Source organism: Monodelphis domestica, chromosome 3 (assembly GCF_027887165.1).
Source record: "Monodelphis domestica isolate mMonDom1 chromosome 3, mMonDom1.pri, whole genome shotgun sequence".
Classification (NCBI taxonomy): domain Eukaryota; kingdom Metazoa; phylum Chordata; class Mammalia; order Didelphimorphia; family Didelphidae; genus Monodelphis; species Monodelphis domestica.
Window position 1 is genome coordinate 221,811,641 of NC_077229.1, and position 235,506 is coordinate 222,047,146.

The 235,506-nt window shown below is 38.4% G+C and overlaps 3 protein-coding genes across 8 annotated transcripts; 2 read left to right on the forward strand and 1 right to left on the reverse strand.

Annotated features, from left to right (window-relative positions):
- The first annotated feature begins 1,820 nt into the window (after positions 1 to 1,820).
- MRS2 (magnesium transporter MRS2) lies at positions 1,821 to 44,838 on the forward strand. 3 transcript variants are annotated; one of them, XR_464980.2, is made up of 11 exons: positions 1,821 to 2,165; positions 3,847 to 3,920; positions 6,615 to 6,651; positions 8,681 to 8,793; positions 13,729 to 13,902; positions 14,667 to 14,797; positions 19,374 to 19,490; positions 32,186 to 32,338; positions 32,591 to 32,708; positions 33,096 to 33,211; positions 41,489 to 41,602. XR_464980.2 is itself a non-coding variant. In XM_001375583.4 (11 exons), exons 1-11 carry the CDS (start codon positions 1,943 to 1,945, stop codon positions 44,625 to 44,627), a joined length of 1,365 nt encoding a protein of 454 aa, XP_001375620.2. In that variant the 5' UTR covers positions 1,821 to 1,942; the 3' UTR covers positions 44,628 to 44,838. The 3 variants fall into 3 exon arrangements, 2 of the variants coding, with proteins under 2 accessions (XP_001375620.2, XP_007487939.1); XM_001375583.4 differs by lacking the exon at positions 33,096 to 33,211 and adding an exon at positions 44,517 to 44,838; XM_007487877.2 differs by lacking the exons at positions 19,374 to 19,490; positions 33,096 to 33,211 and adding an exon at positions 44,517 to 44,838.
- A 65,658-nt stretch (positions 44,839 to 110,496) lies between these two features.
- GPLD1 (glycosylphosphatidylinositol specific phospholipase D1) lies at positions 110,497 to 181,649 on the reverse strand. 4 transcript variants are annotated; one of them, XM_056823511.1, is made up of 28 exons: positions 181,221 to 181,649; positions 178,062 to 178,315; positions 177,709 to 177,756; positions 172,814 to 172,896; positions 167,899 to 167,954; positions 165,659 to 165,737; positions 164,619 to 164,716; positions 163,864 to 163,974; positions 159,701 to 159,749; positions 158,427 to 158,481; positions 157,183 to 157,290; positions 156,299 to 156,326; positions 156,055 to 156,194; positions 151,760 to 151,825; positions 149,887 to 150,007; positions 146,097 to 146,236; positions 136,425 to 136,611; positions 127,948 to 128,058; positions 126,856 to 126,930; positions 126,020 to 126,176; positions 125,319 to 125,460; positions 124,404 to 124,509; positions 124,227 to 124,320; positions 121,333 to 121,509; positions 119,980 to 120,140; positions 119,290 to 119,316; positions 119,118 to 119,168; positions 110,497 to 112,530 (listed from the first exon to the last, which is right to left on the reverse strand). In XM_056823511.1, the coding sequence occupies exons 2-28, from the start codon at positions 178,064 to 178,066 to the stop codon at positions 112,444 to 112,446; spliced, it is 2,562 nt and encodes an 853-aa protein (XP_056679489.1). In that variant the 5' UTR covers positions 178,067 to 178,315; positions 181,221 to 181,649; the 3' UTR covers positions 110,497 to 112,443. The 4 variants fall into 4 exon arrangements, with proteins under 4 accessions (XP_056679489.1, XP_056679490.1, XP_016287235.1 ...); XM_056823512.1 differs by lacking the exon at positions 178,062 to 178,315 and having other exon boundaries at positions 181,221 to 181,611; XM_016431749.2 differs by lacking the exon at positions 181,221 to 181,649 and having other exon boundaries at positions 178,062 to 178,908.
- Positions 181,650 to 187,233: 5,584 nt separating this feature from the next.
- Positions 187,234 to 234,789, forward strand: ALDH5A1 (aldehyde dehydrogenase 5 family member A1). The gene is made up of 10 exons (XM_056823513.1): positions 187,234 to 188,948; positions 202,307 to 202,390; positions 204,682 to 204,852; positions 207,837 to 207,953; positions 212,934 to 213,077; positions 213,925 to 214,068; positions 217,003 to 217,161; positions 225,289 to 225,458; positions 227,753 to 227,811; positions 229,937 to 234,789. Exons 1-10 carry the CDS (start codon positions 188,577 to 188,579, stop codon positions 230,140 to 230,142), a joined length of 1,626 nt encoding a protein of 541 aa, XP_056679491.1. The 5' UTR covers positions 187,234 to 188,576; the 3' UTR covers positions 230,143 to 234,789.
- Positions 234,790 to 235,506: the final 717 nt, after the last annotated feature.

The window sequence follows — 235,506 nt, forward strand, 5'->3', positions numbered from 1 at the left end:
GAAACAAGGCCCACCAAAGAAAAGATTCAAGGATCAGCTAAAGTCCAACTTGAAGTGGGCTGGCATTACACCAAAGCAACTAGAACTTGCTGCCTCTGACAGAAGCAGCTGGTGAACCCACATTAACTATGCCGCCACCACCTTTGAAGATGAGTGACGTGGACGTCTTACCGCTGCACGTGAACGCCGACACCAGGCCACAACCGCACCTCCCATAACAACTGGCATCCCATGCCCCATGTGCCACAAACTGTGCACCTCAGTCTTTGGACTCCAAAGCCACATGAGGGTACACTGTAGATGAAACTGCACAAAGACAATAGTCATTCTCAGTCACTGAGAGACTACCACTAACTCAACCCCACCCTTTGATTGAATTAAGAACAAATCTTGGTACTTATCTGTCAATAAACTACTTAAGATAGTTAGAGACTGAACTTTGAGGGGGAGGGAGATCATCAGAGGCCTCATGGCTCCTTGGCATTCAGAAGACCCATCTCTTGCCCAGAGTGAGATCTTATCAGTCCTCCAATGAGACGGGCTTGGAAAAGAGAAGGCACTCAGAGTACATCTTTCAGGTCCCTAGAGAAAATAAGAGTGTTGTTTTTTTTTTTTATTGGGAGCTGACTGTGAAAAGGTGTGTGTAGGCATGGCTGGGCAGAGATTTAGTAAGGATTGGCAAGTCACCTGTGTGGAAGTGACTTGCCCAGGATCAGTTATATGTTTATATATTTGCATATATAAACATATAACTGATATATATACAATTATATGAGGAGGAAATTCTCTGTTTCTTTGTTGACAAAAGTACTATGGCTATGGAACATTCAATGGCACTTTTTTCCCTGAACTTTTCCCCCTCTTTTAATATTGGAAAATATAGGTGATACACAGATTGGCAAAGGGTACCAGAAAAAAAGGACACGCTTTTGCTCTGATGGAGCTATGGAGTGGTCCAGTATTCTGGAAAGCAATTTGGAAGTATGCCTCCAAAATTACAGAACTATATATATATATCCTTTGACCCAGCAAAACCACTACTAGACCTGTATCCCAAGAGATCAAATAAGAGGAAAAGGATCCAGACATAGAAAAATATTTCTAGTAGATTACTGTGTCAGAGTTAAAAACTGGAAACAAAGGGAGTGTTCACCTACTGGGGAATGGCTAAACAAATCATGGTATGAATATATGAAATATTACCTTAATTTGGATATTATTGTGCAGTAAGAATTAACTGCCCAGCTTCAGAGTAAACTGGAAAGACCTATATGACCTTATTCAAAGTGAAGTGAGCATATTCTGTCATCTTTCCCTGTTTTCTAGATGTGGGATGAAACCTCGGTTGTATTGATTTGTTAACCATTTTTTTAAAAAAAGAACTACAATAAATTTCTTTAATTCTTTCCCCCTCTATTTTTTTTTGTCTGCAAATTAAGCCAAGTTCGTTGCGATTCCTTTAATTAAAAAAAAAAAAAAGATGAATTAAAATACTCAAAGCACTCAAGTACAAAATATAATTCATGCATTCCTTTGGTTTCCCTCGAATTAACCCCAAGAGGTGGAGTATCATTATTCTCACTTTATCGCACTGGACAACATCCCAGAGTAGCTAAGAACAAACTGCCAATCAAATCCACCCAGAGCAGGAGTGACACAAATGCTTGCGGAAAGTCTAGTTTAATCCCCAAACCTGAAATCCTTCATCTCTTGTTCTTTTCTCTTTACCAATAAAACCCAGACAAATAGAATCCGCTTCTGATTGGCTAGAATGAGAAGAAGGCGGGCACCAAGAAGCGCCTATGCTTTGGGCGCGCTAGCCAAAGGTGCTATTGCGCATGCCTATGCGACAGGCCGCTCCAGGGGTTTTGATGGCCAGTCCTCCACAGGGTAAAAGCTGGGATCGAACTTTCGGCAGCGGTGGCCTCCGCTCTCCAGCACTATGGAATGTTTTCAGGTCCTAACCCGCCTCCTACCCCGGGCTGTGGGGCGATCTCAGCGAGCCCTGCGCAGGCTGGCATTGGCTCGGCCCCCTGGGCTTCTCCCCACCGCCTCCTGCTTCGGCCTCTGGGCTGGAGGGCCGCTTCCGGGACACTGCCGAACCGGACTGCCCAGAATTACTCGGTTCCTGCAGACTTGTGAGCCCCAGCATCCCAGCGTATCAGGTATACGGCTCCTTGGCCCCTTCCCCTTTTCCAACCTTGTCGGCAGGCCTAACCTTTGGAGTGGTCCTAGAGGGAAAAAGCGCGTGTGCCCGATTTGACCCTTTCGGAGACCCGTCACTTGGAGCCCCCAGAATCCTCGTGGGTAACCTTGCACTGTATCGCTTTTGATTGTCGTCCAACTTTTTGCAATTATCCTTTCTACCCAGTATTAAATTGTGAACTCCTTATAAACAGAACAGACTTATTTAAAGCCCATTTCTTCTATACTTGCCTCCAAAACACTTAACTTTGCTTTGCATTAAGTCACCCTGACGCATGCACCCACTCCTTTCCCCATTCTCACCCATCTCCTGGTTGCCAGGCTGGCGGTCTCCTTAATTGCTCCTATGGGGAGGAGCGGCATAAGAGTGTGACTCCCCTAATTGTTGTTTAGTAGTCGTGAGGCATTAAGAATCATGGAATGTTAGAATTTTCCGAAAAGGCAGTATTAAAAAGATTCTACATGAGCAAAACTGACATCAGCTTTGAATACCGGTAGTGACCTCTAGTCTAAACTCCCACATCTTACAGAGTAATAACTCAGCTTAGTAAGGTGCCTGGCATGAAGTAAGCCCTTAATAAGTGTTTATTGACTTGAAGATAATTGAGAGGTGAGGTGACTCCTTCAAGTAACCTCAGTGCTCCTGGGGAAAAGAGATGAAACTAGTACCTCAAGGATTGAGTGTCTGCATTTAGTCTCTCCCTTTTCCAATCCACTCTTTTTTTTTTAACCCTTACCCTCTGCCTTACTAACAATTCTAAGACAGAAGAGGGTCAAAGGTTGGGCATTTGGAGTTGTAACTTGCTATGGGGTACATAGTTAGGAAGTGTCTTGGGTTAGATTTGAAGCCTGGCCTTTCCAACTCCAAGACTGGCACTCTTATCCACCTAGTTACCAGCTATGTAGCTGCCCCCAAATCCATTCTTCTTATCCCTGCCTAATTGATATTCCTCAAGTTCAATTCAGATCTGACCTTGTCACTTCTCTACTTTATAAAGAGTCAATGGCTGCCCTTTTGCTGTCATAGTCCTTTTGTAAAATCTATGCTCCTTAAGGCCAGGGATTTTGTGTTTGTATCTCTAGGATGGAGCACAGTGCTTCTCCCTTAGTACTTCCTAAATACTTATGGATTCATTGGGGGAAAAAAAGAAGCAGGGAAATTTGGAAAAGATGGATCAACATCATTTACATGAACATGATTATGGTTATTACATAATAAAAGAGATTGTGAAAAAATTCTTCTGAGTTTCAGAGCCCTTCAGAAGAAAACACATTTTAAAAATCGTACACATTGCTTGCTAACTTTACCTGTTGTAATAACTATTTGTTCAATGAATTGAGTTGCCATAATAATTAGAAAAACAAACATAGATCATTAAAATCCATAGGTTATTCCCACATTTCCTTTAGTTACTGATTGTAAGATTTTCTTCCCAACCTGTCAGAACTAGATAGAAAAATTGTCTAATAGAATAACTTCTTTTAGCAATTAGTGAAATGGTCTAAATGTAGAACAGAAAAAGGAAAAGATTAAAGACTCAATAATCTACTTTCCACATATTTTGGCTCTGAAATAATTTTAATGTTGTATGTGACTAGAATAATATTGCTTATACGATGACATTTTCTGTTTTTCTTTAGGTGAAGTTCTTCGTCTCAGTACTTCTGATGCTTCTCAAGCCACCTTAGCCAGTGTAGCACCAATATTTACTGTGGTGAGTATTGTACTATTTACTCCAATTTTACTGTGGTAACATTTATTTTTAAAAATAATTCAACTATATTGAACTTTAACAGGATTCAGTTGTGTCCTTTAAGTGTTTTCTTTAACAAGTTGTCTCATGTCTCATGATTAATTTCTTTTTTTCTTTCTATTTTTAGACTCATTTTTCTGTTTTCAATCCAATTTTGTGGAGTATAAAATGAAAGATTTGCATTTTGTCTTTAATATTTTGCTTAATCATATTTAAAAGGCCTCAGTGACCAACTAAACTAACTGATTCTGCAGAACTGATGAAATTTTTTACACAGTAACATTACTGTAATTACACATTAACACTGATAAACTAGAACAAAATCTACCAGATTAAAATTCTGAAATTTCTGTATTAACACTGCAATATCCTAGGAAATCCTTTTTTTTTTTAAATTTAAAAAATGGAAAAATAACCTTTATTGAGAATACAAAACAATACATGAATTTATGGGATTTACTATTGACTTTACCTAAAAACTTTCACGACAAAAGCTATAACTCTACTAAAGCTTTCCAAGTACAAGTTCTAACAGGAAATAGCAGGAAATCCATTTCTGAAGGACTGGTAGTCCCACTTGGCCTCACTTGGAATTTTAAACTCTGCCCATAGGACATCATCAACCAGTCAAAAAGCATGAACTAAAAATCTATTGTGTGCCAGCTACTGAACTAAGTATTGATATACAGAGACAAAAATGGAGGTCTATGCCCTCAGTGAGCATATAAGTTGAGAAAAGGGGAATAATATTTGTATATAAAATATAAGTAAGCACATAGGAATAGAAGAGGCAAATAGCACCTGAACAGATCATAAAACATTTCACATAGAATATCACACTTGATCTGACACATGTGGGATACTAGGAGTTTTAAGAATCCATAGTGAAGGAGGCAGCTAGGTGGCTCAGTGGATTGAGACCCATGCCTATAGACAGGGGAGGTACAGGGTCAAATCTGGCCTCAGACACTTCCTACTTGTGTCATCCTGGGCAATTCTCTTAACTCTAATACAATAACTATGTATTGGAACCAATACCCATTATTGATTCTAAGATGAAAGGTAAGAGTTGCTTTAAAAAAGAATAATTAATGATAAAGAGAAAGGGTCCTCCAGAAATAAGGAAGACCAATACAAAAACATAGAGGTGATGGTAGTATGTGAAAAATAGCAGGGACCATTTGGTTGAACTAGTCTGGTCTGAACTAGCCTGAAGAGAAGTTACATATAATGTGGCTAGGAAAATAGACTGGAGCTAGACTGTAAAAGGCCTTATATTCCAAACAGAGAAGTTAATGTTTGATCCTAGAGAAAATAAGGAGACACTGGAAGCTATTAAGGAGGAAAGTGATATGATCATAACCTGTGCTTTGGAAATATGATTTTGGTAATTTTGAGAGGCTAGATTAAAGAGGGAAGAGACTTAAACCAAGAAGTCCCATTAAGGTTCTATTGGAAAATTTCACTTAAGAGATCATAGAGGACTGGAATGGGATACTGGCCATGACAATAGAGAGAAAGGGATGGATCTGAAAGATTTGTGGAACAGATAAGACGCGGCAAATGATTGGGGATGTAGGTTAATAAAGAGTGAGGAATCAAGGATGTGTAAGGTTATAAATTCAGATAACTGGAATGATGATGACACTCTGAACAGAAATAGGAAAGTTCAGAGGTGAGAGAGGTTTCTGGGGGGAAGATTATAAATTCCATTTCACATATGTTCAGTATTAATGCTTACCAGACACATACTTTGAAATATCTAAAATATAGTTGATCATATTAGGACTGGAACTTAAGAGGGAAGCTAGAGCTGTTTATATAAATTTTGGAAGTGATGTTCATAGAGTAGTTAATTGAACCTATGGATGTTGATAGTCACCAAGATGAGGGGAAAGGGGGAATACCCACAATTAAGAGAATGGGGTGTAGATAATGACCTTGTATAGGAAAATTGGGAAGGAGCAGTCAAATAAGATTAACAAGAAAACCATGTGTTACAAAGACTTGAGTGAAGAGAGTAGCCAGAAAAATGTGGTGAGCAGGATTACATGGTAGTAAGGTCAGGAAAAATGAAGTTTGGGAAAAAACTTGGATTTGGTGATGAAAAGACCTGTCTATTTTTTGTAAAGACTTTAAGGAAGAGACTGTCATTTTTCATTTTTGTATCTTTTGCATATAGTTCAATACTTTTCCTTTTAATGGATGTTTAGCAAATATTTGGTTAATTGAATTATATGTTATGCTACAGGCTGAATTTCTACCTTTGTCACATATAAACTCTGTGACCCTGAGGAAGTCATTTAAGTTTCTCAATGTTCTAGATAACCTTAAGCCTATAATTTTCAGGGAAAGTATCAATCTGCAGTAGTAGATTTTTTCTTTTTTTTTTTAAACACTTTCCTTCTGTCTTAGAATGGATACTAAGTACCCATCCTTAGAAGAATGGTTAGGGATAGGCAATTGGAATTGCTCAGGATCACACTTCTAGGAAGCATCTGAAGCCATATTTGAACCCAGGATTTCCTAACTCCAGGCCTGGCTTTCTAACCACTGCTCCTGCTATTTATTTTTGTTTGAAATGCTTTCAGGAAATATTTCAATGAGATATATTATGCTTTCTCAAAGTAACACATTTTTATTATCTCTTTTTAGATAAAATATGACAAAGAAGGAAATGTTTCTTCTTTTGGTAAGTATCATTTGTTTTCTCCCCCTCCACTGAGTAAGTCAAATCAGAGGTAAATTAAGCCACTGTGGTGTTTCATGTTTTTTTCTCTGAGTTTGAGAGCGCTGAATTTTAAATAAGACCTGGGTTTGAATCCTAACTCTTTTACTTATTACCTTGGCAAAATCAGTCTCTGTGACAACTCAGTTTTCTTATATGTAAAGTAATAGGCTTGAACTGAGACTTTTTCCCATTTTGACTTCTCTTTTTTTTTTCTCCTGTAGAAAGCAGGAATCACCAAGTAGTAGAGAGAGAACACATATATATTTTTGATTCTGTAGAGTTTGACAAGTAGCTGTGGGAATTGTCTCATAGATTTACTGTGACCTAAATTCCATCTTAGGGCCCGAACACTAGAAATTATCTTCAAATCCCAGCTCATTCTCCTCCCATCCCCATTAAGTCTACTGGTATCCTTCTCCAAAATCTTACAGTCATGAACATATCAGCATAATCCCTGCCCCTATTTCTAGGTAAATGCTTGCTTCTTGGGGACTTGGCTCATCCTTAAGTTCACATGTGTGTCTTGCTCCCCTTCATTTCTCCACAGGGGCCATCTTTTCTCTCTTCTCTATATCTCAATCATTTCTCAAGATAACTACCCATCCATTCTTAGAAGGTAGGCAAATTTCCAACCAAGCAGTGGCCAGGGAGAAAGAGAAGAGTTTCTTTTAAGCAATCAGATGCCTCATTGTGCCTGCATTCTTGTTTGATCTTCAGACTTTGTACCTTGAGAACTGAGGTTTTTTTCAGGCTACCATAATAGAGATGGTTGTTAAGGTCTCTTTATGATCCCCTTGCACAAAGGGTAGCACTGTCATTTTTTCAGTGATGAGGCTTGATACTTGGTGACTGTATCTTTTTTTGCAATCACAGGTTATGGTAAATCATTGCTTGAAATAAAATATTTTTAAATATTTTCTTAAAAACATTGCACTAATATTAATAGAATATATTTCTGGGACTTAACCTAGTGTCCACGTTCATGAATTCCTTGTTTTTCATCTGTGAAAATCTAGCAGATCTTAATTTGCCTTTTCTAATTCTTGTACTACTTTAAGAAGCAAGTAAAATTTAAATAATCTGCTGGGATATTTGAAGTATTAAAGATTATAGATAAGGACTGGAGCCAGGGGAATGCTAAGATGAGGAAATTCCTTCTACAAGTTAACATATTCTTTGTTATTTGTCTCCTAGAACAGAGATGTCAAGCACATGTCCCTCAGTGCTCCTCTGACTACAACCAAACCAAATTAAAATGTAATTAGAAAACATGTAACAAAATAAAAAATATAATAGAGAATAAATGATGTTGACACTAAGTCTGTGTGAGATATTCAAGGATCCTTATGTTGTGGCCTTCATTTCTATTTGAGTTTGATACTTCTATCCTAGAACACTGAGAAGTTAAGTGACTTGCTTGGGGTCCCACAGCCAATATTATGTAAAAGTAGGACTTGAACCCAAGTCTTTCAGCCTTTGAGGCCAGATCTCTCTACCCACGATGCCCCACTGTCTCTTATTGAAGATTAGATTACAGTTATGGTCATTGATACAGTGTGATAGCTGATAGGTAATAAAGTTATGTTATTTAACTACAAGGCATTTTCTGCCTTGCATACACATCTAGTGTTTGTCATTGTTTAAGATTCTCAATGTTTTCTAGTGGAATACAATTGTGGCTGTTAGTGTAAATTATTTTAGATTAACAGTACAATATGGTGACTGAATTGTAGAGAGCATCACTGAGGAAGTAGACATAAGCTTGAAGCTTTTAACCATTCATAAAGAAGGAAAATACTTTTTTTGTGGGAAACTTTTTTCCTAGATACTTTAGGATGCCAAAAGAATCACTTTAGCTTTTATTTTCTTTAATCAAATAACATTTTTAAAAACATCAAAAGAGTATCTTTGAAATATCTTGTGACATGAAATTTAAGGTGTATCAGATTTAATTTCTTAATTTTTTTTATCTAAACTGTTTGGTTTTTAGAAAGAAAGAAAATAGAATTATACCAGGAATTAGGTCTTCAAGCCCGAGATTTACGATTTCAGCATTTAATGAGTATCACAACCAGGAACAATAGGATTATCATGAGAATGGAGGTAAAAAATTTTATGATTTAATTCATATTCATCTTTTTTAGTATTTATTGATGGTGATTACATTTAATTGTATTGTTATGACTATGTTGTAGTAGTCTCTCGGTAACTGAGGATGACAGTTGTCTTTGTGCGCTTTCATTGGGGTTAGGATAGATGAGTGTGCCCAAAGTAGATTTGTAGTAAAAAGTAAATTTGTTATAAAAATACTATTTGAAATTCTTATCCCTGCTCTAAGAGTCCTCATAGATAGTCACACAAAAATAACAAAAGAGTTACCTTATTTACCTGTTAGCTTTAGAAAGAGGTACACATTGAATGTGCCTTCTTCTACCCTAAATCTGTAACAAATTAATAATTCTTCCCAGCTTATCTTAAAAGAAAGTTGTAATATAACTCTTTCTTTTTATACACAGCTTTTACTCATGCATATAAAACCTCTACTGTCATACTACAAAGGCATAAGACAGACCCTAAAATTTCCTTTCTCCATTGAAAAGCTTTGAGTTGGGGCCAGTGATGATCTATATCTACTATCTAAGGTCATGAATAGTGAAGCCCAGAGCAGCTCATCCTCAACAGTTGGTGGTCAGGCTGTGAATTTGTCAGGCTTGGTAACTCCAAAGTTTATTTACATCTTAGAGGGATTGTGATTGGTGGAGGAAGTACCTACCTAGCTGAAATGACAGGTCCTTGAACTATTAAAGAAAAAAGAAAAAAACTTCAATCTATACTCTCTGCATAGAAAACAAAACTAGTCTGGACCCCAAAGGAATGAGTTATCCTAGATGGCCAAGTTTCCCAGATAAGTGAGGATTACATTAACCTTTGAAATAGTAGAACTTTTATTTTTTTCTTCTCAAAAGAAAGTAAGAAATATAGTCTATAATACTAAATATAGTTATCCTTTTTTGATGGCTCAGCATCATTATTCTGAACCTGTTTGGGCTGTGTTGAAATAGATGATGTGAGACTTAGGGCTGATGGCTTAGGTCCATAGTAGGTAGCCTTGGAACTTTATTGGGAAAATATCTTATTAACTAATATTTTAGCTGTTTGCCTTACAAATATGATATAAAATATGTATAGCTGCCAGGCTTCCTGGGCTATATAACCTTAGCAAATTTTTCTTAAATGAGAATTTGAAATGTTTTCTAAACCTTTTTCAGAATATAATTTTCATAGTTGTAAAGGCTTCTTTTTGTCTTGTCAGCACCATTCAGAATATCATCACTTCTAATTATGTATTAGTGAAGTAAAGGATCACAGCTTTGTCCTTTTTACTTTTCCCCAATCTTTTAGTCTATTTGCGTTAAGCTTTTTTCCCCCCAAGCATTGGGGGAAGGGAAGAAAGATATCCCTATTTCAAGAATTTGTGCTGTGATGTTTTGAGGGTGATTTATCCAATGCTTCAAAAGCTTCATCCTTGATAATGATGACACATATAGATATAGCATCAGCTTTTGTGGAATGTTTATTTTATTTGTACCCCTCTTTGACCCCTCAAAAGAAACTTTTGATTTTAAAACTCAGTTTTAGGGCTAAAGCTTAAACTGTATCTCCCTGAGGCCACAAATGGAGTCCTTTCTTCATTTCTCTAGATCTTTTATCCTTGATAGGAATTGGCAGAGTAGAGACCTGCTCCCTCTTTGTTTATTCATGAACAGCCACTCTTAGATAATGAGATCAGCTGGCTCTAGCCTGGGAAACACCTTTCCAAGTTCGGAAAAGTACTTGTACTCTGTGCTGCCATTCTGGATTGCCACATGTTGCTCTTGGCTCTAAAAGACCCACCTCTTGTTCTGATTGAGGTCTGAGTTGTCCAATCAGAGAGACTCAGGAAAGGGACTTCACTGAGGGCCTGCAGGCTGCTTCACTGAGCAAGTGGCTAGAAGGCTAGCCAGCCAAGCTGCTCAGGCAACTTCTTCCTTCCCTCCCCCAATTTTTTTTTTTTTGCTATTGAAGAGAATAAGAATCCCTGACCCCCTGATTCTTTTTAAATGAGACCCCAGTTATCACAATCAATCAGTATGTAGCCAAAAGAAGTGAATAATTTGGGACAATGATTGATTAGTGATTAACAGATATAGTAAGATTAATTGAAATCCAGTAATTATTTTATGAGGAAAAATTTAGAACCACGCAATAAATTTAGGCACTTCTTTTTACTGTAACTCTCCTTAAGTTAGCATTGCATTAGGGTATGACACATCAAGTAAGTGGAAATTTATCATCCACATATAAGGCATGTCTAGATGATAAGTGGAGGGAGCCCCGTGCTGACCCCTTGACCAAGGGACATTGCTGGCATATCAACTTGAAGGCCATATCAGCCAAGACTCAATAAGAAACTGAGACACCTCTTCAAGAAGACAGCACCCAATTATTGCTAGAAAATATATCTCCCAACTATTGTTTCTTATTATATCCCCAGCCCATTGAAGCTTAGGACTGTTGGGATGGGATCTTGAATGGTATAATATTAGAGCATAAAAAGGGTGAAAACTCATTCAGGTGTCTTGGGTATGAGGAAACCTAATGATCCAGCTTTACTGAGAGGTTATCAGCCTCAACAAACCTGTTATTGGCTTGGAGCTTTGCCTCTTTGTTTTCTTTCAGATTGGTTGAAATTATTCGCCACACTTATTTAATAAATAATTATAAAATTAAGATACAATATCTAGAGAATTTTAATCATTTCAGCTTTCCCTAAATTCTCTTTCAAGTTCAACTTTGTAACATTTGCAGAAATTGAAAGTTCTTTTTCATAAAATATTCTTGATAATAATTTATTTTTGAAATGGGGAAGATTGTCAAGAAAGTTACTGAAAATATTCCTAGACACTAACTGGAATTTCTTTTTTTTTTATCTGTCTTTTTAAAAATTTTTTTTTTAATATATTTTATTTGATCATTTCCAAGTATTATTCGTTAAAGACATAGATCATTTTCTTTTCCTCCCCCCCACCCCCCATAGCCGACGCGTAAGTCCACTGGGCATTAGATGTTTTCTTGATTTGAACCCATTGCTTTGTTGATAGTATTTGCATTAGAGTGTTCATTTAGAGTCTATCCTCTGTCATGTCCCCTCAACCTCTGTATTCAGGCAGTTGCTTTTTCTCGGTGTTTCCACTCCCATAGTTTATCCTTTGCTTATGAATGGTGTTTTTTTCTCCTGGATCCCTGCAAGTTGTTCAGGGACATTACACCGCCACTAATGGAGAAGTCCATTACGTTCGATTATACCACAGTGTATTAGTCTCTGTGTACAATGTTCTCCTGGTTCTGCTCCTCTCGCTCTGCATCACTTCCTGGAGGTTGTTCCAGTCTCCATGGAACTCCTCCACTTTATTATTCCTTTTAGCACAATAGTATTCCATCACCAACATATACCACAATTTGCTCAGCCACTCCCCAATTGATGGGCATCCCCTCATTTTGACACTAACTGGAATTTCTTAAGGTAGACTTTACTATCTGGAAAATCAGTTATTTGCCAATGTAACCTTGGGCAAGTCATTTAACCTTTTTTTGAGATTTAGTTTCCTTATCTGTAAAAAGAAGTTAATCAAAATCAGGTACTCAGTGAATATTATTTGTCTACTATGTGCCAAATACTGTAGTAGCCACTGGAAATGTAATAATCCCTGCCCTCAGGAAGTTTATATTTTATCAGGGAAAACTACATGTACATATAGAAATGAATGCAAAATAAGGAAATTTTTTGATACTGTCATATATACAAAAGTTGGAAAGATTGATTAGATCCAAGTTGTAAAAGATATAACTATATTATTAAAATATATTAACCTGGAGGTAAACAGGAAGCCATTGGAGTTTATTATTATTATTATTATTATTAAGTAAGAGAAACCATTAGACTTTTATAAAAATAATTTTTTTAACCCTTACCTTCCAACTTAGAATCAATAACTGTGTATTGGCTCCAAGGCAAAAGAGCTAAAAGGGCTAGGCAATGGGGATTAAGTGACTTGCCTAGGGTTACACAGCTAGGAGGTCTCTGAATCCCTATTTGAACCCAGGACTTCCCATCTCTGTCTAGACCTGACTCTCTATCCACTGAGCCAGCTAGTGCCCAAAATTTTATTTTTTCGCCTGGGCAATATGATGGCCTAGTAAGAACAGTGAACTTGGAATCAGGAGCCTTAGGTTCTAGTTTGAGCTTTGCCACATAATGGTTCTTTATTGTCCTTTATTCATTTATCTCAAAGAGAGGAAGCCCCACGCATTGGCCCACCTGCATCTAGATTGCACTTTGTTTAGCATTTCTTTTTGTATTATTGCATTGCAATTCATTTTGATAATGCCATTAGTCATTGGCAAAATCACCTGAGAACAAGGGCCCAGGTCCTTTGGAATTTTTGGAAATTACAAGCTTGCTGAATCTGTTTCTTTGTTCAGTGGTTTGAGTTTTGTTTTAATTTACTGTTTGACCATAGCTATTTGTGAAAAACTAAAACCTTTCTGTAAGGCTTCCTTTTTAGCCGATATAGGGCTAATTATCTGTAAATTCACTAAAATGAAAGTTTTTTAGAATTTAAATAAAACGGTCTAGTAAAGCCAGGAAACATTTTAAGAGAAAATAGGGTTGAACCCCTATTGTAAATCCTTCATTTCTGCCCTGCTTGGGATTGTCCTGAAAGCCTTGAATAAAGCTATCAGTTATGAAACTAATCCAGGTCCCAGATTTAAGAATGAGAGACAGACACAAGAACTTAATCTCAATTTCAGAAATATTTGAATTATTATTTACTCTTGTCAACTAAAAAGTTTAAAAGATTTAGTGATCATACTGTATGAACTATTCACCGCGGTATTTCATTTATGCTGAATTCAAATTTGTTACTGTTAAGAGGGAAACCATGCTCTATGTCCTCTGCTTTCCTTTAACTTAATAGTTTGTATATTGTTTTACAGTATTTGAAAGCTGTGATCACTCCAGAGTATCTTCTGATATTAGACTATCGTAATTTAAATTGGGAACAGTGGCTATTTCGGGAACTCCCTTTACAGCTGGCTAAAGAGGGCCAACTTGTCACGTACTCTTTGCCCTTTGAGTTTAGAGCCATAGAAGCACTTCTGCAGTATTGGGTGAGCCTGCTTTTCATTTGCATTATTATTTTGGCTTGAAAATACTATTGGATAGAAAGATGTTAGTGTCAGTTATGCCCTATGTTTAGAAAAACAAGTGTCTTAGTGTCTTTCTGAATAGGAAGTGAGTGTTTAAGGTAATGTGAGAGTCAACTGAAATACCCCTGTTCTGTGGTAGTTTGACTTTTTCAAGACCAACCTTTTAGGACTTGGATAGGAAAGTTATCAACCTTTCCCTGTTTTCATAGCTGACTCAAATTAGAAATTTTTGTGAAAATCGGTTATTTTACTACCATAACATGATTGGAACAGATACTTCAGAATAGTTTTTGCTACCAACATGAAGTTCTTTGGGAAGAGGATACTAATTTTTGATGGAAATAATATCTCATCATCCAGCTAGTCCTATACTCGGGTCATGTGATGAACTGACTCCTAATTATTTTAACTAATGGCTGCCCCTTCTTTTTGTTAAACGGGTATCTATAGGAATAGCATTTTGTCTGGAATGTTAGTAACCTCTCAGCTAAACCTGGGCCAGGCAGAACTCTGAAGAATAAGCATTTCAGTCTGGGTGATCTTGGTTTAGAATGGCTTCAGGTAGTTTGCCAGTCCAGAAAGTATTCTGGTCATTTACCATTCATGAAGTATTATGAACATTTCTGGATATTGTAGTTTTTGGTAGTTTATAAAGAGCATTTGCTGACCCAGAATATTCTAAAAGAATTATTTTAATTCTTATGAAAGGTCATGTTGTTATCTAGATGAACACCCTTCAAGGGAAACTTAGCATTTTGCAGCCTCTCATCTTTGAGAACCTGGAAGCTTTAGTGGATCCCAAACATTCATCCGTGGACAGAAGCAAACTGCACATCTTACTACAAAATGGAAAAAGGTAACTATTTGACCTCAAGGTGAAAGGACTCAGATTCTATAAACTATTCTATAATTTATATATTTTATATATATATATATATATATATTTTTTTAAACATATCCTCCATGTATTTTTATTCATTGTCAGGAAACAGAGGGGGTGATTTTGATTTATATATATATTTTTTTTATAAACCCTTACCTTCCGTCTTGGAGTCAATACTGTGTATTGGCTCCAAGGCAGAAGAGTGGTAAGGGCTAGGCAATGGGGGTCAAGTGACTTGCCCTGGGTCACACAGCTAGGAAGTGGCTGAGGCCAGATTTGAACCTAGGACCTCCCGTCTCTAGGGCTGACTCTTAATCCACTGAGCTACCCAGCTGCCCCCTATTTATATATTTATATATATATATATATATATATATATATATAGTTTATATATTCTATAAACTATTCAATAATAGTTTATTTTTTAGTCCTTACCTTCCATCTTAGAATAAATACTGTGTTTTGATGCTAAGGCAGAAGAATGGTAATGGCTTGGCAATGGGGATTAAATGATTTGCCCATGGTCACACAACCCGGAAGTGTCAGGGGCCAAATCTGAACCCAGGACATCTTTTGTTTATAGGCCTGGCTCTCAATCCTCTGAACTTTCTTCAATAAATAGTCTTAGGTTTTCTTATCATAATTCCAGAATGAAAGTTAAGTATAATTATTGAAAGATTTGTTGAAAATACTTTATTATTTTGCTTTAATGAGTTCATGATCTCTTATATGCATATGTACTCCCTCCATTTGTGTGATCTAAAACTCCTCTAAGCTTTCTTCATATGTGTGATTCTCATATAGTTATATGAATCCTCCAGATGAATATAACACTTATGCCTAGAGATCTTCTGGTTCTCTTACCATTTTGTGGGTCCTGGCACAGCACCAAAATTGTCCACTTGTTATTCCTTAGGCTTGCTCCATCTCCAGACTCATTGTCTTTCTTGTCATGCATGCTTTTCCTATTGTCCCTTATACCTTGTGTGTACGTCACTGTTGGCAATATGTTATAACTCAGTTTTTCTTGAAATAGTGACTTTCTACATAATATCCCAGAAAGAATATCATTGTTAAAATATTGTAGCTTTTGTAGAAACAAGCAAGGAGCCTTTCTATCAGTAGGCAGGTAGATAGAGTGAGCATGTTTTAACATTTTCTGTGTGCCAGGCACTGGGATGATAATTGATATAGTCCCTACCCTCAAGGTGCTCACATTCTAATAAGGAAATACTACACATAATGGGGACAGGGTTGTCAGAAGGGAAAAGTATGTTAGAGATCTTTATCCTGGCAAGTTAAGGCTAAATCTTCCCCATCAGAGCTCTGGGTGCTTCCAGGAATAGCAGCCCAGGGTCTTAGGAGGAGGAAGTGGGAAAAATGAAAATTATGCTGTTTAACTTCATATGGGCATTACATTATTTCACTTTCTGACTATTAATAATAATAGTGGGATTTGGTAGGGGAATGAACAAGAAGGAAACATAAAAATCCAGGTTTATTGTTTGGAAAAGGGAAGAAGGAAAAGGGGTTAGGAGAATTGTTACAATTAATTTTAAACTCTAATTTCTATAAATCTATCTTAACCTATCTTATCTAAGCTAAAACAATAAGTTTCCCCAATAACCAAATCTCACAAGTGGAGTCCAGTCAAATGGACCAGGATCTTCACATGAAAGCTGTCCAAAACAGATCCAGTGGAGAGGTGGATCCTCAGTCTTCTTTACAAGCTGCCAACAGCCAGTTCAAAAGATTCATCTCCTCAGCTGGTAACACCAAAAAGCCAGAAACCTATTTTCAAACCTCCAACTCCAGGTCCATCAGGAGAGGTACCAAGACTGTTAGGACCTTAGAATCTTTGCCCAGATCCTGACCTTTAGGCTCCCATGTGACTCTCAGTCACATGCTCCTGTCAATCACTAATGTTTGCATTACATAGTCTTTTGCAAAGCATCCTCTCCCTTTTATACTATATAAATTAAAATAGGGCATCCTCTACCACTTCCAGTGTATATCCTGCATAGAATTTTTAAAAATTGGTTTTTAATATTTAATATGAAAAAAATAAAATTTTAATATAGGTTTTATGTTTCATGAGTTGCTTAAAAGGAACTGGTAGATGGAAGTGAACTAAAATTGAAGCTTTCTAATGACCACATATAGTAAACTGATTATACGCATGGTCATAAACTTTACATTAAAACAAACATTTTCAAGAGTTCCTTTTGAAACCTTTCTAACATAATGGCTTCTTATAGAATCTTAGAATTCACAAGAGACTTATTTTGTTTAAGCTCAGTCTGAGCAAGAATTTTCTTTATGACATTCCAAGTAGTTCTCTATCCTACCTTTACAGACCTCTAGTGAGATGGAATTGACTACCTTCAAAAGTAGGCCAGTTTGATAGTTAACATTTTAGAAGTTTAAATCTTCCTTTTTGAAACTCTTTACTCATTGCTGTTAGTTTTGCGCTCTGGGGCCAAGCAGAACAAGAGGAAATCCTTCAGATGTTAGAAGACAACTATGTTGTTTCTATAATAATTAAAATGGGTTTGACAAATATGAGAATTTAAAAAATTTGTTGTGGTCAACATTTATAAAAATTAACTCTTAAGTCATGAGGCCTTTAGTAGCTTTATTACAGCAAGATAGAGATAGTAAAGGGGGAAATGTAGGGAGGAGGTAAAAAATATTGCCTATTTAAAAACCCTAAGTCTGGATCCGAGTGCCTCTAGACCGAAGAGAATGTCCCACCGAGAACAGGAGAAGAGCCAAAGAGCCAGTGTCTCCTCAACCTAAGTGATTCACCAAAGCTGAACTCCTTGAGCCACCAAAGCCGAATCCAATTAAATTTGATTTAAAAAAAAAAAAAGACAGAATTAAATGCCTAATCAAACCAAGCTGCCAAAAGAAAGACCTGAGCCACAAAAAGACCTCCAAGGTCTTAAGGCTCTCGCTTATATGCAGTTTTCTACACCCATCACTTCTCCACCTCACATCTCAGGAATCAAAGTTTCTTAATTTGCCTGGCATAGTACCTGTGGGTCCATCTCCCATTCTCTGAGGGTATGAACTTTTATCAAAAGGATCCTCAGAGTTCCTGACTAAGTAAAAAGGGTGGAGCACTCCAAGTACTTGATTGATTAAGTTAAGATAAAAAAAAATCCCTTTCACATTTCCTTTGAGTTTTCTCTTTTGTGCTAAATATCTCCAAAAATCTCCAATTTCAACTAGTGCTTATATTCTCCAGCTAGTTTCTAAAATGTGATGCAGGTGACCCTGGGCAAGTCACTTAACCCCCATTGCCTAACACTTACCACTCTTCTGCCTTGGAGCCAACACACAGCATTGACTCCCAGAAGGAAGGTAAGGGTTTAAAAATAATAATAATAATAAAGTAAAATGTGACCCAGAACTAAATTCAGTTCTCTGTATGTATTCTGCCTAGTGCATAGCACACTGATTCCCTTTACTTCTGAAATTTGAATCTCACTAATACAGCCTATAATGATATTTACTTTTTTTAGGCTGCATTATGTTTTTTTTTGATTCTACTAAATAAAGCTTTCAGTTTTTTACGGTCTTTTTTCACATAAACTATTGTCTAAACAATCATCTTACATCTTTTACTTTTTTTTTAACCTTTACCTTCCATCTTGGAGTCAATACTGTGTATTGGCTCCATGGCAGAAGAGTGGTAAGGGCTAGGCAATGGGGGTCAAGTGACTTGCCCAGGGTCACACAGCTGGGAAGTGTCTGAGGCCAGATTTGAACCCAGGACCTCCCATCTCTAGGCCTGACTCTCAATCCACTGTGCCACCCAGCTGCCCTCCATCTTTTACTTTTGAAATAGATTTCTCTAACCTCTATGTAATTCTTTATATGATGATTTATAAATTTTCTCTGAATAGATTCAGCCCATTGTTTCTGGACCTAACATGTTGGCTACATATTTCCCTCAGCTACATGGCTTCTGCAAATCTGCTAATCATACATATCATCTCGGCTACCTTCTGAATAATAATTAAAAATGCCAAATGGGATAAAGCTAAAGACAGAGCTTTGTACCACTCTGTTAAAAGATCTCCCTCCAAGCTGACATTTATGTGGTGTCATCAACATGTCCCTTGTGATACAGAAAGATATTAAGAGAGACAACCAGGAGGAAATATTTGTCAACTGAAAGAGTAACTGCTTCTCTGATTGCTTTCCTCTATTTCTTTCCCTTCCATCATTACTCAGTTTCTAGTCCACTAATACACGGCCAAAACATCAGAGACACCTGACCTCTCATTATTTGTGCCTACATTGTTATTTAGATACTTAGTGTTTGCATTTCATTCTCCAGTTCTAGAATTGTTCATAAAAAATTGTTCATAGAACATCTGATAGGATGAAATCACAAATAAATAGAGATAATGGGAAATTTGAAAAAGTTTTTTAAACAGGAATATATAATATTGAAAGATTATGCAAGATAAAATGTATTGTCCCATAATGAAATTCCATTAAATGAATATGTACCTAATGATTTTTCATACCCCTTCAGCCTATCAGAATTAGAAACGGATATTAAAGTTTTCAAAGAGTCAATTTTGGAAATACTAGATGAAGAAGAATTGATGGAAGAACTCTGTCTAACCAAATGGAGCGATCCTGAAGTCTTGTAAGTCTACTACAACCCAGACCCATTTTCTTATGGCATGTACCCTAGGATCCATATTTTGCCTTCTTATTTCAAATGTTATTTAATATTTATTATTTCAGATTTCAGATTTCTTTAGTATTTCAAATGTTAATTTTTTTCAATACAAAGAGAACTACTAATGTATTGGTTTTTTATTGTCAAGTAAATTATATTCAGGTAAACATTTAATTTTCTATGTATGATGTTATAGGCACTAAGAATACAAAGATAAAGAGTTAAATATTCTCTGCTTGCAAGAAGCTTACATTCAAATAAAATACAGAAATAATTATATAAATATATAGAGAAGAAATACATAGTAATTAAATGTAAGATTATTTCATGGGGAAGGAACTAGCGGTTAGGGAGATTGTTCTTAGAAAAAGAAAATGATAGTGCTTGAGTTGTGTCTTAAAGGGAGAGAGGTAGAGAAATATGGGGATAGGGAGAATCCCAGAGTCAGACAATTGTGTATCATATATGAGGAATGTAGTAAAAGCTAGTTTACCAGGATTGTGGGGTAAGGAGTAATGAACAGTATGATTGGAAAGGTGGGTTAGGGAAAAGTTGTGAAGAATTTTGAAAGTCAAACAGAAGACTATATTTTATCCTAGAGACGATAGAGAGTCACTGAGTTTATTGAATAAGGGTATGATCATATCTGTTTTTAAGAAAAATCATTTTGGTAACTGAAAGATGGGTTATATTGGGAAGATATTTGAGGTAGAGAAATCAGTTAGGAAGCCATTTCCAGGCATTTTTAAAGGTTCTAGGGACACAAAGAGGGGAAAAAATATAGTCCTTTTCCTCTCAGTATTTATCTTTTAAGGGACATATAGGGTTGCCAAAGAACTTGAATTCAAGTCCTACCTATGAAATATAATTACTCTGTGACCCAGGGCAAGTCACTTAACCTTTCAGTTCTGCAAATAATTGTTTAGGACTAAATTGCAGAGAGCAGCTAGATGACAGTGGATTGGAAGCCAGGCCTGGAGACAGTAGGACCTGGGTTCAAATGTAGCCTCAGACACTTCCTTACCTATGGGATCTTGGTAATGTCACTTAATCCCAGTTGCCTAGTCCTTATCATTCCTTTACCTTCGAACCAATACATAATATTTATTTCAACACAGAAAGTTAGGGCTTTAAAGAGGGGGGGAAAAAAGACTAGATTACAAAAAAGATACCCATTTTCCTTGGTAGAAACCCTTCATAAAGGCTGAAGAAATCACATCAGCTAAAGAAAAAATGGTAGTTTCTGATAGGTGTCTTAAGATATATAAAGACATAGAAGCTTCATAGTGTAAAAATTAAATTCATCTTAATAATAAAAATGTTATATTTTAGGAGATTTATTAATGATCATTAGAAATCAAGTAATAAAGAAGATACAAAATAAAGACCACATGCCCATGACTGTTTGACCCACTTAAAATCCCTGCACTTAGCTTATCACCTCCGCTATGCTGGCTGCAAACCCAAGAAAGAGGCCCAAGAGGACCACCCATTCTCTAATATCCTTTTGTCCACAGGAAGTATGTAATGACAGGAAGTCAGTGGGCTCCTAAGAAATATAGTTCTTTTTTTAGGGTAACAGATTTTCAATTATACATTCCCCCTGAGATCCAGGGAAGACTTGTCTCTCCAATGGATCTTGTAAACATAACCAATTTTTAAATTACAATAATTTGAGGATAAGAGGAAAGGAGAAAAAAAAACAATGATTGCTAGGCACAGTGACAAAAAGCCAGTTAGGGGGCAGTCCCCTTCGGCTAAGAGTATACATACAAAAACAAATGCATTCAACCCCACACACTTAAAATCACCACATCCCAAAGTTCACTCTGGATCTTCTGGTTCAGTATGTGGTCTGTGGAGGCATCGTCAGAGTGCCTTCTCCAAACAGTTCACTTTCTGGATTCAGAGAGGTAGCCTGTTTCTTAAATTAAAATTACTCTCAAAAAGAATTTAAACTTTGCGTTTTAGAATAATAATACCTTCTCCCTTAAAGAGGGTGTTGAGAAACACAGGAATCACTTAGGGATGCATAGCTGAGTTATGAGTTATATGAATCAATTGGCAAGAGAAATCAAAAACATCAAAAAAATTCCAAATAAAAGAGAAAATAATTTGGGGATGAAATATAGACTATCAGAGTCTTATGTGAAAAAATTCTAAGGAAAAGAAAAATAAACTTATAACAGGTCCTTGAATCAGGGCCCAATTAAAGTAATTTCTATCCCACAAGACTGTAGGACAAAATGCAGTAATATTTCACCTAAACCATTTGCTGCCAAGACTACAGGAAGTTACCATACTATAAGAGAGAAAAGGGACTAGATTATAGGATCAGATGGGATCCAGGATGGAGCCAGAATAATCGATGTCGTGTATTTTATACAGAGAGTGTGGTACAAGGAAGACCTGCATTTAACACATGTTAAACAGTCACAGCCTCAAGTCTCATACATGATTAAGTCCTTCTGCTCTTTGCACAGAATGTCATCAATCCACATAAGATTGGTTTTTATCTCTTTGACCTTATGCTTTATTGGCCCTATGGAGTTTAGCTTTTTACTTCTTTGGCACTGTGCAATGACTCTTTTTGTATTCCCTTCTCCTGGAATCAGACAAAATTATTAAACAAAGTCCCATAATTTTTTTAAACACTCAATGGCATCATTTTTATAGTCTAAAGCTTTTTGGGTATTCAGGAATATTAGAACAAATGTATTTTAAACTCGTATTACTGCAAAATCAAAAAAGATAAGGAAAGTCTAATACTGGTGACGTACTTAGACTACAAAAAAAAGAAAAAACTGAAATATTATACATGCAAGCAAAAACAATGATAAAAGTTAAAAATCAGAAATATATAGCTTACAATCATTGACACACTATGTCAGCTAAAGAAGGGTAGAATACAAAGGTTTCTCACTCAAAAAATGAGATCCATGTCCTCCTTCAAACCTGGCAATGATCCACTGTGAGTGCAAGCAAATGATTTTCACAAAGTAACAGTTTTTTATAAAGAACAGTAATACAGCAAGTAATGCACATTCAAAAAGTATCAATATCCCCAAAGTTATAATAGCCCATTTAATGACAATAGCAAACAAACCCACTATCATATTTTACATGAATCTGCTGTGTGACATTTAAAGCTAATGGATACTTGTCGCAATTTTTTCAGGTGTAGCAATGTTTCAACCTTGGCTGAGATATTTATTTAAAAACTATTACTGCCATCATTACAAAAATGCGGCAGAGGAATCCAGAAAAAAAACCCAAGCTCTTTAATGTTTATGTTGGGTCTAAAAATGTCACCAAGAATCTAAATCATTCTGGTGGAAGATTAGCTGAAGAGTTACAATTGAAAGATGCTTCCTCTTAAGAGTACCATGCCCTGGGATCAACTTCCCAGCTCCTTTGGTATGAGACTGTTATTTCACATTTTTACAAATGCGGGAGGTGGTGATTATAATTGTACTTCACTTCAGCTACTCAAATGGACCCTTTACCTCTTGTTACAAATAACTCAGAGGTAGGCAAAATGATCAGAGTTGTTGAAAAAAAATTTTTTTAATCCCATCTAAAGACCCCTTAAAATCAATTTGAGATATTTAGCTCATTAAATTTACCAAAGGTTAAGCAAGTTGACGGAGTCCATCCATCATCTATGTGAAACTTTACAAAGCCAAAATGGAAGAAAAAGCTATTTTTATATGGGCTTATTCAATAATATTTGTTCAGTATAGTTATTGGGGAAAGGTAACAAAATATATCAGTAGTTAAAACACAGTAGATTAAACTGATTCAGTGTAACAGAATGTTATTTAATACATTAATATATGAACTTAAAACAACAAAATTAAATCTTAAAGCAGATAATCAGCAAAATGCAATAAAATACAGAGACATTCATAAAACAATGTAGTCTAAAAAGGCTTAAAATTTTCACCTCCAGGTTCTTTAAAGTTCGTTTCTTTATCCATCCACATTCCTTTTGTCAGATTTTTTTTTGGCTCTCTCCTAGTGTGGGAGAATTCCTCACTGAACATAGTGAGGAGGATTCTCCAATTGGATGAATCTTAGAGACTGGGCAGGTCCAAATGGCAAAGGGTTGTAGGGAGATGAGTTTTCTCCCCTGAATCTTAGACACGATAAGTGAAAGGATTAGTAAACTCATGAAAAAACATCCTAAAGCTGGAAGCTGTTTGAAATATGTGAATTTATTACGGTTTGACTTGAATATTGGTGGTCCCAGGGATTTAATTTCTAAATTCCACAACAAATTATTTCAAGTAAATTGAATTATGATAGTTTATTTTTACAATAGAGGAAAGATATTAAGGAAGAGAGAAAAGGGGGTGGGGGGGGGGCGGGGAGAAAGCTCCAGCTTCCTCTGTCCCAGGTAGAAATTCTAAGGCAACAGTCAGGGGAAAGGAGCCTCAAGATGAAGGGCCTTTCTTAGAGTTTCACATCTCCAGAAAGGGCAAGGAACTAAGTCAGCCTTTACACTCACCCACGGTGACTGTCTAAAAGGAAAGCAGCCTGAGTTGAGGTCTCCTGCACAAGCTCCTCCAGGGGTCCAGTTCCACAGCTACGTGTCTTCACTATAAGTCTGAGTGACTGTCTTCCAGTCTCTCCAAGTGACTGATGATCTTCACTCCAAGCCCGAGTGACTGATGATCCAGTCCAACTCTGAGTGACTGATTGAATGATCCTTGTGTGTCTCTCTTTCCACTATTTAAAGACCTTTTTCTCTTGTGTCACCTCCCCTAAATTTTACGTCTACTAATCACAGCCAATGCTCCTCTCCAGGACTGCCCACTCTTTCACAGGTGGGTCATAGACCTCCCACTCACTGTATGAAATGTGTGTTTATACGTTTTGTGGTTAGTTCTCACCTTTTTGTATTTAGTTCATACCTTTTTGTGGTTAAAATGGGTAGATCTACTTTAAATACTGGGTTTACACTTTGAGGATTAAAATCTAAAAATAGACAAGGGATTACAATTTAATCTTCGCAATAAGGAAGAGCTAAGTACCTTTATTGTTACAATCAGGGGAGAGCCAAATCCAACTTTCACAAATAGGTAATGCATTGCTCTTACATAGAATGAATTATGCTTGTAATTTACTTCCTGTTTGGAAGGGTAACTTCCTTCTTCCCTTCCCCCTAAGATAAAATGCTAGTTTCCCCAGCCACTTGGAGAGGGAGTTAGGAGGCTAATAGTTGCCTAAGGAAAATACACCCAGTTTTTACCAGCCAGTTTTTGATTCTGAAGACATAGCTGCAGCTACCAGCAGGCCAACAGGACTGGGACTGGGACTGGGACTGGGGGTTGAACTGGAGCCAGAGATCAGGAGAAGATTTTAGGAGTAGGAGCAGGCTGTATCAGCAACAGCAATGCCAGAGGCAGCATCAAGGAACTAAGGAACATGGGCTCAAGCAGATGGACAAGAAAAGTGACTTATCTTTTCTTTAGCCAAGAGTCCCCTGGCTAAAAATAGCCTTGCCAGTAGGGAGGGAAACCAGGTAAAAAGTAAGGAAAGAAAAAGGCAGCAGCTCCAAAGAGAGTTTGGAGTTTGTGAGGGTGGGTGGGTGGGTAAAAAGCCTTGGCAGGAGAAATGTGCCTTAAAAAAATTTATCTAGGCTATCTTAAAAAAATTAGAGAAGATCTTGTCCAACTAGTGCAGGAGTCCCCAAATTATGGCCCATGGGCTACATGCAGCCCCCTAAGGCCATGTATCTAGTCCCCACTGCACTTCCAGAAAGGGCACCTCTTGCATTGGTGATCAGTGAGAGGAATACTCTATGTGATGGCGCCGCAAAGCACAGCATCACTCACGTACAGTACTACTTCTGGTGACATGATCCTTTGCGTGGTGCCTTAGAATGAGGAGCCGCGCAAAAGAATATGTAGCTGCATGTTGGAAAACATCAGCATGGTGATCGGCGATCTGGGGGAGGGGATTCCACACTGTGTTTACTGCTGCCTGTTTAGGATTAGGTTTTTATAGTCTGACCCTTCAAAGCTCTGAGTATAAAATGGAGATTTGAACCCTAGACTCCAATCCCCAGAAGTCCTTGATATTTCCCAGAATTCCCTATAATTTCACCTGAGTCTTATAATAATTAAAATAGTGGAAGACCATAAACTGTGGCAGATAAAAGAGTGGTTGGCTTAAATTGTGACCACAGAAAATATGGTTTCAAGACAGTGTCTTGTTTTAAATCAAATATAAGGTGGTCGCCAGGGAAAAATTCCCAAATATTAAATATACCCAAGTAAGCTGGGTTTTATAGAGATTTTAATTAATACAAATGAGGAATTAATGAAAGGGAGAGAGAGAAAAAAAGGAAATAATGAGAAAAGGGCTAGACCAGCCTAGGCCGGCATGAGCCAGCCTAGGCTGAAAACCCTAAGAGAGAGAACAGTCAGTCTTTTATCAATTCACCACAAGATTTGTCCAAGCAAGATTCTAGTGTTCAGAGAGACACCAGTTCAGCTTCAGCTAGCTCAAGCAAGTTCAGCCATCAAGCCCTTCAAGGCAGCTTTGGCCAGCTGCCTCCTCCAATTCAGTTTTTCCCAGCTAAATCTCCAGAGACCTCTTTTTGACCTCCTTTTAAAGGGAATTTTCTCCTATGTCACCTCCCCTAAGTTCTCACATCTACCAATCACAATAGACGTTTTCCAAAGGACTGACCATTCTTAATTCACACCTGAGTAGACTAAACTTTTGATTAAGTTCACACCTGAGTAGACTAAAATCTCTGAGTAAGCTCTCACCTCTTTGCCCCTTGTAAGTTTACAAGTTGCCTGACCTTTATAGGTACTTAGCACCCTTTTGTATTATATCTAAAAATAAGCCCAGCTTAAGAGCTTTTGCCTTACTATAAATATGGGTTAAGTATTTTTCATTGTTCAGCAAGGAGTTTACAACTTTATCTTCCCCTAAGGCATGGGTGAAGTAGAGTTCCCACATTCCTGATTAAGTACCTTCATTGTTTAAATGGGGAATGGTCTTAACCAAGTGTTCTGAAGTAGGGTCTGAGAATTTTTAAGATTCACAGTCTCCACCTGGGCAAGATCACAATTTAATATTTAACTGGCAGTAGAGCCTACCTCTCCCTCTTCTCCTTCCTGCTTTTGCAATGTGTAGTAAGTAAGCTTTGAATGAGCTAGTCAGCCCTGGGCACGTGGTTTTCTTATTTTGTATTTTCTTTATTCCTTGATTTCTAATAATCTTTAATACTCCTCTTAAAATATAATACTTCTATTACTAGAGCTAATTTAATTTTTATATGAGGGAGAGTGAACTGTCCTCCTGTGTAAAACATTTCGGGACCCCTGGACTAGTTGTTGCCAAAAATGTAAAAATTAAATTTATCTTAATAAAAATGTTATATTTTAGGAAATTTATTAATGATCATTAGAAATCAAGGAATAAAGAAGATATGAAATAAAGACCACGTGCCCATGGCTGATTAGGCCATTCAAAATCCCCGCACTTAGCTTATCACCACCACCATGCTAACTGCAAGCCCAAGAAAGAAGCCTAAAAGGACCGCCCTCTCGCTAATATCCTCTTTCTACAGGAAGTATGTAAGGACAAGAAGTCAGTGAGCAGTCAAAATAAAACCTAAATTTCGTACCTTGGGGAGACACCACTGAACTTTGTCCTTGGAGACCTTGTGGCCTCTCTTATGTATCTCTAAGAGGAGATGTTTGCTACCCACTTGGTATACTTCATCATTTGGTGAGGCCAAGAGCAAATCATCCAAATACTAAATTCAATGGCTGTATTTAAATTTTATGGCATCTGTATCAGCAATTAAGAATTGTGTAAACAAAGTAGGGTTTGCCATGGACCTTTGGGACAGATGAGCCCAGGTCTACTGGAGCCCTTCTGGTGAAAGCAAAGATGTGCCTGGAGTTCTCATGTATGGGTATAGAGAAGACAGCTGAGCACAAGTCTACTACTGTAAAGTTTGTAGCTGTGCTAGAAATAGAAGAAATAACAGTCGGAAACTACACGATATCTCTTTATAATGTGATTGTTCACAGCTCTCAAATCCTGGATAAAGCGATAGAGATGCTTGCCATTGGTCCCCAGTTTTGGCTTTGTAACAGCCAGCATGGCTGTATTATATTCATATTTACAGGGAATTATGATGCCTTGGTGAATCAGGGAATTTATTACAGGTGTAATGACATCAATTGCCTCCTTCAAAAGAGGATACTGAGGAATGGAAGGAGGTGGGCTATATTTTGTTTGAATTTGGACAGGGACAGCCAATGTAAGTAGGCCAACATCAGAAAATGTTGTGAACCAGAGACTCGGGTATATCAGTTGGGATATCAAAAATAGGACACCTGCTTTTCATGAGCATCTGAAAGAAGTACAGGGAGTAAAGTTAAGGATTCCTCAGGTGGTTCCAGTGCCATAAAGCCATCTGGAGAGCAAATTATTGATGCCCTAAGCTTGCATATATAAGATGTCTCCCCAGAAAATTTATGGGGGAGCCAGGCATTAACAGAAAAGAGTGTTGCACACTAAGGGGTTCTATAGACACAATTCAAGGGGGATGTATGGAAAACTTTAGGGGTGTCCCTGATACCCACCATGATACCCACATTAACTGAGCCAATGGAACTGCAATTCTAATCAGGGGTATTCTTCAATACAGACCGGGAAGCTGCAGTGTCCAAAAGACAATTGTAATAGGTGTTACCAACCTTTAATGTTAATAGGGCTCATTAGTATTGGGGGGGCGGGGTGAATAGGGAAAACAGGCAGTAAGACGTTTGGGTCTGGAAAATCAAAATTTGTATCCTCTGATTCCTATACCCCAATGCCCTCCCCCCCTCCCCCCCATACACCTTCATAATCTTTGAGTAGTTCCTTGTGCTGAGAGTCAGTAGCACCCGAGGTGGTTCAGGGACAAGCTCCATTCAAAATATACTGCTGTGGGGTCATTTGTTATGAGTTGTGTGGTGCCTGATTTATGTCCCTAGAGTTATTATTATCAGTCCTATAATTATGATTCCTGAAATCACCATTATAATTTTCATTCCTGTAATTGTTCCTATAAGAATTTCTCCGGTTGGTGTAGTTTATCATTGCCCAGGAAAAATCCCTACAGTTCATCATTATGTGGGGCTTCTTATCACAGAAGTGACAGGTATGGGACTGATAGATTCTTGGAGAGGGGCTAGCACCATTGGTTGAACATTAGCCCTTTGTCTTGTTTATCAAACTTATCCTCCAAAGATTTGATTTTTCCCCCAAGGTTTCTATGATATTATTAGCCTTTTCCTATTTTTCTTTTTGGCCTTTAAAGACATAAGCATCAGTGTTCCTCAACTCTTCAAGGTCCATCTTAGGCCACTGTGGGCAATTCATATTAAAATAATCTTGGACCACCCCGCAATTCTTGTTGACAATGTCTCTTTATTTGCTTAATATCTTTGCCTTTTAAAATATCAAGGTCTAGATATTGACCCCCCAAGCTCAATGAGCTTATTGAGGGTGTCTCATCATCTGATTATCTAAGGCTTTCAAATTTTGACCTTGCTTCCGTATCCTCGGAGCATTCTCACATAGCTGTTATAATGGCCTTCCTTTAATGATGTAATTGCAAAAAGTCCTCAGTACTGTTATAATCCCATGCAGGATCCTGACCTGGCCAGTGTGCTGCACCATGCCCCCAGACCTTGTTAACATGAGAGATGATTTTAATTTTCTCATTCCATTAGAACGGCATTGAGCAAATTCTCAACATCCTTATAGGATGGGTCATATTGATAAAAAAAAATATCAGCCATTTTCTTGGTTACCATGAGAAGTTCGCATTCAAAACGAGGTATATTATACTAGTTTTCTAATTTCTTGAGGAGTGAAAAGTATATGGTGTCTTAGGGTTACCACATCCCCATTGTGTCCTATTTTGGGCACTTCTCTTATGGAGAAAAGGCCTTAATAGTAGTCATCCAATGGCTGTGATTCCTTATATATTGACTGAGGAAATGCTGAGGCAACATGGGTAGGAGCAGGTATGGTAGAAAAATTAGATTTCTTAGGGGTGGGAGAAAGGGCAGGAGAGGATGAGGGATTAGAAGAAGGATCAGGGGAGATAAGATCAACCAGGAGTTGCAGAGCATGAGATGTTTCAGAGTATGAGATAGGAGGGTCTGCACCTGATGTTTACAAGATGGTGTCTCATCTCCATTTGGGGAGAAATGGGATCGTCCATGGAGACAGCTTGGTGGCTCAGTGGATTGAGAGTTAGGCCTAGAGACAGGAGGTCCTAGGTTCAACTCTGGACTCAGACGTTTCCCAGTTGTGTGACCCTGGACAAGTCACTTAACTCCCACTGCCTATCCCTTACCACTCTTCTGCCTTGAGGCCAGTACACAGTATTAAGACAGAAGATAAGGGTTTAAAAAAAAATAAGATCGTCCTCTATTTGTGGTTCAGCATTTTGGATGAAATCAGTAGTTTTCATTAGATCATGTAAGTGTTTGAAATTTTTTGATTGAATTTTTCTGTTGCCCTGCATTTTTGTTTTAATTCTCGTATAGTAGCATTTTTTGTCTTAAGATTGAAGATCAGAAAAGTAAAATTTCCTAGGAGTTCAAAGTGACAGAGGGAATTTGGAATTTTACATGCCTCTAATTGGGTAAAAAGCAGAAGACTTTCATGCATGGTAGCATTTATGCTGCTTAGCATTTTGGTCAAAACAGGAAAAAATAATGTATATTTTTTTATTGATTTACTTTTAATTATTATTATAAGGGATGGGGGTAGACGGTGAGGGTATTTAGCTTATTTTTTATGATTTTATTGGATTTTTATTTGAAAAAAAGGAAAAAAGTTTAAATTATTTATTGCTGCCCTCTAGCAGCGGCAACAACCACTATAGCTAAGAGGAAAGGGAAAAAAAATAAAATGGAAAAAAGGAAGAAGAGGAAAAAAGTAGGGAAAAAATCAGTGATAAATATTGACCTCTGGTGGCCAAGAGGCAGCACTACATCTGGGAGGGTTTAGGGTGTGGTTAAGGTTGAGTTTCAGGGTAAGGGGTTGGTTAGGGACTGCCAGAAACTAAAATGGAGAATATGACTACAAAACCAGGTAGAGACTGAGACAGAAGTAAGGCAGATTTGGTAAAGCAAGGACGGATGGGAGTTAAACTGGGTTGGTTAAAAGAGGGCCAGGACCCTCACAGCCAAGGCAGAGATCCTAGTGGATTCTAGGAGGCAATCAGCTGTCCAGCAAGGAAAGGGATTTCCCTTCCACACTAGCTGGAGAAAGGGAAGCTTATACTCACCTGTTGTAATAGGAGCAAGCTGGCAAAGGGGGCAGAAAGCTCAGGGGTGTGGCAGCTTCAGGAGCAGCCATGCCAGGCATGACTTGGCTTCAACAGTTGCAGGATGCAGTAGCAGCACTGGAGTGGGCCCAGGGTGCCGCAGCTGAGGTAGCAGTTCGAGGCAGTGGGGGAGTAGTCCTGCCACTTAGCCAGGGTTTGGCCAAGCTGCGGGCAGGAATGGCTGATCAGCTGCTCTCCAGGCAGAAGGTGGGGAGCAGCTTCTCCACCAAATCTCCAAATTAAGGTGGCTGGGTCATTAAGGGAGAGACCAACAGACCAGGGTGGAAATACTCAGCTGTTGGAGGCTTGGAAGGCAGAAGGAGAACTAGAGGAATGAGCCGCAGCTGGGTGTCTGGAGCCAGGGTTTGAAAACTCCTAACAGAAAAGCAGTTTTTGGTTGCAAACCAGTGGCAGTTTTAAACCGTGGGGTTTAGGCAAGCTGATGCTTTAATGCATGGTTGCTAACAGCTGTAGCCAGAGCAGAAACTGCCGCCTTTAAAAAAAAAATGCTCTGAGTTCTAAAGTCCCTTTGTAGAGTCACCAAAAATGTAAAGATTAAATTGAATATTCAATACTCCAAGTACTATTTTAATATTATTTATTAAAACCCACTTAGAACGGAGAAATGTTTTAAAAAACAGAAATTAAAAGAAACAGAGAAAGGCAAAAAACTGCTCCCTCCTTCACACTGGTACAAGCCCAAGAGACCATGTGGGCGGAAACAGAAACTCAAAACTCAATCCACGTATGGAGTCACATAAACAAGAAAAGGGGATTGTGGGAAATGTAGTCTCTAGGGTTCAAGATTATATAGTTATATAAGTATATACAATATACTTATTTTATCTAATACATGGCTATTCCAGATAAAAGTTATAAATGGGACTTTCCTAGTATAATGCTAATTAGTAACAGTGAGAAATACTGAGAAATACTCCTTGCTGTTTAGTACATCTGCTTCTTTCAAAGTCAAGTTATACGTATGTACATATGTGTGTATCTGCACATAGGATTTGATTCTCTCATTTTCCTATCTGGATAGGAAGAGGTGCATATAAAATCAGAGAACCAACTGATATACCCAAAAGATCAATGATTTTATTAATATAGCATGCTAACTGTTCTTAGAAAACTGTCACAGAAAAAGAAAAAAACCTTGCCTCTCTTTAGAAGTTGACCAAAGGTGCTATCACTATTAAATTTAATACCAAGTGAGTCTTATGCTAATGTGGTATATATGCATATATAAAAGTGATACATCTCATTATTTCTAGTTAAATAACTTTTTTGTTTGCAGTGAGAAGAGCAGTACAGGAATTGACCATGCAGAAGAGATGGAACTTCTTTTAGAGAACTATTATAGATTAGCTGATGATCTTTCCAATAAAGCTCGGGAGCTTAGAGTATTGATTGATGACTCAGAGAGTGTTATTTTCATCAATCTAGACAGGTAAGATCACCTTATCTAAAAGTATCAAAAACTATTTATTGAAAAGCTCCTTTTTCTCTGATCAAATCAATGTTTTAGAACATAGATATCATAATTGTATCATCATTATTAGGCAGTACATGAAAGTGCACCCTCTTTGATAGTAGTGTGGCTTTTGATGCATAGCTGTTTCTATGTAGAATATTTGATTTTCATGTAAAGTGTATCTGGCAGATAAGTTCTTCTGATCTGAATAGGTGTTCTCCACCCTAGCCATCGTAATGTGATGATGAGGTTGAACCTACAATTGACCATGGGAACCTTCTCTCTTTCACTTTTTGGACTTATGGGAGTTGCCTTTGGAATGAACTTAGAATCCTCCCTTGAAGAGGTGAGTGCTTATTATTTTGAAAAACACTAGGTTCCTTTTGAAGTGAGTGTTGACTTGTAGGTCAGCTTTGTTATTTCATATTTCTATGTATGTAGTTACTTATTAGGTCCAGTGTTCTAATCTGTCAATACCTTTTTGAATCTTGAATATGTCAGAGAGTATATTAGCTATACGTCAATTTTCTGTCATCCAGAAATCTGATAAGCATGTCATCTTTGTCTTTTTTTGTTAATGATAAAAACAGTAAATAGCATAGTACTATACAGAGATCCCAAACACACACACAGACTTCTAAAATTTCACCACAGGATCTATTCAAACTACAATAGCACCATAAATTTTCTAAATTAGTATATTTGGATTTTTTCATTCATGGCAATATAACAGAACCCTTAGGGAACACCAGAAGCTTAAGTATATGGAGGGATCTTACTTGGAAGCGGGAAGCAACTTCTGCTTGACTCCAGGAGGAAGAAGGAGCAATGGGTTACGGTTTCAAAAAGGTAAATTTACCCTTAACATAAAGTACTTTGTAACCGTGAGGGAGGGCTATGCTCAAGGGCTCCTTTAAGAAGTAATGAGAATCCTTTTCTATGAAGATTCCCAAGAAAAGACTGTATAGTCACTTGTCAGGTTGTAGTAAAAGGAATTCTTTTTCAGGTGTGCCTCACTCTATCTTTCTGAGCTCTTATATAGCTACTTCCCATAGTATTCACATAGGACATAACTTCAGATGTAAGAAGGAAATGAATCTTAACTAGTTCCTTGAATAAAGATGATGTTTCCAAAAGATATTTTTCACATAGAGTTGAGGTTCACATAAAATTATAAAGAAATGTATAAGTTGTTTATCCAAAATCCAAACAATTAAAAAAACTTTTAAAATTATGAGCATTTATGTTTCTATTTTATCACATTAATGATTAAAATTACTTTGAGACAGTATATTAAATTGTAATTATTTTTATATATAATTAGTAAGAGAGAGAGAGAGGGAGAGAGACCTATGTTGCCCTAACTGAAAAAACTAATCCATTCTTCCTTGGATCCAATACCCAGCTGAGGTTCAGGTAGAAAAGAGAGCTCCAGCTCCACCCAAGGTTCAGAAAGAGTTCCTCATTCAAGAGAACATGATACTGCCTGGCCTCCACTCATTATAAGGCCAATAATGTCAAGATTTCAGGTGCCTATGTGGCCCATTAATCACATGACTTGCTGGCCGGCATCCTGACTTACTATGTGTGGGTAAGGGATTTAGATTTTTATATTAAATTCATACAGTCATAATGATGATCCCAGAGAAATGGAAAATTTGCAAGTGCTGGGGGACTTCCAAGTAAACATGGCAGCAGTCTAGACACAAGACTCTTCCTCTCCTCAGAACCCACCGATATAGACTACCTCAAAAGACCAAAAATACCAAAACGAAGGGACTGTACAGTAGGACGTAGCATTGAAGGTACATGGTATTTAGGCATTTCCACACTATAAGGGGGTGAAAAAGCTATCAAAACACGACCTGATCTACCCTCTCCCACCCCACCTACAGAGCCAGAGTCAGAGCCAGTTTGCTCCAGAATCAGCGAGTGAGTAAGGGGCACCTCTAGGACCTTGGGAGCTAAGACCACCAAAGACCTACCCTTGAGAGCAGCTACACCTGAAACCCCAGCAGGCTGAAGAATGCAGGCAATGGGCTCTCTTGGGAAGATAACACAGAGAAGGGCAGCAAACAGCAGAAGCTGCAGAGATTCGAGAGCTTGCCTCAGGCAAAATCCTTGCTCTTTAACTCCATACACAAAGAGCCTGCCCATCTCACTCAGATTTTTGACTAAAAAGTGAAGGAAAAACCTCCACAGTGATGGCAAAGTATTCCCAGGAGCTACAACCTCCGTCCACCAAAAAAAATCAGAAGAGGCGCTTGACCCTGGAAAATTTTTACAGAGGAAATACTCAGACTACAGAAGAAATTCAAATAAACCCAAAGCCTTCCCCCCAAAAATGGAAATTGTCCACAAGCTCTTGAAGAATTTAAATTGGAACTTATCAAAGAGGGAAGCCTTCTGGCAAGAAAAGTTGGAAAAAGTTCAAAGAGAAAATAACAGTTTAAAGGACAAGAACTCCCTATTGGAGAAATGGCTAGAAGCCACAAAAAGCAAGATAGACCAAACTGAAAAGGAAAACCAGTCTTTAAAGACCAGAATTAGGCAACTGGAAGACAACGATCTTGCAAAACAGCAAGAATTAATAAAGCAAAGTGATAAGACTGGAAAAATAGAAGAAAACAAAATATCTCACTGAGAAAATGACAGATCAGGAAAACAGAGCAAGGAGAGACAATGTGAGAATCATTGGTCTACCTGAAAAGCCGGAAATAAAAAGAAATCTTGACATCATCCTATAAGAGATCATCCTATAAGAGATCATCCAAGAAAACTGCCCTGATGTTCTTGAACAAGGGGGTAAAATAGACTTTGAAAGAGTTCATAGAAACACCCTCTACACTAAATCCTCAAAAGACAACTCCCAGGAATGTAATTGCCAAATGCCAGAGCTTTCAAGCTAAGGAGAAAATTCTACAAGAAGCCAAAATGAGAGAATTCAGATACCAAGGAGCACCAATCAGAATCACACAAGACCTTGGCAGCTTCCACACTAAAGGACTGCAAGGCCTAGAACATGAAATTCAGAAAGACAAGAGAATTGGGTCTTCAACCAATGATCACCTGTCCATCAAAACTGACTATATACATCCAGTGGAAAGTATGGGCATTTGACAAAATATATTTCCAAGTATTTGTAAAGAAAAGACCAGAACTAAGTAGAAAGTTTGACATCCAAACACAAAGATCAAGAGAAATCTCAAGAGATAAATAAGAGAGGGAAAAGGGGGAAAAATGTTTTTTTATTCAAACTCTCTTCTTCAAGGACTACAATTTGATCATATTACATATATTAATATATGGGGAAAATGTTATTTGTAACTCAAAAATTATAATCACTATTAGTGATTAGAAGAATCATTCACTGGAAGAGATTGGGGCATTAAGGGCTATAAGATGATATACAAAAAAAGAAAAAGGGAGGGGGGAAATGAAGATGGCTCCAAGAGATACATGAAGAAATAAAATAAATAGGATAATCTTTATCACACCGAGATACACATGGGAAGGGGAGGGGAAGAATACTCTTATAAGAATGAGAGGGATAGAGTTCTAATAGGTAATACTTAAACTTTACTCTCAGTGAAATCAGTTCTGAGAGGGAAGAGCATCTAGATCCATTGGGGTCTTGAATTCTATCCTACCCTACAGGGAAAGTGAGAAGGGAAAACAGAGGGGATGGAATACAAAAAGGGAGGGAAAGAGAGGGGCGGAGAGAACTTAACAGACCCTAAAAAAAAACTAGAAAGGAACAAAAAGGAAGGGGCCAGAAAAGGAAGCATATTAAGGGATGGGGATTAGGGGGATGGATTAAAAGTAAACCACTGGATTAAAAGGATATAGCAAAAGAAGAAAGGATAGAACTAGGAGAGGATATCAAAATTCTGGGGAATACACAAGTGATAATCATAACTTTGAACGTAAATGGTATGAACTCACCCATAAAACAAAAACAAATAACAGAGTGGATTAGAATCCAAAATTCTACCATATGTTGTCTACAAGAAACATACCTGAGGTGCACAGACACTCACAAACTTAGAATTAAAGGTTGGAGCAAAACCTATTAGGCTTCAACTGATAGAAAGAAGGCAGGAGTTTCAATCATGATATCTGACAAAGCCAAAGTAAAAAATAGATCTGATTAAAAGGGATAGGTAAGGTAAATGCATCCTGATAAAAGGGAGTATAGACAATGATGAAATATATGTAATCAACATGTATGCACCAAATGGTATAGTATCCAAATTTCTAAAGGAGAAACTTGTGGAATTGAAGGAGGAAAGAGATAGTAAAACTGTACTAGTGGGAGACCTGAACCTACCACTATCAAATTTAGATAAATCAAATAAAAAAATAAATATAAAAGAGGTAAAAGATGTGAAAAAAATCTTAGAAAAATTAGAGTTAATAGATAAATGGAGAGAAATAAATAGGGACAAAAAGGAATACACCTTTTCAGCAGCACATGGTACATTCACAAAGATTGAATGTGTACTAGGACATAAAAACATGGCAAACAACTGCAGAAAAGTAGAAATAATAAATGCAACCTTTTCAGATCATAAGGCAATAAAAATAATGATCAGTAAGGGTACATGGAGAGCCAAAAAAAATTAATTGGAAGTTAAATAATATGATTCTCCAAAATCGGTTAGAGAATAAATCATAGAAACAATAATTTCACTGAAGAAAGTAACAATGATGAGACATCCTTTCAAAATCTATGGGATGCAGCCAAAGCAGTACTTGGGAAAATTTATGTCCTTGAATTATTATATTAACAAATTAGAGAGGGCAGAGGTCAATGAATTGGACATGTAAATAAAAAAATTGAAAGTGAACAAATTAAAAATCTCCAGAAGAAAACTAAATTAGAGATCCTAAAAATAAAGGAAGAAATTAATAAAATTGAAAGTGAAAAAACTATTGAACTAATAAATAAGACTAGATGCTGTTATTTTGAAAAAACAAACAAAATAGACAAAGTTCTGGTCAATCTAATAAAAAATGGAAAGAAGAAAACCAAATTAACAGTATCATAGATGAAAAGGGAGACCTCACCTCCAGTGAAGAGGAAATTAAGGCAATCATTAAAAACAATATTGCCCAATTATATGGCAATAAATATATCAATCTAGGTGATATGGATGAATATTTACAAAAATATAAATTGCCTAGATTAACAGAAGAAGAAAGAGAATTCTTAAATAATCCCATATCAGAAAAAGAAATTGAACAAGACATCCAAGAACTCCCTAAGAAAAAATCCCTAGGGCCTGATGGATTCACAAGTTATTTCTATCAAACATTCAAAGAACAACTAATCCTAATACTATCCAAACTATTTGACATAATAAGCAAAGAGGGAGTTCTACCAAATTCCTTTTACGACACAAATATGGTACTGATTCCAAAGCCAGGCAGGTCAAAAACGGAGAAAGAATACTACAGACCAATCTCCTTAATTAACATAGATGCAAAAATCTTAAATAGAATACTAGCAAAAAGACTCCAGCAAGTCATCAGGAGGGTTATTCACTATGATCAGGTGGGATTTATACCAGGAATGCAAGGATGGTTCAATATCAGGAAAACCATCCGCATAATTGACCATATCAACAAGCAAGGCAACAAAAATCACAATTATCTCAATAAACACAGAAAAAACTTGACAAAATACAACACTCTCATTCCTATTGAAAACACCAGAAAGTATAAGAATAGAAGGGTCTTTCCTAAAAATAATAAAAAGTATTTGTTTAAAACCATCAGCCAACATCATCTACAATGGGGACAAATTAGATGCATACCCATTAAGATCAGGGGTGAAACAAGGATGTCCATTATGACATCTGTTATTTAACATTTTACTAGAAACACTAGCAGTAGCAATTAGAGAAGAGAAAGAAATTGAAGGTATTAAAATTGGCAATGAAGAGACCAAGGTATCACTCTTTCCGATGATATGATGGTCTACTTAAAGAATCCTAGAAAATCAACTAAAAAGCTAATGGAAATAATCAACAACTTTAGCAAAGTAGCAGGATACGAAATAAACCCACATAAGTCATCAGTATTTCTATGTATCTCCAACACATCTCAGCAGCAAGAATTAGAAAGAGAAATTGCATTTAAAATCACCCTAGACAAAAATACTTAGGAATCTATCTGCCAAGGCAAACACAGGAATTATATGAACACAACTACAAAACACTTTACATACAATTAAAACTAGATTTAAACAATTGGAAAAACATTAACTGCTCCCATGGGTAGTACGAGCTAACATAATGAAAATGAAAGTCCTACCCAAATGTATTTGATTATTTAGTGCCATACTCATCAAACTCCCAAAAAAACTTTTTTTCATTGAATTAGAAAAAACCATTACAAGGTTCATTTGGAAGAACAAAAGATCAAGAATATCCAGGGAAATCATGAAAAAAAGTGGGGAAGAAAGGTGACCTTGCAGTCAAAGATCTCAAACTATACTATAAAGCAGTGGTCATCAAAACCATATGGTACTGGCTAAGAGACAGAAAGGAGGATCAGTGGAATAGATTTGGGGTAAGTGACTTCAGCAAGACAGTCTATGACAAGCCCAAAGATCCCTGCTTTGGGGAGGGAAATCCACTATTTGATAAAAACTGCATGTAAAATTGGAAGACAGCATGGGAGAGATTAGGTTTAGATCAACATCTCACACCAAACACCAAGGTAAACTCAGAACGGGTGAAAGTCTTGAACATAAAGAAGGAAACTATAAGTAGATTATGTGAACACAGAATAGTATACATGTCAGACCTTTGGGAAAGGAAAAATTTTTTAAACCAATCAAGACTTAGAAAAAGTCACAAAATGTAAAATAAATAATTTTGATTAGATCAAATTAAAGTTTTTGTACAAACAAAACTGATGTAACAAATTAGAAGGGAAGTAAATTGGGAAACAATCTTCATAAGAAAAACCTGAAAAAGGTCTAAATTCTCAAATTTACAAAGAGCTAAATCAATTGTACAAAAAATCAAGCAATTCTCCAATTGATAATTGGGCAAGGGACATGAATAGGCAATTTTCAGTCAAAGAAATCAAAACTATTAATAAGCACATGAAAAAGTGTTCTAAATCTCTTATAATCAGAGAGATGCAAATCAAAATAACTGAGGTATCACCTCACACCTAGCAGATTGGCTAACATGACAACAACAGAAAGTAATGAATGTCGGAGGGGATGTGGCAAAGTTGGGACATTAATTCATTGCTGGTGGAGTTGTGAATTGATCCAACCATTCTGGAGGGCAATTAAGAACTGTGCCCAAAGGGCACTAAAAGACTGTCTGCCCTTTGATCCAGCCATAGCACTGCTGGGTTTGTACTCCAAAGATATAATAAGGAAAAATACATGTACAAGAATATTCATAGCTATGCTCTTTGTGGTGGCAAAAAATTGGAAAATGAGGGGATGCCCTTCAATTGAGGGATGGCTAAACAAATTGTGGTATATCTTGGTGATGGAATACTATTGTGCTCAAAGGCATAATAATGTGGAGGAATTCTATGGGAACTGGAACAACCTCCAGGAAGTCATGCAGAACGAAAGGAGCAGAACCAGGAGAACATTGTACACAGAGACTGATGCACTGTGGTACCATCAAATGTAGTGGACTTCTCCACTGGTGACAATGCAGTAATCCTGAACAACCTGGAGGGATCTATGAAAAAGAACACTATCCACGTTTAGAGGAAAAACTGCGGGAGTAGAAACACAGAAGAAAAACAGCTGCTTGATTGCATGGGTCGAGGGGGATATTATTGGGGATATAGACACTAAATGAAAATCCTAGTGCAAACATCAACAGCATCAAACATCAGAAATAGGTTCTGATCAAGGACATATGTAAAATCCAGTGGAATTGCGAGTCGACAAAGGGAAGAGTGGGGGGAGGAGAGGGAGGATTAGAGTGTATTTTTGTAATCAAGGAATAGTGTTTTAAATTGACCAAATAAAATTTAAAAAAAAATTGCAACTGCTTCCTGACTCTTCAAGGAAATTACTTTCATTCTTTTAGAATTCAATGTAAAACTGATATCTAGGTGTGGCATTCAGAATGGCTTTCTTATTCATAGATCCATGGTTTTGAGTTTTTTGAAGTACATGCATACTTTTCCAGGTCTCACTATTTCCTTTGCATTGGTGTGATACTTTGGTGGTACTTTAACATTCAGTAGTTTTAATACTCTAGCCACTGGTGTGTCTGTGGAATCCTTTGTTCACATAATAACAGCAGCTTTTTGTAAACTGTAGATATAAGCCTTAGAAGAATAAGGAGACATGGTCAGGCATCAGGAAAGAAGGAACACACTGCCACTAAGGAAACTGGCATGTCAAGTATCTATTCTTTAGCCAATTATTTTTTTCTCTTTTCCTCAGTGGTGTCATTTCATGCAATGTTTGCAATATAGACTCTGCCTTACTTTATACCTTTCTGACCTCCTAAATTCATTAATATTCACAGAATTTTATAGCCTCAAGGATTATAAACTATGTTATATATTTGTGGTAATGTCCAATTAACCAAAATAGTCATTTAACCAGAATACATTCCTCACCTATGCTGGGTAGACATTTATCTGTAAATGTTTTGTTCTATTTTCATATTATAATATAATGTCCTATTGAGCTCTCATAAAAAACAGTGAACATAAAAGAGTTTGTTCCTGTATTACTCATTTTACTAGAGATTCCCAGACCTAACCAGGAAATAGATTTAAGCTAATCATTAAAAACATCATCTTAACACTCATAGCTGTCTCTCAGGGTTGTTAGGTAGTTAATTGAAAAGTATGCATGAAGAGAGGCCAAATACGTAGCTTTCTGTCATTTATTCTTTCTAAAAGATTCTATATCGGGTGGCAGATTAAACTCTGAAGGACTTCTTTTTCCTTCTAGCTCAAAAATTTTGCACATTTTTTGATCCTGGTATCATCAAGGGAGTTTTATTTGTCCTGTGCCATCATATACCGAAGCCAGGAAGATCTGCTACATTTTAGACTTTGGGGGACAGTACATCTGTACTTCCATGTTTTCTATAAGTTAATGTATTTATTCTGTTTTAGGACCATAGAGTTTTTTGGCTGATTACAGGAATCATGTTTATGGGAAGTGGCCTTATCTGGAGACGTCTGCTTTCATTCCTTGGTCGACAGCTAGAAGCTCCTCTACCTCCAGTGGTATGTTATAATTGAAAAGCGTGTGCTGTAACTTTCTCTGTGAAATTCTTGTTAGGTAGATTAGAGAGGTAAATTATAAAGTGTTGGAGTTTGGAGGACCTGTGTTTGAATCCCACTTAGATATTTATTAGTTATGTTGACCCTCAGCAATTCATTAAACACCCCTCAGCCTCAGTTTCTCCATTTGTATATTGGAGTATCTGTAGCACATATCTCACAAAGTTGTTGTGAGGATTAAATGAGATAAGGTGCATAAAACCCTGCAGAGCTTAAAACACTATATAAAGTTTTATCATTATTAGATCCTAAGGAATCTTAGCACCCAGTACAGTTTCTTTCTTATAGGTAGGTATTTAGTAAGAGCAGCATGCAAAGGAAAGGATGGAATGTTGAAGAAGACTTGATTGATGGGCAAAGACCATTAGAAGCAGAGGAGCATGGGAGAAGAACAGTGACCTGGGAGGGATCCCAGGGAAAGAAGGGGCTTCTAAGACCAGATCTCTAGGTGAGAGGAGGTTTCTTGCCTTGCTGGAGATAGTTCACAAGCCAGACAAGAGATAGCCAAGAGATTCAGCCTTGGGACTTCTCAAGAAGAGTTTTACAGTTGCCTGACATCTCTAGCAACATCTGAAGAGAGACTCAGGTCCTCTCTGACCTGTGGGGCCTCAGATTCAGTGACCTTTGAGCCATCCCCCCACCTTTAGCACCCACCTTACTCTTGATATCTTAGTTTAGCTTATGAGATAACTGGGAAGGTTAGGAGAATCTCTGGTTTGCCACAGAGCATCCAGAAAGCAGGACCTTGAAGAGTTTAGATATAGGGACACCTCTTAACCTCAAACTGCACCCCCCCACACACTTTCAGATACCATGAGTTTATTAAAGATATATTAAACCGCAGTCAAATTGGAAGAAGCAGATTTTGTACAAAGATCATTGAGGAAGCTAATTCCCTGGGGCTGCTGATCAGCCATCACACAGTGCTGGTCAGATCCCCCGCTATGTCAGTGGACAGTGGGGAGGCTTGTATTTCTAAAGAACTTGTGCTTATCAATTGCGGGGTAATCTCCCCATCACTCACTAGGGGAGACCTTCCCTTAACTTACCTACACCGGCCCATCACTTGGGATCACCATTTCCCTGAGATTCCTTGCTTATCACAGCCCAGGTAAAGAGAGTGAGAGAGTATAACAGGAGTCATTCTACATTGATTCCTAACTTTCCTCACTCATCTGTCTATCAGTGACAGCTCCCTCAAGATCAATTATTACCATTCAGCAAATAAGTTTTACTCTAGTTACTGAATTTCAATTGAGTTGATTTACATTATTTGCCAGTCTTTTTTTCCTTTCTCTACAATGCTAAATTTGGATACACTGTCTTCTCTGCAAGATCATGGAAGACTTTGTATTAATTATCTCAAGGAGTTTTATGACCTGTATGTTATAAAATTAGATTCTTTAGATACTCTTGGCAGTGGATTGTTGCATTCTGGAAGTATTTTCTTTTGCCAATATAATGATGTAATTTGACAAGTATAAAAGTATCCATTTTAATAGCATAGAATTTTTTTTTAAACTCCTTACCTTCTTTCTGTTTTAGAATCAATAATGAGGATCAGTTTCAAGAAAAGAGCAGTAATCACTAGGCAATTAAGGTTATGTGCCTCACTCAGCATCACACAGCTGGGAAGTGTGTGAGGCCAGACTTGAACCCAGGACCCCCCATCTCCTGGCCCTGCTGTCTGAGTCACTTAGTTGCCCCTAGCATAGAATATTTAAGCTTTGCTTATCAGTAAATATAGTAAAAGTAATGCAGAATCATGAAAATCACACATTTTTAAAATAACTTATGAATTATGATGTGGAATGGGTAAAAAAAAAATTATTTCCTGATTCAGTGGAAATAGTTTGAAAGTGTATAATCTATCATGGATCCTGTGTTTTGTTTTACAATATTTGAATCTGGCAATAAAAAGTGTTATTTAAAACTTTTGTTTTAATCAGAAATAAAATCCATCAAGTGCATTTTATAGAGGGTGCAATTTATGAGGAAATAAACTTAGGAAATTATAAAGAAATACAACTATGTGATCAGTGGACATCTACTAAACTATTGCAGAATACTACATTTTGTCAAATGAAAGCAACTGATGCATGGCTTTGTCATAAGCAAAATATAGATGCAGAAAGAAAAGTTACTGGGGACAGCTGGGTGGCTCAGTGGATTGAGAACCAGGCCTAAAGACAGGAGGTCCTAGGTTCAAATCTGACCTCAGACACTTCCTATCTGTGTGACTCTGGGCCAGTCACTTAACCCCCCATTGCCTAGCTCTTACCACTCTTCTGCCTTGGAACCAATATACAGTATTGATTCTAAGATGGATGGTAAGGGTTTTAAGAAAGAGAGAGAGGGAGAAAGATAGATAGATAGATGGATGGATGGATGGATGGATGGATGGATGGATAGATAGATAGATAGATAGATAGATAGATAGATAGATAGATAGATAGATAGATAGATTTCTGTTATAAAAATATATAAAATGTATCCATTTTTCTTAATACTATGCCAACAGTGTGGCTAAGGAAATTGATTTATCTGTGGTATTTTTATGTGGTTATACCATTTACTATAGTTAATATTGTCTCCTTTCCCTTTTAAAGTAAAATGGGGGGGGGGCAGCTGGGTCGCTCAGTAGATTGAGAGCCAGGTCTAGAAATGGGAAGTCCTAGGTTCAAATCTGGCCTCAGACACTTCCCAGCTGTGTGACCCTGGGCAAGTCACTTAACCCCCATTGCCTAGCCTTTACCATTCTTCTGCCTTGGAATCAATACACAGCATTTATTCCAAGGTGGAAGGTAAGGGTTTTAAAAAATAAAATAAAGTAAAATCCGTTTCTTCCTTTGTTTAGATGCCCTCTTTACCTAAAAAGCCTCTCCAAGCAAGTGGAAGAGCAGAGATGAAAAACAGTCTCAGACCAGATGGCCTCGGATCAAGCAAAAGTATCCTAGCAAACCGATAGGAGCAGTGAGCAATGACTGATCTTTTATTTTTGGTGGTTGACAAAAGAAGCTTTCTGAAACTTCCATTTATTTGCTTCTAATAAAACTGAAGACTGGAAAAAAGTACTTACAGTTAAAATATAACCACTAAAAGTCAGTATGCTGTGGCAGCCTTAAGACTGGGATTTTTGTTCATAAAGTCAGAATTCACAGTGATGGAACAAAGTGAAATAATCTTCCTTGTCTTCTTGCTTTAAGGGGCCAAAATCTCATTTTAACTACATGTTCAAAGAGCTGCTGCCGGTGAAGGGCTTTTCATTGATATGTGGAATGTAGGGGGATTATGTGGGGGTGTAAAGCGCAAGAAGGGATGAATTTGGCACATAAACAGACTGTTTATGAATTATATTTAGCTTACATATAGTACATGCTAATGCATTCACATGCCAAGATAGTATGATTCCACACTTGCATATTAGCATATGCCTAATGTGATGAAATTGAATGATAGTGATTATTATTATATTCAGGACATCAGAGTTGAAGCTTTTTTTGGTAGTTACAACAACATCCTAGCTCACAAAAGATGTGAGTCTAGACTCTTAAGATTAGAGTAATAGAAGAATTTTGAATATATACCAAGTAAGACCAGAACTTTAAGTTTCAAAGATTTTAAGACATTTCATACTCCATTTGTGTGATTATTCTTGGAATATTTAAGTTCACACATGTTATTAACAAAGTAAAAATCTTGTTCAACCAGAATAAGCATTCTGTTTAACTCAGTTAACAACAACAACAAAAAAAACACCTTTTAGTTTTAGCCTTTTATGAGAATTTTTGTAAAATGTAGTGTTCTGCTTCTCTACCTTAATATAGAACAGATAAAGCAGAATTTAGAATTGATTTTGTACATACTTATATATGTACATGTTGTCTCCTCAAAACAACATAAGCTCACTGAAAGTAGAAATTATCTTCCCTTTTGCATTTGTGTCCCCAGGCCTAACAGTACTCAATATAGGCTGACTCAAAAGTCTTAATGCAATTGTAAGCCTTAGAGTAGTTGTAAGCCTTAATAGCTACTAAGGCTTACAACTTCACAGACTTTTGGAACATCCTGTAAATGCTTGTTAATTGGTAGTTTTGAAAAAAAATCATCGTTGCTATATAGTATTTTATCAGATAGAGGTAATTGAGTGGAGATGGGGATGTGTGCTGAATCTATGACATTTAAGTACATACTCTGTATGTACAGCGCACTGTGCTAGGCTAAGCACTAGAGATACACAGATGAAAAATGATAGTCCTAGCCCTCAAGGAGCAGTCTAAAAATATGTTTTTTTAACTAATTTGATCATGTGATTTGCCTCTTAATCCTAGGGAGCGAAAAGGGGAGAGAGTTGGCCTTTCTTATTGGCTAAAGATTCCTAGTATTTAGGTTTCAGCTAGTCAAATTTTTCTTCCCAGTATAGAGGTGTCAAACTTAAGACAAAACTTGTGAGTATACCAAATGCAATTGGGAAATGTTTGCTATAATAAATTTAGAAAAACATTTTAGTGAAGATAATGCTAATTTATGGCTCTCTGTCCAGCCCAGGGATCCATTTCTATTTGAGTATGACAGCACTTTAGAGAACTCATAAAACTTGTATGTAACTATGATATAGTGCTTATGTGGCCTCTGGAAGTCAAGCCAGTGAGGGCAGTAGTGGAAAGCACCTTATGAGTTGGTGAACTTATGGCATGCATGCCAGAGGGGACACTCAGAGTCTTCTCTATGGGCACACTGTTGCCCCAGGACAGAGTTCCTTACTAGAAAGCCAAAGGGACACAGGACTAGGCTGCTCCCTTCCCCCTCTCCATGCAATTTGGGCACTCGGTCTCTAAAAGGTTTGCCATCGCTGGTGTAGTTGATCCTGATCTTGCTCTCACTGGCTCACTGTGACCATAGTCAAGTCATGTGACCTCTCGGAGCTTTAATTGCCTCAGATGAAAAATAGGGATGATAACAACTGCCCTTCCTCCCTCAAACAGGGCAATTTTGAAAACAAATGTCTGGTACAAATATGAGGTGATATGATCATGAAGATGTAGTGCATGGTACCCTAAAAGTGCTGAGTGATAATAGTATTTAACTACTCAGCTAACCAGTATCATCCCCATTTTACTTACTTGCTATCAGCCAACATTTTTAATGTTTCCTACCATCTACATGATATACAGTCCTGAATCATTAATGGAAGTGTGGGTTTCAAAATGAATATTCAATAACATATATACATATATATAGTTTTATTAATAATAACTAAAGTATAAGAACTACCTGAACCCAATTCAGTCACAAGAAAAATAGAAGGAAGAGGGAGGAGTTACAACCAACTTATAACCAATCACGCAAATGGGAGGACGCAGGAAAAGGGGAAAATATTCTAGGTGATACATAAAGGAATTTTGGGTAATGTTGTTTTTAGGGGTTCAAGAATTTCCAGCTATACAGAAGGGAACCCCTTTAATAGTGTATTAGTGGGGGAATCAAGAAGGAATCAATGTGTTGCCAGATACTTGGGAAAGAGGAAATAGAAGGTAGCACCACTTCTTCCTCCCCTTCCCCAGGCAGAGCTCTTTGACTATGGAGTCAGGTCTAACTAGATCCAAAGGGTAAGTGAAAATCCTCTTCAGTCTCTTCCTTCTTAGTTGATGTAATGCCCCCTTCTAACACATTGAAGATGATTAAGTCTTCAATAGAACCAAAAATATATTTATTGGGTAATAGGGTTGAAGTATAATGAGGTATAATAATGGCTATTTCCCTTCTACAGATGGTTTTAGAGGTTTGAATCAGGAGTCCTGTCAGAAATCCCAGACTGTTTAATGTCTTGGTGAGCTCAAGATGTTGGTATTTTCTTATCTCAAAGATATGATTGATATAAATCTTCTTTCAAGATAGACTTTTTCTTTCCCCTAAGGAAAAAGTCTCAATCCTAATTATATCACCAATGAATGGATTGAATCTTCTGTTTCTCAGCAAAAGATTAATGGGTACAGGTTATCTTCTCAGTAGGGGTTTTGTTCCTTCTCTCCTCAAGCCAAGCAGAGAAGAAAAACCCAGCAGTTCTCAACTGCTCTTGTTTTACTTAGCTAGAATGTTCCATCCCATCTCCCAATGGCAGCAGGATTCCATCTCACCTTTTTCTGAAACAGCTTCTCAAATCCAATCTTTTCCATTCATTTTTGACATTTTCCTCTTTTACAATAGTAATAGAAGTCCTTTGCATTTTTAAAAGAAATTTAAGAGATTATAATTCTTATGTATGAGGAAACTATGGCCCACAGAAATGAAAATTATTTACCCAGGGTCACATCACTTCAGAGGCACAACTAGAATCAAGGCCTGTTAGCTCCAGAGCCAATATACTTTCCATAGTACCATGTGATCTCTTAAATGTTTTTCTGCACAAAATTTAAATGGGAGATCCTTATCATCCAAGATTTTTCTCTGTGTTTAATATGGGATCTGACCTGTAATCTTGTGGTTTAGGGAACTCATTAAGAAAACTCCCTCTATCAATGTAGCTTATACCAAGGAAGATATGTAATATAGGATAATGACATGCTGAGTAAGCTGAAGTCACAGTGTTATGATTTAAACCTGTCTTTGAGATTAGCACACAAGAAAGATGCCACAAACAGTACCTAAAAATCCAGAGCAGTTTTCAAAATACAGCTTGTGTCATAAAAAAGAACATGAAGCTGGATATAATTTTTTTTAAACCCTTACCTTCTGTCTTAGAATCAATACTGTGTATTGGTTCCAAGGCAGGGTTTAAGTTTAAGTTTAAGTGACTTGCCCAGGGTCACACATCTAAGTGTCTGAGGCCAGATTTGAATGTAGGACTACCTGTCTCTCAATCCACTGAGCCACACAATTTCCTGCAACGCTGAATATTATTGAGAGACCCTGATTGCTGGTGGTTACTAGGTCATCTGGGAGCAGATTGAGCTCTCTTTTTTCTAGAAAATTTTACTAGATTGGAAGAAAAGTATCCTTTGAGAAGCCAAAATAAGTAGATTTCATAGAAAACAGTGAGTCTTTGAATTAATGTTTTTTAAATATGCTATTTTTAAATATACATATTTTTAAATATGCTAGCAGGAGGAAGTAGTCTATGGGGCATTCTAGTGAACCATTGATAGGATAAAATGGATTTTCTTAGGTGATTTGCATGCATACTGAAGCTCTCTCAGAGGGGTGAGGAGCTTTAAGGTAGGAAGATAGAGACAGGATAGAAGTTTTAGATACCACGAGGGGGATGACGGAGTCAAATTAGAGATATGAGGTGGCCAGAATGAGTCTTTATTAATTTTCCATGAGCCACAGCTAAGCTCTGATCAAAGGACCCTTCCGAAGGCTTTTATCAGTCCAGAGATCCACATTTAATACCACACAGGTCAGAGAGATGAAAGAGAAAGATTAAAGATGGAGCTTGGCCAGAGGCCAAGGTCCTGCAAGGACTGCCATCAGCTAGCCTGAAAGAGAAAGAGAGAGAGAGAGGCGGAGCTTGCTGGGCTACTTATACCCTTTGATACACAGTACATAGGGATGATCCTCATTGGTTAATGACAAAGCATAGGTGTGGTTTCTCTTAACCAGGGGAGAACAAAGAAACTTATTTTCCCACCTAACCTGGGGGAAGCTGGGGTCAAGGGTCAGAGGCCTTCCCAGCCATGAGCAATACTGAGCATGCTCAAGACTGAGCATGCTCTCTTTTAAGGCAATCTGCACATACCAACTGTTCCCCTTGCCCATAGCTAGGGGTGGACTGCTACACATACTTTGCATTTGACCTTGAAACAATGGAGCTTTCTTGATGAGAGGATAGCTATACTGATTAGGACTACCTATACCTATAGGACTACTATACTCTTAGAGCATTTGAGAACAGTTTGGGGGTTTATTTGAACATGGTCAGTGGTTTGATTCCACAGGACACTTTCCACTGGCATATCTCAAAGCATTTTGTAGATTTTTTTTTCCTGTCCATCTGGACTTGGGATTTCCCTGGAGTATGGCACTCTCTTGATAAAGAAACTTTACTACCTCAGATCTAGAACTGCTCTGCAACTTGGTCTTAGAGAGTGGCCTGGATCTCTGAAAGGGGTGATCTGCCCAAGGTCACACAGCAGTGTTGGAAGTATTTTAGTAAGTAAGTTAATGATATATTCTATCTTCTTTATGGTTCGGTTCTTGTTGCTGTTAAATTAGTTGACTACCAGCTGCAGTTGAGGTAACAGATTTGGCCTAATGAAAATGACTGACAGTAACACTTTGTGGAGACTGAAGTAAAAACAAAACCTCTATTTAATAAAATTTAAAAGGTTTAAGGATAGATGAAAAGGTTGAGGATGGAATGCCTAACTAAGGGGGGGTCTACCTTATCCCACTCACAAACTAGGACCTCTCTTGAGGTTTCTTCTGCCTGGGGTCCAGGCCTGCTCTGAACTCCTAAAATCTATCAACTATAATCCAAAAGCTATACTAAATAAATCTAGGGTAATTTGTATATAACCTTATATAAGTGTTAAAGTAATTGTCTCCCAGTAATTTCAGCTCACTCCTCCAACTGTTACTTCTACTGGGCCCAGTAGACTTTGGACCTAATCTACCCAGGCCTGCCCACTCTGCAGACAGACAGACACACACGCGCACACACGCACACACACACACACACACACACACACACACACACAAAACAGCTGTTTACTTTCTTCCTTTCTATTAGTCTTCTTCACCTACTGTTCCTGACTCTCCAATTCTTCCTTTCTCCATACTGCCACTCAGGTGTCCAGGTTTCCCAGAGAGTCAAGTTTTTTGCTTTCTCCAAACTAGATACACAGCCAGGAGTGAATGTCAGTTGGAAAACCTACAGACTTCTTCCCTAGGAAGATTCCCTGCGGACTTCAATATTCTCTGCCAGGGATCTTTCTCTAAGATTCCAAGCTGGGCTTAAGGCAATGTGATCTGGCAGCCTCTTTACTCTGTCCAAAACTTAATAAATCCAAATCTTATTTAATCCTAATAACTTCCCCCATGAGATCCTTTGGAAAGAGAGATTCTTTCCCAATAGATCTTAATAAACCATGCAATTCTTAACTTATTCCCAAACTATTATTCTATTCCCCAAACACAGTCCTTAACTTAACCTTATCCTAATCTATCACTATGCTAAACCTATTGTCAGCTAAACTATACTAAAGATAGAGAATTTCAAGAATCAGAAAAAGAAATCAAGGAAAATACTTGCACACTTGCAAGTTCCAACATTACAATTACAGAAATTCAAAATACAGACATTTGCAATATGACAGTAACACAACAACAAACTGTAGCCTATGCTGTTACAGAAAACAAAAGCTTATCTAATGGAAAACCTATGTAAACAGATTCAAACTGCACCTTACAAATACTATGGGGAGGAAAATTCAAACCAAACTTTTAACTATGCTAATACACTATGGTAATACAGGAACATGAGAACTATCCACAGGTAAAACTCAAAATTAACTTACAATGTTAAAAAAAACTAAAATTGTAAGAAACCTATTATATACAAATATACATATATATACAAATCTACATACTATTTGCATGTTGTTGAAATAAGTAGATTACTTGACCTGGATTGATGGTATTTTGATCAAGTGCTCTACTCTCTCTGTATCAGGCTGAAGGCCTGGTCTGATAGGCCTCAGACCTGATTGACTGATGCACTGCAATCTGACTGCTGTATTTTATTTTTTTAAAAAAAGATTTATTTGAATTCTTCACCATAGGGAAAAGAATGAGGGCCAAAGGAGTTTTCCCTTAACACTATTTCTCTAGTTCTCCTTCCTCCAATCTAAGAGATTCTCATGGATCTTTTCTTGTCTTGCTGCTGCTTACTTCTACTCTGACTGACTTTGAACCCCATAACCCCCATCTGGCTTCCTGACTATTACCCCACCCCCCCAAATATTGTTGGTAGACAAGTTATAGTTCAGGTTGGTTTGATAGGGTGAAGGTGAATTGCAAAGTCACCCTAAAGGGTCCAGCCAAAATGGCTACATCTTCACTTGCTGACAGACAGGTATCTTGGCTCAGGTTGGCTTTTTCTCAATAAATATGATGTCAAGTAGGCAACTGGAATACAGGAACAAGGTCAGTGGGAACAGATGAAATCCAGGTGGATAAAACCTCTATATTGGAGATCAGATAGTTGATAGGAGAAATCTCAGGTTCACAGCCAATGGCTTCCAACAGAAAGTCCGTTATTTCCCTGGCAGGAAGTGTTCTCTCCCAGCTCACCAAGAGACAGTAACACTCCCCATTGCACTCTGTTCGTCTCTTTATATATGTTCCTGACTATCTTTAGAACCTTTTCTTTTTGTTATCCACTCATGAGCAAACCTTGGTTTGCAAAGCCAAGCATCTGTCTTCTGTATCTTCTCTTATCTGTCTTTTCCCTCTTAAATTATGTACATATTATTTCCTTCACAGATATGAACAGATTCCTTCACAATCACCTATTAGACTATAAAATCCCCCATGAAGTCAGTATGGAAAACCTTGAAGGTTTCCTTTGATGAAAATATAAATTCTCCTTTGATGTTATGTCATAGAAACCTATGAAATCTTCCCTTGAGATAAGATCTACCCTATAATATAACCTTTATATCTATTGCAATGCTTTATAATTTGATTAACCCCTATTTAGTTATTTACCATGAATTTTAATTACTGAGTTACATAGGTTTGCAAATTATATTATAAATATGTTCCATGTTATTAATCATTTTAAACTAGAAAATTTCTCCTGAATATTTACCAAATTCTTCTTTATACAGACCTCTGTTACCCAAGTCCATCTGTCATTGGCATGCAAAGCAATACCTTCAGTCTTCTATCTTCTTGTACACACCTTGTACACACACACCTGTATTGCTGTCAGTGTTCAATGTTGATTGTAGCTATGTGATGTTATTGTATTGTGTAAATCAGTGCAATGTTCTTACAATAGTGTCCATGGCCATTCTGTTGTCCTCTTTCCATTGTCCTTGGGCTGTCCTTGCTGCTGTCATTATGTAGTTGTCACCTTGATCTCTATCTCCTCATTCTTGATTTACCTCTTCACCTGAAGCCAATTCCACTGATGACACTTCTTCTCTAGCTGCCTTCTTGATATGAGAATAGTGAATCCAAGATGTTTTGCCCTCTACTCTTATAGCTGTTGGTGTTGTCGTTAACATGTGAAATGGGCCTTCCCAAGCTGGTTGTGTAGCATTTGTTCTGCTAAAGTTCTTAATGTATACCGAATCTCCTGGTTATATGTTGTGTAGTGTGAAGTCTAACGGTCCTATTTGGGGGCTAGTGCCTCCAGTTCTTGTAGTTCTTTGACCCTGTTTTGCAGTTCCCTCTCATACTCAGCAATTTGAATATCTCCTCCCAGCATAGATGTAAAAACTGGTGTGAATGTTTTTTGACTACATAGGAGAATGTCCATATAGAATCTCATAAGTTGAAATGTTTAAGTCCCCTCTAGGCTTTGTTCTCAGAATAGAGCAAGTGGTAGTACAGTAAGGCCATTTGAGAGGAGTTTCTGAACACAGTTTTCCTATCATGGACTTTGTTTCCTTGTTCATTCTCTCAACCTGAACTGTGCTTTTGAGTATGGTAATGAAATAAATAAGTTTCACCGTTGCTAGATGTAATTAGGTTAGGTTTTGGACCAGTGCTGAACCCAATAGTAGTTGACCACAAGCTGTAGGCTCAAATGTTAGGCCACATCAGCAATCTGACAGGTTAAAACATTCTGACTGCTTTCTCAGTGTTATAAACAGTAACTTTATTTCTCAAACACAGGATGGGCTAGTGGACCAGGGTGAAGGCGCCCCTAGATTTAATAATATTTTTCTCCACCCAATCAGTCTGACCTGCAAAGGTCTCTTTGGTCCCCAAAAGAGTTGGGGCAACACTTACTACTCTACCTCACTATCTAAAGAAAATCTAGCTACCTAAATCCTGACGAGGTGGCCCACTAATTAGAAACAGCATACAGTTTTTCAGGTAAAGATGAGTAGAGGCCAGAGGCCCTAGCCAAGGTGGTCAGGCTCATCTTTAGAATAGAGTTGCTGGGTCCTCAATGCTCACACACACACACAGAAATTGTCAGAATGGAAAATGATGTCACAGCTCCCAGGAACCCAGAAGTTTCTTGCTCACAGGAACCTCTAAGATTTTATCAGCAAACTCCAGCTACCTCCTTCAGCCAGACACAAAATGGCCACCAGAAGTAGTCCTCTGCTCTCCTCCATGTCCCCTAATCAGTATAATCGGTCTCCATGTGTCACCTTTTAAGCAGACCTCCCATTTCAAAATGGGGTCTTAGAGTTCTGTGTATGTGCCAGTCTCTGCAAAGTCACACACAGACCCTTGCAAATCTCCCATCTGTCTCTTTCTATTCTTCAGTAAGAAACATGGAATTTAGGTGTTAGTCCCAGATTTTCATAAATTTGTTTTAAAACTAAGTCCATAAAGTATGTCCCTCTGTCAGAATCCAACCTCCCTGGTATACCAAACCTAGGTATGATCTCTTTTAACAAAACCTTTGCTACAAAGCTAGCTATGTTTTTGCTTGATGGAACAACTTCAGACCATTGTATTAGCTGGTCTACAGTTACCAAACAGTATTTGTAATTCCCTGCCTTGGGTATGTTTATATAATCTATATGCAGGTGTTCAAAGGGTGTGAATAGTAGAGGACATCCCCCCCAAATTTTTGTGTTTAAATACATGTTGGTTGTACTGCTACAAAACTGAACAAGATGAACAAACTTTTGTAGCAATGCTGGTAATCTCAGGTGCAATCCACATTCTCTTCACTGTATCTATTATAGCTTTGGTCCCAGAGTGACCTTTTGCATGTATGGCTTGGTAGATATGAGTGTAAAATGATCTAGGGAGAATAGATTTTCCCATTGAGGCTATCCAGATACCATTGTGTTGTTGAGCTTTGAAATTTTGCTTCCACTTTTGTACCTTTCTCTGTGTAGGCTTTTTCTAGCTCTGTTTCAATAATTATAGAGAGATTTAATATGCTTTCAGGACCTCATTCTTCAGCAAATTAAGCTGTGGCATCAACTCTATGATTTCCTCGGACAACAAAATCATCATTGTGCATATTGTGGGCCTTGAAGTGGACTGTTGCCAGGTATTTAGGAAGTTGTAGAATTTGCAACAATCCATGGATGATTTCTGCATTAGCAATTGTCCTACCTGAAGATATTAAGAAACCATGCTGAATCCATAAAAAACCAACTGCATGGCATATGCCAAATGCATTATTGTGGCAGCTTAATATTTTGTAATTTCACAAGCTCTTTTTCATGCCAGAAGTATTGTTGCTTGGGCAATCAAGTTCTTTGGCAGTCTCAAACTCAGTCACTACTGCTACACAATTGTATCTTGTGCCTTCCCTCATATAAGATGAGTCATCAGTAAATAGAATTGGGTCAGGGTTTTCTAGGATTGTATCAGAAAGTTGTTCCCATGGTCTTTCTGCTAACTTTACTGCTATCCCATAGTCATGTAAAGGTTCCCCTTGTGTAGGTAAACCAGGCAACAAAGTTGCTGGTTTCAGGTGTAATTTTGTGGAACTCCCCTTAGATGGAGAAATGAGGGTTGAAGGGCAGTGAGGAAAAGGTTGATGAAATTGTTTCCCTCACTACCTCCTCCCTGAGTCCCCGAATTACTTGAGGGAGACACAATGGAGATTTCCCCTCGATGAAGAATTGCCCCTTGATTGCCATGCCGGGCCTCAAAGGCAGTGGGAAAGTCTTCTCTGCAGGAAAAGGTATGTGGGGCCCCATTCCAACTATGAGCTACTTTGGGGCACTCACATGCCCCTTACCCCCCTTGTGTCTTATTGAAACTGGCAGCAAAATGAAGTCTGCCAATGAACTTATTCCCTTGATGCAAATAAACAAGTTTGAAGTTGCTATCTGACTGCTTATTTTGATTTAATTGTGATTGGGGTAAAGGAAGATTGGGTAGAGGTTAGGAGATTGTAGGTTACCCTAATTTCTGAATCCCTTTTCAAAGGTCCATCCTCTGAATGGGTGGAATTTGCCATGTCTCAAAGTCCTCCTTCCCTTCCCAAATCTACCCTAAAACTATTTTTCCAAATAATCTAATTAGTGAAGTAAAAGGTGTTTCTTGTAGGCAGGGAAGAGGTAGAAAGGGGGAGAAAGCACTGCTTACTGAATTGAGTCCAGTATCTCAATAGTTCATGGAATGAAAGTCTTCAGAGAAATTAGGTTTGTTCACAGGAACCAGTGATGTAAGGATTTATGTCAGTGACGGAAAACTCCAAAGGTGTCTTGAAATCCCCATAATATACTTCCTCTACTAAGAATTCTAAGTAAGTAAAAATTCTAAGTAAAAATACTAAGGTTTTTGTGTCCTAAGAGATTTCTTGCACTCATTTCCAGCTTTTAATGTTAGTAATGCTTTGTCCTGGCTTCATAAGGCATGATCTTTATTCCCAGCAGCCACCACTGACGAATACTTGGGCCTTACTCCTTGACTTATCATTTTTCTCATTGTCTCCAGATCAGGGATCTCAGTTTTCAGTTGGCAATAATCACAGCATTGGGGCTTATAGCTGTTATTGTTATTCCCCCCCCCCCCCCATATTTGTTTCTATTTCCCTTGCATTGGCTAGAGTTGTTATCAAATGGTTTTCTCCCATTTCTTTAATCATACTGTGCTTTCTGTGGACAAAATCTCACTATATGCCCAAGCCTGTGGTATAGGAAGCACCCTTTGGGATTTGCCTGTCTGCTCTGTTATACTTAAGGTCTAGGCTGTCTAAAATGTCCTAACCATGGCTAGGTTTTTTACTTCCTCTATTTCTTTTTGTCTTATGGTTTCATTGACATCCTTAAGTTTCTGCTTTAATTCTTTAATCTGGTCTTCCTTTTCCCTTTGTTGCTCTCTATTGGTGTCATGCAAATAGGATGCAGATTCCCTTAATTCTTCCAGTGTCATTGATTCATATCTAGGGCAAAATTGTCTAAAGAATTATCTGAGTGGGGTAGTGCCACCTTTCAGAAATCGTCTCTTAACATGCTGTAGATAGGACTATGCTTGGGGAATCCCAAGATTGTTTCCCCAGCCTCTACTAGGCAGTACAGATATATTGAAGGGTGCTCATTTGTTTCCTGGTGAATTCTTTCAAATTTGTACCAGGAATTTGGTTTGGGGCAAAAGGATCTTATTGCCTCCAGCAAATCCTCCCTAGCTTTTCTCAGATAGGATAAATTGAGGGGATTAGAAAGTTCAATGTCCAAGTGAATTTCTGGCCAGTCAGTAAGTTTGGGGCCCTGCCTGGTCTTATTAATAAATTGGGCATGTTCTCCGGGTGTAAATAGCTCTGCTAAAAGGATCTCTATATCTGAAAATTTTGACTCATAGAGCCTAAATGCCCATTTCAGCTCTTTTCAAGCACTTGTAAGGTACAAGGAAGAATTTTGTCATTTGATGCCTCAATCCTTCCAGGTCTGCTACAGTAAAGGGCTTCTGGATCTTTAGATGGACTACCCCAGAATCGGGATTGAGCTTTTGCATAGTCTTGAAGAGGTCAAATGTTTTGTGCCCTTTCTACAGCCCCTGTGGTTGTATCTTCTGTATTAGTTCCCTTGTCTGCAGTTATTTTGTCTGTGCAAGCCCCAATAGTTATTGTTTGTGTATTGTCTTTGTCATTTTCATTGTTTTTGTCAATTTGGTAATCAGACCCTGGTATAGTTTTCTCAGCTTGTCAATTTGTTTAATGGCCATCACTAATCTAGGGTCATCATTGTTATTTTGCTTGCCCCTGATTAGAAATAATTAAACATCTGACATAAGAATATAGCTGTGCGATATATAGCAGGGAAGAATGACCATAGACTCCCAGCTTCCTGTTTGATCCAATCCCAGAGCTGCACAAATTAAATCATTGGCCAGAGGTATTCAGTAAAAACGTTCCATAAGGTGTCAGATAGCCAAAGGAACAATTGTGCCACCATTAGGAGAGATGCAAATGCCACTATGACTTTTTGGTAAATGTTGTCTTCTCCCAAAACCCACAAAAACCTTGAAAGGAAAAAAAAAACTGCTATAGTCTACTTTAATTCTGGCCCTTTAAGAAACCCCACACCACTGGAGTGAGCAGGTGGCTAACAGGCTATGGCTTCTGTTGGTCAAAGATGGCTACCCCCCAGTTAGCCCTAACTGACACAGCCTGTAGGTCCTGTTTGCCTTGCTGGCTTCATCAACTGGAAAAAAGAAGGGAGGCTTCCTTCTTTTTATAATGAAGAGGGTTGGTTCACTTGTCTCCCTGGTTAGGATGTAATACCAGTGGAAAGGTTGAGAGGACCAAGTAATCAGGGAAATAGGGGTTTAGGTAAACCCTGTTGATGGAGGGAAGATGACAGGATCTCTCCCTAGGGTGAACTGGAGCAGGGGTTGGAGATAACCTCCAGAGAAAAAAGAAAGATGACTTTCTCTCCTTTCTCAAGGAATATCTAACAGACTGTATCCCTTGAGTTCCTATGAGACCAAAAGCTGAGGGGAAGAGATGTCAGTTCCCCTGTCAGCAACTTCTAAGGAAAGGTGTCTAATCTACCTTCCTCAATGAAGAATGTGTGACAGAACTAGTCTGATCTTGCCACAGAAAGGGACTGGACTCAAGCTTTGAGCCCTGTCCCCAGTTACCCAACACCCTTCTTGTTGTAGAGATAGGTCAAACCCAAATCTAACTTATAACTAAGGATTTATTGAAGGGATGGGGTAAAATAAGGTTGAAGGAAAATGGGAGGAGGATGCCCTGCAAAGTTAAATCCACAGCAGCTGTATCAAGAGGCTGGTGCCCGAGTCCCCAGATGCCTTAGTCCCTTACCCAAATGACTGCTCTCGTTTTGATCTCTAAGCTTGTATATCCTAAAAACAAAATCATAAATCAGTTCAGGGAAGGCAAGGCAAGACCAAGAAGAATCAGGAGGACTGGGTTCTGAGTTTTTGAGAGTCTAAGCCAGTACTTCCTCTGGGTCTGTGAATCTTGGAAGCAGGTGGAGGAAACAGTAGAATGGATTTCTTTGGAATATACAGCTTCAAGAATTAAAGGCAGGAACTTTGGGTCTTCTCTCATGGTTTTAGGGGTCCCTTCAGCAACTCAGAACTGAACCGATCAGTTTTCAGTCCAGAAACTAAAGACCCAAGGCTCTTCAGAATGCCTCCCCCAGCTAGCTGGTTCTCTTCCATAATCCCTTGCTTTCCAAACTGTCACTCCAGCTCCTGTCCATCAAACGTAGGATTCCAAAGCCTTCCATGCCAATCCCAACACATATACATTTTTGCAAGGTTTTTTCAGTCTTGCATAGAGATTTTAGCCCTACAAGGAAATGAAACATGTCCTTGTCAGGTTAAAAAACTCTATAGACTTAGGAAGCATACATATTTATACAATATATACATATATATATATTGCACTTATACAGTCTTCAGATACTTGTTTATTTACATGAGGTCCATGTCTAGAAATCAGTTTTTATGTTGTGCAATGTCTTAATATGTCCTGTTGCATGCACATAGTCTTTTTGTTGCAAAATGTACTTTGTCTAAATAGTTGACTGTAGGTTCTCTTCTTTCTTGAAGTTATGTAGTGTTGTTTGCATTTTTATAGTGAGGTTAATTTGTGGTTTTTGTGTTTACATTTTACTAGTCTTACGTATACGATTTCCCTTTTTATTTTTCCTTGGACTATCCTTTTTTACAAGTTTTAAAGTTTTAATGGTCCATTTTTTGTTGTAAGTTAGTTCATTTCTTCTTTACTTCTATCCTTTGTTCTTTTTCTTCATCTGTGGTAGTCGGATTTTTGTCTGTCATATACATGTTGACTGATGGGATCTTTCCTCTTGCACTGAAACTTAATATGAGTGTGATATGATATTTATTGGTTTTAGTTATTGGAATTTTCAGCAATCTCTTGTGTTTTCTTCATTAATTCTCTGGGTTTTGATTTGATTCTAAGTTTTGAGTACTTTGTGAGTGTTCTGATTGTTCTGTGTCTATGTTTGGGTTTTGCAGTTTTATATGGGAACAGTGGAACCATGAATCTTTGTTTGCAACTTTTACAGCCAATGGAGAAACTAAAAGAACTTCATCTGGACCCAACCATTTTTCATATGTTACTGATTTTCTGTTGAAGTTCTTTATATATACTATGTTTTCCCTTGTCTGAATATAAAGATTGAGGGATCCAAAACCTGGGAATGATCTCTTTTAAAAGGATTTTTATCATAAAAGCTGCAGTGTTCTTCTTAGCTGGAAAAACTAATGGCCATCTTGTCAAACAATCTATTATGACAAGACCATACTTAAACCCTTTGTCATTTGCATGCATATGTAATCTAATCAAGTTGTAAACTCTCAAAAGAAGTATACTAAACTCTTAGTTCTGAACACTACTTGGTTGAACTGTAAACAGATCTTGCATTTCTGACAAACTCTAATAACTTAAGAGGAAATTCCAGGAGCTGTCCAAAATCGTTTTACAGAATCGATGATTTGCTTGTGTGCCATAATGCTTTTATTCATGATTAGTATTGCACAAATGGTAATACAAGGCTTTTGGTAAGATGGGACTACTACTCTCAGAGAACCATATTGCCCTTTAGTTGTTTTGCTCCAAGTTTTTCTTTACAGTCCTGAATTTCCCTTTTGTTATAGACTTGTTTTAAATGGTCCTCCTCAACTAGGGAGAAATTCAGAATATGGATTGGACCAAACCAAGCCCCATATTTTGCTGTTATGTCTGCCCTATGGTTTCCTAAGGAGATGTGATCTTTCCCCATCGAGTGACTCTTGAATGCGTAATTGCAACTTCTCTGGGTAATTGCATAGCTTCCAAAAGCTGTAAGATGGTATTTCCATAAGCAATCTCTTTCCCTGCTGATGTTAAAAATCCTCTGTTTCCAAATCTGTCCTGTAGCATGTAAAATATTGAATGCATATTTTGAATTGGTATAAACAATGATTCTTTTGTCTTTACCTATCTATAGAGATTTTGTCAGGGTGAACAACTCTGCTCCGTATGCACTGATGTTTTCTGGCAAGGATGCATACCACAGTGTGTCATTTTGTGCTACTACTGCTACTCCTGTGAACCTTTCTCCATTATGGACATAAGAAGACTGGTCAGTATAGAGTTCTAGATCTTCTTCAGGCAATGGGTTATCTTTTAAATCTTCTCTTATCTTTTGTACTAGGTCTAATGTATCTTGGCAGTTTTGCATGGGTTCTCCTAACACTGATAGGTCTGGGAGTAAAGTAGCTGGGTTAGGAATTTGGCAACACTTTAAGGTGATGTTCTCATTGCTCAGTAATACAATTTCATGTTGAGATAGCCTTTGTGAAGTGAAGGCTTGCAGATTTTTGTTTTTTAACATAGTTTCTATTTGATGTGGTAAATATACAGTCAATTTGCATCCCAGAACCAGTTCAGATGACTTCTTGATCATGAGAGCTATGGCTGCTATTGCACAGAAACAATGACTCATTCTTTGGACAACTACATCTAATACTATAATAAGGCATAGGTCTATATTTATCTCCTAGGGTTTGCATTAACACTCCAGATGCTTCTCCTTTGTCTTCATGGACAAAGAGATGGAATTCTTTTGAATAGTCTGGAATTCCTAGGGTTGGGTTAGATATTATAGTAGCTTTTAGTTTTTCTATGGCATGTCTGTTCCTTAGTGAGTTTCAGAGGTTCTGAGACTGTCTTCTTGGTTAAGTCTGTGAAACATTTGGCTTTAAGACTATATCCTGGAATCCATTGTCTGCAAAACCCTATCACTCCTAAGATAGCACAAAGCTATTTTTTGTTGAAGGCATGTACAGCTTTTGTATGTTTGCTACTCTTTTCTTGGAAATTTTTCTGGTACTTGCTTCTAAGATAAAACCAAGATATTCCACTTTTGGCATTACCCATTGAAGTTTTGCTTTTGACACTTTGTGCTCTCTTTTGTGTAGATCTAGCAAAAGAGTTTTCCTGTCCCATTGATACATTTTTGCATTTGTTGAAGCCAAAATTATGTCATCAACATAATTTAACAGCTCCCTCTCAATGAATTTTATTGTTTCAAGGTCCCTTTCCAAAATTTGTCAAAACAGAGAGTCAAAATTGTAGAACCCTTGCGAGGTCTTTTCCAGATGAGTGTGGAATTTTCCCAGGTAAAAGCAAAGATATTTTGGGAAGATTTATCCAGGGAGATTGTAAAGTATGTACTGCACAAGTCTGTGATGGTAAAGAATTTTGCATTGCTTGGAATTTCAGAGATTATAGCAGCTGGACTTGGGATGACGGTGTGACATTTCTTTACAAAATTATTTATTGCTCTTAAATCCTGAACGAATCTCCATTGCACCCTCCCTTGAGAGTCTGGCTTTTATTTCTTTATGGGCATGATTGAGGTATTATTATATGGTGACATTGCTGGAACCAAAATTTTCTGTGCTAGGAGGCTATTGATTATTGTAGTTATGCCAGCAGTGGCTTCTTTGCTCAACCTGTATTGTGGGATTTGTGGTGGAATTCCTTCTTTGATCTCTATCTTTACTGGGACTGCTGTTTTTAAAAGCCCTACATCATTAGAATGTTTAGCCCAAATTCCCTCTGGAATATCTTTAGGTATTTCAAAGATAGTTCCTTCACTTAGCTGTTTTTCATCATCTTCCAGTTGTCCTAGGAATAACAATGGATGATATTTTAAGAATTGTTTGGGAAGATATAGGAAGTTTTGTCCACTTCGATAAATTGAATCTTTGCATAGGAAATCCCTACCTAGCAAGTTAGAAGGACATTCAGTAATCAAGAGAAAAGTGTGATCGATGGTAAGAGGACCAAGTTTTACCATCTTTGATTTTAATTTTGGAAACCTTTGAGTTTCTACTGTGGCACATTTGACTTGGACAGACCCCACAATGGAACTGTTCTCTGGTGATGTTTTGAGAACTGATCTTGTGTCACCTGTATCAGTCAAAGCTCTGTATATCTCATTTCCTACTGTGATCATTACTTGTGGTTCCCCATTTTCTGTATCTTGATTGACTTGAACCATAGGTGCTTTTAACTCAATTTTTTCTATGTCCCATTCTTGGGGGGACACATTGACTTGTGTTTGTTCTACCTCTGGACTATCAGGTTTCAATGTATTTTGAGTTTGCAATGGATTCGTTCCTCCGTTTGTGCTGGTTGGTATTTCTATGCTGCTATTATGACTGTTCCCTTCATTGAGTTGCAAAATGTTGTTTAATTCAGATTTCTGCGTATATGTATTGTTAGTTATTATGTTAAGATCTTGTATGGGATTTTTTTGTGACCATGGTAAGGGTAAAGATTCTTCTGCTTCTCTGAACATGCTTTGCAAAGGCTGTACAAAGTTAGATCCAGGGAAAGCTTGCATTTGAGAAATGCATACATCTGTGGTGGGAATGCATGATTGATTTAAGCTTCCCTTCCCTTTAGATGCTTCTGTTATAGATGATGTAGTTTGCAGATTACATAGAGTCAGAGATTGTGAAGGTAGCATTTTGTTCTGGTTCGAATGTATAGGCAACAAAGTTTTGGTATTGCTTGACTTTGTGTCTATTTCCCCTGTTTGTTCTTTGTTTCCCTTCTTTGCTTTCTCGTTTGTACATGATTTTGGACTAATTCCTCAGTTTGATTGACAGTCAAGCAAGTGGTATTACTTTCAGTTGGAGACTTCCCTGAAAGATCACAAGCTTGGAGTTGTGGCATTGTTTAAATAGAATTTTTCTCTGGAGATGGCTTGGGATAAAACTCTTTGACTTCTGGATTGAGGTTTGATTGTATTGATATGTCAAAGGTATTGCCTTCCCCTTTAATATTCTCATTTACCACTTTTCCAGGAGGTATGCTTGTTTCTCTGCTTAACTATATATGCCTTTCCTTTCCAATGGTCACTTTTAAAGACTGATTTTCAGTTTTTTTCCTGTCAGTTGCTGTTTGTATGAGAAACTGCTCAGAACACTCATTTAAGTTTGTTTCTTGAACTAATGTATTCTGTTTTGCTGTCATTTGTTGTGTATTTTCTCTTGTTATGTCATAATCTTTTGTATGTGGAACCTTGTTGTTGTGTGCTGAAGATTTTAAGTTTGGATTTGTTGTTTCTGGTACTCTATATTTTGCAATTTCCCTATCATCATTAATCAAAACTGTTGCTATATTTGTTGTTAAATCTGTTGTAAGAACATTTTTGTATTTTTCTTCTGTTTTTGAATCTTTAGCTTCTATCCCACATGTTCTATCTTTGATTTCTATTACATCCCTTAACATCTATTGTTCTTCCTCTATTTGCTCTTCAGTTTTTGTTTGTACTTTACCATTCCCATAGTCTTTTTCTAAGCCCCAAATTTTTATATGTTATCTCCATGTTTAGACTCAACCTTCACCCCTTAAATTTTGTTTTGTGTTCTAAGGCTGGATCCTGGCTTCATAATTCTGTGTCATGTCCTGCAACCATGCTCGAATAACGGGCTTTGTTCCCTGGGCTATAGCTTCGTGCATGCTCTTTAGATCTGGACTTTGTCTATATATTTTACAATTGTGATCACAGCATCTGCTTGACTTATTTGAATTGCTAATGTTTCTTGTGTTATAGTTATTATAGTTCCTGTTTCTGTTGTGTTTTTGTTCAAGTTTAATTGCGCTTTCTAGTGGCAAAATCTGACAATATGTCCGAATTTTACACATAAGAAACATATTTTGTTAGTGTTATTGTAGTATGAGTTTCTTGGTTGCCTAGGCTGTTGATTTTGGTATCAGTTCTAAAGGCTTGGAGAGTAGCTAATGATTTCACTTTCTTTATTTCCCTATTCTTCATGTTTACCTTTGCATCTTTTCATTAATGCTTCAAATCTTTGATGATCTGCTCTTTTTCTTTTAGAGTCTGTTTGGAGTCAATAATTTCTTGGGATCCTTTGTGAACATAAGATGTAGTTTTGCAAAGGTCCTCAATGTTGAGGTTTTCCCAACCTGAACAATGTAATTTGAAATATGCCCTGATAGGTAGGGAACTGCCTTTAATGAATTGCCTCCTGATGTGCTGGAGGTTATTTTCTGATCAGTCCTGAAATCCCAGTAAAGTTTCCCTAGCTTCTAGTAAGAGATCTAGAAATGTTGAAGGATGCTCTGTTGTTTCTTGTGTTGTGTTTTCAATTTTCCCCCATGAGTCAGGCTGCTTGGCGAAGATTTTCATACTCTCCACCAAGTCCTCTCTAGCCCTTCTTAAATAAACTAAGTTTGAATGGTTGGAAAGTTCTAGGTCCTCAAAATGCTCTGGCCATGAGATTAAACTTGGATTATTCCTAGTCTCTTGAATAAATTTTACTTTTTCTCCGAAAGAAGAATTTTAGTGTCCAAGAATGTTGGATCAAAATATCTGATCATGCATTTGAATTCTTCTATGAGCTGGAAAGGGCTCAGGAAAAAAGCAGGTCTCTGATTTTTCAGGTTTTTTAGACCTGAGACAGAGAAAGGTTTATGGGTCTTTACATGGATGATGCCCGAATCTGGCTGTATCGTGGCATGATTGTGAATGGGTAGGATAAGTACTGGATTCTCTCCCTCCTCTTTGACTATTTGCACTTCTGCTTTTATGTCTTCTACAGTTTGTTTTGCCAAGTCTAGTGTTTGTTCCCCTTTGTTGTTTTTCATTATCTCTATTTCTTTTTCTAATTGGGTTATCTTTTCTTTTAGTATCAGGATCTGTATCTCATTATCTTCCTTTTGCCAAGCATTTTCTTAATTAGATTCTTTAGACAGCAATAGAACCGTAGGAAGAATAATATGACTGCAAAGATTGTAGGCAAGAATGCAAAGAGTTGTTCCAGTTGTATTTTTAACCACTGGTATGTGTTAAGAATGGCTATGATTCCTAAGATGTATTATGGAATCATTTCCACCCATATGCCATATAGCATTGACCAGAATTTGTATAGCAAGAAGATGCTGCTGCATATTGCAAATAGCATAGTTATTATAGACTTTTCCATTGTTTCATCTCTCTCTCTAATTTTGTAGTAGCTGTGTTGCTGCCCTTTTAAAATTTTCTTCTCTGAGATGTTTGAACCTCTTAGACTACTGTAGTGAGTGGAAAAACAAAATGGCTACCTCCTGGTTCTCCTCTGAGAAAAGTTTTGTTGTTAAATAAATTCCTATGATCCTGTAGCAGGTTTTACCCATAAACTGGCTCAACCTACTGTAATTTTGGGGAGACTCTCCTTAGTTGGAGAAATAAGGGTTGAAGGCAGTGAAGATAGGGTTGATGAAATGGCTTCCCTCATTACCCCCTCCCAGGGTCCCCAAATTACTTGAGGGAGACAAAATGGAGATCTCCCCTGGGTAAAGGATTGCCCCCTTGTTAGCCGTGCCAAGCTTCAAAAGCGGCGGGGAAGTCTTCTCCACGGGAAAAGGTATGTAAGACCCCAATCTGACTATGAGCTACTCTGGGGCTCTCACAATCCTCCCCCTTCCTGTCTTATTGAAACTGGCAGCAAGATGATGTCTGCCAATGAACTTATTCCCGTGATGCAAATAAATAAGTTTGAAGTCGCTATCTGACTGCTTATTTTGATTTAATTGTGATTGAGGTAAAGGAAGAAGTGGGTAGAGGTTAGGGGGTTGTAGGTCACCCTAATTTCTGAATACCTTTTTAAAAGGTCCATCCTCTGAGTGGGCAGAATTTGCCACATCTCAAAGCCCACCTTCCCTTCCCAAATCTACCCTAAAACAATTTTTCTAAATAATCTAATTACTGAAGTAAAAGGTGTTTCTTGTGTAAAAATAAAAATGGCGAGTTAAAAAAATGAAATATTTATTGAAATATAGTCTGCTGCTCTCTTTTGGGAAATGCTTCTGGACCCCTCTGACAGCACAAACCCTAAATATTCTACACAAGGAAGACACCATTGAAGTTATTTTTTGATATTTTGTGTCCTCTCTTGTAGAGCTCACACAGAAGATATTACTATCACGTGGGCACACTTTTGCAGGTGGTGATGCTAAAAGTAAATCACAAAGTGAATAAGTTTACTGTCCTTAAACTGAATATTTTTCAAATCTTTGTTTAAGATTTGAGAAAATATTGAAGGACTTTCACAGAATCCCCATGGCAAACGGGACCACATATATTGATTTTCCTGCCACGTGAATGCAACTATTTTTTGTGAGTCTTCGTGTATAGATTTTGAGAAAAAAGCAGAACATCAATCAACCACAATAAATTGCATGACTTGGGATAGATAAAATTATGGTAGCAGGACTTGGTACAACTGAGTAAGGTTTTACTATATGATCATTAACAGCTCTTAAATCTTGAAAAAATCTATAGACTATTCATCCTTAAGCATCTAGCTTGATTTTTTAACTGGTAAAATTGGGGTGTTATATTCAGAGATTCATGGTATTATCATGCCTTGCTGAAATAATGAATTTATTATCACTATAATCCCATCAGTGGCCTCTTTGCTAAGTGGGTATTGTGGAATGCATGGTGGTGGACCTCCTTTAGTCAGCATTTTAACAGGTGTTGCTGATTTTAATAAACTTATATCTGTAGAATCTATAGCCCTTTAGTCTTTTGGAATATCATCTGGTATCTGATAGATATTCCCTTCCCCCTCTGATTCTACTGTATCTAGGAATAATACAGGGAAAAGGTTTAGTGATTCTTCTGGGAGTTTTAAAGAAATATCTCTGGTTGGTGTACATACTACCTTGGCTCTCAATTTACAAAGAAGATCCCTACCCACTAGATTCATTGGGAAATTTGGCATTAAAAGAAGTGTTCTCCACTTAGAGGTCTAAGTGAAACCATTCTTGCTTCTAGCTTTTTGACTTTTTGAGGTCTTCCTGTCACACCCACAACTTCTATTGAATCCACTGCTTTGCACTACTTAGGGGATTTCTGCAACACAGATTTGGTAGCACCTGTGTCTTAGAGAAGATCATAAACTTGTGTTCCTATTTTTAGGGTTACATGGGGTTCTGTGCTATTTTCTGGAGAATGGACAGATATCACAGGAACTCACACACTAGGATAAGGAAAACTCAACACTTGTTCCTGTTCCTCATTCTCTAATTCTTCATTGATTTCTCCTGTATTAATTTCACATGTTTTTAAAACCTCTTTTGTCATTTTTCATTAATTCTTACTCCATTGCCTGTACTTCCTAGTCCATTTTCTCCATATACTATATTTTTAACTGCACAGGCCTCGGTGCACCTTCATAATGAAGTTGTACCTTTTTGCATATCAAGGTTTGGGGGATAATCACCAGCTACTTGGGAATATTTTGGACGAGCACCTGCTTTAATATATTGCATAGTATTCTGGTCTGCAGCTTGTTGTGAATTATGGTAGCATCCAGTATCCAAAGAATATGGGTAGTTTGGTCTCCCATATTGGAATGCATTATTAAATCCATTATTAAACCCATAATTTCTATATTCATTTTGCCTGAATCCTTTAAAGCATTAAATCTATTATCTCCGTTTCACCTGAAGCTTTGTCCAAAGAATTGTCCCCTAAATCTGCACTGTCTCATGAGATGACCAGGTGTGTCACAAAGAAAACATATTGGGGTTTGTATTGTCTGGGATTGTAATTATTTCTGGGTTCTATAAGTTCTTAGTGCAGCTACTGTTTTTTCCTGCACTTCACTAGATTTCAGTTTTTGTTTAAGATCTCTAATTTCTTTGGTTAAGTTATCAATTATATCATTTTTCTCTTCTGATTGCCTATCTTTCTTGTCTTGGAAAACATAGTTAGCAATTCTCCAAATTTCATCAAGACCCATGTCAAACGAATTTGGACTGTTACTCCGAAAATAATTTCTGACCACAGGGCATGCATTTTTTACAACCTGCCTGGGAATGTAATTTATGTTTTCATCTATTAAAGTATCCAACCCAATCCATTTTTCTGCACAGTCAATAATCCTATCAAGGAAAGTGGAGGGAGTCTCTTGCACTTCTTTCTTTAGGCACTCAAATTTAGACCAGGTTCCTGGGAGTCTGGAATTTTGCCTCATAGTTTCAATTATTGCCCCCCTGGCTGTAGTTAAGTCTCTGTACCCTGCAAAAGAGTTAACTTCCCAATCAGGATCCTGAGTTAGCCAGTTGGAAATTCTGGGGTTATTATTAGTGTCCTGTAGAATTTGCTGTTTCTCCCTTTTTGTTAATAATTCATCCATAAGGATGTCAAAATCCAAATAAGAAGTATTGTAAAGCTTAACTAAACTCTTGAATTCCTTTACAACTTCCATTGGTTTGTCTTTATATTTTGGAATATTTTTCTTAAAACTGTCTATATCAGATTGTGTAAACTTATTGTGACAGATGAGATTCACTATGCCATGCTCAGGGGACACTAGGTACTTCCCTTAGAGTGAACATATGAACTGATTTGCTTTCTAATGCTTCATTTTCCATTTTTAATTTATTTGGATTATCTGACTTAGTTGCATCCTATAATTTAGTCGCTTCATGTTCTTTAGTTTCTGCCATTGTTTTTTTAACCTTGAGTAATTCTTCATATTGAGTTTTCATTCTATCTAGTTCAGTCTCTAGATAGTTCACTTTTAACATTAGACCACTCTTTGCAGTAGCTTGCTTGAAGCTTGCTTTTAAATGTTTAAAAACAATTGCTAAAGATTTGCTCATCATGTAAAAGCATATGATAAACAGTAGTAGCACAGGAACATAAGAGATTAGTGGTAGGAGTGTCAATGAGAGTAATGGCATTAGAAAGTCATAGGCATGCACATTTTGTATATATTCTGGTACAATAGTGAAAATGAGAGAAGAAATTTATAATAGAGAAAATTCCATGGTGATTTTATGTAGCTAATTCACCAGGTTTTCTGAGACTACAGATTCTTTGAGTCAAATTGACTGGAAATGGGTTTTGTAGGTAACTAGAGTTCAGCTCACAGTGAAACTGTCAGGTCCAGCTGTTTCCACAGACCCCCTGCTGAGATAATGGTTCCAACTGCCTAAGTTGACAGTTAGACCCTTAAAATCAAACAGATTCTTTGTCCTATTTAGCTCCCAAAACTAAAAATAAAAATGACAAGTTATAGAAATAAAATATTTATTGAAATATATAAGGATAATAAAGGGTTTCTCTTTCTAAGGAATTTTACTCTCCAGAGCGAGTAATTGACACATAAAAACGGTTATAACTGTCAACAATTGAAATGAGTACGCTCTCTCAGCTCTGCTTCAAACTCTAATTCTTTTTCAAGCCAGCACTCTAATTTTTATCTTTAAACTAATAAAACAATACTTATTTTCTTATATTATCCTAACAGTAGGCATGGGGAGAGATAGAAAGAGGGAGAGAGCACTGCTCACCAAATTGAGTCCAGTATCTCAATAATTCATGGAATGAAAGTCTTCAGAGAAGTTAGGTTTGTTCACAGGAACCAGTGATGTTAGGATTTATGCCAGTGATGGAAAACTCCAAAGGTGTCTTGAAATGCCCCAGAGAAACAGCTCCTGCTTTCACTCATTTCTGTGTCTCAGCATTCAAGACCCTCTCCTCCAGAGAATTTGTCAGAAGCCTTTGTCCAGTTTCCAACTGTCATTCCTGCCTCATGCTCCTGTAGAGCCCTCAAAATTCCATTACCCCAAAGGTTCTTTTTTCCTACTCCCCATCATTACACAAGCTATTACATCTTTTGAGTGTTATGTTATCGTTCCCCAATAATGTTATTCCATACTTTGTTAACCATTGGACAGAAAAGGTTTGAGTTCTGTGTCTTAACATGTGGGCTTCCACTTCATGTGGACACATCACTGTCAAAGGACATCCTAACACAAGGTCTGCAGCTTTAGTAACTAGCAATGCTGTGACTGCAACACTCTGGAAGCAAAAAGGTGCACCAGCTGCGATGGGATCTAGCTGGGCTGAGTAATAGGCTATAGGTCTTTGTAATGGTCCCAAACTTTGTGTGAGCACACCATAAGCTACACCACTTTGCTCGTGTATGGGGAGAATAAAAGGCTTTTTGTAATCAGGATTTCCTACTACAGAGCAAAAGGCTTCCTTTAACTTTGTAATTGCCTGCAGATGCTCAGATTTTAACATTAATGGCTAATTCTCACTATCCCTTGTTAGTTGTGTCAGTGGATTTGTAATCTCTCCATGCATGGGAATACACTGCCTACCCAATATTGGTCTAAGCTGTTTCTTGGTCTTTGGAGCACTAAGTATGTCTGCTATTCTTTTCTGTGAAATGTATCTGGATTTTTCTGATAACACAAATCCAAGGTACTCCACTGTGGGTAGACACCATTGCACTTTAGACTTTGATATTTTGTGTCTTCTCTCATACAACTCAGTCAAAAGATGTTTGCTGTCTCTCTGACATGCCTTGGCTGTTGGTGAAGCCAAAAGCAAGTCATCTACAAAATGGATCAGTCCACTGTCTTTAAAATGGATATTTGCAAGCTCTTGTATTAGTATTTGTGAGAAAATTGTCGGGATTTCTGCATAATCTCGTAGCAAATACCAGGAATATTGTGTATGTTTCCTTGTGAATTCAATAATCTTTTGTGAGTTTCTATGAATTGGAATTAAAAAGAAAGCAGAGCACAAATCTACTATGGTAGAATATATTGCTTGATTGGGAATTACTAAGATTATTGTTGCAGGACTTGAGACAACAGGGTACCTTTTAAAACATGGTTGTTGACTGTTCTAAGAACTTAGACAAAGCGATACACAACTATACCATTAGCATCCATTGGGCTTCTTGACTGGTAATATTGGGGTATTGTCATCAGATGTACAGGGCACTATTATTTTTTGTTTTATTAAGGATTCCGTTATTAGTGTTATTCCCTCTTTTCCCTATTTATGGGACAAATCTAGGTGGACCTTCCATAGTAACAATCTTAACAGGGACAGCTGATTTTAACAATCCCACATCTGTGGAACTGTTAGCCCATAAACCTTCAGGGATATCTTCTGGAATCTCATGCATACATGCATGCACACATACATGCACCCGCATGCATAAATATGCATGCATACATACATACACACATACATACATACATGCAATAGTAGTAGTAGTAGTAGTCTCTCAGTAACCGAGAATGACGATTGTCTTTGTGCGTTTTCATCTGTGGTGTACCCTCATATGGCTTTGAAGTCCAAAGACTGAGAGGTGCAAAGTTTGTGGCACATGGGGCATGGGATGCCAGTTGTTACGGGAGGTGTGGTTGCAGCCTGAGGTCGGCGTTCACACGCAGCAGCAAGACGTTGACGTCATTCGTCTTCAAAGGTGGTGGTGGCATGACTGATGTATGCCAGCTGCTTCTGACAGAGGCAGCAAGTTCTAGTTGCTTTGGTGTAATGCCAGCCCACTTCAAGTTGGACTTTAGCTGATCTTTGCATCTTCTCTTTGGTCGATCTAGCTTCCTGAGTCCAGATGACAGTTCACCATAGAATACCTGTCTTGGTATTCGCTGTGGGTCCATGCGGATGACGTGTCCAGACCATCGTAGCTGGATTTTGAGGACTATGGCTTCAATACTGGTGGAGTTGGCTCTGTCGAGGACTTCCTGGTTGGTAATTCAGTCCTGCCATCGGATCCTCATGATTGATCGAAGAGAACGTTGGTGGAATTGCTCCAACTGTTTCATGTGCTTCCGGTACAGTGTCCATGTCTCACAACCGTACAGGAGCGAGCTGAGGACCACTGCGTTATATACTTTCAGCTTTGTCGCAGGGTTTACACCACTGTGTTGGAGGACTTTGGAGTGCAGCCCCCCTAGTGCCTGGCTGACCTTTTGGATCTTAGCATTGATCTCGTGGTCTAGGGACCTGTCGTTGGCGATGGTGCTACCCAGGTACTTGAAAGTGCTGATGTTGGAAAGCTGTGTGCCGTTGATTGTAATGCACGGCTGGTTCGTTGGCCTCCCTGGTGCGGGTTGGAACAGCACCTCTGTTTTGCTGAGGCTGATAGTCAGGCCAACCAGTTTTGTTGTGGTAGAGAACCTGTCTACAATGGTTTGAAGATGATTTTCTTGGTGGGCCATGAGAGCACAGTCATCTGCGAAGAGAGCTTTCAAGATGAGTCTCTCTGTTGTCTTTGTTTTTGCAGTCAGGCAGCGAAGGTCGAATAGTGAGCCATCCAGATGGTATTTGATATAAACGCTCAGGTTTAGATCCATCACAGCATGTCATATTACTTGGGTGAAGAATAGGTTGAATAGTACCGGAGCAAGGACACAGCCTTGTTTCACGCCATTGGAGATGTTGAAGCGTTCGGAAGTCTCTCCACCAGATAGGACTTCCCCTGTCATGTCGACATGAAAGAGCTGGATCAGTTTGACAAATTTTGCTGGGCAACCGAGCTTGCTAAGGATCACCCACAATGTGTCCCTGTTTACTATGTTGAATGCCTTAGTTAGGTCTATGAAAACAATGTAGAGACTCGGGTTCTGCTCAAGGCATTTTTCCTGCATTTGCCTCACCATGAAGACCATGTCGATGGTGCTACGATCTGGTCGGAAACCACATTGTGATTCAGGCAGGTTCTGCTCTGAAACAGATGATAGGAGTCAGTTGCGTATAACATGGGTGAGGATCTTCCCAGCAGTGGAGAGTAGTGAGATGCCTCTGTAGTTGGCACAGGCTGCTCGTGCGCCTTTGTTCTTGTATAGGGCTATGATGGAGGCATCTCTGAGTTCTGAGGGCATATCTTCCTCTTCCCTTATGCTGGTCAGCACTATGTGGAATGCCTGAAGTGCCTTTCCCTTTAGGGCCTTGTACACCTCGGTTGGAATCCCGTCTTTACCGGGTGCCTTGCCTGTACTCATTTGGTTTAATGGCTTTTTGGACTTCTTCTGTTGGAGGAGTAATGTCAAGTTGTTCAATGGTGCTGTTTTGGGGGATCTGGTCAAGGGGACTTTGGTCACCTGAAGAAGGTAGGTTGAGAAGCTGACTGAAGTGTTCTTTCCACCTGTTGTTGATGCCTTTTTTATCTTTTATGAGAGTGTCACCGTCAAGGGATAGCAAGGGGGTGGTGGCGGGTTTTAATGGCCCATAGACAGTCTTGAGGGAACTGAAAAATTGTTTGTAGTTTTTCGTATCAGCAAAGCGCTGGATTTCTTCTGCCTTTTTTTCCCACCATCGGTCTTGCATCTTCCTGATCTCACACTGCTCCGTAGCTTGGAGAGACTTGAATCTGTTCTTTTTAGGAGCAGAGTTTGGGTTATTTTGCCATTCCATAAAGGCTTTGTTCTTTTTGTTCAACAGGTCTTCAATAGCAGTGTTGTTCTCATCGAACCAGTCCTGGTGGTTGCGTTGCTTGGGGCCTAGGACTGTTTTTGATGTTTCTGTCACCGCATCTCTGAACTGGTTACATTTTTCGGTTGGGCTTCCAGTGAGTGGTCCCTTGACAGACAGCTTGTCATCCAGGCAGGACTGGAATGTTTGCAGATAAAATGGATCTCTGAGACAACTCACGTTGTAAAATGCACGGACTGTCTGGGTGCATTTTGGATGACGCGTTTTGGAGGTGCAATACGCATTTGAAGAGTCACTCTAACCAATTGGTGGTTTGTCCAACATTCAGCTCCTCTAATGGCTCTGGTGATCTGTACGTCCTGGATGTCTCGCTGGCGTACAATGATGTAGTCAATGAGATGCCACTGTTTTGATCGTGGGTGCATCCACGTTGTTTTATATTTGTTCGCCATTCTGAACACAGTGTTCGTGATGGTGAGTTCGAACTCTGAGCATTTGCTGAGTAGCAGTAGGCCGTTGTTGTTCATTTTGCCCATGCCATGTTTGCCGAGCACTCCTTCCTATCTTTCATGGTCCTGGCCAACGCGGGCGTTGAAGTTTCCCAATAGTATCAGCTTGTCATTTGTGGTCACTGAGTGCAGGACGGCACTCAGGTCAGAGTAGAACTGCTCGATGGTCTCCTCTGTGCTGGTCAGTGAAGGGGCACATGCGCTGATGATTGTGGCATACCGGTCTTTGCTGAGAGGCAAACGGATCTTCATGAGCCTCTCGCTGATGCCCACAGGCAAGTCTGGCAGCTGCTTAAGCAAACTGGTCTTGATGGCCAGGCCAACACCATGGATTCTGTCTTCATTTGAGGCTCTACCTTTCCAGAAGAAGGTGTATCCAGTGGTGGGTTCGCTGAGTGATCCCTCTTCTGGTAAGCGTGTTTCGCTTAGTGCTGTGATGTCGATGTTATATTGTACCAGTTCTTTACCGATTAGAACTGTTCTCTCAGGTCTTGGGGTATTCTCTCTATCAAGTAATGTCCTGATGTTCCATGCTCCTAGTAGGAGTTTCTTTGTATTTTGTTTTCTTTGATTTTGACCACTTAAAGGGATGACCCGCCAGCCGTGGTGTGCTGACCAGGTGTTTGTAGGGCAGGCAATGTTTGGGACACCTTTTCTAGTCCCCTCCCCAAATTGGGGTGAGCAGTACTGTCCTAGAGAGGGCTGCTCAGTCACCCAGGATGCTGCTAAATGTCTCTGCTGCCCGGGTACAGGGCCGAGCGACCACTGGTTCATGGGCCGCCTACGTGCAGGATTGTGACTACAACTGCCAGTGGTCACCTCCACCTGTTGCGTCGCCACTCCCCCATTGCCGCAGGTCTTGAAGAGGGTGGACGGGGTTAGGATAGATGAGTGTGCACAAAGATACTTGTGCGTGAAAGGGATTTAAGTGGAGAAGCCGATGCACAGAGACAGTCCCACTCTCTCGGTGTTGGAAGCCTGGGTCCAGTGGCACGAAAAATCGTTACACCTGGAGACTTCCTCAGCTGCACTGGATGGCCGTGTTGTCTTTTGTGCTCCAACACGCCCTAAGCACGTGCTTTGCTGCGTCATCATCTCAGCTGTTGAACCATCTTATTGGTTTCTTCCGTCTGTTTGGCCGAAGCAGTCTTCACATGCTGGGTGAGCAAAGCCTTAGTTCACCAGGGGTGAACCCGATGGCTACTCTCACACGGTTTGGCCGGCCTGTCGAAGCCGTTGCTCGGGGTATGGCCGCTGCCTCATGCTAGCAGCTATTAGGAGCCACAAGTGAGAGCTGGATGTCAGGTGAGGGTCTGAGGCTGGAGAGCTGCCCTAGGACAAGCCCTCCATACCAGAGATACTACACCTCTCTGAGCACCCCATACACCCCACATACATACATACATACATACATACATACATACATACATACATACATACATACATATATATATATGGTCCCCTTTGAAAAAAAGTAAGTTTTAACTTGTAGAGATGTTTAGTTGTTAACTCAATTGTCTCTGGGTCAGGCTGTTAGACCAGATGGGAAGGCCTCAGACCTGACTTTGAGATAAATGCAATCTGACTAGTTTTTCTCTTATAACAAAAATGTTTATTTAAAAAGATTGAAACAGGGAAAGGAAGGAAGACCGGGGAAATTTCCCCAACTCTAATTTCTAGTTCTCCTTCCTCCAAGCTAAGAGACTCACATGAGCTTGTCTTCTGGTCTTAAAGCTAATTAGTACCCTGACCTCTCTATCTTTTACCCCAAAGATTGTCCTATGTAAAAATGGATCTTCTCCTTGTTATAATAAAAGGTTTAGTTCACTGAATATAATGGTGTGTCACTAAACTATTGAGAGGGTTACAGGAGCAGGGACAGGTGTGAAGGAAGGACCCCAGACTAGTAAAAGTGATAAAAACTGTCTTCCCTTTCCCTTTGATAACAGGCTGTCAGTTATCACTCAGTTCCCCCTTGAGGAACTGGCTGAGGGGATTTGATATATCTCTCCCCCGTCAGTCCCACTTGTGGATGGTTTCAATGCTTCCCACAAAATGGATTCTGAAATAGGCCTTAGTCAGTGGCCCTACCACAGAGGAAATGGTTCTCAGGTGCTCTTTGTGAGACCTGTCCCTAGTTTCTTGAAATAACCCTTTCTAATATTATTGAGAGACCTATACAAAATTCTGACTGCTGTAGATGGTTTATTATTAGGGTTCAGGTAAACTGGATGAGGGGAGAGGGAATAGTATAATAGAGGGTATATTTATGATTAAGAATCAGAGAGGGAGAATGGAGTCCTCTCCTCCTCAAGGCAAGGCAAAGGAGGGGGGTATCTGTTGTTAAGGTTGACCAGGAAGGAGAAGGAGGGTGAGTCTGTTTGTTTGCCCCTTCATCCTTCTCTAATTATGGCCCCTTACCTGCCTGCTGAGTTAATCCCCTCTATCACTTTTTTGCTGTTCAGCAAGCTGTTCTTCTTAGGGGGAGAGAGGTCCCTTCACTTCCCCTTCAGTTTAAGGTGCCCCTTACTCAGTCTTCAGCCAGTTATAAAAGATCACAGATTTATTCTATTGTGATAATAAAACAGGATTGAGTGGGGAAAGGTTGATAAGTTGAGGCAAAAGGGAAGAGGACGGAGTGCCTAACTGTTTAAACTCTTCCCCCTGCCTAAGTCGTGGGGAATGTGGGCTCAATGGCCCTAAGTCCCAGAAGGGGTTCAAAGTCTTGAAACCTGGCTTCAGCCCTGCCCAGCAGGAGCTTAAAGTCAGGTGGGAAGACTGTGGAGATTCTTCTTATGGACTTTTCTTCTTTCTGTCTTTATCCACTTGTGGAGGTTTTGAGAGGATGGAAATCAGGAAAAGGTTTTTCTTGGAATCAGCCCAACCAAGACTAGACTTCACCTCAGCTGTCTCAGAGCCTAAGGGGGGGGGGGGGAGAGAGAGGAGAGAGAGAGAGAGAGAAGAGAGAGAGAGAGAGAGAGAGAGAGAGAGAGAGAGAGAGAGAGAGAGAGGAGGAGAGAGAGAGAGAGAGAGAGAGAGAGAGAAAGACAGAGACAGAGAGAGAGACAGAGACAGAGAGACAGAGACAGAGAGAGAGACAGAGAGAGAGAGAGAGAGAGAGAGAGAGAGAGAGAGAGAGAGAGAGAGAGAGAGAGAGAGAGAGAGAGACTCAACTGCCTTGCTCTCTGGATTCCTTTTTTCCTTAGGATTCCAGATCTCTCCAGCCCATTCCCCCACTGCTGCTGGAACCTTTGCTCTTTTCATTTCCACACAGTCTCTGGAATCTCTTGTAAGTCTCTCCTCTTCCACAATAGGTAGCCCTGCTAAGATCTACATGGTCCATGATCTGATGGGCCTGTAATAATGCCCAACATACCTCTCTGTCTCTTCCTAGCTAAAACACTTTCTATTAACTTATTTAATTTAATTATTAGTTTGGCAGGGAGGTGTTTTATTTATAGGGAAAATGGATTGGATATATAAACAGGAGATATTGAAAGTTTTATAGCAGGGAATGGAGGAGTTAAAGGGAGAGAGGGAATATGGCTGCCAGTGAGGTAAAAGAAGAGAGATGCCCCCTGCTGAGAGGCTATTTTTGAAAAATGGGGTTCCTGAGAAATGGGCCACTTATGATAGCCTGAGGGGACATCTTCTCTATAAATTGATGTTGCAGATGCCCCAGAGTAAGGAAGCATGGACCTTCCTGAGGGACAAGCCTCCCCCCAGACGAAGGTCGCCCAGTAGGGGTCCAGCTCCCTCTATGTCCCCTGAAATGATAGTCCTCATATCTGACTGAGATATTCAAATAAAGATAAATTTTAATAACAAGTTTGGATTGGGGAGGTATCAGGGAAGAGGAAAGAGAGATTCCCTAGATGAGATTTGAGTCTCTCTCAGCTTTTGAGCTGAGGCTAGGCCTCACAGGCTGGCGGAGGGTTTCTCTTATTTCTGTTTATGATGATCTGTGCTAGTTTTCTTAAGTTTAATCTTAGCAGTAGACAGCAAGAGGAAGAAAGTTCTGGCCTTCAGAGCTGGTTGGGCCCTGTCTCTTCTGGCTGAGGCCCCTAAAGACCAGCCAAACTGCTTCCCTTAAGTCATTTTGTCTGATGAGCACAATCACAGGGATCCAGATAGAGCACAGTTGATAAATTCAGGAATAGAGCACTTCTATCCAGAGATAGGGAGAGAGGCTCCTCCCTGTTCCAGAGCCAGGAAGAGACTGAGTCACAAGACCCACTGCCACTCCCAGTTGCCCCTTCTCCCACCAACTGTCAATCTTGTCAATATCTTCTCTCTAACACTCCAACTGCTGTTTGTTCCAACTCAGTGGCAGAAAGTCCAGAATTTGCTTTAGTTTTCCTTTCTACAGAGGCAGGTAGGGACAAGAGAGCCATGCCCTCCTTTGAGAGTCCAACAGCCTTATCCCTTCCCCCTTAGGAGTCTGAGATGTCTTTCATCAGGTTGAGGGAAGTGGTAGATTTATGTTGGAGGCAGGTCAGCTATCAGCTTGACAGAAGAAGCAGGATCTTCTGAGGTGGCTTCGGTATATCCTTAGCCCCCCAAAACTGGTCCTGACAGCTTCAGCTCCCAGGTCAGAAGACCCATAGGTTCCTCTGTAATGGAGGAATTAGTTGGTGGTAAAAGGAATAGAGGAGGAATGGATATCTGAAAGCAGAATCCAGGAGAGGCAGCTGATGTTTAAAGTTGGCCCAGAGAGAGAAGAGGGGAGGTTGAGTAGTTTCCCCCTTCAGCCTTCCCTCCTCAGCTATGGCTACTCTCACAAACTGGCTTTTGACTTCCTCCAATACTAGTGTCTAAAACTTCTTCAGGGAGATTCTTCCTATCAAGCTGGCCCACTCACACTTGAGTCACTTTGGGTAAAAGATAACAACTTTATTATAAACTAAGTCAGTTGGGGATAACATTAAGAAATGGCTGGCAGGAAAAGGTTTTGAAGAAAGCAGAGGAGGTGTCCCTACTCTAGCTACCCTTTTTCCCTCACTCCTCAAGTTGGGGAACCCAGGCCTTGGCAGCCTTGGGTCCCCTGAGAGAGTTAGGCTTGGCTTGCCTTGGTCTTGGCCCAACTGGCACAGTTCAGACCTAGGGCACTAGGAGCTGTGAGGTGAGTTTGACAGAGACTAAATGTCTTCTTCAGCTATCACTTCAGTTGGGAATTGGTGGGGGAGGAGACAGGGGGATATCCAGTCACCAGGAGAGGAAAAAGGTGACTATCTCCTCAGGAGAAAGTCTTGGCCAGACCTCCCTCCTAGGCTTCTCAAGATTGAGAGAGCTAATTGAATCTCGGTAAAAATCTTGCTTCTCAAGATTCTAGACCTCCTGGCGCCCCTCCCCCATGGAGGAGAAAAGATTCAGCAGTCCTTCAGCCTGCCACTCTTCCTTGAGTGCAAAACCTCTGTCATACCTCAGAATCCCCTCTGAACCGTTTTTTCTCCCAGAAGTCTTTGCACCTCAACTGCCACTCAACTTCTTTCAGTCCTCATCTCAGAATTCCAAATCTCCCTGCCCCTCCCCATCCTTACAAATTCCACTTTTTGTCTTGGAATTGACTATGTATTCTAAAATCTAATTCTAGCTATTTATTGTTCCCAAAAATAAAAAGTCTATCTTTCTAACCCATTTCTACTCTAAGTTACCTAACATTAATTCTAAGAAGAGTTTATGGAAAATGGTTTGGGTAGGAAAATTGTATTGGCGTACATGGCATTGCAAAATTTGAGAAACAGGGTTGGACAATATTGTCTGGTAATAATATTTGTATAAATCAACTTATGTGTAAACTATAACAATTTCCTATTTCTAGATTGTCTGAACAATGTTAACTTTTGCAAAACTTAATATAATTCTATCTTATTGCCCTAATATTATCTAATACAATTTTTGGTACCTTATGTAATGGATGGGGAAATGTAGCCACCCACTACATTTACTTTGAAGCTAAAGAGAGAGATGGAATGCAGCAAGAAATTGGAGAGGGGGGATGGATTGTTCCTCCCCTCTCTTTCCTTAGTAAAACCAGCACTAGTTATCTTCAGAATTACAGAATGTATCCCTTCAGAGACTGGGTTGAATATAAAGTCAAGAACTGAAAGTGATTCTTCTTCCTTGAGGAGAAAGTATAGCTCTCCTCCCCCAAGCTTCAAGGTTTCTCCCCCTGGATATTATGAGGCAGGCACTTGATCTAAGGAATAACTATTTATTCTAAAGGGACACACACAAGATAGGGTAAATGGGATTGTTGAGTAAGGAAATGGGAAGTGGGAAGTAGGAGATCCCTAAGGGCTAACAACTGACCCCCTCCCCAAATCCTGAAGGGTCAGGCTACTTGGCCTGACCCTCCTAGGTCAGTTGTGAGAGCTGTCCTGACTTCTACCCTGACTAGTGTAAAGTTTAAGGACAACTTTAGGAGATGGAGAGGAAAGTCTTTGGAGGGATGGCTTTATAATAGAAGTCTTATCTCATCAGCTGGATCTAAGAGGTTTGAGTTCACAGAGAGATGGTCAATGTTCAGAAGGTCCTCTGCCTCAGAGATTTCTCTTAGATCAACCACCCTTGAGGAGTTCCCAAAGAGAAGTGAAGTAACTGCTTTGAATCTTCTCAGCTCTTCTGCTCTTTCCCAGAATTCTGTCTTCCTTTTCTCCTCCCCCGCTTGGGTTGCTTTTCTTGCATGCAGAATCTGCTTTTCCTCTCTTGCACTTATTCTATTCTCCCTACTCTGTTCCTAATTCTGTCTAGCTATGAGTTTAGCTTCCCTGAGCCCTCAACTAATTTGGCCCTACTCTTGCCTTAACTTATGTATTCTATCTTATGTGTAGTCTATGATGCCTTATCTCTTACTCTATTACTATTATTAAGTTATAGTACATGCTATTACTTTGTACAACATTGACATATATTTATACATATATACATGAGTTCTGACTTTGGTATCAGCTGGGCAGAAAAATCTTTAGACCTTTCTATCCATCTGAGACCTTGAAGGAACTTTATATTTACATAGTTATAATTTTTGCATTCTGCTAGATTATGGACACCCACTTACTTTACATCAGGTCCCTATAGATCAGTCTGTGTATGATATAAGGGCAGGGTGAGAATGGAGTCTTCCCTCCCTGCTGGGTCAAGATCAGAGTGAGGTAAAGATGGAGTTGAGTCAGGTAGAGAGGTGGCGGGGGGCGGGGGGGGGGTGGATTGTCTTCCTTCTCAGCTCTCCCTGGCTAACCCCACTATGACTGCCTTTAAGATCCTTAACTTCTGATCCCTCAGAGACTTGGCTGATTTCACTTGATACAGACAACTTCTTCCTCTCTGGAGAGAGGAATGTAACTTCCCTTCCCCCCAACTCCAAGTCTTTTATTCCTAAATATTATGGAGTCAGTCTTTTGCTCTTATGAAAACAGTTTATTTCTAAGGGAACAACAATAAAGGATAGGGCAGATGAATTCAGGAATGAGGCAATAGGAAAGAGGTAGTAAGGAGTCCCTAAAATAGCTGAACCCCTTCTCCCAAAATTTGACAGATCAGGCTTTGCTGGCTACTATCTCAAGTTCAAGACTTTAGGAGATTTTAGAGGAATCTTCTAATATTGAATGGTTTTTTGTAAAGTCTTCTTCACTTGACTGTCTTTTTGGGGTACTGGGTCAGGAGTCACAGGAAGATGGTACAGGGTAAGAGATCTTCTCGGATCAACCTTCTTGATGGGCTTCCCAAAGAGAAGGTTCTCTCCAACTGTCCAGATTAGCTTACTTCCTCTCCTTCCTTCAAAATTCTCTCTCCTTCCTGCCCTTCTCCTGTTCTAGCAGAATCCTCCAGCCTTCCTAGTCTGCTTCTCTCTTCAAATCTTACAAATTTTCTCTTACATATGTTGTGTTTATGTCTTGGTATGTAGTGATGCATGCACATACTTACCAAAGGTTGTTGGAGTCCTTTTTGTCATCATGTTGCCTGATGGAGTCAGCTTCGTTCTTGAAGTTATGTGGGCATGGCATGCATGTCCCCAAGTTTGGTATTTATTTTGTTAACGGTGCAAACATCTTACATGACTTCATCCATTTGCAGTTTTCTTCCTTCTTGATTATGCATAAAGTTTTAGTTGTCCATATGCAACTATGCAGTTCTTTAAGTGTTTAGGTCCTTTTCCTCTTCCTTTTGTGCTCTTCTTGATGATTTTTTCATCTGTGGTGGTCGAAAACTTGACTATTATCTAATTTTGCCTGAAGGACTCTTTCCTCTTCTTGTTCCTCTCCAGCGCTAGAACATTGTGTGTGTGTGTGCGCGTGTGTGTGTGTAGATGTGTGCACTATTATTCTTGTATAGATTATTCTTTGTTGCAGACTTGTGTTTGTGAATGTGTAGCAGTTATTTTAGTCCTCCTCAACTTCTGATTGATTATTAGCATTTCCTTGATCTTCTATTAGGTTCTGGGTTCTGGTCTACTTCTGAGTTTGTGTTTTGTTTGTTGTTCATGGCTTTTTGTGATTTTATGTTGAAAACATGAAACCAGGGATCTTTTCCTAAGATTTTTATAGCTATAGAGGTTACTGCTATTGTTTCCTAAGGGCCCATTCCATTTTGCATCTGTTATGAATTTTCTATTGAAGTTTTTAATATACACCAAGTCTCTGGGCATGATGTCATGTAGGTAATAATCTAGTGGAACCCACTGTTGGATCAAGCCTAACTCATGTAATTCTTGTCATCTGTTTTGTAGGGTCTGTAGGTATGTATGTTGTTGACATTCCCCACTCAACATAGACATGTATGCAGGCTTGCATGTTCTTCTTTGCCAAAGAGACTGACCATAGAGCATTTCATAGGGAGAGATGTGTAAGTCTCCCCGTGATTTCATCCTTAAGTGAAGTGGTAGAACTTGTGTTCATTTGAGGTTTGTTTGTGCACAGAGTTTTCCCACTGGGGTTTTCACTTCCCGATTTAATCTTTCCACTTGGCCAGCAATTCTTGGGTGGTAAACATTATGGAAATTCCCTTCTATCCCTAAATTTTTATATACTTCTTGCAATACTCGTGAGGTAAAATGAGTCCCTTGTTCTGAGTCAGTTTTATCTGGTATATGAAATCTAGGAATGATTTCTTTAATAATTTCTATTCATTTCCCCCATATAAAGTCTTTTGTTTTAATGAAGCTGAGTCCTGTCTTCATGCTGTGTACCTCTGTCCCTTAGCTACAACGTCTGAATAGCAAGGTTATTCCCCTTTTTGGATTGCAGGTTGCATCATTTTCAAATCTGGTGTTTCTGATTCTCTCATTCTGCAATGGTCACAACATCTCTTTTTTCATAGTTCTTGTAATAACCTCTGCTTTGTGTGTTTGTCTGATATTTCATATTTCTGTTGTGTCCCTGTTCATATCTTTGTTTCAGGGAACAATTCTTTACAATGTTCCTGATCTTGTTGCATAAGAAACATTTTCTAGTGTCTCTCTGATCCCTTTGTTGAGATTGGTAATTTGGTCTAGTGTATGTCCTGATGGTATTTAAATTCTTTACTTCTTCAATTTCTTTTTTATGTCTTTGATTTCTTGCAGTTTCTGCTTCAATTCATCCTTCTCCCTCTCCTGTTCTTTTTTATTTTCATAGAGATATGTATCAGTGTCTCTCAATTCAGAAGTTGTTGTGGAATCAAACTTTGGGAAAAAATTTCTGAAGTGATTGCACCCTTTCAAGAACTGCCTACAGACATGGGCAACAGACTCTTGTGAATCTTGGCTAATCCCCAGGATGGACTCAATATTTTCTGTTAATCTATCAATAAAATTTCCTGGATGTTCATTCTGATTCTGAATCATCCTATCAAATTTACTCCACATGTTGGGTATATCACAAAACAACTTTATGGCTCATAGGAGGTTTTCCCTGCATCTTTTCAAGTAAAAGAAATTAGCCAGTCTTGCAAAATCAAAGTCTTCCCTTTCATGTGCCCTAGACCAGTCCGTCAAACTATCATCTTGTCTGTTCTTGTCAACAAACTGCCTCTGTTCAAGAGGACTAAATGTCTCCCCCATAATTAAGTCCACATCTTCAAGGTTCATAAACCTTAAATGCTCTCTTCAGTTCTTTTACACATTTGTGTGGTTCAGAGGCATATTTTGGAAATCTCTTCTTCAGAGATTCCAGGTCTTGCTTGGTAAATGATTTATGAACCTTTGTGTGTAAAACTCCAGACCCATCAGTTAGCCTTGCTGTATCACGAAGAGACATAATTTTTGTGAGCCCCCGTGACTTCTGATGTTATGTTGTTATCTTGCTTGCTAACTTCTTTAGAATTGACAGATACAGTGTCTTCAACTGTTGAACCCTTAGCCTTATCTGTATCATTGCCTAGTTTGTCTATGCTATTAATTTCTTCCTTTTCTGTGTTTTCAGTCCCCATCTCACTATCTTTATCAGTATTCTTACTGGCTAGGTATTCATTACAGATCTTCTTAATTAAGTCTTCAAGTTTGTTGTCAAGGATTAAGATCTGAGCTTGTTTTTTGAGTAAGATCATTCTTAATACGGTTTTCACATAGGTCAGAGTTTGAATTGTAGCCATTAGAATAACACAAACCTGGGGTTACTGCTTGCCACATCACAGAATTGGTAAAAGGAATCATCATTACAAAAGAGGTAGTATTTGAAATTAATTCAATTGTGTCCATCACTACTGATTTCACTGTTATAAATTAAGCAGTAGGTCCAGTATATGCCAAGTGTCATGATGATAGAAGACCAAATTACCAATTGCCACATATTGTCTCTCTTTTCAATTTGTCTTTACACTTCAACCCTCAAATATGGCTACCCTTTTTCAGGAGTTCCAACTGTCAACCTCCTTTCAGTTGGCCAAGATGGATTCTGTCTTTAAAATTGGGGTGCCAAAACTGTACTAGCGGGGAATCAGGAACCAACGTTTGACAGGTAATTGAGAGAGGGGGAACAAATAAAGAGGCATACCAATTCTCCCTCCCCCCAAGGCAGAGCTGTCTGGAAAATGGAGTCAGATCTAACCAGAACTGAAGGGTAAGAGAAACTTCCCTTCAATCTCTTTCTTCTTTAGTTGATGGTATCTATGATCCCTTTTTAGTACAATGAAGATGTCTGAGTTCTCAGTAAGTTGAATATAGCTATTTATTAGATAAGGGGTTAGGTGTAATAAATTAGGAAAGAACAGGAAGTCCCTGACCTATCTTCCTCCTATAGATTTCTTCAGGGGTTCAAGGCTCAAGTCTGGGAACTAAGTCCCAGACAATCTTAATATCTTTGTAGGTTCAAGATGATAATATTTCTTGGCACAGAGATATAACTTTGATGAAGTCTTCTGAAGGATAGGCTATGCCTTCCCCAAAAGGAAACAAGTCTATCCAATCTGTAATACAGATGAATATTCTGGATCTTTTTTCTGCTGAACATGGATTTGAAGCTAAGTAGCTCAGTGACGATTTTGTTCCTTCCCTCTTCAATTCAAAAAGAGAAAAGCCAGCAATCTCTAACTGTTGCACTCCTTTCTCAGCTGGATGTTCCATTCCCATTCCCTGTTGGCAACCAGAGTTCTATCTCATTTTTTTCATGAGATAACCTTACAAATTCAATCCTTGCATTTACTTAAGCATTTCTTTCTTTCACAAAAGACTGTGGTATTCTTCCTGGCAGGGAAGACTTCAGGCCATCTTATCAGTCTATCTATGATGACCAAACAGTACTTGTAACCCCTATCACTTGGCATGTTAATGTAATCTGTCTGCAGATGTGCAAATGGTGTAAAAGCTAATGGCCAACCCCCAAGAGCTTTGCTTCTAAAGTTCCCTTGACTGAATTTTTTGCAGAAATTACATGACTGACACACTCTGATTGCAAATGTAGATATCCCAGGAGCTGTCTAAAATCTTCTCACCTTGTCTAACAAGGCAAGAGTGCCAAAATGCCCTTTGTAATGTATTGCATTACATAGGTGGTAATATAATGTTCTGGGCAAGATGGGTTTTCCAGCTTCTGAGAGCCATATCCCTTTTATGAGTTTGGCCCTGAGTTGATCTTTCCATGACTGATTTTCCCTCAGATACTCAGTCAGAGTTAAGAAGTAGATATTACATTGCTTGTTAATCCTGGTGCTTCTTTGGCTAAGAATGTGTGAAGACAAGAAGTAGGATTTGTAAAAATGACAAAGTGGTAGCTGCAGTGATTTTTATGGACCCATCTGTGCAGCTGTTCTCAGGGCACGCTTTGAGAATGGACCAAGACACCCAGGGATCAATTAAGGCTTTACATTTTGTTCCCCCACCTTGATCCACACATAAGGCTCTTGATTATCTTTGCTTTGAATGACCATGCCATTCAGTGCCTTGGTGTTTTCTAAGCTTTGATCTTTTCCGCCCCCATTGATTTACTGCTTTGGACCCTTGTCTTCAGTTAGTAAACATGTTTCCATTTGCAGTAGATGTTGGTTTTCTATTCTGTTTTGTGTGTTTGCCATGACCTTATTTCCTTCTTTTTGTAACTGCATATTTTCAAAGAGTGATGCTGTATCAGGTGATGTGATTGTATTTGTATAATGTATTTTATTTAGGTTTGTATCCATCATTGAACTATCTGTGAGCAGTGTATCATTCCTTTCTCTTTAGTAGCTTTCTAATGCTGAGTGCGATAGAGCTGCATTTTGTTCTAATCTGAATCCAGTGTTAAAGACTTGTTTACAAGGAAAAACTGTTTGATCTTGATTTCCATTCCCTTCAGACATGTCCCCAAAGTTTAAAGAAAGTACTGGTTCATGGTTAGGCATGCAACTATGGTGTAATTTGTGATTGTGCCTCTCATGTCCCAGTTCTCTTTTCTCCTGTTTCATTTTGTTGGTTCTTGGGATCTTTCTTGTCTGACTCTATGTTGCTAGTTAGGGATTGTATGTTAGCAATTGGAAATGTTACTGTTTGTATACCCTGATGATGCTGTAGGGTGGAAGCTTTTGGCTTCAGGATTTATGAATGATTTCTGTTCCCTGTCATTTGTTTTTCCTTCTGATGGACTCCAGAATGTGGGATATGCATTCCTGGATGCTGGATGTTTCTTGTAGCACACTGAATCCTATTTGTGTTTTCTCTTGCTCTCTGTATGTTTCCTGCCTTTGGGGATTTTCAGAACACTTAAATGGTTTTGTTTCCCTTGCAAACTTGTTATTTAGTTTTTGAATTGAGGAGTTATGTGGATATTTCATGTTATTTGTTACACTCCATATCTGCATCTAAAAAAGTTTTTTAAGTATCTCTTGACATGATCCTTGTCCATATCATTGCTTTCTTGTAGCCCATTATTTGTTTTATATCCCAAACATTTTGTTTTTAATTTCTATGATATCGTTCTCTATCTTCTTTTTCTTTTTCCCATTGCTCTAAGCTTTTTCCTTTATGTTCTATATTCTCATAATCTACTTCCTCCTCTATGAATTCTGCCAATAGGTTTTGTGTACTAGTATATTTCTTGCACCCCATTCCAGTTTTCAATGTAGGCAATGCTCCTATTCAATGTAGGTAATCCTAAAGATAAAGCATTATCCTTATTCTCATTTGCTACCACTGAGGAATATTTTGGTCTTGTTCCCTGGCTAATTATTCTCTGCGTAGTCTCCAAATTTGGTGTTTCTGTTCTTAGTTGACAATGATCACAACATTGTGTTTTGTAGCTGTTGGTATTGTTTCCCCTATAAGTATTTCTATTGTCCTTGTATTGATTAGTTGTTATTATAGACTGGTCTTCCATTACCCTAGTCATATTGTGCTTTCTGTGGGCAGAATCTGACTGTGCCCTAGCCTGTTGCAAAAGAAGCAATGTTTGGGAATTGCCTGCCTATTATGTTGTATTTGAGGTCTAGGCTGTTTGAAGGTTCTCACTGTAGCTAGGTTTTTTACTTCTATTTCTTTTTGCCTTATTGTTTCATTTGCATCTTTTAGTTTTTGTTTCAATTCCTTAATTTGATCATCTTTTTCCCTCTGTTGTTCCCTGTTAGTATCATGCAAGTAATCTACTGACTCCTGCAACTCTTCCAGAGACATAGTGTCATATCTAGGGCAGAATTGTTTGAAAAAGTTTTTGATTGTGGTGGTGCAACCCTTTAGGAAATGTCTCCTAACGTGCCATAATATATGATCACTGTGCTTGGGGAACCCTAGGATGATTTCACCAGCTTTAAGGAGGTGGTTGAGAGAGATTGAAGGATGTTCGCCCATTTCTTGGTGGATCCTTTCAAATTTGCTGCAGGAATTGGGCCGTGGACAGAAGGATCTTATTGCTTCTAGGAGGTCTTCCTAGCTTTTTTAAATAAGAAAGACTCTGGGGGTTAGAAAATTCAATGTCCACATGAAATTCTGGCCAGCTTGTAAGTTTAGGGTCCTCCCTAGTCTTCCTAACAAATTGGGCTTGTTCTACAGAACTAAATAGCTCCCCTAGAAGAATTTCCATATCTGAAAAACTGGGCTCATAAAGCCTAGTTGCCTGTTTTAGCTCCTTCAAACATTTTGGCAAAAATTTCAGCATTCATTGCCTCGGGCTTTTCAGGTCGGCAGCTGTAAAAGGCTTGTGGATTTTTAAGTGAACCACCCCTGAATCTGGGTTGAGCTTCAGGAAATCCTGGAGAGGTAGGATGTTTTGTACCCCTTCAACACACCCCCAGTGTTTGTAGTCTCTGTGTTTGTTCCCTTGTCTGAGTTACTTTGTCAGTGCAGACCCCAATGGTTATTGTTGTTTCAATGCCCTTGTCTTTATCACAGTCATTGTTAGCACCCTTGTCTTTGTTTGTATCATTGCCAATTCCCATCTTTCAAATTTTGTCACTAGCCCCTGATATAGTCATAGTATTCATTTGGTTAAGAACCATCACTACTTTGGGATCATTGATGTTATTTTGTTTGCCCATAATTAGCTTTATTCCCTTCCTTAGATTAGTAAAGGTCTGTCATACTAACATAGTTGTTCCATATATGGCAGGGAAGAGTGGTCATACACTTTTGACTTCATTATTTATCCAGTCCCATAACTGAGTTATTTGGAGAACTGGCCAGATGTAGTCAGATATAACATTATAAAATATATCATATAGCCACCAGAACAACTGGGCCATCATGATGAGATACACACAGGCTAGTATGACCTTTTGATACATGTTTGTTTGTTCTCAACCCTGTTTCTTTGTCCTCAACCCCAGAAACTTCTTCACAGGAAAAAAGTTGCTTTTAAGTCTGACCCTTAAAGAAACTCTATCCCTCTGGAGTGAGCAGGAATGGCTGTCAGATTTTGTCTTCTGTTCCAAGATGGCTACCCTTCCCCCTAACTGCCACTAACTGAAAAGGTTCTGACCTTGGCTCCCTAACCCTTAAAAGAAGGAAGGGAGACCTTTCATTCTTTTTGAATGGAGAGGGGGTTAAATGGTTTGTCTCACTAGAAAGATATGAACTCCAGTGAAAAGTTGAGGGGAAATGAGGTAAGAGGAATGTGAATGCTGAGGCATAAGCTGAAAAGTGAAGGGAATGATGGGCAAGATCTCTCCCTTCCTAGGGTTAGCTGACACCAGAGCTTTGAGACAACCTTAGAAAGAGCGAAAGAAACTTTCTATCTCTTTTCACAAAGGATATTTTCACAAGTTATACCCTTTGAGACCTAATGAGAGCACCACTGCTGGGAAAGATGTTATATCCCAGTTAGCTGTTTCAGAGCAAAGGGTTTGTAGTCAAGTTCTCTTCTATGGGGGGTGATGGCAAACGTGGTCTAGTTTGCCACAGATGGGATACTCTTTGGATTCCATCCCTTATCATCCAACCCCTTTCTGTTAATGAAGATGGGCCAAATCCAGATCTGACTTAACTAAGATTTGTTTGGAAAAAGGGAAAGAAAGGTATTGATGGGAAAGGGGAATAAGATGTCCTGACAAGCTAAACCCCCCCAACAGCCAGATCTAGAGGTTTGAGTCCGAGTCCCAAAGGACTCTGCCTCCTTCCAGCTGTCAGTCTTCTTTATTTCTAAGCTAATATCTCTTATCTCTCTCAGTCCAAATCAAATTCAAAGAAGGTAAAAGGGAGACCCAGAAAGGAGTAGGTAGGCTGGTTCTGATGAGAGAGTCCAAACTAAACTCCTTCTGAGTCAAGGGTTCTTATAGGCAGATGGAGGAAAAGTAGTAGAAAATTCCTTGATGGAAACAGGTTTACAGATAGGCAGGAAAATATGGCTCTTCTCCCTCTCCTGGCTTCAGATCACCCTCCGCCACCAAAGAAAACTCTCTCTTTCCCTTCCAGAGCTGGAAGTCCTGGGACTGGCCAGAATTCTTCCTATATCACAATTCTCTACCCACAATCCTTTGCTCTCTCTCATTTGCCACCAAAGCTGTTTGTCCATCAAACATGCAGGATCCTATCCAGGTCCCCTTGCCATTCTTACACCCCCAAGGTGATCTTTCCATGACTGAATTCCCTTTCATTGTAGGCTTGTGTTATATCTTGCTCTTCAACTAGAGAGAAGTTCAGGTCATGTATGGGACCAGACTTAGCCATGTATTTGGCTATGATGTCAACTCTATTGTTTCCTTGGGATATTTTGTCTTTCCCATATGTGTGACCCTGGCAGTGGATCACTGCTACTTCTTTGGACTGCTGGACTGCTTCTAGAAACTCTAATATTAAATGTCCATATGAAATTTGCTTCCCAAATGATGTTATGAATCCTCTGTGTTTCCATATCTCACTGGTAGTATGCATAATCATGAATGCATGCCAGGAATCAGTGAACACTTTTATTCTCTTGTCTTTGACAATCAAGAGTGCTATTGTGAGAGCATTCAACTCTGCCCCCTGTGCACTAACATGGCTGGGCAGAGATGCATGCCATAATGTGCCTGATTGTTTAACCACAGATGCCCCACAAATGAAGAACCATCTAGAGGTGAAAACCTCTAGATTGAGACTTAATAATGGCGTATCTTTCAAGTCTTCCCTTGTTTTGTGCACTAGATCTATGGTTTCTAGGCAATCATGTAGTGGTTCTCCTGACAAAGGTAAGTCTGAGATTAAGGTCGTTGGATTTAGGGGTGAACAATGTTTTAAGACAAGATTTTCATTGCTCAGTAATATCTCATGCTGGAACAATCTAGAGGTTATCTTTTTCAGTATACTTTCTACTTGGTGAGCTGAATACACATTTAGCTTGCTTCCCAACACTAAATCACTTGATTTTTTTCATGATAAGAGCTATAGTGGCTATTGCCCTGAGACAATGAACCATACCCTGGGCTACTGGATAGAGCTGGGAGTTATAGTAAGCTATTTGTCTAAATTGTTGTCCTAGAGACTGGACCAAAACTCCTGAAGCTATTCCCTTTGCTTCATGGACAAACAGATGGAACTCTACTATAGTATGGGATTCCAAGTGCTGGAGCTTTTAATATAGCTTGTTTTAACTGAGACAGAGCATTCAGATATTCTTTATTGAGTTTCAAGCATTCTGTGACCTCATTCCTGGTCAAGTCTGTTAAGCATTTTAAAATATGACTAAAATCCAGGTACCTATTGTCTATGAAATCCTGCAACCCCGAGGAATGCCCTTAGCTGTTTCTTTATCTTTGGCACACTCGATTTTTTAATGTCAGCTATCCTTTTCCTTCAAATTTTCCTTGTGCCATTCTCTAGAAAGAATCCAAAATATTCCACTTTAGGCATGATGTACTGCAGCTTGCTCTTTGACACCTTATGCCCTCTTTTGTATAATTCTAGTAATAGAGCTTTCAAATCCTGTTTTAGCATTAGGGGAATGTAACCACACAATAAGGATATATCATCCACGTAATGGATCACTTTGCTATGTTTAAATTTGATGGATTCCAATTCTCTTTTTAAAAATTGGCAGAATATTGATGCACTCTCAGAGAAACCATGGGGTAATCACCCCCAACTTAGCTGGGGGACCCCCTTATGTAAAACCAAAGATCTTTTGACTCTTTATGCAGGGGGACAATAAAATAGGCATTTGTCAAGTCGATAACAGAGTACCATCTAGCTGAGCTTGGTTTCTCTGATATACTTGAGCTTGGAGATGGAGTCACCATGTGTAATGGAGGGATTTGGAGAAGGGATAGTGATGATGGGGAGAAAAAGGGAATGGAGTTGAGAGAGTGAAGAGATCTTTCTTTTCCCTCCCTTCTGGGAGGAAATAAGCCTGTCTCCTTGAAAGGGGCAGTATGTCTCCCCAGAGACCCCAGAGTTTTCTGGGAGATGGAGGACAAGAGATTAGAGAGGGAGTGCCTCAGTGAGATGACAAGATGTCCCCCTCAGAGGAGCCCAGGGCTTCTGAGGTCCAATCTATCCTTGAGAGGCAAAATGAATTCTTATGCCTCTGCTTCCCCCAAGGACACTAACTGTCAGTCCCTTTCAGAATCTTAGGACTATTCAACTGCCAAGGAAAGATGTCAGTTCCTTGGTTCAGGCAATCTTGAATCCCTTAGATCTAGAAGACAACCTCCTTTTGGGGAGAGGTATGACCCTCCCCAAATCTTCAATCCCCTTCACTATGTTGTTTAGAGACTGGCCCAGACCTAAATCTTAAATATCAGGTGATTTATTGGGGTTCGAGCAGGGAAGGGGTGGCAAAGATATCAGGTAGGAAAGTGGGTAAACAGGGAAGCCCTATAAATTGTCCCCATTGTTCAGGGTTTTAATCTACTTACCCAAGAAACAGTAGTAGATAATGCTTTAGTGATTGCTTGGGGAAATTAAGTTGACTTTCCCTGATTGCTCACATTGAATGGTTGCTTACATAAAATGTCTTGACCAATCAGGTTGTCCGGGCAGCCTGGTATTAGTAGGAATGTATGGTCAAGTGTCAAAGGTCCCAGTTTAACTGTTTTTGGTTTTAGTTTACATACTCTTTGAACTTCCCTGATAGCTCCCACTAACTGAACAGACCCTTTGATGACACTGTTCTCAGGAGATGATCTGAGAACAGAAAGGGTATGTAATGGAGGAAAGGTTTAGGGGTGGTAAAGGGAACAGGATCTAGGAGAGGACAGCTGATGTTTAGGGTTGGCTCAGAGAGATGAAAGAGGGTTTGAAGATTTTCCCCCTTCTGCCTTCACTCCTTAGCTATGGCTGCTCTCCCAGATTTATTCTTGTCCCTCTTGTCCCCCCCTCCCCACACACACACACACAACTCTAGACCAAAGGGTTTCTTCTTAGGAAGATGTCTTTCCCCTTGATCTGTTTACTCACACTTGATTCACAGCTTGAGGAAAATATAACTACTTTAATGTAAATTAACTCAGTGTAATACAAAGGAATAACTGGCAGGGAAAAGAATGAGAGAGGAAAGTGGGGAAAAGGGGGTCCCTGTCTCTATCTAAAACCCTTTTCCCTCCCTCCTCAAATTTGGGGGGAACTCATGCTTTGGCAGCCTATGCTCCCTGAGAGATAGTCAGGTTGGCTGACCCTGGATTTGACCCCTTGGCCATAGTTCAGAGAACCCAGGGCAACAGGAGCTGAGGTAAAGTCTGACAGAGTTTCAAAATGCCTTTTCTTAGGTTTCTCTTCAGTGAGTCTGTTTGATTGGGAAATGTTGGGGGGGAAGGATTTCCAGTCACAAGCAGGAAAAAGTGGGTAACCCTCAGGAGAAAGTCTTATTCACCCCTCCCTCTTTGGCTTCTCCAGACTGAGAGACCAACTGCCCTTCAGAAGGGAACTTCCTGCTTCCTCAAGATTCCATCCTCCTGGGGCCCTTCCCCCATGCAGGTGATCAAATCCACACACTCTTCAGCCTGGCACTTTTTGTCTATTGCCAGCCTCTGTCAGAAATGCTCCATTTACACTTCCCAGCTGTGTGACCCTAGGCAAGTCACTTGACCCCCATTGCCTAGCCCTTACCACTCTTCTACCTTGGAGCCAATACACAGTATTGACTCCAAGACAGAAGGTAAGGGTTTAAAAAACAAATACTCCATTTCCTATTGTTTGTGCGGTGCCACCCTGGCCCACGCCAGTTATTTACTTTCTATGTCTATTCTAATCTATCTATGTTACTTATTATTCCCATCTAACTTCCCCCCTCCCAAAATAATAAATCTTATACTAATCTGTCTATTTGCTAATCTAAAATCCCATCTTATGCTAAGACTGAGTTATGGGAAGAGGGTAGGATTACATGCCAACAAAGTTTTTACAATATAACAATTTCTTAATACAAAGGTCATTCCTATTGCAATCAATATAAAATTTAACTCTCAAGTAAAATTGAACTATCCTATGCCTTATGTAATGCTAATTCCAATGTAACAATTAGATATATGTATGTATATTAACTTGTATCTAATGAATTCTGATTTATTCTGTTCCTTGTTACCTCTCTAGTTACAACATTCCCTTTTCCACCCTAAACTACTCTGTCCCTGTCTGTTAATGGTTAGTATGTTAACTCTTTCCTTCATCTATATTAGTGGATTAGCTCATTAATATTCTACCTATGGATATGTCTGTGGGAGTGTTCTACACTTAGAGTGTAGTGAAACCATTCTTGCTTCTAGCTTTTTGAGGTCTTCCTGTCACGCCCACAACTTCTATTGAACCCACTGTTTTGCACTCCTTGAGGGATTTCTGCAACACAGATTTGGCAGCACCTGTGTCTAAGAAACAATCATATACTTGTGTTCCTCTTTTTAGGGTTACATGGGGGTTCTGTGCTATTTTCCGGAGAATGGACAGGTATCACAGGAGCTAACACACTAGGATCAGGAAAACTCAACACTTGTTCCTGTTCCTCATTCTCTAATTCTTCATTGGTTCCTCCTGCACTAATTTCACATATTTTTTAAATCTCTTTGTTATTTTTATTAGTTTTTATTCCATTGTCCATACTTCCTAGTCCATTTTCTCCATATACTATATTTTTAACTGCACAGGCCTTGGCACACCTTCATAATGAAGTTGCACCTTTTTGCATATCAAATTTTTGGGGATTCCCACCAGCTACTTGGGAATATTTTGGATGAGTACATGCTTTGATATATTCTTGAATGGTATTTGGGTTTGCGGCTTGTTGGGAATTATGGTAGCATCCAGTATCAAAAAGAATATGGATAGTTTGGTCTGACATACTGGAATACAATATAAAATCCATTATTAAACCCATAATTTCTATATCCATTTTGCCTGAATCCATTAAAGCGATTAAGTCTATTGCCTTGGTTTCCCCTGAAGCTTTGTCCAAAGAATTATCCCCTAAATGGGCACTGTCTAATGAGATGACCAGGTCTGTTACAAAGAAAACATCTTGGGGTTTGTCTATATTGTCTGGGATTGTAATTATTTCTGGGTTATCTATAAGTTCTAAATGTAGCTACTATTTTTTTCCTGCAATTCATTGGATTTCAGTTTTTGTTTAAGCTCTCTAATTTCTTTGGTTAAGTTATCAATTATATCATTTTTCTCTTCTAATTACCTATCTTTCTCATCTTGGAAAACATAGTTTGCAATTCTCCTAATTTCATCAAGACCCATGTCAAACGAATTTGGACAGCTACTCCAAAAATAATTTCAGACCACAGGACGGGCATTTTTCACAAACTGCCTGGGAATATGATTTACATTTTCATCTGTTAAAGTATCCAACCCAATCCATTTTTCTGCATAGTCAATAATCCTATCGAAGAAAGTGGAGGGAGTCTCTCCTACTTCCTGCTTTAGGCACTCAAATTTAGACCAGGTTCCTGGGAGTCTGGAATTTTGCCTCATAGTTTCAATTATTGCCTCCCTGGCTGTAGTTAAGTCTCTGTACCCTGCAAAAGAGTTATATTCCCAATCAGTATCTCAAGTTGGCCAATCAGCAATTAGGGGGTTATTATTAGTTTCCTGTATAATTTGCTGTTTCTCCCTTTTTGTTAATAATTCATCCATAAGGATGTCAAAGTCCAAATAAGTAGGATTGTAAAGCTTAATTAAACACTTGAACTGCTTTACAACACCCATGGGTTCTTCATATGATGGAGTATTTTTCTTAAAACTATCTATGTCAACCTGTGTAAACTTTTTGTGGCACATGAGATTCACTATATCACGCTCTTGGTACACTATGGGTACCTCACTTAGAGGAAACATATGAGCTAGTTTGCTTTCTAATGCTTCAGTTTCCATTTAGTTGATTTATCTAATTTAGTTACGTCATGTTCTTTAGTTTTTGCCATTGTCCCTTTATCCTTGAGTAATTCTTCATATTGAGGTTTCATTCTATCTAGTTTAGACTTTAGATCACTTTTAACATTAGATCACTCTTTGCAGTAGCTTGCTTGATGCTTGCTTTTAAATGTTTAAACACAACTGCCAAAGATTTGATCATTATGTAAAAGCACATGATAAACAACAGTAGCACAGGAACATAAGAGATTAGTTGTAGGAGCATCAATGAAAGTACTGGCATTAGAAAGTCACAGGCAATTACATTTTGTATAAATTCTGGTACAATGGTGAAAATGAGAGAAGCCATATCTAACAGAGAAAACCCTATGGTGATTTTATGTAGCTAATTTACCAGGTTTTCTGACTGTACAGATTCTTTGTATCAAGTTGACTGTAGTCAACTAGAGTTCAGCTCACTTACTACAACTCACCTCTAGATGCTTCCACAGACCCCCTGCTGAGACAACAGCTCCAACTGCCTAAGTTGACAGTTAGACCCTTAAAATCAGACAGTTAGATTCTTTGTTTTATTTAGCTCGCCAAACTGTAAAAATAAAGAAAATAATAATAATGGCAAACTACACAAAATAGATAGAAAAACAGTTCCAGTATAGGTTCAAAACTGTTTAACTCGCCAATCAGATTCAGAATGTTCGGACACTTTTGATAGAGGTAATCAAAAGTATCCTCAATGATGAAGTGTGAAGCTCAAATGTGAACTCGCTTCAGGGAGAGGCGCAAGGACACTAAAGAGACTTATTATAAACATAAAATGTTTATTGAAATATATAAGGATAAATAAAGGATTTCTAATTCTAAGGGATTCTCAGTCCACCCAAATAAATTCCCAGGTTCTGCAAGGAACTGCTTCTTCTGTGTTTCACAGGCTACACTAATCCTCCCTGATCTGATTAACCCAAATTTATTCTATCTAAATAAAACTACCACTAATATCCTTATAAATCTTAACTTCGCCTTCAAATTATGAAATAGCAAAGTCTAGCTGTTTGAGTCTCAACAAAATTCAGTGAGGACTCTTGAGTCTTAACAAACTCAAAGAGTCCAAACCAAAAACCAGGTTTTTCTTTGGTCTTCTCAGAGTTAAACAATCTATAAAAACCACAATAGATAGTCAATAGTGTTTCCCAAGTTGGGAAAGGAAAACACTGAGCTCCTTCAAATCTTTCCCTCAGACAGAGAAAGAGGCAAAGATGTTACCTCCTTAAGTCCTGAGAGAGAGTCCCTGAGAGTGTGTCTCTGCCAACTGCCAGAGACCAACTCCCAACTGGCAGAGAAAGTAATTGACATAGAAAAATGGTTATAACTGTCACATCTGAAATTAACATGGTCTCTCAGCTCTGCTTCAAACTCTAGTTCTTTTTCTCAAGCCAGCCACTTTACTTCTTATCCCTAAACTAATAAAACAATACTTACTTCCTAATATCATCCTTACCAGATGTCTGTGGTCTCTCTACATTTGCATATGTTACATGTTATTTATTTACATATATATACATCCTCTGGTACTAGAGAGCTACTTACAGAGACACAATTTATGGACTGTCCTTATTGTCAGTGTGAAATTTGTTCATGTTCTAGATATGTCATAGTAGATGCATACTTACTCCTCTTCAGGAAATCCTCTTCTCATGTTGCCTGAAGATCTATACTAAATTCTTCCTGTTTAGATCCCAGTGTTCATGTGGATCCAATTTTTCACATATACTTTGTCGTACTGGCCTAATGTTATGTAATGAGAAATCTAGTGGGACCCTTTGCACTAGTAGTCCTAGTCTTCTCAGTTTTTCCAGCCCATCCTGTATCTGTGTCAGATAGGTGTGTAACTGGCATTCCCCTCTCAGCATGGAAAGATAAGATGGTTTAGCAGTCCTTCCTATCCATACTGGCTGTTCATACAATGTCTCATATGGGGAAATATGTAAGTCTCCTCTGGGTTTCGTCCTCAGATAGAACAGCGCAAGTGGAAGAACCTCCATCCATTTAAGATGAGTTTGGGCACAGAGTTTAGCTATTGTGGTTTTTAACTCCTTATTCATTCTTTCCACCTGTCCTGAACTTTCTGGTCTATATGCATTATGGAAATTACCCTTTATTCCCAGAGATTTATACACTTGTTGTAAAATGCTAGATGTAAAGTGACTTCCCCTGTCTGAGTCTATGGCGTCTGGAATACCGTATCTAGGAACTATTTCTTTAAGCAATGTTTTCACTATCATGCTAGTGTTGTTTATCTTTGTTGGATATGCTTCTGTCCATTGAGTGAGTCTGTTCACTATGACTAAAACATAATTATATTCTTGATCCCCAGGCATGTTAATAAAATCAATCTGCAGACACTGAAAAGGCGTATAAGCTAGGGGTTGCCCTCCCAATGCCTTGCATTTGAAATGGCCTTGATTAAACTTTTCTACAGATGTCACATGTCTGACACACTCTTATAGCAGTTGTTGATATCCCTGAAGCTTCCCAAAACAGGCAGACCTCATCCAGCATGGATTGCACTCTAAAATGACCTCTGGAGTGTATCACATTGCATAGATGTTGGTACGGTCTTTTGGGCAAGATGGACTTTCCTCCTTGTTAACCAGATTCCTTTGACTAATCTGGCTCCTAGATGTTCTTGCCATGACTGAATCTCCTCTTGTCAGTATGCTTGTTTGAGATCGTGCTTATCTACCAGAGAGAAATTCAGAACACGGATAGGACCAAATCTGGCTGCGAATCTTGCTGTTATATCTGCCCTGTGATTTCCTAGGGATACCTCGTCCTTGCCAGAGGAGTGAGCTTTGCAATGGATCACTGCCACTTCCTTTGGCAAGTTCACTGCTTCTAAGAGTTGGTTTATGAGGTTCTCATATGCTATCCTTTTTCCAGATATTGTGACAAATCCCCAATTCTTCCAAGTTTGTCCTGTGGCAAATAAAATTCCAAAGGCATGAGCTGAATCCCTATATATATTCACCCTTTGCCTTTGGATTGCACCAATGTTTCTATGAGGGCTCTGAGCTCAGCTCCTTGAACACTGACATGACTTAGTAACAATGCATGCCAGAGGGTCCCATTCCCCCATCACAACTGCAGTCCCTGTGATTCTTTTGCCTTTGAAAACATATGAAGAACCATCCAAATATATCTGATGGTCTGGATCATTGAGTGGCGTGTCCTTCAGATCTTCTCTGGTTCTATGTACTGTTTCTACAGTCTGGGTACAATCATGTATGGACTTTTCTCCCAATGGTAGGTAGGGGATTAAGGTGGCTGAATTCGGTGGTGCACATCTATGTAAAAATAGATTGTCATTTGCCAGCAAAATGATTTCATTCTGAGATTGCCTTGCAGATGTAAATGCATGCCTAATCTGTGATTTTAGCAATTTTTCTAGCTGGTGTGAAGAGTAAACATGGAGCTTGCATCCCAGCACTAATTCATTAGCTTTTTTTAGCCATGAGGGCAGCATCAGCAATGCTGCACAGACAATGCACCAAACTTTTTGCCACCGGGTCCAAAATTGCACTGTAATATGCAGTAGGTCTTAAAGTCAATCCTAAATATTGGGCAAGTACTCCAGAAGCTATACCCTTAGCCTCATGGACATATAGATGAAAATCTTTGTTATAATTTGGAATGCCAAGGGCTAGAGCTGTTAGGATAGCTTGTTTTAAAGTGGACAGAGCATATAGATGTTCTTTTGTGAGCTTCAATGGCTCCTCAACCTCATCTTTTGTCAGATCCATGAGACACTTGGAAATATGTGAATGACGTGAGAACCCAGTAGTACCCAGGAATGTCCCAAGTTGTCTTTTTGTACATGGAATACCTAGTGTCTGTATATCTGCTATTCTCTTACTGAATATTTTCCTGGTATCCTTTTCCAGGATAAAACCTAGGTACTCAACTTTGGGGAGAACCCATTGCAACTTTGTTTTTGAGGAGATGCCAGAAGCAGATCATCCACATAATGCACTAGCTTGCTATGTTTGAATTTTATATTTCCTGGGTCTCTTTTAAGCAGCTGGCAGAAAATCAATGCACTCTCACAACAGCCCTGCACTAAATGAGTCCAGCAGAGCATATTTTTCCTCCATGAGAATGCAAATATATTTTGGCTCTCGAGATGGAGAGTAATTGTAAAATATGCATTGCTTAAGTCAATTATGGTATACCATAATGAGTTGCTAGGAATCTCAAAAATAATGTCATTGGGAGATGGTATGATAGTATGGGTTTTCTTGATTATATTATTGATTGCTCTGAGAGCCTGCACAAATCACCAATTTACCATACCATCAGAATTTGGCTTGCTCTTTTTAATAGCTAGTATTGGGCTATTATATTCTGACACTGTGTGTTTCAATATGCCCTGCTCCGGCAAGCTGTTCATAAAGAGATGTAATAGCCTGCTGCTGATCAGTGGTCTCATCAAACTGTCCCAAAAATAATAGAGGATATTGTTTCAGGGATTGTTTTGGTAAATGGAGGTATATGTTCCCTGATTGTTCACATTGTAAAGTTGCCCCAATTTTACAAAGAAAAATATGTCCCAAAAGGTTGTCTGGACACACTGGTATTAGAAGGAATGTATGGTCAATGAACAGTGGACCTAACGTTACCATCTTAGATTTCAATTGCGGGACTCGTCCTATCTGTCCCGTAGCACCTGCCACTGAAACCATACCCTCTTATCATGGTATCCCCTGGGAATGAGTTTAATATGGATCTGGCTGCCCCTGTATCAATGAGAATCTTGTAATTTTGGTCTCCCACTTTGATCCATACCTATAGTTCCTGTATCTCTGCCTCATATTGTAAACTAGCTATTGTGTTTTTTTGCATACACAGGTTTCCCATTATCCTCTTTACTTTCTTGTCTCAGGGTTTGTAATGCACTTGTATAACTAGTAGATGTTTCAGGTTTTGTAGATGTTATAGTGCAATCTACCATCCCCATTTCAGTTATTCCACCCCCCTTCGATACACTTATTAACTAGCTCTTATATCACTTAAGACCACTGCTGTCTGTGAGCTAATAACTTGCTCAGAGGAAAGGTTTGTATTTGTGTTAATTTCAGTTTGAGAACTGCTTGGGTGATGTTTCACTATCAGAGACTTTTCTGTTCCCACTCCCTTAAATTGTTTTGCAGTCTCTGGTTCAGGGAATAGGAAATCATTGGAAGTTTGGTATTGATCTGTACTAAACCCATCCCCAGAAGTAGTGTCTTTGAATGTTATAAGATTTTGTGGGTAAAAGTCTTTGGCTTTTGGATTTAAATTAGTTCTCCCCTCATTTTCCTTTCTTTCTCCTCTTAGATGTATAAATGTATCAGCTTCAAAATCTCTTGCAACAATGTCTCATTTGGCTATCTTGTCAGAATGGTCTGGATATTTAATTTGCTGCTTGAAAGATTTGCTAGCCCTGTTTGATTTTCCACTGTCTAGATCCATTCCACAAGCTAAAAAATTTTCCAAAAAGGACTTACCCTGCTCCTTGCTTTTTTCCATGCAGTTTTGTGTGCCCATGTATTATGAACCATAAATGTCATATTGCATGTCTGCTATTATCTGTACAATTTAATTTTCCACCACAATTCTAGACTTTCATTTTGTGCTTAAGTTGCTTCCCTTGGCATCTTGCCCAACTACCACCACTAAAATTTTAAAGTTTTCATTTTCCTTTCTACCATCTCCCTTTTACCCTTTTATGCTTATGCCTTCATGTTTCCTCCCTGGGGTGCCTCCCCATTGGTCTCTTTTTTACTAGATAATGCTAGAGCCTGGCATCATGAGGTATAATGATTATTCCTCGCTACAGCTTCTGAATAACAGGGTTTTGCTCCAGAAGCTATTGCTGCTTCCATGGATTTTAGGTCTGGGGTCTACTGTTCTCTAAGTCTGCAGTGAGAACAACACTGCTTGCTATTAGAGTCCTGTCTCCCATGGTTTTTGTTATTATATATTTTTCCCTGATGATATGCATTTTGATCTTTCCCATCTCTCTTATTTTGGCCCTGTTCATAGTGATGTTTCATCAGGCAATTTCTTACTATGTGTCCTTGACGAGAACACAAAAAGCAAGTCCTGGTAACTCTTTGCACCCTCTGTTGACTTTGGGATGTCTCTATACTGTGTGATTTGTCTGTTAAATGTCTTAATTGTAGCCAGGTTTTTAACCTCCTCTAATTCTTTCTGCCTTAATATTTCAGAGGTCTCTTGGAGCTTTTTCTTTAGATCGTCCTTTTCTTTTTCTTGATCTACCTCATTATCGTGAAGATAGGTGGCAGTGTCTCTAAGTTCATTAAGTGAGATGGTGTCAAACTTAAGGCAATAGTTCCTGAAGAAATCCCTCAAGTGCTTATCACTGCCCTTGAGAAATTGTCTCCTCATGTGTGCCTCCAATTCTTTTGAATCAGGGTTAAAGCCTAATAGTCCCTCAGTTTTTTCAATAAGGCGATGAGTAAATGTGCTTGGGTGTTCATTTTTTTTCTTGGGATAATCTGTCAAATTTTCCCCATGCATTGGGTCTTTCTGACAATTGCTTCATTCCCTGCAATAGATCCTCACGGCATTTTCTTAGATAAGCCATTGATCTTGAATTAGAAAAATCCAGATCCTCAAAAACTTCTGGCCAGCTCGTGATTGAAGAATCTTTTCTAGTTTGCTCAATAAAATTTTTATGCTCCTGGGGTGTAAAAAGTTCAGATAAAAGAATTTCTATATCCTCAAAATCTGGTTCATAGAAGCAAAATGCTCTCTTTAGTTTATACCTTTAGAGATGAGACTCTAATAAAAATTTAGGCTTTCATTTACGTAAAGACTCTAAGTCATGGGTGGTGAATGACTTATGAACCTTTAAATGCCAGAGTTATCAGTGACCTTAGCTATATCACACAAAGGCATAATCTTTTAAGCCTTTGATGCATTTGCAAGATTGTTAGCAAATGCATTAATTGGTGCCTTTATGTTATTGGCAAGGTCATTTCCCCCTATTGCACCTAATGGTGTCCCAGTATTAGTATTAGTAACTACATCATCCTTATTGATCTGTCCTGTCATGTCCCTAGTCTCCTTGTCAGTTCCCTTCCCCATGCCTTGTTTTCTCTGCATGTAATTGTGGCATATCTCAGTTATAATAGGGATCTGACCAAACAGTGTCTCTAATCTATTATCAATGACTAGAGCATGTACAGTTTTCTTTTGGAAAATCAGGTTGGCACCAGGTTTGATATTCTTTAAGATGTTAGTCACTACCAAAAACACAACATAGACTTGGTGTATGATTTGCCAGAGGTAATTCACATCTAGATAATTCATTGGCAACTGTGTCCATCCCATAGTCATATTGGTTAATGTCCCCAAAACATTGTCTATCTTCCCTGCCACCGTATTATAAATGATACAGTAGCCCCAGTAAATGGCAGTTATTCGTAGCACAGAAGTCCAAAGTATTAGTTGTAACATGTTTCCCACGAGATCTTTTCTAGGCTCTAACTGCCAGGAGTTAACAGAAAATGGTTGTTGTCCCCACAAGCTTTGCTTCTAGCTAGATAGGATCCAAGATGGCTAGATCCTATCACTGACAGCCCTAGTACAGTTTCCCTTTTACAATTGACTCTCTCCCTCAGTTTTGTAACTGACCAGAGTGGCAGTTGGTAACTGACTTGTTCTTCCCCCCAGAAGGAATCAAGATGTTTTTGATCCTGTGTGGAAACTGCTAGGCAGAGTCAGTGACAAAGGCTGCTAGCCTCAGGAGTTGTAATTGACAACTTCACAGCTGACAGTTATGACAGTTGGTGACAGTTAGTTATGAAAGGTTGTTTGTTTGTTTTTTTAATAAATGGGGTTCTTTTAAATCTGGGGTGCCAACTGTATTTTAAAAAAGATAAAAGAGGGAAGTTTATACCCCAAGGGAACCTTGGGTTTTTGGTATGGAGAGGGGGAAAGAGAGGAGAACCCCCTTCTCAAAATGGGGTTCAGGGGAGACAGCAGATGTAATGGGTTGGCTCAGAGAGAGGAGAGGGAGTTTGAAGATTTTCCCCCTTCTGCCTTCCTTCCTTAGCTAAAGCTGCTCTCCCCAATTCACTCTTGTCTCTCTTGTTCCCCTTCCACTACTCGAGGCCAAAAGGTCTCCCCTTGATCCGTTCACTCACACTCAGCTTGGGGAACAGAGACCTTTTAATGTTAACTCAATCAGGTAATACAGAAGGAATAATGGGCAGGGAAGAATGGGAAAAGGAAAGTGGGGAGAAGGGGTCACTGTCTCTATCTAAACCATTTCCTCTACATCCTCAAGTTTGTGGGGAACTCACTCAGGCCTTGGCAGCCTGAGCCCCCTGAGAGAAGTCAGGTTGGCTCACCCCTGAGCAACAGGAGTTGAGGTAAAGTTTGCTCAGGTTTCTCTTCAGAAGTCCCTTCAATTGGGAAGTATTGGGGGGAAATATTTCCAGTCACCAGTAGGAAAAATGGATAACCCTCAGGAGAAAGTCTTTTTCTCAACTTCTCTCTTTGGCTTCTCAAGACCAAGAGAGCCACTGCTTTCTCAGCCAGCATCTTCTCCTCCTTCGGATTCTACTCCTGGGGCCTTTCCCCCATCAAGGTGATCAATTTCACATACTCTTCAGCCTGGCACTTTTTCTCTAGTGCCAGCCTCTGTCACACTACCCCCACTGGTTCCTCGTCAAATTTGGGGGGTTTCTTTTTAATTGCATCCAAATGGGCTTGAGTGAAATATTTATGAGATTTCATATGCACAATTCCCATGTCTGGTGACAGATAAGGCACGTCTTGTAAAGGAAACATTGTTGCAGGAGAATTTTCTAAAGCCTGTTCCTCTAATTGTAGCTTAGTAAGTACTTCTTGTTTTTCAGCACTTCCTGTCCTAGTTAATTCTTGTGGTACCATCCCATACATTGCCTCTCTAGATTTAGTAAGTTCTAAGCACTGTGCTTCTACTTGCTCAAGCTTTGCTTGCAGGGTTAGAACTAGTTCTTTTATTTCACTGTTCCCTAAAATTAGCCAGCCAGTAACATTGTCTTCTAAAAATTATTACTACAATTTTCTTGAATTGGTAGAGGCAGCCTATTAGAAGAATTAGGAGAGGCAAATAAGACAGTGCTCTATGTATAGTCATATCTGTAATTGGCAATAGAGCTTGGAATCCCAAAAAAACATATATGTAATCTGGCATGATTACCATACAGGAAAAAAGTATCATTGTAGTATAATACCAAATAGTCTCCATTGCACTATTTTCAGGCAAACTGAAGAAATAAAACTTCCTGGGTGAAATGAATTTCTCCAGTGACACAGTAGGAATTATTACCTTCCACCTTTATAAGTGTCATTCAGTTTGCTGAAGAACTGCTTGCAAATAACTGTTTGATTGATAACTGACTGGGAGATTCATTATGGAGCCCCCTAGTTGGCGAGAGAGAGGTACTGCAACTGTCAGCACAGATCATTGCTGAGTCTGTTTCCTCAGTTACAGTCTTCCTCACCACTGCAGAAGCCCCCTGCTGTGATCCAAGTCTTTAAATGGCTTTTGAGCTTAAAAAAAAAAACTTTAAATGTCTAAGTTTTTGTCCTGTACCAACTCACCAACTAAAAAAAAAAAGAATATGGCGGGGGGGGGGGGGGAACCCACAGATGCGGATAGTGGTAGATCTACTCACAGATCTTCCTGAATCCCCAGCTGGGTATTTTAACCTCCCATTAGTGAGAGTGAAACTGAATCACATTCTCTCACTGGGCCAGTTGCTCAAATGCCTTGGAGACGATTGATATAATAAAACAGTGTCTCTTTTATTTTAAGAAGGAATATGAACTGAGGATCCAGAACAGGGGGTCCCTAACTCTAAGAGATCTAGCTAATTTCCCACAGTCCTCTACGCCCCTTGCAAGAGTGAGCCTTCTGGTCTTCCAGCTAACTTAACAGCTCCCTGTTTCTATCTAGGTGACTAAGCTCCCTGTTTCTATCTAGGTGACTAAGCTAATTATCTATGACCCTTAGTAGTTGGTTAGATTTATTCCCCAAAAGCTGTCTCCCAAAACTGTTATAAATGAACTTCAACAGCTCAGTTCACCCTGGGGGATCTGACACCTGAGGTAAAACCTCAAAGCCGATCTAACAGGATTTTTTAGATAAAACCTGCAAATCACAGCAGGTATGGTCAGATCCTTTTTTAGATCTTTCCCAATTAAATAGAGTACCTCCAAAGATGAATTAGTGGTATACTCCTTCTCCACAGTCAGGTTGAGGTAGATAAGCACCAATAAACCCACCTTTCCTCCACCATTCCTGGACAGAAAGCTCCCAACCTCCTACAGGAAGTCAAGTCAGTCTAGCAGTTGTCACTTCCAAACTCTTCCTCCTCTGCCTTCTGCCTGCTAAAATCCTTTCCCTTGAGTTCCTTTTCTGTGCCTTAAAGACAGCCTTCCCCTTCACTTAAATCTAATCCTATCTCTATCTTTTCCCCATTGCCGTACAAAAGAAGCATGGGAATAGCTCCCAAGTTCAAAAATTAAGTAGCATTGTGCTCTTTAAAAAATCCTGCCTGTAAAATGCAGGCCCTTATCTGACTTTGAAAGAACTGCTTGGTTGTAAAAGCAGTGGCTGACTGAGCCTGGTTGTCCCACAGCACCACTAGGGACAGTTCCACTGGTATTGCAGAGGGGAAAAAATGCTCATTTTAAAAGCAAGCCTCTAGTGTTCAAAGTTTTGATTATATCAAGTTTTATAGGTTCATTTTTCCTTTAATAGCTCACCACAATCTGTTGGGAGTATTTTGGTAGGTAAGTTAGTGATATATTGTATCTTCTTTATGGTTTGGTTCTTATTGCTGTTAAATCAGTTGGCTGCCTGCTGCAGTTGAGGTAACAGGTTTGGCCTAAGAAAAATGACTGGCAGTAACACTATGGAAACTAAAGTAAAAACAAAACTTATGTTTAATAAAATTTAAAAGGTTTAAGGATAGATAAAAAGGTTGAGGATAGGATACCTAACTCTAAGGGGGTAGGGAGTCTTCTTATCCCATTCCCAAACTAGGACCTCTCTTGAGGTTTCTTCTGCCTGGGGTCCAGGCCTGCTCTAAAACCCTTAAATCTATTAAATAAAACCCAAAATCCATAATAAATAAGTCTATGCTAATTTGTTAATATCCTTATATCAGTGTGTTAAAGTTACTGTTTCCTAGTAATTTCAGCTCACTCCTCCAACTGTTACTTCTGGGCCCAACAGGCTTTGGGCCTAGTCAGGCTCTGGCCTAATCAGGCTTCTAGGGCCTGGCAGGTCTACCTGCCCACTCTGTAGCCATTTCTGTTGGTCTTCTTCGCTTGCTATTCCTGTCTCTCCAAATCTTCCTCTCTCTAAATTGCCACTCAGGTTTCTAAGTTTCCCAGATAACCAAGTTTTTTGTTTTCTCCAAGCCAGATACACAGCCAGGAGTGAATGTCAGTTGGAAAAACAGCAGACTTCTTCCCCCAAAGATCCTTCAGGCTTAAACATTCTCTGCCAGGGACCTTTCTCCAAGATTCCAAGCTGGGCTTAGGCAATGTGATCTAGCAGCCTCTTTACTCCGTCCAAAATTTACTAAGTCCAAATCTTATTTAATCTTAATAACTATAGATATTCTATTAATAGAAGGTAGAACTCAAATCCAGGTCTTCCTGACTTCAAGACCAACTCCTTATTCACTCTTCCATGCTATGTCTCCTCAGGTTTCATTATCCTTTTGAAATAAACAATAAGTATATGATGGATAAATTGGAGTATAGATAGTTGAATGTATCCATATGTCACATAGTCTCCCATTACAGGAATGGTGCTAATCCCAGACTCTTACAAGTGTTTTTCTAGTCTACATTAGCAACTGATTCTATCTGTGACCCTGGATTTTTATTTTAAAGCATTTTGCTAATAAATTGCTGGGAGGGAAATTTTTAGCTACCTCTTAAGATTAAAAAGGGAGATTAATTCTTTTTCTTAACTTTTGGAGGTTGTCAGTTAAGGGCTTATTCCAAGATTCTCCATTAGATCTACTTTGGAAAGTGTTAGGCTCTCTTTGATTTAAGCTTTCCTATGGATAAGCACTCATGCCAAAAAAAAGCAATTATTTTAAAATAACTTCTAAAGTACAATAACTGAGCCTTTCAAGCTGAGATGTGAGAAATGTGAGAAGGCAAATGTGATTAATTCTGACAATAAGAAACAGTTTGATAGGATAGACAGAGCACAGATCTGAGGTCTAGTTCTGGCATTGTCCAAAATTTTCTGTGTGTCCTTGGGTAAGTCTCTTGATCATCATTATAAAATATGGGTTTTAAGCTAGATAATCTCAAAAGTCCCTTCCAGTTCTGATAGTATATGGTTTAATGCATACTAGTTGAAATAATTATGGTTCCTTAATTAACTGATGCTGTTCTGAGCTGGCTCTATAGAAGGCCTCCAAGAAAAGCAAAGTGGTTGCAATGGCTTTCTGAAAGTTCATTTATTTAAGCTTGAACAAATCACTGTGATATATACTATACAACTGGGATTGTGCAACTATATATTACTTTAATGAAGGAGCTTGAAAATTTTTACATATTCTCACTTTTTAGAATTTATACATTGTTACACTCTGAGTTTGGAATTTATTTTCATTACTTTATAGAAAGGCAAATAATATGTATGGTTAGAACAGGGAATAGAGTGGGAATTAAGCTATGGGTTCCATCTCTGTGAATCACTGGATATTCTTTTTAAAGTTATCTATTCATTTCTTGTTTTAATAGTTGAAGTGGGATATGGTTTTCTATTAGATTCTTGAAAGAACAATGCTATAAAGTAAAAATGCAAATAATGCTATATGTAGTTCTGGTTTCTTGAAATAAAAAATTATTTTCTGTGAAATTTGTACAAGTTCAATTTTGTATTATTAAGAATTATGCTAAATAAATAACCACAAAAATTGTTTGGTTTGGGGAATCTATCTCAGCATGAAATTATGGGATAATAATGTGGTTAAATATCCTATAAAACTTGTTTCACAGTTTACCTGCTGATAATGGCTTATATTGTGTAACTGGTAAGATGATTTTGTCTAAATATCATTTGATATATGAACACAATATTATCTAGTTATTTATGTTAATAAAATTATTTTGAATGAAAAATGATAAGATTTAGGTAAATGTGGGCTATACTATTTAAATATACATATTACACATAGAATATAATAATTATCATATACATATAATATAATTTATCCTTTCAACGAATCAGTAACAGTTTTGGAGAAATAATGGCGGTATGAGAAGCCAATTTTGACAGGCAGACAGGTTTAATACTTCCTTTTAGTTAATATAGGTTGCTATACCTTGTTTAGTTTAATGCCTAGAGCAGTGATGGCAAACCTTTTAGAGCCCAAATGCTCAAACTGCATCCTCATAGCACATGTGAGCTGCCCCCTTACCCCAGACAAGGGAGGGAGGAAGTGCTCCCATTGGGCTGCTGGGCAGAAGCAAGGGTCATGTCCTCAGGTGCATGTGGAGATGGGAAGGAGAGCAGCAGTCCCCTCCAGCATGTGTGCCATAGGTTTCCCAGCACAGACCTAGAGTCTCCTAATGAGAAATGCTTAAATTGTTAGCTATAGAAATTGTCACTGTTGAGGCTGAATTGTCACCTGATTATCAAATTTCCTTTGTATTAACAAAACTCTAATACAGTGTAAGATGATACATAGAATAATACTCTCATAATGGTTTCTGTTCAGTAATACTTTATTTGAAATGCAATTTAAGGAATTTTTAAAATATTACTATCCTAAACTGCCAAGTATGATTATCTCTATAGTGTTTTGCATGATAGTTTTTGTTTCTGTTGTTCTTATATAGAGCATATAAGATGAAATCTCTTTCTGGCAAATTCTATTTCAGAAAGAGTTCATCTCCTTTCTCCCCACACCTCCAACGTAGGCCAGGAGTCACTTTAGAATTACACATAGATGTACCTACAGAGTTATCTCATCCTCTTTTTTTATATCTTTATTTTATCACCCCACCCCACCCTTAGATTGGATTCTGCCTAGGATCTCTTCTCATCCCACACTCTGGTACTTCGAGAACCTAGGAAATATTCCTCTTATATATTTACTCCTGAAGTGTTTAAAACACCAAAATACCTCTTAAGATAGTCTCACCAGGATCACAGTTCCTTCAGGGGTAGTACAACATAATTGGGACTATCATTATACATATTCTCTCTTCCAGTTTGCTGACCTTTCTTCCCTCCCACCCCCAATTGCCATGGGCTGATCATTAATAAAGCCCCTGGATTGGACAGGGATGAGTTTTACACATTCACTGTCACACCTGACAAAGTAAATAAAGATTTCTCAGTACTACAGTTAAATACAATCTGGGACAGATGACAGCACAACTTGCTCAGAGAGGAAACTAGAATGCTGAATTGCCTCCTGATCCCATAATCAATCTTCACTTTAGACTAGTTCCAGTATATTTTGCCTTACTCATGATGCTGGCTATATTCAGACTTCCAGTACTATGGAGGCAACCCTATCTACTAAGCCACAACCCTGGGTACTTCTTTAAAAAAAGGATGATAGTGTGAGGTCCTACTCTTATCTCATCCTTGGCTACCTCTGCAGAATTTTTAGAATACCCCCAAAATGTCTCATTATCTTCACTTTTAGTACTTGCTTTTCATTGTACAAAACCTTGGGGATCATTTCACATTCTTATGAAAAGAATCCATGAATAGCTCTGAATGGGCAGGCATGGGTAGATAATCATCTACATTTCTGGAGCTAATATCTGTATTAATAAGATTACAGACCTAATGAAAAACTGGAAAATAATTCAGACTAAAGGATTTGAGAAATGTCAGTAAAAGGGGAAACCTAAGCTCAATTTTTCAGACAGTTGAACTGTGATTGATGGGGTTTTTTCCTTGTTGCCTGCTCACTGAACTATATGCATGCAGATATCACTAGCCACATACCACTTAAGATTTCAGAAACACTGACAAAAAAAATGGTCTTGGGATTTTAAGATAATCTGCTCCTATGACTCCCCTCTATATCACTCTCCCATGATTTCTCTTTATACCTTCTCCTTAGTTATCTGTTAAGCTTCTCTAATGGTACAAGCAAACTTTCAGGGTTTACTAAATAGGTAAAGCCAAGAGCACCATCCCAAGAAGAGGGAAGGGCTACACAGAGAAGTAGGAGAAGGAAACAGGTTTGGCAGCAGCTCCTGGTTTTAGATTTGGAAGGGATCTTAGAAGCCACCCAGCCCAACTCCCTCATTTTACAGATGAGGAAATAGAGCTGGAGGGAATAATTTTCTCAAAGTCACAGAGAGTTAAGTGGTAGATCTGGGATTTAAAAGAGTCTTCAAACACCAAATTCAGAAGCCAAGAAAATCCAGAAGAGAATGAAAACATTTCATATGCAAGGGGGAACAAGGAAACAAATTTGGAAAGGGGGATGTATGCAAGAGAAATTTCTGATATTTCATAGGATGCCTCACAGTTCCCAGTTGCCTGACACTCTTCCTATCTTCTCCCAATCTTTCCAGAATCTACACTTAAATCATGCTCCACAGTGGCTAGACTTTAGGTGCTACTTTGTCCATGTCAGAGGCCTTTCCATGAGAAAGGGAGGAGTAAGCAGGGAAGCAGTGAGGTTTCTAGTCGACTCCCAGATCGTAGATGTGAAGCATTCCAGCTAGTCTGGCTCCTGTGGAACTCCTCCCAGCAGCAACAACAACTTGACTCTGTGAGGACATATCAAGTACTCTGTTTATTGAATTGAATAGGGCAGGTGATGAGACTGGATCATACTGCTTTTGAGAGTTAAAAATATTATACAAACTGAGACTTTGTGAAAAAGGAGGAAAATAAGACAACAGTTTACTTCATATTTATAACCCTGATATTAAGGTGCTATTATGATCAATCCCCATTTTACAATGAGAAAACAGACATATAGAGGTTAAGTAATCTGATCAAAGTCACATAACTAGTGAGTGTTTGAGGCTAGATTTGAAATTCAAATTTTCCTGACTCCAGGTACATTCACTGCACCATCTAGCTGCCCATATTTCCTTTTGTGAGGAAATGTCATTGGCTAGATTTTATGCTACACAGAGATATCACCTTGCCAACAAATATCCATAGAGTCAATGAATGTTTTTCAGTTCTGAGGCTGTAGGAGACTTTTGAGAATCCCTTTGACAGCAAGGGAATCAAATCAGTCAGTACTTAAATTATTTCAGACTGTTTGCTGGAAGTTCAAATACTGAAGCTGAAGCTTAAATGCCTTGGCCACATAATGAGAAGACAGCACTCTTTGGGAAAGACCCTCATGTTGGGAAAGATTGAAAGCAAAAAGAGAAGAGAATGACAAAGGATGAGGTAGATAGACTAGTGTCACAAAAGCAATGAACAATGAATGAGCTTGGACAGACTTCATGAGATAGTGGAAGGCAGAAAGGCTTGACATACTATGGTCCATGGTGTCATGAAGAGTCAGAAACAACTGAAAAAGATTTCATGAGCCATTAGCACAAATATTTAGCACATAGTTCATTTGTGAATTCAGAAAGAATAATTCAGGTGTAAGAGAAAAACGGAGTTTAATTTTTTTAGACATTTGAACCAGATACTGATTTTTCCTTTTCCAAATTATTAATTACATAACCAAATACAGACCAGTGTTTTCAGATACTTATTGTATCACTTTTCAGACATTATATTTATGAATTTATGGTAATAACAATTAAATATTAACTTCATATTTAATATCTTAATCCTGAATTCTGACCTGAAGTTCATGAATGATACTCCTTATCTAATGTGACTTTGTTCATGGCTCAGTGGATAGAGTGCCATACCCAGAGGCAGGAAGACTCATCTTCCTGAGTCCAAATCGAGCCTCAGACATTTACTAGCTTGACCCTGGTCAAGTCACTTAACCCTGTTTACCTTGATTTTCTCACCTGTAAAATGAGCTAGTGAAAAAAAATGGCAAATCACTCCTGTACCTTTGCCAAGAAAGCCCCAAAAGGCATCATAGAGTAAGATACAATTGAAACCACTGAACAATTTCCTAACCCTTTCCAGAACTCATAGCGGATTTATCCCAATGCCCTAGAAGTCTTCCTGTCTTTCCTTTTAAATCTTGAAGGTACTGATTGGCCACTTTGATCTGTTTTCTCCCATCCCTCCTACTTTTTTCAGGTATAAAGCTCCTTAGTACTGTCTTTTATGCCCAAGTCATGGGCAATATACTACAGCATACCCACTAATCATCTTTTCATAGCTTTGGGGCATATTTGTAATTTTCATTCTTCCAAGATTTTCAGCAGATATAGCATTGCCAGGGAAATGTTGGTATTAAGGAGATGAGGCTATCTTTTCTTTTGTGGAGATAGTGAGAGATTTAGAATCATTGAAAGCACTGTGAATTTTCTTAAATATTAATTGAAACAATATTAAAATAAGATAAAAAAGTGTACAAGTTTATGAGGTGCTCACTTTCCAGATAATGGTGCATAATTGAAGGAACCTTAGATTTGAACCCTTCTCCATGAGAATGTTATATAGGCATGTTACAAATAATTTAAAGACTTTCCTTCTCCATATAAATTATATGAAATGGCTATGTATGGCTCAGTGTGATTCTATTCCTCTTATTTTAGGAGGAAGTTAAAATCAAAGAAGAAGGATCTAAGTATACATATAATTAAGATTTTTTTAATTTAAAAAAATTTTTGAAAGCCCAACAGAGAAAAAAAATTAATTGCTCACAGTTGCTGTTGCCACTAGTATTCCATTTTAGACAGGCAATATGGTTTAGTAGTTCGAATACTTAACTTGGAGTCAAGAAGACCTGGGCTCAAGTCCAACAATATAGCACATGCTGCCTGTGTGACCCTGGGCAAATTACTTAATGTCTCAATGCCTAAGGCATCTGTCCAAGACTACCAGCTTCAGAGCTTGTGTCAGACTTCATTGGTAGAGGGAGTTTCCTTATTGGGAGTTACCTATACCAGTGAAACCACAGGTCCAGTCCCATCTCATTCCATTTTGGTAGCTCCGTGCTCTGATTTCTACCTAAATAGGCAGTAGAGACTAATGATTTGGGAATCCTGTCCCTTGTTGAGTGCATACAAAATATTTGTTTGGTTACTAGTCCACACTTGATTCTATCATCTCACCTGCCTCTAGTGAGTGAATAAAGCCTTTCCTCTTTAATTCTGTAACAAACTAATATTCAATATTTCATTAGCTACTAACAACTGCTACTCACTTTTTATAGCACTTTAAAGGACTTTATATGTATTATTTCACCTGATCTTCATAATTCTAGGAGACCGGAGGTTCAAGTATTAGCCCTGTTCTACAGATAAGGTAGCTGAGGCTTTGTGGATTTGAGACTGCCTCTCTTTCCGTACAAAGCTAATCAGTATCAGAGCCCAGACTTGCATTGGTCTTCTGACTCCCAATTCAGTGCGCTCTCAACTACGATACAGTGAATATACCTTGAATATTCCAAGGAAGTTCATAAAGTTTTTACCAGCACAGAACAAAAATCCCAGAGATGACTTGCTTATTTATTACTTTGCATCCCAAAGCTTGAGCTGAATGGCAATTCTATGCTACTCTCTCAGGAATTATATTACTAGGCCTATTGAAAGGCTAAAAATAATAATCTTCAACTTCATAAAAAAACTAGGGAAATGCAAGATTTTAAATCATGAAAAAGAGGAGGAAAAAAAGCAAGATGGTCACACTTATTTTTTTTTTTATTCAAAGGACTCTTAACTGCTTTTAATCCCTTGAAGACTTACTTCTGGTGTCCTTCATTCTGTAAATGAACTAATTTTATGGCCTTTCAATCTTTATTCAATGCACATAGGAACACAAGAGTATACATTTAGAGCTGGAAGGGACCTTAGAGGCCACTGATTTTAAAGATAAGGGACCAAAGAGTGGTTAGGTGATCTGCCCAAGATCATACAAGCTCACAAGCAAAAATTCAGATTCATCCTTTGACTTCACATCCAGCACACTACTTTTTTATGGTGCCTTGAAGAAGCAAGATGAAAAAGCATACTTTACCCAAAAGTCAATGGTGTCTTATCTCAGTTTTCCTAGAAGAATGAGATTTGAGATTCTTCTTTTCCCACTTTGTGAATGCCACACAATGATTCCTTAAGCCAGAGATGGGCAAATGGCTCTACTTGGAACCAAACTACACAGCAAACCTGCTCATCTTCATTACAAGTTGACTATCTTCTAGGACCAAAGTTGTTTGGGAAATGGGCAAATGGGACTCATGTCCTCACCTCTGTACAAGTGCCACAGAAGAGGCCATTATATCAGCTTAGGAGCTTAAATGCTTTAATGTTCTGCAGGAACATTGGCAAAGATCTTCTCAGTTAGCACTAGCCTTGTCATCCAGGTATACCCAGCTCATTTTAAATTCCCATTCTCATAAATCCTTTTGCCTGAATTATTACCATTTGCATATCTGTTCCCCACTCCTCTTTCAAACCCTTCTCATCCTTCAAGATCAAGCTCAAGGCCCATTTCATTCAAATGCCTTCCTCAACTACTCTAGCTCCTTCACTGGAGCTACTGTTCCAAACCTGTTTTTGTTCCTCTCCACACTCTTTATAGTTATATTAGTTAAAAGGGCATCTAGGTGGCTCAGTAGATAGAGTACCAAGCTTGAAAGAAAACCCAAGTTCAAGTTCAGCTTCTGTCACCAGCTACATGTCCCTGGGCAAAACACTTGACTCCATTTGCCTCAGTTTCCTCATCTGCAAAATGAGCTGGAGAAGGAAATGGCAAACCATTTCTTTGCAAAAAAATAAACCAAAACTCAAATGGGATCATGAAGAGATAGGCACAACTGAACAACAATAAAAAATATTCATTAATCTAATGCTAGAGTTAGAAGAAATCAAAGATTATCTAGTCTCAATTCCTCATTTTATAGATGGGGAAACTGAGGCATGGAGAGGCAACATGATTTGCTCAAGATCAGAGAGTTAATAAGTTTCAGAATTTGCATTCAAACCCAGGTCTCTAGACTCAAAGTCTACCATCCCTCCCACTGTATCCATTACATTTTCTTCTGATCTTGTTCAACAGCTAGCTTCCTAAGAGAATGTATCAAGGCAGCTGGGTGGCTCAGTGGATTGAGATCCAGGCCCAGAGATGGGAGGTCCTGGGTTCAAATATGCCCTCAGACACTTCCCAGCTGTGTTATCCAGGGCAAATCACTTAACCCCAATTTCCTAGCCCTTACCTCTCTTCTACCTTAGAACCAATACCCAGACAGAAGATAAGGGTTTTAAAAAAAAAAAGTATCTCTCACGCACACGTACGCACACACTTCTATTCTCTGGTGTCTCCTTTAGCACAGAATCATAGAACTTCAAAGTTGAACAATACCTCCTAGGGCAGTCCTGTGTATACAGTAGGGCTTCTATCTTTAAAAATTAACATTTATTTTATATATTATATTATTATATAATAATATTCTATTTTAATAATTTTGACATAAAATAATATATTATATTGTTATGTAGTAGTAATTGTCGTAGTAGTAGCTGGCATTTATATAGTGCTTTAGGTTTACAAAGCACTTTACAAATACTACCTCATTTTACCCTCACAACAGCCCTGGGAGGTGGGTTGTGTTATGACTGACTCTATGTTATAGATGGGGAAATGGACAGATAAATTCAGGGACTCCCCCAGCTCAGACAACTAGAAAGTGTCTGAGGCCAAATCTGGACCCAGGACTTCCTGACTCCCAAGTCCAACACTCTTGGCCACTCTTCTACCTAGCAGCTTATAGAGCAGGAAAAGCTTTGGTCTTGGAGGAGAGCCTTGTGTTTAGCTGCTTAAACTTACCAGCTGTGTGACTCTTCTCAATGAGTGAAAATAAGAGTGAATCCATAAATGTCACTCATCTTTCACAATGACTATATTCTTGGAAACCATCTCCAACTGTCAGAATTTTGTAAAATTAAACCAAATTTTAAATACATAAGAGGAACTGACAATTTTAAGAGGTAAAGTAAGAATTTTGTAACTACAGATTCCTTTGGCATCATTAACTTTTAAATGAACTTTTTTAGGGATCTGTGTTGTAGTAGAAAGAAGCCTCTTAGCTCTGCTACTTCCTATTAATGTGACCCCAGACAAGTCATTTGGCTTCCTGGTTTCCTTTTGTAAAATGAGGGGTTTTGAATAAATCCCCTCTACAATCCCTCCCACCTACGTCTTCACAGATTAAGTCACTCAAGGACAGACTCAAAGCACCTGAAATATAAGGCAGCCAGGAGAGGGCAACCTAACCTCACCTCCTTGAATTTGGAACCCTGCCAACCCCAGGATTTCATTTAACCCTGAATGATGTATCTACAGGACCAAAAATGCAAGAATATGAAGTTAAGCATTTTTAGGCAGAAAAAAATTGTATATAGGAATGATCTCTGGTTTGTTTAACAGAACTGCAAACACACCACAATTTGTTCCAAGGAATTCAGGCCAGTGAGTGTGATGCAGAAGTTCTGTGAGCAGTGGTTCTGAATTCGAAAGACCTGAAATCCAATCTTGCCCCTGACACTATTTGTACAACCTCAGGCATATCACTTATCTTCCTTGGGTCTCTCCCCTTTTGTGTGATGGAGGGTGTTGTACTACATGACCTGTAAGGTGCCTTCCAGTTCTTTATCTATAATCTTATGAATTCCCAAAACTAAGCCCTGTCAAAATATACAGATATATGCGTGTAATAGTATTTGCCTGAGTGAATGACTGATGCCATAAACTTATAATGAAATGTAATATCTTTATAATTAAGAGTTTTTAATTCTTACATAATTTTCAGCAAAATGCAAAATTTATATCCCTAGACCCTAGCATAGTGTTTGACACACAGTAATATTAATAAATTAATAAATTAGTAAAATTAATAAATACTTGTGTTTGTTTTTTTTAATCTTACCTTCTGCTTTAGAATCAATACTAAGTAGAGGTTCCAAGGCAGAAGAAGGATAAGGATTAGGCAGTGGAGTTAAGTGACTTGTCCAGGTTCACATAGCTAGAAATTATCTGAGATCAAATTTGAACCTAGGATTTCCCCTAGCATGATGCTCTGTCCATTGAGCCACTTTGATGTTCCTTAATAAATATTTGTTGATGAGTATGCCAAAAAATGTTCTTCCCAAATTTCCAATAATTAGTATTAGAGAAAAAAGAAAGTAAATACAAAAAAGAATATATATATATATATATATATACATATATATATATATACATGTGTATTTGTTGTCCTCACCTTTGTCTTTGACTTCACTGTGACCACAGAGCTTCCAAATCTTGAACTTTCCTATAAAACATATTTTTTCCATTAATGGTCTTTTTAAAAACTTGCCATGTTATACCAAATTTGACTAGGAAAAAGTAATTGTTTTCATTTATCTCTCAAAAACATTTCAAGAGGTACTCACTTCAAGAGAAATCAATACGTGTTGGGCCTGGAAGAAAAAAAAAGAGGTGGGAGGGAGACATCATATTATAGTCATTATAATACAAGTAGATAGATTCAAAAGAATTTTTGTGTGATGGCCAGACCATGAGGGTCTAGAAAATGGAAGTCAAAGGAACCCATCCTAAAGGTTGCTGGGTTCAGTCCGAGGACTTGGATTCAAATCTTACCTATACTACTTACTTCCTGTGTGACAGATAAGTCATTTCATTTTTCTGGGCCTCCATCTTCTCTTATACAAAATGTGGGAACTGGACTAAAGGTCCCTACCAGCTGTAACTATGATGCTAAAACTGGGAGTAAATAAAGGGTCTTTGTGGGTTTGACCTTCAAAGTGGTCCGTCTCTTGGCCACTGACTGAGATGTTGGAGTTGTGAGTGCAATGCTAAGACACTTTATGAGAGCAGACCGCTGCCATTCATGTTCTGCATGCTTGTTAAATGCTTTCTTGGGTAGCAAAGCACCCAGGAGACAGACAGCACAGGGGATAAAGACCCTGCAGTCAGTCATCAAACCCCAGAAGGCATTAATTTTTTTCTTCTTATGAAGTATCATAACAAAAGGTCTTGACTACATTCACAAGGACTCAGTCATCAGCTGCCCTTTTCCCAAGCAGCAGGGGATTTTGTGGTGAGACGCTCTTATGACTTACCTTTTCTTCAGGACATGGAGAGACCCAAGATTTGCATTTGCCTGTGGCATCACCAAGGGCAGCCTTCTTGCCATTGTAGATGTAGACGCGGCCATCTTCCCCACCAAGCAGCCCACTTGTGAAGTCTCCTGTCCTCAGAGGGGCTGATATGATGATCTCATCTGTAAGCATGAAGCAGAAGGGAAAATGGCCTCAATGAACCCACAAACAATCATTTATTAGGTGCTTGCTACATGCCAGGCATTGTGCTAATCACAGGGGATGCAGAAAGAGAAAAAAGACAGTCGCTGCCCTCAAGAGCCTAAGGGAAATAAGTATCAGAGGAAGGCACTAGAACTAAAGAGGCTTTCTGTAGAACATAGCATTTGGGTTGAGACTGAAGGAAGCCAGGGAGGCCAGTAGTCAGAGGGAAGGAGGGATCCCGAGCATGACAGACAGCTGAGAGAGACGGGGAACTGAGAGACTGAACAGCCAGGAGGCCAGGAGTGCAATGAATCAAGTTAAGAGGAACCCGAAAGGCAGGAGAAGGCTTTGGATGCCAACAGAATATGTTGTATTTGAGCCTTGAGGCAATAGAGAGCCATCAGATTTTACTAAGGTGAGAAAGTAGGAGAGGGTAATGATCTGATCGGTGCTTTAGGAAGATTAATCGGGGCATCAGGTGAAGACAGTGGCAGCAGAGAGGAGGGAGTATTCGAGAGAGACTGCAGCAGAGGTCTTGGCAACTCTTGGATGGAGAGACAATGAGGAATCTGAGATGACTCCTAGGTTGTGAGTCTGGGGCCTGGGGGGCTGGTGTTGCCTCTACAGGAACAGGGAAAGTAGCAGAAGCAGGGAAGGGGTTAGGGGAAAGATGAACCCTCACTGTAGTCATAACTTCCTTACTTTATCCCAACACACTCCTTATCCAGCTAAGCCAGGACTGCCTTGAAATCATCTCCAATCTTAGCCTGACCAAGACCAATGTTCATTTCCCATTTCATTATTCATCATCAGTTAATAGCGATGGGTCCATAGGGTGGAGGTTCTGAACAGAGCCACCCACAAGGACAGCTAACGCTTGTTTACACATCTTGGTCTGGGCTTTAACAGGCACAGAATTGTCATCAAAGGTCTTTAGTGTTACTGAGCTGCCAATTAACTAGCTGGGAGATCCTGAACAAATCATACCTTCTCTAGGGTGAGTTTCCTCCTTTACAAAATGATAAGAGTTGAACTAGATAATGCCAGTCTAATTAAGCCGGCAGGGCTCTGGTGGTACAGCCAGGGGGGAGGGAGGAGGTCTCTGCTGGAAAATTGCTATGTTGAGAAAAAGAATCTGATTCCTTGCCTGAGTTCATGTTCCCTTCTTACCTAATCCATCATCATCCAGGTCACTTAAGTATACCATCCCTCCAAAGCGGGAAAAACGCCTATCCCCACTGAAGGTACCAAGCAGAGAGGGCGTTGTGTCAGGTGTCAAGTCATATATCCAAGTACGGCCTCCCTGGTGCAGGGTCATGGGTAAGAATACCATTTTAGATATGTCATCTGAAACAATGCAAAACAATGAAAATGCAATAACTAACCAAATATTAAAGGATTAGATTTAAGATATCACATGTTATGAAACTAAAGTAAACAGAGAATTTTAAATTTGGGAAGGACCCTAATTGACTTTCTAGTCCATCCTTCCACCTAATGCAAAAATCTTTTCTATAATATCCCTTACTTCTTGACTACTTCAAGTGACAGGGAATTTATTATTGGTTGAGGCAACCCATCTATTGTTAGAAAGTTCTAGTTTTTAGAAAATTCTAAATTGTCTTTTGTTTGACCATTTTTGTGCTGCCCTTTAATATTAGTAATATAGCAATACCCTAGACAGTGATGGTGAACCTTTTAGAGACAAAGGGCCCCAAATTGCAACCCTTACACTGCATGTGACCACACACACCTTACCCCAGACAGGGGAAGGAGGAAGTGTCCCATTGGGCTGCTGGGCAGAGGGGCTGGTGAAGTGAGGAATGTCCTCAGGCATGGTGGAGAAGGGGAAGGAAGCAGCCCCCTTCAGTAGGCTCTGGCATTCTTGCCATAGGTTCACCAACACAGCTATAGGATATTACAAAATTAGGTTTGGGCATGCTAGATTTCTTGGTTTCTATGGCAAAGACTGGAACTGAATTAGTGGGGCTGGTGAATAGAACACAGTGAATAGAGCACTGGCCTCAAGTCATAAGAAGATCTGAGATAAAATCTGCTTTTTACTTACTAGCTGTGTGACCCTGGGCAAGTTACTTCATCCTGTCTGCCTCGATTCCCCCTTCTATAAAATGAATTGAAGAATCATTCCAGTATCTTTGTCCATAGAACTCTAAATAGGGCCATGACTGAATAACAACTGAGAGTATTATGTATAGAATTAAGGTAACTTAATTTGGTCTTTTTAAAAATTGATCTTTACTATATTAACAAGCTTGATCATCTGATTTTCCTGGGTAGCCTTCAATTCCAACTCATTGCTTCAATTAGAAGCATCCTGGGGAATGCTTGAAGCAAGCCCCCCAAAAGCAGCAAGAAATGACCATTGAGAGAAAAGAAAGAACAAAAAATACTAACTAGGAAAGTACAGCAACCTGGAGCCACTTGCCAAAAGAGCAAATAGCCTTAGACAAAAACACGAAAGAGGATTGCTGCTTTATAATTTGATATGGTAATAATATTCAATATACTCCACTTACTAAAGCTGAGATGTATGTAGAAAAATTAACCATGAACGGTAGTTAAAATCATTTTTTAAAGGTGTCAGTGTCTTAAGGAAGAGGGTTCGGTTATCTGAAAAATTCACTTATTTGGAGTACCTCATTCTCCAGTGTCACCAAATAAAAATGAAATTACTATCATTCAAGGGGCAGAATGGCATTTAAGGGTATGTATTTGGGGGAAGAGATGAAGTTGCAAAATAAAGCAATAATAGGGCATTGAAAAAAATTTTCTAAAGGTTAGTAATCGTTGCTTTTGACTCAGAAAAAGGTCACCCAAGCTCAAACATTTCCTAGCTGTGTGGCATTGTGCTAGTCACTTTACCCTGTTGGCCTCAGATTCCTCATCTGTAAAATGAACTGTAGAAGGAAATAGCAAACTAGCTGTGTGACCCTATGCTAATCATTTCACCCTGTTGGCCTCAGTTTCCTCATCTGTAAAATGAGCTGAAAAAGGAAATGGCAAAACTCTAGTATCTTTTTTAAGAACCTCCCCAATTTTTTAATAATCATAATAAAAGAAATCTCACAGAGTCAGACATGACTTAAAATTATTGACCAACAATAACACCACAAATAGAAAGCATTAGAGCCAGGACTCAAACACAGGCATTATCTCTCTAAATACAGTGTTTTTTTCTAGTCCATATATGCATGCCCCCTCCGACCCTTCACCAATTTAAGTCTAGACCAGTATTTTTCATAGAAAAGTAGCACTGGATCCAGGCTCAGGTGACATGGGCTTAGATTCCTTTCTCTGACATTTACTAGCAAGCAATATGATCAGTGATTCTCTGAGACTTAAATCTTATCTGTAAAATGGAAAACTACTTAGCTCACAGAACTGCCATGAGGAAAACCCTTTGTAAAGCTGACAGCTCTATAGAGAAATGGGCTAGTATTATTATTGTAGCATTCTAAGCTACTGCAGATGGTGTAAATATCTGAAAACAAAATTAACTTAAAATAAATTTTCATTATACTTTAAAGTATGAACCTACTTTAATTTTAAAAATAAACTTAATGAAACTATACTGTATACATTTATTAAACTGCAGAGTATTTAAGGGTATGTGTTTGGGGGAAGAGGTGAAGTTGTAAAATAAAGTAATAGTAGCATATTGAAAATTTGAAGAAAAAAAAATTGTTTGGAATCACTGCTTTTGATGATTAAAAAAAGACAGAACTCCGGCAGAGGCCATATGTAACAGTATAAGTACCAGGACCTTTATTCATTAAGTTTTTTTAATGGTATAATTCCGTTTTGACTCTTAACAAGCAAGAAAAAAAAGGCCCCCTATGAAACTCATTGACTCTTTTGGATTAATCTTCCTCCTAAAAGGGAATTAAATCAAACATCCAGGCTCAGCAATCCTTGCAAGGTCCTCCACTTTGAGACATGACCCTGTCCCTGGTGAATGCTGAGATTTAAATATCTTAGTTCTGTTGGTCGGAAGGGTCATCTGACTAATAGGCACTGTATTTATTAAGTGGTATCTGACATACCGCGAGTTGGGGCACCAACCAGCAGCACCTGTCTTGGGGCTCCATCAACTGCCACAACACCACTTGATATTGAGGTTCCCAGTTTCCCCATTGCCTGAAAAAATGCAATATTGTCAATAGTCAACAGCTTTGCATGACAGTGTGCTGTGGCAGACCTCCCTGGAGGGAATCTCCTACCTCGTCTCCAGAAATCGTAAACCAGCTGTGTCTACTCGGTGGGTAATAGCCATAGACCTTTCCAGTGCTCTGTTTCTCATCCTGTTTGTGGAACGTGTTACCTAGCCTGGAACAAATAGACTCTTCTCAGCAACCCAACCATCTCCAGCCAGAGGTATCATTGGCATTGCCGCTTCACCTGGGGATTCAGTGAAGACTATTTCTGGGGGTAGCAAGGGAGAACAACCAAGCCTGGATTCAGATCTGGCCTCAGAAACTTCCTAGCTGTGTGATCCTGGGCAAGTCATCTAACCTCTAATTGCTTAGCCCTTGCCACTCTTCTGCCTTAGAATTCATTCAAAGACATAAGGTAAGGGTTTAAAAAAAAAAAAAGATTATTTCTGAACTGAACATGAGAGGAGACTACACACACACACACACACACACACACACACACACACACACACACATATACACACACATACACACGAGTTCATAATCCTCACTGGCTTAAGGGCAGTAGTACTGTAAAGCCACACAAGTGAAAGTGGCCCCAGTAGGGACATGAACTGGGCACCAAAGTCTCCTTTCAAATCATACCCCCTAAAATGATTTTGATTTTGATTTTTTAAACCTTTACCTTCCATCTTAGAATCAACTCTGTGCATTGGTTCCACGTCAGAAGAGTGGTAAGGGCTAGGCTGTGGGAGTTGCCCAGGGTCACACAGCTGGGAAGTGTCTGAGGCCAGATTTGAACCCGTCTATTTTTATTTTTAACAATCTGTCAGGTGTAGATTTTGTAAGATCCCAGAATCCCCACTTCTTTTTAAAGTATTGGATTTACTTATAGAAATTGCCCATCTCGAGAGCTAAGGAGCTACAAGAGGTTTCATCACTTTCCCCTGGGGCTCAGACCCAAGAATTCCCAGAACTTACCTACTCATATTCTTCCATGTTGGGCTCCCAACCAACAACAGGGTTCTGTTCTTTAGGCTGAGGCTGTGAAGTGAATACCCAAACCAGGCATAGTCAACTTCCCCTTTTACCATCCAATTAGCCTCCTCAACATTCAGTTGATCTAGAAGACAAGAGCGGTCACCTTCATGATGAGGCAGTCACAGCACATGAATTTGGAGGTAAAAAGGCGCCACGTCCTTTCTGAAGTCTGGCAGGTCTCACAGGGACTCTGTCAGAGGAGCCCATTTGTACCAGAGCCCTTTCCCATTCTTGGGGTCAACCTTGTGTCCACAATGGCCCTTCTAATTCAAACAAGGAATAAAACTTGTGGCCATGTTGCCAGGACCAAAGAACAGTTTGTAACAACAACTGCTTTTCAAGATATTTTGTAGTATTTTATCTGCTATCCTAGGGGAGTCTTTCTTAGAAAGCTGCTGCTGAAGGAACTGTTCATGTAAGTGCCCAGGAAGAGAGAATGGTTACAGTTTTCTGTTATGTCTGGAAGCTAACATCCCTTTGAAACCCTTTGGGTACAAAGTCTCTTTCATATCCTCTGAGTTTAACTGTATCACTGGGAAAAGCAATGATGCGCCTTCTTTACCAGGGGCTGAGGGAAAGGCACGCAGAAGAATATGCAAGCTACACCCAGTAGACTGGGCAGTCCTGCCAGCAAACATCACCTTTGACATCTTGGATGGGGTCTGAATAGAATGCAGCCACGAATCCCCTCTGCTTTCCTCCACTGGGTGCATAGGGCGACCCAACCAGCAGGTCAGGAGCACCATCTTCATTAATATCTGCTGCCAAGAGCGTCCAGCCAAGGTTGCAGTACATGTCCTGAAAAAGAAATAGCTTTTAACTAGTAACTGGAAATTTTAAAGGGGTCTACAGAGAGTTCTTTGCAATCGATTCTTTTTTTTTTTTAAACCTTTACTTTCTGCTTTGGAATAAATATTGTGTATCAGTTCCAAGGCAGAATAGTGGTAAGGGCTAAGCAATGCAGGCTAAGTGATTTGCACAGACAAACACAGCTAGGAAGTGTCTGGTTGCAGATTTGAACCCAGGACCTCCTAACTCTGGGCCTGGCCATCAATCCACTGAGCCACCTAACTTCTCTATGTAATAGATTCTTTAATGAAGAAGTCCCACAAGTGTGGACACAGTGGCCAAACATAAATGGTCCTTATATCTGAAATTTCATTATGGTTATCCATCCCCCTTCACTAGACACAGATTTCAACGCCTCTACAACTTTACAGATATTCTCAGTGAATTGCTATGGCCAAATAATTCATCACCCCATGCCTAATTTGGTACTGAAACTCCCCAACATTAACGAGGCTAATCTTTGAAAAGCAGACATATGGTCCACCAACTGACTCATATTTGAAATCTCTCCTTCTTAGAGAATAGGATCTGCCAGAGATCTTCTTTATATCATCTCCTTAACCCAAAGAGACATCAAGAGAGGCCCAGATATAGGTGGCCAATATACATTAGGAATAGATGGACATACCTGGCAAGAAATGGTGACATTTGGTTGAGAAGATATTTTTCCTTTTCTGGATCCAAAAAAGACATACACGGACCCCTAGATAATGACCAGAAAATGGATCCGAGTATTATCTTAGAGACTTAAGTAATAACAATAGCTAGTATTCCTCTAGCACCTTAAAATTTAAAGTGCTTTATATATGTTATCTCATTTGATAATAACATTTGGTAGATGTATCTTGTATGTACCCAGTAGTTCATATGTTGTCTCCCCAATAGAATGTATGCTCCTTGAGGGCTGAGACTGGTTTTACCTTTCCTTGTATTCATAAGCTTAACAAAGTGCCTGACATATAAGAGGTGCTTAATTAATGCTAGTGGATTGATTAAAATGATATAAAAGATGGATTTAATAAATTTTTGTCTAAATTTTTCAAATTTAATTTTTGTGTCTATTCAGTAAATTTTTTATGTCTTTTCATATGGTCAGGGTCCCCAGATGATGCTGAATAACAATTACTCATGACTTTGAGGAAGATCTACTTCTCATAACAACCTGGTTTCTTCTCTTACAAGCTTAGAATGCTCTGATCATTTCCCAAAATTTGAGACATCAGTTCTTTTATGATAACAAAGTGAAATCAATAAAAAGATGGTTTCCAAACCAACTCCTACCAATCCTTAGGCTCAGTTCAGCTCTCAGGACTTCCATGATACCCTTCCTGATGATTCTGGCTCTACATGATCTCTCTTCCACCTGGAACTTATCATCTGACACATCTCACATGCTACCTTGTGACAGCTTGTTGCTCTCTTGGGAGTGAACTGCATTTGTCTTGCTTATCTTCTGGTCTCTCCAATTTTCCTAGTTTCCCAAGAAAATTACAACTGCCTGGTTGGCTGGGACCATGTGTTGTGTTTCTTCTGTCTCCCTGATAGTGTTTAACATTGTAAGATAAATAAAAGTTAAATGAATAACCATCATGTTATTAGGTGAAGATTATAAACATCAGAATCTAATTGACCATCCCTAGGACTTTTCATTTTCTTCCTTCCTCTTAGAAATAAAGGAGAAAGAATAGAAGACAAGTCTTGAATATTAAAGTAACCTTACATTATAAGTTAGTTTCTCGGCTCCCACCGAAGGGGCTCCCACTGCCAGGTCAGGCAGCCCATCCTGGTTGAAGTCCAACACTGTGACTGCAGAGCCAAAGCGACCTGAGGGCTAAAGAATTAAATTTTATTTCCCATTTGCTAAGTCATAATCTTTAAAAGAAAGAAAGTCCTTGTGCTTTATGCTGGTTTCCCAAGCAACATTTTTAGAATGTCTCCTGCTGTGATGAAGGGAGAGGATCTGTGGAAACGGGGCCGCAATAAATAATGACCTTCCTTGTACATCCTAGGTTTTTAGAACATGACATAGCTCAGTTTCCAAAAGAGTCATATGCTGTTCTAGACAGCAGATAATTGATGAACAGTTTTTGTTTATTTGTTTGGGGAGTTATTTTGGAGGGTGGGGGAGTTTCTAAAGCCTTCTTCCTCAATTAAAATGACTCCTAATCCTTACTATTAAGACCACAGATTTAGATTTCCTTCATCTTGAAGATGAAAAATTTCAAGCTCAGGGAAATAAATGGACCTGCCCAAGATCATACCAAATAAGAAAGTGGTCAAGATAGGCTTTGAACCCAGGTCCTCGGAGTCCAACACCACTGCTCTTTCATTTACCGTCAGCCTAAAGCCTAAAGTTCACTGACTACTAGAGCTAGAAAGGAAATCAATATAGACATTGGACGTTGTAGCAAGGGAAGGAAAAGTAGCAAGAGGATGATTGACAGGCCTGGATTCTGAGAGACACTGGGTCAGGATTCTAAGGGGTTGAAAGGAGCAGGTTTCCAGCAGTCAGTTTGGAGCTGGAAGTGAATCCTGTAAGGTGAAGATCTGATCTCTCCTGAACTCTCCTGGACAGCTTGCAAGCAACCTCTTTGAATACCACCAAACAAGGGTGAGAGGACATCTCCATACACTCTGGTGGACAGAGTGGAAACTTGGAGAAACCTCTTTCCTCAGCCATTTGAGGACTTAGCTGGATTCCTGTGCCTGACCCACCAAGGACTCTCTATATATGAGAAATCTGGTTCCCTGTTGGACTTATCCTTAGGAAACTTAGGTATTTGGTTTAGAGTAGTTAGATAGTGGATTTAATAACTGGGTTAAGAGTCAGATGCTAACCTTTTGCCCTTTATTCCATTCCCAAAACTTTTCCCTTACCTGTTAATAAATTCGGTTTTATTTATATGTGCCTTCTCCCTCTTTATAACCTTCCTTTCCCCTTTCCTAAAAATCATTATAACAGTTTGATGAAGCCAGATAGGTTTAGGACTTAAAAATATAGATTTTATATAGAAAAATAGAGAGCCAAGTGTCAGTTGGCCTGGAAGATTCCATCTAGCAGTTAGCAAGTGGTACATTCCACAGTGGGGCCCAGCAGAACTCTGAGACTCTAACTGAGTTGGGAGAGACATTTAAAGTTTAAATAATCTTCTGCCACATGATATGAGTGCCCATATAGGATTAAAAAAAATTTTTTTTTACTTTTTTTTCCATTTCCTTAATTGTTTATTAATAAGGGGAACACAGTGGAGTTTAACAACACAAATTCACTTGTTTATACACTCTTTTGACTATGAATGTAAACATGTCTGGGGACATGTTAATGGATCTTTTGGTAGTATTATGGGAGTGTGTTCTGCACATCCTATACATATTGTTCACACTATTTCCCAAGGTATGTTATATAGGTTTGGATTATAAATGGATGAAACCCCTCATGTCAATAACTATACAAACTGTCTTGTCTCATATCCCCATATTATGTATTTGTCTTTGTGTTCTGTATAAGTGTAGATGGTGTTCTTTCTTATTGGCAAATGGTTTAAAGCATCAATGGTTTGATTAACTAAAGATTCTGATCTCAAACAAATGGTTACACACATGAAACAACAATTAGACCAGATGGAAGTGTATATAAAAGATCAAAGGTTTAGGAATACTGGATATGATTGTGGGGCAAAAGAAATTACTGGTGCAACTGGAAATTTAAATAGATTACAACAGAAAGAGGTTGAAGGGATGGTTATCTCCTTTCCCCTAAGAGATCTCCCAGTAATTTCAAGGAATGAGATCTTCCAAGTTAAAACACATAAAAGATTCACACCAGAGGACTTGGAATCAATAAAGAAAAGAACATCTGCCTTTGTCGATGAACCTAATAGGGTAATTAAGGAAATGAGGAGGGCTATTGATTTATTTGACCCCGATTACAACGATTTTGTCCTGTTAATGAAGAAGCTTTTAACAAAAGGGGAGAGAAATAAGTTTATAGAGGAAACTAGGCAGGATCCCTTGGCCAAAGGATTATTCTGACACCGACATAAACATCAAAGTCCAGTATGGCAAGATGAAGGAATGCAGACAGGCAATATTAGAGGTCATGGGTAGACATACTAAGAGACCAAATACATGATTCAAATTTGAAGGATAAAACAGAAACCCACTGAAACACCTACATCATTCCTCGACCAAATCACTGAGGCTACAAAGACATACCTAAACATGGATGTTCTTGAAGAGGGAACAATAGCACATATAAAGAGAATCTTTGTTAAAAATTATATTCCCATAATAAAATTATTCTTTAAAAACAATTATCCTGATTGGGAGGAGATGGAAATTGAAGATATTAGAAGGAAGGTGACATACTTGAGCACAGATAATGAGAATAAATATGAGGATAGAGACACTGTAGTGGAAGATCTTAAAAGAAAACTTAAGAGGAGCAGAAATTAAAGCTAAAGAAAGTGAGATTAAAGAGATCAAGGCAGTGGCTGCATTAAGATCAATGAAGCCTAATAACAATTATTATAAGCCTAGGGATAGAAGATCAGGTCCCCAACATTGTTCCCTCTGCAGTAGGGTCAGTCATTTTATAAAGGAATGTAGGTACAGAGGTCAGTTTGCAAGGAAAATGAACAGGTATGTAGGATTTAATAGGGCAAAATAATTGGAACAACAATAATAGCTGGAATAATACTAATAATGGCTGAATTAATAACTATTCAAGAAGAAATAATGGAAATGGAAATGTGTGTCAAAATGCCTTTGCCAAGGACCCCAAGCACCAGATCTGAGCACAATGCAAGACTGGATTAAGTCTGGAACAAGCCTAAATATAGTCAGGTGGTTAAGAGTGATCAGAGCAAGGGAGCATGTTCCTTATGAAGGTTTCCCCAGTGTTCTTTTGTAATTAAATCAAGGGATAATGAATTGAGAGTAAATGAGTGTAATGGTAATAAGATTAGTGAAAATATGGATGATTTGATTGAACCAAAGGATAATGTAATTAGTGTTAATAATTGTAGGGGAAAAGAAAAATGTAATGTAAATTTAGTAGAAAATTCTAATGAATGTAAAATAAGGGAAAATAGTGAAGAATGTAAACTGGATAATAATAATGAAATTGTAAATGAAAACAATGATACCAAGCTAGAGAGTGTAAGGACCAAAGAGAGTAATGAAAAAGCTGATGATGGAGTTAAAGATGCAAAATCCTGGGAATATCATGTAGTTTGAGCAGATGTAAACTTGGATGGACAGAAAATGACTGAGCTTTATTCTGATGTTACTGTGCTGGCACCAGTATTAGAAACATTTCAACCTCCAAACAGTACAGAACCATGTGTATCTGTTACTATAGATGATCAGATTTATGATCTTTTGGTTGATACTGGAGCCAGTAAATAAGTTTTGCAACGTCTTTCTAAGAATTGTAGAGCTGTGGGTACAATGGAAGTACTAGGAGCTACCAGAAAACCAGAGAGTGTAACAAAATTAGAGATGGAATCAACCTTTGTGATAATCCATTACAGTGGTTTGCAAACCCTATAGCCATGGAATTTTGCCACCAGCTTTTGTACACATATAGCAAGAAGTGGTTTTAACATTTTCAAATAAAGTTTCATTTTATAAACTTTTATATATGTGTGTGCATATATGTATGTATAAAAATACATATATTTTTAACTTTTCCAGCTTAAAATCAATACTGTGTGCCTCAGACACTTCCTAGCTGTGTGACCCTGGGCAAGTCACTTAACCTCCATTGCCTAGGCTTCATCACTCTTCTGCCTTGGAACCAATACATGGTATTGATTCTAAGATGATAGTTTATTTTAAAAATAAAAGGAATCAATACTGTGTATTGGTGGCAAGGCAGAAGAGTGTTAAGGGGTAGGCAATGGGGGTTAAGTGACTTGCCCAGAGTCCCACAATAGAAAGGGTCTGGGATGAGATTTGAACCCAAGACCTCCCATCTCTAGGCCTGGCTCTCAATCCACTGAGCTACCTAGCTGCCCTAGCATTATATTTTTAAATGTAAATGCCATATAAAAACCAGACCATGGACTGGATTTGGCTTTTGGGCAGTAGAATGCCAACTCCTGATCTAAACAAAGTCCAAGGTCACACAGTTAGTGAATAACTTAACTAGGTAGGATTCAAGTCTGTGGCTTCTGTAACAAACCCAGCCTTTCCATGACACCATGGTAGCTTTCAATGTCTATAGTATGATGTATTCTCTATAGGATAATTCCTTATTTCCATAAGTGATTCTAATACTTATTAGGTAACCTCCACTACACCATTACATTTTCCCTACTGCCATTTTTGTAGGTGGGAACCTGATTGGGAAAAAAAAAAAAGGAATTTTCCTGGACTATTGGAAGACATAATGCAAGCTGAAGATAGAGTGGTGACCAATGTTCAGAACGCTAAGAACTAGCTTCTCTGCTGGTCCTCAATATTTCAATGGGCCAATGTTCCTGCCAACCACTATTCTTGTTTTCTCATCCTATGTCACTTATACATGCCTCATATTCCGTATATCATCAGTGGGTACCCTTTTAGACTTCTGAAAGTTAAGTTAACTAAGCATCCCCAAAGGTATATGAATTCTAATCCTGGAATCATCATCATCGTCATCATCATCATTTGTTAAAATGGAGCTTAGAGATCATCTAGCAATAATGGGACGGTGGAGAGACCTGGGCCCAAATCCCATCTTTGACCTTGAGTCTCGGTTGGCTCACCTGTCAAATGATGATCTATCAGGCCCCTTGTGATCCTGTCAACTCCTTATTTGTTTCTTAAAAGGAGTTTGGTAAAACTCCTTCTTTATTTGTTATTTCAAATAATTGTTTAATGTTGGAATTAGTTAAATGTTTGGTAGAATTTGCTTATAAATCCATTTGGTCCTGATGCTTTTTTCTTAGGAAGTTCATGTATGGCTTGTTCAATTTCTTTTTCTAAAGTTTATTTAGGTATTCTATTTCTTGCTCTGATAGCACAGCCAGTTTATGGGGGGAGGGGGGAGAGGGATAAGTGTTCTATTTTCTTTTAAATTTGCTTTCATATAGTTGAACAAAACAACTCTAATAGTTGCTTGAATTTCATCATTGATGGTATATTCACCTTTTCATCTTTAATGCAAGTGATTTGGTTTTCTTCCCTCTTCTTTTTTTTTTTTAACCCTTACCTTCCATCTTGGAATCAATACTGTGTATTGGCTCCAAGGCAGAAGAGTGGTAAGGACTAGGCAATGGGGGTTAAGTGACTTGCCCAGGGTCACACAGCCAGGAAGTGGCTGAGGCCAGATTTGAACCTAAGACCTCCCATCTCCAGGCCTGGTTCTCAATCCACTGAGCTACTCAGCTTCCCCCCTTCCCTCTCCTTTTGAACTGCTTCATGTTGCAGATGAGGACACAGAAGCTCAGAGAATTATAAAGCTGATTAATGGCAAAGCTGAAAGAGTCTGACCTCAAAGCCAGTGTTTTTTCCACTAGACCATTCTTATCTTCAAAAACAGTACTTAAAGGGTAGCTAGGTTGCTCAATGGTTAGAGAACCAGGCCTGGAGACAGGAGGTCCTGGATTTAAATCTGGTCTCAGATACTTCCCAGCTGTGGGACCCTGAGCAAATCACTTAACCCCAGTTGCCTAGGCCTTACCACTCTTCTGTGTGGGATCCAGTATTTAGTACTGATTCTAAGACAGAAGGTAAGGATTTTTTTAAAAACACCACCACCATTTAATAAAAATTTTAAAGCACCAATAACAACTACCTTTCCATTCAAAGTGCTGCTTCTATAAGAGTTCACTCACCCACCGAAGTAAGCAATTATTCCTGTTTCCAAAGGACATCCACTGTGAATGCTTCTATTTTGTAAAACAGTGTGTGACAAACAGAGGGGGAGGCTTCTGGAGGAGGTGAGTAATGAGCAGCAAACATGAGTAGGTGGAGTTATTTGGTTACTTTTTTTTTTCATGCTCTGTGGGAGCTATCCAAAATGGAAAAAAAAGAGCACTAGGATTACACTGAGAAAACCTGGGCCTGAATTCTAGCTCAGTCACTTATTATGTACACTTAGGCAAATTAATTTTCTCTCTGGGCCTCAGTTTCCTCGTCTGTAAAATTAGAAAGTTAAACTAGATAACGTCTACGGTCCCAAAGCACGATATGCTGTTTACAGCACCGTGTTTATGGGTCTAAATAAAACACAGAAATTGGCAAAATGCACCTCTCTTTTTCACTTGCATAACTGAGGAGTCTGGTCATTGAACTTTGCAAAGTTCACTCCTATTATTTCTTTTCATTCTCATAACTACAAGAAGTGAGGTCAAGCATTCGTGTTATTCCCATTTTATAGATGATGGGTGGCTCAGTGACTAGAGAACTGGGCTTGGAATCATGAAGACCTTTCTTCATGAGTTCAAATCTGGCCTCAGACACTTACTGGCTATGTGACCCTGGGCAAGTCCCTTAACCCTGTTTGCCCCAGTTTCCTCATCTGTCAAATGAGCTGGAGAAGGAAATGGCAAATCGCTCTAAGATCTTTGTCAAGAAAACCCCAAATGAGGTCATAAAGATTCAGATATGACTGAACAACAGTAACAACACTGAAATAAAAAAAAAAGTTAAGTGGTTTGCTTGATACCATAAGGAATTAATGGCAGAACTAGGGGAAGAAGTAAGCTGACTCAATACAATTTTTCACATCACAAAATACTTAGAATTGTTGTCCAACAAAGAAAATTCACCAGATGTCATTAAGTGAGATTACCTTGACTGACCACTCTATGCTTGTCTACAAATGGAGACAACACCACTGTCCTTTCCAATCGCAGCAGTAAGGGCCAGAACTCTAAACAGCAAGTCTAGGATCTAGGGCAAGTACCCCGAGATGTGATGAGAACAAACAGCGAACAAGTTGCCCTTTTAAATCAACTTTTTTTTTAACCCTTTATCTTCCATCTTAGAGTCAATACTGTGAATTGGTTCCAAAGCAGAAGAGTGGTAAGGGCTGGGCAATGAAGGCTAAGTGACTTGCAGCTAGGAAGTGTTTGAGGACAGATTTGAACTCAGACCTAGACTGAGCCACCTAGCATCCCCCTAAATCAACTTTTAAAGTGTGGAAGAGGCATGAAGGAAGAGAGAACTTCATGCATGCAAGACAGAAAGCTGGGGACCTCAAATGTCAAAAGACAAATTTTGTTATGTTGGGGAGACTCTAGAATATTTGGAAGTCATTGCTAGGAAGGCTGTTGCTGGAGTAGGGAAGAGAGTGCAGTCAAGAGCAACAGTTCTCAAACCTTTTAGTCTCGGACCCCTTTACACTCTTAAAAGCTAATTGAGGGGGCAACTAGATGGCTCAGTGGCTAATGAGCTAGGCCTAGAAATGAGGTCCTGGGTTTTCAAATCTGGCCTCAGATACTTCCTAGCTGTGTGACCCTGGGCAAGTCACGTTAATCCCAATTGCTGAGTCTTTACCACTCTTCTGCTTTGAAACCTATACTTAGTATTGATTTTAAGACAGAAGGTAAACATTTAAAATAATTTTAAAAAATTAATTGAGAACCCTCCCCAGCCCAAAGAGATTTTATTTCTGTGGATTATATCTATCAATATTTACTGTATTTGGAAAAGAAAACCTCTTGTTTTATTATAAAAGTAGTTTTGACTTTTGGCATATTACCTGAAAGGGTCTTAGACACCCAGAGGAGAGGGCATGAGCACACCATCTATTAAATTTCCTATTTTAAGTCATTATTCTTGCTAAGTGTTAAGCCCCATTATTTCTACCTCCTGGATGAATAAAAATGCTACCTGCACCTTCTAAACCTCATTACCCTGGGGAAAGCCCTAGCTGCTTTAAACTAGTAGTTCCTTGATAAGAATTAAGATATATGCTGTTGGGAGGGAGGTGGGCTTCTGGCATAGTCAGTCTCCATTTTATTTCTTCAGTAAAGACATTTTTTAAAAGCTTTTTTTTTTTCATTGCTTTTACCCAGCTGCCTCTTAAATCATAGGGTGGTTTTTTATCATTAATTACACATTATGCTCTATTTAAATAAGATATTTTAAAAATCCTGAGCAATTTATACAACAATTATATGATAATAGGATTATGAGTTTTAGACAATTATTTATTTTCCAGTAAAACACAGTAAAGGAAAAAAGATTGAAATGGAACCACACCTGAAAGCCTTCTAGAATGATATGTGCTTCTTTGTCCAAGTCCAAGTCTATGGGAGGCAAGCCTAGATCATTGCTATAGATGACATAGACTCGCCCAAGCTGAACATGGCCCAATCTGCTATAGCCTGGTGCTCCTACCACCAGATCCTCATGGCCATCCTGGTTGAGGTCTGCTGAAATCATGGACCTGTACATCAGAAGAGATTATCAATTGCATCACAGGGAAAATTTGATTTGGAACCAAACACTTTCTCCCTTGGGTTTTTTTCTTCTTGAAGACTTTGTCAAAGCTTCCTAATCCCTTTTCATCATTTTTTCCCCTTAATAAATTACTAGTAAAGCCTAGTGGTTAAGGGGCTGGCCCTGGAGTCAAGAAGACCTAGGTTCAGGTACCAACTTTGGCACATACTAGCTATGTAACACCATGAGAAATGCACAACCTTTCAGAGCCCCAGGCAAATCTCTGTAAATTATCAATAATCTGTCTAAATGATTCAGTATTAGAGGGAAAGAATTTCTATGCAAAAAGTTCCTTAAATCAATGAAATCCCAGTACTGTACTTTGGGGGAGTAGGGAAGAGTCAAGAATTGGGTATTGTATATTGCTTAGTAAATTTCTTTACTATCATGGTGGTTATTTTAGAGGGTTTTAGAAAGATGTATCAACCCAAATCCCGTTCACTCAAAAACAAGGATTCTTTGCCTTTTTTTGTGTGCCTTTGACAGCCTGGCAAATCCTACAGACACTTTCACAGAATAATATTTTAAATGTATAAAATTAAATACATAGTATTACAAAGAAAGCCAAATGCAGTTAAATACAATTATAGTGATATATATATATGTACATATATATATATATATAAATTTTTAAGGCCAAAGATACCCTCCACATACATATACACATACACATAGTCATTCAAAAAATATTTATTAATCACCATGTGCCAAGAATATCATACTAAACCTCCAGGGAATTGATGATATCCAAGCACCAGAGATCTGCAAACAAGAAACCTTTGTACAAAAAAACTACCTCAAAGTTTTCATGTTTACTAAAAAATAGTATCTGAATCACAAGGCTGCCAATCATGCCAAAAGCCTCCCTTATTTAGCTTAAAAAAAAAAGTGTTCAAGACAAACATGTGCAGATGGATGCTGACATCCTCCTATACCTCAGTCCTGATATAAAGGAAGTGTTCCTCAACCTGAGGCCTGTATCTTTCTGTGGTTGCCCACATAATCAGGAATTCGTATTTGAAGAGATCCTTCTTTGAACAGGACAGTTCATTTTACACATCAGTGAACAGTGAAGACAAAATTTTGACTCCTGACTTAATGGTGATGTAATTGAACGAATTAGTGTCCTGAAGCAAGAGGGCTTTGGTGGCTCATTATCAATCCTCTAAAAACAGTATCTTGCTTTAAAGAAATAAAAAAAAAAATCTTGATGGGGAGGAATGATAGGAATAATAATAATAGCTAGCATTTATAGAGTACTTTAAGTATTGCAAATAACTTTACATGTTATCTTAGCTTCTCATAATAACCACATGAGAGAGAGAGAGATTTTATAAATGAGAACAATTACATTGAGAAGTTAAAATAACTTGCCCACTGTCACATAAGTAGGAAGTGGCTAAGGCAGGGAGTATATATGTATACATAAGAATAAAGCTCTGTTGTTGTTCAGTTGTCTCTCACTCTTTGTAGGATACTGGAGTGGTTTGTCATTTCCTTCTTCAGGTCATTTGACATATGAGGAAAATGAGGCCAACAAAATGAAGTAACTTGTCCAGGGTCCATTGGCTAGTAAGTGTCTGATGTCAGATTTGAACTCAGGAAGGTGAATCTTCCTCACTCTAGGCTCAGCACTCTATCCACTGGCCACCTAGCTGTCCCTCTAAGTTTTGTTAAGTTAAAAAAAAATACATATAGTATAAGGCAGGAAGGACATTACTAGATAAAAGTTCAGATTAAAAAAAAACTGAAGAGTTTTGTAGGACTGTGAGATCAACATAAATCAAGAGGGTGAACCTTAAATTCCATAGAAAGGGTGTGACAGTCCCACTGGTCTCCCTCCTTTCCTCCCTCCCTCCACATTTGAAGCACTGTGTTCGGAGGGAAGAGCCAGATTTTAGGAATAATATTAGTAAGCTGGAAGTATTCCAGGGGAGAATACCTAGGAAGCCAAGGGACTCAAAAAAGTATGTCCTGTACTAACGTATTGCTGGTGGATTTGGGAATGGATCCAACTATTTCTAGAAGGCAATTTGGAATTATGCCCAAAGGGCTTTAAAAGAATGCCTGCTCTTTAATTCAGCAATACCACTACTAGGTTTTTACCCCAAAGATATAAAAAAAAATGGGAAAGGATCTGTTTATACAAAAATATTCATAGCCATGCTCTTTGTAGTGGCAAAAAAAACTGGAAAGTGAAGGTATGTCCTTCTATTAGACAATGGCTGAACAAATTGTGGTATATGATGGTGATGGAATGCTATTTTGCTGTAAGGAACGATGAATCAATGGATTTCTGTAAGGACTAGAAAGACCTCCATGAACTGATGCGGAATGAAATAAGCAGAACCAGGAAAACATTATACACAGTAACTGAAACACTGTGGGATGATCAAATGTACTTTGCTACTAATAGCAATTCTGAGGGACGTATGAGAAGGAATGCTATCCACAGCTAGAGAAAGAACTGTGGGAGTCGAAATTCAGAAGAAAACATGATTTATGACTTGTTTATATGGGCATAGGATTTGGGGTTTTGGTTTTAAAAGATTACTCTGTTACAACAATGAATAACATGGAAATGGGTTGTGAGTGATAATAAATTTATAACTCAGTGGAATTGCTTGTCAGCTCTGGGAGGGGGAAAGAAAGAAGGGAAGAAGACAACAAGAATCATGTAACCATGGAAAAATATTTTTAAATAAAATAAAATAAAGCACATGCTGGAGGCCAGCTAGGTGGATAGAGAGAGCCAGGCCTAGAGATGGGTGGTCCTGGGTTCAAGTCTTGCCTCAGACACTTCCTAGCTTTGTAACCCAGGGTAAGTCATTTAGAAAGGCAAGAGAGCTGGGTCTCCAACCAAGAATCAGCTACCCAGCAAAACTGACTATATACTTCCAAGGGAAAGTATGGGCATTCAACAAAATAGAAGACTTCCAACTTTTTGCAAAGAAAAGACCAGAGCTCTGTGGAAAGTTTGATACCGAAAATCAAAGAGCAAGGAATACCTGAAAAGGTAAATATTAAGGAAAGGGGAAAAATGTTATCTTCTTTTACTCAAACTCTCTTCTATAAGGACTACATTTATATCAACCTATGTATACTAATATGTGGGGAAAATGTAATGTATAAATAGGGGGTAAAGAAAGACCAAATAGAATAATGGTTCTCACACAAAGATTCACAGGGGAAGGGGAGGGGAAGAAAACTCCTATAAGAAGGAGAGGAAGAGAGGGGGGGGGGGTTACTTAAACCTCAATCTCAGGGAAATCAACTCTGAGAGGGAAAAACATCCAGATCCATTGGGATCTTGAATTCTATCTTACCCAACAAGGGTAAGGAGAAGGGAAAACCAAGGGGGGGAGGGGGAGAGGGAGAACAAAAAGGGAGGGAAAGAGAGGGGGGAGGGGGAGGGAACAAAAAGGGAGGGACTAAAAAGGGAAACATCAAGGGAGGGGACAAGGGGGACTGATTCAAAGTAAATCACTGGACTAAAAGGTAGAGCCGAAGAAGAAAAGGTTAGAATTAGGGAAGGCAATCAAAATGCCAGGGAGTCCACAAATGACAATCATAACTTTGAACGTGAATGGGATGAACTCACCCATAAAACGTAGACGAATAGCTGAATGGATTAGAATCCAAAACCCTACCATATGTTGTCTTCAAGAAACACACATGAGGCGGGTTGACACCCACAAGGTCAGAATTAAAGGATGGAGTAAGACCTTCTGGGCCTCAACTGATAGAAAGAAGGCAGGAGTGGTAATCATGATATCTGATAAAGCCAATGCAAAAATAGACCTGATCAAAAGGGATAGGGAAGGTAATTATATTTTGTTAAAAGGGACTCTAGACAATGAGGAAATATCATTAATCAACATGTATGCACCAAATAATATAGCACCCAAATTTCTAATGGAGAAACTAGGAGAATTGAAGGAAGAAATAGACAATAAAACCATACTAGTGGGAGACTTAAACCAACCATTATCAAATTTAGATAAATCAAATCAAAAAATAAATAAGAAAGAGGTAAAAGAAGTGAATGAAATCTTAGAAAAATTAGAATTAATAGACATATGGAGAAAAATAAATAGGGATAAAAAGGAATACACCTTCTTCTCAGCACCACATGGCACATTCACAAAAATTGACCATACATTAGGTCACAGAAACATAGCACACAAATGCAAAAAAGCAGAAATAATGAATGCAGCCTTCTCAGATCACAAGGCAATAAAAATAATGATTAGTAATGGTACATGGAAAACCAAATCTAAAACCAATTGGAAATTAAACAATATGATACTCCAAAACCGTTTAGCTAAAGAAGAAATCATAGAAACAATTAATAATTTCATCAAGGAAAATGACAATGGCGAAACATCCTTTCAAACCTTTTGGGATGCAGCCAAAGCGGTAATCAGAGGCAAATTCATATCCCTGAAAGCTCATATTAACAAACAAGGGAGAGCAGAGATCAATCAACTGGAAATGCAATTGAAAAAACTCGAAAGCGATCAAATTAAAAACCCCCAGCAGAAAACCAAATTAGAAATCCTAAAAATTAAGGGAGAAATTAATAAAATCGAAAGTGATAGAACTATTGATTTAATAAATAAGACAAGAAGCTGGTACTTTGAAAAAACAAACAAAATAGACAAAGTACTGGTCAATCTAATTAAAAAAAGGAAGGAAGAAAAGCAAATTCACAGCATTAAAGATGAAAAGGGGGACAGCACCTCCAATGAGGAGGAAATTAAGGCAATCATTAGAAATTACTTTGCCCAATTATATGGCAATAAATACACCAATTTAGGAGAAATGGATGAATATATACAAAAATACAAACTGCCTAGACTAACAGAAGAGGAAATTGAATTCTTAAATAATCCCATATCAGAAATTGAAATCCATCAAGCCATCAAAGAACTTCCTAAGAAAAAATCCCCAGGGCCTGATGGATTCACCAGTGAATTCTATCAAACATTCAGAGAACAGTTAACCCCAATATTACACAAACTATTCGACATAATAAGCAAAGAGGGAGTCCTACCAAACTCCTTTTATGACACAAGCATGGTACTAATTCCAAAGCCAGGCAGGCCAAAAACAGAGAAAGAAAACTATAGGCCAATCTCCCTAATGAATATAGATGCAAAAATCTTAAATAGGATACTAGCAAAAAGACTCCAGCAAGTGATTAGAAGGGTCATCCACCATGATCAAGTAGGATTCATACCAGGGATGCAGGGCTGGTTCAACATTAGGAAAACTATCCACATAATTGACCACATCAACAAGCAAACCAACAAGAATCACATGATTATCTCAATAGATGCAGAAAAAGCCTTTGATAAAATACAACACCCATTCCTACTAAAAACACTAGAAAGCATAGGAATAGAAGGGTCATTCCTAAAAATAATAAACAGTATATATCTAAAACCATCAGCTAATATCATCTGCAATGGGGATAAACTAAATCCATTCCCATTAAGATCAGGAGTGAAACAAGGATGCCCATTATCACCTCTATTATTTGACATTGTATTAGAAACACTAGCAGTAGCAATTAGAGAAGAAAAAGAAATTGAAGGCATCAAAATAGGCAAGGAGGAGACCAAATTATCACTCTTTGCAGATGACATGATGGTCTACTTAAAGAATCCTAGAGATTCAACCAAAAAGCTAATTGAAATAATCAACAACTTTAGCAAAGTTGCAGGATACAAAATAAACCCACATAAGTCATCAGCATTTCTATATAATTCCAACACAGCTCAGCAGCAAGAACTAGAAAGAGAAATCCCATTCAAAATTACCCAAGACAAAATAAAATACTTAGGAATCTATCTCCCGAGACAAACACAGGATCTATATGAACACAACTACAAAACACTTTCCACACAACTAAAACTAGACTTGAACAATTGGAAGAACATTAACTGCTCATGGGTAGGACGAGCCAATATAATAAAAATGACCATCCTACCCAAACTCATCTATCTATTTAGTGCCATACCCATGGAACTCCCAAAAATTTTTTTTACTGATTTAGAAAAAAACATAACAAAGTTCATTTGGAAAAACAAAAGATCAAGGATACCCAGGGAATTAATGAAAAAAAATACAAAGGAAGGGGGTCTTGCAGTCCCAGATCTCAGACTATATTATAAAGCAGTGGTCATCAAAACAATTTGGTACTGGCTAAGAGACAGAAAGGAGGATCAGTGGAATAGACTGGGGGCAAGCAACCTCAGCAAGACAGTATATGACAAACCCAAAGATCCCAGCTTTTGGGACAAAAATCCACTATTTCATAAAAACTGTTGGGAAAATTGGAGGACAGTGTGGGAAAGATTAGGCTTAGATCAACACCTCACACCCTACACCAAGATAAATTCAAAATGGATGAATGACTTGAACATAAAGAAAGAAACTATAAGAAAATTAGGCGAACACAGAATAGTATACATGTCAGACCTTTGGGAAGGGAAATACTTCAAAACCAAGCAAGAATTAGAAAGAATTACAAAATGCAAAATAAATAATCTGGATTACATCAAATTAAAAAGTTTTTGTACAAACAAAACCAATGTAACCAAAATCAGAAGGGTAGCAACAAATTGGGAAACAATCTTCATAAAAACCTCTGACAAGGGTTTAATTACTAAAATTTATAAAGAACTAAATCAATTGTACAAAAAATCAAGCCATTCTCCAATTGACAAATGGGCAAGGGACATGAACAGGCAATTCTCAGCCAAAGAAATCAAAACTATTAATAAGCACATGAAAAAGTGCTCTACATCTCTTATAATCAGAGAGATGCAAATCAAAACAACTCTGAGGTATCATCTCACACCTAGCAGATTGGCTAACATGACAGCTATGCAAAGTAATGAATGCTGGAGGGGATGTGGCAAAGTGGGGACATTAATTCATTGCTGGTGGAGTTGTGAATTGATCCAACCATTCTGGAGGGCAATTTGGAACTATGCCCAAAGGGCGATAAAAGACTGTCTGCCCTTTGATCCAGCCATAGCACTGCTGGGTTTGTACCCCAAAGAGATAATGGACAAAAAGACTTGTACAAAAATATTCATAGCTGCGCTCTTTGTGGTGGCCAAAAATTGGAAAATGAGGGGATGCCCCTCAATTGGGGAATGGCTAAACAAATTGTGGTATATGTTGGTGATGGAATATTATTGTGCTAAAAGGAATAATAAAGTGGAGGAATTCCATGTGAACTGGAACAACCTCCAGGAAGTGATGCAGAGCGAAAGGAGCAGAACCAGGAAAACATTATACACAGAGACTGATACATTGTGGTACAATCGAAGGTGATGGACTTCTCCATAAGTATCAATGCAATTTCCCTGAACAATCTGCAGGGATCTAAAAAAAAAAATACTACCCACAAGCAGAGGATAAACTGTGGGAGTAAAAACACCGCTGAAAAGCAACTGCTCGACCACAGGGTTGGAGGAGATAAGACTGAGGAGAGACTCTAAATGAACACTATAATGCAAACTCCAACAACAGGGAAATGGGTTCGAGTCAAGAACACATGTGATAACCAGTGGAATCATGCGTCGGCTATGGGAGAGGGAAAGGCGGGGGGGGGGGGAGGGGAGGAAAAGAAAACGATCTTTGTTTCCAGTGAATAATGTATGAAAACGACCAAATAAAATAATATTAAAATTTTAAAAAAATAAAATAAAATAAAAATAAAATAAAATAAAGCACATGCTGGAGGCCAGCTAGGTGGATAGAGAGAGCCAGGCCTAGAGATGGGTGGTCCTGGGTTCAAGTCTTGCCTCAGACACTTCCTAGCTTTGTAACCCAGGGTAAGTCATTTAATCTCAATTTCCTAGAACTTAGCATTCTTCTACCTTGGAACCAACATTTAGTATTGATTCTAAGACAGAAGGTAAGGGTTTAAAACAAAAAAAAGTCCTATGATGATTAGGTTAATGAATTAAGATGCTTAGCTCAGAGAAAAGAAGACAATATATATTTCAAAAAACTGTAAGACTATCAAATGGAAGAGAGATTAGATTTATTTTGTTTGTCCCCAAAACAAAAATTAAGAAGTCTTCCATCTCTAGGAAAGTATTGGGTTGTTTTTTTTTTCATCTAAATAAGGAAGAATGTGCCCATAATTAAAAACTGTCTAAAGATAGGTCTCCCCACACAACAAGTTACATAAATAAGGATTACCACATGTATTTTATATTTTATTTTTAGAGATTTTTTTATTTTATTTTAGAGATTTGTATTTCAAATAGAGATAGAATTTTTATAATCTTTAGGTTCTCTTCTAAATCTAAGATTCCTTGATTCTATAATCTTGCTATTTTATAGGTGAAGAGACTGAGGCCTAGAGAAACAAGGATGACTGGTCCAGTTTGAGGACAGATTGTTACCAATGATAAAGTGACACCTTCTGTTTTAAAATTTTTTTTGATTGCATAGTTTTATGAAAAACTCTTTGGAAAGTATTGCCCAATCTTCCACCTTTTTGTCAAAGGGGTAAGGCACTATGGGTGTATTATAGTGCATATCATTATCAGCTACAGTAGTATTATGTTGGTTTTTCCTTAATGTTTTGGTTTTTAATATTTGTTACAAGAGAAGGCTCACTGGGTAGAAGGGGTATCTTAAAAAAACAAAGATGATATAAAAGCAAAAGACCCCAGTAAATTTTTAAAAGATAAAAAGAATATAATGCACACACTCACACTATTCACTATGGTATGGAACAGAAGATAGAGGGTACAGTCTATTGAACCTCATTCAAAGATATTAATTAATGAATTATTTGAAAGGTCTTAGTATAAGGCAGTGAATCTCACCTAAAAATGCCCCATTGACCCAGAAGTTAGCATTATAAAAAGGCTCTACTGAATTAAGAATTCAAAACTTGAGCCCCAAATTTAAATCATAACCTATGATTTAGGAAAAACTATCATTTTGAGTAAAGCTATGCCTTGCTTTAAACAAATGTGAAAACTGAGATTCAACTTTTAAAAAAGAAAGAAAAGTGGGGGGGGGGGGCAATTAGGACCAGATGACTTGCTTTACTAAAGGATTCTTCACTTTTCCAAAAGTTTTAATATATTACATGCCATTGGAAAAATAAAATATCTTTGAAATAAAATCAAATAGATTAATTTTTTTAAGTTTCAACATATCCAGAGGAAGAGGGTATACTTGAGCTACTTTAACTCATAACAGTCTTCTGGGAAATATGGCCACTGTGAAATGAGAGGTGAATTGGTCATATAGAGCCAGGAATTAACTAAATAAACAGATTTGCTTCAGGATGAATTGGACCAGAAAATATACTTTGAAAACACATATATCAGAGCTAAATTAAGAGCTAATCATGCTGAAATGATCCCAGATAAAGTCAACCCAACTTACCATCCTAGCTTCACATAGGGAAATGAAAGAAAGTAAGATGCTATGGGCTGGGAAACATAATTATGTTGCTTAGGCTGTTCTCTGGCAAACACTTTTCTCATCTTCTTTGTAAAAGTCAGGTACAGAAAGGAGACTGAATCCTAAAAGATATGAATCATTAAATATTAACCATGATTACAGACAAATATGTAAATCACTACAATCACAGCAGCCCCCATTTCTAGAGACAAATAGGTTTGATAATCTTCCTCCAAACAACCATGTGAGGTCAGTGGGTCAAGGATTTTAATCAATTAAGTAATTATTCCCTGGAGTCACTGAAAGTAAATAAGGGGGGAGGAAGGAGTAACAACTGAGTCTTGGAAGAGGAAAGTGATATGATAAAGGTCACATAACTAGTAAATATCAGAATTAGGATTCAAGCCCAATACTGATTCTAAGTCCTCTTTTTAGTTTGCAATAAATAAATCCAAATACATAAATATATAGCTGCCAAAATCACAAAATCTTTTGAAAGAAAGATATTTTTGAGATACTATATACTTTCATGAGTATGGCCAAATATACTCATTAAGGACAAGAGATTATAGAATGGGCTGCCACAAATCAGGTATGCCACTGCCAAATCTTGTCATTTCTACCTTTATAACATATATCTATGCATACACACACACACACACACACACACACACACACACACACACACACACATATATATATATATCTTCTTTTAAAATTTCAATTTATTTGTTTGTTTCAGATTCTCATCCTCTGTGGCCAAGACCACTGCAATAACTTTCCAACTGGTCTCCCTGCCTCAAATCTATTTCCGCTCCAATCCATCACCCTCTCAGCTGCCAAAGTGATTTTTCTCAAGTATAGATCCGGCCATGTCGCTGATCCTGCTTGATGGGCTTAAGTGGCTGCCCATTATCTCTAGGATATAAACTCCTCTGTTCATCATTGAGAGGTCTTCATCACTTGAATCTCTACTGCTGAGACAAATATCTGAAAATTCATTGATTTGGTACTGCTGTCAATCACCAAATCAATGATGAAAAGATAGTGAAATATAGTGTTATTTTGCTCAGAGTACAGACTCAGTTGATCATAGAGAAGAGTCATTAAGCCCCAATAATCAGCTTCAGCACCTTAGATAGATGGTGACTACATAAGCAAGGAAGAAAAGTGGAATTTTACCGAAAACAGAAGGGGAAGGTAAGGGTATACACATTTTGGAAACAAGTAACATAAGGGAACATAACATAAGGATGTCTGCCAACTGGTCCAAACTGGAGCTGTGGCTTATCTCTCAGCCTTGATTGTGCAGGTGGTATGACCTTCTACTTGCCAGAAACCATGTCTGTAAGCTCCAAACAGACCGGGGCAGGATCTTCCCATCACACAGTCTTTCTCCTTTCACAGCAAGTAGCAGCAGGAAGCCTGAGCTAGAAATTTCTCTTGCCACACTACCTTTCCCATATTATACCTTACTCCCCAGCGATAGCATTCTGTCAGGCTGGTCTTCAAACATGGTCTCTATCTCCCATCGCCCTGCCTCTGAACTGACTTCTCATAGCTTCATTCCTTGCTCCCTGAAATGCTGTGTCCCCTCAGCTCTACCTCTTAGTTTCCTTGGCTTTCTTCTAAATCCCACCTGGAGCAAGAAGCTTTCCCCAGTCATTCTCACTGTTGCCTTCCTTCCACTTCCAGATCACCTTCCATCTACTCGGTACACCATTTATAATATACTTGGGAATTGTTTTGTTATGTCATCCATTAGAAAGTCCATCCTTGATGGCAGGGTCTGGTTTTTCCCTTTCATTTTATCCCCAGCTCTTAATACTACTCTTGGCCTGGCTTATAGGAAACACTATTGTTGAGTGCTGTAGTAAGCAAAGGAAGATTGCAAAATGATTCTGCAAAATGAACTGCATTTGATTGACAGGGACAGGTGATAGAGAATCACATGGGAGCCTGGGTCAGGATTCTAAGATCCCAACTAAAAATAAAATGACTTCTGGGAGAAGCTTTGGGGATGTAGCTATGATCCATCTTTCTACAAGGTTTCTGACCCTTTGTGAGATACCAGCTTGAGAGGAGAAAAACTGCTTTTCCTGGCTGCTGGCAGCTGGACAGAAGACCAAAGAAGAACCATCCCTTCTCTGCTGGACTTACTTTGGACTTTACTTCTGGGATCTTCACTCATTTAGTGGACTCTGTTTTGTGTGGTTCTATTTGGGGGGAACTTAACTTATTTAGCCTAGATAAATTAGCCATTAGAATTGTATTAAGGGAATTTAGGTTTGGGGATAAGGTTAAGAACTTTTCCTACTCCTCTGTTACCCTCCTTCCTCTCCCTTTCCCCGTCAATAAACTTAAAATATTTAGATGTCTCCCTCTTGTCTCCTTCCCTTAAACAATCCCAAATAACAGTGCACACTCCACAAATACTACTAGCTAGTCCTGAACTGACTCCAAATCCTTAATTGGAGTTTAAGAGGGTCTTAGTTCATACCCCAATTCCAAAACTTACTTATGACTTCAAGCAAATAGATTCTCCCTCTCATCCTCAATTACTTCATCTTTAAAATAAGTATAATATTTTGCACTTGTAAGCCATTGATTGTTACAAAAGCCTCTCTGGAATAAGTATACCCAAAAGAAAGTGTTGTCAAATACATAACTGCTGTTGTCCTTGTGTGTAAGTGTTAGGCACTGAAGATTCGAAAATAAAAGATAATACGGTGTCTGCATTTCTCAAGAAGCTTACATTTCCTTGGGGTGCTGACATATACATGGATAAACATAACGCAAGGTTCTAGGTGTGATAGGAACAAAGGTGAAAGTCTGATGGTAACCAAAGATCTTTAGGAAGATTTGGGGAGGCAAAGATTTTCAGTTTATAATATGGAAGGAATCAAGGAATCATGGAGTAGGTAAAAAAAAATCTTAGAATCAGTCATATTTTGTAAACTCTATGAAAATAGGAACCATATTTTCTATTTCCTTTCTGTCTCCTCCTCATTCTCCTTAAGACAGGGCACAGAGGGAACACCAGTACCAGGCACTGTATTGAGGCCAAACCAGGCCAGTATAAGCCCAACCAGGATTTCTTCTGGCTAGACAGAACCATCAGGAGCCCATTTTTTTTTTACTATGAGCACCCTCACTAGTAGCATCCTTTAATTGAGAAACTAGGTGACATTCTATAAATTCACATTAAAATATAAATAGATGTTATTAGTTATTGATAAAATATAGATTATGTTATAATTAATATTAATAATGAAAATTATTAATAATAACCAACAGCATCCATATGCATTAAAAAAACAGTAATCGAGCAGCTAGGTGGTATAGTGGATAGATCACTGGGCCTGGAGATAGAAAGACTCACCTTAGTGAGTTCAAATATGGCCTTAGCTCTGTGACCCTGAGCAAGTCACTTAACCCTGTTTGCCACAATTTCCTCATCTGTCAAATAAGCTGAAGAAGGAAATGACAAACTACTCTAGGATCTTGGCCAAAAAAACCCCAAATGGGGTTGCAAAGAGTCAGACATAACTGCACAACTATACATACACACAACTATATAAATATACACACATATGTATATATTATGTATATGTACAAAAAATGCATTCAGATAAAATCATGGTGAAAATGATGTTCGTTGGGTATATGAGTTTGTAGACCTCTTACAAAAATAGCACTTGTGCTTCAATTGGGGTTCTCAATCCACAGCCATAGTTTTAGAGTTTCAACTTAATTAAAGAGAAATTCTTACATGAGCCCACGAATCCACACTGAAGAAGACACCTCTTTCTGTGTAATTTATATTTCCTTTCGTATTTTCAGCTAAGGATACATTTATAGTCTGATGACATATATTTTTCTGCAGTTTGGTTCTGTTAAGAAAAATCAGTTACAAATAATAAACCTCAGAAAACTAATTACTGATTAAGAAATAAAATCTCTAGGAAAAGTGGCCCAAAGAACAGATATTGGGCTATTCATGAATTATAAGATCTTAGAGTTTGAAGGAACCATAATTTGGATGCGTCTTCTAGCCCATTTCTCTGAATTTACAGTCCCTTAGGATCATGAATTTAGAGCTGGAAGGGATTTCAAAGGTCATCCAATTTACTCCCCCTACTTTTATGGGTGTGAAAACTGCAGTCTGGGAAGATTACATGATTTGGCCAAGGCCCTACAGAAAAATGACAGAGGTGGGATTTGAACTCCAAGAAAAGGAATTATAGAATTTTAGAGCTGGAAGGGACCTTAGAGACATGTAATCCACCTCTCCTATTTGTACATGGGTAACTACAATCTAAAGAAATATTTTGTCCAAAACAGCACAGCTAGTTTGTTATTTGACTGGGACAAAAATTCCTGATTCTCTTTCCAGTTTTTTTCTGTACCACAATACTTCCACAAGGCCTTTAGGTAACACAAAAAGCTTCTAACTTCAGGTAATTATTCAGCATATTCTCCAGAGCCTCAGAATTCTAAGTGTTCATATGAATAATAAAGCTCAAATCCATTTTAGATCATTAAGAGTTAAAGATTTCTCTGTATTTGATGAAAAAAAGTTAGAAATGAAAATTTTGACATCTTGCATACTAGTTTATCTCCTGAGGATCTGACAAGTTCTAATTTAGAAGAAAAAAGTTAAATGTTTTCAAATTCAAATGTTTATCCCAGTCCCTATTTCTAAACTGCCCGGAATCAGAGATAGAAATTCCTTCTCATCATTCCTAGTAATCAGCTCAGGAGGGCAAAAGATCCTCCCTTAAAATGGGAAAGAGAGAAAAACGGTTAATAATTAGAATAGTTTTCTCACTAGGGAACCCAATGCTATTCCTATCTTGGAATAAAGCAAGTCAAAGAGAAAGAAGGGTATAAGTCTTTCAATTTCTGACTAGTTTAATAAGAGGACTATATCAGAATGGAAAACACGATCTTTGTCCTGTTCTTCTTTTAATCAATACTTACTTCCTGTTTTAGCTCCCATTCTCAGTCAAGTCTTCCTGTATCCTATCTTTATTTGTTCTCTACTCTGTGGTACAGAGGAAAGTCAAGTGACTTTCAACACAGAAGCTCTAGCTTAAATTCCACTTTTGGCAATTTAATATTGCTGAGATTTTGGACAGACCACTTAACCTCCCTGGGCCTCAGTTTCAGGATCAGATAAGATGGTCTTGATTTCTCCCTTCCAGGTCTAGATCTATAATCCGATGGTAATTCAGACCCTCAAGTGAAAAGAATTGAGTTGAAGCTTGAAAAACACCATTATTAAATTCTGGATGTTTCTGACACATATTAAAAGGCTAAAGCTGAATTTCAAACTCCTCTTGTTAAGGGATGTAACAGTAGATATTTAGATTACGATTCTTTGGGACATAAATATATTCTTTAGAAAGAAAACTAATATAATTTCAGGGACCACAGTGATCAAAATTTACATCAAAATTCCTTAGGATACAAAAGAAAACCCCATTCAGTAAAAATCAGGTGAGAAAACATTTTCCATACTATATCTATAAATTGTAAATGGGGTGCTTTTTCTGAGTGTCAGAGGTCCCAGTAGGTATAAATCTCTGATCCTATGAGTGATCACAGGGTCTGTTAAATGAAAGAATCAGTATTCCACTTACCCAAGGCTGTCATTATGTTTGGGACCACATGTCATGAACAGAGGATTTTCAGGTAGGCTACAGTCACTGTGGAAATATACAAAAGGAGGTAAGGGTTTGTTTTTTTTTCCCTATCATCTTTTTTTCTTTTTAAATTTGTTTGTTACATTAGAGTTCCCAGGTATCTCTCTTCCTTCCTTCCCTCCCCACACTAAAAAAGGCATCATTTGACAAAAATATATGTGTGTATATGAAACCATGTGTTGCTTGTTTCTATTTATCAGTTCTTTCTCTGAAGGGGGACATAAACAAGTCATTCTTCAAATAATATTTCTGTGGCTACCTATAATGTTGTCTTGGTTCTGCTCATTTCATTCTTTATAATTTTATATAGGTCTATTTTTTTAAATTAACCTGCTCATCATTTCTTATGATGCAGTAGTATTATGTCACAATTACATGCCATAAATTATTTAGCTAATACTCAATTTATGGGCATCCCCTCAATTTCCAATTCTTTGCCAACACAAAGAGAGCAACTATAAATATTTTAGAATATATAGGTTCTTTTCCCTTTTTCCTGCTTACCTTAGGAAACAAACTCAAGAGAGGTATTGCTGTGTCTAAGGGTATACACACTTTTATAACTCTGAGTATAATGGCTAGATCAGTTCACAGTTCCATTAATAGTGAATTAGTGTCTCCAGTTTTCCACATCTACTCCAACATTTGTCATTTTGCTCATTTGTCATTTTAGCTCATCTGATAAGAGTGACATAATATCTCAGAGTTGTTTTGATTTTCATTTCTCTAATCAATAATGATTTAGAGCATTTTTTCATATGGCCATACATAGTTTTGATTTCTTCATCCAAAAACTGTTCATATCATTTATCAATTGGGAAACGGTATGTATTTTAGATATGAGACCTCTATCTGAAAAATTGTCTATAATATTTTCCCCAATTTTCTGATTTCCCTCTAATCTTGGTTACATTTATTTTATTTGAACAAAACCTTTTTAATATAATCAAAATTATCCATTTTACATCTCACAATGTTTTCTATCATTTATTCATAAATTCTTCTCATCTATAAATCTCTATTTGTCTTGTAAGTCCCTTTTCTTCTAATTTGCTTATATCTAGTTCATATATTCATTTTGATTTTATCTTGGTAAATGGTGTAACATATTGGTCTATATCTAGAAATGTATGTGTGTCTACATTTGCCATCTGAAATGTTTCGTGTTCAATCATTTTAATTAAAAGAATTAAATACTTTTTATTAATTATTTTAGTTATTTATTATTTTAATTAATTAATTAATTTTAGTTGATTTATTTCAATTAATTTATTAATTAATAAAAAGAATTAAATACTTCAAATACTCTTCAAAGATTGTGGGGGTTTTTTAAACTCTTAATTTCAGTCTTAGAATCAATACTAAGTATCAATTCTAAGACAGAGGAGGGGAAGGGCTAAGCATTTGGGGTAAAGTCACTCACCAAGGGTCCCATAAGTCTGTATATGGCCATAATTGAACCCAAAGCCTCCTGACTCCAGACCTGGCTCTCTATCCATTGTACTACCTAGCTGTCCCTCTTGTATGTATTTGTGAAAGTGAGCACTCCAGATTTTATAGGAGGAATTTTTTTGATACTACTCTTTATGCTATGCCATTTTAGTAAAAGTTTTTGCTTTGAAGGAATTCTGTCAAAGAGGTAGACCATTTAAAGTAAATCTATCAGTGGGATCTCCTGAAGTATAGTTTAAGAGAGGAATCCAAAGAGTTTTATATGCATCTGTGGTGTGAACCTGTTGTCACCATCAAAATTAAGGTAAACTAAAGCACAAAGTTCCAAGCATGTCAATTTATGTGTCAGATGAGCAATGATCAATAAAAGGGGTCTCTCAGCAAATCAGACAGTCAGAAAACCACAAGGTATCACCCACTAGACTTTGTCTAGTTTGGGGAAGTACAAGAGAACAAAAAATAGGAAACAAAGAATGATATACCTGGCTACAAAATCTGAAGCATCATAGATGATGGAAAACAATATGGATAGAATTCAGGACTGCAGGGCTAGATACTACCCATCCTTCTGTCTTGTTACTATGGAAAGCTCATTGGTGGCATCCACCTACATGGTTATTTAGAGTCACAGCACAATAGCCCAGACTTTCTTGAAGGACAGCCAATGTTACAGAGATAACATTTCCTGGAACCTGCCTGCATCTTGCAAGGCTTGTTACCGAGATAACAGATCTTTGTACAGACATGGGCAGCAAGAGGTATAGAGATAAGGTTCTTCTTTAAATTAAGGTGATTTATGAGACAACTGAATTTCTGAACTTAACTCAAACAAAGAAACCTGACCTAAACAACTATATGTATGTATTGGGGTGATACAGAATAGAATCAATTACAAAATGAAATCAGAACCAATTTGATTTTCGCACTGTGGTAGTAGACCCAAACTACTCATCTGAGTTGGGGGAGACAGTATGGTACCCACAGAGAAGGTGATTCCATCTATTGAATATATTTTAAGCAAACTGAACAAGTCAGAAGAAACAAGCCATAGGCAGAATTCCAGCAATCCAGAAGCATAGAGACATTCAGAAGAACTATGAGACCATAATGAGGTTAATAGAGGAAAGCCTGAAATCTTTGGGACCACCATAGGGAAGCTCACACTGGAAGTGGGATTGGGGAGAATTCTAGAGGCAATAGGACTGGGTTAGCTATTAGTTAAAGGAAGCAAACCCTGGTGCTGGAGGGGATGACTGGATGGTTCTGTACCTGGAGCAATTGGAAATTAGCTTCTAAAAGCATGAGCTGAGTCAGGACTGTCATGATTGAAGAAGCCCTAGTATGGCTATTGGACAATTTGATAAAACTGTACCCCCAGGAATACTGATCTGGGACTCCAAGTGGTGGAGTGAGGGTGGGTCCTATTGGGCAAGAAGAATACAAAGTTTTAGGACTTTGCTAGAGAGCTCCTAAGACCCCAGGGAACTTCTTTATTGACTTCCTTTTGGGTGCCCTTTACTTACTTGATTATACTTCCATCAATTGCTTTTTAAACCACTTTGGAAATTATTTTTATGCTGGGGGGTGTATGCATGTGTACTTAAAGAAGATACAGGTACAGAATTGCCCCTGGGAAAGAAAGGAATTAAAGATCTTATCTGGACTACATGTAGACCAAAGACAAGGACAAATCAAAACTCCTGATACTGGCAGTTTTCAGTAAAGATGTTTAATCTAGTCCAGCTTAGACTGTGGTGAAGGAAAAGAACCTGAGCTAGGTCATGACAGTAACTTCATCTGCTATAAGACCTCAAGTCTTCTCTTATTAGGAGCAGCAAATTGGATTATGGAAACTCAGCCCTGTGTTTCTGCTAAATTAATGAGAAAAAAGCAAAAAGAGGGAAGCTAGGTGGCTCAGTGGATAGAGATTGAAGCTTGGAGATAGGAGGTACTGGGTTCAAATTTGAACTCAGACACTTCCTAGCTGTGTGACCTTTCCTAAGTGCCTTGGAAACAACACCTAGTACTGATTCTAAGACAAGGTAAGGGATTACAACAAAACAAAACAAAAAAACCCCAAATGCTTATCCAACCTTGACCAGAACAGAGAGTTCCTCATCTAGCCTCAATAATAGAAGGGAACCTACTCCTCCCAAGTTGGTCCATTCAATTCAAGGGCATTTTTAACCCTAAAGAAATTCCTCTTAGTGACATTGCAGTTTATTACCATTAAACATAATTATATTAATAAAAACAATAATTATTAACATTTATGTAGCACTTTAAGCTTGCAAAACACTTTACATCTATTAGCTCATTTGATCCTTACAACTCCTTAAAGTAATTGCTATTATTAATCTCATTTCACAGATAAGGAAACTGAGGCTGAGAGAGGTTAGGGAGTCATACATCTAGCAAGTACTTAAGGATAGAATTTGAACACAGGTCTTCTTGACTCCAAATTTAGTACTTTTTCTATTACACTATGAAGCTTCCTCATCTATTAGTCTTGGTTCTACCTCCTAAAGTTAAGCAAAATAAACCTGACTCTTCTTCCATAAAATAACTTTGAAGACAGTAACTGTGTACCTTTAAGTCTTCTCTTTCCCAGGCTAAATGCACCCACTTCCTTTTGCCAATGCCACCTTCTTTCCTATAGATTAGGTTATGACTATACCGTAATATGATGGGGGTTTTAATTGCTGGGGCTAGTTGAAATTCCTAGAGGAGAAAAAATGATCAGGACAAAATAAATCACATGAAACAAAATAATACTTTACCTGGTCCCATTCTGTAACATGTAGCTTGTTAGATGAAACATATTAGTAGACCAGAATGCCATGTCATCCAGTCCTCCAAGGAAATAATCTTGGAACTGTTCCACCAAAAATGGAGACTTTTTTGCAAAATTTGGATAAAGCTATATAAGAAGCAGGCAAAAAGGGAAGAAAAATAAACAAGATGCAGGTCTGGAATCTGACTCTTAACAAAGTATAATATGTTTGAAAAGATAAGGAAAATTACCTTGGAAATAACCAACATCTCACCATACCTGCAACATAAATCATAAGGAAATTAAATAAAAGTTGTGTCTCCTAGAAAGATATAAACCAAATGGTAAAAGTAAAACCCTACCAAAATATAGAAAGGATTAAAAACTGTGGTATGCTCATAAATGTTAAACACCAGATTACTAGGGGGAAAGATGTGCCTATGGGACATTTTTTATTTAATCTGCCTTATTAATATTTTCTCCATCACTTTCCTAAGTCTAAATAATCAACAAAACTATAACTCAAGCATGGATTTGTAGTGTTTACTGATTTCCAATGTACAGATGCTTACACTAAATTTTTTTATTTATTTGAAACCATTGCCTTCTGTCTTATAATTGATACCAATTCTAAGGCAAAAGAGCAGTAAGGACTAGGTACTTGGAGGTAAGTGACATGTCTAGGGTCACACAGCTAGATAGTGTCTGAAGTCAAATTTGAACCCAAGTCCTCCCAAATCCAGGTCTGGTACTCTACTCAGCTGCCTCTAATACTGAAAATTTAACATTAAGCTCATAAGCTGATTTGAATACCCCTGTTTACAAATGTAAAAAAATCAAATAGCAAATGTTACCAGGAGAATAAGAGAATAAGAAATATTTTCAAGGAAGCATATTATCCTAATATAATAAGTGGAGTCACTAACCACCATGAGGATTTTTACAGGAAGACATGGATTAGAGTTGCCCAAGATGAGTAAACATGGATGGATGATGATGGGCCTTCCTGCAGGCTTCCCCAAATAGATGAAGTCATAACTCCATCTAAGTGTTGTAAATATTGTCATAGCAAATCCACAAGAAAACCAGGTGCCATTTTTTTTAATTTTGAGAAAGGACTCTGTATCAAACTTACAGTTCTAAGAACTGAAGATAGGAACAGTCAATGATTGCCTTTTTTGTTATGATTTCCTTGCCATGGAGTATCTTGTATATTCCCATTAGGTCTTTGACAGGTACATACCTGAGAAGCAGATTAGAATCAATAGAAGGAAGAATTTGCATTTTCTGTTTAAATTAATAAAATCTATTTAGATATGACCCAACCAGAATATTTGATGAAATACATTTTAGTAAAAACAAACACTTGAGAAGTTCTAAGACAAAAGTTTTGCAAGTCAGGACTGGAATTTAAAAGCAATCTTCTCCTTTGCTTGGTTCATAATGGATTTTTTTTCTGTGCTAGTTAGTGAAGAGAATAAATGTTATAACAAGTTTCCTAGAATAACATACCAGAAAATAGCTCAATACCCTTAAATACCCATTTTAAAAGTCATTTTTGAAATCAGTAAAGATTGTAGTATGGACAGCAAGGTTATTAGCCTTTTAGTTTATTGGATAAAATAGAGGATTAGATTAGTGAGGAAATTCCATCTATCAATGCAGATTGGTGCCTTTTGACTTGTGTCCCACATTTAGCATGTGTTAAGAGATATGATTTGAACCCAGGGTTTCCTGACTTTGAAGACAATTCTCTATCCCTTAGTCCATGCTGCCTTCCTATGCCACATTTTAGATCACAGGGATTATTATTTAAATTAAATGCTGAAAATCTTTTTGTTTTTTCATATTTGGCTTTGTGGGGAGAAATCTTCAAGTTCAATTTCAAGTCTGTCTAACATCCAAGGCAAAAATTATGACTAATAAAGACTGATTTTAGTTGGAATCATAGAATCTTAGATAGTTAGAAGTTATCTATTTCCATTCTGACCTGAAGCATTAATTTTTTTCTAAAAATTATTAAAAGTGGTAATCCACTGAAAACAGGTGCTCATTACCTTTCAAAGCAACCCATACAACCCTGTTTATTTCTTTGTTTTGTTTTGTTCTTTTAATTCTTCCTGACATTGAGCTGAAATGTGCTTTTCTGGTCCTTCAATCTTTCTGGGAATCAGACTAAGTCTAATCCTTCTTGCACATGACAGCCCTTCAAAATATAAGAAAACAATGATTATGCCTTCTTACATCCTTCCCTGAAAGAAAATATTCTAACGCTACTTTTTGTTTTTCAAAAACCCAAAATGAAAAAAAAAAAGCCCCAGTTATAGTAGAACTAAATTCTACTAAGAAAACAAATAACTGAACATACACTGCTCTTACCATTTCCGCCCGAGGTAATTAAAATTAAATTCAAAATGGCTCAATACATCTCCTCCTACAGTGTGAGAAAAAAATTCAATTTATATTTTTCACCAGTGAGTAACAACACCTAGCATGCTTCTTGCTCTTGTTGTTGAGTTGTTTCAGTCATTCTCACCTTGTCCTGAACCCATTTTGGGGTTTTCTTGGCAAAAATACTACAGTTGTTTGCCATTTCCTTCTTCAGTTCATTTTACAAATAAGGAAACTGAGACTCAGGGTCACAAAGCTAGTATCTGAGGCTGGATTTGAACCCATCAAGATGAGTCTTTCTGATTCCATGTCCAGTCCTCTATCCACAGTGCCACCTGGCTGCCTAGACTTCTTATTTTAGCCCAGCTTAAAAACATTTGTTAAATGAAATGTGAACACTGGATTTAGACACAGCAGGACTCTCATTTAAGGATCAGTTCTGATTTTCATCAGCTACCTAAATGTGGGCAATACATTTAGCCTCTCAATCACTTAGTACTATTTGCTTTTGAAGACTCGTGGTTAAAAAAAAAACCCAAACACCTTTTGAAAACTTTAAAAATAATAAAAAATAATTTTAATACAGTTTAAATTTTTTTATTTAAAAACAAATAAATGTATGTTGAATGGAAGGGGAAAAATGAATCCTGTCATGAAAGGACTTTGCAAACATTGGTAAATACTGTTGATTTCCTCAGTGTTGGTAACACCAAATGAGGAAACTCTCCTCTAACAACTGTTTTGCAATTTATAAGTTTATGAAGTTGACTGCTTGGGGAGGTGGAAGTTAAGTGGCTCATTCAGGATTTCACAGTCATTAAGTGCCAGGGGCAGGACTTGACCTAAGGTCTTCTGGACTATAAGGCTATCTCTAATACACTATATAAATGTAATCTATTTATTTTTGTTTGCTTTTATTAGAAGGTGGTAGCCTATATTGTAAATGATTTTTTATTTTATGAAAGAATTCATTAGAATGATTTCTTTATATAGAAACCTCATAAATGTATGTCTTTACATATCAATGGTTACTTGATTGAAGAGTTGAAAAAATAAGAAAATTATTCTTATCTTTGTTGTTAATGTTTTTGTTATCAACAGCAACAACTGAGTGCTTTCCTATAACCCTTTAGCATTTTCTGGGCATATTCCACACATAAAGCTTGTTAAGTAAGCAAGATAGATGTTATTATTCCCATTTTATAGATGAGTAAACTGAATTTACGAAGTATGAGATTAGGAAAATGTAAATAAAACATTACCAAAATCACCAACTGGATGAGCATCTTTGTAAGACCCATGAAAATCAATCTGAAAAATAGAAGAGAAAGTTATAAATAAGCCATAATGAGAAAAATAGAAGAGAAAGTTATAAATAAGCCATAACGAAAAAAAAGCCAAACAAAAGAATAATAGAGAAATGGAAATACAAAATGAAGTAAGCAGAAGGTCCAATGATAGATTGACTTGGTTTTCTAGGCAATGTTAATTTTTCTTTTTTTAATTTTAAAGGTAGTAAGATGGCACAATAGGTAAAACACTGGACCTGGAGTCAGGAAGACCTGAGTTTATATCTGATCTCAGATACTTAATAGATGTATAACTCTAGCTAAGTCTCTATATTTCTGTATCCTCATCTGTAAAATGGAGATAATTATAACTATCTCTCAGGGTTGTTGGAAGGATCAAATGAGAAAATATTTGTATAGCACTTTGCCACTATATTCATTATATTAGTGATATCTCTGATTTTTAAGGAATATTGGCAGCTAAGTTATATAGTGAATTATTTTAGTTTATTTTATATATATATACATATACATAAATGTATAGATATAGTATGTAAGTAGAATTTGAACCAAGTTTTAGCCAAGACTTTAGTTTTCCAATAAGATATGCTGAGTATTAATTATAGATATTTAAAATATGAGTTTTCAATAATCATATGAAAAATAGTTCTAAATCCCTGTTGATTAGAGAAATGCAAATTAAATCTTCTCTAAGGTACCACCTTACACCCATCAGATTGGCCAATATGACAGTAAAAGGGAAGTAATAAATGTTGGAGGGAATATTGAAAAACTGGGACAATGATGCGTTGTTGGTGGAGTTGTGAATTGATTCAACCATTCTGGAGGGCAATTTGGAATTATGCCCAAAGGGCTATAAAAGAATTTTGATCCAGCAAATAGGTCTGTATCCCAAAGAGGAAAAAGAAAGGATCTGTTTATACAAAAGTATTTAGAGCTACTCTTTTTGTGGTGGAAAAAAAATTGAAACTAAAGGGATGTCCCTCAATTGGGGGATGGCTAAACAAAATGTGGTATATGATGGTGATGGAATACAATTGTGCTGTAAGGAATGATGAAGAGGATGATTTCAGAGAGATGGCAAGATCTACATAAACTGATGCAGAGTGAAATATGCAGAACCAGGAGATCATTATACACATAACAGCAATATTGTGGAATGATCAAATGTGATAGACTTTGCTCCTAACAGCAATATAATGATCCAGGATAATTCTGAGGGACTTATGAGAAAGACTGCTATCCACCTCTAGAGAAAGAACTGTTGGAGCATAAATACAGATGAAAACATGTGATTTATCACTTGTTTATTTGGATATATGATTTGGGATTTTGGTTTTATAAGGTTATTCACTTACAAAAATAAATAATATGGTAATATGTTTTGCTTGATAATTCATGTATAACCCAGAATAAATTGCTTGTCAACTCTAAGAGGGAGAAGGGAAGAAGGGAGGGAGATAACATGAATCATATAACTTCAGAAAAATTATATGGAAATGTGTTATTAAAATAAAATAAAGATAACACATTAAAACAGAATAGAATAGAATAGAATAGAATAGAATAGAATAGAATAGAATAGAATAGAATAGAATAGAAAAGAGACCTAACTGTGGGAGTTTAAATTATAATAAAGTAAAATGTGATTGTCAGGAACACCTACATCCCTGCTAAGTCCAACAGCCTCTGTTCCAGAAGAACTCTCCTGCAACCTTAATGAGACCAATTGGATCAATTCCAGACAATGCCCAATCAGATATTCTAATGAAGGAACCCTAAGGTGTTCAGACATCCTCCCTTGAATAGCAGCCTGAGCTTTTGTGCTTATGTGCAAACTAGTCAACCCTAAGGTATCTGGTCCAGATCTACTACAATGGGTCTAGATTTGCTAAGATCTCCAGACAGACTCCTAATGTGTCAAGAAGACAGATATATCTGATAAGACTGCAATAAAATTCCAATAAGTCAAACTGCCCCAAAATGAGTCTGTAGATCCCCTATAAAGAAGAATTCTCTAGAACCCAAAATCAGGTCTCATCCCTTCAGTTGGGTCTCCCATTTATGGGGAATCCAGGAAGGCCATGGCTTGCTTGAGGGTCACCCAGTTCTTTTTTTCTTTCTTCCTACTATACTATCATAAATAAACATTTGTATTGCTGTGATATTCCTGGAGAAGGCTCAGTATTTCTCTGAGTTTTCAACAAGAGGCACAATAAAGGAAAATTTTCTTTGCTTTTCATATAAGCATATATGTGTGTGTATGTGTGTGTATGTTTATACACACACATATATGTGTCACATGTAGCTATAAGCATATAGATAGATGAGCTTAAAGAAGATAGTGGTGTCTTTCAATAGACCTTATTGGGAAAACCAATGTCTTGTTCAAAATCTAGGTCCAAGTCCTACCTCTTACCTTAGGCGAGTCACTTGACCTTCTTGAGTCTCAGTTTGGCCATCCAAACAATGAGGAGGTTTCAGTTATGGTTTCTAAGGTCCCTTGCAGTCCTAAATCTATGAGTCTATAACCAAGGTTAAGTGTCAAAGAATGAATGTGGAAACAATACTTATCCAGAGGAAACTTCAACAGCTAGTTCATTAGGTAAGGGCGTGATTTTTATTTTCAAGTTAGTCATTTTTTGTCAGCATCATTATTATCATTGTTTTTAAAAAATAAACCTTAATTTCTGTCTTCAAATCAATACTAAGTATCAATTCTAAGATGGAAGAGCAGTAAGGGCTAGGCAATTGGGATTAAGTGACTTGTCCAGGGTCACACAGCTAGGGAAGTTTCCAAGGTCCTAACTGCACCAACAGGGGCTGGACTGAGAAAAATCCTAGAAACTTTTCCTGATAAGATGATCATTATCTCATCAGGAAGGGCTTCGGAGATTTCCAAATAAGGTAATTGTTATCAGCCTTTCTCCTCTAGACCCCAGAAGTCACCCCATAGAGTTACTGTCAAGAATTTACTGTTATACTGTAAAAATGGAGATTTGAACCCTAGACTTCAATCCCCAGAAGTCCTTGGTATTTCCCAGAATTCCCTATAATCTCACCTGAGTCTCCACATAGGTGAGATCACAATTGGTATTTAACTGGCAGTAATGCCTACCTCTCCTTTTTCTCAGCCATTGCAATGATGTAGTAAGTAAGCTTTGAATGGGCTAAGCAGCCCTGGGCACATGGTTTATTATTTTGTATCCTTGATTCTAATAATACTTAATAAACCTCAAAAAAGATAATATTTTTATTACTAGAAAATAATTTAAATTTAACAATACCCTGACTCTCAAACAATAATCTTCTTTTTTCTTTTTTTAATTCCTCATCTTTCAAACAATAAGAGCTGGCTAATTTCTGTATCAAAAGGGTTCTTCTCCTTAGGAGAGACATTCCCTCAAGCATGCTCATCCTGCGGGGAATACATTAAAATGCCCTTCCTTCTTCCTCAGTGTCTTTCTCTCACTCAATTCAACTCCTATCAGGCAGGATCAGACACTCAGGAAGACAGTGGGTTGACAGAAAACACTGGAGCAGAGGATGAACATGATTGGGCCTGTGTTTTAGGGAAATCACTTAATTGGCTAAATGAAGGATTGATTAGAGCAGGGAGGCTTGACACAAGCAGATCCAACAGCAGGTTATTGCAATTGCCATCACCTGGGGTGGAGCTTTGGTCCTCTATTGTTATTGCTAAGTCATTTATGTCTTACTCTTCATGACACCAGTTGCAGTTTTCTCAGCAATAATGTTGGAATGGTTTGCCATTTCCTTCTCCTGCTCATTTTATAGATAAGGAAACTGAGGCAAATAGGGTCAAGTGACTCTCCCAGGCTCACACAGCTTGGAAATGTCTGAGGCCATCTTTGAACTCAAGAAGAGGAGTTTTCCTGACTCCACTCTATCCACTGTGCCATCTCGCTGCCCCTAGAAGACTCTTCCAGCCCTTCTTCCCCTATAGGACTCTTGGCTATGTCTCTCCATAAAGAGGGAAGGAAAGGTCTTGGGCAAGTCTGTCTGACTTCAGGCCTGGCACTTTATCCCTTGTGCCACCTGGATGCCCACAACTATCAAAATTAACAACTATTAAGACATATATGTATACTTACTTCTCCCATTGTCCGCAAGAATCCTTGTTCAATGCCCAGGCTGTGCCAGCTCACATCTGCCACCATATGTGAGACAATGCCAAATAGGAAAGCCACCAATTTCTCAGTATCCTGCCCAATAACAAAATAAATACATGTGATAGCAAAGATTAAATATCCATCCCAAAACATTTAATTAGCTGTACAAAGCACAGTCTTGGGATCTGGGAAGCATAAAGTTAAATAATAACTTGTACTGGGACTGCTAGGTGATTCAATGGATAGAGAGCAATGCCTAGAGATGGGAGATCCTGGGTTCAAATTTAACCTCAGATACTTCCTAGCTGTGTGACTCTGAGCAAGTCACTTAACCCAATTGCCCAGTTCTTATCACTCTTCTGTCTTAGAACCAATATCTAGTTTTGATTTTAAGACACAAGGAAAGGGTTAAAAATAATAGCCACTATTATGTATTTTAAAGTTTGCAAAGTGCTTTACATATATAATCACCAATTTGAAATAAAATGGTGACTCTATCCTCAAGGAACTTAAAATCTAGTTTATAATTATTCATTTGACTTCATTTATATTTCTAGGGTCCAATCCAAAAGGCAATAGCAAACACTGTCTTGTTCTTACTACCAGAAAACTTTGGGGAGCTTGTTTTTTAAAAATTATTTACTGCTTCAGAATTGGCACTAGGATAAATTTCATTGGGATAAAATTACTGACTGTAATATGATATGAATTTATTATTATTTGAAGATCATTCGTACCTTATCCCAAGGGAAAGGATAAGTTTCTCGGATATAATGAATGCTTGCATTGAGAAATGGAGTCCAGTGAGTATCTTCAGATACTTGATGGTATCTTCCTGCCAACATAAAACAGAATCAATTTCCTCAAGAGTTGGTTCCTCAACTGATACCTTTCTTCCATCTGGTACTGTTCCCCACCTACCTTCCCCACTGGCCCCCAAACATCTTAGACTTCTTCTTTCAGAGCACCAAGGAAGATGGAGAACCAATTAGCCAAATGTTTGGAACAATTTAAAGGTCTCAGTCTTCCCTGTTTGAAGTCAGGGCCTTGACCCCAACTAAATGATATTCTTTGCCAGGCCCTGTAGCTTTAAAATACTATGAAATAAGCTTAAAACATTTTATAACCTCTTACAAATATAAGTTGTAGATCTTAACATTTTAAATGTTTAAATGTTTTAGCTTTTATAGGAAAGAATTTATCCTGCTCTTGGGGCATGACTGATCACTGAAACAACCTCCATATTAAGGTCTTTATAATTTTTTGGATTTATTTTAAAGTTTTATTCGATGCTTTTTGCCTTTTCATCATATTCATTTCCAATTAAATATATTCTTTCCTTACCCAATAAAGATTCTTGACTTCATATACTTGAAAGTGATCTAAACTTATTTGCAATTAGTTTTTCAATGGGGCAATCAGTTAAATATATTAAGATATTTTTGCCTCTTAAGAGGTAGAAAAGATGAGATATCAATATCTACTTTAAATGGCCTTAGAATCCAAGACTTGACAACAAATCCTGGGTTCTTTTCACTGACTCCAAAGGCAACAAAATATTAGAGACCCTTAAGAAGGATTTCTATCAGATGATTACATCTTCTTGCAAAGTCTTAAAGGGTTACATTTCAGTTACCTGGTTAATTCACTGAATTGGAATAGCTCATTGATTCCTCAACAACACTTCAAAAATGAGTACTCTATTTCCAAAGCTAGACCATGGCTTATTGCCTAGATAAATGTGACAATGTACTGGACTTACAAACATATCACTCACCTCCCTTGCAGATGTTAGGGTAAAAAGCATCAGGAAACACACTCCCAGCCTGATAAGCATCTTGGTGTTCTAATAGCAGCTAGAGAAGCAAGAAAAATGTCAGAATCAGATAGACAAGGTCAAAAGCCAGTAAGATACAAGTGCAGTCAATTCCCAAGTATCTAAGAGTAATCAAGGGCAGAGACAGTATAATAAATTAAATCTATTCAAAATTCAAAAACCTCATTGGAGGCAATGACCTCTATGTATCCCAACAGTTCTTAGCAGAGCTACTAACAAGTGGGGAAATTCATTGATTTTTTTTCTCTTTGTTTCATTTTTCTCTGTCCAGCCTGTAGTAGAGACGCTCATGAATAACATATTGGTTAAAAGGCCGAGATTAGTAAGAAGAATGAGTAGACCAGGTTCATGTATGTGGTAATTAATAAACCAGACAGCCAAATCTTAAAAAGAGAGAATTGATGATAATGTAATAAAGGGAAAAGGCAATCTTTACCTCTGTGAGTCAAAAGCTTCTGCCCCAGAAAATGACAGGCAAAGTTTACATCTGTCAGTTTTACTTCTGGAACAAGTTGAAATTAAAGTCTAAATAGTATTGGGAATATAATAAGTTTCAGTTGCCAGGGCAATTGTATTTACTGCTGGATAATCACAATTTACCCTTGATAAGGCATAACTCTTCTGATGGCATGAAAGAATTTCAGATAATCAGTTGCAAATATTTCTGAAACATTTTGGTCATAAATAGAAGTCTGGTGTTCAAAACCGTGTGAGAATCCATCTAGTTCAACCTATAACTGAATAAGAATTCCTTCTAGATAGTCCCTGGCAGGTGGTCATCTAGTTTTTAGTTTTAATTGTCAGCAACTTTTCCTTACACCAAAGAGAAATCGACTCTCATATTTGTTCCCTTTGCTTCCAGTTCTGGCCTGCCTCCTTCAACTGATCTTCATATGGCCTCATGTCAAGGCTCTTGACCCTCCTCGTTAAGGTTCTCTCCTCTGGATAGCCTACAGTCTATCAGTGTCCTTAAAATGCAGTAGCCCAGATCTGACCGTGATCGTCTAAATGGGTTCTGATCAATTCAGAATACAATGGGAATAAGTGTGTGCTATGACCCTGTTCATGTGGCTTCAGACTGCAACATTTTTTTGGTTGCCATATTTATTACACTATTGGCTCACATTGACTTTGCAGCACACTGACAACCTTGGATCTTTTCAGACCAACTGCTTTTTAGTATGCCATTTTTACCTTTATCTAAGATAATGATGAAAAAAATTAAACAACAAATCCTTAAGGCCTTCCATTAGAGATATGTTATTTGATCAACAATGACTCATCAATAATTTCCCGTTAGATATGGTCATGCAACTACTTCTGAATCCCTGTAAATGTAATTATGTTTACCTCATAGCTCTCTAGCTTATTCATAAGCATAGTATGAAAAGAATCTAAATGTTTTTGCTAAAAAACCCTGGACCTATCAATTTTGCTATCCAGTCAAAAAATTAAATAAGATAGTCTAGCAAAACCCATTTTTGAAAAAAGGAATTTTTGTGATCATTACTTTCTTTTCTAAATTTTCACTGATTATCTTTTTAATAATGCATTTGGGAATTTTGTCAAAAACTAAAATCAAATGGATTATAGTTTGAAGATTCTGTTCTCTCTCTCTCTTTTTTAAAATTTGGGACAATATTCAAAAATGCCCTTTTCCAATTTGCTATGCCTTTCCTATTATTCATAATCTTCCAAAGGTAAACCCAGCAAGCACATCCATAATTTCTTTCAACACACAAAGGTATGATTTCATCTGAGTCTGCTGACTTAAACTGATCAAGAAAAATAGTAAGAAAAGATATCTTTTGGCAAATGGGACTTGCACATTCATAACTCTGAGCAAATAAATACTTCCTTAACCTAATAGCAATGTAACTTTACTCATACTTATTGAAGAGTAAATAATGGAACAGGTTTCCTTTAAATTAAAAAATTACCCACATCATGACTGTTTCAATCATTGAAGTGCCCCTTTCCATGACATTATGGAAAATGTCACTTCAGATATTGCCTTAATTTACATTTCATTTTGCTTTTGTTTAAATACCACATCATTTGAGTTATTTGTTAAGATAGAGTTCATTGGATATGTTCCATTGGGGATAAGTCACTGCCTGGAACATTATAGGTATACTCTTTATGTTAATGATCACTGATCAAAAGAAAAACAATTATACCTGTCTATAGTTAATAGTGCCATCTTGCTGGTTGAAAAATTCCAGAGCTCTGTGTGCTGAAACAAATTTTTAAAAATAAGTTGTTGGTCAATTACAGACAGTATGGTGAGAAAGAAAAGCACATAAAAAGTTTTTGCAGAAATAAAACCGAAACTAAAAATAGAAGTGAAGTTGGAACCTGAATGGGAAAAAAAAAAAGCCTTTGCACCAAGTTTCTCTGATAAAGATCTTATTTCTAAGATATTTAGGGAATGAGGTAAAATTTATAAGAATAAGAACCATTCCTCAATTGATAAATAATCTACTTTGAATAAGCAATTTTCAGAGGCAGAAATCCAAGTGATCAATAGCCATATTTTAAAATGTTCTTAATCACTAATAATTAGAGAAACAAAAATTAAAAACTTTGAGGTACCACCTCACACACAGATTGGCAAAGTTGAACCCAAACTGAAAATGGCATGAGGTTGGAGCAGCTATGGGAAAAAGTATATTAATGCACTATTGGTAAAGTTATAATCTGATCCAGCCATTCTGGAAAGCAATTTGGAACTATGTCCAAAAAGCTATTAAACTATGCATACTCTTTGACTCAGCTAGGTCCATACCTCTAAAGCAGAGGTTCTCAACCTGTGGGTCGTGACCCTGGTGAGGGTCAAACGACCAAAACACAGGGGTCGCCTAAAGTCATCGGAAAATACATATTTCCAATGGCTTTAGCCACTGAGAAATCTTGCTACTTTACAGCAAGATCTCAGAAAGAACAGGGACCCTGCTGCCCGCACGTTGTACTAATATTAGTTACCTATCAGCAGCCCTCCCTCCCCATGAGGGGCGATGGATTTACCCTGTTGCCTGGAGACTGAACTCAAACAGAGACCCAGAGAGAGCACCGGGCGCTGGCTCCGGAGGGGTTAAGAACGAGTCCTGGAGCATATAACTCCTAGAGTGGATAACGGAGCCGAGTAACCCCAGCAAAGTGAAGACTCAGCTCAAGCTAGAGGGAGACGACAAGAAGAAGAAGGCAGTGTCTGCCGACCCCCTCCCCAGGCTCCCACCCCAGCACTCAGGCTGCCTCCTGCTGGATTAATATTTCTCAACATATAATTAAATACTGTTTTTGTGATTAATCACTATGTTTAAATTATGTTTGATTTGTAGCAATGAGAATACATAATGCATATTAGCAATATGTAGCAAAATTACAGTTTTGAAGTAGCCACCAAAATAATTTTTTGGTTTGGGGTCACCACAACATGAGGAACTGTATTGCAGGGTCACAGCATTAGAAAGGTTGAGAACCACTGCTCTAAAGAGATTAAAGAAACAAGAAAAGAACTCATATGCAGCCTAGAAAACACCTGTTTGGGATCTCTGCTCTAAGCAACAACAATATAAAATTCTAAATTGCCAAAAAAGGTAAAGGACTGCATTGATAGGAGTATCTTCCTTGCATGGGTATTCGTTATGCCAATGAGATCCAGTTTCCATCCCAGTATTTCCACCAAAGTATCCCCATTCAGTGCCTCAAGATGACATTAAAGTGAGCTTGGTCTCTGTAAGGATATTCCAACAAAGAACGTATACTGGTTAGGTCTTTCCAATGTGAAAAGGCTTCAACTATTGGCTGGACAATGTATTATATATCTGTTATCCAAGAAAAAGCCTCGCTAAGTTCATTGAGACTCATCACCAGAACAGTGGTCACTAATTTTAGATCACCACTACTTGAAATGGTGAGGGAGAGGTTTGTTTAACTTTGTCATTATAGGCTGTATCTAAATCATTGAAACTGGCATCTTTCAAACTTTCAAAATAAAAGATTCTAGGATGAGAGATTATTATTTATTTGGGGGTCCTCTTAACAACCCATATAGTTTTCAGGATCCATAGATGGATCCACAGGTAGAAGGACCCTTAGATCCTTAACCCAATTTTACAAATGAGAATGGGAGGGCCCCCCAAAAAATGACAATATAATTTCACAGATGGGTGGAGATTCAGAGTCTAACCCTTAACTGGAGCATAAATCCCTTCTAAATTATCCTGTACAAGAGGTTGTCCAGTCTCTCCTAAAATATTTCCAGTAAAAGAAGACTGTAAACCTTAAAATTTCTTAGACTTATGAATGTTGGAAATTTCCCCATTGGGAAATCTCATACTGGGAAAAATGTCCTACTGATAGTAAGAACTCTATTGGAATGTGAAACCCCTTGGCATGGGAGGATCCTTCTCCTCCCTACTTAAGACTACTTTAGGACAGAAACCTTTTTGACCTATGCTTAAGCATAGAACAGGAAGTTCTTTGAGTCATGATTGATTTTAGAATTGATACAATAGAGATACTTGGAATGACAGAACCAGGTCTTGGAAAATACAATCTCCACCCTACTTAGAGTAACAGGATTTAGGAAGGGCTGCAGCAAGATCAAGATTTAATTATTTGAGAATATGACCTTCAACAGACATGTGCAAAGCCACAGACCTCTGGGCGGTCCTGGCTTAAACTAGAGCCACCATTGGCACAGGGGAGACATCGACAGTGATTGGTAGATGTGAGAACTGAGGGGAGGGAACTTAGATGTTTTTCCTTAAAGATAGCGGGGTCTGAGGACAGAGAGGAGAGTTTTTTGCTCTGAGAGGGTTTGCTCTGAGGAGAGTTTTTTTGCTCTGAGAGGAGGAGGTTTTGCTCTGAAGGAGTCTGAGAGGAGAGAGGTCCTGGAGGGAGAGCTCCTGGAGAGGTCTTGAAGGAGGCTGTGGAAGGAGAACTCAGGAGGAGTCAGGAGGAGAAGGCTCTGGAAACATTTCTTGAAAGGAGGCTCTCTTGAAGGTGGAGCCTGAGGTTGGCATGAGAAGCCTTACCTAGAGAAATCTTGGGTGAGTGATAAAACCTACTGACTGATTTATTCATTCTTATTCCTTTCTTCCTTTCTCTCTTTTTCTATTGATTAATCAGTGTATTATAAATTAAATTTCTCTATAAAACCCAGTTGGCTTGGGCATATTCATAAATTGGGAATATATTCCTTGGTGACCATCTTATATTTATATAAAACCAAGACAAAGTAGAAAACATATTTTAGCCGTCATAATTGATATATATATTTCCCTTGCTCCCAAACATTTTAATTATCACAAGCCTCACAAACTCATGAAGTAATCCATTATTTTGAGTTGGAATTTGCCTTGTTGAAATTTTTATTCCCATTCATCCCCAGTTCTGCCCTCCGAAATCAAACAGAATAAGTCTAATTTCTCTCCCTCATCAGGAAAGCCTTCAAATATTTTAAGATAGAGATCATGCCCCACTTCAAATCTTAACTTATCCAAACACTGAAGGTTCTTCAATGTTTCCAGATAACTTCTCTGGGCCAAGTTTCTTCCTCTCAAAGTTGATGAGCTCCCTCTTAGCTCCAAACATCTATAATTCTAATCTTTTGGGGTTCAATTTCCCTCTCCTTCCTTCCCTCTTTCACATATGAAAACCATGAGAATCACTTAAAAATTAACTTTGGAAATTCCTTATCTGGTCAATGTAACATCTAGTGTTGACTTAACCACCTGGCTCTTTTTTACCACAAATAAAAAGGACTACAAGTCTCAGGTGAATAGATCCACTATCAGTTAGGTATATACTTGTCCACAAAAAAAAAAAAATTGGCCAGTAAGTATGAGAGAGAGATAAAAGGATAATTTGTCTTATTAATATAATAATTATTTATTTGCTTGTTGATTACATTACTATCCCCAGATCTCCCTCCCTCTCTCTTTTCTCCACACTAGAGGAGGCATTGCTTCACAAAAAAAAATGTGTATATATAGATTATGTCTTTCCTGTTTATAATTATCAGTTCTTTCTTTGAAGATGAATATTTACAAGTTATTCTTTAAATATAAATTCTATAGCTGTATATAATGTTCTCTTGGTTCTACTAGTTTCACTTTTCATAATTTCATATAGGTCTTTCCATGTATTTTTAACTAACCTGCTTGTTATTTCTTACAAAACAATAATATTTCATCACAATCATATGTTACAACTTGTTCAACCATTCCTAATTGATGGGCATCCCCTCAATTTCCAGTTCTTTGCTGCCACAAAGAGAACTACTATTAATATTTTAGAAGATACAAGTTTTTTCTTTTTTTCCTGATCACTTTCGGAAACAGACCCAACAGTGAAATTACAAGGTCTAAGGGTATACACAATTTTAGAATTCTCTGGGCATAATTCCACAGTGTTAAAAGGATAACTTGTTTATAGTCAGAAGAAACTTTGGTCTATTAATGATTGGACATAGTTCCAAATGGCATGACTGGCATGGCAGGGTTTTTATGGTAGTAAAAATCTAGAAACTATGGGGATACCCATCAATTGGGGAATGGAAGAACAAATAAATCACAGTATATGAATGTAATAGAATACTATTATACTATAAGAAATAATGAAGGAAATTATTTCAAAGAAACCTAGGAAGATTCATATGAATTGATTCAGAATTAATGAAGGACAACAAGGATAATTTATACTATAACAACATTGTAATGAAAAATTACTTTGAAAAAGTTCAGAACTCTGATCAATACAATGATCTACCATGATTCCATAGGGATAATGAAAAAGACTTCCCACTTCCTGACAGAGGACTGATAGACCAAATAAAGAAAATGAGACTCACATTTTTGGACATAGCCAAAATGAAAATGTTTTGCTTAACTATGCATATTTGTTGCAAGACTACTTTTTCCTTTTCCCAGTGTGTAGTTGGTGGTAGTGAGAGATAGGAGGGGTGGGTGGGGTCCTTATTTAAAATTTTTTTTTTCAATGAAAAAGCTAATGACTCATCACAGATTCTGTCCTTAATTTGCTAGTTTTGTTGAGCTTTCATTAACATTTTAAAGTCTAGTTACTTACCTATTTCTATGTGGGTGGAAATACCACAGGATGTACTTCTTTGGAACAAATGGAACAAAATGATCAGCACAAAGGACCAGCTCCTGAAAGCAGACATGAATATAAACACCATCTATATCCCAGCTCTTGAGGACTTAGTGTAGCTGCAGTACTGATTTTGAAACCCAAACACAAACCCACTCACTGACTTTTTCCAGCAGGTCAATGGCATAGAAGCTAAGCTGTATTTCGAAATAAAATCATTTCCCAGACATGTTACAGTAGGTCACACAGGACAGCAAATAAACTACAAATAATATGAAAGAAAAACTAGAAACTTTTTGGTTGGAAGAAGGGGCTTTTCAGTTTTTTGATTTGTTTGTTCTTTCACTTTTATTTTAACATAAATACTGAAACAAATGCAAGGCTGCTCCTATTTTCTACTTGAATGAGATAAACAACTATGAGCCTTCCTCTATTTTTCTGTATTGTAAGTTTTATGTTTATTTGTTTGCTGTTGTTGGTGTTTTTCAACACATAGCCCAGACCTACCCAGTAGTCCCTAAATCCCTGATCCCCTTTCCCTCTCAATCTAATGCAACAAACATTTTTTAACCCCTACTTTTCATTTTAGCATTGATACAAGTATTGTTTCCAAGGCTGAAGAGCAGTAAAGGCTAGGCAATTGGGATTAAGTGAATGGCCTGGGTCACACAGCTAGGACATATCTAAAGCCATATTTAAACCCAGGACCTCTCCTCTCCAGACCTGGCTCTCTATCCACATCCACTGAGCTACCTAACTGCCCCACAATGAACATTTAAAAGAACTTATTATATACAAGGCAAAAAGACAGCATGGTAGAATATACAGTGGAGCAGCCTTAGAGTCAGGAAGACCTGAGTCTTACCTCTGACACATGCTGGGTGCCCGACTGTGGGTAAATCAGTTAGTTATTCCACAAGCAATTGTTAAGCGCCTAATAGGCATTGTTCTAAATGCTGGAATATAAAGAAAGATAAAAACCAATCTCTGTTCTCAAGAAGTTCACAGATTCTAAATGATCATTCTATTGCAAATATTAATAATATGGAAATAGGTCTTGATTAATGATACACGTAAAACCTATTTGAATTGCTCATTGGCTATGGGAGGGAGAAGAGGAGGGAGAGAATATGAATCATGGAATCATGGAAAATATTCTAAATTAAATAAGTATCTAAATTTTTTTTTAAGTTCACAGTCTAAGGGGAAACAACATGCAAACAACTATGCACAATCAAGATAAACTAGAGGTAATTAATAGAGGGAAGGCATTACCATTAAGGGGGATTTCGAAAAGTATCTTATAGAAGGTCAAATTTTAACTGGATCTTGAGGGAAATCAAGAAAAAGGAGGTAGTGATAAGGATGAAGATAATTCCAGGCAGGGGAGAAACATACCTATAAAAATACTCGGAGTCTAAAAACAGAATATTTTATATGAGGAACAGCAAGGTGGCCAGTATAACTGGATCATAGATCCTAATGGGATGGAATAAGGAGTAAAAGACTGGAAAAGAAATGAAGTTATGAAGTTATGAAGGGCTTTGGATGTCAGAGAATCTTATATTTAATTCTAGACATAGAAGGAAGTCCCTGGAATTTACTGAAGTGGGAGGTGGGGTCAAGGTGACCTTCCATTTTAGAAGATGATTTAGAAGCAGAGCATAGGATAGATTGGACTAGGGAGATACTAGAAATAGAGAGACCAACTAAAAAACTCTCATAATATCCCAGCCTCCTCCACCTAATTCCTTATTCCCATCTCCCTTCAATCCTCCCACCCCAAATTTTCAACCAAATACCAATTAATCCTTCCACTCTGCCTTTTGGGATACTTGTTCTATAGCCAACACATTTCCTTTGATACTCAATCTTTTCCTTTCTCATTCCTTCTATTTAATAGGATTAGAGAAATTTGGCTCCCCTCAGATGACACAGCATCCTGGCCACCCTTTCTAGTACTGGCTGTACCTTCACTCATTCTCCTCGGCTCACTGGTTGAGCCAGGGGACTTGTAATATTTCTTGTTCCCCAATGCCACTTTCAAGTTCTCCCTCTACTTGCATGACTCAGTAACCTCTCTTGATGGTTTGTGCTATTCATAACTACCACCCAATTAAAATCCTGGCAGCTGTTGTCCTGTCATTTTCCTTCCTTACTCAATGAGTTCAGTACATAAATCACAATTTTTCACTCCCCCCAAACTCCTGTTGAAGGGGACTTCAACATACACAGTGACTCCCTTTCAAATACACTAAACATTCAGTTCTTCAACTAGTCATAGACCAGCATCTCACACAACATTCCAAGGAAAGGTCAAAATGTACATGATTTAGGGGCAGCTGGGTAGCTCAGTGGATTGAGAGCCAGGCCTAGAGACAGGAAGTCCTAGGTTCAAATGTGACCTTAGACACTTCTCAATGTGTGACCCTGGACAAGTCACTTGGTCCCCTTTGCCTAGCCCTTACCACTCTTCTGCCTTGGAGCCAATACACAGTATTGACTCCAAGACGGAGGAAGGTAAGGGTTTAAAAAAAAAAACTCATGATTTAGACAGGGATGATATCATAAATAAATTAGAGAAGCATAGAAAATTTTACCTGTCAGATTTATGGATAAGGGAAGAATTTATTATCAAACAAGAAACAGTATCACAGGAAGTAAAATAGATAATTTTGATTATATGAAATTTAAAAAGTTTTATACAAACAAAATTAATAGAGCCAACATTAAAAGAAAAATAGGAAATGGGGAAATTTGTATAGCAAGTTTCTCAGGTAATTGACTCATTTCTCAAATATATGGTGAACTGAGCCAACTTTATAAAAATATGAACCATTTACCAGTTTATAAATGGTCAAAGGATATGAACAGATAAGAGTCTATAGGGTGGTGGCAATATCAGAGGAGAGAAGGGGGCATATACAATAAATGTTAAGAAGGTAGAAAAGACAGAACTTGGCAACAGATTGGACATGGTCATGGTAGGGGTGAGAAAGAATGAAAAGTCAAAGTTGGTACCTAGATTGAGAGCCTGGGTGACTGGGAAAATAGTGTTGCTCTTGACAATAAAAGGAAAATGAGAAAGTAGGGCGGGCTTAAGAGGAAAGTTTGGTTACGGGTTTATTGGGTTTTAGATGTCTCTATAGTTTGAGATGTCTAATAGTTGGACACATAAGTCTGGAGATTAGAAGTTAAGACTGGATAAGAAGATGAGCATAAATGATCATTGAATCCATGAAAACTGATGAGATCACCAGACTGATACAAAGGGGAAAGTGAAGAGAACATATGACAGAGCCTTGGGTGATATCCACAGTTGGCAGCATGACTTGGATGAAGATATTGCAAAGGAAACTGAGAAGAAGCAATCAGACAAAGATGAAAAGAACAAGAAGGAAGTTTTGTCACAAAAACCTAGAAAGAAGTATTAAGAAGGAATGGATGGTCTAAGGTCATCAAGAGGTCAAAAAGGATGAGAATTGAGAAAAAGTCATTAAATTTGGCAAAATATGAGATCCCTGTTAGCTTTGAAGAGAAAAGTTTAAGTTGGACGATGAGGTCAGATGCCAGATTTTAGAATTAAAACAATAAGAGAAAAGGAAATACTGACATCAGTTGTATAAAATTTTCAAAAGATGACTCTTAAGCCCTGACATTTGATTCCAAAGTTGTACTATGGTACCTTTAAAAATTTTGAAGGATAGTCTCCACACAATCATAATATTGCATACATTGTATCTGTTGGTTTTGCTTTATTGTTTTTTGTTGTTGTTATTACAGAGGGTGATCCAATTGCAGGAAAGGATGGGAGGAAGAATTTTCCAAAATTACAATGCCATAAAAACTAAAAGAATTAATTTTTTAAAAGGATAATCTTGGCTCTCAAAGTACTTATGCTCTAGTAGGAGTAGCAATTTGGCCAGGGTCACATAGATAGTAAGAATTTGAGACTGGATCTGAACTCAGAAAGAGGAATCTTTTTTGACTCTAAGCCCTGCATTCTACCACTGAGCCACCTTAGCTAGCTGCTCCTGATAAAATGCATAGGAGAGGTTAAACAGAGAAATCTAAAAGACTTTAAGAAAGAGAAGGTGACTTCAAGTTGGGTGGAGATCAAAGAAGAAAGTTTCAGAGGATCTCTTATTTTTAATTGGTACTTTTTATTTTGAGTCACTTCCCAAACTACCCTCCCTCCCCACCATAGTACATTCCATTAAAAAGTTTGGGAGAAAGAATGATTTGCATGACAATAAAAAATGAAAAAAAAAGTTTGGAAGGACAAGAGCCTAGTAGAATGACTGAGATTAATAGTACATATTACTGTCTTTTTTAAAGTTTACATGTTAACCAAAAGATTAATGTGTGCTTTAATTTTAATAACAAGAAGCCAGTCTTTAAGCCTTTGTGGTAACTACCAATCACAACTCAAGCAGATTATCGGACTAAATGATTGACGAATGTAATGGACTTCTTTACTAGCAGCAATGCAATGATCCAGGACAATGCTGAGGGACTTATGAGAAAGAATTCGATCCACATTCAGAGGAAGAACTGTGGGAGCAGAAACACAGAAGAAAAACAACTGCTTGATCACATGGGTTGATGGGGATATGATTGGGGATGTAGATTTTAAACGATCACCCTAGTGCAATTATCAATAATATGGAAATGGGTCTTGTTCAATGACACATATAATTGCGAATTGGTTATGGGAGGGGGGTGGGATGAGGAGAGGGAAAGAACATGAATCATGTAGCCATAAAAAAAATTCCAAATTAATTAATTAAATAAAATTTATCAATTAAAAAAAAATAAATGATTGACAAGGCCAGCTAGCATTTAATTATGGTATACTTTTAAATACTCACAGGGTCTTCCTGTTTCTCATGGTTCCTTTCCATTCAATCTGGACTGTTCTGTTTCAGGATGGAGTTAAAAAGCAGACGATTAGAGTTTAGATCTGGAATGCCAGGACTGGGTGTAACTATAGCTAGTATCTACTTAGCAAACTGAAACAAATGTATAGTCCTTGATCTTCATACCTTCCATATATTAAAATGCCACTCCCCATTCCTTCCAGGAATATTATATCTAGGCTAATCTGAAGGAGCAGGAACTTCCTTCACTTTGCTTCCCTCCTCATTCCCATCATCTTGGGATTTCCTTCCTTCCTCCCTTTCCTTCTTCCTTATCTCCTTGCTTGCCAGGGACCCAACCTTACCTCATACTTGCTGTGTGTTTCACTATAGTTCTGTGCCAAGGTGAGTTAAGGAGTGAGAAGAAAAAGGTGTTTAAACAGCAGCAGTCCCTGTCTCCACTCTACTCCAGCTGCTGCCCTCCTATCTCAGGCCGGGTCTCCTCCCAAGAAGCTCAGGCTCATTCTCCTCCTTGTATAATATCCCAAAACAAACATACACGTACAGATCTCCTGACCAGCTGCTCCTCAACACAGGGCCTCACTTCCTGATCTAGTTACTAAAGAGAAAAAAAAAATGGGTCAGCTAATCTTTGAATCTTTTTTTCAGATGAAATGTGGCCATATTTTATTTCAGTCCTTGGTGTACTCAGCTTTATCACCAGTGTGTGGCTCTCTCCACATAGTTTTACATTTCAAGAAATCGACAATCTCATCAAAGTAGGCATTTCCTCCAAAGGTGCAAACTAACCCCAATTTATGCATCTTCCCATCCTGTGAAATTTGCCTCCATGTCCCATAACTGGGGAGAGGGGGAGCACCCAACATGCCAGGGGACCTTCCTCATGCCCTCTTTACAATGTTTGAAAACCAATGGAATATGCAGGTTATTCACTGGTTGTCCCTAAGTCTTGCTTTTTCTAATCACACATTTCTCAAATGACATCTTTTATACCACATATTAGGTGTCTTCATTTATAATGTGTTACAGTCTATGCAGACCCATCAGGAATTTCTACATTGCCCTTTGGAAAATCCTCAGTTTTAATTCTTATAAAACTGCAATATTTTGACCCTCAGTATAACATCAATAGGAGAATATTGGTATTAAAAAGAGTTAGAGCTTATTTTGGGTAGAATTTTGGAGTTGTTAAAAGAACCGTGAAATTTCTCAAAGGCAATTAATTCTTCACACACACCGCCTTCTCCTTTTCAATTCTAGGCCCATTTGCACTGTCTGTCACAAATATATGCACTGTTGAGACAAGCTGTACATTTTGTCCTTCCAATTGCATGCTGATCAAGAGGCCATTTTTCAATGACTTGGTTTTTCCAGTATGAATTATTAAGTCAAACTCTCTTGAATGATAATGCATCTTATTTAAGAATCTTTACAGTGTTCTGGGGTTTAATAAAATTAGCACAATGCTATCTTCAAAAAAGAATATCTGGAGGACCTCATCACCTACTGGGAATCTCTCTTGGACTTCTATTCTGAACTAGACTTCTATGACAGTGCAAACAGTTTGGTTACATTTTATGAGTTCACTGATATTAATAATCAGAAGGAAGAATACAATTATTTCTCTTGTTATTTCTTCCAAGAAATCTCAGGGGATTTTGACATATGCAAGAGAAACGCCTTGTTCGAGAAGAGCTTTTAAGGCAATGTTTTGTCTTTCCCAAAAAAACACTCTTTATCATCAACAATTAAGCATGATGGAATACTGTATTTACTATACCTTCCACTGTGTCTTTGTAAAATCCACTGTGTCCTTGTAAAGATTATTCCTATTATGGGATATTACTTGCAAAATCCTACACAATGAATGTATGATTACTGTAATTAATATTTTGTATATATGGGAAGGTAGGCATATGGATCAATAGTTATTGATTTCTTGGTTACATGTTTTGGGACCAAAGTCCTTTTTTTCCTGCTTTTGGTAATGTTCTTTTTTCATATAATATGGAGTCAATCAGGAGAGTCTCTGATCAATATAAGTATCCCGGGAGAAAGCAGAAAGCTAATGTCTTTAGTTCTTAGAAAAAAAATAACTATAAAGTTAACTAGGATAGAGAAATAATCCATGATAAGAGGTTCTATTCTACCTCTAACTCTCAGCTATACTTATCCTGGCTCCTAACTGCCGCCACCCTCTTCTGGGCCCCAGCTCTTTGAAGTTCCAACCACAGATGCCAATATTCATGGTTAAGAGCTCGTGGAGTCCTTGAGGAGGTAATAATTGATGTTCATGGCATCTCAAATTGGAACATTGGGCATGTTTTCCCATAGAAGCATTGCATCAGTTGTTGGTTAGTGGTTAAGGTACTATTAATATAGTACTAAGCTTCAGGTATATTGCCAGATAAATAAGCTTTGGTAGGATGGCCTTGGGAGGAGAAAGAAGTGGTTATTTAGTCATCATTTAATGTAACAAGAACTCCAAAAGCCCTGCTAGGGATTAGACACTATTGTTGTTGTTCAGTTGTTTTTCAGACATGTCTGGCTCTTAATGATCCTATTTGGATTTTTCTTGGCAAATATACAGGAGTAGTTTGCCATTTCCTTCTCTGGCTCATTTGACAGATGAGGATACTGAGGAAAACAGGGTTAAGTGATTTGCCCAGGGTCCCAGAGCTAGGAAGTGCTCAAATCAGGTTTGAACTGAGGAAAATTTGTCTTCCTGTCTCCAGGCATGGCCCTCTATCCATTGCCCTATCTAGCTGCCCCAATCATCCTATTACCTATTGCCTATTGCTCTATTCTTGATATTTCTCTATTGTAGGAAGATAGGAATTAGAAAGGAAAGAGGTAATAAGTTCTTGTCAAGTATTAGGTTGAAGTGTCTGTGGCAGAAGTCAGCAAAAATTCTTCATGTAGCTATCAAAGTGAGGAATAAAAGAAAAGAAACATATTCAGGAATTGAACAAACAACTCTGAGATCCTGTATTTCTGTTTCCTTAAATCAGTTCTTGTTTAGCCCACCAATTAGCCTGGGATGTATATTTTTTTAAAAGGGGTTAAGTCTTTCAGTATTGAGAGGGGGAAAGAGAAGAGACTCCCCCTTCCACAAAAAGGGGTTCAGGGGAGACAGCTGATGTTTAAGGTTGGCTCAGAGAGAGGAGAGGGGGCTGAAGATTTTCCCCCTTCTGCTTTCCCTCCTTAGCTATGGCTGCTCTCCCCAATTCACTCTTGTCCCTCTTGTCCCCCCTCCACTACTCGAGACCAAAAGGTCTCCTCTTGATCTCCTCACTCACACTCAGCTTGGGGAACAGATAACTTTTAATGTCAACTCAATCAGGTAATACAAAAGGAATAATGGGCAGGGAAGAATGGGAAAAGGAAAGTGGGGAGAAGGGGTCCCTGTCTCTGTCTAAGCCCTTTCCTCTCCCTCCTCAAGTTTGGGGGGGAACTTAGACCTTGGAAGCCTGAGCCCCCTGAGAGAAGTCGGGTTGACTCACCCCTGGGCAACAGGAGTTGAGGTAAAGTCTTCTCAGGTTTCTCTTCAGAAAGTCCCTTCAATTGGGAAGTGTTGGGGGAAAGATTTCCAGTAACCAGCAGGAAAAATGAGTAACCCTCAGGAGAAAGTCTTTATCCACCTCTCCTGACTGAGAGACCAACTGCTTGCTCTCCCCCAGCCAGAGTCTTCTCCTCCTCCAGATTCCCAAACTCCTGGGGCCCCTCCCCCATTGAGGTGATCAATTTCACATACTCTTCAGTCTGGTACTTTTCTCTAGTGCCAGCCTCTGTCACAGATCAGCCCTGGGTACAATTTGCAGTTCTTCTAACCAGAGATCCCCTTATAAACTTGATTTCCAGACTGTTATTTAGTTATTATAGTATCTAACATCCTGATCATCTCCAGGAGGAACTTAGAGAATTCTAGTCAAAACTGAAACTCAGGACTACCTCTGACTAACTTAGCATACATTGACTGTAAAGTCAAGCATTAAAATGTCCATCAAGTTCCCAATCCCAAGGTTTCTTCTATCTATGCCTGTCCTGGACTGCTTCAACTCTAAAAGATTAGGTCAAGGGAAAAACACTAGAATGTGAACTTTCCCTAGAACCCGGGCCTATATGGCATCAGATGTGGGAGGTTATAATTTTCCTGCTGTTCCTCTGATCTAGGGCTTTGGGTCTCTGATAATCAAGTTACAGCACAACTTTCAGTGTTCTAACTAATGGCTGCTACTGAAAAATGTGAGGGTGTGCCTAATAGGAAAAATGGTATAACTTTGGATTCAGTTTACCCCTATTCCCCATTTCCCAATACCACCAATTCACTCTAAGACTTCCCAGAAGTGGTGTGGCCAATATCTACATAGAATAAAACAAAACAAAACAAAAAATCACTCCATGACAGTCTTGTTCACATTCCTTCCCACCAGAATATTTCTTATTCTGACTATGCAAGCCTTCAAAAGGCCAATCAAAAAGACCAAACAATATTGCCACCACCACCTTGTTTTTCTTCATCTCTTAACATGTTTGGGATTTAGGAGAGGCAGCTGCAACAACAATAGTAAAGAATCAACTGCAGACAACAGTGACAAAAATTTGTAACAGACTGGCACAGAGATAAAACAATACAGTCTGGATGTGCCAAACTAACCTTATCTAGACATAACAAAGCCATACAAAAGTATGCCTCTACTTAATAGAAACATAATGAAATAGAGAAGTAAGGTAATTCAATAACCTAACTAATAGACTAGGAAATCTAAACAAACAAATGAAAATCTTTTTTTTTAATTTTTTGTAAATAGAAGTATGCCTTGTTTTGAAAATATGTGATGAGTAAAAATATGAACTCAAAATATAAGTGAATTAGGAGATGATTATTCCTTTTATACTTGACTGAAAAGTTTATCATAGTTTCATTTTCAAAATTATTCTTTTAACCCAAAGACCCCAGCTTTTGGGACAAAAATCCCCTATTTGATAAGAATTGCTGGGAAAATTGGAAGACAGTATGGGAGAGATTGGGTTTGAATCAACACTTCATACCCTACAACAAGATAAATTCAGAATGGGTGAATGACTTGAACATAAAGAAGGAAACTAAAAGTAAATTAGGTGAACACAGAATAGTATACATGTCAGACCTTTGGGAAGGGAAAGATTTTAAAACCAAGCAAGACTTAGAAAGAGTCACAAAGGGGGCAGCTGGGTGGCTCAGTGGATTGAGAGTCAGGCCTAGAGATGGGAGGTCCTAGGTTCAAATCTGGCCTCAGACACTTCCCAGCTGTGTGACCCTGGGCAAGTCACTTGACCCCCATTGCCTAGCCCTTACCACTCTTCTGCCTTGGAGCCAATACACAGTATTGACGGAAAGTAACGGTTAAAAAAAAAAGAGTCACAAAGTGTAAAATAAACAATTTTGACTGTATCAAATTAAAAAGGTTTTGTACAAACAAAACCAATGTAACTAAAATCAGAAGGGAAGCAACAAATTGGGAAACAATCTTCATAAGAAAAACCTCTGACAAAGGTCTAATTACTCAAATTTACAAAGAGCTAAATCAATTGTACAAAAAATCAAGCCATTCTCCAATTGATAAATGGGCAAGGGACATAAATAGGCAGTTTTCAGATAAAGAAATCAAAACTATTAATAAGCACATGAAAAAGTGTTCTAAATCTCTTATAATCAGAGAGATGCAAATCAAAACAACTCTGAGGTATCACCTCACACCTAGTAGATTGGCTAACGTGACAGCAAAGGAAAGTAATGAATGCTGGAGAGGATGTGGCAAAGTAGGGACATTAATTCATTGCTAGTGGGGTTGTGAATTGATCCAACCATTCTGAAGGGCAATTTGGAACTATGCCCAAAAGGCAATAAAAGACTGTCTGCCCTTTGATCCAGACATAGCACTGCTGGGTTTGTACCCCAAAGAGATAATAAGGAAAAAGACTTGTACAAGAATATTCAAAGTTGCACTCTTTGTGGTGGCCAAAAATTGGAAAATGAGGGGATGCCCTTCAATTGGGGAATGGCTGAACAAATTGTGGTATATGTTGGTGATGGAATACTATTGTGCTAAAAGGAATAATAAACTGGAGGAATTCCATGGAGTCTGGAACAACCTCCAGGAAGTGATGCAGAGCGAGAGGAGCAGAACCAGGAAAACATTGTACACAGAGACTGATACACTGTAGTACAATCGAACGTAATGGACTTTTCCATTAGTGTCAATGCAATGTCCCTGAACAATCTGCAGGGATCTAAAAAACACTATCCACAAGCAGAGGATAAACTGTGGGAGGAAAAACACGGAGGAAAAGCAACTGCTTGTCTACAGGGGTTGAGGGGAAATGATTGAGGAGAGACTCTAAATGAACACCCTAATGCAAATACCAACAACATGGAAATGGGTTAGAATCAAGGACACATGTGATACCCAGTGGAATCATGTGTCGGCTATGGGAGGGGTGGAGGGGGGAGGAAAAGAAAATGATCTTTGTTTCCAATGAATAATGTTTGAAAATGACCAAATAAAATAATGTTTAAAAGGAAAAAAATTATTCTTTTAAAAATTTTACATTTTAATTTATAAGCTCTCTCCCTCCTTCCTACACCATCCCATGCTAGAAAAGGCACCATTTGACCAAGATATATATGATGTATATGTGTGTGAAAAGCCATACCATGTGTATTTTTATTTATAAGTTCTTTCTCTGTAGATGGGCATTTACAGTTATTCTTCAAACAATATTGCTGTTGCTGTATACAATGTTCTATTCATTATTTCATGCAAGTGTTTCCACACTTTTATAAAAACAAATTGCTCATCATTTCTTATAGCACAGTAGAATTCCATCACAATCATATACCACATATATGATTGGGGATTTTGGCTTTAAATGATCACTCTATTTCAAATGTCAATAATATGGAAATGTGTTTTGAACAGTGATACATGTATAACCCAGTGTAATTATTCATCAGTTCAGGAAGGAGGGAGGGAAGAAGGGAGGGAAAGAACATGAATCATATAACCATGGAAAATTTTTATAATAAATAAATATTTTCAAATCACACACCACAACTTGTTTAACCATTTCCCAGTTGATGGGCATCCCTTCAAACAGAGAGAGCTGCTAGAAATATTTTAGAACACAGAGGTCCTTTTCTGGTCACCTTGGGAAACAGACCTAATAGTGGTATTGCTGAGTTATAGGGTATACACAGTTTTATAACTCTTTGGTCATAATTCCAGGTAGCTCTCCAATACAATTGAATCAGAGTTCCACCAAGAGTGTATATTTTGTGACTCTATTTTCCACATCACCACCAACATTTGTCATTTTACCCTTCTATTATTTTAGCCAATCTAAAAGGTGTGAAATGGTATCTCAGAGTTGTTTCAATTTGCATTTCTCCAATCAAAAATAATTTGGAATATATACACACATATATATTTCTATATATACACACATATGTATTTAAAACCCTTACTTTCTGTCTTATAATCAAAACTGTGTATTGGTTCCAAGGCAGAGGAGATGTAAGGGCTAGGCAATGGGGGTTAAGTGACTTGCCCAGGGTCACACAGCTGGGAAGTGTCTGAGGACAGATTTGAACCCATCTCTTCTTTCTCTAGGCCTGGCTCTCAATCCACTGAGTCACCCAGCTACCCCCTGGAATATATTTTTCATATGACTATGTAGCTTTGATTTCTTCATCCAAAAACTGCCTATTCATATCCTTTGACAATTTATCAATTGGGGAATGACTCATAATCTTGCAAATTCAATAAAGTTCTCTCTGTAAAGGACACATGAGACCTTTATCTGAAAATTTGTCTATAAAAATGTTTCCCAATTTTCTGCTTTCCATCTAATCTTGGCTACATTTTTTTATTTACATAAAACCTTTTTAATTCAATGTAAATCAAAATTATCCATTTTATATCTTACAATGCTCTCTATCTCTTGTTTAAATTCTTCTTATGGATACATAAATGTGATAGGTAATATGTCCCATGTTCTTCTCATTTGCTCATATCTCCTTTTCTGTCTAGATCACAGTTTATTTTAAATAGAAATGTTCCCTAATGAATTTAAGAAATGGTTATTTTTAAATGATAATCAGAGTGTATATGAGCTATGTCTATAAAATAAATTTAATTGAGATTTTATAAGTGAATGTTTATAAGTGAAGGAAGAGTGATGCAGTGGAGTGGAGTATAGCTTTTAAATCAAAGATCTTGGATTTAAATACCAACTCTTTTGTTTACTACCCATATGATCTTGTGCCTATCTAGACCTCAGTTTTTTCACCTATAAATTAATGGATTTGGGCTACATGATAGACAAGGTTCCTTTCAGCTATAATCATCATCATCATCATCACCATCATCATCTTAATACAATTAGATGAGACAGTAAAATAGATACTCCCTCTGCAGGCACCAAATGAAAGATGCAAACTCACTAGTATATAGGTCCAATGTTCAACCTCATATTCATCAGATTTGGGAGAGGATACAATTTGCCCATAATTCGCTATAAACCACTCTATTTTCACTTTTTTTCAAGTCATCCAAGAAAAGGAACCTAAGATAAATCCAATTCACATGCCACATATCAAACACATCATTGCTGTCTCTGTGAGATTTTAGTGACTAAAGGCCCAAGTCTTTGAATCAAATTTCAAATATGATGCTACAAGAATAAAAAAATTCCCACCCCAAATGCCTGCAAATGAGAAACTTGCTAGAAAAGGCAGAAACTTAAAATACTGAAAATACAAAAATAGACTTATAACTAATAAGTACAATGGTTTTGAGAAGGGAAATAACTTTTAAGTTATTACTCCCAAGTTTAATGTTGTTGTTTAGTTTAATCTGAACCAACAGATACAGAGAGCAGAATTGCTCTCTGAAGCAGAACAAGGACAATTTGATTTTTGACTTTGCTCCTTAGGCCAGTATAGTACTTTAAACAAAGTACATGTTTATAGAATTTAACTAAATCCTTGTAGCTTGTACTAATCCCAGATTTCCCAGTGTGATGTTACCTGGTCCTTAGTGCCCTTAGCATTGAGTACAGCAGAGAGTGGATATTGGACAAATGTGTTTTGACTAGTATTGATCTTATACTATCTAAAGGCACATTTCAAGGACATACTTCTAAATATCCATCAAAAGGTGGTACTACCACTGAAATCGCATGAGACCCTGCCCAGTTCTGGCAAGTTCTTTGCATAAGTATGTGATTAACAAAATGTTCCTGCAAGAAACAGCCAACTTTTAGGGCTCTGATGATTGCCAGTGGATGTCAATTTAATTCAACTTGGCAGATATTATAACATGCCTATAATTCCTAAGGCACATTGAGGGTAGAAAGATAAAGTCAAAGGAGTCACTGCCTTTATGGAAATTATATTGCATCAGGGAAAATGTGCATACATTTAAGATAATACAAAATGTATATAGCAAGTAAATGAAAGGTAATGGGGGGGGGGTAAGTGGGTTAGATGGAGAATCAAGAGTCAGAAAAAGCTTCATCTAGGAGATAGCTGCCTTCAATAAACTTACAGGCTAGGAAGAAGATAAGACAAGTAGACTCTCAGGTATTAGAAGTCTGATGCTACAAGTATGTATAGGAGAGAGATAATAAAATAGAGGGTCACTTTTAGCTAGAGCAGGAAAGGTAAGAATTAGGAAAAAGGCTTCATAGGAGAAAAAATTTAATAAGACTGAGTTTAGAGGGCCCCGTTCTACAAACATGGAAGAAAGCAATGAGCAGAAATGTAGAAAGGTGGGCAACATCAGGAAATATCCAGTGGTCCAGTTTTGTGGGACCAGAGATACAGAAATAGCATTAATGAAAAATAAGTTTGGAAAGGTACAGTGGAATGCTAAAATAAGGTATCTGTATTTAATCCTGTAAGTAACAAAAGCATTTGCCAGTGCTGAAGTCTTTCTGGTGAAAGACCAGCTCTAGAGCTACCCTTGCAAAAGTGTCATAATTTCTTCTCTTGAGACGTTCCCTGGTTTAATCCTCCTTGATCATTAGTGACGACCATAGGAATAACTTTGTTATTCAAGAAAGGGCAAAAGGGTCCGTAACGACATCTCCTAAATGGGGAGAAGTTTTATTTGCAGAGATGCTGAGTCGAAGAAAAGGATGCTAAAGCTATTAGTCGGGGCAGGCAGGCAGCTATTGGTGATCTTTGCTAGGGACCAGTTTCCTTCTGCAGTGTCCATGCTACAAATTTAATTCCTGGCTGGAGACTAAGGTCCTGGATCTAACCCCGGAATGCCTGAGGCATAAATGACATAAATGAATAAATGACAAAAAAAAAGGAATCATCGAATGTTAGAATTAGAAAGAGCCTCAGAAGCCATCTAGTCAACCCCGGACCCGAATAGATTTCTCCGCTTTGACACATCCGAGGAAAACGAACTTCTTCTCAGGTTGGCGGGTACATTTCCGGGCTAGTATTTAACTCATCGCCATCCAGATTCCCTTCTCCCCGCCAGTAACGCAAAAGCGCCCTCGGCTCTCCAGCAAGCGCACCAGGACCCAGGCAGGTGCAGAGTCCGCGAGGAAGGGAGGGAGGGAAGAAGGAGGGGGAAGGAGCCCGGTGTTGGTTGGGGGAAGGGGGCGTGGGGAGAGTGCGTACTGGGGTTGCGTTGCGCGGCCCCGAGCGCTAGCTGTTCTCATCTCTGCCTGCACGTCCCCGCTCCGCAGCTTCTCTTTACCCTGAGTTCCGCTCTCCCCAAACCCGGGCGCTTACTCGCCTGTTTGCTGCCGCTGCTGCTGCTGCCGCTGCCGCTGCTACTGCCACTGCCGTCTGGGCCATGACCAGCTGCTTGCAGTTGCAGAACTGCCGGGCCCTTCGACTGGCCTGGCCGCCTCCCGGAGCCAATGCCCGCCCCCGCCCCCGCTGCCCTCTCCCGCCTCTGCCTGCTGCTGGGCCCTTGCCCGGGCCCGGCCCCCACCCGCTTCGAGGCTACAGCCGGGGTCCTGCTGGGCTTTCCCAGGCCTTGTTACGCACCGACGCCTTTGTGGGGGGCCGCTGGCTGCCCGCCGCCGCAGGCACCTTCCCAGTGCAGGACCCTGCCAGCGGCACCCAGATAGGGCAGGTGGCGGACTGCGGGGCGGTCGAGGCCCGGGGGGCCGTGAGCGCTGCCCATCAGGCGTTCTCCAGCTGGAGGGGGGTCTCTGCCAAGGTGAGAGCGCCTGGGAGAGGAGGAGAAAGTGGGTCCTGCCATGATGAGCAATTCTCCCGCTCACTGGAAAGGGGACTTTGCCAAGGTCAATCTTACCCCTCACCCAATACGTGAGACTTGGTACTAGAACGAGGGCATCTAGGTTGGGTCTAGAGGAGAGATTGGTAATCACCCTCTCCTCCCAGAAGGAGGGTCAGTATCCCAGATTAGAGACTGGTAACCTCTCCCAAACTGATGAAAAGGGAATTATTTCTTGAAAATGTTCCCTTACATAACTTGCTAATAATAATTATTATTATATATGCATATATGACAGCATTATTATAACTTTTTTACATAAATTTATTAAAATTTGCCCAGGGAATGTATCTTGTCTCTGTTGCAGGAAAAAAGCATGCAGTTGGGTTCGGGGTCAGTTCTGCCACCAGACCAGGAGTATGTATAATTGTGGGCAAGTCATTTCTCCAAAGCTGAGTTTCTGTGAAGGGAACCCAGAGTATCTTGGCTTCCAGGGGAATCAGAGCCGGAAGCTGACCTAAGAGAATATTTCCCTTGGCCTCTATACCCATACTAAATTGTGAATGATCTCTAAAATCTTGAAGTGTTCTTTTTTGATCACTGAACCAGACCAGACATGGGTTCAGAGGTCACTTGCACCCAATCACTGAGAATCTTCCCCACTTTTGCCATTAACCCTGGATGTCCCGAGTTCTAGTACCACTCTTCTGTCTCTATATCCTTTTCATAAGATTTTTTTCCCACAGGGGGAAATAAAATAAAAACAGAAGATACTAGGGCAAGGATTTCAGAAATTCAAGCAAAAAGAAAAAAATATTAAGTGGGACTAGTCTACTAATCTGTGCCTTTTTAAAAGATAAGGGCTTCCCCCTCTTCCCCCCTTATCCACACTGATTGAGTATTGGCCCATCCTTCCTTTCTGGACAGACCTCCTTCATCCTTGCTACAATCCTGGGCTCAGCCAGTTAAGAAACACTCTTCCCCCTCTCCCCACAGCTAGGTAGTACAGTGGATAGAGCTCTGGTCCTTTCTAGGTTCAAATTTAGCCTAGATATTTCTTAGCTGGGTGACCCTCGGAAAGTCACCACCCTTTTTGCCTAGCCTTTGCAGCTTTTCTGTCTTAGAATTGATAAGAAGATAGAAGATAAAGATTTTTTTTAAAAAGAAAAAAAAGAAGCTTCAGTAAAACAGTGGCCTTTTCAAAATCTAAGCAGTCATTTCTATTTATTCCACATGTAACTGCCCTTCCTCCTTAACAAAGGGGAAAAGGAAAAAGGATATGTCTTATAAGTTAGATTTTTAGGGGCCTCTAGGTGACTCAGTGGGATAGAGGACCAGGCCCAGAAGTGGGAGGTTCCAGGTTCAAATCTGGCATCATATATTTATCTAGCTGGTGACCCTGGGCAAATTGCTTAATTTCAATTACCAAGTCTTTACCACTCTTTTATTTTAAAACCAATACTTAGTATCAATTCTAAGACAGAAAGTAAGGCTTTAAAATATATATATTATTATAGATTTTCCCATTACCTAGAAAAAAAGAATCATTCAACCTGATACTGTGCCCCTAAAGTTCATAAAAGATGCTACTTTTTAAATTTTTTTCTTCATGTGTAAAATAAAGATAATCAACATACTTCCTATTTTTCAGGATTTTTCTGAGGAAAATATTTTTAAGGGACTACTGTGTGTCAGACACTAAAGTAGGAAGTAGGATTATAGAAGCTAACATCAGCCCCTGTCCTCAAGGAACACATTCTTCTGGAGTAAAGTGGAGATATAAGATGTGGACAGATAAGTAAATACAAGAGAAATTGAGGAGGCAGAGAGCCATTAAAAAACTCAGGAGATCACAGAAAACTTCTAGAGAAGGCATCCCCTAAGCCAGCTATTTGAAGGAAACGGGCTGCCAAAAGGCAGAGAATAGGAGGTAGTGCATTCCAGGCAGAAGCAGTATTTACAAGCCCACAGGCAAAAATTGTATATGGAGAAGAGCTAGTCAACCCATTTGACTGGATGTATGTAGCATGAAGTGGATAAATAATTCAAAATAGATTTGGAAAGTTAGTAAGTAGCCAGATTGTAACTTTAATTGGTGTCAAACTCAAATTAACATCTGTGTGGTGGTAAATTTTTATTTTGTTAAACATTTCCCAATTACAATTGAAACTTATTCTGGGTGCACTGAGGAGTTTTACAGGCAGGAATCCTATAGCCTGGAGTTTGATACCTTGTAGAGAGCTTTAAATGCCAGTCTGAAGATTTTGTATTTTATCACAGAGTCAATAGGGAGCTTTTAAAAATCTTTGAGTAAGAGAGAGGTATGATCAGATCTGTGTTTCTTTTTTTCCAATATCAGTTTGGCAGATGTGTGGAAAATGAATTAGAGAGGACAGAAATCATGAAAGCATGGAGATCAGTTAGAAATCTACAAAGATTGCAGGAGACCAAGCAAGAGTGACTGGGTAGGTGGAAATAGAGCCTATGAAAGGATGATGGAGTACAAGTTATTCATCTAGGGTCCAAGAAAGTGTTTTGTTTGTTTTGTTAAAGTATTTTTGAAACTATTTCAACATAATTGGTTTCATTTGTATACCTCTATTTCATGCATATTAAAAACATTATTTTGAGACAGGTTCTATAGGTGTTACCAGACTGCCAAAGGAGATCATGACCCCAAAAAAGGTTGAGTCCAGTTGTAGAGGTGGAATTGAAAATGATACAGTAAAGGAAAGGAATGTATCAGTAATACCAGAATTCCAAAACTAGGTAGCTGAAAGGATGATATTATCTTTAAGAGAAATAGAAAAATTTGGAGGAGGCATAGGTTTGGAGGAAAATATCATGATTTCTTTTTTGGGCATGTTGAATTTTTGAGAACCCTGGTGGTACAGTGGATAGAGCACTGGACCTGGAGTCAGAAAGACCTGAGTTCAAATATTACTAGCAAGTCATCAACCTTGTTTGCCTCAATTTCCTCATCTGGAGGAGTAAATGACAAACCATTCCAGGGTCTTTGCTAGGAAAACCCCAAATGGAGTCACAAAGAGTGAGAAACAACTGTATAGGAAAATGAGACATCCTGATGGAGAGATCTGAAAGGTAGTGTAACCTATGACTGGAGTTCAGGAGAAAGACTAGGGCTGTATAAATAGATTTAGGATTCATTTGCATGGATTGAATTGAATCCATAGGATTTGATAAGATCACCAACTAAGAGACTGTAGAAAGAAAAGGAAAGAGAGACAAAGACAGAATTCCTACCCTTAATTGGTGGGGAAAGAACAATAATCCATAAATAACAACACAAATAGAAGAAACAGAACCAAACATGACAAATGTCACAGAGACAAGGAGACGATATGCAGGAAAAGAGAGTGGCTAACATTGTTAGAAGCCACAGAAAGATCAAATAGAGAGCTGAGAAAAGATCTCTGAATTTAATAGTTAAGAGGAGATTATTGGTAACTTTAGAAAGGGGCTTTAGGGGACCACTGAGATTAGAAGCAAGGCTGTCAAAAGATTTAAGAAGTGAATGAGAAGAGAGGAAATGAAGACAACAATTATAGACTCTCCTAAAAAGGGAAACTAGTGAATGAATTAACTAGGGAGTGAAAAATTCAAATGAAAGATTTTGGATTATTTTTTTAAGAGATGAAAGAGAACTGGACATTGATAAGGAGAAATGGAAAATGGAAGATCTTAAGAAAGGAAGCAATCATATTTGATATTGGAAAAGTTCCAAGAGAAGATAGGAGGGAATAGGTCAAAAGCACAAGTACAAGGATGAGCTTTGGTAAGGAGAAAGATCTACACTTTGTCAGACACTTGAGCAAAGGGGATGAAAATCAGAAGTGGAATAAAAGAGGAAACCTGCAATGGATAGTAGGAGGCAGGGATTTCTGCTGAGAGGAAGGTGAGAGGAGGTAGTATAGAAGGTTTTGAATACAGTAGCTGCTATAAAGAGTATAATTTCACTAGCAGGAAAGGAATGAAAAAACTGCATCATCATGGGACCATTTAATATTATACTATATATTTATGGCAAACCTAGCCAACATGGTTATGTAGCTTTCAGTAGACTCACCTAGAAGCTCAAGAATAGGAGTGAAGAAGATGGAGGGTTAGGAAGTCCAAAACTGAGATTTAACAAGGCATGTGTGGCAAAAAGAAGAAGGGTGAATCCCAAGGGAAGCATTTAACAAGACATGATTGACGAAAGAACAAGGATCGAACCTGTAGGACTTGAATTTCAAGAGAGGATGCTGTATAGTTGAATTGGTCAAGACTGAATGGAGGAAAATGAGGCCAAAACTATCATGATAGCGTGGAGAAACAGAAAAGGAAATAAGAATTTATTAAGCATCTACTATATACTAGGCACTTTGCTCATCACTTTATAGATATCTCATCTGATACTCAAAGATACCTTTGAGGTTGGTGACTGGACATCACCGTAAGTATGAAGCATTCATTTAGAAGGAGTAACACAGAAATGGAAGAATAGTAGATGGCATATTGAGTGAAGAATGTTTTATTTTTTATGGAAGCAGAATCCTTATGAATGATAGTAAGATTGAAGGATATGTGCATCCTTCTGTATGGCTGAGGGAGAATGAAAATATAGGTAAAAATGTGATGAACTGGGAAAAACAAAAGGGGAAAAAAAGAAAACAAAGAGGCATCTCATTTACATTAAATTTCCTAGGATGAAGACAGAGAATAGGGTAGAGAGAAAAGCTATATATCAGATGCTAAACATCTGAGAAAGTAGGAACAATGACATAGGGAATAACAGATGCTTATGACCAAGGTCTGATTAGGGTTATAGAGAAAAGAGTAAATGTCAAAGAAGAGGTTGTTTGAGTGGTGGTGACAAAGAGCAAGTCTAGAAGGACCTCAAGGATAAGAAAGAAGATTTATACAGTCCTGGAGAGGTTTTTAAGAGATAAAATGTCTGAAGTAGAACCAGGTTTTCATTGGCTCAGAAAGGTAGAAAATGAAGTGGAATGAATGGAGAGTAAGAAAGGGATGTAAATGGAATAAAAACAAAGGGATTTTGGTAATGAACAATATCAAGGGGTCCCAAAGATTGAAATGGAATGGGAAAATATGGATTTATGTTGGAAGTTGAGTTGAGGTAGATAAAGATGAGAGCTATTGGGTTAGGAAATGGACCCTTAATTTCACTTATATATGGCACATGGATGAGAAAGCTCTCTCTAGTGTCAGGCTGACGTTTTCTTTGCAATTTAGAAAATTGCCTAGGGCACTGAAAGGTTAGGACTTTCCCAGGGTCATTCAGCCGGAATATGTTCAAGATGCAGGTCTTTGTTGTTTCAAGACTGGAAAATGTTCAGTTGTTCAGTAGTGCCCAACTCTTTATAACCCCATGGACTGTAGTACACCAGACCCTTCTATCCTCTGCGATTTTCCAAAGTATATCCAAGCTCATGTCATTGCTTTCATGACACTATTTATCCATCTCATTCTCTGCCATCTTCTTTTGCCTCCATTGTTTCCCAATATTGTGGACTTTTCCACTGAGCCCTGTCTTCTTTTTATGTGACCAAAGTATTTAAGTTACAGCTTCAGTATTTGACCTTCTGTTGAATTATCTGATTTAATTTCTTTAAATTAACTAATTTGATCTCCTTGCTCTTCAAGGGACTCCCAAAAGTCTATTCCAGCACCACAATTCAAAAGCATCAATTCTGCGACACTTAACTTTCCTTATTAGTCCAACTCTCACAGTTGTACATTGCTACTGGAAAAACCATAGCTTTGACCATGGACCTTTGTCAGCAAGGTGATGTCTCTTTTTAGTATGCTCTCCAGATTTACCATACCTTTCCTTCCAAAATGCCAGGGTCTTTTGATGTCCATGGCCCCAGCTGTCATCTCTACTAATCCTTGAACCCACAAATATAAAGGCTGACACTGCTTCCATTTCTTCTCCATTTGTCAGGTATTAATGGAACCAGACTAGAAAATATAAAAGGGAAGAATATAAAAAATAGAAGAGGGAGATTTTCCCCTTAAAAGATATTGACTGAATCAGAGAGATAAAGGAAAGGCCCTACAGTAGGAGTTTGTCCCCTCCAGCCTATGTAGGGGAATAAACAGTTGATATGGAAGCCCTCCTTCTAGGGTACTGTAATGTTTGAGTATAGGGACATTGTGGACCTTCCACTGCCTCTGGTTCCCCAAAGACCAGGATCTCTCATAGTCCTGAGATTCTCTTCTGTGGCTTCCATCCTCCTATGTAGGAATAATGTGGTGATTAGGTCTCTTGGGGCAACGTTCAACTTGAACTTAGCACTCTACCCAGTTTGGTGGGTGGGAAAGAAGAGGCATACCCAGAAGATAAGGGGAAGACACAGTGCTCAAATTCCAAGTCTCACTGTTCTTCCACCAGACACCTTTTGTTATTGTAACAAATCTACCAAGATCATTTCACCCACCTTTCTGCCTGCTGGAAGAAATGCATTTAAGGCAACTCAAATACATTTTTCTTTCTTTCTTTCTTTCTTTCTTTCTTTCTTTCTTTCTTTCTTTCTTTCTTTCTTTCTTTCTTTCTTTCTTTCTTTCTTTCTTTCTTTCTTTCTTTCTTTCTTTCTTTCTTTCTTTCTTTCTTTTTCTTTCTTTCTTTCTTCCTTCCTTCCTTCCTTCCTTCCTTCCTTCCTTCCTTCCTTCCTTCCTTCCTTCCTTCCTTCCTTCCTTCCTTCCTTCCTTCCTTTCTCTCTCTCTTTCTTTCTTTCTTTCTTTCTCTCTTTCTTTTTTTTTTTGAGTCTCATGAGAGGCTAGCTGGTGGATCCATTTACTTATGAGGGAAAACAAGAAAACATTCATCCTCAAGTAACCACGATCCGAAGATAATCTTTGCTCTTAGAACCACAGTTTTCAGACATGCAAGTATCCTGGAGGTATTTACAATCCTGTTCCAATGCCTAAAGGGGCTGGAGAGAACCCATGGTTATCCCTCCTGTTGCAACTGGGCTTAAAATATTTTTAAAAATCATTCTGACTTAGAATCAAGATAGTAGAGCAGTAAGGGCTAGGCAGGTAAGATTAAGTGACTTACCCAGGGTCACACAATTAGGAATTGTCTGAGGTCAGATAGGAACTCCTGACTCCTGCTCTGGCACTTTATCCACTGTGTATCCACTGTGCTACCTAGCTGCCTTTGGGGCTTACAGGACTGATCCTATCTGTTAGCATTTATTCACTTCAAATTGACCCTGCCCTCTACCCATTCTCCATCAGTGTGTTAAGACCCCAGCAGGATCTTTTTAGGTGAGCCAAACTGTTCTGACTTGCTTTTCATCTTTATTCCTGAAACAAAAGGTTCATAAATCCTGAAATAGCTAATATTCGTGTTATCTATTCCATTCTGAGAGACCTAGCACAGGCAGATTCCATGTTTGCTCCATGTGATGCTCTGGGTTCTGTCTGAGCATTGGTCTCGTCAGGAGTCCTGGATTTCAGTCTCACCTCCTTAACTTGCTGTGAGATGTTGGATAAGCCACTTAATTTCTGAATCTTCCTCTTCTGTAAAAGGAGATGATAATTCTTGTGCTACTTGATATTGTCAGGGATCAAATGAGATAACATAAATAAAGCACTTTGTAATTTTGAAGCACTGAAGACATCAGCTACTGTTGTAATTAGTACTGGAGGCTGAGGACTCCAAATCCAACATGGAAACATCTTCAGTGAGGGGGACCACCTCCTGTCTGAAGGAAGAATAATATTCATGCTCTGAATCCATTGCCCTTTCCTTGAATGCCTTCCTGATCTTCTCTGGACTTATCTAGGTTGTTTTATATCCTTCTAGGCTCAGCTCAAGTGCTAACTTCTCCACAAATCCTTCATAGACTACCCTGGACCCTGATGATTTCACCCTTCTCTGAATCCAATTTCTCCCACTTACTTGATGATTTATCTTGTACCTGTAATAGGTTGGGTATTATGTATTATCTTTTCTTTTCACCTCCATAAGTAGGTTGCAAACCTCTTGATAAGAGACCATTTCTTATACTCCTATATCCCCCACAGCCCTCTCAGGACCTTGCCTAACATTCAGGAATCACTTATTTTTTTCTGCTCCCTCTTCCTTCATCCATTCAGTTGGACTGTCACTAGTGTATTTCATCTTGGAGGCAGAATTTTTTTTTAATCCTTGTTTTTTCCCCATTCATTCTAGTTTCTCATAATACACAAAGTAGCCATTTCTTTTTTCTCTCCAACAATGGCATCATCTCTGTTTGTGATCTTTTTTGTCCTCAGATGTTTATTATAAATTTGATTATGTCAACAGATCCTGTTTTGATTTTTCTTTCACCCATACCAAAATGATCTGTTTCCAGCTTCATATATATTATATACATGAATTCATAGCCTCACTAGTGTTGTGAGTAAACTAGGTGTAATTGGTATTTTATTGTTGTTTCTGAAGATCTATGTTGCCTTTTCTCTAAGGAGCCTCAAGCATTTTAAGGTTTATAAGCATTAGTCTAAAGAACACCCTTGTGAAGTAATAGAAACTTGTTAAGCCGCTCAGAAGAGTAGGGAGGAATAATCCACCTGTAAAGGAGTGAGAACACCGGTTCAGAGTGTGTATTCATGCATAGAATAGGAAAAATATTATAATGTCTAAATTTCCTGCTTGGGGAATATAGGATGATGATAATTGATGCTTATTAGTTTGGCAGGCATGTCGGCACACGTTCTGTTTGTCAAGCATCTTTTCTCTTACTAATGTGCTTTGAATATATCTATCCGATAGGAAATATCCTTTCTTACTCTGGCATTTAAAGCTCTTCACAATCATATTCTTTTTTCCCCATTCCTCCCTCTCCGTACCATCTTAGCTCTGTGTAGTCTTGCATTACCATCTCCTGTGCCTTAAACATCCACTTTCCCCCCCCCCCTCTGTTTTGAGCTGGGCAAAAGAATGGGTTGACTCAAAGATTGGGGAGGTGGGAGTTGTCTCCTTGGCAGCCTTTAAGCAGAAGCTGGCTGACTACTTGTTGGGGATATGATGAGGATCCCCTTTGTGTATGGCTTGGACTAAATGGCCACCCAGACCTCTTCCAATGGTCTGATTCTGTGGTTCTTCATCTCTCTCTAATGAAATACTTTCCTTCCTTTAAAACTTAGCTCAATTTCCACTTTTTCCATGAAGCCTTCCCTGAGTCCATCCCCTTTACTAGTTTTCCCTTCCTAACCCTTCAGTCTCCCCATTTTGAAATTTTCTTAGAATGCCTTGCCCAGATTTCTCCTTTGCCCCATCACTTTCTACCTTGTATCACACTTATTTGTCTATGTTATATTCCCCCGGTAGATTCCAGCTCTTTGAAGGAAGGAACTATGCTGAGGCAAGTCAACAAGCATTTATTAAACATCTATTTGAGGTAGCTTGGGAGCAGCATGGATAGGATCCAGGTTTGGAGTTGGGAGTTTAAATTTGACCTCAGATACTTCCTGGCTATGTGATCGTGGGCAGTTCACTTAACATCTTTTGCTTAGCCTTTACCACTCTTCTGCTTTGGACCTGCTACACAGTATTGATTGGGTCAGTGTGTTAACTAGCTACCTCAACTAGATGCTTAATAAATACTTGTTGACTTTGCCTCAGCATAATCCCTTCCCTGGAGGAGCTAGATTTTAGTGGGGGAATATGACATAGGCATAGAAGTATGATGCAAGGTGCAGAATGTCATAGAAGCAAAGGAGAACTCACACAGCTAGGAAGTGTCTGAGGCCAGTCTGAAAGAAGCCAGGAGATGGGGATGAGGAAGGAGAGAGTTCCAGGCTTGGGGAACAGCCAGGAAAAATGCCCAGAGTTGGGAGATAAAAAGTATCATACTGGAGGATCAGCAACCAAGCTTATGTCACTGGATTACAGAGCATGTAGGCAGGACTGAGATCTAAGAAGACTGGAAAAGGAAGTGGAAGTCAGGTTATGAGGGGCTTTAAAAAGCCAAACAGGTGATTTTATGTCATTTTTCATCTTTATATCCTATTTCTATAAGTGTCCTTCCTCTGTTTCTTGTACTGATGTATCTCTTTTCCCCTGCCCTCCCCCTCAACTCCCTCCTTTCTTAAGCCTCCATCTTGGGTCCTCATCTTTATTTTGATCCTCTCCTTTGGTGAGCTCATCTATTCCCAGGGTTGCAACTGTTTGATCTGGATGATTTTCAAGTTGTCACCTTCAGCTGTAAGTTGGGTCACATTGCCAGCTAGACATCACCACCTGTACGGCCTCTTAGCACTTCAAGTTCCACAAAAAATAACCCTGCATTCCTCATATAGCCTCCTTCCCTCCCTCTAGAACCAGTTTCTCTTGATCTCCCTATCTCTGGGAGAATAATGATACCAGTGACAGTCACCCATGCTAATAATCTTGGAATCAGATTTTGTCTCCTCCCTTTCCCTCAACCCACATTTCTAATCTCTTGCAAAGACCTGTCAATTTTATCTCTAAAATATTCTTGGTATGTGTCCCTTCCTTACCATTCCTGCTCTTGCCACTCTGGACTACCAGGCCCTTGTTACCTCTCCCCATTTTATTATGGTAGCCTTCTAAATGTTCTTTCTGCCTCCAGCCTCTCCTCCCTCCAGTTCATCTTTCACACCATTACTAGAGATGATATACAGACCTGATCTCATCACTCTTCTGTTCAAATATTTTTTATGAGAAATCAGAAGAAATTATTGGAGATGAAAATAAATGGGTTTGGTCTTCGTAATATACAGACCTGATTTCCTCACTCTTCTGTTCACTGGAGACAAGATAAATTGATTTGGTTTTCCTAATATACAAACCTGATCTCATCACTCTTCTGTTCCAATATTTTTTACAAGCAGTCAAAAGAAATCATTGGAAACAAAATAAATGAATTTGTTATACCAACGAGATAGCGGCTGGTGGTTGGAGGTATTTGGCTTTAGGAGGAAAGCTATCTACTTACTTCCTCTTGGTGGACCATTACCCTTGTGTATGTGGTATCATTCTGTCACCATACTGTTCCTCTCTAGAGGTTCTCTCTATAACTAAGCCTCTTCCTTAGTGGAGGGTTTTCTTTAAACCTTTTGTAGAAAGGAGGCATTCCAAGGCCTTGCAACTACCTCTGCAGAGGAATGACTCCTGTTCCTCATTTACAAGTCTCTTTCCCCCAACTCCATTGTTTAGCTCCTCACTATCTACCTTGCCTTTCTCTAATGTTATCTCCTCAGACTAAACTTCTCCAGCATTTCTCCTCTCTCTTTGGGAGGGGAGGAGCTGATCTTATACTTTAAACCCCAGGTTTCTCCAAGCTGATAGACTGTGGTAAGCCCCCTAAAGGGATTAAAGATAAAATAATTTTGTACAGCAAAAGGGAGTGTCTCCAGGATTAAGTGAAACTGGTTAATTTTTTTAATAGCAATAAATATATCAGATAAAGGTCTATAATCTGTAAGAAATGCATGCATATTTTTAAGATTAATAATATACACTCCCTAACAGAGGAATGGTGAAAGGATATGAACAAACAATTCAAAACATAAAAATATTCAAAATTTATTAACAGGGAAATGCAAATTAAGACAACCATGAGATGCTGTTTTATGTCCAATAAGATAATAAAAATAGTGAAAATTCATTGCTGGTAGAACTACAGATTATTCCAAACATTTTTGAAGAGAACAATATGGCACTGGTAGAATATAACAAAACTGTCCAACCCAAGTAATTCTAGGAATCCACCTGCCAATGGCTAAGAATTTATCTCCCAATCGTCATGAAAGGAACCTATCTATAAATATAGCAGCTTTCTAAATTGTCATAATAAAAAATAGAAGCATTACATATGTTTACCAGTTTTGAGAAGAGCTGAATAAATTGTCATCTTCATTTAATGGAATATTATGCTAGGAAGAAAGATAAATATGAAGCATACAAAGAAATATGGAAAGATCTCTACAAGGTGATATCAAAAAAAGTTAGCAGAACCAGAATTGTATTTTGATTGTAGAGATATATCAACTATAGTCTTTTATTCAAAAAGGATAAAAAAAGAAGGAAGGAGGGAAAACAAGGCCAAAGGTGGAAGAGGATAAAACAAAAGCTTTTTTTATTTGTTAATTTGGTTTTTTAAAGGGTGAGAATTTTTATAAGATTTTACTCTGTTTTATGTTTGTTTATTTTTATGATAATGATAGTTTATTACTTTTAGATTATTTTATAATTGTTTATATTTTTAAATATTTTATAATTGTTATTTTATAATTGTTTATATTTTTAATATTTTATAATTGTTATTTGAAAATATTTTATGATGATAAATGTTTATTACTTTTAAATTATTTTGTGATAATGAAATATTTATTATTTTAAAACTTATGATGGTAATTGTTTATTATTTTTAAATTATTTTATGATAATTGTTTATTTTTTGAAATGTAAAAACTTTTATTCCCTATTTCTCATTTAATAAAATCTCACCCCTATCAACAAGTATTTATTAAATACCTATTATATGCCTGATACTGGGGATACAAAAGACAAAGTTGAATTAGACCCTGCCCTCAAAGAGCTTGTATTATATTGAGGGACACCTGTGTACACACAGGTAAAGTATGTTGTTGGGTCATGTCTGGCTCTTTGTGACCCTATTTGGAGTTCTCTTGGCAAAGATATTGAAGAGGTATACCATTTCTTTTCTCTAGCTCATTTTATAGATTAGGAACTGAGGCAAACAGGGTTAAGTGACTTGTCCAGGGTCACAACAGCAAGTAAGTCTTCTAAACCTCAAGCCTTGTACTCTATTTATTGCTTCACCTAGCTGCCACAGGCAAGTATTCATGAAATGAGTACTAGGGAATTTTTTTAAGTGGAGACACTAATAGCTGGAGGAGACCTAGAAAGATCTGTAGAAGTAGCTGTTGAACCTGGCTGTCTGTGAAGGAAACCAGGAATTCCAGGAGATAGAGGTGAATGCATTCCAGGCTCAGAAGATAGCAGGAGCCAAAGCACAGAGATGGAGTTTGGGGTCTCCTTTAGGAAAGAGTCAAAAAGTTATTTTGAATGAGCTATGCTGAACCCGAAAAGACTTCCCCTTCCCAATGGCCCAGCCTCATTTCTTACCATAGATTCCATTTTATATAAGCTCAACCAAATACATCTCTTTGCTGTCTCTTGAATACTGAGTTCTGGGCTTCCCCCATCTCTGTTTCTTTAGTCACCTCATTTTATGTGCCCAGAATGTTTTAAGAAATGTTCTTTAGTTATATATCATTTTTTTTGAAACTCACGTCAATCAGATAACATATTCTGTCTTTTATTTATCCTTTAGGAAAGGAGTTCATTACTTCGCAAATGGTATGATCTGATGATAAAGAACAAAGATGACCTTGCCAAGATAATCACAGCTGAAAATGTGAGTACTGCTGTAAAGATTAAAATTTAGGGGAGAGGGGGAGACTGAGGCAGGTAGAAATTAGTTTCTCTCTGCAAGGAGTATTATATTTTTTAGAGGTTTATTAAAGGTTAAAGATTAAGAATATACAAGTAAGAAACATGTGCCTAGGCCAGAGGCCTAGACAAAATAACCTCACATCATGGAAGAGACGCCTCTGCTCCAAAACGGAAGTCCAAAAAAAGCCAAACCCCCTTCAAAAGCCTTTGAATCCACTTAAATACCTTCTTGATCTCGGCCCAGGTGAGATTACAAGGCATTCTGGGGAAGTGGAGCAAAGGCTCATGGGGATTGTAGTCCTGTATTCGAGTCTATTTTTTACACTGCCCCACAGCCTGACTCCCATGGCTTTTCCCCTAAGCAGTGGCTTTTCCTGGCTTAGAGATCCACAGGTCAGGAAGGAGCCAGGAACCAGGATGTTGTATGAATGTACTCCCCTTAGACTAGGAGTGGATCTATATGAACGGTTCAGGTGAGGCTCTCCCTATTTTCTCTTGCTAAAAAATCAGAGAGTAGCTTTAAGCCCAGGTGAGGTGACTCCTTTTTGAGTATGTTATAGAAGGATTCCTGTTCCAGATATGTATTGAACAAGATGGCCCTAGTATCGCTTCTATGTGGGTGTGTGTAGGAGTATCCATGAATCCCTTGGTAAGCAAAGGCCTTTAGCCTCCCTTTATTATTGTTATTATGCCACTGTGAGAGATGAGTAAATTAAAACAATAATCCTCAGCCCACTGATGAGCTTCTCACACATTCCAGTGGATCTGTGGTCTCATTGGTCTGGAAGTTCCCTCTAGTGATGCAGATCATGACCCATCCTTGCCAGCCTCTTCTTGTTCATGTTTATGTCCAAATTTTGACACAGGGAGTCTTATCCGTCTTGCTTAGGGCCTTCCTCACTTTTTGCTGATACTGAGAGGACATCATGAAAGTACTTTGATTATCTACCTTTCATCCTTCATACCCAGCCTATCTTTTTTCACTCATACATTTTTTTGAATCACTAAAAATTAAAAATTCATGCACCAAATGTAGACTTTTACCAATAGAGAATTATTGTATAATAATATTATTATAGATTTAATTCATATAATTCCTGCCATGTGCCAGGCACTGTGCTTTATAGATTTGGTCCTCATTGCAATTCTAGGAAGTAGGTACTAGTATGATCCCCATTTTAGAGTTGAGGAAGTTAAAACAAATAAAGGTTTGAGACAAATAAAGGTTAAGTTACTTGCCCAGGGTCACACAACCAGTTAAGTATCTGAGGCTGGATTTGAGTTTAAGTCTTCCTGACTCCATGACCAGTGTTCTATCCACTGTGTCACCTAATTGATGTAAAATCATTTTTATTTCCTTCAGCTAGTGTGATACTGTTTTCCAAGACACATAATAAATTGAGGAATTCCTCTACAGCAGGTAGATGACCAGTAAACTGGTATAAACTAACTCTAGTCTTTTTTTTTCAGTAATATTTTCTTGTATTTTTCCCCCTATTACACATAGAAACAATTTTTAACATTTGTTTTCTGACAATTTGCAATCCAAATTCTCTTCCTCCCTTCCTTCCTTTTACCCTCCACCAAGATAGCAAGCAATCTGATATAGGTTATAAATTTCTATCATGCAATACATATTACCATATTTGTCATGGTGTGAAAGAAGACACATATCACACATACAAGAAGAAACTCATGAAGGAAATAAAGTGAAAAATGGTACGATTCAACTTGCATTCAGACGCCATCTGTTCTTTCTATGGGGGTATTTAGCATTTTTCATCATGAGTCCCTTGGATTCTGACTTATAGTCTTTTAAACTTTGAAGAATACAAAAGCACATACAAATCTCTTCTTTCCTTCCTTCCTGACTTTCTTTCCTTTTCTTCCTCCCTCCCTCCCTCCCTTTCTTCCTTCCTTCTTTCCTTTAAAAAAATTGAACTCAAGAATACTAGCCTTTTTGGATATTGGAGACATCAAAATATGATTTTATGATGCATTTTTAAAAAATTATCTGTAGGATAGTTTAGTTACATGTAGATATGGTTTAGTGGATAAAGTTTGGAAGTCAGAAAGGGTCACTAACTCTGTGACTGTGGGCAAATCATTCTACTAACATCACTGATGTTAATTTCAGAAAACTATTAACTTGGAGTTTATAGTTCCCTAAAACTATAAGTTGTAGTTTTTAGGTGAAACCACAAGTTCTTCAGTAATGTATGCATCCTTTATGCTCTTCTGGTTTAATTTTAGGGAAAGCCTATAAAGGAGGCGCATGGGGAAGTTCTTTATTCAGCCCTTTTCTTGGAGTGGTTTTCCGAGGAAGCACGACGTATTTATGGAGATGTCATTTATACCCCTGCACAGGACAGACGGGGCCTGGTCCTGAAGCAGCCTGTTGGGGTGGCTGCCATCATCACCCCAGTAAGTGGAAGGATTTGCTGCTAGACCTTGAAATGATCATTTAAAGGGGAGTGAGGGAAGTGATAGGACTCATCAAACAGCCTCTTCTTTCTTTATTGTGAAAAGATGTCCTCCTCCTAAAACTGCTGAACCTGTTCTTGATTTTCCTGATTCCCTTAAAGGGACATGAGTTTGTCACTCGGTATTTTTGTGATAGTGTTAGATGTGGCAATGATGGGTAAGAATGTTTTTTTTTTAATAAATGGTTAAGAGTAATAGAAGGATTAGGGTTACTAGAATGCAAGGGCTTTCTTTAGGGGAAAGATAATTCATTGGTATGATGACATATCCTAATGATATTTCTTTGTATTTGATTTAATGTTTCTTAAGTCTAATTTTATGTTCTGAGACACTGCAACCTCTAAAGAGCCCTTTTGTAATATAGGCCACGTTTTACAAAGTGTTTGCTTAACTCATGGTTATTAACTTCAGCAAATATGAAGTCATATAATCTTTGGTGTGCAAAGATGGGAGGAACCTCAAAAATCATTTAGTTTGGGGGTTCTCAACCCAGAATCTACAGATCTCCAATGGGTCCATGAAAAGATGAATTGAATAGAGGAAAAAAATTACATCCTTATTTTCAGTAACCTACCTCTGACTGAAATTTTGCATTTCTTTCTATTATGAGTTTTAAAAAATCCTGAGAAAAGATCCATTGACTTCACCAGACCGTCAAAGGAGTCTATTACTCAGAAAGGGTTAAGAAACCCTGACTTTCTTCTGTCTTCGAATGGATACTAAGTGTTGATTCTGAGGCAGAAGAGCAGTAAAAATTGGAGTTCTGACTTGCCCAGGATCACATAGGTAGGAAGTGTTGGAGTTCACATTTGAATCCAGAACCTCCTGTCTCTATGCCTGGCTATCTAACCACTGAGCAACCCAGCTGCTCCACAAACCCCTGATTTCTAGTCCTTTTCTTAGCCAGAGCATGAACCCTGGTTACAGTATCTCCAATAGATTGGTTCATCAACCTCACTTGAAAAAATCTGATGATTTAAACGTTACCATGTCTGTGGCCAGTGTTTTTGTATAGCACTGTTTGTGAAATAATTTTCCTTATATTGAGGCAAAACCTGTTACCTTCCAACTTATAAATGTGTTTTCTTCTCTTTGGGACCAAGTAAATAAATGCCTTAGGACAATGTGGTTGCTTTATAAGGTCAGTGGATTTGGAATTGGGGTACCCACTTTGCCACAAAGTACCTCACTCAGGCACTCTCAAGTAAGAGGATTTAAACCCACCTCACCACACTATTTCTTTTGTGTAGTATAGTTTCAGGCCATCTTCCTCCTTTCTTGAGGTTTTTGAAGAGGAACAATAGTCTTTTTTATTGTCTTTAATGATCTCTTCCATTACAGCATTTCATTTATATAGGTGTTAAATTTTTTTGGGATACTTTTGTTAATTACCAAAAAATAAAAGCAAACACATTTTTTAAAAAAATCTCTTCCTGATTAAAAAAGAATGGGAAAGGACCTACTCATACAAAAATATTTTAAAACTGCTCTTTTTGTGGTAGCAAAGAATTGGAAATTGAGGGGATGTCCCTCAGGAAATGGCTGAATAAATTGTGGTATATGATGGTGATGGAATACTGTAAAGAATAATGAACAGGATGATTTCAGGAAGAACTAGAAAGGCTTTCATAGACTAATGCAGAGTGAAATGAGCAGAACCAGAAAAATATTGTACACAGTAACTGCAATATTGTAGAAAATCAACTATGGTAGACTTGGCTACTCTCAGCAATACAATGATCCAGAACAATTCTGAAGGACTTAGGAAAAAGAGAAAAAGCTTTTGGAGTTGGAATGCAGATGAAAGTGTATGATTTTTCACTTGTGTACTTGGGTCTTTATTTTGGGGTTTTGGTTTTATAAGAATAGTCATTCACAAAAAAAAAACAATATGTAAATTATCTTGTGTGGTAATACATGTATAATCCAGGGGGGAAAATTTTTCTCTTCCCAATAGGTTTGTTGTTTTTTTTTTTAAACACTTACCTTCCATCTTGGAATCAATACTGTGTATTGATTCCAAGGCAGAAGAGTGGTAAGGGCTAGGCAATGGGGGTCAAGTGACTTGCCCAGGGTCACACAGCGGGGGAGTGTCTGAGGCCAGATCTAATCCTAGGATCTCCCATCTCTAGGCTTGGCTCTCAATCCACTGAGCCACCCAGCTGCCCCCTTCCCAGTAGGTTTTTGTATCAAACTGTAGAGTTAGCAGAGTTTAGTATGGTGGTAACCCATCTTGTAGTCAGTGATTGATTATAACTAGTCTTTCTGTGGACCACTGGAGTTAACAGATGTTTCTTCAGAGCTATCTTGTAACCTCTCTCTCTCTCCCTCTCCCTCTCCCTCTCCCTCTCCCTCTCTCTCTCTCCCTCTCCCTCTCCCTCTCCCTCTCTCTCTCTCCCTCTCCCTCTCCCTCTCCCTCTCTCTCTCGACTCTCTCTCTCCCTCTCTCTCTCCCTCTCTCTCTCCCTCTCTCTCTCCCTCTCCCTCTCCCTCTCCCTCTCTCTCTTGACTCTCTCTCTCGACTCTCCCTCTCCCTCTCTCTCTCTCGACTCTCTCTCTCCCTCTCCCTCTCCCTCTCTCTCTCCCTCTCTCTCTCCCTCTCCCTCTCTCTCTCCCTCTCCCTCTCCCTCTCTCTCTCCCTCTCTCTCCCTTTCCCTCTCTCTCTCCCTCTCCCTCTCTCTCTCCCTCTCTCTCTCTCCCTCTCTCTCTCTCCCTCTCTCTCTCCCTCTCTCTCTCCCTCTCTCTCTTGACTCTCTCTCTCGACTCTCCCTCTCCCTCTCCCTCTCCCTCTCTCTCTCCCTCTCCCTCTCCCTCTCCCTCTCCCTCTCCCTCTCTCTCTCCCTCTCTCTCTCCCTCTCCCTGTCCCTCTCCCTCTCCTTCTCCCTCTTCCTCTCCATCTTCCTCCTTCCCTCCCTCTCTCCCTAGTGGAATTTTCCCAGTGCTATGATTACCCGAAAGGTAGGAGCAGCTTTGGCAGCTGGTTGCACAGTGGTGGTGAAACCTGCAGAAGATACACCTCTTTCTGCCCTGGCCCTTGGTGAGGTAAGCAAGTTTCTCTACATGTTCATTCAAATATAGGATCATGAATTTAGAATCTGAAAGGACCTTACAGGCTTGTCCAACCCGTTACTTAGTCAACAGACATTTACTAAAAGCTTACTTTATGTCAGGCACTATACTAACTGTCTTGGATGCAAAGAAATACAAAAGCAATCTCTGCCCTCTATAAGGGTGCATTCTGGGGGATATGATATGTAAATAACTAGGTAAATGCAAGCTATATATCCACAGTAGATAAAATGGAATCTGAAAGAGGAAGCATTAACAAGCTGGGGGGAAAGCCTCTTGCCCAAGTAGAATTTGAGCTTTGTTGAAAGAAGCCAAGGGATGTATACTCTAGTGATCACCTAATGCAAATATTAATAATATGGAAATAGGTCTTGATCAATGACGCATGTAAAACCCAGTGGAATTGCTTGTTGGCTATGGGGGGGGAGTGGGGAAGGAAAGAACATGAATATCATAACTATAGAAAAAAATTCTAAATTAATTAATTAAATAAAATTTTTCAATTAAAAAAAAAAAGAAAGAAGCCAAGAAAACTAAGAGGCATGACTGAAGAAATGGAATACTCTGGGTATGAGGAGCACATAGCAATTCAAAGGCACAGAGATGGAGTGTAGAATATCCTGTTGAACAAAGTCAATGTACCAGGATAGCAGGATACATGGAAAGGAGGAAAGTCAAAGACAGGAAAGGGCAAAGTTATAAAGGGCTTTAAATGCCAAACTTGGAACTTGGAGCTTAGAGGTAATTGGAGCTCATTAAGCCTACATTTGACATAGTCAGACCTTCATTTAGGAGGGATTTTGCAACAGTACAGGCAAAAGATGACAGGAGCTTGCATCAGGGTGGTGGTGGTATTGGAACAGACATGGGAACATAACACCTCATCCCCTCATGCCTAGCCTATTGCAATAACCAACTGACTAGACTCCTGCCTCTAGATTCTCCCCTTTTCAAGCCCATTTCCCAACAAATTAGGCTTCCTAAAGCTCATGTCATCCACCCACCCCTCTGTGCAATAAATTCCAATGGCTCCCTAATTCAGTAAATTCCAGTGGCTCCCTTGTGCTTCTCATGTCAAATATAGAATTCTTTTTGAAAGCCTTTTATAACCTGGCCCCTTCTGCCCTTTCCAGCCTTCATACACTTTACTCTCCTCCAAATATTCTGTGATCCCATGACCCTGCCCTCCTTCCTGGTCTGCACACAGAACTCCACTCCTCCCAACTATGGACATTTTCTCTTCCCATCACCCATGCCTGGAACTCTCTCCCTCCTCCATTCTGCCTCCTGACATCTTTCAAATTTTAAATAAAGTCCTACATTTTTCAAGAAGTCTTCTTAACTTAGTGCCTCACCTATGAAATTATCTCCAATTTACCCCATAGATATCTTGTTTGTCCATAGTCTGACCATGTCAACTCCTTGCTCAATGAGCTCCAATTATCTCCGGGTTCAAAGTCCCAAGTTTGTCTTTTAAAGCCCGTTATAATTTTGTCCTTTCCTGTCATCTTTGACCTTCCTCCTCCTCTCTGTGCATTCTTAGACCTTGTGAGTGGGGGGAGGAGTGGGTTTGGTTTCTTTATATTCTCAGCACTTAGCACAATACGTGACACACAATGGATCCTTAATCCATGCTTCTTGGCTTGGGTTGTGGAAATAGAAAGGACAAGATTAGCAACAGATTTGATATGTGGAGGAAATGAGTGGCTATTCCAAGATGACACCATGAATACAAGCATGGGTGACTGGAAAGATGATAGTTACCCTTGAGAGAACTAAAAGAAGGGAAAGGATGTTAAAGAGTCCTTTTTAGATATATTGAGTCTAAGATGTCCACAGGACAATCAGTTTAAGATACTGAAAAAAGCAGTTGATAATGCACAGCTGTATGTCAGGAGAAAGAATTAGGGTTGGATATATAAATCTGCATAGAAAAGATAATTAAACCCATTGGAACTGATGAGATGTCTGAATGAGTGAGCGTTTAAGAGTGAACAGAGAATAGGATCCAGGACAGAGTCTTTGGAGACAAGCTTGGTTAATGGGCTTGACTTGGATAAAATCAGACAAAGGAAACTAAGAAGGTGCAGTTAAATAAATAGGAGATTCAGGAAAGGACAGTGTACAAAAACCTGTAGAAAAAAGAGCAGTCACAACAATTCATCACTGTCAGAGACTTGAGAAAGGTAAAAAAGAATGAGATTTGAAGAAAGTGCCAGTAGATTTGGTACTTAAGAGATATGGGTAACTTTGAAGAAATTAGTTTCATTTGAGGTATGAGGTTGGAAGCCAGATTACAAAGGGTTTAGAAGAAAATGAAGGAAGAAGAGAAGTTACCAAGGGTGGATTAGCTGTCTCAAAGAATTTAGCTGATACAGGATAATAGCTAGAAGAGATGGTGGGATTAAGGGAAGAATTTTTTTTAAGGATGAGAAGACATGGGCATATTTATAGGTAACAGACAAAGAGCTAATAGGTAGAACGTGATTGAAAATAAGAGAAAGTGCATAATTGTGGAAGAATCTGGTAGGAAAATTGGAAGGGAAGGGAATCAAGGGTACCTGTAAAGACATTGACAAAATAAACAGCTACCTCCCTACCTGGTAATAGAATGAAGGAGGAGATAGTGAGAAAGATATTTGAATGACATGACATGAGGAGGGAATAAAAAGGAATTCTTGGCAAATTATCTTAATTTTTTCAGTATAGTATAAGACAAGATCCTCAGATAAGAGAAAAATTGGAGGGGGATGCTATAGGAGACTTGAAGAGAGCTGACAAGGTTTGGACCAGCCACTCCTACATAACAAAAAACACCAGCATCTGTATTTTATAAATGGAGAAAGTAAGGTTCAGAGAAGTTAATTGTGATTTTCCCAAGTTCAAACAACTAATAAGGCAATGCAGAGATTCAAACCTATGTCCTCTGACTCCAACTCACATTCCATAGTGCCCCATGTGGACATAAAGGGATGAGAAAAAGCACCTCTCTTTGCCTACATCCCACTCTAGAAAGTTTTTAATTTTTATTTGCATTTAAATCTGATGGTTTTTCTCTTAACTAAACATGTTTAGATTTTAAGTTGACCTGTAATCATTTGCACCCAAATAACTTTGGGGGCTTTCTTTTAATTAGACAAACCCCAAAAAGTAATTTCGAAAGCATTTCTTTCACATCTGTTCTTTGTATCAGATCTATTTACACGTGGATACTGAAGTCATCCGATGTAGAAACCTCTTCTCTGCTATTAACTTTGCTCACACTGCCCTCTAAAATGCTCCTCAACGTTTACTTATCGTTGGCCTCAAAAAAAAAAATATGTGAGCTCTCAAGAGCACCATTTGGAACAAGGAAGAACTATCAGTCTTCTAGGAATTCTGAGATGAGCTCCTGCCCTCGAGGAACTCATCCTCTAAGTATGTCTTATTTCTGAGGCCAATGCTCCTGAGAATGCAGCCTCTGCAGAACATTTCTCTATGGAAGACATGTATAAACCTTTTTTTTTTTCTTTTTGGTCATTTGTGTTGTAAAGGGAACCCTTTCCTCCTAGTGTAATGAACTTTCTTTATTCAGGTATATTTTATCATATTAAATTTTTCTCTTGGCCTGTGGCTATTTTTTTCCTTAAAAATGAATAGTTAAAAGAAAAATGTTAATTATTCATTTTCATTATTATTGGCACAGGTACATTGCACTGTGTTCTCTCTTTGACCATATCAATCAGCAAGCATGTTAGGTGCTGGGGAAAAAATACAAAAGTCCCTGCCTTCAAAGGTGTTTCCTTAGGCTATAGGGAGGGAGAGCACGTGCCTGTGTGAGCATAACTAAAGTAAATAAAAGGTAATTGGCAGGGCAGGGGGACGGGAGGCCTTGGTAGTTAAAGGAGGATTAGAGAAGGCTTCATGGAGGAGTGGACATTTGAACTGAACCTTGGAGGAAACCAGGGATTCTGAGAGGTGGGGCTAAGGAAAGAGCACATTGCAAATTTGGTGGGGAGAGGGGAGAAGGAATCTTTCCAAAGGCCCAGAGGCAGGAGAGAATGTGGTGTCAGGGCAGTTAGAAGTCCAGCTGGGCTGAGCTGTAGAATATTGAAGGAGGAGAATGTATAATAAATATGGAGAAAGAGAACCAATCCAGGCTTTTAAAGGCCAAAGGGAGGAGTTTGCATTTTATCCTAGAGGCATTTGAGTCCTGGGAGCAGAGAAATGACTAGGTCACAGCTAGGCTTTAGGTATATCTTTGTCAATAAAAAAGAATCTTGTTCCAATCATGGAAATATAGTATGGACTTCTGAAGTAGAGTCAGAAAACTGGGAGAGTGATCTCCTCTCAATAGTAAATTTAAACAGTAACCTTGGGGACTCCTAAGCCAAAGGAAAAGAGATATTTAGAAATCTATATAGATGTACACATATACATAGATTGATAGATATATACACATATATCTTTCTATGTGTTTATTATATGTATTAAATTTATAATACAGAATATATTTTATTATACCATATTATATTATTATATATGCAATATATTTATATATTGTACTATACAATATTATATTTATTATAATATATTGATGTGTATTTATTATATAAAGAAACATAGATCTTTAAATGGATAACATGTAAATAGCAAGTTTGGTCTAAAACATACATGTATACATGCCTATATATGTAAATGTTTGTATGTGCATACATGTGTCTTTTATTATTTTATTATTTTTTATTATTTTATTTTATTTTATTTATTTATTTACTTATTTAATTTAATTTTTTTTATTATTATTATTATTATCCAGGACATAATCTCACATCTAAATCCTTCAGTCTCAGATTTCGTCCCTCTATAATGGCTGTGAAGGGGAAGAAGATTAGCTTAACGTTTTGTCTCTTTGCTTTCATTTATTTGTTGGACTCTGCCTTTTCACCACTATTTTGCTGTCCCTCTTTTTAGCTTGCCAACCAAGCAGGAATTCCTGCAGGTGTCTATAATGTGGTTCCCTGCTCTCGTCAGAAGACCAAAGAGGTCGGGGAAGCTCTTTGCACTGATCCGTTGGTATCCAAAATTTCTTTTACTGGCTCAACAGCAACAGGAAAGGTAGGTAAAAGTTTACTTTAAGAGGTCATATGAGGGGCAGCTGGGTGGCTCTGTGAATAGAAAACCAAGGCTAGAGACAAGAGGTCCTGGGTTCAAATGTGGCCTCAGACACTCCCTAGCTATATGACCTTGGGCAAGTCACTTACCCCCCTTTGCGTAGCCCTTATCGCTCTTCTGCCTTGAAATTGATACTTACTGTCAACTCTAAGATAAAAGGTAACTTTTTTTTAAAAAGAGGTTGGTTATATGAGATGTAAAATGCTGTTGTGTAAAAGAGAGACCTTGGAGACGAGATTGGAGTCTCTCACAATTCAAGCCTGGCAGATGTCTACAATGCTTGGCCAGCAGACTGAGTTATCAAGGGTGGCAGACCACTAGTGTTCCCCATCTTCCCATAGCAAAATTGAAGCTGCCCCACTGGCTACCAGGCACAGCTCTGTAATTCCCCACTGGAGCCTAGCCTAACTTTTAGGGAAATAATTTAAATAAGATGATTTATTTTTAAGCAGCCTAAAAAGGGAGAGTGGTAAGATGGAATCAAGGAAAAATGGAATCTTCCAGTCAGGAAAGGAAAATATTCTGGAAAATAGAGGCTCTTCTGGAGGTGTATTGGTCGGTTGAGCATCATGGCGGTGCAGGGACCGAACTAGAAATAAGTATCTTGGCATTCCCCACCTCCACTGCTCTCTGCCTCTGTACCAAACAACACATAGTGAGCCCCTGACGGAGCATCAGGCCTTCCCCATCTGTTTGTCCTCCCTGGCCTCTTGGCCCCTTCTTGAATTCCATGCCTGCAGACTCAGAGCGTCAGCCTGTTCTCATGGTCGTCTCTCCGTTGTAACTGCAGATTCTGTTGCACTATGCTGCTGACTCTGTGAAGAGGGTCTCCATGGAGCTGGGGGGACATGCCCCGTTTATTGTGTTTGACAGTGCCAATGTGGACCAGGCAGTGGCAGGGGCCCTGGCTTCCAAATACAGGAATTCTGGTCAGGTGAGTCCTCAAGACTATTTCTCAGATTTGTACCTGAAGACCCTATTGCTGCCTTGAATGTGATTTTGAATATCTATTTTTCACATTTTTTTCTCCTTCCGTTTTCACCTCATCCTTTGTTGTTTCTCCATTAAACATTTTCCCTTGGTTGAGCTCTCACTCTAATGTTAATTTGTAAATTTGGTACTAGCTTTATAACTATTGATTAATTCTACTTTTTTTTTACTTCTCAAGCTATGGAAGAAGCACTGAATGTTTGCATATAAAGTTCTATGTTTTTCCAGAGATTCCTTTTTTTTTTTTCATCTTTATTTTATTTTCCACATAAGTTTTCTGAAGTTATATGATTCATGTTGTCTTCCTCCCTTCTTCCCTTCCCACTCCTGGAGCTGACAAGCAATATGGTCTGGGTATATATGCATTATCACACAAAACATATTTCCATATTATTCATTTTTGTAAATTTTTTATGAATCATAAAGCCAAATAAATAAGGGATAAATCATGTTTTCTTCTGCATTTCTACTCCCACAGTTCTTTCTCTAGATGTGGGCAGCATATTTTCTCATAAGTCTCAGAGTTGTCCTGGGTCATTGCATTGCTATTTAGCCTTTCTTATCCCTCATAATCTAGCCCTGAATTACTGAAATCTAAGATTTTTTTGTATCAGAAAGAAAAAGAAGGTGGGAATATTAAGGGAATTAAAACAATACTCCCTGTCAGTACCTCAGGTTTGGACTTATATAGTTAGAATTAGCCCCACAGGCACCCAATGTCCTTTCAAGCCATTGAGTCCAGTGCTCTCATTTTACAAATCAGGAAACTTTTAAAGACTTGCCCAGGGTCAAACAGCTAGTGAGTGTCTGAAGTGAGATTTGAACTCACATCTTTCCAACTCAAAGACTAGTGCCTTATCCACTGTGACATCCCAACGTTAATTCAGGCAAGAATTAAGAATGGTTCAGTTGTTTCTGCTGCCATCACAATTATCAGTAAAGACAGCTGTGGTGTGTGGTTCTTGGGAAAATGAGTTACCTGAGTTCAGCCATTAATAGAATATATTTAATGAACTCTTTTAGCTGGGTCTATAGAACTGTACTCTTAAAAGAATGTAAGCCCCCACCTGTAATGCTTTACAAGCACCTTTAGCAGTGAGAGACTAGGGTAAATGAAGTGTGAGTGAGATGCTTTGTGGTACCATGAGAAGAGTACCGGACTTTTGGTCAAGAGGAGCTGGGTTTGAATGATGCACCAAATTCTCACTAGCAGAGAGACTCTGGGCAAGTCACTTATCCTATCTGAGTCTCAGTTTCCTCACCTGTAAAATGAGGGAGTTTTGATGACCTCTAAGGTCCCTTTCAGTAAATTTATGTTTCCATGTCTAGACAGTTAAATTGTAACAATTTGGCTTCAGCTCACCTTTTTTAGTTTTGTCCCCCAATCCATCTTTAGAATCATTTTCCCCATGCAAACATCTCAAGAATACTGGCTTGGGTTTTTATAATTAAATATATTTATAACATATGTTTGGAAAGTGGGATGGGTTAGCAAAAAGGGCTCTGGATTTGGAATTAGAAAACCCAGGCTCAAAATACTAGGTGGCACAATAATTAGAATGCCAGGTCTGGGGTCAAGAAGATGTTCAAATCCTGCCTCAGACACCAACTAGCTATGTAATCCTGGGCAAGTCATTTAACCCTGTTTGCCTCAGTTTACTCATCTGTCAAATGAGTTGGAAAAAGAAATGTCAAACCATTCCAGTATCATTGCCAAGAAAACCCCAAATGGGGTCACAAAAAATCAGACATAACTAAACAACAGCAACTATTTAATAAATATAGGATGTTAGACATATATTTTACCTTTCTAGATCATAATTTCTTTTGAAGGGGAGCTAGACTATGAAATGTAGAGGGTCCTTTGGGTCCCTTTCTCCTCCAAATCTATGATCCTAGGTCATAAGATATTGACTTGCTCCTCGGTAACTATTAAGTGACCATGGCGGGATTTAAATCCAATCTTCCACCACTATGGGAAATAATGTTTCTAAACTGAGTTCAAGAAATAAAGCTATATAAAAGGATGAGATGAAATCAAATATTCAGAATTTAACTGTCTAGATATTGTATTATTAAAAAAACCAGAATAGACCTTAGAGATCCTCCTATCCAAGCTTTTCACCTTGCAGATAAACTAAGACCAAAAAATGAGAGTGACTTGTCCAGGGTAGCACAACCAAAAGCACAAAATACCATTTATGAACAAACCATTCAGAAACACAGAATGCTCTGCAATTAAACTTCAATTTGGGATTAACATTGCTGCTTGAAGCCAATACAACCAGATATTTATGAATATGGCTTAACATGAGATGTCTTTTTTTAGAAATTCAAAGAGACTTGGAGAATGGCCCATATGCCAATCAAAAATCTTAAATTTCATTAACACATAATATCAGTTAGCTTTGGATAAAGCTGTCAGGTGGTTGATTGTTCCCCAGTGATGTTGCCAGCTCTCTGTCCCTACATCCTTATTTCTCTGAAGGAGAAATGTGCCTAACACATAGTAGGTACTTTTAAATATTTCTTTCCCTTCTGACCTCCTGATATTTATTCTCAGCTTTCTCCATTGATTGTCAGGGTGCAAGTGGGCCCACTTTACTTGCTTCTTGGATTTTAATTTTTGGTAAATGGATAAAAGAGAAGTTGGGGCTAGAAAAATTGCCATTTATATTCCTTATTTTGTTTTCAGATTGAAGAAGTAATGCGAAATCACTCAAGTCTCCAAATACTTTTTACTTGGAAAGCTAAGCCTGGATAGAGAATAAACTAGGTCTGGGTACTCTAATGGGAATTTTAATAGGTAACAGTCAGGGATTATTAACTTGAGCCAAGGCTTTGAACCCTTCCCTTGTTTTGTCCCTTTTACATTTAGACTTGTGTTTGCTCAAATCGTTTTTTGGTGCAAAAAGGGATCCATGATTCCTTCGTGAAGAAATTTGCCGAAGCCATTGAGAGAGAGCTGCGAGTAGGTCATGGATTTGAGGAGAAAACCACCCAAGGTCCATTGATTAATGAAAAAGCAGTGGAAAAAGTAAGTGAATCTGTTAAAGCTTAGTCTCTGTTTTCCATATTAACATGGTTAATCCAGCTGTAATAGATCTTTGTCAGTCATTAAATCTGCTGTGGAAGAAGTCAGGCAGCAAGTATTGGAGAGATATAAAGAAAAAATAAAAGAAGCTGCTGCCCTCCAGGGGCTCGTCTTCTAAAGAGAGTGAACATAAATATATACAAGTCCATTCAGCATGCTCACAGGTAGTCTTAGAGGGAAAGGCAAAGACAAGTGAAGGGGACCAGGAAAGATCTCATTGAAAATTTGGTAACACATAGCTAATATCTGCTAGTTTAGGATAAAGGCTGTCAGATGATTGGTTGGCTTCCCAGTGATGTTGCTAGCTCTCTGTCCTTTTGTCCTTATTTCTCTGAAGGAGAAATGAGCCTGGAACGATAATGACTCCCCTGGGTCTCTCCCTTTCCTACTTCTTTAAAGTCTTATCACTTCATGTACTTTCTTAATTTACTGCCTAATACTTTGATTAATTTGATTGAAAATTGAAAAAAGCTGAAGATTTTTTAAAAACCCAACAACAGGGATGGAAGAAGTAGTCCTGAGAAATCAGAGAATAAAGTCAGCTTTCATCTACTTCTTGAGTTTGGCAGTATGTTACCTGGAACATGGATTGTGATACTGGAAGTTAGGAAATCTAGGTTTTCTTTCTAGCTCTTTCCCATAATTCCCACTGAAGTTCACTTCTGCACCTCTCTTTCTCTTGCTATAAACAAGAGATGATACTGGAATCCCTGGTCCTCCCTCCCTTCAGGGCTTATGATGGTGAAACCCTGTTTGTAATGTTTATTAATTTATTAATAGAAGGAAGCAGGAAGACTTTGAGAACAAGTTTTTGTACTGGCTAAAACACTGGGTTTGGTCTCTTATTTCTTCCTCTTATAAATTGTTTTTTTCATCCATCCCTTTTAGTACTCTTTCAAAAATTCATTGAATTCCTAAAATTTCCAGCAGGGGGAGGTAGAATCCCAAGTACTTCCTTAGCTCTAGATTTAGAGAGAAAGGGTAAACTGAGAGAATATAGGTTTCTTGGTGATTTTAATTTAAATGTCATACTTTTGGATTATGATAACTGGAAAGATTTTTCCTGTACTTTATTTCCTGTCTATTAAATTCCTTTTAGAATTATTTGAGGAATTTCCTTGCTTACCTAAGAATACAACATGTTACCTGAGTGGTATGATCTTATAGGAACAGAAATTAGACCTGTGATTTCACTGGTTTAGGGAATTCCTGGATAAGTCACCTGGGAAACATTAAATGACTAGCTGGAGTCACCCAGATCTTGACTACAAGGCCACCTCTCTGTCCACATCACCCTACCTCTTTCTTATAAGAAGGGCCTTTAAAATCAGAGAGAAAACCATGGCTCTCGGGGGCAGCGGCAGCAGCAGTTCGCCAGAAAATGAGGATGTGGAATGTGAATACAAAAGAGAGAGAAAAACAGGAGGCAGCAGTCATCTCAGCAGAGTAGGAGGGGTGAGAAGCCTGTAGTTTGGGACCTGTCCAGATGGGGAAAACATAATAGCCAAAAAGTTGGCAGCCATGCCGCACCAAAGTGGAAAATGCCAAATCACTGGAGTTTTTTAAGGTGTCTAGAGAATACCAGGGAACAAGTTAGGGAAGGGTTCTTTGTGATGTAGCTCTTGCCAAGCTCTCACTGCTTAGCAACTGAGCTGAACACACCAAAATTACATTCATCTGTGTCCCTTCTGAAAACAAGTTGAAACACTGAGATGTGGGAGAGCTTTTCTACTCTTTTAATTTTCATAAGACCTTGGAGTAAATTGCTTCCCAAAAGAAGTTTCCTAAACTATGGGGGGAAGAGAGGACGAGGGAGGATGTGTGTTGGATAGATTTCCATTGTCAAACTCAATGCCTTTGCTTTAGTCTCTCAGTGCAGGCTGAGAGGGGTAACAGATGGAAAAAAAGAACCATTCGTTCCTTGTGTCCCAACTGGGATAGTTCACAAGGGGTAACTGAAGCAGCATTCTTTCTTCTCTCCCCATCTAAGCCCCTGTTGTGACCATCAGAAATAAATGCTTTTTGTGGTTTGTCTCCAACTCTCTCCTTTGAGAATCACAAAGCATACCATGTTCCTCATCCCTATACCATCTGACTGAAAATACCAGGCTCATTCCCTGAAGCAAGCTGAGCGACCTGAACCTTAGAGAGAGTAGTGCTGGGTAGTGGATAGAATGATAGACTTGGAGTTCAAATCCCACCTCCGATGCTTCCTAGCTCATGTGACCAGGAACAAATCAATGAATTAACCCTAATTTCCTCATCTCTAAAATGGAGACAATGTGGATCTATTCTTTAGGAAGTTAGGAGGCTTAAAAGCTATCATGTGTGGAAAGCACTTTGTAGATTTTTATATTTCTTTTATTAGCATTATTATTAAGTGATTTGTCTTGGGGGGGTTGCTTTAGAAGATAGAGAAAGCTAGAGGAAGAATGGAGGATAAAAAATGGTTGTAGCCTTGAGTAAAATATACTGTATATAATATAAATATAATAATAATAATTAAATATAATAATATAAAGTATCCCTGTGCTTGTATTTTTGTAGTTTATGCCAAAAATAAGATTATATAGCAAATCTTTTTGATAAGTTAGAGTCAGGGGAAATGACCATCTTTCCCACTTGCATTTTTCTCCCCAATTTAGCCATGATCCATAGCTAGACTGGGGTATAGCACTTGTTCTTTTCTGTGAGGAAAGCAAGTACTCCCTAGTCTCATTCTCTCAAAATGAAGCCAGGCACATCTCTCTCTCCCAGGTCTAGAAGGTATCCCCAAGAAGTCAGGTGGTGCCTTTCTCTAATTCCCATTAGGGTGCGCTCTCCCCACTGTTAGCCACCAGTGATTAGTCGCCAAATCCATTTAATCATTTATATTTTATAAAGGGATATTTACTTCAAAGATATATTAGTACAAACATTTCTCCTTCACACTTTGGGGAAACACTTTATCACCTCTGCCTTCAATGAGAGTAAGCCTAGACTTAATGTGGTTCCTACATATCATCAGTACCACCAAATGCAACATATGTCTGAGCTCTTGGTCTTTCATACTGCTAGGCTGGGTCCTGAAGGTCAAGCCAGAGCTAGACCACCAGGCCACAGACTCGAGTCCCAGGTCTACTGGTGGCTCTCTCACTCTCCTGAACACTGCTCACAAAGTAGTCTTCACCTCTGATCCCCTTCACCTAAAGTGGAAAACAAAAACAAACCAAAAAAAACCAATAGAGGCAAAGAACCAAGGTCTGTATTCATAGGTCACACACAGGCTTTGGATGAGGGGATGCAGCAAAGCCTCTATCCTTGACTGAGAGAGAGAAAGAGACAGAGAGAGAGAGAGAGAGACAGACAGACAGACAGACAGACAGACAGACAGACAGACAGACAGACAGACAGACAGAAAGACAGAGATGCCTGGCTTTATTTTGAGAGAATAAAGCCAAAGATGCTGTGGTTCATGTACCAATTACAGATCTTCCCAGAATCCTTCCGTTCCAAGCTAGGCATCATCATGTCTCTCCTAAAAGCAGATTCTCCAGCCTTTTCCACTTGGGAAATTATATCATTGGCACTCTGTCCATGATCTCATTCTCTCAAAATTAAGCCAGGCACATCTCTCTCTCCCAGGTCTAGAGGGTATCCCCAAGAAGTCAGGTGGTGTCTTTCTCTAATTCCCATTAGGGTGCGCTCTCCCCACATAAGGACTGGGTTCATTGGCCAGTTCCTAGTTACACAGCATTTAGCTTAGGCAAAATCAAGATTTAGATGGACCCCACAAAGCTCCTGACAAATGCTTCTCAATTATACCCCCGTTAACCTTTCTGTCCACAGAGCAACAGTGAGTTTTCAATGATGGAGCAAAATAGTTTATTCACACATATGTGGGGGTATATTCTGAAGGTACCAGAATCACTGATCTTTTATACCCCACCAAGGTAGGCCAACCTATACTCATAGGTACTCAGACTCTGGCAAAGAATCATAACATTTCAAGTAAGATACTTAAGTTTTCCTGGCTTTGGGAGTGTTACTTCTAATTACATACCTCTTTCTCCCTTTTGATTCTAAAATTTCAAGTCCATAAAGAGAAGTAAGGAAATGCTGAGTAATATTTCCTCTTTTGGTGACTGGGCAGGATCTGACTCTGGAGACAGGATAGAGACTGGACCTGTGATTTTATTGGTAATAGGAAACTCCCAGATGAGGAAACTCCCTCTACCAATGCAGGGAGGCAAGCTGTAGTCTTAGCTACCTAGAACAATGAAATATTAAGTGACTTACTTGCCCAAGGTCATACAACCAGGACAAGACTGAGGCAGATATTGAATTTATATCCATAGCTTTGAGGCCAGATCTGTCCATTATACCACACTTCCTCTCCTGATGCTAGAAGAAGAATCAGATCAGCAGGAGCAGACTGGAGAACAGCCTGATTCTAACATTTTCCATCTCTTTTCTATTCAGTCCTTGTCCTTTGACCCATATTTTGCAGTTTGGTAAGGATGTTGTAACATGTTTCAACAGCTCAGTGTAGGAGAGTTGTAACTTGATAGGGTAGTTTTTTCATCTCTTCTTTCCTCATTGAAGAGAACTTGCCAGAAGCAACCTTTATTCCCTAGGTATTAGGAGCCCATGTGGGTAGCTTGAGGAAGTGATAAGAGAGAAGCCCCTTTTGCTCTGGTTGTTGCCATAATTAGCATGTATTTTTAAAAATCTAAATCTATTTTATTTTCCCAATTTTCAACATACATTTTCCAAAATTATAAGATCCAAACTGTCTCCTTCCCTCCTTTTCCTGTCCCCACTAGATGTTAAGCAATTTGATCTGAGCCATGTATGTATTATCAATTAGCATGGAATTTTGAAAGCCCTGAATGCTCTAATTCTAGCAAAACCAAAACCATATAATGATCCTTTATCTAGGAAGCATCTTTTCTAATTTCTTGAGTTAAATGATATAATGTATTATGATATTCATGTACATAGTGGTATTTTAGTCTAAAAGCAGATAACCCTGATAAGATGGGATGCAATTCTGAACTCTTATTTTTTTGTTTTTGTTTAAGAAAAAAGAAGGAAAGCCCACCACAAAAAGTCTAGTCCACGGCTAGGCAAACTACCAACACATCCCCAAATCCCCACTGCCAGTGGCCCATGAGTTAAAAGTTTTTACTTTTAAAAATAAAGTTGTATTTTAATATTGTCTAGAGTGTTTTTAAATGGAATTTCTCTTTCTAACTCTTGTTGCTGAGTTGTGTTGGAAATATATAGAAATGCTGATGATTTATGTGGGTTTATTTTGTATCCTGCAACTTTGCAAAAGTTATTGATTATTTCTATTAGCTTTTTAGTTTATTATCTTGGATTCCCTAAGTATACCATCATGTCATCTGCAGAGAATGATAGTTTAGTTTTGTCATTGCCTACTTTGATACCTTCAATTTCTTTTTCTTCTCTAATTGTTACTGCTATTACTGGTGATAATGGACATCCTTGTTTCACTCCTGATCTTATTGGGAATGCATCTAACTTATCCCCATTGCAGATGATACTTGTTGATGGTTTTAAATAAATACTGTTTATTATTTGGAGGAAAGGCCCTTTTATTCCTGTAAAGTTATATTTTAAAATATAAAAACCATTCTTAATTCCCAAGTGAATCATACAATAGGCAGCTCTGGCCCTTGGGATGTATTTTGTCAGCTCCTGATCCAGTCTAAACACCTCATTTTACAATTTTGGAAACTGAGGCTTTAAGCAAAACAACTTTTGCCCAGTGTCCTAAAGCTAGTTCATAGTAGAACTGTGTATAAGTAGAAAAGTAGAAAGCTTAAGTCTCATGACCCTCAGGCTAATGCACATTGTGCCAAATCATACTGCCTCAGTGGTCCTTAGTTCTCCTGTTTCGAGAGATACCACTTATTACCAAGAAAACAAACCTACCTTAAGAAGGAAGTGAACTTTCCTCAAGGGAACAAGACAAGATGGAATCCTTCTCCCCTGCCCCCAATTTTATCAGTTTCCTCTAAAACAGAAGAACATTAGCTGCTGCCAGACTAGGACTACTTGGCAGCATCATGAGCTCCTACACAAAGCAAGATAGTGTCTCAGGAAGCGAACTCTATTTTCGGATTCATCAGCGTAAGCAGAAGAACTGATTGGGACCTAATGCTGTTGAATTAGAGAATTAAGGCTCCACAGAGAAAGCAAAAGATTTTTTAAAAAAGACTTCAAGTAAAAGGAAGTGATTTTTCCCTCTATCTCCCTCCTCTTTTATGACCCTTTCTCAATTTCTCATCCCCTTTCTAACTTTTCTCCTCATTCTTATTTTCCTTTCCCCCTTCCCCCCATTTCTTACCCTTGCCTTCTTTATTTTTTCTTTTCCTCTATTTTCCAATCCTTTCCCTTTTTTATTTTCTTTCCTCTACACTGCCCTTCACCACACACACACACATACCCAGTCTTTGCCCATCTTTGTCTATCTCACTTTCTCCTCTCTTTCACTCCCCATTGCCCCTTCTTTCTTCCCTGCCCCCTTCAGGGAAGCCCAGGATGCTTTGGATCTGGACAGTGATGAGATTATTGCATACCATATCTTGTGACTCTTGTCCTTTGGCCACAGGTCATTCCATTCTGCTCTTCATTAAGGATCAAAGTTGTGTACTGGTCTCACTGAAAATTACATCTTATCATTTCTCTAGTACAGCCAACATTTAACAAACACAACTACAGATCTAATGTAGGCATGAGATACTAGATTGTCGTTTTTTGGTGGTTAAATGTCACCATCTTTGCAAACTCACCAAATTTAAAAAAAATAAAATAAACACGCACACACAAAGGAAATGATGCTTAAAAGCTATAACCCCTCTGGCCAGGATCCCAAGTCAACTCACACCTTTAATGTCTAGGGAAGAGCCCCAAGGGATAGCCCCAGCTTGAGGAAGTAGTTTCTGAGGAGGAAAAGGCTGTGGTTTTTTTTTCTTTGTATCACTGTGCCTCAAACATTTTGTAGCCTGCCTCTGACATTTTGTAGCTGCTCAATAAATGCTTGTTGATCGATGGATGGATGGAATTGTAATTCTTTCCTCCTCCACCCCCAACCACATCCTCCCAACGCCTTCAAGTGGTTAGACCAAGGCATTCTAACCCCAGAGAGTTAAAGTGAGGTTCCTCACCTCCCACCTCACCCAAGGACAGCCTGAGGGCTGTGAAAGATGTCTGAGTCATCTCTCTCAGTTTGAGCTTTGAGGCTGTTGACATGTTCTGTGTCTCTCATTTGGCTGCATGGAATTGCACTCCATCGGGGAAGACATATATATTCTGAGGCTGAAGGCCTGGACGGTGACGACTGGACCAGGATGGGAGGCAGTTCTGGGGAGGTGGCCCAAACTCAACCCTCCTATCTGCCACCCCTGCCTACTCTTAACACTGGCATTTACCACATCCTTTGACACCAGCCAAGGCTGGATTAGAGTCTCCAAAACCACCCCCACCCCCGGAGAGTTCCTTCCCTAACCCAGACCACACCTAATTGAAAGTTTTGTCTATAAGGAGATATTTATTCATAAATGTTTATTAATCTAATTTACTGGTCATTCCTTAGGTTGGCCACAGTCCGGAGGGCAGCAAGCAGGTCAGGGGGTTGTCTTAGGGACACTGCGTGTTCTTCAGACGGTTCTATAACTCACCAGAATTTCTGGGGCATGGGCCAAGAGGGCCTCCTACACCAACAAAAGTGATCTCTGCTGGATCAGCCTCTGTGGAGGGCTTTGACCCAGAGATTTTCCTAAAGCGAAAAGAGTGCCATCTGTTCATTGTCCTTTAGAGGTCGCCATTTGCTAGGTGTCAGAGACCCAGCAAAGGCTTGCAGGGGCCCTTAAGACAGAAATGTGATTTATAGAAAACGGAGCACACCGCATCTTAAAACTAGCTCTCTATATAGTACCGCATTTAAAGTAACTAGCAGTATCTGCTTTATTTTCTCTGCTCTTTAAAAATAACTATATTTCCGTGTCTCTGTAACCCTCATCAACTGGTTTCTCCAAACCTTATTTTCTTTGTTTCAACCAGGTAGAGAAACATGTGTCTGACGCAGTTTCCAAAGGAGCTACCATCGTGACAGGAGGGAAGAGGCATCGCTTTGGGAAGAATTTTTTTGAGCCAACCCTACTTAGCAACGTCACCACAGACATGCTGTGTTCTCAGGAAGAGACATTTGGCCCCCTGGCACCGGTTATTAAGTAAGAGCCTGTTTTAAAGTGGGCAAAGGGAAACCAAGCAAAGTTTTTGGATGGCAGGGTACCAGGAATGGAGCAGTCATACTCCTACTGTCAGGAATGAGGTTAGACAATTCAAAGAAATTTGATGGCCTTGGAGCCGTTTCAAGTATGCTCTGTTTTTAACAGAAAAAGAAAAAATGTGGAGGTGGCTGAGGGATTCAAGCTGTGAAAAATATTAATCACTCTAATTTGTAATTTGAAACTTGAGTCCTTAAAATTCCGAATTCTACTTCACTCTTCCTGGGGAAAAGAAGAATAGAAAATATGGTGTTATCAAACAGATTAGCATAGGCAGAGTTTTTTATTTTTCTTTTTTTTAATATATGTTGTTTTGGCATGATTTCTGAATATATATATATATATATATATATATATATATATATATATATATATATATATATATATATATATATCCCTCTCCCCTCCCTTGCCAGCTATCTCTTGTATTAAGAATAAAAAAACTTCCTTTTTTAGGAAGTTCATCAAAACTAACACAGGGAAAGATAGAGAAAGGATGCAGGAAAGAAACAGAGAGAAACATAGAGAGGCTTTTTCTCGTTGCTTCTTCAAAGCCAATATTGGCCATGATATTTACATAGAGTCTAGTAGGGTTTTTTCATTGTTGGTAATTCTCTTTGTTTATATTGTTGAAGTCATTATGTAGATTGTCTTCTTGGTTTTACTTATTTCTGTCTTCATCCATTTATGTAAGTCTTGAATGGGCAAACAATGCCATATTACCACAACCATAAATATTACACAGACAATAAATGCTATGTAACAGTACCTTAGCTGGTGGATTGGTCATAGATGACTTCCCTAAAGAGGATCAGTGAAATGGGCACTTGAATAAAAGGGATCAAAATGATGGCTATTGAAACATCAAAGAACAAGTGAGGCAAAATGATGATACTGAAAGAACACTGGAGGAAGAGTCAGAGCATCTTGGTTCAGTTCCTAACCTACCCAAGGACACCCCCTCACTGGACCTCACTGGATCCAGTTTCTTGATGTGTAAAATGAAGGTATTAGCTTAGATCTGTGCACTGTCTTCTAGCTTTAAACCGATGAGCTAGAGAGCTCTCTCCCAAGTATTTGAAGGGGTATCATAGAAATGGATTAAATTGGAGAAGGAAGGAAGAAAGGAAGGGAGGAAAAGAAGGAAGAAGGGAAGAAAGGAAGGGAAAAGGAGAGGGAGGGAAGGAAGAGAGAAAAGGAAGGAAGGATGCATTATTAAATATTCACTATGTTCCTAGTACTGTGCTAAGCCCTTTACAAACATTACATAGAGAGTGCCCCATCACCAAGTTCTTCAGGAATGCCAGGGATATCGTAGCAGGAATTTTTGTCCTGTATGGGTTAGAATCAATGTCCTATAGGTTGTCGGGGGCACTACAGGGAGGTACAGGGTGCCTCTCTATCTGTAACCCCATCTTCCAAATAAACAACTTCTCTTCCTGTCATACATGGTCAGAGAGATTAGCAGAAATGCTCAGATCTACTCAGTGGGTTGATTCTAAGGCTTGTTCCAGCCTATTTGGAGTTAAGGGAAGAGTAACCCATATTTGTAAACTGAAAAGAAAAGTAGGCTTCTCACTTTTCCTCCCTGCAATAATTTTCAATTTAGTGTCTTGTATATGTTGTGGTATCTTCTTGAGTAGTGCAGAGAGCCTCAGCTTTGGAGTAGAAATACCCGGGATCAAATGACAGCTCTCTTAATTACCACCTGGGGCAAATCTCTTCCCTTCTCCAGGCCAGATCTCTAAGGCTTCCCTTTAGCTCTTAAAAAAAAAAAATCTTACCTTCTGTCTTGGAATCAGTACCAAGTATTGGAGGCAGTTAAGTGGGTTTAAGTGGGTTAAGTGACTTGCCCAGGATCTCACGGCTAGGAAATATCTGAGGCCAGATTTGAACCCAAGACCTCCTGTCTCTAGGACTGCCTCTCTATCCACTGAGCTCCCTTGCTGCCCTAAGATCTCTTCCACCTCTAAATCCTATGATCTTCCAATCCTATTGCAGAAAAATGGGCAATTTAAAATACAGTCACCCCAACTCAAAATAGCAAATCTTTTCCTCAGAATAGAGACTTCAGAGAACCGTGCTGCTATATACCTACCAGGCTTATCTGGTCTTATTTACAGAATGACCAAAATTTGGGAAGTAAGGGGAAGAGGAAGAGGAGGGATAATTTTGTTTGCACATTTTGTTGATGTCCTTTTTAAACTAAAAAATAAAACAACATTTTTTGGGGGCAGGTTTGATACTGAGGAAGAGGCCCTCGCTATTGCCAATTCAGCGGATGTGGGTTTAGCAGGTAAGTCTGTAAGTGGTTTTTATTTGTTTTGATGTATTAATAGTTCCTTGTGGGCAACATATTCAAGCTGGTATTTCTTGAACAATATAGTTCATCACTTTCCTTGATTTTTATATTGCCTTTCACTTTGATCCCTATTTATAATCAACGGCCCCCTAGTGTTTCATTTTTCCAGTAGGATTGATGGATTTGTGCTTCAGAATCCCTCTGGCTCCTTGGTTCCCCTTGTGACATGTCTGTGGAGACCCCTGGCAAGGGTCAGCAGTTCAGTGTAACAGTGAACTATCCTGAATAGAGATCAGACATGCCATTATCACTTCCTTCTCACTCCAAAAGCAAGGCCAGCTCCTACTGAAATTATAAGTGCTTCATCTTCTAACTTACTGACTGCTCTATGTTTCTTTTTGAAAATCCTTACCTTCCATCTTAGAATCAATGTCAAGTATTGGTTCCAAGGCAAAAGAATGGCAAAGGCTTGGCAATTGGGGTTAAGTGATTTGCCCTGGATCTAGGAAATGTCTGAGGCCAGATTTGAACCCAGAATTTCCTTCCTTTAGGCCTGGCTCTCAATCCGCTGAACCACCTAGCTGCCCCTCTAAGTGTTTCTTCTTCCCATTTACTGACTGTAGAATCGCTATAAATATTTTAGAACATATAGGTTCTTTTCCTTTTTCCCTGATCACCTTGGGAAATACACCTAATAGTGGTAATCCTGAGTTAAAATGTATACACAGTTTTATAATTCCAAAACTTAGAATATTACTCAGAATTTCCTTAATTCCAGATTGTTCTGGAATTGGTTGGATCAGTTCATAGTTCTACATAATTAATACATAACAATGTATTAGTGTCATTTTCCCACATTCTCTCCAAAATTTGTAATTTTCCCTGTCAATCATTTTAGCCAGTCTGATACATGTGAGATGAAATCTGAGTTGTTTTGATTAGCATTTCTCTAATCAATAATGATTTAGAGCATATTTTCATGATTATATATAGCTTTGATTTCTTCATCAAAAAACTGCCTGTTCATATCCTTTGACAATTTATCAATTGGAGAATGACTCATATTCTTATAAATTTGACAAAGTACTCTATATAGTTGAGATATGAGACCTTTATCAGAAAAATTGTCTATAAAATTCTTTCCTCAATTTTCTGCCTTCTAATCTTGGCTACATTGGTTTGGGAACCTTATTTTTTTTTTTCATCTTTTTCATTTACAATATTACTTTTAAGATTCTGATTTCATTAGTATAGGCACTCCTTTCATTAATACAGATTGTGATCCTTGGAGAACATCAATGTGGACCTCCATGCAAAAATGAGTATATGATTTTATATACTGGAATTTAAAAAATTACATCACATAAAAATCACTGAAGCACTTCTGCTTTAGAATGATTTCCCATTCTCTCTGGCACCCACTAAATTAGAAATGTAGCTAAAGGGGCAACCAGGTGGCTCAGTGAATAGAGAACAAGCCTAGAATGAGAGGTCCTAGCTTCAAATGTGATTTTAGACACTTCCTAGCTGTGTGGCCCTGAGCAAGTCACTTAACTCCAATTGTCCAGCCTTTCTGCCTTGGAACCAATCCTTAGAGAGAAAGGTTTGGTCTCCATGAGACCACTTTGCAAAATCATGGTGTAAGGCTAAGCTAGAGCAGTGTCAGTTTTTTAGACCAAATAGCAGAAACAACAGATGACATTTCTATCGTGCTTTAAACTTTTCAAAACAGTTGACATACATTACCTCTTCTGATACTCAAAACAACCTTGTGAGGCAGGTATTATAGTGATCACCCCATTTTACAAAAAAAGGAAACTGAGGCAGAGTTCAGACACAGCTATTAAGTATCTAAAGGCAGGATTCCATACTCGTAGGACAAGCACTCTATCCACCATGACACCTAGTTTCCCAAAATGACACAGAACAAGAAATGACCAGAATTGGTGACAAGCTGGATGGGCGTAGGGTTGGAGACAAGGAAAGAGGAGGAATCAAAGAGATCCATGGGTTTCAAGCCTCGGTGACAAAAGGACAGCTAGTTCAGGACAAAGATAACGAGTGACCATGGTGTTAAATATAATCTTCTGATATGTAAACATTCTTGTCCCTATGTCAGGTTATTTTTACTCTCAAGATCCAGCCCAGATCTGGAGGGTTGCTGAGCAGCTGGAGGTTGGCATGGTTGGAGTAAACGAGGGACTGTTGTCCACAGTGGAGTGCCCTTTTGGGGGGGTGAAGCAGTCTGGTCTTGGTCGAGAAGGTTCAAAGTACGGTATCGATGAATATCTGGAACTGAAGTATGTGTGCTATGGTGGTTTATAGAAGTCCCCCAGTATTCCGTAGCAAAGGGTAGAAAATCCCTGTATAGATATCGAGAAATACCATCTAATATATTTTTAATAAACTTCCAGAGTCCTCATGAATTGCCTATAAATGTGAATTTTTAAAAACCTCCTCCAATCCCACATTATTTTGTGCATTAGCTGACAGCGTTCCTCAGATACTTGAATAGAACAAGAGGTGAAACCTGCAAGTGTCCTTCCTGCTTTGAGCTAGGCTGAGGTTGAGTTTCAGATAGGGATTTCCAACCTCATCCTAGTGCTGCCACCTGCTTCTGAGAATAATTCAGCAAGAACTTTTCTCACACTGTGGTTAGGTGTGGGTGGTTAGTCCTGAATGCACCAGAATAACCCTATCACAAGCCCATTTCACCTCTAACAAGACTCCATAGCATGGCAGCAGTACTGCGGATGCAGAGGAAATGCCTTCTTGCACATTCTGGCTGCCTGGGCATTGCAACAGAGGTGCAATCTGGCCTATTTTAAAAAGCCATTTGAAATCGTACAGGCTGCCTGTGTTTCTTTGTGGACAGAAGGAACATTTCCTTTCTTTTTCTCTGTCTCACTTCTTAAAAATTCAAGTCTACAACTCGTGTTTACTGAAGGGGAAAAAGTGTGTAGGATCTATTTTGCCTCTTTTCCTTATTTAGGAAATAAACAGGAGATTGCAGCAGAGAACTGTAGAGTTTGAAGGGGGAGTCCAGCCTGGAAGTCAGGAGACCTAGACTTGGGCATCTAAACTATTAATGTACAATTTTGGCAAACCATCATGTTTCTAGCCTTCAGTCATTCCCATCAGCAAGATGGTCACGTACAAGCCCCTTCCTTCCTGGGGATGTCGTTAAATTAAAACTCTCTACACATATTCATAGAGAGAAATACATGCTTTGGAAAAATGAGAGTGCTATTTAAGTACAAATTGTCATTATTATTTGTTCATAGCCCTCTGTGGTTTGCAAATGGCTTTCCATACAAGGAGCCTAAGATAGGTGCCGCCATATTGTCATCTACATTTTACAGATGAGGAAACTGAGGCTTAGAGCATTTTATATGTGACTGTAGATTCCCTAACATATGACCCAGTGCTCACCCCACTCCTTGTGGCTAATTTTCTTCTGTTTTGATCTTCTTATTGTTCTGGCTATTATCATTAACTCTGCCTTTGGCACTTAAATGCACAAATGGGGCAAGCCCACAGAAGAAATTAACACAAGATACTTGCGCATTCACAACATTCTGGCCAACCCCACTGTGTGTCCAAGAGGATTGCCTGTGGTGGTCACCTATAACAATGATGTCAAACTCTACTAGAAACAGGGGGCCAACTAAATCATACAAGATCATTTAGTAACATCTATATTCGATTCTATTTTTATTTTTTAATTCATTTAATCTTTTCATTAATTTTTAAATTTTTAAATTAATTTTGTTTTGTTACTTTCCAATTACATTTTCTTTAAAACCTCACAATCTATCTTCAAATCGGTACTGTGTTTTGGTTTCAAGACAAAAGAACAAGCAGTAAGGGCTAGGCAATTGGAGTTAAATGACTTGACCCGGCTCACACACTAAGAAGTGCAAGGCCCTCTCTGAATTCAGGACCTCCTGTCTTCAGGCCTGGCTCTCTTCTGAGCCACCTAGCTGGCCCCCCATTTACCTTTTAATCCTTGTTGGACATATGGCTTGCAGTCAAACCTGCAAGGGTTTGACACCTCTGATCTTCCAGCCCTTTCTCCTAGCCTGCCTTAGAGGCAATTGTTTACCTGTTTTCCTCAAAAACAGAAAGTCATAATAAACTTGAAAAAAAGAAAAGCAGGATGATGTGGTGAGAAGAATACTGGATTTGGGATCTGAATCTGAGTTTAAGTCTTACTTCTTGTAATAATTAAATTATATCTCTAATAATAAAAATATTCTATTTTATGAGGTTTATTAAGGATCATTAGAAATCAAGGAATAAAGAAGATACAAAATAAAACCCACGTGCCTATGGCTGATTAGCCCATTTGAAATCCCGGCACTTAGCTTACCACTGTACTTGCTGCATCATTTGCAAAGGAAGAACCTGTGGGAGGCGTTACTGCCAGTTAAATACCAATTGTGATCTCAGTTAAATACCAATTGTGATCTCCCCAACATGGAGACCCGGGAGAGATTATAGGGAATTATGGGAAATACCAAGGACTTCTGGGGATTGAAGTCTAGGGTTCAAAATCTCCATTTATACACTGAGGCATTTGAGCTTGAGCAAATAATTTCTTCACGGTCTCTGGGTTCTAGCACCTGCAAAGTGAGGAGTGGGCTAGAGCAGCCTTGCAGGTCCCTGTCAGTTTTAAATACTAGAAACTGAGAACCTATGCAAGTTTTCCATCATTTGTCATCTCTGCTGTGGAGAACATATACCCGAAGGCTTTATACCTCATCACAGAATCTGGTTGTTGAATTAACTTAGAAGTTTGGTGAACTTTGGTGCATCACCTAATTTATAAAGGGCCATCAGATTAAACTGAATTGAGAACATGGCTTGTTCCTTGATAAGAGCCATGGGGCATACTTATTTCTGTTTCTTATAGGTCTTTGCAAACGGATAATTGGACATCCATCACTACATAGAAGGTGATGAAATGTTAGTCTTTCTCCTAATCTCTTTGTCCACAAAATCCCCATGACATCTGGGTAGAGAGGAGATGGGGGTGGGGGAGGGGGGGGCAGCCAGGTAGCATAGTGGAGAGAGAGCCAGTCCTAGAGGACCCAGGTTCAGATTTGGCCTCAGGCATTGACATGTTACTTAACCTCAAGTTCCTAGCCCTTGCCACTCTTCTGTCTTAAAATTTACTAAGGAGGGCAGCTAGGTGGCTCAGGGCATTGATAGCCAGGCCCAGAGACGAGAGGTCCTGAGTTCAAACCTGTGGGCAAAACACCTAACCCTGATTGTTTTGCCCTTGCCTCTCTTTTGTCTTAGAATTGCTGCTAATACAGGAGGTAATGCTTTAAAAAAAAAGTGAGAAATGGGAATGAAGTGGAAATTAAATACACAGCTCCTAAGTGGGGCTTAGATAATCCTGAGCTTGTGGTAGAACTTTATTTCTGAGCCCCATTTAATGCTTAGTTCCTTATTCTTTCTCCTTAGTCCTCACTCCAAAGTGGGAATTTAAATTCTTTTTACCAGGCATTGGAAGGTTCGGAAAAATCTTCATATTAACATTAATAAGAGCTCTTCTTGGAGATGTTTTGTATTTGGCCCCATGCCCTAGCCATACAGATTATATTCCCAAGCCCCAAAAAGCAAAAAATAATCGTTTAACTTCAGAATGATTCGCTGAGAACTTCTACTAGTAGCACTGCGTAGAGCTCTGTAAAATGATGTCTGCCCAGATTCTTGATAACTATTCTGTTTGAAACACTTTGGGGGGAACCCAAGGTCATGATTGCCACTGTATAAAACACAACAGAATGAAAAATATGTTCTTATTTTTTAGAAATCTAGAATCCTGAGGTTTGAAGCATTTAGAAAAGTATTCAATGCCTTTGTAATTTTATCATACAATGGCCCCCTTGGGGTTCAATGAAGTATATAAATTTGAGACCACAGCCCCCATAACCACATCACTAATTAAATTTTACATGTTAATGAGAAAAAAGGAACAACTAATTATTCATTAAGATGTTATATGGGAATATTTCAGTTTCACTTGATCGTACTTGTTACTAGGGAGGGGTATGAGAAGGGATAGTAGAAAAGAGAAAAGCAACAATAAAATATTTAAATAGGAAAAGAGATAGGATGGCGGGGTGGGAGGGAGGAGGATTTGCTTTCAGTGAACCATTTTTTACCCATAAGATTGGTGACTTGCCTGGTAGATGAATCATTTTTTATGTTCTTCAACGTCATTATGCAGAAGTACAGCATTTGGGCTGAGAAAATGGTTTTTTCCTTACTCATTTACCCAGTAATGATCAATCCCAGACTCAAAGAGCCCTTACTTTGGGTAGATGACACTTGCTAGGCTACCTTGAGGTTCCCAACCATTGCCACACACCAAAAATGAAATTACCTAAAGATTAAAGGCCATTGGCCTGGAAAAAATGTTCCTGTTTGCTCCTAGCTATGTGCAACAGAGTCAATTTACTGCTGACATTTTCTTCAGATCACACTTGTTTTTTAAGTGTGATTATAGCTGGCTTTTTGGAAAGATGTTTTTAGGTGAAAGTACTTTTCTTTTTCAAAGTTTATTTTGGTGGAAAGAGCCAGGGAGAATAAAGTTCAAAAGCCCAATGTAACCTGATCTATTGTTCTGCTCTCATTGTTGTGTTTAAAAACTTGCCAGATGACCTCTCCTAGGGCGGGTCCCAGTGTTTTAATAATTCATATGCAGCTAATTTTTAGATTATTAACTGAAGAATTTTCCTAGTGTGATTTTTAATGTTACACTTTGTGAATAGCATCATTAAGCAAGTACGTAACAGGAAATGTTCTTAAAATGTATTTTGGACTGTGTACACACAAACTCATTGATGTGACTTCTCATTTCTGTTCTCTGTGTGTGTTATATGAGTGACTGTACCAGTGTCTGCTTTCCAGAGAAATGGATTTGTGAATATAGTTAATAAACATTCAGTTTTAACAATAGCATTTTCTATTTCTGTGTGAAGACTGGTTTTGGTTTATTTCTTAAGTCCTAACCTTTTTTTTCCATTTATATTTTTATCAGGGACCAACTCAAATGCATGTGATTTGGAAGTGGGCTTGCCAAATGTCAGAGGTGATGAGTGATTTCCCCAAATTCCCTTTCTCCTTCCTGTTATTTAGACAGTCTCTTCTAATAGAAAAAGAGTATGTGACCCTTGGCTTTTTCAGCTCAATTTTTTTCCCCATGAATTTTTGGTAGTTTTAAAATTAAATTAAAATTAATTTAATAGATTTAATTAAATTAATAAATCAAATTAAAATTTTGTATAAAAAATAACATTTGTTTAGAAAAAGAAGAAAAAATACTCAAAGACAGTCAAAAAAAGCATGAATCTATGAACAGCACACTTGTGGACCTCTTGGCCTTACAGTGGCTCAAGGTGGAGGGATATTCTTCTGTCTCTTCTTTGGAGCCATGCTGTTCTTTGTAATTTTGCAACATTCACCTTTTTTTTTAAACCATTACCTTCCATCTTAGAATCAATACTGTGTATTGGTTCCAAGGCAGGAAAGCAGTAAAGGCTAAGCAATGGGGGTTAAGTGACTTGCCAGAGTCACACAGCTGGGAAGTGTTTTCAGACCAGATTTGCACTTGGGTCTTCCTGACTCAGGCCCAGCTCTCTGGTCACTGTGCTACCTACCTGTGGTTCTAAGAAT

Bases quoted from the DNA above. Each gene is read 5' to 3' on its own strand.
- MRS2 (XM_001375583.4), top strand. From the start codon at position 1,943: ATGGAATGTTTTCAGGTCCTAACCCGCCTCCTACCCCGGGCTGTGGGG. The intron at 13,903-14,666 runs GTGAGCCTGCTT...GTTGTTATCTAG, and splicing joins AAGCACTTCTGCAGTATTGG to ATGAACACCCTTCAAGGGAA. The intron at 32,339-32,590 runs GTAAGATCACCT...TCTCCACCCTAG, and splicing joins ATTTTCATCAATCTAGACAG to CCATCGTAATGTGATGATGA.
- GPLD1 (XM_056823511.1), bottom strand. The intron at 157,291-158,426 runs GTAAGAGCAGTG...TCTGCTTCTCAG, and splicing joins AATTACCTCGGGCGGAAATG to GTATGTACCTGTCAAAGACC. The intron at 120,141-121,332 runs GTAAGAAGGGAA...TCATGCTTACAG, and splicing joins CCTGGATGATGATGGATTAG to ATGAGATCATCATATCAGCC.
- ALDH5A1 (XM_056823513.1), top strand. From the start codon at position 188,577: ATGACCAGCTGCTTGCAGTTGCAGAACTGCCGGGCCCTTCGACTGGCC. The intron at 202,391-204,681 runs GTGAGTACTGCT...GTTTAATTTTAG, and splicing joins AGATAATCACAGCTGAAAAT to GGAAAGCCTATAAAGGAGGC. The intron at 225,459-227,752 runs GTAAGAGCCTGT...TTTTGGGGGCAG, and splicing joins CCCCTGGCACCGGTTATTAA to GTTTGATACTGAGGAAGAGG.